This window comes from Rhipicephalus sanguineus, chromosome 1 (assembly GCF_013339695.2).
Source record: "Rhipicephalus sanguineus isolate Rsan-2018 chromosome 1, BIME_Rsan_1.4, whole genome shotgun sequence".
Taxonomy (NCBI): Eukaryota; Metazoa; Arthropoda; class Arachnida; order Ixodida; family Ixodidae; genus Rhipicephalus; species Rhipicephalus sanguineus.
The window spans coordinates 124,579,205-124,836,662 of NC_051176.1; the positions used below are offsets into that span (position 1 = coordinate 124,579,205).

The window sequence follows — 257,458 nt, forward strand, 5'->3', positions numbered from 1 at the left end:
TGCTGTTGAGGTGTCCATATGCCAGAGAAAGTTATCGCTGTGTATGTCTCTCTTCTATTTTTCTTTTTTACAAATCATTGTCTTGCACTGCTGTTTGTATTCAAAAACTCTCAACAAACTACATTCCTCCTCCTAAGTGTGGTACCTGCAATGGTGTCTTGAATACGGCTTTCTTACCACCTTCACCTTACTTCAGCGTAGGCTGGCTGAGGTCTGTGACAACTCAGCAACAAATTTCTGGCAGATTGAACAAGGTGCAGTAAACAGCACTTTGGATCTGCTTATCTGAATTTGCTAGTGGCTCTGTATGTTCACACTGTATTCATCACATGCCTCTGTAGAGCAAATATTTTGTTAAGTTGTGCTCACGAAAACAAAGTTCAGTAACAGGATGGCTTTAGAATCGCTTGAAAACATATTATTTGTAAAATTGGGCTTTGGAGCAAAAATCAGTGTTGCAAGGACTTTGAATTACTGAAAGTTTCAGTTATTCATTCATTTATTTAATAATTCACTTTAAATTTTTTAATGCTTCAATGTGCAAGACGTACTGCTGCTCAGTAGCTGGTCCTGAAAAGTAAATGAATGTATGGCCACTAGCTTTAAATCTGCTGAAAACAAATCGTTTTATAATTTTCCTGCGTTGTGCCCCTTTCACAGTGGGTAAAACACATGCGTCAGGAGTTTTTTGTCCTTGGCTAAATTAGGCTATCATTATGGATCATATTGGGATACTTTTGGGCCACTATTGTGCCTGTATTTAGAAGGTCCCTCTGTTAGCATTTCGAAGCTCTGTCACCAAGTATGGTACGCTTGGTGTAATACTATACATTTGCCATTGCCGTCTGCGAGCCCAAAGCCTACTGCAGTCTTCCCAGAATAGAAAGTGTGACGTTATATTTCTTCATTAAACTGATTGCTTGAGTAAATGTACTATTGTTTGGTAAAGAATGGCCTTTTACGCAGAAAGGAACAGGTAAGAATGCATCTTAGAGGAAGAAGATGTACAGCAAAGAGCAGGGTGTACAGTGGCGCTCAATATGAGTTGCAACACAGTGGCCATGGTTTAAAGGATCCCGAGCCTACACTGTAACACTGGCAAATGCAAAATTGACTTAGGAAATACCAGTAGTCGAAACAGTGTTTACATCATTGATTGTTTTCAATGTCGGCACCACCGTGCAGTGTTGGAGCCGCTTTAACCATGGACAGCATGTTGCAACTCATATTGGGCGTGACTGTACATCCAAAGCAAAAGCTTGGAATCCCTGGAAAAAGCTAGAAAGGGTTCCAGGGCTATGTGATGGTCCTCTATCAATAAAATAATAAACAAAAGCATCACATTCTATAAAAACATCCATGAGAGGAAAAAAAACAACCTAGGTCCTAGTTATATAGTTAAATCTCTGTTTTATTATATTCTGGCATTCATACAATGCCACAATAAAATTTCTATGACATACAGTGTTTATTGGATCAAGGGACAGACGTGGTGAAGAAGCACCATGCACCTTGATCATCAACGAACTTCTAATAACGCACAATAAGGAATTTCTGAAGGCATTTCAATAAGAATCACGTATGATGCTTAATGTCATTTTAACTAAGTTACATGTGACATCAAAAAGATGCATGCAAAAGTACATATCAAAAAGTGTTGAAGATTGGGCGAGTTTGTCGTATTTGAACTGGCAGAGCGTATCACAAGAAAAGAAGAAATGGCCAAGCCTGTCAGACAAAAGGACAGAGCTCTATGTCGCTCGGCAGGCTCGGCCGTCTCTTCTTTTTCCGTGATGCACTCTACCAGTTCAAACATATTAAAAAACTGCCTCACATTACTGTCTAAAATAAGTATAGACCTAGAGAGCTGGTATGACAGCACTGCTGCTTTTGAACAAGCAGCACCATTTGTGTCGCCAGTGGAGCACTTATAAGTTCGTTGTTTACGTGAGCAATTCATGTTTCACATGCAAGCGACTGCATGGCAGCAGTTGTGACGGCAGCCATTCTCCTGGAGCAGCAACCTTAGCTCACCTCTTTGTATATAAATGCGCCATGGAAACTCACCTTTACTTGTGTTTCACTTTTTGGCAGAAAAGCAGTCTGTCAGCCGCCCTCATTGACGAGAGTCGCATTCAACCAGTGTTTTGTCACCTTTTCACCTCAAGGCATTCGAAAAAAGGTAGAGACTTCTTGATCCCTCTCATTGCTCAAAACCAAACTATGAGCTCTCACTTCCACAATGATGGAGCTCTCGTGCACCAGAGACGTGAAACAATAGTGCCGTTCCGTTCCTTGGAGACTAGGGTTGGTCGATTAAAATTTTTAATCGATTAATCGTTAACAGTTAATCTATTTAGCCTTTAATCGATTAATTGCTTTCGATGGAATCTTTTAATCGATTAATCGATTAATCGACATTTTTAATGGGTGCTTTAAAACCGATATCTCTTTGTTTGAGAGGCATCGTTCGTGTTTAATATGGGCCCAAATCTTTTCATTAGAGGCGCTGACGATCCAAAATTCCCACTTTCGAAAGTGTCGACGACGGGCCCCTTGTGTGCAGTGTGCGAAAATTCACACTTTCGCACACTGGACACAAGGGGCCCGTCGTCGTTGGTTGATGTCGCGGATTCAAGCATCTGTGGCTATCATCCCTGGACTATTCGGCAGCAGGTCGTATTTTCTCGAAGCCTGCCTACTCGAGCTCGTCGAAACTGGAGGCGCGTTCGGGGACCACACTGGTTGGAAAGTCGCAGTTGAAACATGCAGTGTGGCGGAGGGTGAGGAAATCCCGAGAAAGGTATAAGAGAGACGAGGAGAAATTAAATTAAATTAAAAGACGCTCGCTCTAGTAGGCAAGTCATCTTTTCTCGGTTTGTCGGTTAGATATTGTGGAAGCCCTACATAATACTATAATTGCGGGCTGACGCTATCTTTTTCTTGAGGTCACCTATGCAGAGATTACACAGAAATATACTGGCCTCAAACAGACCATCCGTACAGGCAACTGCGGGAAATAGAAGGAAAGAAGATGACATTTAGGGGCTCGTTTTTCTTTGTTAGACACAATATTAATTAGAACTAAGAGACAATATTGCCAAGAAAAAGTATAGGGGGTGTTATTTGTAATAATTGGGATATAAATCTGAAGAAAGTGAAGTGGACGGAAAGATAACTTGTCGCCGGAAGGGACCGAACCTGCGACCTTCGAATTACTTTTAGGGGCTCGTTTTTCTTTGTTAGACACAATATTAATTAGAACTAACAGACAATAATGCAAAGGAAAGTGTAGGGGAGGTTAAGGGTGTATGACAAAGAAAAACGAGCCCTTAAAAGTCACCTTCTTTCCCTCATTCATAGCTAGGGTCTCGTTCTGGCAGACTTGGTGCCTTCAGGTAGTATGCGAGGGATTATTGGTCAGCTGCCAGCTCGTAAAAAAAGGTCACTTACTACGTGACGCCAAAAGGCAGAAAAAGAGTGTTCTACACTCGCCGCCATGGCTGTGATCGGCGCTGACTAACACTCCTAGGTTTAAATGCACATGTGTACCCTATGAAGTGGACGGGGTATGACCGCCGCCGTAGCTCAGTGGTAGAGCATCGGACGCGTTATTCGAAGGTCGCAAGTTCGGTCCCTGCCGGCGGCAAGTTATCTTTTCGTCCACTTTACTTTCTTCGCATTGATATCCCAATTATTACAAATAACATCCTCTATACTTTCCTTGGCATTATTGTCTGTTAGTTCTAATTAATACTGCGGGAAATAGTGACATGAGTTTCTGCCTCCCGGCTAGAAAAAACAGCAGCTGCGCCAGTATACTCCGCAGGTTTCACCTGATCTTTGACGTAACACGGCGCCACTCACACCTTTTCAATTGTGCGTACATCCTGAACTGTGAGCGCTATCTAGTGTACCAGACATTACAACATAAATTGCGCGACTGTCCTTTCTTGTCACAGCAGAAGACGGGGGCCTCTAGCTGAAAGCTGTATTTCTCCCTAAATATGCGACCATACAGTATTACTAAGTGCTACAAGGTCACTTCTTCAATAGTAATGCACTGGATGCTAGACGTTCGGTAAACCGACGCGTAAAGTTGCGGATTACATAAAGCGTCTATAAGGGCCTTTTCACAATTTGCGAATGCGCATTCCTGCACTACATTTTCTCTCAACTAATGGCAGCAACTTTCGTGCTTCTAGAGAAGACGAGGTCGTAGTTGCACGTACTGGCGTTTGTCAATTATGCGTGTTCGTGTCAAGAGAGCCGAGTTTACACTTTCCGCGTCCCAGCGCAAGCAAACCACGCTTGAACACTCTGTTTGAAGAAGTGACTAGCTGCCATTAATTGGGCTAACTGCATCGTAGGAAAGTTAGCTCAACAATTATGAAAATGGTATATATACCCTATAAGACGGACAGTTGGGCCAGTTGGTATACAGCAAATAAAAGATGGTTACTAGCGTCGTTGTCCTTTTTACGCTAGCAAACGTGTCTTATTATGTATATACGGATTACCTAATCATCTCCCCATCATCGTACTTCATCACTCCTTTTGACCCGTTGCGTTCTCCCCGGTGCAGAGTAGCAGGCAGGGGCGTACTAGCTCAGGCCACCCTCTCTGCCTTATAATACATTTTCTCTCTCTGTTTCATTGGTAAACAATATTTTATTTGCTAAAGAGTAAAACAGAACGGCAGTAAGAACCAGTGAGGAAATAAGCAGCGCATATTACAATGCCGCACTTGCACAAGAAACGAGTAAAATCTGAGGGTTGAATAAAATACAAAGAAAGTTGCGATTGACAGTACAGGTGACGAAAGCTACTCGTTTACCAAATGTAAGCAGACATGCGTTTATGCGGCAACACGGTGAAACAGCGCGGCAAAAAACAAACACGAACAAAATAAGCTACAAGACGATGCGCTGGTACGTATGAAATTTACAGAAAAGAATAAACTTCTCTTTTGAAAGTTGGCGAATCCACATGCTGCGAACCACACGCTTTTTTCTACTGAGCGAAGAAATGTCAGTTGCCCGAGATGCTCGGGCGACACCGACACTTCCTTTGGGTCGCCACACATCCAGCATACGAAAAAAGGCGCTCGGATGCTACTGACGTTGCAGGAATTGGCAAACACTCCATTTCAAGGTCAAACACATGATCTAGGCCAGTTCGCATGCTGTGCCAAGTCTCAAGTGGGTTCAGATTGGTGCGGCGATCGACTACAGGGTTACTATAGTATGTCTTGAACTGAGAAGGCATTTAGTTCATCGGATCGTACTCCAGTGCAACGCAATTGCGAAGAAGTGCGCGATCGACGGCGTCCCAAATAGAACCAGAAAAAGTAGTTGTATTCGGCTTTTCAACTTCCTGCGTCTAAGGATAGCGTTCAGGGTCTGCGTCTCTGGATAGCGCGCCTCGCAGTCATGCGCTCCGGCCAAGGGGCGAGATTGGGGCGGGAGTGGGAGATGCCGTAATCGATTATCGAATAGTTTTAATCGATAATTCGATTAATCAAAAGGCACAAGTCGATTATGATTAATCGATTAATTGTGGACCTTTAATCGATTAATCGATTAATCGTTCATCGATTTTACCATCCCTATTGGAGACCACACAGGGAACAGTACTATGAAATAAGGGGAAGTGTTCGAGGGGCTCATTTCTTTGTTAGACACAACCAATGAAACCAACAGACAATTAAGCCAAGTAAAGTATAGGGTATAGTAGAACACACACCATGTCGGGTGATGAGAATGTAAGTGCCCATCATCAGTTCATCACTGGTTGTCGTCTGCTAGAAAAGCGAGTCACCAGCTCGAGCATGAACATGACAGCGAGAAACAACCATTGTGTGTTATCCTGTGGTTTCCGTAGGACTAAAGTTGTTGAGAAGTGCTTCAAGAAGAGTTGCTTGTCACCTGGCAAGAAGTTGTACGCGAGTGGTCAGGTGTGCGGTGTGAAAGAATTGCTGAGCGTGACGGGACCTTCCGACATCATCAGCAAATGCATAGTGCAAATGGAAACCGTGGAGTATGACTTACGAATGGACGTGAGCTTTTTATTTTTCAATGCTATATCGGTGCTGAGCTATCAAACTCTCTTTGTTCCCAATAAAGAAGAGGCTGCAAATGCGCATCAGATTTTGCATCGGCTGCCACTGCTCGTTGTTCAGGTTGACAAGGAGAAATCACACGTGAGTGCAAAAGGCACCAGCAGGCGTTGTGCAAGCAGCACAATGCCTGCCTACTGATGCGTGACTGTGGCAGTTGTCAGCCTGCTTACCTCCTTATTTCTTTGTGTCCTCGCATGTTTGCATATACATATCAAATAAATAATAAAAAGTGAAAAATAAGCACATGAAAGTGAAGACATTTATGAACGGAGTTCAAGGCGTTGTTTACTTTACATGCCGCACACCTGTGTTCGAAGATCGTCTTCTTTCATTTTTGTGCAATTTCTATGGGAACCAGCAGAATTTTACAGATGGTTGTTTTCCAACTGTGTTCCTGCAGCTACGTGGCCGCCATGCACGCAGCAGTACAGAGACGTTCTGGACTTTCGCGACGTTTTCACGTCCTTTTGGCGAGGTGCCATGCTACTTAACCATGACTGCCCGCCTGTGAGCAACCAACCACTAACCTAACTTTTTTGTTGCCTGTGTCAGATGGCGCTGCTAGCTCAGCTTGAAGCAGCACCACACTAGGCCTATATATAGATGGATTGTCAAGTGACCATGTCTGGGGGTGTAAGTTTTGCAGAACATGAACACACCAGATCGATTAAGAGAACTGAAACCTTAGCGCTTGGTTTTGATGCAAAAATTACTGCTCTGTCATCCTCCTTTTCTTTTATACGCTGTTTTATATTTTTGAATATGAATTTATGCAAGGAGGAGAGAGAAAGAAATAAACATTTATTAGGAACTGGTAAAAGTCTTTGCCCTGGATGGGCAGTCTCTTTAAAAGAGTCCAGGAAACTGTGGATCCTGGCCATCTCCCTTGCCCAGTAGATCATGTTACACTGATAGAATGGGCGAGGGAGATGGCCAGAGTTCATGGAAAAAAAATCTCAAAATCAAATACACGTTCACAGGTCCACGACTGGCTAGTTAAAAAGGTAATGTCGAACGAGTAATCAAGCAAGATCAAAGCAGACTGTTTAATTAAAAAAAAAAAAAGAAGAGAGCAACTGATCTATATACTGACCAGCTATGTCAACACCTTTGTTTGGACCCATAATGTGCAAGGGCTGCTGATAAGACTTCTATGTTTGTCAGGAGTCCAAGTGCACATTTACTGCGGCAAGGGCGTCAACTACCCAACTAGGATAGTCACCCTTTGGATAAAAGGTCTTCATGAATGTCTTCACAAAGTCAACAAAGGTTCCAGCCATGATGTTGTCTCGAATGCTTTTCATAAGCCTCATCTTGACAGGGAAAGAAAAGTGAAGTTGTTCAACTATCTCTCTCAAAAAAGAAAAACAATGTGTAAGCAGCAGGCTCAACAGTTTCATATCTTCTACGGTACCATTAATCCATTCCAAAACAGAAAATGCACATGATGCATCATTTCAGTGCGAGCTCCTCAATCATACATGCCTCATAAGATTCCCCCTCAAAAAAGACCTATTGGCTGTCACATATACTCCATATTCTCAATTTACGTTTGTTTACACAATGCCCAAATTCAATAAGGACAATTCGCACATTATAATTTCTGTCACCAAAACAGAGACCATGAACATTTCCATCTTACATAGAGTCAATAAAAAGCTAAATGAAGCCTTCTGTGCAATATGACATCAACATATGTTATTAGCAGCTTCTTAAAGAAGTGTCCATTATTTCTGTGTTCTTAATAAACTGACTAGTACTGAATATTTAGCTACGGTAACTTTTCAATTGTTACCTTCTTGGTCACGATATCAATACCCGGTTTCTAGAGCCTGTCTAAAATGTTCACTTGTAGTTGTTGGTGACAGGCTGCCTTTTTTCTCATACTTAGAAGAACGTCTGAGAAATTTTGGAAAAGCCAACAAAGTGTGCCACTTGCATGCCACAGCAGTGATACTTGCACAAGAACACATGCGCCACACCAATTTGCAGGGACTTCTCAACTTGGTGTGGCTGCAGCTAAGCTTCTGCTAGTGGCAAGGCTCTCATTCAACCTGAGCCAGGTGCATCCGATGATTTGTGATAGTGCAAAGCAAGCAGCAAAAGCCCATTTACGGGTGACTGTGGCACATGCTATTAATCTGCCAACCCATGTGAGGTTAAATAGTGGTATAAATGTATAATAACTGGTAAAGCTGCCAAGTGTATAATGGCTGCCCGAAAGAAAGGCTGCATGTTCCATTTATGTACAGGTGGATCAAGGAGATACCAGATGTCCTGTAACCACCTATCTCCCACCTCTTCCCTCATCCCAACTTCAACCATTTAAGAATGCTACAAAAAAAACTTTCAGCAATGACAAAATTTTTTGCGTTGAAATATTCTGATAACCATATAAGGCATGAATATTCGAAAAATTTCTGTTCTGAAAGGTGAAGTTTGCAAGAAGCAAGGTTTTTTTCTATGCTGTAACAAAGGTGACTTTCACTGCATGCCACGGTCGTCTAAGGCCAGTTCAATTTCACTCACAATCAAAGTGGCTAATCCTTAAAGTCACTATGTTTTTGCTACTTATAGGTGCCGAAGTTTTTTTTTTTTTTCAGAGGACTATTTTTTAAAAGACCATTACAAGCAATTTTTTTGGCACATTGTGACAAAGGTGGGCTTCACTGCAAAAATATGAGCTTGCCATTTTCGTGTGAGGCCAACTCAATATCACTCGCACTTAAAGACACTACCTTTTCTTTTCTTTCTGCACAGACACAAAGCATGCAGTCATGTCAATGAGGATGATGGAAATATAAAAAATGGCTAGAAACGAAAAAAGAAGTCTGTGCTCTCAACCTTACTCTTCCAACAGATTTTTGGGGATCTGATATCATTTACCAGTCCAAAATAAATGCGCATTATCCAAAAGAAGAGCGCAGTGACACATAAGTTCAAACAGACTTCAGGCTTGCCTTCAAACGCAATCAAGCATTGGAGAAGCTGGGCTCATGATTCCACATTTCTGCAAATGCACACTTGACGAGTTCAATTCCTCTTCCATCATTTTTAAAGACCTAATCAAGGAAGCTGCTCCTGACTTTCTTTTGATCTTTTGGTTGTCAAACAAAGGAACATTCTTGTTGATCTTGACTTTTGAGTCTTCTCACCTACCACAAACGTTTTGCTCGAGCAACACCAGCAGACATATATACTTTGTGTAAACTTCAAAAGCATAGTGGTGAAAACAGAAAACTATTTCTTTCTTTCTAACATTTTCGGCTAGTGGACCAACCTTCCTCAGAGAATCTAGTTAGAACCGTCACAGAGGGACACCCAGTTTGGAGGCCAAACGCAAGAAATGAAAAATGAATAATAATAATAAAAAAAACAAACAAACAGCAGCTGGGGTGTTCGAAAAACATGTTACGACAGTGGTTGCTAGGGGTGTGCGAATATTAGAAAATTTCAAATAATGAATCAACAACATCAAGGAATTAAACCAGCCGAAAACAGACGAACACAGGGAATGGTGAAGGAGACAGGAAAGCGGCTCGAAAGTTGGTAGTCTAGCCGCTTTCCTGTCTCCTTCACCGTTTCCTGTGTTCGTCTGTTTTCGGCTGGTTTAATTCCTTGATGCAATGCACCAACTAGCCCAACAACGAGTTCTACTAGATGAATCAACAAGCATTCTATTCGATTTGGTCCTTGAATTGAATATTGCATATTCGAAATACCAAATATTTTTCAAATAACTAGCACCGATGGGAAAGCCCCGAAAGACCAGAACGTTGGAAGAGCAAGGCGTCAATTTACTTGTATTAATCACTGAATTGTCAAGATGCATGCAACTCAAGCTTTTACAGGACTATCGATGCTCCCTTGGCTACGCTCCTGGGGCCCGCTACCGTAAATTTGTAGTCGTTTCAGACACTTCCGTCGTACGGCTTTGGTGGCGTAGTGGGTCAGCGCACTTTTCGAAATGCGGTAGTCTGCTGGTCGTCAGATCAATCCCTGTTTTGTGAACTTTCCTTTCCATCTTTCTTTCCCTTTCCCCCTCCCCTTAGTGTAGGGTAGCAAACTGGATGCTACAATTCTGGTTAACCTCCCTGCCTTTCTCTCATTTTATTATCTCTCTCTCTCTTAATTTTTGTACTATTGATCACCACATGAAGGTGTTTTTTGCTTAAAACTGCAGTGCTGCCGAAGTGTCATCAATCCATTATCATCATTATGAGATGAATGATCATGATGTTTCATGAAACAATGTCTAATTTCTGTGTCTCAGTTTTATATAAAATCTGGTGACAAAGTACCATCTTGAATATTGTAGTCACTACTGTGTCTCCACGTAAAATTACAAAAAAAGTCAGGTCACTACTGCATACAAGCTTACCCCAGTTAACATAATTGTGGCACTTTTCCTTGGTTAAAAGTAACCGTAATTTTCCTTTGTTGAAGTTGGTGAATATTTGTTTAAAATAAAATGTTGATGAATTCTACGGCTGTATTGAAAATGGTTGCCTTCCTATTCGAAAACTATTCAAATACAGTAAAAGCTTGCTAATTCAGATTTCACGGGACTGGAAAAAACTGAATTAACCAAATGCCAAATTATCGAAAGTATGTGGGAAACAATAAATAAATGTCTATTACATCAATGCACTTTCATTTTCTTGAGAAATATGTAAATCCAGTAATTATTTTGCATAAGAGCAGTGCAAAAGCCGCAATTTTCGTCATTTGAGACTTCCTTCACAACGTGAACAGGCTCAGGACCCCCGTGTCTTAACCAAAAACGTGCTTTCAACCCATACCTTAATAATAATATGTGGGGTTTAATGTCCCAAAACCACGATATGGTTATGAGAGACGCCGTAGTGGAAGGCTCCGGAAATTTCAACCACCTGGGGTTCTTTAATGTGCACCTAAATCTAAGTACACGGACCTCAAACATTTTCGCCTCCATCGAAAATCTCAACCCATACCTTATGACGAAGCAACAACGCGATTGTGGGTGGTGGTTGCGCCTTTCTGAAACCCCGTCGACCGTTTTGGCTGTTTGCGAACGCCATTTTTGTTCATTTGCGTCGTACATTTGAGGCGGTTCGCGCTCGGCATGCTCCGAGGATCGTCCGAATTAACCGGGTTGTGGCCAAATATGACTGAATTAACAAGAGTTCGATGCCATTAAACAATGCATACGCTGACCGGGACCAGAGAGCACGTCCGCATTATCCAATTTTCCAAATTAACGAGTGTCAAATTAACGAGCTTTTACTGCGGTATTCTATTTGTACGCATATTCTATTCGTATTCGATTTGGTTCTGAAATTTACTATTCGTGCAGCCCTAGTGGTTGCAAGAAAGAGGGGAAAAAATTCAAAGAATAAAAAAGAAGGAAGAAGACTGAGAGATAGCCAAAAGGACTGCTTCTTTAACTATTGTCATGTGTAAGCAGTTGCTATTGAGGAAGTTAAGGAAAAAAAAAGAAGGAAAATAAGATAAAAACCATCCATTTGCTCTGGGCGCTGGGGCACTTCCAACCTGTCTTTGTGGGGTAAAAGGTAAATGAATCAGGAGGAAGAGGAAAAAAAAAAAAAAAGAAACGTTCCCCTTTGATCTGACCAGGTCAATGGGGAAAACAAGGGAAAAACTGTTGTTCATACAAAAGCTTAGTTGGATGGCATGTTTTGTGGTTAGGTCTCACCGGCCACCACACAGAAGAAGACACGCACGCAGTCAGGCGTGACCCGCTCCTGCTTTTTCTAATTTACGGCCTTGATATGCAGCTTTTCCGGCTACATGATGTCGCCAAGAGTGAGCACACCTTTTATTAACTCAACTTTCTTTTGCTAATTTCGTGGCTATAAGCTGATAATTGCAAGAGAAAATGATGGCGAAAGTTCCACTTTCGAAAATTTTCACCAGTACACCAGGATTGGTAAGCCATCATAATGCCATCACAAGCCATCAAATTTCAAAGCACTTTTTTTCACATAAAGGGCACTCTTGCTCAATAAAATTACATAAAAAAATCTTAGGCTTAGTTTTTGGCTCTCTTAAGATATGATGCTGTCAATTTTTTTACCAGGGTGATTCCACGTAAGATCGAACAAACGATGGCTTGTCGACCTCTCAAATTTATTTCAAAATTTTATATATTATTGCCTGATGAGTGGAAAGAAGAGATCCGCAATTTGTTTTGCCGCCAAAAATTTTTTCGAAGCACAGGAAATCAATAATGACGAAGAGGTGGAGTGGAGCGCTCATCCGCTCTGCTGTTTTGGCCAACTTTCGTTATGAACTGCACAAAATATATTAAAGTTAGGTAGCTGAAATTTATTTACCTAAATGTATGCATGTTTTTGCTTCTGCTCAGATATTTTTAGTTTTTATGTGTAGTGTAGATGTTTTTATAAAAAACCTCAAAAATGGCCCAATCGGCAAAATTTTCTTTACTTTGAAGGTCTTTATCTCAAAAAAGCCTTGTAGCAGAGCGACAAAAATTCTGCATTGCGTTCTTCGCATACTTATCTACCAAACTGCCAAATCTTGTATTTATATAACTTTTCGGGAAAGAGATATCATCGGGCTAATTTCAAGAAAACACCGAACAATGGAAACTTCTGACGACAATTAAAAAAAAACCCCATTTTTTAAATTTCTTACACTTTGTCCACTTATTCTCCTCCAGATCAGCTTTCATAATCATTAAAAACATGTTGCATAATGTCGTTGCACTAATAGTTACGGCCCCTCCAATGAGACCCTTAGGCAAGGATGGGCAATTCCGACTTCTTGCCCAGCAAGTGTATAAAATGCAGGCAGGATTGAATTTCTTTTTATTAAAAGGCCAGCAGGTACCTAAAAAGGTGTCGCCGGCACTGAAGACGTTCATTCTGAAAATATTTGGTCACTGCAGCTGCCATGAGCGCGGGGCTACCGATCAGGCGTGCGCGCACCCGAGATGCTCGTTGTAAGAGACGGCGCAGTGAGAGCTTGTTTTCGCGTCCTCAGACCGATTGAGTTCGAAACGGCAAGACCTCTCGGGTGACTTGAACGCATGTGCACCGGTAGTCGCAGTGATCTGGTTAATTGCGTCGATTTCTTTTTCAGGGGGCATAAGAATGTCATCGTTAAACTGTGCGTTCCGTGAAGATCTTTCATTGCAGTGGCAGCAAAAGCACGCGTAGCACAAGTAGTCCGTCTCACTGACAGTCACTGATCTTTCGGGCGTTAAACGTTCCTTCAAAGCATTTATGTCTAGGTCGGTAACTCTGCGAAATTTGGCTTCTTTGCAATAATTAAAGGAGTACTGACACGATTTTGAGACATCGCAAAAGGGACATTTTTTGCTTCGTTGGTATGCAGTGTCCACGCTGTCCACACACTGGAGTCGGAGAACACGTATAAAATATTTTAACTTGACTTTGAAGTGTTCGTCGCTGAGCATTTGCAAGCCAGCCACACTGCAAGGACATTATCCCGACAAGTCAAGACAGTTCCTCCGAGTTCGCGAGTTCTGCGTCCTGCATGCAGCCTAAATCGTAGAAATCACTGTCAGAGTCACTGGACGACAATTCACTCATTGTTGTCTATTGCACCATGAGCAGATGACGGATTTCCCGCTAGTGCGTCGCGAATTTCTGTATCTCCGTGACGTCACACTGCTATGAAACGACACTGAGAAGCCACCCCCTCGATATCGAAACCAAAAGTGTCTTTTTAAGGTGGCGCTAATTAAAATATATAGGATGCATTCCCAGGCACCACAATAGCCGTTTTAGGTTTCTCGACACCAGTATTTTTATTTAGAGCAACAATCCGAATTTTTTTAAAATTCGTGTCAGTACTCCTTTAAGCTTCTTGTGCTTCGAAAGGTAGTCTCCACAATGGACTCATTCAGAGCTATACTTTCTCGTCATGAGACGCACAGGAGGAGTAGAGTAAGAGCAAAGCACAAGAACTATCCGCGCCGAATGAAGTGTGAACAGCGCACCCAACGCGCGGCCAGTTCATGCCGTCTGCTGCCGACATCTAATATAGACAAGCGCATCCGGTTACCGATAGTTTTGCTTTTCTTTCCTTTGACAATCCATACTTTGCTTTGCCACTGGAGCGCCACGTTCATGCTTTCCACTGATCGCAACTGGCGCAGCGCAGTTTCTGTGGCAGCAGCGTGCGTGAAGCGAGCGCTCATAGCTCCCTTACAGAGTTTTCATCTTGCTTCCATCTCCGCCGTGTTATCAGCGCCTAGCTGAGATGCGAACAGAGGGCGGATAGAATAGCGAAGCTCCAGTGCACGTGCGTTCAAGTCACCCGAGAGGTGTTGCTGTTTCGAACTCAATCGGTCTGAGGACGCGAGAACGAGCTCTCACTGCGCCGTCTCTTACAACGAGCATCTCGGGTGCGCGCGCGCCTGCTCGGTAGCTCCGCGCTCGTGGCCGCTGCAGTGACCAAATAATTTCAAAATTAACGTCTTCAGTGCCGGCGACACCTTTTTAGGTACCTGCTGACCTTTTAATAAAAAGAAATTCAATCCTGCCATCATTTTATGCACCTGCTGGGCAAGAAGTCGGAATTGCCCATCCTTACCTAAGGGTCTCAGTGGAGGGGCCGTAACTATTAGTGCAACGACATTATGCAACATGTTTTTAATGATTGTGAAAGCTGATGTGGAGGAGAATAAGTGGACAAAGTTTAAGAAATTTAAAAATGGGGTTTTTTTTTTATTGTAGTCAGAAGTTTTCATTGTTCGGTGTTTTCTTGAACTTAGCCCGATCATATCTCTTTACTGAAAAGTTATATAAATACAAGATTTGGCAGTTTGGTAGATACGCATGCGAAGAACGTAATGCAGAATTTTTGTACCTCTGCTACAAGGCTTTTTTGAGATAAAGACCTTCAAAGTAAAGAAAATTTTGCCGATTGGGCCATTTTTGAGGTTTTTTATAAAAACATCTACACTACACATAAAAACTAAAAATACCTGAGCAGAAGCAAAAACATGCATATATTTAGGTAAATAAATTTCAGCTACCTAACTTTAATATATTTTGTGCAATTCATAACGAAAGTTGGCCAAAACAGCAGAGCGGATGAGCGCTCTACTCCACCTCTTCGTCATTATTGATTTCCTGTGGTTCGAAAAAATTTTTGGCGGCAAAACAAATTGCGGATCTCTTCTTTCCACTCACCAGGCAATAATATATAAAATTTTGAAATAAATTTGAGAGGTCGACCAGCCATCGTTTGTTCGATCTTACGTGGAATCGCCCACCAATAAAGATTTTAGGCACAGACACCAAAAAATATTCATGTTGTCATGGCAAGGTGGTGCGGGCATCACCATCCAATCCTTAAACGTATTTGAATCCTTTTTCTGGCTTAGCAAGTGTCTCCTGGTGAGAAAACAGGCTTTTTTCATATTGCACAACAATACTTGACTCCTTTTCCATCCCTTTGGATAATTTACTAACACAGCTTAAAGGACCCCTGACACCAGAATTGAAACCTCGAGGTGTTTGTGTTGTTTGACTTTCCTGTATGCGGGGGTACCTCTGACCGATTATTAGTGGCGAACATTGCCTTTAAGATATCTTAATTTAGTTTTAAAGTAAGTGTGAGTGCTCATCTGAGTTGGCTGCACCTCGCGACATCGCAGTGGTATGACATAGATCGAGGCCCCGCGTGACGTTCCACGAGTAAAGCAAGTAGTATTGTGGACGTCACAGACGGTTTGCTGGGCGCACACAATACCACAACTGGCACCCGGCGAGGGCTTTTGTCCCCCACCCCTCTCGCTCTGTTGTCGGGCTTCTCTCCAGGTATTTTCGTCAGGGGACATGCACTTAACAGGTTTACCCCCTACACAGGCACCCATATCGTTTCAATTTCTACCACGCGCAGGGCCCCGATTTGAAAACTGCGCTTTCAACGTCACCACAGCGTTGTGAGTGCACGTGATCATTGGCGCTCCCCCACATGGGGCGCTAGTTTTTTATGATCTTTATGCGGGCGTTTTGAAGTGACGCTAAAATGGTCACAATTAACTACGCTAGCATTAGTTATACGATATGTTAGAGCATTTACGATTCAATTTAGGGATTACCAGACACAAAGCTACAAATTACAGTAAAAAAGTCACAAACAAAAATTTTGCTGTCAGGGGTCCTTTAAAGGGACCCTGAAACGGTTTTTTGAAGTTTTGTCAGCGTTTAGGCAAGAGCATCCCTAAATCATTCGCACCAGAAATTAGGCGACACACCGTGTACCAAGGCCACTACGGACAATTATATATATATACCTTCCTCCTCACCCTGTCTTGCACCTCAACTCACAGACACGCTGGCATCGCCGGCGATTGCAGCGCTGTCATAAGCGCACTCGATGGTTTGAGCTTCGCCCAGTCATGGCCTCCGATATTACGCGCAATCTCGGAGGCCCAGTGTGCCCGGCAGCACGCCGCTTGCGGAGTGGTTAATATTTGCTCCGACAGGTGCCGCCACACTACCAATTGATCTTATTTTATTCTCTTGTACGGCGATAACCTGCAAAAGCATGCGGACAAACAAAAAGAGTTCGAGAACGATCACCGATAAGCGTAAACCCTGGTAATGTGGTTGTGTCTTCAGAGGTGAAGTTACAGCCGCAGACATGTGGATCGTGGCGTTGAACGGATAGCGAGAGCGCGACGCTCATTGCAGCGACGAGCTGAAGGGATTCCGCTCGCCAGATGCGTCACAAACATTGCACGATGTCGCAGCTACAAGTCACCAATTGCTAGATATGTGGTACACAACACGGCTAGGGCAATTCATTTTGTCCAAGAAAAGAAACCTCGAGATAAACACTGTCGCTCAGCTCACGTCAACACAGAGCATGTTGTAACACAGGCAGACGACGCTCGTTGCCCACAGGAGGTTCAGTGACGTGGACTGGACATATCCAATCAGATCAGCCACCTGCATGACGTCGCGCTTCCAGTGCAACACGCACTGGAAGTGGGCGGGGATCACAGCTGAGCCGCTGTGATCGGTGGCGATTCGCAGCATTAAAGCCTTGTAATAAATTACACAGTTTACGCACATAGCTTAAATCGGTCTGTAAATGATCCTTACGACTTGCTCTACCGGCCCAATGTGTTCGTACAAAATCGTCAAAACCGTTTCAGGGTCCCTTTAAGTAAACAAATGGCAAAAGCACTGGAAAACCTCCACCAGTGGGCAATCCCAACTTGCACCACTTATGTTATCAGGCATCAGAAATGCACTGATTTTGTGAATACATTCATAAAACACAATGAAACTGTTGAACAAAAGATCAAATGCATTTTACCTGATAGTTGACATTATGGATGGACACCAGGTGACAGGCAACTGTCTCTTGCTTGACAATGCGATGCAAGTAAGCCCGAGTATACTGCCGGCATGTTGAGCACGGACAGTCACTTTCAATAGGTCTAAAGTCATGGCTAAATTCAGTGTTCTTCAGGTTTAGTTGGTCTCCCATCACCAGAGCACAGCCAAATCTCTGAAAACAGAAGATGGAGATTGCGTGAAAATAGCTTATCATTAATATGCATTGCAGAGAGAGAGAGAGAGAGAGAGAGCTCTTTATTGAAATGCAGAGAATTTAGCCGGCGTGTGTAAATTCGCTGACTTGCTACGCTGCGTGGGGAAGGGGATTGGGGACTGAAAGACACAAAGAGGGAGAGAGATATAGAAAAAAAATGCAAAAAGTTAAAATAGAATTAAAAAGAGGTAAAAACACAAACTGAGTTTTTTGTATCTTGGGCGGGGACGTGTGCTGACAGTGAAATTACATGCTCTCAAGGTGTCATTAAAGTTTGTCGAGCTGACCGATGCTCTCTAAATATCTGAAGGGTAGTTGCAGTTTTACTACAGCCTACCATATCTTTCAACATGCAAGCTTGTGTCTGTATTAGTCACACTTTCCCCTTCCAGTTGCTTGTTCAAGAACAGCTCAGTGTGAAGCGGGAAAGTTCTCAAGCATGTGTTTGAATTTAGGGAATCGAATTGTCATTACAGAATTCATTGGATTACGTGCTAAGAATTTGACATTAAGGCAAGAAGACAAGTCTGAAATATTTTTGGCAGCCAAGATTCAAACTGGCGTGGTAAAATTCATTTTAAGGCCAAGGAAGACCAGAAGGAAGGGAGAATGGATGTGCATCAGGAGATCCCACATACTGTCTCCATTTCTCACATGAGGAATATGGTGATTTGGAAAGAGACAACACACTAATCTGAAAACAAAACAATTGTCTCTAGGAAAATATTTCCGCTATATCACTAAAACACATCAAATGCAATGTTTATAGAGGTTACGGCATGATAGACAAGCACAAAAAACCCTTTCAAATCATCAGACTGATATAATGCAGTTGTACTATGCCCTAAAACTTCATTATTATACTGAAGATTTCAACAAAAAAGTACCAACAGAAAGTATTTCTGTAAATTTCATTCCTTTAGTGAACAGCCACTGATCAAATGATTACACAACGGAGCCTTAACCCCATGGGTACAAAAAATAATTTAATTAAGTTGCCTTTTAATGTTATCAGCTAAGAACACATGACAAGTGCAGAGCATCCTCAAATGTGGAAAAAAAGAAAGAAAAAGAAACTGATCATGACATCGAAACTTTTTGTGATGGTCTCGTGGTATGAGTTGTCATTTTGTGTACACACACACACACATACTACATGGAGACACACAATGCCCATGCTGCTAAAAGCCTAGTCCATTCAAAGCTTCATGGGACAAGAGGGGACAGTGTGTGCATGCCACTGAGTATGTAAAGAAAAGATAACAATATGAAGTGCGACTTTGCCCTCAGCACCAAGATGACTGGCAGGCTATTGTACAGTGTTATTTGTGATGCCACCTCCACTAGCTCGTTTCACAGAAATTCTGGTGTCGGCATCGGTGTCGGCGTCGGTGTCGTTGGTTGTGAGTGAAAAATCATCATCTTGTCCGTGACCGAAAAATCAAGAAAGATGCAAATGAAGTAAATAATAAAAATCTGTTTCGTCCGTTCTCTAAGAAATTCTGCGCAAGTGTTGATCATGGAGTACCAAGTAGCTCGAACCCACACCTTGTAAAAATCTTAGGTTCAAGTGAGAATCGAACCCAAGCCGTCTGCGTGGCGAGCAGGTGTTCTTCCACAGAGCCACGTTATTGCTTGAAACTGCTTCGGAAAAAAAACACCATATGAATGTCAAGTAGTGGAAGGAGTCTCCTTAACCCATGTAATATTGCGTGGCAGAAGCGTAGAACAGCGCCAGGCATCAAAACATGTGAGCTGCGTAACGATTGGGTGGTTTAAAGGCCCACCCATTACAAAGCGCTCATACATATTTAATATGTATGAGACAAGATACCAACTTGATAGTATGAGACAAGATACCAACACAGGCACGCAGTGTTTGAAATAGCATGGGTTTAGTGCGCCCAGTGCTGCCTTGCATGAACGCAAGAGAAAAAAACATTAAGCAGACTATCATAGATCGAGACCAGCAGGGTTGCCAGGTTTGGCCACTGTGCTCCAGTTTGGCAACTTCTTTAGCCGGTGGCAGCGAAAAAAAAAATTGCCTTGGCTACCTTTTGGCTACTTTTATGTTCCCTGAACTTGAACCAAATTACCAATATCTTTTGACAGTCGCAGCTACTGGCGTTCATGCAGTGCCAAACATGGCGGCCAAGGCGTGTTTACAGTTCCCAAAATATAATTTGGCCCTTGCACTACACAAACGAAAAGACTTTGGATACGTGGCTGGGACTTGGGTTAAAACTGCTGTAAAATGTGAGAAACGATTGCGAAAGTGACTACAATTTATGCTTTGACTGCAACAAGGCTGTTGCTTCTAGTCCTTTTAAGAAAAGTCAAGCAACACGTGTGAAGAGTGTCATTTCTGCAACAGTGCAAGAAGCTTTGTCATCCTACACAAAATGATTGCTGAAGTCAACAATTTATTCTACAATCTCAGCAACTTGTGATTTTGAAGGGTTCTTGGTGTACTTATTTACATTTCCACCAAAAGACTCTTGCATTTAGTCATTTAGATGAAACCATTGCAGTTGTTTTCACACACACATGGCTACTTTTGGCTAGTTTTTCCAATTCCTTAGCTATTTTTTGTCTTTTCGACCTGGCAACACTGGAGACCGGAAGAGCACAAAGATGAGATACGCTTTGCTGTATTTAAATATATGAACGTACATATATTTTTTATTTACTGAACTCAAAACGAACAAGAGAAGTATTACTGAGGATGTTTTTACAGTTATAAGATCAGCCCATGGCATGTTGGTCCCTAAGACTATGTAGTCAATTCTTTCAACTACCTAGTTTGCCAAGAGGAGAGCGAGCGATTTTCAGCTGCCTTGAAATAAAATTGTATGTTCCCAGCTGTATGGCAGTGCTATAATATTTAGCTAACATGTTCACAAGAGTCTTGACTACTCATCAAGAACATTTTCTAGCCATGTACAAAAAGTGTTGCAGGGCCCCTTTAACAATATTTTGATAGGTTCATATGAAAGGTACAGTAGTTAATTGCGGTGCTCTCAAGGCTTTGCGCCATAATTATGGCACTGACAGCTGCCCAAATAAGCAAAGAAAGGATACAAAATTTGCATGTCAGTACACCTTTCAGTCAAAGTTTTCATATTTTGGCAGCAAGAAAATAACTCGACAATCCGCCGGGATACTTATTGGCACATAAGGCAAGGAAACAATTATGCGTTTATGAATAAAATCCTGCAAGAATCCACATGACAACTTCACGATAAAGCATGCCAGTGGTCATTGTGTGTGTTGTGCGTATTATGTATGTCACGTCAGTACACAAACATCTGCAGAAGAGCATACAGCAGCAGTGCAGATGACACCTTGAGCTCATAAATGCCATCAGATGTTACCTTATAAACTATCTCCTGCAGTTAATGCTGGGCTTGTACCTGTTTGTTTACAACAGTGCAGAGAACAACGCAGTCTGCTAAGTGCATTCTAGTAGCGAAACACAGGGACATAGTTACTGTGGCCGTGATACAGCTGCAAAGACCATTTGTATCAAAAAGATAAAAAGAGGAACCCCGCTATAACTGCCATATTTCACCGATATTAATGTGCATTGCATAGCAGCACAAACAATGGACAGAGTTAAAGCTTGATACCCACTCAAGTAGCTGCGTCAATTCAAATTTTTAACAGTATGTTAGTCAGAGATATCAAGAGCAGTTAAATAAGGTCTCTTGAGGTGCCCAGTTACTTTATACACACCCTGATGTTTCATTAAATTAACTATAAACTCTGGGTTTTGATGTACAAAAACTGTGCAGTAAATTATGAGGGACACTGTTGTGCAGGGGCTCCGGATTAAAAACTTCCTCTTGGGATTCTTTTTTTTTTTTTAACTCATACCCACAGCTTGATACAGAAGTGTTTCTGCCTTCTACCTCGACTGGAATATGGCCAATGAGGCCAGCAGCAGAACTCACTACTTCATGCTAAGTAGTGCAACCCTACAGACACTGAGCCATTGTGGCAGGTCACAGATGTTTCAAAGATAGCCTCCACTCATATACATGCCAAAAGTGTTAAGACATTGGAAAACCCTTTCTATTTTGATACACCATACATTCATCTTAAAAGAAACAACTGTCAGTGACATTTCACAATACCCCTCTCTTTAACAAAATTACTTGAAGCAACCCAAAACTTCCCTATTTCACAATTAATAATTTATTTCAGGCTACATGTCAAAATTATAGAATTGGGGCCACTCAGTGTCTAAAATATGTCAATGTCTATTTAGTGGGAATCCTCAGACTAGCACTACTTCAACACGTTTATTTCTAAAATGTGCATTTTAGTAAAATGAGGCATAACACTAATCCATTTTGCTACATTTTAAGGAATAGAGATTTCTAAACAATTAATAATCTGAAGATCTCTGCTAAATGGCATGACTTCAGCATTTGTCTTTCAATGGCAAAGATGCAACATGTGCTCTGAGGTAATTAACAAAATATTTTGTAGCGCTTGGTAAATTGGCTAAGTGAATATTGTGATTTATCATGCAAGTAATGTGAATCTCTTCCAGCAAAGAGGTGTCACCATGTTGCCCTTCCAACAACAGCCAACAGGTGGCACATATTTGCCTTCTGCCAATGCTATGTCTAAAGCGAAAAGTGCTGATGATAATCACAGATTACATACCGCTGTCCTTGTCGGAAACACACAGTCAAACATGTCACATCCTAAGGCACTGCAGACAACGAGGTCAACTGCAAAGCTGACAAAAAAAAAGGTGTTATTAATAAATAGCAAATTCGGTTACATTTCCTTCAAAAGATGTGCAAGAAGTTCATACACAGAAGGTTATTCCCACAAATGACAGAGCTGAAATTTAGCACGCAAGAAATATCAGGATATATACTCATACTTAGGACTGTGCAGCGCTCACAAAAAGGGAAAAGGGACAGAAGAAGTACACAGGACAAGCGCTGACTCTCAACTGAATTTTTATTCTGGAAAACACAAAAAAAGTAAACAAGAAGAAATCGAGTCACGTGACTTGTACTCCAGACGAAAAGAACATTCATGGCTGTTGCCCCTTAAAGGGGTCGTGAAAAGAAAATGAAGCTGCCCGGTCGTAATTTTCCCTGCTTCAACAAGGATTAGACATGCCGATTCCGAATATTTCGGTGCAATATTCAGTCTGTAATTAATACGCCCGTTGAAATCGGCAGTTTAATTGAGCTTCCCAAACGACTGTGCGGAACTACCGGCCGCCTTAGGCACTAACTTCTCTTATCGTGACGTCGCAGTAAGGGAAGTATAAACACTGCGTTAGCTTTGATTTGCTTTAAAATAATAGATTTATAGAAACCTAGAAAAGAAACAAATAACAGAGCAACTTTTGCACTCTGAATTATATACTGTGCTTTTGCGCTCGGAGTTATATACTGTGCACATACAGCACGTGATCTGCTTGCTTCCGCTTTCAAGCACATCCGGGCTCCATCGCGTGTGTATTCTTGCCTTTGCTCGCTTGGTGCAGCGTCCCAGTTTTTTCCTTTCTGGTTGCGTTAAGTTGTGTTTTACGGCGTGTTTTGGGTGGCTTAGCCCTCGCTATGCCAACAGTGTGTGTCTTAAAATCTTAAAGGGACACTAAAGAGCAAAACGATTTTTCTCGCATTAGTAAAGTAGTCTTCCACAATACCAAAAACACCACGCTTTCTGTGCGAAGACCCTTAATAAGCGAGAAAACGCGCAAAAAGAAAATACAGGTGGCGACGCCACCTTGGAATTCCCACACCATTTGCCATGACGTCACATATTTTTGACAGCACACGCTTGGGCCTACGTAGTTCCTAATCGGTTAAATCGAAGTACATTGTCCTCTGAGAAGGCCAGAGACTTGACATAACGAGTTTGTGAAAATTTCGTCGAGCCAGTGGCGTCAAAATATGTTAAATGCTCTTTGAAGTCTTTTACATCACGAATTACAAAGTTCGGCACGAAATTTAAAAATGAAAATTTGAACTTGGTTTTCTCCTCTAATAATAAACCTATGGTGGTGAAATAAACTATACAAGAGTTCTCCGAGCACACTTTATCAATCTAAACCAATTCATTGTTTCTCTTTAGTGTCCCTTTAAAGGGACACTAAAGGCAAATATTAAGTCGACGTTGATTGTTGAAATAGCGGTCCATAAACCTCGTAGTGCTACTTTTATGCCAAGGAAGTGCTTATTTTGAAATAAAATCACGTTTTAGTGGTCCGCATCGCGTTAGCGCACTTCAAATCACCCGCCTGAAATCAGACTTTCATACGTCACTGCTGCCGTGCCCAACGTTGCCCGCCTTTACTGCGCGGCCGCCGACACTAGTAGAAACAAAGCGAAAGTAGCGGGACCCACAGCAGCAACAACGGCCATCGAAGCCATCAAAGCTTGCCGCAATTGCCGCAATGGATGTGGACGGAGAACTTGACAACGAGACATTGGCTAGCGACGCTGGGCTGTACGCCGCGGCAGTACGCAATCCCGAAACTACCACTGAGACGCGACCACGTGAGCGAAGCAGGGCGCCGGGCGAATCGCAGTTCGGCGAAAACAGAACCTTTGAACCACGCGTGCCGTTCCCCATGGCAACGCCACAGAGGTTCTTTTTTTCCAAGAATCAAACGGAAACGAACAAACATCATTTTATTACGTCTTTTGATGCATGGAAGGTTCTTTTTTTTTATTGCTGCTAGTCTGACTAGTAGTGATTTATTGTAGGCAGACTCTCATACGTCATCGGGATCACTTTGAAAATGTCCCACTCGTGGCACTCATCATGTGATACATTTAGATTAATTTCTCGGTAAGTAGGGCACTGGTGCTGATAATCTTGCCGTTTTAGAAGTTGTCATACATTGTGCTTTCACTCTGACATAAATTGTTATTTGCCTTTAGTGTCCCTTTAAAGGTGTGACGTTTACTGCGTCACGATATGAACAGTATGATGCTACGAACCTCGGCCAACTATGGCTCAGCAAACATCGCTGCGTCGCCATGTTTTATCGACGAGAGAGACTTTTCATTAGCTTACTTAAGGTGACGTCAGCTGTATAGTTGAGGAAAACGTGAGAAGGGAATCGTAATTGTGCTTTTACAGTTATTAAATGAACCCAGACGATGAAACGAGTTGAGGTATAGTATTGAATGGACGGTCAGGATTCCGAATATACACGTAGTTTAAAATTTTCGGAAAATGTTTCACGACCCCTTTAACATAGCATGCCGCACGACGACTTTTAAGTCACATTGCCGCACGTGCTGACCAAAAACTCGTATTCCCTATCCAAAAGCTTTATCGATGGCTGGCTAACGCATCTTTCGTAGCTTCTTCTAATGTGGAAGGCCTCGATAATTTCTCGGGCAAGCTGCTTTTTGTGCCTGGAAAGAACCCTGGTATCAGTAAAGCAGTGATGCTACCGAGGACTTCCGATTTAGAGCAATTTTTGGAGCTGCAAAATTTGTTTTGGAGCACTTTGGAGCAGCAAAAATTTTCATCTTGGAGCACTTTGGAGCAGATAATTTTGCATCTGGGAGCACTGTGCAGCAGCAAATTTTACATCCTGGAGTGTACTACAGAGGCATATTGCATTAACATTCAAGCACCTGAATATTATTATGGGGCTCTTATGAAGGCTAGAAATATTTCGATTCATTGCAAATCTGATGGGAAATATCATCTCAGGAGAACTCCATACTTCACTCGCTAATGAAAAAAATAAGGGCTCCTGCATTTGAGTGTTCGGAAATAACCTCTTCGGCGATTATTTTCGACACTAGCATATAAACTAGCAGATCAATAAAATTGCAATTTATGAAATAACACTCTAAATACATCTACGTGGTTATCAGCAGACGTGGTAGACAAACGCCGTGACGTACAACAGTGTATCAATGCTAAAGAGTCACACTGTCCCTAATACATTCCCCTAAGAGGACTCAAAGGCGAAAGCCAAGTTCTTTTTCTCGATCGATGTGTTGATCCTCCCCCTCCCTCTCTGCAAGCTTTCTGCACTTCACCTGGTTTTGCGCTAGCTCCATGATCGGCGCAGCGATCACGGAAGCAGTGTAAAGCGGCGATGTCATGTGACGACATCGTCACGTGACATCACGATATATGACGTGATGATGACGACATCACACGATGATTATATTTTGCATCAATCGAATGCCGCCGACGGTCAATTTTTGTGCTTGATAAAGCATCTAAGGGTTTCGCATTAATGTTGTGGATTGAACGTTAACAGCCTAGCCGTTAACAACCTGGTCTTACATACCAAACTGTCCTCCACCATGTCACCTCTGTGCCATGCGTGAAACAACTTCGCTTATCATCCACTGCACAGCTCCTCAATTTAAAAAAAAAAATTTATTATGATAGCAATTATATGGACACTCTCGGCGGATTTTTGTCGTCGCCGTTGCCATAATTTTCCGTTTAAAGTCCAAATTAATAACATCACCACGCTCATTCTAGCCGCGGGTAAAAGCTCGCGAGCGCTGGCGACGAACGCCGCTGAAGCGGAGATTAAACTAGCCGGCCGTCTGTCTCCGTCGCACGGAGAGCGCATGAGATAACATCTTCCCGCGTGCGGGCCTGCCGTGGATTGCTCATAAAACAGAGAGGAAACGCCCCGCCCGTCTTTCGTAAGGAGCATGAAGGGACGCCAGGGGAGCGGAGGGGGGGGGGGGACCGCATCGATCGAAGGGCGCAGTCGCTTGCGCGCGCGCTATCTCGAAGCATCAGGAGACGGCTTGAAAATTTGCTCTGCTCTCAACGCTTACTTCGCGTTTAGAGAACTAAAAGCATGAAAACGCTATGGTTCCTGGAGCGGCCATATTCCCTTAAACTAGCGTTTTGTTGAGTTACACGAGATCGGATCCAAAAGAGTTAGCTGCTAGCCTTACTTCGTTTAACAATACAATTTGTTGGTATCACATTCACTGCTTCGCCCTTAAGCGACGGGCCCGCTACTGACAGCTGCGCATTTGTGGCTGCTCCGACCAGGAGATATGCTGTTATTATTGAGATGACATTTTTATAAAAGCAAGCGAAAAATTCGAATTGGAACCCTAGCTAGTGAGCTCGAAAGGGCAGGGCCTTTAAAGGGGTATTTATCGCGGAATGATTACAAACTCGGATGTGCTGGTGGAAGGAATTACGAAAAAGGTCTTCTTGATGAAGATCCATGGATAAAGTATATCTGAGGAAAAGTGTCAACGCGTTCCCACCGTTCACGTGCTCTTCCATAAACGCGAAGCAAGGAAAATTCGATATTGTTCCATATCTACTGCTAGCGATCTCAGATTTCATTCCGCGATGTCCAGAAACAAAAGTGACAGACATTTTAGCGGCACGCATGTAGTTATTACTGAACATTGCTTTCATTATGTGCCGTACGACGCTTGAAACGAGCTATCAGCAGCGTTTCTGGAACAGACGATGTTCGCCGATAAATTGCCGTCGCACTTTCTCGCTACCGATAGGCCTAGACGTCACGAACCTCTGCGGAGAGCGCGTTTTGCTGTCGAGCCGACTTGCAGAACAGAAGCTGCGTCGGCACCGTGCATGGCATCGTGGCTTACTCGGGACGCACGCGCGAGCACTATTCAGCGGAATAAATCTTGGTCCATAGTTGGGACTTTGGCAGCCCCAAGATCAAGCTGCACATGTTCTGACGCGCCGGCGGTGCGATTGCCGGTGACAGACGCCGCCAAACCCGAGACTTTGGCGCAGTTTGGCGCCATTTGCGTCGATATTATCAGGATGGCGCAGTAAGTACAATTTGGCGCACTCTGGCGCAGTTGGCGTAGGAGTGGAATCACTGGTAAAGTGTGGGGTACACCCGCACTCCCGACAATGATCTGCTAAATGAGAATGCGTGTCTTGTGTTAATGAACGCTTGTATTCTCTCAAACAAACATACAGGAACCTTCCACTCTGTCCTATATAAGATCTACCGCACGATAACGGTATCTGATACATGATTCCCACCTCGCAGTCAACAAACTTGGACGTGTGTTTAGTACCACATTCACTGTTTGTTTCTTTCGACCCACTCAGCTAGGGAATACTGTTGTGTTTTCCGGAATAAAAATTCAGTTGAGAGTCAGCGCTTGTTCTGTGTACTTCTTCTGTCCTTTGTCCCTTTTTGTGAGCGCTGCACAGTCCTAAGTATGAATCAATAACAACTCGCTCAATTTTCTGTTTTAAATCAGGTTATATATTTACTAGGCTTGTGCGAATGGTAAATCTTAGGTTTAAAGCGAACAGTAATTTGGTTTAATAATTTCAAATTGAATTCGAATAGTATATATCACATATTATAAAGAAAAATAAGAATATCTGACATGACCCAGCTAACCGGCACAATAGTTTCTTAAATTGAAACAAGGCATGTGCAAATGTCATTCATTTTGGTTCAAAGGAAAGTGGAAGCAACTTTGAATAGTAGCAGGATTTGACTTTAGTAGAATGCAAGTGATAACTTGTAAAATATGTTACGTTTTAAAATTTATTATACTTAGAGCATATAAGCAGGTATAATGAGCTTTTAAACTTAAAAAATGATGAATCGATGTGAGGGTAATCTGTTCATTTAGCCTTGAAGTGGGGCTTCGCGGCAGTGCGGATTTCCCCTGGATAGGTGTATTCACGGCACAGCACCTCTCCACTGCAGTGAAACCACCTTTACAGGAGGTTACATGCGGTTTGCATAATGTTTATTTGTTTATTTCGAATACTTCGAAATTTAGAATAACTTAATTTCGTTTCGAAGCGAATTCGAATACTGTAGTATTCGTTCGAATATTTGCACAAGCCTAATATTTACTGTTTATTACACTGCGATGTTTTGATAGAGAAATACATTTGCCTGGTTCAGTGATGCATGCTTTAATTTACTGTACCACTGACCCGCCATGAGTTATTGGTTGTTTTGAGTTAGAGAATAAAGATTTGTTTCCTTGCAAAACCACAAATTCGGTGGCAGAATATAATCTTCATATACTTTTTCTTAGCACCACTATTGGTAAATGAAAGGTAAGAAAATGAAAGGGACAGATATGCTTGCCATGAAGTATGTGTGGGGTTGACCATGCTTCGAGAGCTAATAACAGCTACAACAAATAACTCTTGGAAAAGAAAGGTGTTCTTTCAGCTTGAGTCAAACTCCTAATGTTCATGCAAGGCAAAAATTAACATAAAACCAAAGCCTGCAAATGATCTGGCATAGATATCAAAGCTATCAATAAGTCAATTAAGGATGATGCTATTGCATTTTCACAAAACAAAATGACCACTGGGTTGGGAAGAGGTGAGAGAAGAAGGGAGCTTTCCAAAGATGCATTTTTTTTCCTTCTGGGCCACAGCAATGTTACAATCAACTCTGAATGATGACCAGCAGAGTCTAATAATAGATGCCTCGGTACTCATATTGTGACTGGGGACAGTGCATGCAATTGAGCAATATTTTTGTATGATTTGTGCATAAGTTGTATAGTATCAAAGTTGATTATTATTCCAAAGAGCAATAAACGTCACATTTACAAGTCTGTATTCCATCGTGTTGTTCCCTCTGCTGCTATTAGCTTTTAAACCTTAAGTTTTCTTGAGTGAATACTGGAAAGAAGATGGCTTTTAGGTCAGCTGCCCGCTCAAAAAAAAAGAAAAAGATCACGTGCTACGTGACGCCAAAAGGCAGAAAAAGAGTGCTCCACACTCGTCGCCATGGCTGCGATCGGCGCTGACTAACACTCCTATGTTTAAATGCACATATATACCCTATAAAGCGGACGGGGGGATGACCGCCGCCGTAGCTCAGTGGTAGAGCATCGGACGCGTTATTTGAAGGTCGCAGGTTCGGTCCCTGCCGGCGGCAAGTTATCTTTTCGTCCACTTTACTTTCTTCACATTTCTATCCAATTATTACAAATAACATCTCCTATACTTTCCTTGGCCTTATTGTCTGCTAGTTCTCACTAATATCGTGTGAATCAGGCACGTAGGCAAGGCGGGGGCCCGGGGGGCCCGGGCCCCCCCCGAAATTTTTCCAGCCCTCTATATTCCCAGGGCACTTTTTTTTTGTTTTTGCCATGGAAAGATTGTCTTTCGAACAATTAGGCCTTGGGCCCCCCCCGAAAAAAAATCCTGGCTACGTGCCTGGTGTGAATACTGCAATATCGTGTGAATACTGAATACGCCTGTAGCGGCAGAGTAAAGCGAACATGTACCATTGTGTGGTTGCGTCCGGCTAGCGTCTGTGCTAAAATTTGCGTTGCGGGGCGGCTATCTCGTGTTGTTTTGTGTAGCGCACCTGTTGCTTCGCGCGGGAGACGTCGAATTGAACCCTGGCCCTGACAAGGTCGACCAACTTCTCACCACTGTCAGGGATATGGTTGCGTCTAGCGAAAAGTTTCAGAAAGAAATCTTAGGGAAAGTAAAGGACGTCCAAACAAACATAACCGAAATAAATAGGCGTCTTTCCAAAATAGAAGGGTCCTCCGGAACGGACGAGGTAGTTCAGATGCTTAAGGACACCCACAACAAACTGGAAAGCATAGAATCCAGACAATCGCAACACTCCACTTTGGTGGTAGACGACCTTAACAACAGAATGCGCCGAAATAACCTGATCTTTAAGGGAATCGTTGAGCAAGACTCGGAGACATGGCAGGAAACAGAAGGGCTTGTAAATGAGTTCGTTTCTAAAAACTTAGGGATTGCAGCTGGTGAAATTGAACGTGCTCATCGAATAGGACAGAAAAGACCGGGCTATACTCGGCCAATAATTGTGAAATTCCTCAACTTCAAAGAAAAAACTAACGTACTGAAAAATGCATTCAAATTGAAAAAGTTAGAATCGTCTCGCGCGTGGATTGAAGAAGACTTTTCGCCGAGAATGCAACTGATTAGGAAGAAGCTCCGAGATTTCGCTCATTCCGAACGAAAACCCGGTGAAAAATTCAAACTTCTGTTTGATAAGCTTCTACTCAATAACACGATTTATGCCTTGGACCATACCACAAACGAAGTAACTGCCCTGCCGAAGCGTCAAGACCCCGCGAAAACCCAGTGACGCAAGCGGGAACGCTGTGATACGCATCTGTCCATTCTTGTGTCAAACTTTCGCAGTCTGTTTCGTAAGCAGGATCACCTGTGTTCTTATGTTGAATCATGTTCGGCAGACATAGTTCTAGGCACTGAAACCTGGTTGTCACTCGATATTTCTGATCATGAACTGTCCCTGTCTCGTGAATTTTCGTTGTTTAGGAAAGATAGGGTTCAATCGAGAGGGGGCGGTGTGTTGGTCGCGGTAAAAAATAGTCTGGAAGCTTGCGTTATTGAAACCAATTCCTGCCTCGAAATTTTATGGATTGCTCTTTGTCTGCCCGCACGTACTACTTGTGTCATTGGGGTCTGCTATCGCCCACCTGATTCGTCTCCCGAATTTCCCGACTACTTAAATGAGTCTAAGTTTTGTTCAAGACAAGTACCCAACATCGCCAATATTTCTTGCCGGTGATTTCAACTATCCTAATATTGAATGGCAATCATGCAGACCCCTGGATGGCACAAGAAAACGTGAATGTCAATATTTCCTTGATGTGCTCTCATCGTTCGATTTGCACCAAATCGTCTCTGCTCCCACTCGTAATGATTCTCTTTTAGACCTTATATTAACTACGGAACCAAATAATGTTTCGGTAAATGTTTTGGATGGCATCAGCGACCACAATATCTTGCATTGCGTGTTCGCATGCGCTCTGCAAAAGCGTGAAAACAGAGCAAAGGTTATATTTGATTACAACCGGGCGAATGTAGACGGGCTTATCACTGACCTTTCCGCCTTTTCCATCGACCTTTTGCAATCATTTCACCAACGCGACGTCAATACAAACTGGGCACTCATTCGTGACAAATTGATCACGCTTAAAGAAAAACATATTCCTAGAATCAAAATAACCACCTGCACGCAAAGCGCTTGGTTTACGACGCATGTGAAACGTACTATTAACAAAAAGAAACGTTTATATTCCAAAGCTAAACTATCTGCATCTGAGGAAGATTGGAGGCTTTATCGCGAGCACGTGCACTTATGCAGAATTGAAATAACAACAGCCAAAGACAAATTTTTCAACTACGACATTTCAAACATGCTTCGTAACGATACAAAAAAGTTTTGGAAAGTTATTAAGCCTAATTACGCAACAAATTCCACGGTGTCGTTGTCCAAGGATGGTAACATTCTTTCTCCAGCACGTGTTGCTGCAGAATTCAACGAGTTTTTTTCGTCTGTTTTTACGGATGAGGCCCCTGTTCCAAGTGACCTTGAGCTCTCCATTTTGCATTCAAGCATGCTCGACATTACTATCACACCGGAAGGGATACATTCCTGCATCGATCGTCTTCCGGCTAATGCCGCTCCTGGTCCTGATGGCATCTGCCCTAAGCTTCTGAAAATGTCAAAACCTGCAATATGCGACATTTTAGCCGCACTTTTCCAGCAGTCTATCGACACTGGATGCGTCCCAAATGATTGGAAGGAAGCTCGCGTAATTCCTATATTTAAATCTGGTGACCCGTCTAACCCAACGAATTACAGACCAATATCTTTAACTAGTACTTGTTGCAAACTCCTAGAACATATAATTTCATCTGCTCTCATGAAGTTTCTTACAGAACATAACTTCTTCATCAATCAGCACGGTTTTTTGCATGGTCGTTCTTGCGAAACGCAATTGTTCGAATTAATTAATGACTTGCATCACTCTGTTCACTGCTTGCATCAAATTGATGCTATATTTGTTGATTTCGCGAAGGCTTTTGATAAGGTTCCTCACTTGCGGCTTGTTCATAAACTTACAGGTCTTAACATAAATACAAAGGTTGTTAGGTGGATTACCAACTTCCTAGCCAACCGATACCAATCCGTATTCGTTAATGACCATTTGTCTCCGTTAATTCACGTCAAATCTGGAGTACCACAGGGTTCCGTGCTCGGGCCTATCTTGTTCTTAGTTTATATTAACGATATTAGTAATGGTATGCATTCCACCGTTAGATTATTTGCGGACGACTGTGTGATTTACAGGCAAATCAGTAACCCTCAGGACACCAGCTTCCTTCAGTCTGACCTTGAAAATCTTAGTAAATGGTGCAACAATTGGCAAATGCAAATTAACATTAACAAAACAAAAGCTATCACGTTCGGGACAACGGCTAACCTCGCGTTTTACGACTACACGTTGAACAACATGCCCATAGACTCTGTATCCACAATAAAATACCTTGGTGTACATTTGTCATCAGACCTGTCATGGAACACCCACATAGACGCTGTCGTCAGTAAAGCATCCAGATCACTTGGCTTCATAAGGCATAATTTGCATCCGGCGGACTCCGAAACTAAACTTCTTGCTTATAAAACCTTAGTACGCTCAAAACTCGAATATGCCTCCTTCATCTGGAATCCGCATCAGGCCTACCTCAAACAAACTGGAATCGGTACAAAATAAGGCTGCTCGCTTCATCACAAAAAACTACTTACGAACATCAAGCGTAACTGAAATCAAATCTTCACTCAATTTAGCTCCTCCAGGAAATCGCAGGTTGCTGACACTATTGTCATTCTTTCATAAGCTTCACTTCAATCAGTCATCCCATGATATCTTCAATATCAGGCCAGCTCGTCATATATCTTCGCGACTCGATCACCAACATAAAATTGAACCTATTTTCGCCCGCACTAATCTCTTTTTTCACTCCCCACTTCTCCTCGCCATTCGTGAATGGAATCTTCTTCCTGCTGACATTGTGCGCATTGTGAATCATGACTCATTTGTAACTAGTCTAAAGTCATTTCTAGGACAAAATGGAAGCCAATAGAAAATTCTATCCTCAATTCACTAGTGCTGATTTTCTATGTTCTTTTCTTTTTCTTTTTTTTTACGTTGCGTTTTATTTATTCTGTTCCGCTTGTCTTGTTTATTTAGTGTTGTTTCTATTAGTTTCATGTGATACTGATGATGTTTATTGTTATGAAACTTTATTTATGATTGGTTTTTTTTTTACGTATTATAATACTGTCACGCGTAGCTGTTTTTACACCATTCGATGTTTACTTATTGATGTACTCTGATTTCATTGTTCAGTGTGTATTTTATTTATTTGCCACATTAACTGTATCCCCCCCCCCCTATGTAATGCCTTCTGGGCCCTTAGGGTATCTGAATAAAAAAAAAAATAAAAAAAAATTTACAGCTGCTGAGCAAGAGCATGCCAATCTTCAAGGTGCTATTGCTATTTTTATAATCTTCAATGCATTTGCTATCAGGATTTTCATGGTGTGTTTCAATTTTATATAACAGGGAAGCTCCAATGCAAATATGGTTAATCTAGAAAAGTTCTAGTTAAGCTGCCAGAACATTGAACTGTTAGTGGCAATAATAAGGGAAGAGGTGGTACTCAAATGTCTACAATTGATGCCTGCAGTGGCCCCTTGAATATACGCTCATAATTAAAGCCTCCTGCCATGATGAAAAGAGTCCCTTGCTACTGCTGCAGTTTCATTTCACTTTTGATGAAACAGCTGTAGTGCAGGGATGGAAATTCTTGTTGTGTGCCTGGTGTCTATCAGCGCTTGTTACAGCTATCTTCATCAAGAAATAAAATATCCTGGTTCATCAGTTTTCAGCTTAAATGTTTATCTTAAAGCTATGCTGCAGTTGTTTTGAAGAAGCTCTGAAATGCCATGTCTAGGCAACACTGTGTGGGTAAGTATGCATAAATATAATTGAAGTAAAAATTAAAGCCACACTGTATATTGCTCCATATGTTATGTTACTATAGTGCACAACATGAATGCTAGGGTATTAGCTAAACAAGAGGGCAGCGGTGACTGGCTTGAAGAAGGAATGAGCCTTACCATTGTCTCGTCAGCTTTTACACTAATTACTTCATGGTTTGACAAATAAATGATGTTACCATGAAGCTCATTGCCACATAATTTAGTATTAAAGCTAAATCTGACTCGTGCATAAGAAATTATTCGTAACCTGGCTTCTTTTTTCTTGCGTACCTTTATCAAATGGTCAACAGTGAAACAAAGAACAAAATAAAATATGTAGCTGTCAAGAGGCCTTTTACAGTAACACTACATGATGCCTGTCACCTTTGAAATATTTATGAAACATTTGGGATATATGGCAGGTATGCATCCACAGTTTCATGTTTATTCCCGGTATGGGAGCACAAATACACAAGTCACAGACCAACAAGTATGTTTGTGCTCCCATACCGGAAACCTACACTAACTATACTCCATCTCACCACTACCGTTCAGCACTACCAAGGCTACAGGGTGTAAGCAAGCCACCCACTTGCACAGTAAAACATAGTTCCAGATATAATTGCCTTACAGTTGGAAGGGTTGAGACATTTGCGCTTGTTTGGCCCGTGTACGTCACGTCGATGCGTTATATGTTTATTCTTCGCATAGATGTCGTGTGCCTTTAATTGCTGTATCAGTAACTGCGGATAACTGCGGTTACAAATCAACATGGCAGCACCTATGCAGATGCGACTGCCCGCTTCGACCCGAACTTGCGCTTGCTGTACGCTCACTGCGTTGGAAGCAGCAAATAAATGGTGAAATGAGCCATCGCGTTGTGCCATGTAACGCTGAGGACAAAACATGAGGCACATTTTGCCGTTACTTGCGAGGTCAGCTGTTTGTTTAGCCACGCCTGCGAAGCCTAACACACCGAGAATTTAATAACGGTTGATGAAATTAGCGCAATATAGTCGTGAATACATTGCTGTCGAAGCGTCAGCACATTAATCTGAAGCAAATACAAGTGTCAGTTCGTAACATACGGGTCACACAGTGCACGATGACAACTCGATAAATTCGAAGCGGAGGGCACCAGCTCCGGTGGGTGCAGCCATTTTTTTTTCAGCGATGCTGTCTGTTCGCTTTACTCGCCCTGTGTGTGCGAGCAGACGCCAAGGAGACGCTGAGCAGACGACGCGACGCGGGTGAATACTTGTGGAGGGGCTAATTGTCCTTCCTATTGGCTAAGTGGCCCTGTAGCCTTCAGAGTGCTGAAGGGAACTTCTGAGATGGAGTATAGCACGGTTATCCACTTTCCTGCAAATGATGCTGATCATCAGCTTAGTTTTAAAAGCGGCATTTACAGGGAAGCTGAAGCAATTTTTAAAAGAGATTACTTCGGAGTGGGTAATCACAGTTTGAACCCTGCTGAATTCAAAAACCGTTGTGAGAGTTCTCAAAAGTGAATGCAAACAGAATTTTTTGGCAAAAAACAGTGGCTGCAGCCGCAGGACTTCTTGAGTTACTGAGCGAATGCGGTGACATCATCTTCAGTGTACCGTGTCATCTGCAACAGCAGCACTGCTAAAGCATGGCCTCCGCAATCAGCTCCGGCAACGCGTGCAGCTGGAGCTAGTCACGAAGGCCACAGTTGAAGATACGAGAGACGCTTGCTCACATTGCGCACGGCTGTTGGTTGTTATAGCAGATATTGTAATCTGGCTGCAGAATTTTCAGCATCTCTATATTTGCCTGAGCCTCGGGTACATAAACAGCACTCTCACAGTTAATTTGGATCAATGAGCGGAGGGAACTTTCCATCGGAGTGCAGCGCAACTCCACCAAAGGTACTGAAAATGACGTAGTACTGGTTCGTTTTCACGCCCACACTTTCAGCGCATTCGCGTGGGCAGGGCAAGATAAATTTTTCTTTCATGTATTTTAAAGCTCCTGCTGCAACAACTGCGTAAATAGTTACGACATCGTTGACAATAATGTTGGTCCTTGTGAACCACAAGGTTTTACTGAATTCTAAAACCACTTCAGCTTCTCTTTAAAGTGCGTACACAGAATGCAGTGCATTATGCGTGGCATTTCAATCAGACACATCAGCAAAACTAGCGCTGATTGCATATCCTGCAGCCATTGACAAGCATAGCGATGCGAGCTTGTTGGTTTGTTATACTTTTAGGGGTTGAGTGCGAAAGAACATAACGACGTGTGTATGCACAGTCCTTCCTTTTGTCCTTGTGTTCTTTCGCGCTCAACTCCTAAAAGTACTGTAGCCATTGTTGCCCTTTTATTTATAATTAAAGTGACTGAACTTATTTATGGTGTGTTGCAATGCCAGCATGATTTTCTTAAAGGGACCGACAACTGCCCAGAACATGAAATGAGATGACTCCACTGATGGAAAGATCGTCCGTCGTCGCATTGACTCAAACCAACCCTGTTTTGTTCAGGAGAGATGGATTTATATTTTTATTTCTTAACTGAAAGTTGCGAAAAATGACCTCTGGCGGCAAAAACATGAATGATCCGATGAAACCAGGCCACGTGACCGTTGAATGCTGTACGCGGTCGACAATTTGTTTGATAGTATTGAATTATTGTTAATTTCTTCATATTAAAAAGTATTACTCCATAAAAATGTACATATAGGCCTGCGTTAGTAGTATGCATTAAAGTGGCGCTGCCTTCGCGTGAAGTAATGATCCCATGCTCATCAGCGTGTCTTGAGCAACTTTTCAACGTGCTCATGCAACCGTGCACGCAGTTTCCAGGTTGCTAAGATTTTGGAGCGACGTAGTTTTGCTACCTACACTTCGTCTAAGAAATGACGTGCGCTGCTACTCGGCGCGGCCGCCCATATGCGTAGTGACATTTTCGATGACTTGGCTTGGCTCGCGCATCGAGAGAGTAACGACGCCGGGACAAGCCACTCATGACACAGGCCAGCGCCTCCTCTATTTTTCAGTGCCTGGGCGAACGCTCTCCTCAGGCCATCGAGCGCGCGCTCCGCGTCCGCGCGCCGCTGCCGCGTGGTGGCGCTGTGCAAGTAAACTACGGGAAGCTGGCGCTGAACGGCCGCCCGTATCACGAAGCTCACGAATTCGTGTTTGCATCCTAGTTTAATTGCATTTGTGCTTCTTGCAGGCTTTCACAGGTACAGGGGCATGGAAAGAAACGCGAACATAGCGGCGCACTGTTTTCATCACGCTCTAACCGTGGTGGCAATGAAAAGATGCCAGATGGTCTTTTCTTGCGTCGTGGATGACGTCGTCTTTTCATCAATCATCCAGTCTATAACCACTTGAAAGTAAATGCGAAACAGCAAAGGATGCAGATAACGCATGTTCGCGTGTCTTTCCATCCCAGCTGTACGTATTACGCAGGCAGTCTGTCAGGCCGTGCTGCCGGTTCGATACTTGCACTCCAGGTTGACAGTATTCGCGTTTTATTTTCTATTTCAGGTTATTGCAACTGCCCCAATGCCTTAGTATGTCATACTGGTGTTCCACTCTGCAAATGGAACTGAAAGAAATCGATCACGATTGTATTTTTTTTCCCTTTATTGATAAAGAAAAAAAAATCGCACAGGGTCCCTTATGCATTCATCTAAGACGACTGAAAGACGAAAGCCATCTTCTTCTTTTTCTTCTAGTCAATTTATTGAACATTTCCTGCCTCCCTTCGAGATATTTCTGCGCCTAACATGGTTTTCTTACAGCCTCAAGGATCGAAGGCAGTGCAAGCTTTCTGCACATCAGCGGAGGCATGCACTGCCTCCGTGATCGGCTCATTTTGACCAAGCGAAGATGTAATATGACGACGTTACGTGATGTGACGTCACGATGATGTCACAAAATTTTATTATCTGTGACGTCATATGATGACGTCATCACGTAATTACTTTTTGCATCACTCGTGCTGACGCCGCCGACCGTCAATTTTCGCGTTTGATGAGGCATCTAAGGCTTTCGCCTTAATACACTGTTCGGCTGTCGTTCCATGAAATTGCAGCTGCCGCTGGTGTTCGGTAGAGGTGGCTTGCAGTAATTAGGTGGGATAATTGGTCTCCTAATACATCTTCAACAGGAGCGTAGCCAGAAATTTTTTTCGGGGGGGGGGGGGGGGGGGGGGGTTCAACCATACTTTATGTATGTTCGTATGTTCGTGTGTGCGTTATGTATGTGTGTGCAGCAAAAGTGAAAAATTTCGGAAGGGGTTTGAACACCCCCCCCCTGGCTACGCCCCTGATCTTCAAACTACACTAGAATATGCAGCCGTCGTTTACGACGTGAAGATTTCATACGAATATAAGAAGCGGCGGCTTAAGAAGGATGTAGTAGCGCCCGGTTGACAAATGTAATTCTCAAAAGCTTTACGAAGGGAGCGGGCGATCGCTTATATTCCTGGAAGCAGTCTAGTGACATTTCATGCTATTTAGCGCATGAACTCCAGGCTTGCGTATAGTGCGCTACACCAGTAGACGGTAGCACGCATCAGGGAACTTTAAGCGCCCAAGCTTTAAGTATTAGATCGTGGCAAATGCTGCTTTCGAAAGTCGACTTTCAGACAGTCAAAAACCGACTCTCAGTCAAGCAAACGTAACGGTGACAAAACAATTCTCCGCGCATCACTGGCATGCGCTCTCTGGTATCGGGCTAGCAGACGACTGCGCGAGCGTCTCGATCAAATAGCCGCGAAAGACACGCGCCTTCGAAATGGGCTGGTTGCCCAGAACGACAAGTGCTTCATGATTACAGCTTACAAGTTTTAATTATACTTTAAACACCGCGAATACAACCGAAAACTGAACCATATAGCAGTTCCGAATGCAGCCACGGCATTCGTTGCCGCGAGCGACGACGCGATGGCAGGTCTACTACGGTGGTGGCGCCCGGCGGCTAAACGCCGCACTAACGCCGACGGTGGGTTCCCATTGCGCTCCGCTCCTTCGCCTAGGCACAGAAAAATAGAGGAGGCGCTGCACAGGCGCAGGCAACCTTGGACGCACTGCACACACAACGCGGTACAGATACAGGGAAGGTGTATAATGCCACATCATCTTATTGTAACAGCTTGTTATTTTCAAAAATAGTTGAAAAGCTCTAAATAAAGGTGGTTAAGCATAGTTACAGGAACTCCTGTGAAAGCAGAACAACGATAGCTTTCCCAAATCGCGAGAAGGGCTGGCGGCATCGCTATCAATTCTCAGCGCTGCTGCAGGAAAGCTCCGTCCGTGTTTAGAGCCTTTCAGATAAAAAAATATTGCTTGTAAAATAACTACGCGCTTTTGGGATTAACTACTGCAGCTACAAACACTGCGAAGGGTGAGCTTTCTGGAGCGCCGTAAAAAAATGGGTAGAGAAAAATCAGTTGTCGGTCCCTTTAAACTTGGAGAATGCATAACTAACATAAGGAACTGTTCACTCCTCTCTTTTATGAAAATGCAATCCAGACTGCCTCAAAAATAAAACTGCACATACTAAATTACAACAAAGCACCACGAAATTAACTCATTTGTGAGGTTATGCAGGTTGAAGGGAACTAGAACTCTTCTCTGGAATTGGCAACCTTTCTCATCTAAACATACCATATCAGCGATATTCCTTTTTGGCATGTGAATACTTGCTAAGCATACATGACTGCTTCTCTACATATGGAAGATACGGTCACCTATGTCCGAACCTGCTGCGTCAAATTTACTTGAATGCTAACACTTAACATGATACTGTCGGTTGTTTTGTTATGCAACAATCCAAAAATTGAGCGCCATATCCTTTTCCTCAAAATGCAAAGCCTGATATTATCTGTTGTGACACCCAGCAGCCATTATGAAATAATGAACGATATGAATGGTACACAAGTGCAATCTGCATGGCTGCAAAATGACGGCATCCACAGTGCAGACATCACTGTGTTTGACAAGTAGCCACTACATTTTTGAATACTCCAAAATCATGGATCGCCATGCAAGTACACACAAAGTACTTAGTCAAAAATTCTGGAGATATGGTAGTTACACTGAACACTTGCAAGAAGCATGGAAAAAGTAGGTATTTACTATGCAACAAAATATAGATTTAAATGGTCAATCAGTATGACTACAAGACTGAAGAGCATCATTTGTATAAATCACTTTGAGAAACAAGCTACAACCTTACCCAACACCCATAAGATATCGTGGCTTATTCTTTGGAAGCTAAGTCTGTGCTAATGTCCACCATCGGCCAAAAATCATCCTTGCTCTCACCTCCACTAAGGCCCCCGATAGCATAGCCAGCGACATCTCGTTTCAGCAGTTCTAGAGGAGAGAAATCGGGTGTTCAGGAGCATCTATGTCTGATGATAAAAGCAACACTGCAGCATCATCACATGAAGAGGCGAAACATACTCAGAACAATAATCCTCACCCAAAGCACACTGCTTGCGCAGTACAGGATCCAGACCACCTTGTACAATCGGAAAAATATTTTGTGTTGCTGAGTTCTGGTGTGCTGTCAAGCACCTGTCAAGCCATCTGATAGTCCTACAAAAAGAAAAAAAAAAAGAAAATGTGGGAGTGACAAAGATATAACCTTCCATTCTGCATGGCGGTACAAATATTATATTACAGCTATATTAATTTTGATCGTATACCCCCTTGCCAATAGGTTGAGTAAATATACTGTGTTGTCCTCCTTATATTCTTGTTTAAAATATAAATATTTCCCATAAGTAGCGACTACTATAATTGGATGCAACTTAAAAGTCCGGAGAAGCTCTGTCCACATGACCGTAGCGCAGTAGCCGATAGCCTCCGCAACAAAAGAAATAGTTCCGCTCATGCACATGGCAATGTTCTCCAAAGGCGGGGGCACCTGCCATCCAGCTCAGGACGTTAGTCATGACGCCAGCCAGCAGCTGGAATTTCCAGTGAGAACAAGGCATCCGTAGTGATCCCAGAATGTCTTAAGTTTTGACTTTGGTCAGTGACCTGCTACTTTTCTAATAGGTTTGTTGCTTGTGGGAAATACCAGGGAGAGCATTAGTAGCAAGCTTCACCCCCAACTTCCCAAGTGTTCGCATAGAATTTGCATAGACAACCCTTATTGGATGTGAAACGGATGCATACATCACATTTCACCTACACTATCTCTGTGATGACACTGCAACTACAGATTCGGCACGGGCCTTTCTCCTCTGACCATGCTTTCAATAGTACTAGAGTTGCAATAACCAAAATCACAAGGATTTTAAAACAAAACTAGTGTTTATTAAAAGTAAATAAAAAAAGTCACAGTTTCGCCGCGAGGGCGAAGCAATGAATGCTGATAGCAAGAAAAGCGGCCCGTAATGGACGCGCTGCAACTAGCGCGTGTTCATCACTACCCGGCAGCTACTAGACAGTTTTAATTTCACGTACGTAGGGACTTTACGTGCGCAAACGTGAAAAGTACACGTACGTTATGTGCACGACATCTGAAACGCTTTTAGCTACATGTACGCGACGCGTGGTGAGAGCTACCACGTAGCTCCATCTGCTGGGAATCATGAACACTGTGGTAGCTTGTTCGAGCGCCCGCGTGAGCAGACAGCGGAAGGGCAAGGTTCTCCTTGCGCAAATATTAGAAGAAACGAGAGAGCTGGCCAATGCCTTTAAGTGCGCCCGTCGTGCTCCTAGCGCCATCTCGCTGGTAATGAAGAAACGCTTATAAGCGCCTGCCGTCTCGGAGGACTGCAAACGGTAAAGGGTGTGTATATAACGCTCGCCGTTAGCTACCTGAGGGATCTGCGCTTTGTGAGTAGTGCTTAGCACACCGCGCTGCGCAGTGAGAGGTCACTGGTTCGATTCCACGCTTCGGAAGCATTTTTCTGATTTATTTTTCTATGGGATATTGATGTATATATACATATACGCAGCATGACGGCGGCGACGGCGACGACAAAAACCAGCCGAGACTGTCCATATAGTTGCTATTGCAATAAAAGATACTGAAAGTGAGATGGATCTCCAATGGAAGGAAAGAGGGAAAGGCTATGGAGTGCCTTTCTCCCTTCCCTGTTGCGACTTTTGTTCCTTGCAATGACGTTACATCCAAAACATGGCAGTTGTTATGCCTTTAAAGGGGCCCTGCAACACTTCTTTAGCACGGTCATAAAACACTGCCGATCGGTAGTCAAGGCTCGTGAGAACATGCGAGCCAGGCATTATAGCACGGCATGCGGCCTGGAATTTACAATATTCTCAAAGTCACCTAGAAATTGTTCCTCTCTTCTCTCGACAAATGATGCCATAAGCTCAAATGACCGCTCCATAAACCCAAAGTCCACAGCCATTGGCTGATTTGAGCATTGTGAGCTGCATAACTTACCTGTGGCCAGCCATAGGATGCTGCCATGTGCCTGGGCGCATGCTCGCAATCACACTGAAAGTAAGCCGCGTGTCTGAAGAAAAAGAAAAAAGAAAGTGCTCAAGGTCATGACGCGCGCTGATGAAGGGACGCATCTTCTTGCCCCCTTGTCATCCACCGTGCTCGCTGGTATGAAAGGAGAGAGAAAGCGCTTGAAGCTTGTGACAAATCCCTGTAACTCCACTCGTACTTGACGGATTCTCAAAATTTTTGCAGCGGTCGAGTCATGAGGCGACCAGGTCTTTTAATGAAGCCATTGGACGATTACTGGGAAAAGTACTGCAGGGTCCCTTTAAAGGCAATATTTTTTTTACATTTATTTCACTTATTCAACAAAACCACTACAAATTGTGTTACAAATATTTTTTTCACTCACGGAAATTTTTATTCTGGGTGTTTCACATAAAAGAAACTAAACAAGTGTACTTGCAAGTGGATGAAGACAAAACCAAGTTGTTCACTGCCATATGTGACCTGGAAGTGTGTTTTTTTTTTAGTTAAAGGGACCGACAACTGATATTTCTCGACACAGGTTTTTATGGCGCGACACGAAGCTCACCCTTCGTAGCAGGTTGTAGCTGCAGTGGTTTATTCGAAAAGCACGTAGTTATTTTACTAAGCCGTATTTTTCGATCTGAAAGGCTCCAAACACTGCATGGAGGCTTGCTCCAGCAACGCTGAGAATTGATAGCGATGCCGCTAGCCCTTGTGAAAGCTGTCGTTCTGCTTTCGCAGGAGTTACTGTAACTATGCTTAACCACCTTTATTCTGAGCTTTCCACCCATTTTTGAAAATAGCAAGCTGTTACAATGAGATGTGTGGCTTTACACACCTTCCCGGTATTTGTACAGCGTTGTGTGCGCCTGCGCCCAAGGTTGTCTGCGTCTGTGTCATGGATGGCTTGTCCCGGCGTCGTTACTCTCTCGATACACGAGCCAAGCCAAGTAATCGAAAACGTAACTGTGCATATGCATGGCCGCACCGAGTAGCAGCGCGCGTCATTTCTGAGACGAAGTGTAGGTAGCAAAACTATGTCGCTCCAAAATCTTAGCGACCTGGAAACTGCGTGCATGGTTGCATGAGCACGCTGAAAGTTGCTCAAGACGCGCTGACGAGCATAAGATCATTACGTCACGTGAAGGCAGTGCCACTTTAATGCATACTACTAACGCAGGCCTGTATGTACATTATTATGGAGTAATACCTTTTAATATAAAGAAACGAACAATATTTCAGTACTAACAAAAAAATCGTCGACCGCGTACAGCAATCAACGGTCACGTGGCCGTCTTCATCGAATTATTCTTGTTTTTGCCGCCAGAGGCGCCACAGGTCATTTTTCGCGACTTTCAATTAAGAAATAAAAATATAAATCCATCTCTCAAGAAAAAAACAGGGTTGGTTTGAGTCAGTGCGACGGACAATCTTTACATCAGTGGAGTCAACTCATTTCATATTCTGGGAAGTTGTCGGTCCCTTTAATGAAACTCAGCCATGAACTTTTTAATCCAATTAGAATTGTTCACACACTTTCCAGTATGCCTGCATTTAATCTCTTTCATGTCACCTTGTATCGATGGGTGACAACTTGGGTTATTCAGCATGTGCAACTAAGCATGTAGTGCTGACTGCTCAGATAGACAGGCAGAACAACAGGCAAAATAATGAAGTTGGTAGTGGAAAACTGAAGAAAAGTAAGCAACAGAGAAGTGAAAAAGTATGCATCAAAGGAAACTGAGTGTGGAGAAAGAAGTGTAGTGAAAAGAATGGTACCACAGCGAATCAGGAGCGTTGAGCTACACGGAAGTGACAAAGATGCTAATAACAAAAATTCAGCATTCAACTACAAAGAAGTGAAGATTTTGGCAATACGATGTGTCGCTGCTTTACTTCAATGATAACTGCATTACCCTTGATATTTATTATGAAATAAGTACTGGCAGACTTTCTTAAAACAGTTCTTGTGTGGCATAATCTGTATTTGAAGAAAGTATAGTATATGCCCAGAAGTGCTGATTGACACAACTGTTTCCACAAGTTATCCTACACAGAGTTTCCTTATTCCAGGCTCCACAGAAAAAAGTCCACAAAATGTGTAGTAATATATGTTATGGGCATTTTGTGAGCATGGTTTTATTGCGATAGCAATTATATGGACAGTCTCGACGGGTTTTTGCCGTCGCCGTCATGTCCAGTATAAAGTCCAAATTGACAAGATCCCCCCCCCACGCATCGTATGTTCTACCGCGAGTAAAAAAGCAGAGATCAAACGAGCTGGCCTATTTCCGTCGCTTGGAGAGCGCATGTGATACCATTACCCTGCTTGGGAGGCCTGCCGCCGAAGCAGACAGGAAATGGCCCGCCCATTTTGAACGAGCATGAAAAGACGCGAGGGGGGGTGTTGCTTGAGCAGCAACTTTGAACTTTGATTCTAAGGGTGCGGTCACGATCGCTGGCATGCGCGCTATCGCAGGAGCCATCAGCTGGAGGCTCGTATACCCCTCTCAACGTGAAGTGACTATGCGGAAAGAGCATCTCTCCTTGGAGCGGCCGTATTCTCTTACACCAGCGTTTTGTAGTTAAGCTGCCAGCCTCACTTCGTATAACACAACAATTTGTTGCTATCGCATTCATTGCTTCGCCCTTGCGATGATGTGACTTTTTTCAGTAGTTGCAAACATGGGCGTGCGCAAGGTTCCCCTTCAGGGGGGGTGAAGGTGGGCAAAGGTTTATTGCAGCGCCCCTCCTCCGTATTAAGTCAATGTAATAGGATGACTTTGCGCCCTCCCCTCTCAGGTGACTAGGGGGGGCGGCCCCCGGCCCCAACCTCCTCCCCGCGCACGCCTATGGTTGCAAGTGTTTTTTCAATTAGCAGTCTCTACACTGACAAAAAAAAAAGAAGCGAACGAGTAGAATTAATTTGGCTCTCATTGCCAGGTTACTGTTTATCAAATGAGGCCATGGTTCCATATTCACAATGAAGTCATTGACAAGGCTTCTTAACTTGCACATAAAATAATATAATCTCGACAAATTGCTAATTTTCTCATAGCCTGCACTATGCATGGATATTTTTGTCTTTTTTGATGCCTGATATTTTTGTACACTGTTTTGGTATGTATGGATTATCTTTTGTGGCTGTTTTGAAGTGATGAAAAGTTCTTGAATAAGGAGTGTTGCTAGAGTGAACAAGCTGCAATTATGATGTGTGCAGCAACTTTTTTTTTTCAGTTTTACAGAGATTTTTGTGACAGTAGACAGCACAAGTGGTAAACCAAAGTTACTTTAGGAGCTGCCTTCACAAAGAAATGCTCTGCATTTGTGTTTTCTTTCTTTTTTTGCCTCAGTAAGTACAATTAGTCTTTTGCACGTTCAAGCACAAGTGCAATTGGAAAATGTAGTTTCTCTTCCAATGACATGGATATGAATACATTAAAGCAAAAAAGTTTGGGGTTGAAATTTACAATTTACCTTTGCACGAGTTCTGATGTGAACATACTATATATCGAAATTGTAATTTAGAGTTACATCTGTATATGCAACTACTCCTTAACTTATATCTAAGAAGCTACACGTATAACATACATACGTTCAGGAAATTCCAACCAGCATGCAATAATGCAGTAGTGGCGTGAAGTAAAATGGACAGACACCTGTGCATGGCTTCTTCAACCCGTGGTCCAGAAATCGTGCTGCTGACGACGTCGTCCAGCTGCATCATAATGTCAGCGTGAATTGTGTTCTGTATTTCGGTTGACTTTTCGGGGCTCAGCATGATCTCACGCTGATCATACGGCGACACAAACCTCACGCCTTCTTCCGTAACTTCGCTCAGTTTGACAAGAGAGACCATTTGAAAGCCACCGCTATCCTGAAACGTAATAATTGGCCGATGAGTGGTAGGTCAAAGCCGCAAAGCAATGCATGTTCGGGTGCTCAACCACAAATGAGTATAAACAAGTATTAAGCAAAACGTGTAACTTACAGTCAGCAAACCATTCTTCCAATTCATGAACTTGTGAAGGCCGCCTGCTTTTTGCAGTATTTCTGTCCCCTGCAGAATGTGCACACAACTACATCGTGAAAATATGCTTAAGCCACCTGCAATTAACGTGTACCTAAACCTAAGGATAAAGCGCCGGTATTTTACCGCTGGCAGATATTGTGCCGGCGGCAAGTTGCTAAAGTTACGTCCAGCGTGTTCGCAATACGCCTTCGTCTCCAACTATTCTACCATTGTCAGTGGTGGGCCCGTGTCACTGGGAGGTCAGTAACATACGGTGCCGTCTCTCTCGTGTCACTACTGCCAGAGCCAGGAATGTCATCGCTGACACCAACGCGATACTCTTTTAAAAGCAAATGACGGCTCCTTCGGAGCATTAATGTTAAATACTTAAATTATGCAAAAAAAACGAAAGATAATAAACGCGTGATTCGAACCATGTTCACGCGCCACGAAACCCGAACGACGGGAGTGTCTAATAGGCTGCAGTGCCGGCACGCAGCCTCGTAGACTGCCGGTTGCCGGCAATATATCCCCTCCCTATAGTTGACGCTTCGCGTACCACGTCACAAATAATAAATCCCAGGTTCATTAGTTAATTCAGCGTAACCAAATGCACGAGTCTCGCACGCGGAACGCTCGTGAATTCGCTGCAGGACGATTACTCACAGGACGCATGCCGAGATGGTAAGTGTTGGCAAGAATCATGTTGCATTTTTGCTCCTCGATTTGTTCGGGCACAAGACCCTTCAGGGTCCCCTGTGTGCCCACCGGCATGAACACTGGCGTTTCGATAACTGCATGAGGAAGAGTACAAAACTGAAGTCCTAGCCTTCGTGACTGGGCACTCGGCAACGATTTCGAACTTTAGTGCGTGCTTCAAGGGCGCCGCCATACTGTAAATAAAAACCAATCGTCATGACTTGGCTTGCTTGTGTTACGACTGGTCGAAAGTCTGATCGAAAGCTGTAACGGCGGTCATGTTGATGTGAATTCATCTTTATGCGTTATTTTATAAAACAATTTGCACAAAGAAAGTCTATTATTGTGGTCTAGGTTTGAACAAAGAAAAGTTTTTTTTTTACTTTTTTTTTCAAGCGGACATTGGGACGTTGGGGACGTCGTATGCAGTGGCATTTATGTTTATAACACTGCCTCTGCGGGAAAATCGCCAACACAACATGGCCGGTGGTCGACCTGGGGACGGTCCGGTACCTGGCGATTTTGACAACGAAATTCGATCATGGGTGCCGCTGTCCCTGACCCACGTCGAATACCCTGCAGGTAATTAATATGTGGACTCTATTTGAGCGCCCGGTTTTCAGTCTGCTGCGAGAAACCGGGTCGAACGTTGCATGATCGACAGCTCCTGTGGCTATTAATCGACAAGTGATCAGACAGGTCGCATCCGTGACGTTTCTAAGGGAGGGTTTACTGCGTCGTTGATTATTTACTGGATAGTATGTTCGTCGCTTTTATAACCATTCAATTGATTCCTGGGGGGAACTATCTGTGCGTAAATATTTGTTCGCTATGTCAACGTCTGAACAGTGGTCTGAACTGCTTATCCACGTTGGCGTATTTCGTGTCTCGTCTGGGCACACGAATATGAAAAGAGCTGAGCTTTGTAGCTGGCATTTTGACTTGCTTTGTGTAGGGCGCCTCAGAAAGCCGTTGTGTAGTAGATGAAAAAAAAAAAACCGTGTGTGTGTGTGTGTGTGTGGCGCGTGCGATAGTGTAAACATAAGCGACGATTATGTTTACATTATCATACTGTGTACCTGTTGGTCGAAGTGAAGCCGTGTCCACTGCCGCTTTTTTTTTTTTTTCTCACCTAAGCGGCGGGCTCTTGCCACCGAGGTGACGGACGACAGCAGTGTGGAGGGGCTTTAGGTAGATCTTACTATAAGAAACCTGCGTATTTGTTTCTCGGGTTTTTCGGCTAACCCCTTAATTCTTCAGCCAACCTCAACGCTATAAGCTTTCGGTTCTTCGGGAACCGGTGAGTTAACTGTATAAATAATTATCTTTCGAGAAGTTATTGACGAAGTTGTATGACTACAGGGCTTTATTGAAGGTGATGTAGGCGACATAAAAATTGCGATGTTTTAATTTTTCAGGTGACTGGCTGGGGAAGACTTTAGCTTATATTTCCCTATCACCATTGGTGATCTTGGTGTCATTTGGAACGCTAGTCATTTTCAGAAGAGATTTGCACACGGTGAGTTGGATACACTTGTAGAGTTGACAAATGTGTTTCCTGTTTTGATGGATGGTGGCAAACCTGCGATAAAACGTGAAATTGAGGCAGTGTACTAAATGCTGCGCCTAGTGCATTTGATTAGTATGTATAAATTAAGGCAGTGACCATTCTGCCGGGAGAATTCCTTAAGAGAATTTCTCCCGCCAGTTGCCTCCTGTTGGTTCTTTGAAGTGACATGGCAAACTGCCGGGAGAACCAAGGACCAGTGTGCTGAAGGTGTAGTGAAGTGGCTACCATCATGTGGTGTATGCCCCAGTGATGTCAAACCATAGCTGACCTAGTTCTTGCTTCTTGACTGTGAGCTCACCTACCTACACCTGCAAGATTGAAAGCAGTGAATACAGTCAGTAAACGAGTATTAGTTTTCTGAATTGCCGGAAACTTTTTGCCAGGGCCACTTGTGCTGGCTGTCAGTTGCACCCAATGATAAGCAGATCCGGGCGAAATTGTGCTGGTGTCTGTTGGTTACCGTGATTCATTCGGGTATCTAGTTGGATGTAGGTATGAGGTGAAAGCCATTGCTTAATAGGTGCTGCTGTACTTGTTGATTCAAAGTTTTTGGGTCAAGTTTTAGGTGGCCACAGGGCACACTTACCAGCGAAAGTTTTATGTTTTTAAGGTCAGTCTTTCTCTCTCTCTCCTTTTTTTTTCCCCCTGAACGAGCCAGTTCTAGGAACCATAACTTGCATAAATTTAATGGTGACGTGAAGCATAGTCTACGTCTCTTTGATGTAAAAAACGCTTCTCATCAAAATTGGTCAATTGCCAATTGAAACATCCACTAAAAAAGTTAGTTTCAAATAAAACAAATAGTCAAATCGTGGACTTCTTTGAATTGCAGTAAGCCAGATCCACTTTTCACCCACGTAGTTTTACCTTGCAACGTGTTCCTTGTGTCATACTGAGATTAATGCAAAAAGAATTTTGGAAATAGACGCATGCAAACAGAAGTTATTGGACTTCCAAATTCACAAAGTGGACAGAAATTGGCCGTACCTTTTCGTATTTCACTCACCAAGTGATGTGTCAGTCTGGTTGTCTGGTTCCAATCAGAATGCTGCTTACACTTTGCTGTACCGGAATGTTGCAGAACACGGTGGCCTTCCTGCCTTAAGCGGGCGCCGCACTTTCCGACGGATTCAGTGTCAAACAGTTTAGCAGACGACTCTATGTTCATATATGAGAGGTCAAAACGTGTCAGACACGATGAGCTGCTCCGGCTGGACGGACTTCAAACGCGAGTTCCCACGAAGGAAGCGACACGCTATGCATAGTTACGTTTGAAGGCGCCTCTATAAAAAGTTCCAGGGACGACAGCATTGAGGGCCATGCAGGAATGCGTAATGGAACGCGGTGGAATGAGGAACGTGTGCACACTCAAGTTGAGCGAAAAGAATTACGCTGGCACGTGAAAACTATGACACCAGCAGTTGACAATGCAGGGAAATTGTGTTTTACCATAGAGGAATGAATGGTTTTATCCTGATGCAGAAATGGAAAGTACGGTGCATTGATGAAGGCTACACATTGCGAAGCTCTTCGACAGCGGTACTGGTGTCACAGTTGCACAAAAAATGAAATTGATACACAAATTGGTGCTTTTCCCAGCTCTAAAAGTATTAAACACATCACAATTTGTAAATTCCTCACATGAGTACATCTCAGGCGTGCACAGTATATTCCTTATTTTCAACCAATCAAAATGAACAGCGTAAGCTGAGCGATACCTCACTTCCGGCAGCAGAAACAGTTGATGTACGATGCTGCAGTTGGCGCAAAAACGCACTTCAGAAACAAATTAAAATATCAAATGCTTTGCTCTCGCCGATTTCACTGGTGACACAGCAGTCATCAAGACCCATAGCAAGCAAACAGCCGATAAAAACGACATGCGTAATTTGGGGTGCAGAGCTTAAGACAGCGCAGAGAAGGCATAAGAGGCACTTAACATATCAAGAAATAAAATGCGCACACAATGTATAATTGCAAAAATCAGAGATTAACTGCTATGAAGCATTTTCTGTACTTAAACATGGCTAATGAGTTATCTAAAAAAGCTGCAACTGAGATATTGACAATTGTCTCTTGCCACAGTGTTCCAATCCTTTTATAACAGCAGAAGTTGTACCTCTGGACACTGTTAGGTAATGGCTCTTAAGAGGGTGGTGCCATCAAATTTCTAGGCTCTAGCAAGCCTGTTGTGGGTTTCCTCTGTATGGAAGGACACTCCACACGAAGGGTCGGACACAACGAACGTTTAGAATATATTTTAATTCTCTTCCAAAGTGTACCTAAATGCCCATTCTCCTGATGGAGACCCATCGCTAGCACGCCAACACTGACGTAGCTCTGTGGGAAGGGCAACGAAAGTTGTAGTGACGTCACCCCAGATCTGCTGTAGTGACGTGAGTGACCTCCGCCACCTCTGCAACGTACGTACCGGCTGTAGTGAACTAGAATATATTTTAGTTCACTATAGTACCGGCAAAGCATCGGTTGCTACATCACTCGCCGAGTTTCGATCGCTTCCTGGCTAAGTGCGTCACAGCCTTGTGTGGTCACGTGACCAAGCCTCCTACACTTCTACGTCACTGCCCAACCTCGGAACCCAGAAACCGAAAGTTGTCCACATCAAAAGGCGATATTAAATTATTTAGCGAGAATACATGAATCTTGATGCGTGCATCATGCTTCCTGGAGCTATAGGATACGCTCACAGCAAAGAACGCGCAAGCCACAATATTTGTTGGCACCACCCCTTTAACGCTGTGCACTAATATTGTGATTATGGCTAACTCATGGCCACTTTCTTTCAGATCACATTCCTGTGCGGCACTCTACTCAGCGAGGCCATAAACTTTGTACTTAAGCATGTAATTAAGGAAGCCAGACCATACAAAGGTAATTTTCTTCTAGAAAGTGCTTTATCGTAAGGGCATATAAATAAGCTTGCTCTATAGTGTCACTGATGTTTTGCTTCTTGTACGTGCAGCTCGTGATAACTTCACAGAGTTCGGCATGCCATCCAGTCATTCTCAGCTCATGTGGTTTGTGGCAACATATCTGGCTTTCTTTGTTATTGTTCGGTGAGTCTGCCTTTTGTGGTGACAGTTGATCGCCTCTATTTTTTTCCCACTGTATGTTGCTCTGAAAGTATGTCGTCCTTGCAGGTTGCACCATGGCAATAGCAGTTGCCCTTGGGAGAACCTTTGGAAGTGTACTGTGATAATCTGCTGGTTCCTGCTGGCAGGAACTGTTTCATACAGCAGGTGCGGCTAATAGTTTTTCTAGGCGATGCATCTCTCTATAAAGAAATGCAAGCACAGTGCTACAGCCTTGTGTACTTTTGTGGTAGTTATACAGAACATTTTAATGCACATAGCAGTTACAAATTTTGTAAACTTGTTTAAGGTAAAACTGAAGGTGTACTATTTGCAGAAAACATCTCTATGTGCTTTTCTTTTTACTAGTGAACTGGCCTAATGTATCTCATTTTACTAAATCTTTTCTAGTAACCAGAGCAGTAAGTATGGGAATATTTATGGATTCTAAACATTCATGTAAGCACTGATGCCAGGTACCTCAGGTCTGCTTAATGCTGACATTGAGCAAAAGTTTTATGATTAATCACGTCTGAATTTCAGTGACTCATGGCAGCAGAACATGTACTCGGTTAGCACAAAACTTTTGATGGAACACTAGAAGGGACGGCCATGGCGTGGTCGTACCTTCGTCTTGTTTTCCATCATCAATTTTGCACTGTTCTCCCTCCTTCTGCAAATCTCAGAGGGTCTCGTGAAACATTCACATCATCAAAACATAGGCTGAATCTTGAAAAAGTGAATCTACTTGTGGCTGAAATAATTTGCAAGTGTTCATAGACTGTGTATACTGCTCCAAGAGCGAGGCATCTCGAACCAGCCTGACCTCCCATATCTGGCGTGGCTCTGAAACTTGCAATTATGCAACCTTCAAAACTGGCATGTGGCAAGAAAGGCAACCAGCCAGCTTGCACAGTCTTTGCACTCGCCACAGATAACCTCCAAGATAAGGTGCACATGCCACCTATCCACTCGGCCATGCAGCACAGCTGCCACAGCTATGTAGTAGGGTTGTGGCTGTGTGCTTGCAATAAAATGTTTTACATTGGACTTCAAAATCTCACTTTGTGCATTGTGATACTATGGCAATGGGGAAGAGAAAGGTACTTCCGTTTAAGGAGGTGCGTTCTGAAAATGGTGAATTTAATTTCAGCCTGAAAAAGAAGATTATTGCCAAAAAAAGGCTTTATCGGATTGTAAATTTTTTTTCAATTGTGCATTATCTTTCCGTGGTTCCTTAAACATATAAACAGGGCTCTGCTGCATTTGGTTACTCATGGATATGGTCTACTGTGCGATACTGGCCAGATGTGTATTTATTAAAGCATCTATACTCTGTGGAAATCCTTTTGGGTAACAAGGTTGTGGGAGTTATGAAGACTGCAGCAAAGGTTAAGAATAATTTGTTGACAGCTGCCCAAGTGGTGCAGTGGGTATTGTTTCTCGTATTGGTTGCTTAACAGAGGTTAGCTACAGGATGTCTTCATCTGGTACAAGGCTGATGAGGCACATCTGTCACACTGTACTTCATACCTCTGCCTTGAAAATGTACAGCCATCTCTGCAACAATTTTGTGCAGGAAGTTCAATATTATACTGAGTGCATGCTGGATAAGCTGTTGCATAGCTGCTGCGGTGGTACAGTGGCTGCTGACCCTGAATGTCACTGGTTCGATCCCAGCTGCGGTGGTTGCATTATGATGAAGGCAAAATGCTAGAGGCCCGTGCGTTTAGATTTAGGTGCACGTTAAAGAACCCCAGGTGGTCGAAATTTCCAGAGTCCTCCACTACAGTGTCCCTCATAATCATATTGTGGCTTTGGCACGTAAAACCCCAGATATTATTATTATTATTAAGCTGTGGCAGGCTGCATATAATCTTCATGATGAGGCTGCAGTTACAGTAGTAAGGAAAAGCACGCACCAGAATGGAGTGGTCACTGTAAAAGGTGCAGAAACAAACTGATTCATACTTACTGGAAGTAGTCAGTGGTGGTGTCACCTGACCATGCAGTTCTTGCATTCGTAACCATGTGGAATATAAGTTGAGGTGGAAGACTTGCTTGTGATATAGTTAATTTTTAATCATGTGAATCTTTTTCTTGATGCCCAAATTGGTGAGATTTTTTTGTACGAGCACTTTGCACGAGTTATACTTACCATATCTTAATGATTCTCATAGTTATGACAGAAATTGTTTAGCAACTTTCAGTCAATCAAGCTGTGTAAAAGTTTTCCTGAACAAAAGATTTTGGAACAGTAGCAAAGGAATGTTACAATAAACTGCATTGCTTAGCAACTTGCATTCTACTCTCTCTGCTCATCAGGCTGACTTGTTAGGTCAAGACCTCTGCTTTATGTGACAATGGTTTGACACATGTTTGTGGTGTATGCAGAGTGTACCTGGAATACCACACATGGGCACAGGTGTGCTGGGGAGCTTTGATAGGCTCTCTGCTTGCCTGCCTCTGGTTCTGCATAACCCAGTTCATACTCACACCGCTTTACCCTCGAATTGTTTCCTGGTGAGCACCTTGCATATATTTGTGCTGTTATACCCTACTTTGGCCTATCGGTTGAAAGAATGCACTTGTTTTGCATAAGGTGTAACTTCTTTCTGCTTTTCTTTTTTCTTTTTGCTACCTGCTTTATGATCAGTGTCAGGCCAACCTTGTTTTCAATAAATGTTTTTGAAATGTATGTACATGCCTTTCAGCTGATTTATATGCATCATAAAGATGGTGTAGTCTGTGCAGCCACTTGGTTTGACCTACTTTATTGTTAAAACATGGGTAGGCTCGTTGTTCCTGTGCAGGGGGCTTGGCATTGTATTTCACTCAGAATTGGCTTTACAAGTGTTATTTATGTTAATGACTTAATCTTTTGGAGCGACTCGTAATTATCAACTTAGATACTGAAGTTTATTTAGGGCTTTGTTGCAAGAAAAGGTAATGTGGCAGTATAGTCGAAGGTGGATGCAGAATTTCTCCGAGGGGGAGGGTGGGGAGTCGGCTTATGCGAGAGGACCATACAGGTCCTCTTCTTGGGGACCTCCCCTCTTGTTCGTGTGTATGGTGCAAGTTTTTAGACACTTGACTAGTCAAGGCATATGCTGCTAAGATGTTGATGCTGTCCTTTTATTGCTACCTTGTTGCATTTCAAAACACATTGGGACCAGGTACACTAAGGCACTCACTGTAATGCATCTTATGCAGTGGCTGGAGAATGTCAGTGGCACTTTTCTTTTATTTCCTACAACTATGTTTGTTGAACTGTTCAAGTGCTGTAATAATCAGATTTGTTCTTTTGACGTGCTAGGCACCTCAGTGAATTGCTGATGCTGAGAGACACCACTCTGATTCCTAATGTGATGTGGTTCGAGTACACCTCCTACAGAGCAGAGTCGAGGTATGTCCTTTGCATGCTGCTCTTAGAGTCTTGTTGCTGTGTGTTGCTAAATTGAGAAGACTGGTGTGTTTGTGAGGGTGCAGCATTTCTGTTGCAAAAGAATGGGCAAACTGGGATAAACTGTTGCAAACTGGGATAAACTTGACAGTATTCTGGGATAAGCACCATCAATATTTTAGCATTCTCATGTGATCAAACTTGAAGAACTGGAAAAATAAGGTAAATTCGTAAGTTGGGGAATCGCTAGGGAATTATCAATTTTTATAGATAATGTTGGGGAAAACAACCAACTGCCCAATTTGAAATTTCATGTATGCGTGTTCCTCGCAAAGCTATAATTAGGCTTTTTGCAGCACTTTTGTGTGCAAATAATTTTGTTCTCAATCGCCATATTAAAGTGCACACTTAACCCCTGCATGCACTTGAAAGACAGTGTGACCTTTTACCAGATTACAGTTCCTCATATGTAGGGCTTGTCGCACATAAAGCACCTTGTACATAGTATTTTTTTGTGAAGCACATAGTAGTAGTGACAGGGACAAACATTCCTGGCACGTAAGGTATGCATCACTGAAGGACGGAAAGTTTTACAGCGAAAGCTGTTACGAGATCACAACAAGGGCTATTTTTGGCGCCAGTAGTTATCCGCTGCCACCGGTGTCCGTAACCGCTATCGTGCGGAAAGAAAAAAAAAAACGAAATAAGAAAAAATATCCAGGATGGAACGGGGTTCGAACCTGGGCCCTCTGCGTGGCCCTCTGCTCAGTATTCTACCTCATAGCCATGCCGGTGCTTGAAACTGCTTTGCAAAAAGCCTCTATACAGGCTTCATGTCGGGAAGGAACCACATTAACATATATGTAATGTAGCGTGGTAGAAGAGTAAAATAACAACCAGGCATCACACAACGCGAATTCTGTAACCAGGCGTCACACAATGCGAATTGTGCAACCAGTGTGTTGTTGAATGCTTCCAACCCATTGCAAAGGGCTCTGTCATAATTCCTCACCGTCATCAGCCACAGCGTCAATAAAGTGCACATAATGCTTTACAGGTGTTTAGCGTGTACCATGGTTCTCCGCAGAATGATGGAAAATGGCATAGTGGCTCCTTCCCCACTTCACAAAAATTATGATTTATAGTGTAGTTCATTTATATTTATAGGGCGAAGCAATGAATGCGATACCAACAAATTATATTGTTATACGACGTAAGGCTAGCAATTAACTCTTTTGGATCTGATCTCTCGTAACTCAACAAAACGCTGATTTAAGGGAATATGGCCACTCCAGGAACCGAAGCGGTTTTCGTGCTGTGAGTTCTCTAAATGTGAAGTAGGCGTTGAGAGCACAGCAAGTTTACGAGCCGTCTCCTAATGCCTCGAGATAGTGCGCGCGCGAGCGACTTATGAAAGACATGCTCCTTACTGAAAGACGGGCGGGGTGTATCCTCTCTGTTTGATGAGCAATCGAGGACAGGCCCGCACGCGGGAAGATGCAGTGATGCTGCTCCATGCTGCTCCAAACTGTAATTTTTGTTAGTAACTGCTCCGGACCTGCTCCGAAATGGCATTGGTAAACTGAAAAAATGAACTTTAAGCACATGATCATCCAGCGAGCCTAAACGTAACAAAAAACAAGCTGTCTACTATCATTCTCTATTTTGCAGACATTTTTCTTGGCAATGAAGAGAAGGCTGCAGAGCCAAACTATGCGTGTACTACCGCTGAAAAAAAAAGGCCCACCATTGCGTCCTCCTTGTTTTCTGCGTGAGAATTAAGCAAAACAACATTGCTCCATTTTCATGGGACACTGTTTGAAAAGAGGCGCACACGCATCAAGGAAATATAAAATTTATATTTGTTTTAGTTTACGCAATGTCATTTCACGTTCTTGCACGTGTGAAAACGTCGCATTTTACGTGCTCCTCAGAGTCAAAATGGTGCCTTCCGTCTTCAGGTGAGTGCTCGTCACCCTCCAGCTTTTCCGACGACTCGCCGAAGGAACTTGTGATGAATTTCACTAACAGATGGCTGTCTGAGCAGACGAAGCAAGTAGTATGCAACGTTATTATTCGACCATGGACGCTCGAATAATCCAACAGCCATCACAAGAGATATGGAAGGTTCACAAACTGAAACTAAGTTCGAAACGCGCGCCATACCGGACTAGTTTGCGGAGCAGTAATATGCAGTAGCTCCGCCCCCGTAGCCTTTTCTTCATTGCCAAGAAAAGTTGTCCGCGAGTATAGTATGTACTGTAGTATGCTAGTATGGAGTTTCTATACTAGCTCCATACTAGCATATCGACAATGCCACAAGTAGTGGCATTCTTGATATGTCTCTGATTTAGCTGTCTGTAGCTGTACATGACAGGCAGACAATTTTGGTAAATTGTGTGTGAGATTAGTTCGATATCTTACTGATTACTAACTGCTGGTGGGAGGACTGTGATGTGTTACTGATCATATTTATCACTTCGTCATTTCCGACATCATTTTCGCCACAAGAAATGGCAAGACTGTTTTTTCAACCTATCCGAACTTGGTTTCTTGTCTTCTTTTCTTTTTTGAAATTTCAAATGCAGTCTATCTTGGTGAAATATGAAAATAACAGATTTCTTTGCTCTGTTACCGATTATAAACTGCTCTGTGTGATTCTAGTTTCTTTTATAATTTGGGGCTCAGCTTCATCGGTGTCACAAGTACCCGGTATTTTAAATATATAACTCATCTTACTTAGTGTTCAGTGATCACCCATCTGCTTAATTATTTGTTTGTTGCAATTTGCAGTGATAAATGTATGTGCAATATCTTTAATAATAAGTGATACTACTTATGAGATGCTTAAATAATCCTTTAAACTCCAGGAGTCATTTGAAATATTTTGCCATCTGCTCCGAAAATGTCAATAGGTGCTCCAAATTGGCATTTTTTCTGTTCCTGAGTGTGCTCCAAAAAGCAAAATGTCGCTTCCATCACTGAAGATGTTATCGCATGCACTGTCCGTGCTTAATTTCCGTTTCAGCCGCATTCGTTGCCAGTGCTCGCGAGCATTTACCCGCGGGTAGAATGCGCATGGTGATGTTGTCAATTTGGACTTTATGCAGAAAAGTACGGTGACGGCAAAAACCTGTCGAGAGTGTCCATATAATTGCTTTCACAATAAAAATTTAAAAAAAGATTGAGGAGCCATTCCACTCTGTGAAGTGGATGATAAGCGAAGCTGTTTCATGCACGGCACAGTGGTGACATGATGGAGGACAGTTTGGTATGTAAGGCCAGGTTGTTGACGGCCAGGCAGTTAAAGTTCAATACGCAATATTAATGCGAAAGCGTTAGATCTATGCTTCATCAAACACGAAAATTTACCGTCAGGTGGTGTCAATCGATTGATGCAAAAAATAATCATGACGTGATGGCATCATCTTGACGTCATAGATCGTCAGAACTTGTGCCGTCATCATGGCGCCATATATCGTAATGTCACGTGATGACATCATCACAGTGACATTGTCGCTTTGCACTGCTTCCGTGATCGGTGCACCAATCATGGAGGTAGTGCAAAACCAGGTGAGGTGCAGAAAGCTTGCAGAGAGGGAGGAAGAGTATTAGCACATCGATTGAGAAGAAAAAGATACTGGCTTTCGCCTTGGAGTCGTCTTAGGGGAATGCATTAGGAACAGTGTGACTCTTTAGCATTGAGGTACTGTTGTACGTCAGGGCATTTGTCTACCACGTCTGCTGATAACCACATAGATGTATTTAGAGTGTTATTTCATAAAGTACAATTTTATTGATCCGGTATTCTTTGTTACTTATTGCACACCACTTATTGCACCCACTTATTGCATCTGGTATTCTGTTTATTTGCTAGTGTCGAAAATAATCACCGAAGAGGTTATTCAGAACACTCAACTGCATGAGCCCTTATTTTTGCATTATCGAGTGAAATATGGAGTTCTGCTGAGATGATTTTTTCCATGAGATTTGCAATGAATCAAAATATTCCTAGCTCCTCATAAGAGTAATTATTCAGGTGCTTGAATGTTAATGCGCTTTGCTTCTTTAGTGCACTCCAAGATGTAAAATTAGCTGCTCCAGAGTGCTCCCAGATGCAAAATTATCTGCTCCAAAGTGCTCCAAGATGAAAATTTTTGCTGCTCCAAAGCATAGGTCGGCAAACTCACTCATGAGTCGACTCACTCAGACTCAGATCGAGCCCCGAGTCTGAGTGAGTCTGGTTGAGTAATACTTTGGTGAGTTTGAGTCCAAGTGAAAGTTCGGTTGAGACAAATGTTATTGAGTCTGAGTCCGAGTGAGTCCGGTTGAAAAAAATTCTGGTGAGTCTGAGTCCGAGCAAGTCCGGTTGAAAAAAATTCTGGTGAGTCTGAGTCCGAGCGAGTCCTAAGCACAAAATATATTTCTTGAGCGAGTCTGAGTGAGCCCCAAATTTCTTTGCTGACCTATGGTGATAACTACTCAACTTCAGCATTACTATCAACCTTATGATGGCTCACGTTGATACTCACTTCTACTCACACATACTTCAATGCCCTAGCGGTCATACGCCAGCTCAATATTTATCGATCAGAGGCGTGCCTTGACCCCCCCCCCCACCCCTGCAAAATTTTTCAAAGGAAGTTCTTGATAAAAATATCTCGTGTGTGTCATATCTTTCAATAAAAATGTCCTTACTGGATTGCAATCACTGATAACTCGTATGTGAAGGTACGAGATCAAAATGCATATCGTAGAGCACCGATTATGTGAGATAACCCCAGGTGGTCGAAATTTCCGGAGCCCTCCACTACGGCGTCTCTCATAATCGTATCGTGGTTTTGGGACGTTAAACCCCTGATATTATTATATTATGTGAGATATTCGCGTTTAAGTCCATTGACATCCTGATCAAAAAAAGCTAATTATACGCTAACTGACTCATGAGTCGACTCACATCGAGCTGTGAGTGTGAGTGAATGATATTTAGGTGAGTTTTAGTCCCAGTGAGTCCGTTTGAGAAAAATTTTAGTGAGTCCGAGTGAGTGCAGCTGAGGAAAATTTTGGTGATTCTGAGTCCAAGTGAGCCCTAAGGGCAAAATATATTCCAATGGTGAGTCTGAGTGAGCTCCAGATTTTTTGCTGACTTATGCTCCAAAGTGCTCCAAAATGGAAATTTTGCTGCTCCAAAAATTGCTACAAATCAGAAGTCCTCGGTAGCATCACTGCGTATGTCATATATCGTGGTGGGAGAGCGAAATAGCGACTGGGCATCACAATGCGAATGTCGTAAGTAGTGGGTCGTTTAAAGCTTCCAACCCATTACAAAGGGCTCAGCCATAACTTTGTCATTAGTCGTCGCATCAACAAAGTGCACATAATGCCTTACAGATGTGTAGCAGGTACCTCGCTTCTCCGCATAATGACGAATGGCGTAGTGCATGCTTTCAAATTTCACAAAAATTATGATTTATGGCGTAGTGGGTACCTTGCCATTGTACTTGTATTAGTAGCCCCAAGAGAGTTTACAATGGCCTCTAGAAATGCCGCTCTTCCAGCTTTCCCTGCGACTGTGCTGTGCTTTCCGCATAGGCCTGGCGTTTTTTTTCTTTCTTGTGTGTGCCACAAAACAGTATGTAAAAAGTTATGTGCACTGAAAATAAATTTTAGTATGTTCAACTCATGGCTGATTTACTTCACATTATCCAAACCTTAAGGAATATTTTGTCTGGGATTGACAAGCAGGTTCTTTCCTCATGAGCTGTGGTCACTGGCTGCTACCTGCCACAGTGGTCTAGTGGTTATGGTGCTTGACTGCTGACCCGCAGGTTGGTGGGTTGAAACTCGACTGCGGCATTTTCGTTGGAGGCGAAAATGCTTGAGGCCCGTGTGCTTAGATTTAGGTGCACGTTAAAGAACCCCAGGCGGTCGAAATTTCCAGAGCCCTCATAATCATATTGTGGTTTCGGGACTGTTAAACCCCAACAATTATTAATTATTATCACTGGCTGCTGGCTTTTCTGAAGCAGCACTCTTCTGCTAATTTCAGTTGTTTTTCTCTGCGAGTGACCTTTATACAGGTCTCAACTATCACGCAGCACAATTTTAAAAAAGAGGAACGGCATAATGCGAACCAAACCCAGTACATATTATTCCTGATACTTTATCCTCACTGTTGGAGAGACCACTGCATGTTTGACACTTTGAGTTGTGGGCTTTCTGTAGTGCTACCATGTACACCTTTTTAACGGAGAGAAGGCTCCCCTCCTTTCTGGGCTGTTGCGCGAGAGTACGAAAGCTGACGTCACAACCTCGACAGTGCATTTTTGGGGGCTCACGCACGTTGGGAGCCGCCATAAGCCCAGAGAGGCTTATGGCGGCTCCCAGGGAGCTTTCATTAACAAGGTCTATAGGAAGTCCTTGAAAAATGGTACATCGTTCTAGGTCAGACAGGATGCCATGACAGCCCCAGACTAGGGTTGAGGCTGGACTAGTATAATAAAAGTACTTTTTTTTTTCTTTTTGCAAACCCTGATATACCTTTTTAAGCAACATGCATGCTTGCATGGAATTCGGAAAAACTCACAGGGTCCCTTATAGTTTCAGCTAAGATGGCTCGAAGGCGAAAGCCATCTTCTTCTTTTTCTTCTGAGTCGATGTATTCATCCTCCCCCGCCCCCCTCTGAAAGCTTTCTGCACCTAACGTGGTTTTGCACTGTCTCTAGGATCGGAGGCATGGCAAGCTTTCTGCACCTCACATGGTTTTGCACCGCCTCCGTGACCAAGCGACGATGTGATGTGATGACGTCATCAATGTGACGTCACGTTATGTGAAGTCATGATGGTGGTGTCATGATGATGTCACAAATTTTGCCCATCTGTGACGTCGTGTGGTGACGTCATCATGTGATGATTTTTTGCATCACTATTGTTGACTCCGCCGACGCGGGACGCCAACGGTAAATTTTCGCATTTGATGAGGCACCTCTAAGCTTTTTGCCTTAAAACAGTAGGTGTATATCTGTCATGTATACTGTATAGTTGAGGCACCAACAGATGAGGGTTATTTAGAGTAACCATCAGCAACATTTTATACTTGCAAGTGGAGAACTTGCATGACTGTCTTGGTTTGATTTTGGGACGTTAAACCCCAGATATTATTATGTCTTGGTTTGAAGTGGGCGCTGGCACCATATGGATGATGCATGTGCTCGAAGCAATGGAACATCGTGACTAATAATTTTTTGTAGTTCATCATCAGCAATGCTGCTGTAATTGTTGTGGTTTTCTATATGTTTTGAAAGGAGGAGTTTCTTTTACAATGTTTGCCGCCTCTTCCAACCAAAAATAATTATGATGCTTCTTTGTTGATGTGCCACTTGGTGCTGCCTTTTCTTCAGGACAAGGCAACGGAAGCTTGTGTCCATGAAGTCTCAGTGACATTGGGACACCCGCCTGCGGAGGCATTCCTACACAAGTCATCGGAACGAAGGGATGACAACACGACTAAGTCTTTTTCTGGGGGGTCTGGGGCGGATGCGAAAGGTGCAATGAGGACGTCTGTCAACAGAGGCGAGCAGATCACTCCATTTTCAAGTTTTCAGTGTCATGCTTATGTAAGGAAGGAATTATAATAAATGGGTGGATGGGCAGCAGCTACATGTCCACTTCGTGTCAAATGTGCCAGTGTGCATGCAGGGTGCAGGCATGATAGACATTGCTCATCGCCTGCACTTGCTCCATCAACATTTGCATACATGGTTCTGCCCTCTCGTTAACCTGACGTCTCTTCAGAACCATTGGTCCAACAATGATCTCCATATATTTAAGACTGGTTGTGGCCAGGAATAAAGCCAAGCCTTTTCATCCATCACCTTTGTGTGTGTGTGTCACTTTGGTTGTTTTGTCTTGCAACCACATTTGTATAACCTCCAAGTTTGAAGGCATGCTTCCTTTACTGATTGATATGCTTAAAAGGGTCATGAAGCACCCCTTGGGCTTGTTGAAAAAACACATCCTGTGGAAAGCTGACACGGCTATGAACTGCTCTGCCAAATGCGGAGCGCGAAGTTGCCATTTCCCCAGGCACCCTCTTTTCAAACAGAGGCCGGTTCTCACTCTCGTCGGTGGGTGGGGCATCTGCACGTTGACGTCGCGGATCTGCCAGTTTACGTCGCAAGAGACATAGCATGTTTATTGGCCGATAGACGACGTAAATCGAGAGCGGTGTTTGGATCAGATGCGCTTCTTGCCACGGGGTGCCGCCACTTGCCGGCGCCGCACTCCTCAGTACATGGTAGTCGCACTCGCGTGCGCGAATCACAGCGGGAGAGCGATCGCGTTTCATGACGCGCGCTAACGTAACTTCTTTCCCCCGTGCCATCCCTCCCTGTCTAGCTTCCAGTGCGCTCGTCGGCACGAGAAAAGAGAGAAAGCGCTGGGAGCGTGCGCCAAACCCCCTTAACTCCGCTCATTCTTGACGGATTCGAGAAATTTTTGTGGCAATCGATTCGGGAGGCAGTAAACTCCGATACTGAGGTCATTAGATCATTACATGGAAAAGTGGTTCATGACCCCTTTAAAAGCCTGGATCAATAGTGTTGGTCTTGCAGAAAACTAGGCTAACAGTATGCTTTATCTATTTTTCAAATCGACCCGAGTATTTTGTAAAAATGTGGGGAAGTCAGTAGTTCATTTTAAGTGAACCAATTTTTGAGGCAGTCGAGAGTATGAATTGTTGTAAGTAGGCATGACTTTCTTGTTTGTTGATGTTTGGGGTAATCAAAAAAAAAAAAAGGAAAAGAACAGGTTTGATGTCGGAGCTTGCAACTTCACATTACAGGTCCGTCAGGATTTTTGGACGTTGTTCTGTGCTACCCAGTGTTGATTCAAGATACTGAGATTCAAAGAGAATTTGTCACTGTCTGTGCTGTGTGTGTGTGAAGTGCCACTTTTGTAATCTACAATGTTTACCACGGTATAAAGACATATAGGGTGTCCCAGAGCAATGTTCCTTAACCCTTTAAGTGCCAAGGGAAGTTTTAACAATGCAGCACCGAGCTCTTCTCATTTTGCATTGACAGTTATTTGTCAGTTATGTTTGGTGTTTGTGGCTGACAGTGCCATAATAGGTAGCAAAAGATGGGTGTGCAAAGAATGAAAGATTAATGTGAGTTGTTCTGCTGGTAGACACAAAATATTATTGCATAGCCAATGGCACTGCCTCTGTGGACCAGCAATATTTAAAAGGGACAAACATGTGAAAAAGGTGCCAGAACTATATGATAAAGTCATAAGTTTGTTTTGCACTTCACTGAGCTTTTACTTTTTCACTATTCTGTTATGCCATACTCCCTTCTCATCATGCTTAACACTGCACATCAAGAAAACTGGAGTCGCTGTGAACATAAAATTTTAGTACATGATGATACAGTACTCGCGGAGTCAAAGCAGACGTCAAATTTTTAATTTTGATATAACGACTGGTGTGTGCAATTGCTCAAGATAACCACGTCCTGTCGCAACGAATCTGGTCTCTAAAGATAATGTTAGCTGTGATCTACGCATTCTAATCGAAGTTACGCTGATATGACCTGAACTGAAGATGGTGGAAACAAAAGTATGTGCGTTACTTAGCCCTAAATTGTCCGGTTTCAATCCGTGAGTACTGTACATTTGAAGGCTTTGTCTGCAGCCTCCAACAGGAATAGGCTTTCTTGTAGTAAGGGAGCATTCATCATGTCTTTGGTGCGTGTTAGTATGACTGAAGGAAATGCTTAAGCATGCTGCTGTTCAGAGAGTGCTCATGTAGTTGATTCCCTAAGTGTGGAAGTGTACAACTTGTGGAGACGATGGACACTGCATTTCTCTGTACCCGGGCAGATTAGCGAGTTTGTCATTTTCACATGAGAGGTAACTTTATAGTCACATGCTGTTATTTTTGTCTGCAGAAAATTTTTAATGGGTTACACAATGAAAGGAAATTGCATTTCTTTGTTTTTTAAAAGTGGCACTTGGAGGGTTCAGATGCGCGAGTAACACAAGTGTTATCAGTAAACAACATGCAAGGCTGGAGAAACACATTTGCTTTATTAATGAAGTTTTAAATAGCCCAACCTGTGGCAAATGCTGCCCTTTATTTTAACCCGCTACCTTTGTTACTGAGCCTTTTATTGTATCTGTCACTAGATTTTCGAGCAGTTCTGAATATCTACTTGACTGAAGCAAATGTGGTGCACTTCTGCTCCACCAACTTCAGCATTGCATTAAGTTCTATATTTCTGATATGTGTAAAACTAACTGTGTACACAACGTTGAGTGGACCACCCAGACAAGCAAAAAGTATATTAGACAGTGACTGTGTGCCTCGTGGAACAAGTGTGTTACTGAACATTGTCCTGTATCCATTGTACAGCATTTTATTGCAACCTTGTGTCATCAGAGTTGGTAGCCACATGTAGATTCATGAAAGGCACCGTTTGAGATGCCATATTCCAGTACATTCTGGACCATTTTCATAATTTGTTGCATCTATCTCCAACAGTCTGTTCTTGTACTCTGTTGTTTCAGAATGAATATAGGCAAACCTTTCCAGTTTGATTATTGCTTGCAATGCAAGCATAACCGGGCAATGGTGAATGTTAAAGTGGACACATTTGTTTCCTTTGACGATTCTGTATCATGCCAGTGCCATCCGTTGCTGAAAAACCCTATCTAAATTTTGTATTTCTTTTTTTCCTTATGCCAGTTAACACCACATTAGGTCGTAGGCAAAAAGTCCATTAATTGGAATTCAAAAAATATATATTGAAATACTGCCAAAAATTTGTTCTCCCAAACGTAATTAGCTTAGTCTAGTACGCACCATTGTACCAGTAGTATTCAAAACAGCAAGAGCAAAGATGGTTAGGCATGAACTGTAACAAATGTGAACAAAAAGTATGTCTGAACATGTTTGTTGTACCAAGTTTAAACATTTGCTACTGAAAGTAAGCATATTATTTTTCTGGTTCAAGATGGATGTAATAGCATTTCAAGAGTTAGGCATAAGTGTTGGGGTATAAAGTTTTAAGGGTGCAATATTTTTTAACAGTGTTCAGTCACACAGGCCATAGTGTTTTTATGGATCATTACAGTCTGTCACTGTGCTAGTTAATGTCGAGCATAACCTAACGCTGGGGGGGAATGCCACTACATCGGTGGAGGCTTGTGGGCACTATTTTGATCCCATGTTTTCAGGTCAGAGAAAGAAACCACAAGATGTCCCATACGTTTCAAAAGCTTCTACAAGCACACATACAAGCTACTGCTTCTCGACATTAACGATACTAGCCTATTCAGAGATATGGGCCCAGAACTTTGCAGTAGCAAATGCCATTGACCCCATTATTCTGGAGACTTCTATGCCGTCCAATGACCTGTTCTCTTGCGTTCAGTGCTGATGCTGATGTCTGTGGTTAGTAAAGAAAAAGAAGCATGCTTCCGTTATTGGCAGGAACTTTTAAGTATGCTTGTATTTATTAATTCAGTGTGATGTGTGGGAATCAATAAGTGAAAAGAAGCATGCTTCCATCACTGACAGGAACTTTAAGTATGCTTGTATTTATTACAACTAGTGGCGATGCCCACAGTAACGAATACAAGCATGTAGCCCTGTATTTAAATAGGTGTGCATATATGTAGAACTGTATGCCTGTGCTTATTGTAAATATTTCATGTGATTAAAGTTGCTTTCAACATTCTTGGTGCACTTGTCTGGTTAACCTTCATTTTGACAGCTTTCGAGAATTTGGCAAAGGTACCAGGTATTAAGGTGGTAAGTGACAAAAATTGAAACTACTTTTCAAAAAACTTGGCATGAGCCAGGATGTTAAAATCACAATGTTTGATCTTTCTCATCCATGCTCCAAGTTCTCCATTGTAAAGGAGTAAGGTGGGGCACCCCGCCTACGGCCTCGCATTTAATTTGTATTCGGGTGCTGGTGTCTCGGAAGTATGCAATTCTTACAAAAACTCAACACGCATATTTTCAACTACTACTGTTTAGTTAACTGCATCAATTAATACACACAGTAAAAGTAGGGAAGGAACACGTCAAACCAAACATCCTGCCTAGTTCAGTCGGCAATTCGTCAATGGCAGCTCTACATGGAAATCCGCCCAATGTAGTCGGGGTATAGCTGCTAGCAGCTGGCCCATCTGCCATCATTCGAAAAGAGGGTATTTATAAAAGCCAAGTCTGCACTGCACTTGTGAACTCCACTTGCTGCACATGACTACATGATTTGGCTGATGTCTTCTATCTGCAGAATGCTTTCTCATCAAGCCCGAGGAGTGGTTCATGATCTCTGTAGCAAACTTAAGTGTACTTGGTATGTGCTGCAAACAGCCTTGCTGGAAAGCTGCATGTATCAGTTTCAAGTGCTTTAGCTAGCACCAGGCTTTGAAAGTAGGATCCCATGCTTATGCCTAAGCATAGTTCATGTAATACACATAAGAACTGATGCACAAGCTTGTCAAGAATTACAAGTAAATGCGTAAATGTGCTTTTTTTTTTTACAAGTTGATAGAATGTAGCAATGTATGTTGCCTTTACATAGTCTTACCTTTTTCACTGGTTTGGAAACTACTTTTTCAAACATGCACATGGCAATGACACACACGTGGCAAACTCAAGGTACACCTTTAATGATGTATTTGGAAAACAAATTGTACATTCACTGTTGTGCCTTAAACAATATTAAAAATGGCTGCAGACCCACATCAGTACGGCTGTAAATACTTACATGAGGACTTGCTATTCAGCTCTTCCTATAAGCACCTACTAAAGACATGCGAGTTCCAGCAACAATGGGGCAACACACACACGTGCGACACAAAAGCAAAGACACTCCGCTCCTCTCTTTTCGTTAAAATAAACATGCAAAAGACATGCACTAGATGACATCAACAATAAACTTCACCGACATTTCATTCTTGGGCATGTTAGTTTTATATCACATACACATACTGGCAAGCAGTATATATATATATATATATATATATATATATTTATTTATATATAGTATTACTATTCTGAAAGGAGTTTTGCTGCTTGTGAATGTTAGTGCCCTATAAGTTTTTCTTTATCACAACTACCACTTCCAGAACATCTGGAAGAATAAAGCTATGATTTCGGGATATACTTCACTGAAAGGTTGCTGAAGTTGCCCTATAAATTTTAAGTTCTTGCAATATATTTACATCGCATTGTGCAAGACATATGTTAAAAGAAAAATCCTTTCACATTGGCCTTTGTAATATGTACAAAGCTTGCCAGGACATGTACATAGCACAAGCAACATGAAAGAAAAAATGACATTAATGCACCATGCATGGTATTCATAAGACATATGCCATGTATGTAGTTTGTGATAACTGTACAGCTCTGAAAAAAATTATTTCAGTAGACAGCTGCAAAGCATATTACCGAGCCTTTTGCATGCTTCAGCAGAAATAGCAATGCACACGACAAGCTGTGCAGTTTATGAGGCACCTTTGAGGCTTTGTGAAAATGACTGCAATGCTGGAAATTCCACGTGCTTACATTCTCCCAGACGCAAGATTTTACACTATGGGGTGCTGTAGTATAAAATGCAACACAAAAGCATCAGCTTATGACATTGACCTCCTCCTGTTTCTTGTTTAACAGGTTGAACACCGGTCATATTTTACAATAGATAAAAAAATGTGAATGAACATGCATCAGCCTTTTGTTTTATGCCAAAGAGCTACTAAACAATGGTTTCCTGAATTTTCACACAAACTTGATAATTAATTCATTGCATACAAACATAGTGATTGGTTACAGTTTGCTGTAACCAATCAATAAGCCTTTGCACACCAAGTTTAAGACCACAAATCACAAAAGAGGGGGTGGAAGAAACGGGATAGGACACTGACAACACAGAACTGAGGCTGAGCTGATACAGTGGATCCAGAGACTGAAGAGTGCAACATGAAAGGCAGATGTTATAATAATATGATAAAGGAGTATAAACATATTCCAGCAAATATCTCTCCATATTAGCTTGACTGGCCCATTAGTGATTCATGAAGTCTTGAATTTAAAAAATTGCATCACCTGAATCATCCTGCCTGGAAATATTGGTGCTCATTGCAGCTTCTAGTGAGCCCTGCACAATTTCAACAAGGAACGAATGAGCAAGATCAATACTAATTAACAATGCACACATTGTACTTGCCAATTATGGGAAGATTATGTGAATAAGTAAAGGCAAGGTAACAACCAAAGATATGGCAATTGCAAGTATTTATTCAAACAAAATATGCTAATTTTGTTAACAATGTAAATGTTGTGGTACAGTTGAGCCCACTTATTATGGTCCTGATCATAAGATGCTGAAAATGAGCGAAGATAGCATGAACGTCTGTCTCTATGCAAGCAGTGGCAACATTTGTCAAGCATAACAAACATGTGGACTAAAGACTGAAGAATGAATGTAAGTACCCAGTATAGTCGCATGCCTGGCTTGCCAAGTCCAGCATGCAATTCTGGCTGACAGCAGCAGCATGATGTGTTTACCAATGCACTAGTTTCAGAGACTGTGATGTCATGTCTCTGTGTCAAGGCCACTGTCCTTTGTTGCATCACGGCTGCCAGTGCATGAGGTTTTTTTTTAATGCTCAACATTGCGCAAACGGAAATGAATAAGCTCGTCAAACGTTGCTGGATTACAAGCACTTGCAGAAAGGACTTTGATCATGGCATTTACATATTATAGCACACAAAATGCTGTTGTTTGAAGCAAAATTGAGTAAATTGTCCAATGACCATTCTCAGATTCCTTTTTGCAACTTTCTGATGCACTAACATGTATGTAAATGCAATATAACTACACTGACAAGAAATGTGATCAACTGCACACCTGCCAGAGGTGAAAACAACATTTAAAAAGTGAAGAGAATGCAATCCTTGTGAGGCTGATTTGGTGAGCAACTCACTTTCCACTATTCACCACGTATACTCGTAAGCATTGACGAATTTCACACACTTGAGAAATGGTGCAACTGTTTGCGAGGAGCCAGTGGAGACTAAACAATGCTAATGCATTTAGCTGCGCTAGTACTGACTGAATGAATCCATTATACCAGTGAACACACACTACAGAATACACAGAACAGTTGTCCTGTGCCATTCTGCGTAGTCTATAGTGCATGTTCACTAGTATTATGGATTCATCAAGTCTGTTAATGCCAGCAGACGATGATGCCGATTGTTCTTTTTGTAATAAAGCAGTTTATTAAGTGAGAGGTGCTATATTCTGAAGTGCACTGCTTTAAGTTTAATACTTTGCTCAATCATATTCTAAAGGTCGAACTGTCAAATGTATAGTTGCATAACTGTAGCTATGACAGTGGCATTAAAAAGTACTTTGCCACAAATATACAGCTCACAGCATTTCTGTATGCACAGTCACCAGTGGTGATGACACTCGGTGATGCTGACAATCACAGAGTGAAACTTAGTAGTTTGTTGTGTATGCCATTTATTAATCTTGTGAGACAGATAAATGCGATTCTATGCAAGCAGGTTGGAAAACACTGCTGAAGCATAAAATATGCGGTGTAGTTTACTGTGTGCATGCTACATTGCAAACACAGAGCATATGGTGCAACAAATTCTAAAACATTGGTCTCACTTCAACTTAAACCACTTGACGGAAAGTTCTGACAAGTACTCAAGAACATATTAGTTTTGGTAGTGCAGGAAGTATCATGCCATGAATGGGCACCTACATAGTCTGTAAGCCATAAGGTCAACATTTTCAAATGAGTCTGTCCATTTATTCGTGCTCCTGAAACTCTCTGCTCTTTCTGTGCGACTGTCTGTGCTACAGCTTTTGAGTACATCAGTTATGACCACCCCATGTTGTGGACTGCTATAACACCTGGTCTATGGCAAAGACTTCTTTTACAGCACTTGTTAGCTGTAAAGAATCAGAAAATGAAGATTGTGATCTTCAAATCACAATCTGTAGAGTAATTGCTGCTAAAGTCCTGTGACGATGGGCAACTCCATCTCTTCCCTCTGTCTACGTGTTTCAAATGCATTTTATTTTGGAAAGCAAACAAAAAAGCATAACCAATGCACTTCATCAAAAAAAAAAAAAAAATTGCACTCCCTTTCAGGCTGTCAGCTTGGACGGAATGTTAGAACATAATGCCATGTGATAAAGTTTAATATGTATGTCCTTTATTTTTGCAGGTAGGAGGGCTATGACAATGCTATTGCACAGGTGCACAGCTTTCTGTTCTCGCTGAAGTTGCTGCAATTGGAAGCTGCATTAGCTCAGTGGCTTAGGCAGCATTTTGTGTGTGATAAGCGTTGAATGACTAGAAAAAATCCCATGCATATGCACCTGCCATAACCAAATGGTGACATATTTGAAACAATAGGCAATGGCGGACATGAATCAATGTAATGTCAAAGAGCGGAGGAAGTCTATATATAAGTGGGCTCAACTATATGTAGACATCTTCCTGCATGAACCACCACCATTTCACAATTGCAATGTCCAGTTATAGAAACCACTGTATCTTAGACCAGCTCAATCACAGCCGCAATTCACCGTATTAGGAAATGGTTGGCCTGCCTATTGGTATGCTAGTTTAAATATAGTTGAACCTCGTTATAACAATGAGTACAACAAATAAAACTGTGAAGCTTGCCATAGGCAAAATATGATATATAAATTACTGTCAAAAACTCATTTGATTCAGTTGGCAATTGGCACAGAAATAAAAGGCATACAATGTGTGAGAGGAGAGCAATGTAACATGGCGATACAACGAGGATTTGTGTCACACCCTTTCATCACTTGCTTGTCAAGCTATGTGCAAGAACATGATTGAATACTCGTGGTTTTGGGATGTAAAAGCCCAACAGTTATAAAGATGATCGAAGGCGACGTGACACAATGCACAGTCGGGGTGTTACACTCAATGCTGTGCACAAGCACTTTGAGTTAATAAACTCTTCTGGTGACAATGAAATGACATGGCATCAATATTCCATTGCAGCCTTTTAGTGTGGGAAACAACACAAGGACAGCGTTATATATGACAAAGACGGGTGCGAACTTCCAATAGGTTTATTTTCAGAAGCATCGCATGCTTCTGAAAATAAAGCATCACATGCTCCACATAGCACAAACATGTATGGAGTACAATATACACAGTGATAAAAGTGAACATTATCAAATGGCAATAAAAACACACTTCATAATCTGCATATGTTTGTGCTAAGTAATGACAACTTTGACAAGTGAATTAGTACACGCTGATTCTGCCTATATATTCATGCGATACTTTTGAACATACAAATGTTGGAAGTTAGCAACTGCCTTCGTCATATCTCGTGCTGTCCTTGTGTTATTCCCATGCCAAAAGGCTGAAATGATGACAATGAGTCCTGCTTTCAGCCGACTGTCTTTAAGCAAGAAAGCCATGGCCAGTGGCTGTGCCATGACTGCTTCTACAGCCATGCTAAAGCAGATTGATAACTGGGATTGAATAGCTTTGTACACAACATCTCATCCTGCACCAAATATTCCCATTATCAACATGAGACACTGTCATACCCAGCATAATTTGAAGCACCAAATAAAATATCTTTCTCTAATTGTTGAAACGTGGTCCCTCAATGAATTGCAAATGGAGGTTCAAAGAATACTAGACAAGAAGTACATAGGGGAAAGGTGAGCTTTTCTTCTGTGTGTAATTGAAGAGTGCATGCAGTATTTGTAAGGGAGAGTGAACTTGGCCTTTTCTGCACTTATTTTACAGATCATATCAAGTTCAAATTCAATAAAAGTGTAAGAAAGGACACCGTACCACTGCCTCGTGCTGAACAGCTTCTGCATGACATACGTGACACACATTTCCAGTATTCTACCAGTTCTGTCATGCAAAGGCTGAGGGTTTGGAGCAAAGCTTTAGTTTGAACTCCTTAGTCAGCCATACTTATGCAAGCATCTCTAGGCATGAAGAAGACAAAGACAAATAATACTGTAGGCACCCGTCCTGTCTACAGCGTTTTTTGTTTTTGTCTTCTACATGGCTAGACGTTTGCACAAGTGAGGGTTTCGTTTCGACTTGTGTCAAATTGTGCTTAGCTTTCATTTCCTTTTCACTTATTAACATTATGAACATAAACTTAAATTTAATTACTGGCTACTTAAAGAAATAAGTTTATTTCCTCTATGGTTTCCTTGGCTTTAATGTCTGCTAGCTTTACAAGGTAGCTACTTGAATATTAATTAAGCTTTTCTATTCCCATTTCTTCACAGCTTTAAGGTGTACATTGTCGCAGCTGTTGCAGCAATGACTGGCTGATCAGTATACAGGATTCCACACAATAACTTGCTTCACCAAGACACACAAAGGACCAGGAAATGCGGCTATTAAGCTATGGAGTCCTTGATCAGGCAACATTATCCCAGATACCATGGTTTAGTGGTTTAGCTGGGGCCTCTTATATTACATGTGCCAATCTAGAAACCATTTTAGCAGCACCTCTGCATCACCTGATTTAAGAGGCCACTGCTGAGCTGTCGCACTGTCATGTCACTACACCTGGCTATGGTCACCATAATGCTTGCAGTGCATCAGACTCGTACATGGGAGATTTACAAAATGCCTGCTGCATATGACAGCTTGTCACATATAGGAGGTGACAAAGAAAATGTGGTGGAAGAAAAGGAAGACGACAAGCATAGCATGACGTATAACCGTACGACCAGAAGAAGAGGAAAACGAGGTTGAAGATATAAAAGAAGGAGGTGACGAGGCCATAGGGGACCCGGAGTGTTCGAACGGCAGCGCGTGAGCTTGGAAAGCTGGGGACGAGCGTCGCCGGCCTGTGTTCCGGGCGCTCCGGCTCTTCCTCGTGCTACGGCATCGTACCGTAGCCACTGCCTGTTCGAGGACACGTCCACGGACCTGAGACTACCAGCAATGCCCAGGATGCGCCATCGGCTAGTGCACCGAGCGCACCGACCTACGGCACCGCTCCGTAGGCTTCGACCGAGCCAGTTTCTCCTCCCTGGAGACGCTGGCCATCTCAAGGACCTGCGATGCCCAGGTCACTGAACCTGGCCCTCATCTACAACGCCAGCCCGCATTCTGCCTCCGTTTAAGCCTGCAGCATCGACTCGGACGCCGACTTCAACGCCTGTGTCTCCGCAACGCCTCGCCTCTGGGATAGAACGCCGTGAGTGGTGCAAGCGATGAACGCTTCGTACTTTTAACTGTTTATTTCCATTACTCAACGGATAACTGAGTTTAGCGCTAGTTTTATTTAGCATATTCCTTTTTTAATGTTTGCTGTGGTTTGGGATAACAATGTGCGTTTTTCTTTTTGTGTGTAATTAAAATAGTTGTGTGCAACGCTCTCGCCTCGTCCGTTCTTTCTGGCCAGCTGTTGTCCGAAGATCCGTGACACAGCTGCTGGCCATGTGCTGCACAAAGGCACTCATAGATGTGCCCAGTGCATGTTTTACTTGGGAATTCAGTGCAACCTTAACATGCCCCAATAGATTTATTATGTAAAACTCAAAATGCACGTACCTTGTAAAACCTGATAAGAACAATATCAAAATACTGCTTCTAACATATACTATATCTGTGTTTGGCATAACGAGGTCCAACTATAGATTGTTGCTAAGGTGTGGGAAAAATTTAATGCTTTGAAACAACACCAGAACATCTTTGCTTTGATAACCAAGTATAACTATGAAAACCAAGTGTTATTTTTTCTATCTCAGCAGAAAAATCACACATGGCTGCCAATTAAAATCAGTGACCACAAAATTACTGTCGTAGTTTCTTCGGAACAAAGGGGAAAATAAAATGGCACTGCAGACATGGCCTGGCATTTTCACCATCACAGTACACACAGCATGGTTTACAGGCAACAATTAAGACTACACAAAGTAACACTCTCAAGACTGAAAAAACAGGCCTGGTTCTAGCACATCCTGTGAAATTAAGTAATATTTGCTCAAATAAGTTCAAAGCTCATCACCACGCAGCAATAAATAGCTAAATCCCTTTTAATATGCAAATAACTTAGCAGTTCACTGAATTTTCTATAAACCTAAACACCTAAAATCTGCACATTCTATCTTTTAGCACACCTGATATCAAAGCGTGTCCATATATGTGACAGCTGTTAGGAAAGTAAATGTTGCACTTCTTCGAGTGCAGCTAAAAAATTAAGTAATAGAGCATTAATAGAGCATACCTGACATTACATAGCTACCAGTGCATGTTTATGGCTGAACAACTGCGGACTGACATTGCATCACAGGCCTTGGTGAAAGATTCAGTGAACTGTCTGCCTCATGAGATCTAAAGCCCAGTTATCTGAGTGACCACTTATAAGCACCAGACATGCAATTATCTGCCCCTACCCGCATCCCCTTTTCTAGCCTTCTTTTAGTCACATCGGCAGCACTGTTTTGTTGCATGCAAACTTGCCCAAGGTGCAGCTTATACAAGATGTGAGAGCTGTTATTAGGAAAGAAGGTAACATGCCAACCTTAATGAATGTATATACGGATACAAAAGTAAACTGGACATGGTTAGAGGACCTATGTGCACTGGTGTACAAGGATGCAAAGGGCACTCCACATTTACAATTAAGTGTACGATTATTACAGCAACACAGTTACACTACGACTTCTCAATGACATTACAGTGTGTGTCAGTGCAGTTAGATAACAGCACCATATCCTGTTCTTTTGGATGCACTTCTGCACTGCACCAAGGAGTTCTGATGCAAGAGAAAGGTAACCCAGCAGACTCAATCCTGCCTTCTCGAGAGAAAAAAATAAGCCAATTAAGCAACTTAAGGAAGCTGCCCAAGAGACATACAAATGCAGCAACTGCCTGACACTACCACTGTTTCATATTGCAAACTTTCCCTTGAACTGAAAATCTGTAAAAAAGATTTTGGTTTCACTTCAAACAAAATAGTGCATAGCATTTCAATTGTGTTTTCATTGCGCTCAAAAATACAATATTTTGCGTTTTCATCCCATTCTGACACAGTGCTTAGAAGCATGACAAATGGATCCACAATTAGAAAAGCTTTTTAGGGCACGACCCCAAAAAATGTGAAACTTTTTAAGTAACCAACACATTGCTCTCCCAGAATGCAATGGACTGGTGCACTACTTGTACGGGTAATACGCGAGAAAATTTCCCCGATCTTCAACACTGCTGCGTTATTTGAAAATTGTAGGACCCCTGAAATAAATTTTCCTCAAACCTGAGGAACTTCAGGAACAAGTCAAAGTGGATGAAATAAATTTTTGAAAAGGGGCCAAATTCTAGGGTGAATGAATTGGTTCGAATAAAACAGAGTTCAAACTAAGGAAAACCCTTATGAATTTAGCGTGAAATTACCTGCATGGTAGTGTGCCTTAGCGCTGGGGCCTTATCACGTTTCTGAACAAGCACTGCTTGTGTTGGGGTTGATTAATCAGACGTGGAAGTGCCGTAGTAGATGAAGGAGGGGACGAGGCGTATGGGACTGCATGTCTCCTATAACCAGCCTGGCCATACGAGAGTGCACCGTAGTAGAAAAGTGGGGTAGGTGGGGCGGGTATTCTCTACCTTGCTAGTAACCTGCATTCTCTATCTTGCTGGTAATATGCTACAGGTGCAAAGGCAAGGTGAGCCTACATGGCTGGTTGCTTTGTGTGTGCCATCTTCCCGCAAGCCTAGTATAAGCGGTTGCATCATCTTAAGTTTCAGAGACAAGTTAAAGAGAGAGGCAATGCGACCTTTTTTTTGAAAGGCAGTCTGAAAAGCGAGAAATTTGGCTGGAAATAACCGTTGGGTGATTCTTAGAGCTAGAATTCTCAGGAGTTTTTCTCTATTAAAATACAACTTTACTAGGCCCAGCTGTGCCGGGCAAATTATTCGTTAATTCAAATGAAGAGATTTCAAGTTATCGGGATTCTCCTGTAATAGGATTGCAAAGCTTACTTTCACTGTTAACATCAAAGTCATCGATTTCCCTTACAAGGGGCCATGCCAAGGGCAGTGCGCAGCCTTTTTTCCATGGTTTGCTTATGGTAACCTTATGAGTGGGCCTCTGATAAAACTTTCTTGCAAGAAAGCTCCTTTCTTGCACAAAGCAAGAAAGGAGCAATGAAAGGACATGTTGAAAAGTATGACTTCCTCATTTCCTAGTTATCCTTGATAGACTAACCAGGGCGTGCAAATGTGCATAGGTAATTCAAAGAAAGAAAAAACGATCGCTCAGTGGCTGGTGTCAATGGGCTGCTGCCAGCTGACAGCGCCAATTAGAAGTTGCAAAAATGGCATGGAGAAGACCTCTCTTTGAAAAGTGGGGGCAATGATATCTTTATGCGCTGCTTCATACAGTGCCTAGAACTACAAACCTGCATTTTATCCACAGAATATGTTAACTCAACGACCTGCACGAGGTCATTCTGGGCACCCCAAGCTAGGCATAAAATTCAATGGCATAAAATTCAATGCATAAAATTTAATGGCAATAAGTTTAGTTTCAGTCTGCTGGGCACCATTCCACATATGGAACACCTTGGACAGGAAGGGTTAGTTTAGAACGGCTCAAACGTTTTTGGCAACATTGCATAAATGGTAGTCCCAAGTCTGGCAAAGTTCATGAAAAAAAAGAAAGGGTCTTGCATGGTTACAGGTCAATAAATAGATAGAGCACTATATAAATCAGAAGTCAAAAACACTTTGAGGCTTGCATACTTTTCACATCTGCAAGGGCAAGAGAGCCCGAAGATAAATTTTACACAGCTAAATGACAAGAATAAATTATTGGCAATATTAACACACCTATACAACAACAAAAAAATCTAATAAAATAATTGCACTCTGAAGGTTGACATTGCCCTACTGTTCGCGGTGGCTGCAAAAGCACCAGTGATTGCCTTGCCTTATAATGACTTAATAAAGAAAACACTCTATATGGTCCACGGCTGTCACAGCCGTACACTACATAGATTATAGGAAAATCTTAAAATCTATAATCATAAGAGCATAAAATTAAAAGCACTAATGAAATGAACATGAGTAAACATAAAACTGCATAAGCCTGGTTTTAAAACAGCACTAAGGGCTCTGAAATGGCTGATCTGGTAAATGAACTAAGCAAGCAGGCACCATGAAGGGATGCACACGATAAATGCCAAGTGTAAATAAGTGCTCAGCTGTAGTCTTTCTTCTTTTGGCCTGCTCGTGGCTTGATGTTCTCAGAGATCTCCCACATCGCATCCTCTGAGAGGTAGTCTTCGAAATTGTTGAAGAAGTCGATGATTTGCTCATTGCGCTTAAATGTAAATGGCCTGCAAGGCAGAGCACAACAAGAGTCAAGCATGTTTGCAATTCTCGCACAATAGACAATGAGCATGCATCATATCCTACTTCCAGCTTTATTATCCACTACAATTTAGAGGCTTTATAACAATGTGCACTCCCACTGTTTATCATCCAGGAGCAAATGAACTGAATTAAATATTACTAAATTTGTAGCAATTATTTTTTCAATTCAATCCATTCTGTTTGCCTTCTGTCACCAGCACATCCTTGCTGCTACATGCTCTTTCTGCTAGGGCTAGCCATTCAACAAGATCAAAAAGAAAAAGATAAATTAGAACTGAAAGAAAACAACTGTTAAAAGACGTGGTACTGGGATTCCAAAGCTTGAAACTTAGTAGCTGAGCTTTGCATGATAAATGCCAAAACAGCTGCACAGGCCTACTGCAGGTGAGAACTCGCAGCAGGTGCGTAGGAAAATTGTTAGCATGCAGTAGACCATGCAGACATCTGTCCAAGATCCTGCGAGGGCTTCAAAGGGACCCTGCAACACTTTTCCAGCATAGTCATAAAACACTGCCGATTGGTAGTCGAGGCTCCTGAGAACACGCGAGCCAAATATTATAGCACAGCACGTGGCCTGAAATTTACAGTAAACTTTAAGTCAGCTAGAAATCGTTCCCTCTTCTCTCGACAAATGATGCCATAAACCCAAATGACTGCGCCATGAACCCAAAGTTCACGGCCATTGGCTGATTTGAGCATCGTAAGCTACATAGTTATTGTAGCGGCCGTGGAATGCCGCCACGTGCCCCCGCTCGTGATCACACTGAAAGTAAGCCGCGCATTCGAAGAAAAAAAGGAAAAGAAAGTGGTCAAGGTCATGATGTGCGCCAACGAAAGGACACACCTTCTTGACCCCTTGTTTAACATTCTTTGAACTTTCTCTCTAAAATTCCACGAGTTTAATCTAAAATCAGTTCAGTGGTTGCCTCATAAAAGAGTATTTCAGCATTCTACATGCAAATGAATGGGAATATCGTAGGTGGCCCAGAGCTAAAGTTTCCTACACCTCAGTTTGAAATAATCATGAATAATAGGTAAACATGCAAAATTGGACATGTTCAAAATATCACAGATGATGTGACAAACTACTTGCTTTTTCTTGAAGCATCTCATAGGCTCAAGAATGTGAAATTGCTGCCAGCATTTAGTGAAGTTCACAATGGCGTCTGTGATATAATCAGTGTTTCCCACATGCACGAAAGTCAAATCTTGCAGTATCAGACCACTGAAACAAAAAATGCAGCATTTAACAATGCATCCTGCAAAGAAATATACATAAATGCAAAATAGAACACCACAGAAAGCAGCTTTAAAGACCTTACTTACTAAAGTGAAGCCCTTTCTGATGCCTATAAGCTTTGAAAAGACAAAAAGAAATAAAAATACTAGACAGTGGATAGGTGTAACAGACCTAACAATGTTGGAATACACTGCCTTTTGGCATTTGGCGCAACGTATTGCAATACCAACAATGGCGACAGTTAAATCTTAATATATAACAAACACGGTTATATAACAAATTATAATAATAATTGCTGGGGTTTAACATCCTAAAACCACGATATGATTATGAGAGACGCCATAGTGGAGGGCTCTGGAAATTTCGACCACCTTGGGTTCTTTAACGTGCACCTAAATCTAAGTACACAGGCCTCAAGCATTTTCGCCTCCACTGAAAATGCAGCCGCTGCGGTCGAGATTCGATCACACGACCTTCGGGTCAGCAGTCGAGCACCTTAACCACTAGACCACCGTGGCGGGTATATATAACAAATTATAGGATGTTGAAGTAAATGAGCAATTTGCCTGTTCATGCTTTATTTATAATAAAACCAAGAATGTGGAATCTGACACAGTGCTGGTTACAACAAAGCAAATTTTTGTTTCCACATGGCTCAAAATATTGTCACAGTTTATGCTTCACTTTATAATCCTGCGCCATGGTCCTCCATGTGCCGTCATTAGCAACCACAGACGTTAGTCCATCGCCGACGTCGTTTAAGAAATCCTGCGTCTGTCTGCCTGCTAGTTCTGCCATGACACCCTCTATCACCCACAGACCAATGGCCTTGTAGAGCGTACCAACAGGACTCTAACGAACCAGCCATCAATTTATATAGATTCCAAGCACAAAAACTGGGGCTAAGTACTCTTCTACATCACCTACGCGTACAACACCGCAAAACATGAGACGGCAGGATACCCTCCCTTTTTTCTGCTTTACACTCGCTCCCCTAGCAGCTGCCACGACACTATTCTGCCTTTTACGCTGGATGTGGAAACAGTTGCTAAGTCACTATGCCACGCTGAAGAAGCCAGTTGCATTGCATGCCTCCGAACCACGGCATCTCAACAGCGCTCTAAGACCCGTTACAACGCCCAACATCACTCCATTTTTTTATACAAAAAGTAACCTCGTGTGGTTGTGGACACCATTCCACAAACATATTTGTGCCAGAAGTTCTTGGCCCGCTACTGTGGTCCAATTGTAATTCTCAACCACCTCAGTGACATTGCATATGTAATCTCTAGCGCCACAAGCAGCTTGCCACTCTAGCAAGACACAGCTGATACACGTCACGCGCCTTATACCTTATTACTGTCAACCTTTCGAATGACTCGCCCCAAGGGCAATGTCTGCGAGTGTGAACGTGAAACATGATAGCAGGGGGTAGAGGAAGAGCAGCCTGTTTTCGCTCTGAGCTATACCAATGCATTCTGCATCCTGTAAATAAAACATATACTTTGGTAGAGAAAACCAGATCAAAACAGTTGCCTATAGCTTGTGTGTCAGGTAAACTAAAATGAATGACTGTCCGGAAGAGTATGGCAAGGAGGAGGAACTTCGTGTGCGTTGTAGCATGCCGTGACAAATGTGTGACACCATGCCTCCTGACAAACATAAAGCAGCTTTCACTGCACAATGTAATCAGCCACATTAAAACAGAGGGGACTAAGATTGCATAGGACCCACTGAAGGCGAAGTAGTAATATGTTAAACACCTCATCATCTACTGTAACACTGGCTTTTGCACAGCTGGTGTTTGTGACAGTGGCACAGGCCGATTTCAAGGGTCTGGGGGAAGTGCTTTTTACAACAGCTCCTAAACTGGCTCCGTGCAAAGGTAAAATGTCGCAAAGGAACAACATGCCACACGCTTCCACCAGCCTCATTTAGTAACACAGCTTTTGATACTGCACAAAATGAAGAAAGCCCCTTATCTTGGCCAATGTCAGGACCACTTGTGATCCTGGTATGCATTCTGGTCTGATGGCATGAGAACACTTGTTCTGAGCTTTTTTTCTTAGTAATGGAATGGCTCTCCAGCAGAACACAGGAAGGGCAAAAGAAGGACAAGTGTGTGATGTGTCCATTAATGAGGTGGCATGATGGCGATTGATACACACTTATTGGTGCAATGCCAACTGAGGCTAACGCTGTCACTCCCCACCAACCTGCACCTACCCTCCTTGCTACATAATGTGGTAACATCTCTCAACCCCCACAACACACCCATACACTTCCCCCTCCCTCTCTTCTCTGCTCCACTAAACACTCCTCATATTCAATTGCCCTCGCCATGTCTAATCAAATAAAAGGGTTGTATACTGTTAGAAGATAAAGAGAAAGGAAGGACAGACAACTACAAAATCCCTTAAAAGAGCGCAAGAAAGTTATCGCAACAAGACTATGCACTAGGATGAGCACAACTTTTACATTAATTAGAAAAAACTGCACGAAAACCATAGGACACACACGAAGGGGACGCACACAGCGCTGTGTACGTTCCCTTCCTGTGTGTCCTGTGATTTTCGCGCTGTTTTTTCAACACAACAACCACCATCCCTAATAGATTGGTGTTTAAGCCTTATTTTAAATAGTGTGTGAGAGGCATGGTGAAACATTTGCAACACTATATCATTGCAAAGCTTCATTCCCCATACTGTTCAAAATTAAAGACAGTGAAAAGGCTTCACATTTGTGGGGATTAAGAGTGCCTCCCCTTTGTGCCTCATCCTCCAGCTGGCGTATCGTGCCGACCCCGAGCAGCTTGATCGCCAGGAACCGCTACGAAACGGCAGCTATGTGGCCATGACACTGGGCTTAGTTTCCCATGCAAGCCATGCTTCTCCCTCCCAGCAGTGAGACGGCAGAATGCCACACACTGCACTAGCATATATCATGTTGCGCCCTAGCTCATTTGCTGCCCACGAAGGACCTTGGACCCACTCTCCACCCGAGCTTTCTTCTGGCTGGCCGCTAGGTCGCTGCAGGGAGATGCTCACAGGCCTGCACCGAGTTGGCTACCTGCTGCCTTTGCAGGCAACTTCTTGTTCATGCACTCTGTGAACCCCCTGTATGGTAGCCAATAGCGCCGCAGGCACACATATTCGATCGGTCTTGTGGGGGATTCCCTTTTGGCCTGCATTTTGTGACTGTGCCACGTCTGGGATTATTAACTCACATTTATTGCAATCTGCCTTGGGTGCCTTTTCTGCACCTTGTCCAAGAGTCGAGCAACCTGACTGCAGCGTCTTTGTGCACTGGTGGTTGAGGAACATAGTCCCTTTCTTGGGTGCGCTCGTTGGGTAAGCCTCGCGCAAACCTGTCTCCACATAACTGGTGCCACCTGTCATGCTCTGCCCATCGCATGAGGTCCTGTGTACCTGTTGGAGCAGAGACCCTACTCTCTTCCATGCTGTTTACTGGCCCCTTTGGGCCTGGCACGCATGGAAGAGAACAGTCACGCTACCCTCTAACAGCCGTGCCTACCTCGGAGCAATTGCCACAGCACACAACTGCTCCCAAAAGTCTCGTTGGAAGTGGTGCACTTGCAGCCTTGTGCTCTTAGACCCCCCCGAGTACCCTCAGCCAAGCACACCAAGTAGCCTAAGGGTGCCTTTTCCTGAGTGCAGCAGTTATTCCGACCACACAAGCACCTCGCAGTATCTCGAGGCACTGCACCGCTATCAAGAGGCAATGTGGCTGAACGAAAGCGTAATGTTAGGCATCATTTTGCCTGCATTACTGACAGCCCAAGCGGCATGGTGGTACAGACTTGTGGGCCACCAAGCTTGGCTGATGAAGGAGTGTAGGGTGCTCTTACATCAAATTCCTTCCTTACAACTATGAGCGCAGCGTGCATCGTGAGCCAGAGCTTTGCACACAGCATCCCAACGAATCTGCTCGAGTACATCAGGGCTATGCAGAAGCCCTACCTTCTTGCCAACCCTATGGCATCCAACGCTGAGAAGGTAGAGCAAGCCATCCGCCAGGCTCATCCAAACTTTGCTGCTTACCTTTGGCAAAGGTTGGATGAGCCCTGAACCCGTCTCCACACATTATAATGTGGCTTCCATGTTGATTGTTTTCAAGTGGACATCAGAGAGGATTCTAAATGACTAGCAAGTGTTGAGAGGTCCTTGACAGCTAAACATTTCGGAACCATAGAAACAGACAAATGCCTTAAGGCACTACGTACCACAACTCTTCAACACTACCACTGCAACATGCACAAATGCCAAAATGAAAGCTTGCATACATACATAAGCAACACAGAACGAAAACATAGCACCAATTAATTAATGGTACTTGTAAATGCTATAATCAGTCTTCATTACATCAACCGCAAATGTTCTTTATAGCTTATGTTTTATAAGCACTTACATGTAAGGAATACATGGTGGTGTTGTCTCTGCCAGAGCTTGTCTATATGCACGAAAAGATGATGAGCTATCTATCAAGGCGCAGTACTCCTTGAGGCCCTGGAAAAAGTACCAAGATGTGTGCATAAAGTGACATCCAGACATAACGAAATAGAAGAACAACAAGAGCAGAACATTTCAAAGTGCCAGCGTTAAACGCTATATTTACCTCAGTGATATTTTTCTGCCACTCGAGACGGCGGATTGGTGCAGAATCCAGTGCCGACAGGATGGCCAGGTAAGAATTGAAGTTGTTGATCTTACGCAAGTGCTTCATGATTTTGATAAACTTCACCACCACTCTCTCGCGCTCTTTCGCGTCACACTGCTTCAAGATGCAAGAACGTGCCCTGGCAGGAAGAGAATAAAGTGAAGTGGAAAAATATGAGAGACATGTTTGGAAAAACATTATACAGTGAACTCTCAATTGAGTGAACTTCAAGGGACCCAAGGAAATAGTTCACTTAAGTGAAAGTTCACTAAACTGAATATTCACTAGAATATGGAACAGCATTGGGCACAGCAGACAATAGGGTAAAAAGTGCGAAATGCAATTTATTTTGAAAATAAATCTGTAATTTTCATTTGGACTGGTGCCCTTAAAGTGCAAGAAGAGACAAAGCTTTCCAGAGAGTCTACGTTTCTGTGCACTGCCTCTGGCACAGCTTGTTGCTGAGACACGAAGTCTCGCAACTTTCTAACATACTCTACCGCCTCGGCTAGAGTTAAAGGATTTGAACCTGCCTCAGCCGTTACGACTTCCTCGTCGCACTCTTCTTCTTCTGGTTCCGGACGAACACTCGAAACAATTTCCAAATCAGATAGTTCTGCACAAGTGACAAGATCACTGTCACACTGCACATAGTCCTCAAATGAAGCACCACTGTCAATGTCCAGCTGTGTCGCGCCGCCGCCGATGGATGGGCGATTTAGTGGCGGCTCGCATCGGCTATGCCAGTGCTGCAGTGCACAAAACTTCGTTGAATTGATTTAAAAAGTGAGCCTGGGTCCGCGGATCGAGTTCGTTCAACTGAAAAATTCACTACTCTGAAATTCGTTTGACTGAAAGATTTTTGCATAGAATGCATAAGAAAATCGCCGGGGATTTTCTAAAAGTTCGTTATTCTGAAATATTCGTTAAACTGACGTTCGTACAAGTGAGAGTTTACTGTATATAACAAACTTCAACATAATGAAATGCTTGACACAACAAAGTATTTAACTTTTCATAAGTTCATCTCTATAAAATGCCATGTATGTTTAACTTGACAGAATGGCTGATTGGCCGAGTTGGTGATTCATGATATTTACGTGTTATGTGCTTGTGTGTCAAGTACACTTAACCTCAATAAAACATAGAAAGTTTATCTACGATTTCAATTTAATGAAGTTTGACTGCTGCCGCAAAGGAAGACCGAGGCTATAAATTGAAACTCTTGCTGGTGCCAGCAGTCAAATGGTCAAGTTACACTCAATTTCGGCAAAAGTATATTTTAAAATTGCGCACCGTGCTACAGAGAGTTGCCGCCAAAGCAGAGCACATCACTGGGGGGCAAGGGGGAACCTGAATTCTCTACTCCTTGCCTCCCAATGGGAGAGGTGTAGCCAGCACCCTAGCGCATCTATGCAGATGCATACAAAGTTTCATATACGGGATCTCGCTCGATTCTCCGAACATAATATGCATGTGATGTTGCAAAACCAAAAACATGGCCATTATGACCAAAGGTGCCGTAATTCAGGTTGTCGCAATGCTTTCAAGCAAATTTAGACTGAAACTGTTGTTTCTGTGGTGCACGACGGTTTTCGATGTTATGCGTTCACCAGACTGAGTGGATAGAGAGCAAGTGGCTTGGTTTGGTGAACATATAGTATTGGTATTGTACTACCATGGGTAACATCCGAGGTTTGGATGGGAAGCCACGATGGCAGAATGGGCACTATAGTTTTACTTACACTGATCACCCCAGTGCATAAACCTGTTTTTTTTTTTTTGGCTTTATGCGTGGCATATGGCTGCTATGAAGTGGACTTTGCTGGCACTGCATCATGGCGCAATCGCTGGAGATCAGGTTCATTGAAATGAATTTTTTTTTTATTACCGAAATGGTACTTTATTTACACAATTGTAAGTTGACTCGAACGTATGTCCACTCCCCCTAAAATCGCATGGCAAAAAAATGCAAGCACATTTCACAGACAAAATTTATTTACATAGTCACTGGACTGACTATACGTGCTCACTCATCATCCCTCTTCACCAATTTTAATGCCCAGGCCCTGCTGGCCTTGAAGTGCGTCCTTGGCATTCTCGTTTCCGATGCGAAGACGCGGGTTTCTTGCGTGACAATTTCGCACACCACAAGGACAGGACAGAAGAAAGAAGTGCATGATGACAAGATGGGCGCTGACTCTAAGTGCACGACAGGACGGGTGCCACCTCCATAGTTGGAGTCAGTGCTCGTCCTGTCACACACTTCTCTCTCCTGTCCTCGTAAAAAATAGTGCTGAGATATTTTAAGTCAAAGTATCGCCAACTAGCCCTGCAACGTGTTTTAAAAGTCAAAACAAAGAACGCAAATTCCAGTGTGCAAAGGCGGCTTAACGGCAGTGCTTCACAGCTATGCAGGAAAGCTAGCTTAAAGGAGTACTGACACGATTTTGAAGTGCAACAAAACGGACGTTTTTGGTTTCCTTGGCATGTAGTGTTAACGCTCTCCCCACACCGCATCCGGGAAACACGTATAAATATTTAAGTTTGATATTTAAAGTTTTCATCTCCCAGCATCTGCAAGGCAGCTTCACCGCATGGAGAGCCCTATGACGTTTCAAGTCGGCTCACTTGGTTTGCGAAATCTGGGTCCTGCATGCAACCTAAATCCCAGAAATCGCTGTCGGAGGCACTGGACGACAGTTCACTCATCATGAACCACGTTCGACTGACAGCAAAGGACAGCAGGTGCATATTTCGTGGGTTGCTGTCTGCCCGTGACGTCACGGGCCGACTTGACACGTCACTATGAAGCCTCCCTCTCGAAACCGAAACCGAAACTGCTGGTTGAAAGAAGCGGTATTAAAAATACATGCAATGCATCCCCAGGCATCAAGACACTCTTTTTAGGGTTATCGACACCGGTGCTTTCATTTAGAGCAACAATCCGAAAATTTTTAAAATTCATGTCAGTACTCCTTTAACAGCAATACGCAGGAATTATTTTTAGAAAATTTTCCGCGAATCGTTGCTGAAGGCACGGGTTATATGCGAGAAAATATGGTATACGTTGCCGGTAGAGCCGGACGCAAACATAATGTCATAACCATGTCACAACATTGCTTATTTCTCATTTGTCCCGCAGTAACTGGCGGTACTAGTTTCGGTTTTGAATGTAAGCCGACCCCCCAACTTCGGATTTCAAATTTAGATAAAATGTGTCAACCTACAATCATGTAAATACGGTATTTCTTTTGTACTGCTATATTATTAGAAAATTATTGCAGCATACCGAGAAAGAAGCATTCCAAACCAGGACAAATTTTTTGTGAAATGAAAAGGTTACTTTTTGAGAAATCCGCATAGGTTTCCTTGTACATTCATGCTACAGATGGGTAGATGACAATTTTTTGCTTTCATATAAGTTTTTGGCCTTATACAGAGCACGGACCAGTATGCTGCAAAACTGCTGCTTTCATATGCAGCCTCGATGTGTGGCTACATGCAAGCAGGTGGCCACTCTCAAATAATATTCGTGCACTGTCATTCGCAGAATGTACCCTCTCCTGGTTTGTCCAGAAACTTTTCCTGCAGAGCAGAATTTTGTAAAGGCATGACACTCACATCATCGTCCTGCACTCTCATTGTTTGTGGCCATTGTCACATTATAAGTATTAAACTACTGTGAAAATTTATCTCAGTTTGTGCTGTCCTGAAGACCAAACAGTTACATACCTGTATATTGCCTTCTTTAGCTACTAATGTAGATTCTGATTGTGAATTTAGAATGCACATGTTACCAAGTACTTGTGATTTGGAGCAATTTTTATAGATCAGAATTTTTATTTTGGAACACTTTGGAGCATCCTAATTTGACATTTTTTGAGAACTTCAGAGTGCTCTGGAGGAGCAATTTTATTGCATTTAGACACAATGCAGGTAGTGGAATATAACGCTTTCAAAGTACGCACATGCTTGTCAATACTCAATGCAGAAGTGTTGAAAGGCGGGCTAGTTGGTATAGGTTCATACTGAAATATTGGCAGCGCAAACTAACGGGACACAGAAGGGGAACACAAACAAGCGCAGTTTGTGTTCTCTTGTTTTTCCTTGTTTGTGTTCGCCTTCTGTGTCCCGTTAGTTTGCGCTGCCAATATTTCAGTATGAATACTCAATGCTCCTAGCTGTGGAATAGGACCTAACCTAGGACCTTGAACCTAATAAAATAGCGTACTTGATATTACTTTGACATCACATAAGAAACACCTGCTCACATGTAAAACTTCCCCATAAAGTTCTGAAGTTGATGCAGCTCTTGATGAGCCTAGTCATGTTCTCAGCAAGACTGGCATTTGCCTCAGCCAGAAGCACTCCACCACTTTCAATCTCCTTCACATCCTCTACGACTCAGCACTGACGAAACCGTGCTGGAGAAGCCATAGATGCACACGAGACTCAAAACAAAGAGAACAGTTCTTATATTACTTCTGTAGACAGGGAGTATGCGTGGTTTGCATGGAGAAGGAAAAAGAGAAGTTGCAGTTTCACACGAAAGGTGAAGCAAGGACAGCAATATCAATGAATTACACAACTTCATGAAGTAAAGTTCTCAGTTTTATGGGCCACCCATCATGGTAGCTTTGTGGCTAAGGTGTAGGGCTGCTAAGCTTCACGACATGGGTTCAATTCTTGGCCACGGACCCAACATTTCGAGGGGGGAACACCCGTGTACTTAGAATAGGATGCACGTTAAGGAACCCCATGTGGCCAAAATTTTTATTATTCAAAATGCACAATGCATTCTATAAAGCAATAGTATCACGGAAGATTCAATAACACATACTAAGCTTCAGTGGCCTCAAGCACAAAAAAAATACTTTGCAATCTGAGATGTCGCACTGATGTACCGGCACTGGGGTTTTAGCACGAAATTTGAAATGCTATGAAATTTTTGTTTTCATTTTTTCTTATACTAATCGACCCACTGCTCTGAACTCAATGAAAATAGAACTATTGAAGAATACTTTATCAATCTAAATTCACACTGTGTTTCTTTTTAGCGTCCTTTAAAGTGCCTTGGCTAAATGAACCAATAAGTTCTATCATCTTGCTTTAGTTGGTCAAACAATTTGTGACTTACATAAAATTCCTTTGTAACCAAGCTGCCTGGGTGATCAAAGGCATGGATACTGTTATATAACAACAAACAAGTCGCAACTGCAAATATATGTACACAATAGAGCTCTGAAGTCAAACTCTTACCAGTAGGACATTTTGTTGAAGTGTTCGGTGAACTTTGTCAAGTTTGGACTTGAATCTTCATTTTGCTCTTTCGCCCAAATGAGAATCTCGGAGATCTAAACAATAATGAAAAGGTTAATGTGTTGTTTAGTTCACAGTGGCGCAACTTATCACTGTCAGTAACAGACTGGTCACTGAACTGTCTTCTCACATGTGCAAGCTGCAGAATAGTTTTATAGCACATAAACTTATTAATCATTTTTCACCTACGGCTTGGTTACTGCAGTAGCAAAACTGGCAGTTTGGTCGATGATGATGCATATGCACCAATGAATGCACCCCCAAACTGGTCACATATTTCTTTCCTTCTGCATATTAACTACACAGCAATGTGAGTGGTGGTGTGGTTTCCATCTTAACTGATGATGTCAATGGCCAACTGTGGATGCCAGTATTGCTTGGTGTTTACTTTAGAAGTTTGATTAGGCTGTAAACTGTAAGTTGTGTTGACACAAGCATGGAGTGAATGGACTGCTGGCATATGTTGCAACTGGGTGGTGTGCAAGCTACACGGCCAGCTTAAAGCTCAGACCTGTTAAGTATATACTTTGGAGAATAGCAACCACTATTCAGGAAGGCACTTTGGCATCGATGAAGCATCTGCTATGAAAGTTGGGAGCATGAAAAGCTGAAGGTTACCGCTTGAGGCCCCAAACCTAGACAAATCAATGTTCAATGTTCCAATAGGGACTTGGGACAAAATGACCTTCTGATAAAATCTAACAAGACAGTCTCACAAAACTAGACTATTGGCAACCCAATTTCTGTGTGACCACTACTACAAAAAGTAAATATAATGTAATAGCAATCACAACCGAAAAAATAGCTTGCAAGCTAATTTTGAGATGAGTAACACAGAAGCATGAAATACATGCAGAGGACAAGGAGGGGGGGGGTGAAAAGGGGACGGTAAATAGATTATCCACCAAAAATAAAGGAAAAACAAAACAAACAACTGTGTGTGCTGCTTTCTTGTATGTAACCCATCTATAAGGGACGTAACTAGCACTGCAATAAGACAGTTGGTGGCAATCATGATGAGTAACACAGAGGCATGAAATAACTGCAGAGAGAAGGGGGTGGGGGTGGGGGATGGCAAATAGCTCATCCACTAGAAATAAAGCAATGCCCTAAGCTTGAGATTAAGTGATAGGCAGTGTTCTTCACACAATTGTTTTGCAGTCTGTTAGGCAAGGCAATCAAAAAGACTATGTTTTACACATACAAGAATAGTGCAATACAAATATAGACATCATCCTTTATTTACAACTTTGCTTACCAGTGGTGCGATCTTGTACGCATTCCAAATAAACACGGAGGCGTGGCGTTACATCCAGCCGCACGCGAATGGCCCATTTGAACCGCGACAGACGTCACGGCTCTGCATTGACCAATCGCGTGCGGTCACGTGCGGCTGGTTGTCATGTCACGCCTCCGTGTTTATTTTGTAACGCGTACAAGATCGCACCACAGATCACCTGCATGTGCTCCTAATTATCACTACCATGTGTCGTTATGAATGCAAATTCCAGGCAGGGGTCAAATATCTCAACGCGTTGATCATGCCAAGGGAGCTGTAGTACAATAAAATTCCACAGTGCGAAAGAAATTAATAATAACAATATGCTCAATTTGCACTGCAAGGCCCTGATGATGCAATCCATAAACTTTCAAGGCCGTAAGTTCTACAAGCACTATAATTTGTGCTTTCAACATTAAACTATTGAGGTGCGCATACTCACATCAATACGCTGGAAGAGATGAGCATCAAGCAGGGTCATCTGCTCGGCTAGGAGCTCTGATTTGAACTGGAGCAAGGTGGCCGGCTGGGTGGTGACACGCAAGTTGGCAAGGCTACCGCCGCAACCAGGAGGGGCTCCCCCGGCCCCTGTAGAGCCCCAGGGGCCCCCACTGTGCAGTTGTGCATGCGCTTCCCACTTCTCTACCACCTTGGCCCGCAGAGCCCTTGCCAGGCTCAGGTCTCCTCGGCCCACAAGTTGGTGCGAAAATGCTGTCAGACAGCGCACCATCTCTGGGCCCGCGTCACTCAGCCTACACACATCAACAAAAAGAAAAGGATTCGAAAAGAATATTTCAAAAGGAAGATTACCTTTTTTTTTTTTTGAATGGCTAAACTTGACTATGAATACTTAATACCTTAACTGATCTGACAAGGGAAGAGCTTGGTGTTCAATAGCCCATAGTGTAAAAAAAAGGTCTTGCACAAAAAGCATGGATGATACTAAAGGGGCCATGACACCCAATTTTCTATCATAATTTGGGTTATTTAGATTAATCCTTGTGAGTTCATGAACAAGCAGGCAAATTTTGAGCACATTTGGTCAAGCACTTAATTTAGAATTGAATATTTTTATAAACACGCGAGCGGCCAGAGAGTTAGGCAGCACTGGCACACTCGCGAGCCGTGACGTAGCAAGCTGCTTGCTGTGAGAGCCTCCGCATTCCATTGAATTATTTTGTTTCATGCACGTGCAATGAAGCGACTTCAGCTTTCTTCAGCCTGACATTGAAATTGAACGATTTGCAGCAGTTGAAACTTTGGTAGAAGACAACGGAAATGCTCCATGCAGCGCATGATGTCACACACGCCATGGCAAAATGGCGGTCGCCGGCAGTGGGCGGGGTTTATAGCCGGCGAGTTCTAGGGCTTATTTTGCAATGAAATTTTCTTTTACAGTCCATTTCTCATATATATATATATATATATATATACACACACACACACACACACACACACACACACATACATACACACACACAATAAACCCTGTATTTTTATTTTTCACTGTAAACCACAATTTGTTGAGTGACCGTGTCATGGGCCCTTTAAAAGCCCACTTCGGCGATTTCTTGAGCATTTTAAAGTAATGGTGATTCTACATTATAAAGATGCTCCTGTCACAGGCATGATAGTATAAATACTCAGCAAATGGGAAAATAACTTTAAATAAGCAAAAAAGTGCAACACGTAAACCAAAACTCAACTGAGCAGTTCTGTCTTCGCGTGATGTATAAGATGATAAAAGCCGAAAATAGAGCAAGGCATGCTGGTCCCACCAGCACGGAGTATGAAAGCTGCGAAAGCCACGAACAAAAGATACTCAGCGGAAAGGTGACCGTGCTGCACCAGCTGTACCATGTCTGTGACTGACCGCATTATGTGCACAAGCTCGAGCTGTCGGACAATGACGCATGCAATTTGGATGGTTTTTGAGACCAACTAGAATCGCTATTCTTCTTCGATGAAGCAGAATTGGTAGAACCCACTTTTTTAGTTATGTGCTTGGCTGTTGGCGCTTTCCACCACCAGATAGCACCACCTGTCCAGGCCGCTCAAGTTTGCGGCTGCCGCAATCGAGTAAAATGCTAACGCTAAGAAGTTTGCGGACAAAATACATTTTTAAAATATTGTTATGGGAAGAATGCACAAGTTTGTAGACAGCGGTGTCTAACATCGTGTAGATAGGATCGATGAAATTTAATATAAGCAAAGCACGAGCCACCTTTCGCACGGTGCACAGTTTACTGTATGCGGATAGACCCAGTCATGGTGGACCCAATATACGTTGCAGAAAGTGTTTCCGTGCGGTAAACTTTGCGCACACACACTGTTCAGCCGGTACTGCATTGCCGTACCTTCTGCCGGCTAAAACACTCTAATATCGAGACGAAGGGTATTCATTAGCTTTGAGTGTTTAGTGACTCTTAAGGTAACATATGGGGAATCATGTGCAACCCACAACACAACACCACTTGCCACTCTTCGCATGCCCACCCACAGGGAAGTGAAATTCAAAAACCAAATCAGCGAAGTGTTGGCCAAACACACACAATCGTTGCCTTGTTGACAGCAGACACTGTAGTGGCCCCTCGATTCGTCGCTTTGCCATAAATGACGTCACACACACACAATGTGGCCAATAATTGTGGGAAGCCAGGTGGGCGATTCGAGGCAATCTATAAAATTCATTTGTAAAGGATCTGCGTACCTCTGGAGCCTGTAATTTGGCATAAATGACGGAAACGTGCAAAGGAACGTACCCAGTGAATTTTACCGAGATCCATAAACACAGAAAAACTGCTGGAGTTGGCCTTCAATGCACATATCATATAGTAGTACACTTCACAAACCATAAAGTAACACATCCACACAAGAGAGAAGTTCAGGGAAAGATGGAGGCTTGAAATCATAAGTCGTTTCCCAAGGAATGTTGCTAGAGCCAATGTTTTGAGAAGGGGAAATGCCTCCGTCAGGGCGTTGCTTCCCTGATGAAGACAAGTTCCCTTGTCAAAACATTGGCCCAGCAACATTCCTCGTTGAATTACTTCTTATCACATAATGTAGCAAGAAATCAGAGGCTGTGTTTCTTGCTCTGATTTAATGACTACATATTAGTGTACCACTCCCATCACAAAATGACACACATATTCACTAATACCAAAATATTTCTGCAAAGATTTTTCTTTGAGGGGTGCTAAAAATCAACACTACATCAGTTTGTACAAGGTGTTCCTTTAAGAACTATACTAATTCACGTGGAAGTAAAGGGGTGATTTCGGTGGCATAGCTGAGGCGGTATTTAGGAGTTCAGCCCTCCCCCGCCTGCAACACAAAATGTTCCAGGAGACAGGCTGTGAAGTGCACTAAAAAAAAGTAGAAAGTTGGTAATGGAATAAAGATAAAGATGAATTGACCATGAAAAAGAGTCAAGGGGAAACTGGCAGCTTCAAGAAGGCAGGGGGATCAGGGAGGGAGAGGTGGTGGTGCTCATGTTACAGAGGCATTGGTGTTTAATGCAGATGGAAGCAATAAACGATGAGCAGTCAAAATAAGCAAGAAACATTCACAGTATAGGTAGAAAAATGCAGGGAATTAACTGTAAAAATATAGATATATAAATTTTTACAAAGAAAGAAAAGGACAAAGAGAGAGGTGTAACGTTACACTGCAATAAATATAGAAAAAACCCTTTCCCAGGGTAGGGTGGCAAACCACGTGCAAACGGCTTAATCTCCCTGCCTTTTCTTTGCCTTTCAAGTTTTTTAGTGCTTGTTCACAAGCTTTAGTGCACTGCACTAGCTCACTATCTTCAAGAAAGTTACATTACTCTGTCTAATATTGTTGGTTACCCTTGGCTAAGTAAAATAGGCATGCCGAACTTAAATAAGACACACTTAAGTGGTCTGTTTGGTGCAAAGTGTTGAATACAGCAATTTCACTACATCATCGTCATCATCAGCCTGACTACACCCACTGCAGGGCAAAGGCCTCTCTTATGTTTCTCCAATTAAACCAGTCCTGTGCTTGCGGTGGCCAAGTTATCCTCACAAACTTCTTGATCTCATCTGCCCACCTAACTTTCTGCCTCCCCCTGGTGTCCTTGCTTTCTCCTGGAATCCAGTCTGTTACTGACCAGCAGTTATCTTGACTCCTCGCTACATGCCCTGTCCATGACCATTTCTTCTTGATTTTGACTAAAATGTCCTTCACACGTGTTTGTTCTCTGTCTCACTCTGCTCTCCTCTTGTCCTTAACATTACACCTATCATTTTTCTTTCAATGGCTCGTTGAGTTGTCCTCAATTTGTGTCATCCCAACCATCGCAAAATAACTAAATTTTCTACAAATATTGATAGTTTCTATTAATTTGACTTCTAGCATCTCTACACAGTTTCTGAATGTACAGCAGATGAGTGGGAAGAAATTAAAAGCTAACTCTCGTAGTTTCTGCCATTTTCTCCTGGCCAAAGGTACAATCTTATGAACAAGCATTTATTTACAAAAGCAAAGAGCACTTGTGTGAATCTCTTCGCACAAGTTGGAACATCGGCCTCACAAGGAGAAAAAGACCGACACTAGGCAATAGACATGCTGCACATGGATGAAACTGACCTATGCAGAAGAGGCAGTGCAGTGGCATGTCATGTTATGCATACAGACATTCACCTGTCACAACCATTATGGTCACCAGTTGCTAGTAATCTGGAAAAGCTGATTATGTCTTCCTGGATGCACTGAACACCAAAAACAAAAAATAATTTTGCACAGCAATGCTGTGAAAACAAGCAAGGCACTTTTCCTATCACAACAGTTCAGCTACAAAATGCTCATCATTTAGCACACTCACATTCAGCTATTTTGTCATAGGTACCTACCCAAGGTCATCGACAACACGAACGAGGAGTGAGAAAGCCCAACGAGCATATTTTTGCCGTGTGTCTGAGAACTGGATGAACTTGTTGTAGCGGTAGATGAGCTTGTTCACTAGATCCATAGGACTCACAAATGTCTTGTAGGTTGTCAAGAAGGCTTCCTGATAGAAGTACTCTTTTTCTAGAAGGGAGAATAAGCAAGTATATACCATATATATGCATGGTTAATTATTTCAGATACTTAAGTGACCAGGTAGAGTATAAAAAAGCATCCCGAGCTTACTAGGTGACCGCAGACAACAATGCATTATTTTTTTTTTCCTACACAAGACAGTGAAGCTAACACCAGTTGGGTCAACTTGCATATATAGAGTCATACTTTAATTTAGCAAAAACTGCAGCATAATAAACTTTGCAAATCTTCCAAATTAGTTCTATTGAACACCATTAATCTATTCCTGCAATATTTAGGGTAATTTTTTCTGCTGTTGTCATTTAATAAAGTGCTATGCATAAGATGTGTGTACTTGCCTGGGGTTATGTGAAGAAAAAAGAAAAAGAAAGACAGAAAAACTTTACCCAAGAGTAAATTAATTTCTACATCTCATTTTACATGCACATGTCACTACCAAGTCATGAAAAACACCAACGGTAGAGCAAAAGACAAAACAAGCGACTTTGCCACTTTGCCACTTTGCCATTTGTCATGCGGGTATGGAAACTGTGCTAGCCATGGCTCATTTGTGCTCACAGTCTTGTGTGTATGCTCCCTAAACAAGACAACAGCCAGTCTGAATGGAAAGTAACAACCCAAGGTGAGCGTATGAGCACCCTGAAGAGAATGAAAAGAACACATGTTGCCGCTGTGATGTAGCATGGCGTCATTGCTATACTGTGAAAAAAATATTGCAAAGGTCATTACGGCTTCATGCTCACTATATGATCGCTTTAATAATGGCAAAGTGAGAAAGGAAGGGTGAGCTAAGATGATGATGATAATTATGATACACATGTACACATGGCACAGAGGAGTTCACCAGGACACAAGAGAAGAGAACCAGACAACACAAATGCTGACTATCAACTGAAGTGTCCCACAGGGGCGAAAAAGAAAATGGACACAGAACTTATCTATGTATGCTCAGGAATGGCAGCATCACCTGCAATCAGGCATGGAGATCTACGAGAGATTAAATTGGTAAGGCATTCAGCGCCTCCTGTATTTTTTTCAATGCCAGCCAGATGCGGCTGACCCAACTGTTCACCACCCTCTCCCATAATCCTTTCTTACTCTCCCACTTCAGCTAATGTTTGTGCCTACTTTGCGGTCATGGGAAGAGTACCTCTGGGGGAGAGTACCTTAGCCTCATAGAGAAGAGCAGCTGACACTTATAGGAGAGAGTACCCCCACGACGGACGTACAACGGACCAATGGTTTGTTAAGTTGTGTTTTTATCCTTGGGGCGGCATTTTGCATCCCTCATGATCACTATGTTGGTTGCCATGCTAAATAGACGTGGTGCTTTGCAATCATATGTCTCCGTTCGTAGCAGCATGACGCTACATGCACTACCAACGGGGATGCATCACCGTGACACTGGTGCAGGCACTGGCTTTCAAATGTGCCACACGAGTGCTCTCCGGTGGCAGTGGTATTGCATTGATGTAGGGATGGGCGAATAGTGAATTTGAGGTTCGAAGCGAATCCGAAGCGAATTGTGATTTGGTCTAATAATTTCGAATTGAATAGTTCGAATAGTATTTACCGCATAGTAATTAAGAAAAATTAGCATTTTTGTCATGACCCTTGCACAATATTTTTAAGGATTGGAACTAGGTATGGGTGAATGTCACTTTTTTGGTTTGAAAAGCAGCCATGAATAGTATCAAGATTTGAATAGCAGTAGGGTGCAAGTTATAAGTGGTGCAATACGTTACAATTTAAAGATTACTATACCTAGCGTATATAAGCCCATATAACACGCTTTTAAACTTCAAAAAAATATTTACATTTAACCTTGAAGTGTGGCTTCGTGGCAGTGCAGATTTCCCCTGGATGGGTTGTTTCACGGCACAGCAACAAAACGCTGCAGTGAAACCACCTTTACAGGGGGTTATGTGCGGTCAAATGTATACATATATATTAGTTCATTTCGAATACTTCGAAATTTCGAATAAGCTAAATTCGTTCGAAGCGAATTCGAATACTGTGATATTCGTTCAAATATTCGAAACGCCTGAATATTCGCCCATCCCTACTTTGATGTCTTCAATTCATGTTGTGGCTCTTAGCTGGAACACTGAACCATTGGAGCAGAAGTAATTGGAACATACAGCCTGACAATGAAATGAGAGGTTAAGTGTAGTTATTACAGTAATAAATTGTTTTGAAGTAGCTTTTGGTGCATTCATCTTTCTAAGCAATACGTCAAATGAAATAAGTAAGGCATGGCAAACATACCTCACAAAAGAGCACTGCATGGTTTGTGATTCTCAGTCCAGGTCAAGAGCTAAAAGTTTACCCGCCAGAGCACAGGCTAATGTTTCAAAGTGATCCCATGTTTTCACCGTCCACTCAATGTCCTTGCCTCTAGTGATGTGCTGTGAGTGTCCTTTATCTTGTGGTGCACACATTAGCCCCATAAAATTTTGTTCTCTAACTTGCACTTTGGTTAGCGTACTGTTAAACAACATGAAAGCAGTTACAAGAACACAAAATTTGTGTAAGCAAGCACAGTCACCTTTTCCACAGTCTCTGCTGTGAAGATGTCTTAGCTCGATCATGTAAACGAGCCCAAGAATGACCAGATATCAGCAAAACAAACTGTGAGAGCTGTGGGAATCGAGCGCGCCCTCCCCTTTGGTGCCTCATTCACCAGCTAGCGCGTGTGTGGGCCCCGCGCGGCTCGAGCGCCGGGGACCGCCGTTAATCGGCAGTATGGCGACCACGGCGGCAGTGCCAGGCCTCTTTGTCTGGTGCGAGCCATGCGTCGGCTTCCCGGTGCGCGGGCACGCGTCCGGGCATGCCTGGACATGCTCACACCACCAAGCTAGCTTACGTCACTGCGCAACGCCTGTCCTCATTGGCCGCCAGTGACAACTCCCTTCCCCCTTGAGCTCGCTTCTGTCTGGCGCGGGCTTGCCCGCGGGAGATGCTCTCAGGCTAGCACGAGAGGTTGACGCGCTGCTCTAGCAGGCGGCTTCTCGTTCGTGTGCTTGATTGCTGCCCTTTGTGTGATAGTCGTAGCGCCGCTGGCAAGCGTACTCGATCGGTCTTGCGGAGTTCCCTTTACGGCCTGCAAGCCCGTGACTGTCGTACTGTGCTGCATCTTGGGTTAATAAACCCGTGTTGTTTGTTGACATCCTGCCTCGAGTGCCTTTTCTGCGCCGTGCCGGAGTCGACGAACCCGGCCGTAGCGTCTTTGTTCGCTGCGGCAGTGGAGAGCGTCGCGTCCCTTCACGGTCGCCTCGTAGGGTAAGCTTTGTGCTAAACCTATCTCCACATAACTGGCGCCCAACTTGGTTTCGGCATGGCAGCAGAGCAGTCCCTCTCGAGGCGCTCGTTCCTGCTCGATCCCGTGGCGACGGACTTGATCTCGTTCGATGCGGACGACGCTGGCAGCACGAGGTAAGCTCACCTTAGCGGCCCTCGGCTTTCGGCCACCGGGAGAGATCACGTCTTGGGGCCTCCTTTGGTGATGACCGCTCGAATTTGGACTACAGACCTAGCCTAGCCAGTTTCGGGTTTTCTCAGCTGGTCGAGACACACGCGGAGCACGTGCTTTCGGGCCCCTCCAATGCGTCGTCTCCGCTCACTGGCCTTCCTTTGTTAGCAGCGCAGCTGAGTGACCAAACCGCCGCACCGGAGCGTCCCTTCCTAGGCCACATGGTGCTGGCATTCACACGCTCGCTGGCCCATCGTTGTCACGAGCGTAAAGGGTTGAGTGTCGTCCGCGAGCCGCTCGCATAGGCGACACCGTCGCCGCGTTTTCCGACGATCATTTTCCTCATGCGCGCCTTGGCGACGCTTTCGGCAAAGGTGAGCCACCGTGCTCCGTTGTCGATTCGTTTGCCTGTCGCATGAGGCATCATGCATCTGTCGGTTGTGTCGGTGCGGAAACCCTACTCTTCTCCGTGCCGTTTATTGGCCCCTTTAGGTCTTGCGTGCATGGCGGAGAACAGGCGCGCGACACTCGAACGGCGGCGCCTGCCTCGGAGCTGCTGCACACAATTGCGGCACAGCTCCAGGCAAAACATTGCCTTCCATCTTGCGAGGAGCACCGTTGTTTCGTGCGGCACTTCGCGTTTGGTTGTGCGCTGGGAGAATCGCGCGCGCCGACAGCGCGTTGTGCATCTCCCTGGTCTTTCGCTGCCCGTGATTCTCGGTCGCGTCTTTCTCGCGCGCACGGGTATCGTGAATGACTTCCCAAGCGGTGGCTACAGGGTCATCCCTTTCGGCGCCCTACAACCATTTGCAACCTTCGTAGTGGCTACCGCTGCCTTTAAGTACGGCACGCCACACGAGATTTCGCTCGCCGGAAGCTTGTCTGCTTTGTCAACGGAGTGGGTGGAGGAAACAGACCCCATGGCGCTCGTCTGGCTTAAGCGCTTGCGTGAGCCTTCGGGCCGCCTCGCGCGCTGGGCGTTGACTATGCAGCGATACAACTCTGTTGTGCGCTACCGGAAAGGGAGTTTAAACGTCGTGGCTCACGCCTTGTCGCGTGCCCCCGTTTCGGTGTGACACTTGTGTCCGCCTCTCCCGAGAGCAATCGAACCGAGTAGACTCCGGGGCCTCTGGCTCCAATGGGTTGAAAGGAGCGAACCCCGACGGCGAATTGACTTTTGAGTCAATCGCCTCGGGTGAGCACGTCACTTCAGCCGGTATCCTGTTAAGCAGAGAAGAGATACCAAAGGCACAGCAGTGCGATCCGTTGTGGGCTCCAAGAGCCGTGCTCCCAAGGAGCGGGCGCGTATTGACAGTCTGGTATTGCTGTCGGCACCGTGTGCCATTTACGCAGTCTGGTATTGCTGCGGGCACGTTGGATTCGCATCTGTTTGTCGCCGGCGGAGTTCTCCTGCGCAACACATCCCACCGGAAGAAGCTCCCAAGGAGTCTTTTAAGGTGGGGGTACCCCGCAGTCTAAGGAAAGCCACCCTCGGCTATTTCCGCGGCTTGCGGTTGGTCGGACATGCGAGGGGCCGTAAGACTTTCCAAATGTTGCGCCGCTCTGCTACCTGGCAAGGCATTAAACGTGACGCTCTTCACTCCATGTGTGGCAATGCGTGAAATCTCGTGCGGGCAAACCCCCGGGCTCATGCAGCCGCCCTCAAACCCTTTCGTTTCCCGCAGCAGCGACTTGGGAGAGGGGGAGGCTGTCACACAACCGCAGGAAAACCGTAAAGCTGGCCCCAAGTCATGCCACCGGTACAAGGTAGCTGGACATTATTCCATACCTTGACAGTGAATGAAGAATAACCGCTAAGGTGCGGCGGCACACGTCTGGAAGTGGTAGAAGCCCTCTTAGCCGAAAATACCCTCCGATGTGTTGTCCAAGCCATAACCTGGCAAGCGCCCCCTTTTGTTGGGCAGAACTGTCAGGCAGGCACCCCTTTTGGGGCAAGCCGGCTATGCCGGGGTTCTGTCCACTCCTGCATCGCCCCGTCGTCTCCCTGCGCCTACCGTGCCACCAGCCTGTTCCAGACCTGATGGCCTGCCGTACCTTGGTCCTCCCAGCTGTGGCCTGCTTCTGGCCTGCAGCCACCACCTCCACCCAGCCTTATCCACCTGGCAGCTTCGGCAGCCGCCCTCGGCGGCTGGTCCGCCCACTCAAGCTTTGGCCCAGGCCTGATCGTGGTCGCTTCGGCTTCCGTTCCTGGCTGCCTACTGTTCCTGCTTGCCGTTCCTGTGTGGCCCCCGTCCCAGCGACTTTCGGCGGTTGGCTGCCGCACGCAACTGGCAGCCACGCCTCGTACGTTCCCGGCTGCCAACCTCTCCAGTCCGTCGAACTTCAGGCGGGCTGGCTGCCCGCCCTTGTGCAGTCTTCCCCGTTCCTCCTGGGCTGCGGACCTTCTTCCGGCAGTGAGCTCTCCCTGGTGGTGGAACTTTTAATGGGACGTTGGGTGTGACCATGGCCGACTCATGGACTTGTACCTTTGGGAAGACGACACCTCCCTGTTGGACTTTGCCCCGTTGGCCAGCCCCCTTGCGGCTGAGCTGACCTTGCCACTTGGCCTCGGACAGCCCCTTTCACAGGCTGGCCTCGGTCTTTAGGAGGGGGGAATGTGGGAATCGAGCGCGCCCTCCCCTTTGGCGCCTCATTCCCCAGCTAGCGCTTGTGTGGGCCCCGCGCGGCTCGAGCGCCGGGGACCGCCGTTAATCGGCAGTATGGCGACCACGGCGGCAGCGCCAGGCCTCTTTGTCTGGTGCGAGCCATGCGTCGGCTTCCCGGCGCGCGGGCACGCGTCTGGGCATGCCTGGACATGCTCACGCCACCAAGCTAGCTTACGTCACTGCGCAATGCCTGTCCTCATTGGCCGCCAGTGACAACTCCCTTCCCCCTTGAGCTCGCTTCTGTCTGGCGCGGGCTTGCCCGCGGGAGATGCTCTCAGGCTAGCACGAGAGGTTCACACGCTGCTCTAGCAGGCGGCTTCTCGTTCGTGTGCTCGACTGCTGCCCTATGTGTGATAGTCGTAGCGCCGCTGGCAAGCGTACTCGATCGGTCTTGCGGAGTTCCCTTTACGGCCTGCAAGCCCGTGACTGTCGTACTGAGCTGCATCTTGGGTTAAAGGAGTCCTGACACAAAAATTTTCGCCCCACGTTTTTTTGCTGCAATGTGTTGCTGGGGGCCTGTTAGTCATAACACGGCACATCGTTTGCTGCAGCGCGCGACAGATAATTAATTACAAGCTCCTCATTACCGACACAGCATCAGTTTCGGTTTGACAGAGCTCCAAAAACGGCAAGCCGCCGGGTGCAACTATCACCACCTAGCGAGTGAAACGCTCGGTCACGTGAGCACACGGAACAGTGACGCATTTCCGCGCGGTCTGTCGTCGTCGGGCTCATCGTCGTCTGATGGCGACGATTTTCTTGCGGCGGGGATCGAAGGAATTTTCGACGTGGCGAATCACTTCATGTTTGACCCGCTGGCGAGGAGTGGTTCGTCGGGAAGCGCGTCAAAACAAAAATGGCGGCTACGACGTCATCGTAACTTGTACCGGCTGCAACGGTTACGTAGGGGAAGTAGGGGGGTCACCTCGGGTCACCTCCGAGGGTGTCAATGCACTAGGTGTGGCCTATAATGCTGGATCGCGCTCGCGAACTTCAAAATTCATATAAAATACCTTCCAAGCTTTATTCGCTGCCGATATTTTGCAGATGGTACACGCACGTACACGAGAATCGATCCAGCCGGCTATCTAGGCCGCGAAATTTTGTGTCAGTACCCCTTTAATAAACCCGTGTTGTTTGTTGACAACCTGCCTCGAGTGCCTTTTCTGCGCCGTGCCGGAGTCGACGAACCCGGTCTTTGTTCGCTGCGGCAGTGGAGAATGTCGCGTCCCTTCACGGTCGCCTCGTAGGGTAAGCTTTGTGCTAAACCTATCTCCACAGAGCCAACATCGTTTTACTGCTGCAGTGAAGACAGCTTGTAAGTATCTTGGGCCACACCATTTACGTGCGCAAAATGATTTTCATCAAGAAGGATGCCATGAAACACTACCGATTTCAATTTATGCTTATTTATGTTTTTAGCCACCAGCCAAAAGAAGTACAGGAAGATAAAAGAAAACTTGCCACTGTTTTCTGGTACCGCAGTTGCATGAATTATGAGAGCATCAGCTGGTCCTCCCTTGAGTCCTCGTACATCATTTGGCTGTTGGTATTGATAAAACAATCACATGTAGTCAAACTTAAAAATATACACAATAACAAGGCATACAAAGACATATATAATTATAGGTCTAGCTGTAGTGATAGGCTATGCTGGCAAAAATTTACCAGCACTTCTGCAAGTATTAAATGTGTTGAATTGCATAGCAAATAACAACCAAAGGCAGCAAGCATGTCTCTCGAAGACAACAGAGTGCACGAGAAAACAGATGAAGATTCATCATACAAGCGCTCAAGCTACACAGGAAAGGCACAACCCTTTCACAAATAATGTTCACAGAGCGAGGTAAAGCGATAAAACCAGTGAGCTCAGTAGGAAAAACTATATGTTTGCTAAACTACACTGAAAGCGTCAAAGGAGTCCTGAACCACCCCTTGGGCTTGGTGAAGTTCTTTGAACAGCAAACACTGCTGTGAACAGTTCAGCCAAATTTTGTAGTTGCGCGCGGCACATAGAGTTTACAAGTGGAGCGGAAAGTTGCCACTTTCTCAAGTGCCGTCTCTTCATATTGACGCCCCATCCTATATGGTGCTTTATGGCGCAAGGGCCATTTGATGGCCATAGAGCGCATCCTCACTCACTTTGGTGGGTGGGGTGCCAGCCGTATGTCACCAAACAGCAGATTGCTGCTATTGGCTGATAGCTGACTTAAATCAGGAGTGGTGTTTACATCAGATGTGCTTCTTGCCACAGGATGTCGTCACATGCCGGTGCTGTGCTCTATAGTGTGCTAAAATTACACAGTAGCAACATTAGCGCAAACAAGAATCACAACAGGCAGGAGTGATCACGTTTCATGATGTGCACTCAAGGTCATAACGTGCACTGATGTAGCTTCTCTCTCCGGTGTCATCTCTCCCTGTGTAGCTTCCGGTGCTCGTTGGGAACAGAGAAGAAAGAAAGTGCTTAAAGTGTGTGACAAATCCATGTAACTCCTCTAATTCTTGACGGACTCGAGAAATTTTTGCGGCAATTGATTTGTGAGGCAATAAACTGAGATACTGAGGCCATTCAATGATTACTTGAAAAGGTGGTTCAGGACTCCTTTAAGACATAGATATATGGATATAATATTGTATATAATGAATGAATATAATGATAAAGTGTATATAATTTATCTTCATTCAACTTGAATTGTTATGATATTCACAAAACTGCATTATTTTTTGCATTAAATATGCATTGTACTCTCATCAAGCTATGCTACCAGGAGCTAGTTCTGTAGATTTACTCAGAATGGCAATAGTCGCACATCACAGCTACACACCATATTTGCAACCACAATAAATAGATGCAAGAAAAACTCACATTATCACCAAAGATCAGGTGATCGCTAACATCTTGCAGGTCAATCAAGCTCTCTCCATTCTCATCAGGCAGGGCATCTTCAATAGCTTTTAAAGGCTGAGGGGTGCTGGTAAAGACAGTGTCCAAATGAGAAAGAGGCAGTATATTTGCTTAGCTTTATCATTTCATGACTTGATAACATATTTCCGATGGCCCGCTTTGAAATCATGCATGAGTCTTAGGATGTAAATGTACTTACTCTAAGCAGGTCCCTGAGCCAAGAGACGCATAGGACTGGCGTGTAGGCAACATGAGACCATCTTGGATACCTAAGGAACTACTCTGTAAGCATAAGAACAAACTAAAATTGCAACTTTTGTTCAACAGGACTGTAAATGAGAGAAGCATCATCACCTCCACTCCCCCCTCCCAATTTTCCTCATACTATAAGTATATCAATGCAAATAGAAAACTTCGGGGGCTCCATGGCAGTCTGGAGAAACCTTCAGGGTTCCCCAAGGCCAGAAAGTTTGAGAACCCATGGCATAATATTTCTGCTAGTATATATTTCCTTCAGGTGCGAATTATGATGAACTGTCTACGGATGTGTCAAGTTCACATACCATAATTCCAAGGCACTCAATATTACATTTCAAGAAAGAAAATAAAGTAATGTGCTGTTTTGTGTGAGTTTCAGTAATTAATTGTAATTAGCTTGTAATCAAATACTCCGTTATTCTGCAGTCAGTCATGTTCCATTTTGGCATAAAAAGAATGAAATTGTAGGCTCCGTAAGTGTGTGCAATTAGTTTTTCATTGCATTCAGTTTGAGAAAAGAAAAGTAATACTTTTGACATTTTGGTTCTAGAACGCGGCACGTTGAACAACCCGTCACCAAAGTAATCACCAAAGTGATCACCAAAGCCTTCACCAAAGTGATCAGCTAGAGTCATGTGCAGCACACTGAGTCAAGATATATTAACTCGGCAGAATGTTCAATTCGCCTAATGAGCAATGTATATTGCTTTCTTTTGGCCACCTGTAGACACAACTAGCATAAACAAGTTGCATACACAAACGTAGCCATCGACGCTGAAGGGGATACTATTAAAAACGAAGTACATTTACACAGGTGGGCAAATGCAACTGTAGTAACTTCACACAGTATATCTCTAGCAGTAACGTGGCTGTTTTGATCTAGTTAGATTTAATGTTCTCGGTCCGTTGTTCTTCTGAGATTCAGCATACTTCTGCCACTTTTTTATTTTCCCCTATTCACACAAGCCTAGTACCGTGGACAAGACTTGCCCTGACAGCAACGAGGCTAGGGCACTTCAACAACCAGTTATCAACATCAGTATGCGGCATCCCCTCGCAGCTGGAAAGGGGTATCATTTCAGTATGTTCGCAACAAAACCAGAATTGAGTATTGCCACAGAGCAACCGTTCGAATTGAATGGGCTGGTGCAGGCCGCTGCTTCAAATTATCCAGTAAAAAAAAAAAAAAACGGAAAGGCAGGCTAGTTGGTTTGGTTGCATAATGATAATATTGCGCAAGCAACACGAAGACACAGACGAAAAGTTCACAAGGAGTTCACAAGTCCTTGTGAACTTTTCGTCTGTGTCTTCGTGTTGCGTGCGCAATATTATCATTATGTATCCGGTCAAATTTACATGAGGAATTACAGGGCTGTAGAAATGCTAAAAATTATGTGGGATTACAGTTTAACCAAGTTCAAGTTATCAATGTTTTACTGTACAAGTCGATGTCACTTATTGTGAACACCATGAGTCCTTGGGTGATGGCCTTAAAGGAGTACTGACACCATTTTTTGAAGGCAAGCTTACTCTGCCATACAAATCTCCTGTATACAGAGACGGCTCCGAGCAAGTGTGAAGCTCAGCAAAAGATGATAAGATATCTTATTTTGATATTAAAGTCAATTTTCCCAAGGCACACCTATTGACATCGACATTAGCTTGACGTCGGGCTAGTTGTGATGATGTCAGGTACCAAAACTTTCAAAATGGCCACTTGTGCGTCACCAAAACATTCAAAATGGCTGCTTGTGCGTCACCAATGGAGCCACGGTGCAACGTGGCTATGGAATCGTCACGATATCTTGTGCGAGCATGTGACGAGAAGCTCATACCGTGTTGTGACGTCAGGGTACAGTTGGAACCGAAACTAGCTTTTAAAAACATACTGTAATTACGTCTTTAGGGAGCACTCAGGCTTAGCAGTACATTTTCTAGGCTCTTGAGGGCCTGGCCTTTCATTTGATGCAAAAAAAGGACAAATGAAAATTTTCGTGTCAGTATCCCTTTAAAACATCAGAACTGCTAAGCATGTTGAACTTGAACATCTTGAAAACAGAATTATTACCAACAACTAACCCAGCTGTCAATTCTTCTACAGTATGTTGAACTTCGTCCGCAATCACAATGCATCACATAGTGTCGAAGCTGAAACTGACACTGAAGGTACAAGTGGCTGCCGCGTACCCACACAAACTTGTGACACTGTAGTGTCCTTTGAAGTTTTAGGTGCTCAGAACAACGTATGTACATGGCATTGTTCCTTGCAAGTGTTTAAAATGAGGCCATTAGTATTATCAAACATAACCGGGTGCCATATGTAATTCACAGGTTTAGTTCAATGATTCATAGCTACAACCACTTTCACTCTTGAAGCAAACACACAGCGAGAGAGAGTCTAATCTAACCACAGTGGTGTAATGGCAGCTTTGTCCAGTGTGATTTCAATATAGTCTGTCTGCATTCAATCCGAACTGAAATAAAATTCGGTGTGAGAGTAGCATTTTAACTCAACTATAATGCTCTCACAGGCATCATGAGATGTTAGATTTTCCCAAATGATGCATATTTTTCTGGGTCCTTTAAAAATGCACAGTACTAATGGGGTTCTATTATAGTTAAGTAGGTGGCCACTCTCACAACCAACAGTGACATCTTGTACAAACTGATTTGCGGTGCTAGACGGGGGGAAAAAAATTACAAGGAAGTAATTCTACACTAAAGTTGCAAGCACTACTACAGCTTCTATGCAAGATTTGATACCAGCTCTTGTATCAAGTCATTTTCTTTAGCAGCTATGATGTAAGCTTAGAGGCCTGAGCCTGCCAGACTGGAGGCAGACCATGAAGCTGACCACAATGTGCAAAGCAGAAATGCGGCTCTGATCAATGGCTGAATGTATGAAATGCTGTCAGCATTGCATGTGAAGTGCTTGTCTTTGCTAAAGATGCGAGACGTACTATGCGCCACGCATCTTTAGCAAAGACAAGGCAGCCGTAGATGGCACTGTGTTCAGAGAAGGCTTACCCTGTTCTTCTTGGGCGGCAGAGCAGGTGGAGAACTCAGTTCAAACGGTGCTGCCAAAGTTGCATCTTGCAGAGAGCTGCCAAGGAACTCATCGCTTCCGAGGCTAGCAAAAGACATCTGCACTTGCTTGTAGAGTGCTGCTTGGTACGTGTACAGACGACCACTGTTGAAGAAATCGTGCTGCTCCGCGGGCTGTGAGTAGCTGCCAAATGTCTGTATGTACGCCTGGACTGCATCACAAATATAACAAAAAAAAGCATATATGCACAGTGCCCTGCCCTCTGACTGAAAATATCGAGCTGCAGGCATATTGGGTGGGATGCCACCCGAATGAAACAATTTTTAAAGTTGTAAATCAGTAAGAAACATAGATACCTTACAAAAATCAATCCTTTTATACCAAATGCATCGTAAAATTTCAAAAAAATGTGCTATGAAACCACCCGTATATAAAATCAAGAGTCCAATTGGGATGCCGCAATTCAAGCTAAGCTTTATATACACCAGAGCACGCCTGTCTCGCACCCAGGCTGCTGGCGAGCCGAGCGGATACTCTCGCACCCAGACGGCAGGCTGACTGGGCTGCCAAGGCGCGCACGGGCTGCACCAAGTAAACAGGGCAAGCTGCAGTTCTGAGGCTTTAAAGTGCAAAAAAGTACCCGTTCACGCTGCTTCAGCGTATAAGAGCTCGTCTGGGCACTACTGCGTCGTCTTTGGATGCCAAAACAAGCAGCACAACAAGAGGATAATAGCGTTGTCTGCGACGATCATACGACGCGCCACGGAAATAGTGCCGGTGCGGTTTTCAGCTTCGCCGCGAGTGGATAACTGTGATTCAAGCAAAAAAACTAGGAGCCGAGTGAAAATGCTTGAGTAAGCACACTAAATGCGTGTATTCTGCAGTGTGATGCCCACCTATTTCATTTTGCGAACCTAATTTGCGTGATACGCAGCTGGGTTGAAGGCAGGCGCGAGCTTTGTGTGGGGGTGCACTCCATACCTTTGAGCGTTTCCTCTGACGAAAATGTAGTGCAAGGTAGTGCTTTCAAGCACAAGAAATCAGCATGCTTTGCCACTTTCAACGTAGTATTAAGGGGAGACGCGGGTCTTGGAACGGTCAAAAATGGTCAAAAAATCGATTTTTCGCAAAGCTTATTTTCGAGGCGTTTGTACTTCTGAGCACCTACTCTCAAATTGCTAACGCTAAATTCGGTCGGGAAACGCGATAAAATCGGCTTTCAAAGCACCCCGGCAGCACTAAAATGTCCCCAAAAGGACGAAATTTGTTCGAACTTCCCGCGCGCGCCATGAGCGTTGCAGCGGGCCGAGCGCCGCCATCTTGGGCTAGATTTGAAGCTGTTTTCTTTGTGCACATTTTGCGCCATCTCAAAATGGCGTCGCTCAAGCAGAACGGCCGCCGTCGCGGGTTTTCTGAAGGTCGTTTCCAGGCCACTGATTGGCTCTCACGCGGCGCGCTTTTCAAGCGCGCCTTTCCGAGTCTCCCATTGGCTGGCGCGACCGACACGTCATTTTTTTTTTCTTTGTGTTTGGTTCTCCGCCGTGGCTGTCCGTTTGTGTGCGCCTGCTTTTGCGATCGTGCGTGTTTCTCGACGGACCGTGTCTCTACTTTGTGCCGGTAGTTTTTCCACGCGATCGAGATGCCTGGAGACTCTCGTCTGAAACCATCGACGCAACGAGCTTTTGGAAGCCGTAAAAACGGGCTTGGAACAAGAAGGCGCCGGCTACAAGTGCACCGTCGGCAGCGGAGTTGGAGTCGCGGCCGGACCCTTTGGACCTGCCGGGAACTTCAACTGACGACACCGTGGGACCAAGTTCGACTAGCGAAACACTTCGGGTTGATGCCGCGTACTACTCAACGGCGGAGCAGGCGCAGCGAGTTGAGAGATCGGCGCAAACGAAGACCGTTCTGTCTGGAAAGTCGGCTACCCAGCGCAAGTTCGACCTTCTTGGAGTAAGCGCGGAGTGCCAGACCGGTGACGCCGGGACCGATTTTTTGCTCGTCGATATGAAAGTTTTGAATAACTTTTTTGCACAAGCGAAGTGCGACAAATGCGACGCAAAAAGTCTCAGCGTGAAGAAGGCAACGGACAAGGAGTACGGCCTTGCGGTAAAGCTTATTTTTTCTTGCAGCAGTTGTGATTTCGAGAAGAAGCAATTTTCTTCTCCGAGAGTGAGCGGAACTGCCACCATCACTCCCTTCGAAGTCAACATGAGGGCCATGAAGGGGATACAGATGATAGGCAAAGGTGTTACTGCCCTTTCGGACTTTTGTGCGTGTATGAACCTTTCGCACCGAGGCTTGCACCACAAGACGTTTCAGGGACACCTAAAAAGTTTAGTGAAAGCCTGCGAAAACACAGCGACTGAAAGTGAAGCTGCTAGTGTGGCAGTAATAAAAGAGCTGTATACAGACTTCCTGAACCCCATAGGGAACATCGATGTTGTGTTCGACGGCTCATGGATGACGCGAGGTCGGAGCTCACACATAGGTGTGGGCTGCATCATTGAGCTCTACACTGGCCTTGTAATTGACCATGTTGTTTACTCAAACTTTTGTCTCGGCTGTGCCCTGGGACCACAGCCTAGAAAAAGACTCTCTGCGTTTACGCAAGGCAAATGCAACTCATCTGAAGAGCACCAACACAAAAAAGACTCTTGCAAGGAGACACAAAACGGGTGCAACTGAAGATTACAGTCCTGGACTACTTTGAAGGTATTCTCTCAAGCATAGCAACCTATTACCCAGGGTAACATGCTGCCTAACATCTAGAAGGTTCTTCCTAAAGACTGAAAAGACATGAGCAGCCAGTCGCTTGAGCCTCATACCCCATGGCTTTTCCAGAACCCCCCAGCCGCTTGTCATGGTGGGGTTTTGATCATGCTTTGCACATTGGAAAATTTTTTTAGATATGATTCCTTGGGTGGAACAAGACACTTTCTGTTTTGTTTTGAAGGGAAACAGATGGGGAACATGTGAATAAAATTTATGGTTAAAGGTTCCTTTTAGAAATTTATACAGTGCGTGTCAATCTTCAAACGCGATTTTCTCAGCTTCACATTTTTTGCCAACTTGACCAGCCTTACGGATCTTTTCATTATGTTTTTGTAAGGTAATTTTGATAAATTTTATACCGTTGAATTCGTAAGAAATAGGACTGTGGAGCTATGCTATTTTTTTGTGGCTAAGATGAACATATGAAATTTTGTGAACAATAATGTGAGCTAATTGCATTTCAAGATTACACAATGTCAATACAATTGAAAGTTCTTATATGATGATATATCTCAGTGACAATATAAATAGCATAGCTCCACATGGCAGGTCTTTGGCTACAGCTGCATCTTAAACAGAACCTAAAAATACTGAGGGAAAGTGTCTTAATGACCCGTAAGAAATTACCTAATTAGATTTCACTTATGCTCTCACAATTTGATAACTAATTGAAGTACGTGAAAACTAATTATATTTTTGAAAACAGGAGGAAGAAATACATATACACACCCAATTTCATTACAATATCTCCAATAATAAAACTTTTCGTTTCGAGACCAGTGTCTCCCCTTAAGCTTTAGTGCGTTTGATGGCATCCACGCCTTCGAAAGGTAATAAATGGCACGGTGCTCCTCAACAGCTGGCCAGAATTTCGTGCTTTCATTTCAGTGTTCGATGTCCCCAAATTTATTTGGACACGACGCATCCAGCTGCACATAATACATATATTGGCACGTAAGTAAAGAGTACTCGCGCCAGTGTCCTTTACGTCGCAGACGTAGCTAACCGGCTTAACTAAGAGTAGCACAGTTTCGCTTGTAAAGCACCATCGTTACAAGAATAAAATCGTGCAGATAGCTTCCAAAAGGGATCGATGAACGTCACTGCAGGTGATACTCTCTGATAGCATGCTTTTGTGAGCAAGACGCATTATTGTAAGAGCGCTCGTGAAACAAAAATTACGTTCCGCGAAACTACCCGTAAAGCGTACTCTAATTATTACGCGATGCATGCTGAAATGATGAGCTTTCACAAAACTTTGTGCACAACTTGTAATATGGCGCAACAAAACATCATTTCACTCTTTCGCGAGCTGCACTGCAATTACGATTCACGCGTACTACAGCGAGAACGTTTTTTTACAAATGTAACAGCGTACGTATCTGACGAGGTTGCTTCCGCAGCCCACTCAGCACGTACTGTATACATTGTGGACTTGCATGAGCAAGATGTTCTTGATGTTCCAATAAAATCAGTGAAAATGTCCAGGCCAGAAAAGATGCGAAACACGCTCTCCGACGGGCTGAGTTTCGGAAGTTTCACGTTTGCTCTGTGCAGCGTCTGCTAGTGTGGCAGCCTGCGCACGTTGTTTCCTCGCGTGTGCGATAGATGGCGCGACGTGCGATGCAAGTATGGCGATGCGCATGGAATTCGCTGTGTTCTGGTCTATACATGCCTTTGAAAAGGGGTTAAGACATGAACCTTATTTATTAAAGTGAAACTAGGCTGTGCAAAACAACAATCCGCCTTTTACATTTTCCTGTGCTGCCTTCTGCTGTTCTGGCAGGGTTTTTTTGGTCGGGGCCAGGACAACTGGTAACGCCAAAACAAAAGCCTTTGAGATGAAGAGGCGTTTCGCAACTTTCCCACTATGAGAAGGGCGCATGCGCCGGACATCGTGAGAAAAGCGGATTGCACTATAGTAAGGTGCCATGCAACACTTTTAGAAATGTTTACTTGCATGAACTTGGTTGTAGGCAGAAGATTGAGGAATTGGTTTTTGGTTGTTACAGCTGCATTTCAAAGGGCGCGGAGTGCAAGACTGCTCACATAGCATTTGTTGTATGTTGCCGCAAAGCACGTGCCGATGTTATTAATGCACATGCTCTTGTTATCACTTTCTTCCTTCACTCTCTTTCTGTCCCTTCCCTTTCCTGTCCAGTGCTTTATATTTGGCTACCCGGAATAAACGTTCTTTCATGGTTGCTCTTCTCTGGAAGTAGGTGGTTGTTTTAGTACTTAGGTTTAGGTAAACATTAGAGTAATCTGGGTTGTCAACCTACATGACTTAACACGGGTTTGTGGGTTAGTTGACTGAGCATTCCTGGGGCTGCAGCCCATGACAGACAGTGACATTACAATGACATGTAGAGCACCTGTGACATGTTTTTCAATTTTTATGTTCCAGTCTGTCTTGGCCTGGAACCCATTATCATAGCTCATCTAAGGCACCGAATCAATCAATCAATCAATCAAATGAATCAATCAATTAATCAATCAATCACATACTCATTTTTTTCTTTGGAGGCAGGGGTGGTGGTCGGCCATCCTCAGCAGTGGAAACATTAGTCGCAGATGCATTTGTCAGCTGGCCATGTTGTGGACATGACGGCTCGTGACCAATCACCTTGCAGCCCATCATATCTGTGGCATGTGTAGTGTGCCAGTGTTCACTTTTCCATCTCTCTCCATCTATTGCATCCTGAAAACACGTATATTCACAGCTCTTAATGAAACCATGCTTATTTATGCTTGGTGCTAACAAAGTAACACATCTGCAATCCAGAAACACCCCTTGCACTGTGTACACGTGTAGCCAGGTTCAGGTGCTCAATGTAGCAGTGTGTACGGCGCGACCAGTGATGGTCATGCACAAACTAGATTTTCTGGCACGATCAGCTTCCCTTGATTTCCAGCAATTTGATAATGACCAATGCTCAAGAAGAATGGGCATGGGCACGGCGTGTAGCATGAAGGCAAGGTAACCGCTGGTCATTAAAAGTAACAGACTGGATTCAAGAGAAGGCAAGCGTGCGAGGGCGAGGCAGAAAGTTGGGTGGGAAGATGGGATTAATAAGTTTGTGGGGATAAAGTTGCCACAGCAAACACAGGAGCAGGTTAATTGGCAAAACATAGGAGAGGCCTTTGCCCTGCAGTGAGCGTAGCCAGACTGATGATGATGATGATGATGAATGCTCAAGTAGGTGCCAGGTGGTCCCTGCCCTCATTCAGAATTTCCTCCCTCAGATTCAGAGTTGTTCCTTTAATATGAGTTGCTGCACCATTTGCATGTCACGAGTTTTGGCGATTCATCTCAGTGACGTCACACAGCACTGGCCTTCGCGTCGTTTGGAGACGGTTCAGATAGCGCCTCTCAGCGTCTTGTACTGCTGGCACACTAGCGAATTTTAGTTTGTTTGTATACTTCTTACTGTTTGTGTATTATGGGTTACCGGTTAACACATATGGTTAACACCTGATGATACAGAGCCTAACCAGGGACCTACCAAGCTAACCCTGCAGCGACTTATTCGCTTTACTGACTCTATGTAAAGCATTTACCGCGAGATGTTCATTGACTCACAGTACTCTCATTATTTTCTTTCAACGAGAACATTGACGCAACTGAAAAAAAAATTTAGATGTATTGTAGTAGGACAAAATGACACAAGATGTTGCTAATGGCTCCGCTGCTGTAGTCAAGAGCTTCAGCAACCTGGTATCCACAAACGTTAGAAGTCTACGGACAAACTAAAGCTCTCTACTGCCAGGATTGCACTACGTAGTGGACACAAGCGCTTCGACTCTCTCCATCATGCAGCAGTGTCCGAACTGACACATGTGATTAATGCCGTTCCAAATCTCGTTGAATGACACATAAGTGCTTTGACTCTCTCCATCATACAGCAGCGTCCGCACTGACACATGTGATTAATGCCGTTCCAAATCCCGTTGAATGACATATAAGTGCTTCGACTCTCTCCATCATGCGGCAGCATCCGCAGTGACACATGTGATTAATGCCGTTCCAAATCGTGTCCGTTACAAATCCCATTGAATGAACATAGACGTGTGTGCCGTATGTGGGATCTTTATACCTTTAGAATTTAGCATTGCCCGATCTAAACATGTCAGTAGAGCATTACATCATGCCACTTAAATCTTACAGATATACACTGTTACAGCTAGTGCATAAAGCAGGTAAATGTGTGTGAAGTGCAACCTGAGTGGCTGGTGTGTCCAATCTGAAGGTCACGCCAATGTTGTGCTAGCAGTCACTGCTTCCATCATCACTTCTCAAAGTGCTGCTTTACAAATGATCGAAGCGAAAATGGTTCAGCTTAGAAAATACTGCGGCCGCTCCAAGGCTCATAGAAATCGTTACTTCTTTTGGATGACGACAACGACAAGAACATACTGCAGACACCGCCAAGATTTGCGCAGTGAATCAAGCTTTGCTAACTTATGTTCATGATCTTTCTGACTCCTTTGACAGTTCACCGCACTAGATAAGTGCCGTGGTTTCAGTATCAAAGAAACAAACACATGCAGCGCTTACAGAGCAGATGGGAAGCAGATGAAATAGGAGCACTGACGACATGGACGAAGATGGCCAGTGACATTACTGGTATGTGTGGTCACGTGATCACAGTCGTTTACAGGCAATCCCATGCACGCCATGGAGTTGCGAAGTGCTCTTTGAAATCGAAACTACCACTGGTCGTAACAAACAAGCATATAATTGAACATTCATCTCAAGCTGGGCCAAATGAATTTTTTTACCACAATTAACGAGTCAGTAGCCACTGATTAAGCGTAAAAAAACAGAGCTTCAAAATTTTGTGTCAGTACACCTATAAGACTGCATTTTGGCGAAGCAGTGAATGTTGGTGCTACAATATCATTTTTCTCGGGAATACAATCAGCAATAAAAAGTGAAGTGCAACTGTAGTGGATCAAAAATACTTTCAAAGAAATACACTTGCTACAGGTTATAAACTGCACCCTCATTTGTAACAAACATTATGTCTTAAATAGTCTTTGTATGTACTATTACCTGTCTGAATTATAAGACAGTTGCACACATACATATACAGGGTGTTTTTTTTTAGACAATACAGATTTTCTATAAAAAATCTATGACAGTAAGGCACCTGTCGCTTTCGCACATGAACTCTACGTCAAGGCGGAAATACTTTTCCGCAGCTAAAATGACATTGACATGACGAATTAACAAAAACTTGTTAATTAACTTTTTAATTATTTACTTGAGGGCAATTTTGTATATCAGAAAGTTGTAGTGTATGATAATTCATGGCATACACATTTTTTAGAAATCACAAAAGTTGCATGCAGTTCAAGATATTCAGCATTGAATTTCAAGGGCGAAATTGAAACTGACGGCGCCCGGCGCACACAAAGTGTGGCGGAACACCAGAACGACACGTGACAGTGAAGTGACAAATTTTGAATGAAGGTGCGCCGAAGCAGAATATGGTCAGAAAAATCAGCAAGCATTTTGAAATACACGAGTAGATAGCTTAATGTTTGCGTGCAATGGGTGATGCTTATCTGTTTCTTTCTTAAACTATAAAGAGGCGCGAAAAACTATTTCCCCTGTCTGCAAGAAAAAGCGCCGCAGTGGCTGCCCCGGAGTTTTATGCTTCCCAGAAAAAAAAAAGGTTGATATTGCAGTTTTCTTGTGCACAGTTCGAAAGAAACGGATAAGCACCAAACACTATGCGCTAAAGTAAAGTGATGCGCAGGCACAGTGAGACGACTTGCAGCTTTTCACGAAAACATACGGCCGCGGCATGCCTTCATTCAAATTTCGTCACTCCCCTGTGACGGGTAGTTCCGGTCTGACGTAGCACAACGGTCGCGCTTCTTGCGCGCCTTGCGTGATCAGTTTCGATTTCGCCCTTGAAATTCAATGATGAATATCTCGAACTACGTGCAGCTTTTGTGATTTCTAAAAAATAGGTATGCCATAAATTGGCACGCACTACAACTTTGTCATATAAACACCTGCCCTCAAGTCAATAATTAAAAAGTTAATTAACAAGTTTTTGTCAATTAGTCCCAACAGTGTCAATTTAACTGCGGCAAAGTATTTCCGTGTCGACGTGGACTTTGTGTGCGAAAACAACAGTAGCCTTACTGTCAGATTTTTTAATAAAAAATCTGTATTGTCTAAAAAAAAACACCCTGTACACATGCAAGAACACAGGAAAAAAAGTTGCTATTAGAGATAACTGCCAGACCTCAGCATCTGAAACATTGTCATATTGAGAGGGTGTCCTTGTTCTGGCAGAACGCTGTTTGATTGGAAGGGCCGGTTTGATGTCATCCACACTAGTCCCAAAAGCAGACCCCTTCAGCTCAAATGATTGCTGGCTGACAGAAGCAAGTGTCTTGTCCACCTGCAAACAAACAAGAACAGAAAGGTTCCAAGACTGAATGCAAAATACAGTGTCATGGGAAAAAGCAGTGGAAAACAGTAGTGCTCATTAAGAGTTGCCATTCTGCCCGAAAGGCAAAGTGTTGATTGTGATGGCACAGTATTAGGTAACTGAGGTAAGGTCTTTTATTTTATTGGCCATAAGGATTGTGTTCAACAATCGCTTATAAATTGAACTAACAAGCATGGTGTCACACACACACAGGTAAACATGAACACAAATCACAAATACAGCAAATATTTGTGATTTGTGAACACAAGTTCACAAATCACAAATACTTGCTGTTACATTACTGTCATAGTTGTGCAGACAGCCATGTGCCACCACAGCCGAAATAAAGGGGAAGGTGCACGCTCAACCTTTGTCTGGATAGCCCATATACTAACTGCTAGTATGTCACAATAAAAACTGCTCATTCTCTTAAAGCTCAAGTAGCCAAACAAAGCTGCATCACACTGCTGTGGTGCGAATGGAGTTGCTTCTATTCCTTTCCTGCCTCTACAAATAAAGTGTCCCAAATCTACAAATAATGTGTGAGCGCAATGTGCATGTGTATGAAGCTATCCAACAATGGCTTGAAAAAACAAAGAGTTTGCAGCTTAAAGTGATCCTGAACCATGCCTTGTGCTTGGTGAAAAAAACACTGCAGAAAGCAGATGCTGCTGTGAACAACTTGGCCAAATCTTGCAGTCATGCCTGGCAAGAAGAGTTTACAAGCGGAGCGCGAAGCTGCCACTTTCTCAAGCGCCTTCTCTTCATACAGAGGCCCGTCCTCACTCTCTTCGGAGCTGCCGGCGCCAGCTCTATTTCATCATAGAGAAGATTGCTGCTACTGGCCGACAGCTGACATAAATCAAGAGTGGCGTTTCGATCAGATGCACTTCTTGCCATGGGGTGCCGGTGCCGCGCACTGTAGTGTGCTAAAATTATACAGTAGCAACACTAGTGTGCAAAAGAATCCCACCAGAAGTGAGTGAACTCATTTCATGACTCGTGTGGCAATGAACTCCAATGCTGAAGACATTTGATAATTACACTCAAACCTCATTATAAAAAAGTCACATCTGCCACGAAAATAACTTCGTTATATCGGAAAATTTGTTATAAACGTTTATTTTTAACACTGTAGCCACGGCCGCTCGATGAAAAACACACGGTGCGACCTCCCGCATCGCGGCGTCGGCAATGGGTGAGAGCGGGGAAGCGGAGTTGACAGTTGTCGCCACATTTCGCTAGGAGGGCGCCAGTAGTAGGGGAGGGCTCCATGCGACGCGCGGGCGGGAAGGAGCGCGCGTTCAGCGGGTAGGTCGAGATAGCGGTTGTTTTTCTCCACATGAATCGTTTGCACTGAGTGTCACTCAAGACAGTTTGCGCATGTGTGATATTTTATACGTTCGGCAAAATGCCGCGTAACTGTTGTGTGCTGTTGTGTTCCACGAATGCATCGAAGGAGCCGCAAATACGGTACCACGAGTTTCCCAGTAACGCAGAACGCAGGGCAGCATGGCTGCGAAACACTTCCCGTGAAGGACCCGGCGGGAAGGGAACAGTATGGCAGCCTAATGACAGGTCCCTGGTGTGCGCCTTACATTTTACGGAGCAGGACTACAAGAAGACCGAGAAGTTGAGGATACTTTTGCCAACGGCTGTGTCGACAGTATTCCCTGGTTATCCAAGCTACATGAGCACGAAGAGCACGCCTGCTCCGACGAAGAAGCTGCCATGCTCCGAAATAAAAGCCGATAATGCGCAGTCGCGTGCCGAGTGCTCGGGCAATGCTGCTTCAAAATAGCCGTTTTGTCATTAGCCGAAACGGCTCGTCAAGTGACAGCACTGAAGCCACGACGCCCAACAACTTTGAACTAGGGAATGAAACGTGTGTGGAAATGGCATAATTTTCAGATGCATCATGTCATACTACATTCGACCTTGTTAAACTGACAGAAGAAGCTAAAAAAAAAAAAAAAAACTACGCGCTGCTTCGAAGCGAAGATCGCTCGTATGAAAAAGCACTGCAGGCCCTTCAAGAAAAAGTGGATGAGGCTGAGCAGCGCACGCAGTTTTATGAAAATAACACGGACATTGCCTGTTTTATGAAGGTGCTCAATGGTGCTGCGCAAGGTGACAAGACTGCTGAGTTCGTTAGAAACCAAGTCCACAGTTTCTCGACGAAGAAGCCCAACTACAGTGACGTCATTCTAAGCGAATGTGTAATTTGGAAGGCATGCTTCAACAAAAGTTATGAGCATGCAAGGTCCAGAAATATCTTTCAGCTCCCTTGTCGCTCAACGCTCCAGAAATATGTAGGCCATTTAACAGGTGGAATCGGCGTAACTTCCTTGATAAAGGAACGGCTGTGCATCGAATTCAAGGGTCTCACTGTAGAGCAAGAAGCGTTCTGCTCCCTGATTGTTGACGAGATGGCCATACAGCAGAGAGTCATATACGACCGACAAGTCAACAAACTTTTTGGTTTCGTTGACCGTGGTGAAGAAGAGCACTCAACAGCGGTACCCCAAGTGGCAAACCGATAAGAGGCTTGTCAACATCATATAATATTCCTGTCGGATATTTTTTCACGAGATGTCTGAAAGGTGGCCAGCTGTTCTCTATGACCATGGAAGTGCCGAAAGTGGACTTGCGGGGTGGACGACCACGCCATGGAAGTCTGCAAAGTTTTCATCAGAAAGCTCTTACGAACGCTTCTTGCCAACTGGGCAGGAAATGTTAATATGTCTGTTGAGCGTCTCGTATGCTTGGCGCAAGAACCTCTGGCCAGGAAAGTGCTGCGCCTGCAATTCCAATAACACAGTGATCCTTTTTTCACACAAGTGCAATAAAGCAATGATGACTCCCCTGATGTTCACAATGCTTTTGTTTCTAAGGTGTGAGCAACAGTCATTCCGGAAATACAACCTCACCTGTCAATGAGCGACTCTCCTGTTGATAAAATAACTGTAGCACAAACATACATTATCAAGGGTGAACAGTGCAACGGCAACAAAAGAGAGAAAACATGACGCGAAAAATCGCAACTCGCACGAGCAACCACTTCAGGTAAAACGAACACTTGCTATATTTAGGTCGAAGCATCGCCGGCGCACATTCGGTAGGACGATTACCAATATAGTTAATGCTATAGCAAGTTTATTGTAACCCTTTAAAAACTAACAAGCGCATAGCAGCTGCGCTATCAAGCCACGATCTGCCGCAATATTTCCGGCGCTCTCACTTTCGGTCTCCCTAGAGGCTCCCCCACTGGTGGCGCCGCGGCGGCAGCCAGGAGCAGTAAGCGCGCGACGCAGTATCCGCTCCACATGGCAGGCTGCACCGTGTGTTTTTCATCGAGCGGCCGTGCTGTAGCTATGACAAGACTATTCTTCATTTACTTTGTTATAACCGATAATTCGTTATATCCATGTTCTTTATATCGAGGTTTGAGTGTATTTGAAAACATGTTTCAGCACTGTTGTTGCCACAACCTTTTCATTGAGGTGCAGCTCCACATTGTTACCATACAAACAGCTCCATCTACACACTGGATGAAGCCCTTTTCAGTGGCAGTGAGGGGATACGTCAGTGGGTAACTTAAATGGGGCCAGGAGACCGTGTCAAATTCGAGTGGAGGGCATGTGTTCTTTACCCTGAATTTTCTGAGCTAAATAACTTTGAAGAGTGTAGCCCTATCAGTGCTGTTCTTGTTGCATTTATCTCTGCAATTGCCAGTCTATGTAACCTGCAACTGAAAGACGCTGGCTTGAAAAAATGCTCAAAAGCCCCTTTCTAGATCCTTGCTGCAGACATGAATCATATGCCAAAAGCACTGAGTTGACAATAGTGTGCTTACATGTCTTACGGGTGACAGCAATTATAATGTAAAGTGTGACATGTATTAAAACGACATTAAAAAAGAACAGTGTTTTTTTTTTGTAACAACTAGACGACACAGAGTACATTTCTAAAATAATGCAGGAGGGTTCATATTACCTCACTCGACAAAGGCTAAAAGCCTGAGAATTCAAACGTATCCCCGCAAACTGTTTCAGAGAAAAGTAACATAGTTCCATGTGTGTGTGAATTTAAGAGCCCACAGGAATTCCTAGTGTTGTTGAACACTGAAAAAGTAGATTCTAAACAATAAAAACAAGCTAAAACTGGCGTGCATGTGTTTAGTTGGGTAGCTGTGTGAAAGATGGAACTGTTCAGGTTTGAACATGAAGTTTTTAGGTACTACAACCTTAAAGGTATGAATAATGCCATATCACAGCAACACCACTTCATATAATGAAAGAAGTGCTTTGCATTAACTTTTTTAACATTATAATTTATGATAGTGGTCTGCATTATTCACACAGGAAACAGTAGAAGGAAAAGAAGGGTGGGAGGGGGTGGAGGGGGGACATAATGCTGTTCATTAGACAGTTTTATAGTATACAGACTATAAACTTACGTGTGTCTATAAACAAAAACATCAGCAAACAATAAATACTTATGTGCACCTGCTTCATGGCTGATATTTGCGTTGATGATGATGAGTGACTAAGCAGCTGGTCAACACTGTCGCTTCGGCTGCTGACTGTCGTAGTACAGGCATTGTAGCTGAAGCTCTGATAGCTTGTCTGAAAAAGAAGAATACATATTACCATCTCAAGCCAACCAGTTAGATAAAGGATTCAGGTACAGTACACACAAGCTGTCATGCTCTCAACAATGGCAATGGCAAATGTACCAAAGTACCGCTTGACCTTTCAAAAGAATGCTTGTTGAGAAAATTCTCACTCACCAATCTAGACATACTACGTGAGGAAAGATGCAGTTGTAATTTTTAATTAGAGTGCAAACTTATGTGAACTTTGTCCTTATTGTTGTCAACAGCTCCCAGCAGAAAATTAAATGGGACCGCCCTGATGGACAGCCTTTGACGAGACCGTATGTGATGGGCAAAATGCCACTGCCTTCTAAAGTTGTATCTGACTATGACTAGTATTGCTCTGGTAGCTGTGCTAGCTTTCCATGCAGCTTAGCACATAAGCGGCCCGTGTTCCCTATCTTGCAGGTACTCTGCACTGGGTGCAAAGGATCGGTATGCCGAGAAGGCTGGTTTGCTATTATACAGTAGAATCTCATTGCAACAAGATGGCAAGTTGGGCTAGTTTGCAGACGTTCATGTCCACTTTCAATGCCTTCGGTGTGCTTCAAACTAATATTTAATCACGAATCTTACTGATACGATTCTGCATAAGTTTTTTGGAATAATAAGTTATTTACGTGCTAGTGTATGTTCCTCATCTGTGAAATCAGCGTCGTGGAAAGTGTCCACACAAAGCAATGGCATCTAGAGGCAAAGCGGAGAAGGAGAAAGAAGACAAAGCGACGAAGTGTCGCAGAGCAGGCGCTTGTGAGCCAAGAACAAGAACGCGGGTAGACAAGAGAAAACGCTCATGTGCGAATTAAATTAACTAGCATGTTGTGTGGTCACACTGGCAAACATGAACACACCTCACTAGATGACCTCGAACATTTCCTTTCATAATGCTGAGGTCAAGAGGTAGTGGATCAGCTCCCTTGTTAGCCCCACTACCAGCAAAAATAACAGTGACCTTTCACTCGGGCTACACGCAAGCGAATGGGTGCTGTCGCAACTGCCAAAGGAAGTCAACAGAAGACCTCTGCTTAGCCGGACCTTTTCCCCTTTACCTCTCTAGTGGTAACGGGGCAGACTGACCCGGCATCTTCACTGTGGTGTATGTAGTGTTACAGCCACAGGGGCTCAATGCTCTGTGTGTGATAGTCTGTGGCATCTGTGAGACATCGTTTACGTCAAGGAGGCGTGGGTTCCTGTGCTGGAGCAAGGGTTTCCCAATGCTGATGTAACAACCTTCAACATTTGCATCACCTGCCAAGACTCTTTGGAAAGGTCAGGTCCCACCTTTCTTAACTTGCAACGGGTACGTGTATCTGCCCAAGCCACCTCACTTGCCCAAGCTGAACTCAGTTGTGGAGAGGCCGATATCCTGCTGATACCGTTTATGCAAATTCTGCAGCTTCTCTACAATGGCGGCATTCGGGGGCTGGTGGTGAATGTGCCCATGGAAACTCGTACCATGCTCTGTGCACTTCCTTGAAACACTGAGGACAACAAAGCCATCCTTGTTAACCTAAACAGACTTTCTAGGGGCAATGCACCAGGGGATAGCAACCTTCCGCTTGTGCATCGCCCATGTTCATGGAGTGAAGCGTCACTGCAACTTTTTTCCTGGCCAACGTCCCACAGAAACAATGTATTTTCATATGGTTAGTGTGACTATGATTTCACCTGAAATTGGATGATACAACTACATTAGTGGGTTTTACTGGTACTTCTAAAACTCAAAACTTCACATTCCAGTGTTGGCGTGGAACCACCCATGAGCATGTGTTACACGGCTGCAGCTGAGCAGATACTGCATCAGCAGCATGGAGAAATTGCCACCGGGAGAGAGCAGAGAGTGCACAAATTCTTAGTTAGTTGAGGAAATGGCTACTTCTTTTTGTTTAACTTCCATAATAACATTTTCACAAGCACTAAAAAGAAAGTTCAGTACAAACAGTCAAGCTGTTACAACACTTCTGAATAAAAGTGTGTTGGCTGCGGTTTATGTGGCATCGAATGATGCTGCTCCGCATAGCACATTACGAGAAACAATATGACTCGATGCCACATGAACCTTTGCTGCTGAGCTTGTCACCAAGTATGCCTATTTTCATATATTTTGGAGCTCACTTTGGATAATACGATTTTCAGACGATATAGTTTTTCATGCTGGTTCCTGTGAAGATCATGTCAACGAGGTCACACTGTAGTAAATTAAATATAGTAGGGAAAGCACTGAATTCGTGCCACACACAAAGCGGGGGAGGAACTTACCAGCACGCATAATGCACATAGAACACACATGTCATCAAGAAGGGACAATTAACCAAATGCTTTAAAGTGTCACCCATGAAGTTTAGCAATTTACACGTTTTTAAAGTTTACACTTGTTATTTTGTAAATGCACAGTTTAACCGAAGCGCTCTTTATCTAGGCATACAGCACTGCCATTACTTGACTGGTCCATGGCCTCCAGAGTTACACGTGGCTTGACACAGACACTGTTACCTTGACAGCATTTCACACCCCAAGAGTGATGAAAACTAACTAGGCATTGCCTCCTCACTGTTTTGATGAGAAACAATTTTTAGACCTCTAAACTTTCAGTATTTCCAGTTCCCAGCTATATGGGATGGTATATAATTATAACAATAGTGTCCAACTATGAAGAGCAAGGGTCCATGTATACAGGGTATCCAATAATAGAAGGGGAGAGACCTCATTGATAGATAAAATGTAAAATTTTTTTACTGAGCCTTCATCAATAGATTTGCTTGCCCAATAGGTTGCTTTGCCCAATGGCATTTTCTTGCAGTTCGAGGAAGATCCCAACTTTCAGATTGCTATAAACCAATGACAATCAGGAGGCAGACCTTGTGGGTGGTGGCTGTCCAGGCAGCTGGTGAAGACATGCCCAGAAGATCGTCAGCTGAATGGTGCAAGCAAGACTCGAAGCTGCTGGCACCACTAAGGGTGCTGCTGCCTTGCCAGTCCCCGAAAAGCGGCGAGCGAAGTGCTGCTGATAGAGGCTCCAGGAGGTTAGAGTTGGAGCTGAGTGCCCCAGATTTCTTCTTTGGCGGCAGGGGAGGGGCCACTGCATCCAGGCTGGAACCACCAAGCTGGCTTCTGCATTCCGATGACACCCGCAGCTAATCAGGACTTGTTTCTTTCAAACAAAACCAGACGTTTAAATGTTCTTGGCACACATAGCATGAATGCCAGCTCCAATAAGCCAGAGTTAAAAGATGCAGTGGCAAATGACTTAATGTTAAATAACACAAGAGGGTGACTACAAGGAAAAGGACCACATCATTTAATGGGTCACTTCTCATGCAACAAATTTAATTGGAACAATATGATTAAAACATACCTTTATTCTCTCTTATCGACAAAAACTCCATAGAAGAAGATGTGGTTAGTGGTCAGCATTGTGTACACTTCAACAGCTTTTCTGACCTCACTAAGGCCAATGATATCTTTGGCAATGCAACTTCCCCAAAGAGAACAGACTGGTGGGCTAGTTGGTACTGGATATCTTAAGGTATAGCACAAAAAAGAGACACAAAATGACAGAAGATATGTGCAGTGTCCTTGATTAGTCTATCTTCTTGTGTCTTTTTTTTGTGTGCTGTGCTAAACCTCAAAATCCCCAATAGCCCATCTTAGCTTGCTTCACTCCAGACAGTTCACATGTTGAACAATGGTGGGTTCAGTTTCCTGTGGTTACCTGTACAGATCCAGAGATTCTTAGCAAACTCTGCTACATTATATATCGAACCACTGCCTTAGCCAGGTGTTCCGCAGCTGCTGGAAACTGAGGGCCAGCTGTCAGCTGCAAGAGCCATGAGAGAGGTAGTGGCCTAATGCTGCACTAGGGAGGCCAATTCCTGTTCTAGAGAGGAAGTGTTGGTGGGCCTTCCTAATTTGGTTGTATTTGTACTAGTATAGCCGCACTGCCATTTGGCAATATTTACCTTTTCTTTTGCTACGTTCAGGCATAATTCCAAGTCTGAAAATATAGTGGCCAGGGCAAAGATACGAATTCAATGTTCTACCTCTGCATCACACAGCCAGAATGTACGTATGGTGCACTGTCATAAAAACGCTGTCATAAAAGCTTATTAACAGCAGACCATACAGTAAACTGCAGTCATGCAGTGGGAATCCTGTCCCAGCCACAAAGCTTCACTGCAAGTATTCTGACATGCCGTTTCTCTGTGCACATTTATTTAAAGCATGAGTTACAATGAATCTTTTACAAGTAATACAAAAGCACTATGTATTTCACTCTGTGAACTGTGTCACACTTTCCAACTTATAAATCAATTAAAATATGTAGACCTGCTTCTTCAATTAATTATTCTAATCACTTTTCTAAATTCTTAAAACATGTCAACTTGGTACAACAACCCTGCTGCAAACAGCCTTCGGAAAGCATTATCTAAGATGCTTAAAACTTCTGGTGCAGTTAACTGCATCTCTGATGGCTCATGAAATGCCGCATGAAAAACATAACGATGCCTCCTAATTGAATCACTGAGTCCTTTTGTGCCTTGGAGACATAAAATTTGAATTGTGCTGAAGGAGCGTGGCCCTTTCAGACACACAGTTTTCTCTGAAAGCAAGGTTGTTCCTTAGCACAAACCAAGCACTACAGGTTTGCACGAATGATATTTTAACAGTACATGCCCATTGATTTGATGTTTGCCTTTAGTGTCTTTCTACATCTATAGGTAAAAAAAAGGCAACTGCCCCCCCCCCCCCAAACAAAAAACAAAAACAAAAAGGAAATGTGGTGATGCTGTGTCAATGCAGCTAAAAAAATAACACTCATAATACCTAATAAAGTAAATGTTTTAAGCACAATGCACCATCATGCAAGGTGCGTAGACGTCACATGCTACACATCACATTAAGCCAACCAAACACAAATGCACAAGCAAGGCTGACAAACAAACTTATCAAGCACGGAAACAAATTACAATGAGTGATGGCATCACCAGGAAGCCATTGCACAGGTATGCTGCCATCACATGTTGTTATCAACGACTTTAATAAGAGGAGTGGCCTGTTCTGCAGGACAGGATTGAGAGGACTGGAATGAATACATGACATCTCAAAGTGACTGTACTATCTGTACTTACTAAGCATATCACTGCCATAAGCAAACAATTTCTGTGAGACAAGCATTAGGCATAACCTTAATGAAAACCCGCAGATAATAAAGCCAAGGCTTCATTATCTGCTGGTTTTCATTAAGGCCGTGTCAAACAAAGTAATGAGATTCATTATGGTGACTAAAACTGCGCTAAAAACACAAAGACAAAGACGAAGAAAACAGGACTCGTCTTTGTCTTTGTGTTTTTAGCGCAGTTTTAGTCGCCATAATGAATCTTAACCAACTAGCCCGACTTGGTGCTCTACTTCAAAGTAATGAGCCTTCGAAAATTCCCTTCATTCAAGCATTAAGCATATTTTTAACACTAAGGGAAATGTGACACCTTAAAACCTTGCCATGTTACAGGTATGTCACAAACTGGTGACTTCCCATTAAAACTGCATATATGTATAAGACCAGAAATAGCATCGTCTCCCTCGTTATGGCAATCACAACGCATGATTTCTTTGATGCCCAAGTTTAGTGCCTAAATTCTGCTTATAAGCTATCGAAACACTCCCACTACAGGAAAGATTAATTAATGAATAATTACAATGGTTTTATGTGCCAAAACCATCATATAGTTATGAGGCATGCCGTAATGGGTACTCTGGATTAATTTTGCACCTAAATCTAAGTACGTGGGTGTTCTTGCATTTCACCCACACTGAAATGTGGCCGCCGTGGCAAGGAATTAACCCACATAGCACTGAAAGAGTCATACAACACCTGCCTCAAGAAGAACATGGTGTCGATGTCGGCACTTGTTGGTACGTGTCACAAGATGGTGTCGCTGTGGGTAGTTGCCACCTGGAAAAGAAGAAACTGGAAAGAAGATGAGCCTTTCCAGTTTCTTCTTTTTTTCCCTATGGCAAGTACCCTCAGTGAAACCCAGTGACATGACTTCAACAACTAACCTGCTTTAAAACTAATACGCCAAGGGTGACAAGGCACCTTTGACAAAGGTAAGTCTGCCTATCGAAACATTGGCCAGCCTGTCTGAGGCACTCATTCCTGTTCATTCAACCTCTACAGCACACTGCAATAAACAATACGATTTACATGAAATCCTACACTGTGCCAGCATTCAAAGAGGTCGTTATCTCCTGTGTACTTGTACCAGCTTTACACAAGCATCAGAAATAGTGCTGACAGAGCAGCCTGCCACTTTAAATAAAGAAATAACTATAAAAAAGAAGAAAATAAAAAAGGGCATAGAAAATTTTAAAGGGACGCTAAAGGCAAATATTAAGTCGACATTGATTGTTGAAATAGCGGTCCAGAAACCTCGCAGTGCTACTTTTGTGCCAAGGAAGTGCTTATCTTGAAATAATATCACGTTTTAGTGGTCCGCATCATGTTACGTACTTCAAATCACCCCCCTGAAAGCGGTCTTTCTGACGTCACTGTTGCCGTACGCAACGTTGCCTGCCTTTACTGCGCGGCAGCATGCACTGGCGGCGTGCACCATTCGGGCATCCGGCAACATCTCATGCACGCGGCATTTTGTCAAACTTTCTGCCAGAGCGACTTTCACGAGCGTGCAAAACACACGAGGCAGTATGCGATACCGAAACTACCACTGAGACGCGACCGCGTGAGCGAAGCCGAGCACCGGGCGAAGCGCAGTTCGGCGAAAACGGAACCTTTGAACCACGCATGCCATTCCCCATGGCAACGCCAAAGAGGTTCTTTTTTCCATGAATCAAACAGAAACGAACAAGCAGCATTTTATTACGTCTCTTGATGCACAGAAGGTTATTTCTTTATTGCAGCTAGTTTGATTACTAGTGATTAATTGTAGTCGGACGCTCTCACGCCATTGGGATCATTTCCAAAATGTCCAGCTCGTGGCGCACGTCGTGTGATACATTTAGCTTAATTTTTTCGGTAAGCAGGGCACTGCTGTTGATAATATTGCCGTTTTAGATGTTGTCATACACTGACATTTCACTCTGACATAAATTGTTATTTGCCTTTAGTGTCCCTTTAATGAGCTTCATAGGGAGCATAGATGCACATTCCACACATCTCCTAAAAAAAATGTATACATGGTAAAAAAGTCCTTTTAGTGCAGTGTTTTTGAAGAATACCAAGTCAACAGAGCAAATTACCAAACTTAAATTATAACTATTGAAAATAATGAGAGTAGACACCATGTAAAGCAGGTACCATCATTAGTTACACAGATGACAAAATAAGTATTTTTCAAACACACCTAAAACCTACTAAGTTTTTGCAGCATATGTCATTGTACAGGTCTAAGATGTATACAGCAGGTTATATCATTATCATTGTTAAGACTTGCAAATATGACATAGTATCACCGTGGTGTGTACAATCCTAAAAGCAGAGCCTACAGGGGTATACATAATGCGAGTATGTGTACGCAGCCTATGAAATTTACCATCTACCATCTGTCTATTTAAATTTGCAATGGCGAAGACTGTCAACAATGTCTAAGCATTATTTTCAGTTTCAATTACTTTGTTATACTAACCACAGTAGGCCAAACAAGCCTGAGGAAGTTTTAGTAGGGAACACAGTCAAGAAGAAAGCAAGCTTTACTTAAGAAGTAGAAAACAAAGCAGATGAAAAGCTCCCAAAGGTCAACCCTCCTAATTCATACAGCTGATAGAGCCAAGCCATGCTTACGACACCAATGCACAAATGAGCAATTATGACATCCATATTTCTCATCAACCATTTTCGGGGCTATCACTCTACCTGTTACACAATCAGTGGGTAGCCCAGTGAATGCGGACATTACAAATGAAGTGGAATATCTCGAATGCACATTATTTTCTGTTCTGATTGCATTTGCAGGATGACCATAACTACATTGTGAGAGGTATTAGGTCTTACATGATGTCACACAAAGTAAACATATCCCCGAAAGTGATTAAATGACAACGCGCTTTTCAGGTTGTTGAAAGAGAGCCACATTCTGCCAGTCATGCAAAGAGGGCGTTAAAATGGCTGTAAGAAGACTGCACTAGAAAACTACAAAGGTGGGATACAAGCATTCATGCAATATTACCAAGTCACGTGCATAAAATGTGAATAACATGCTCTGGCTCGTAGTGCCTTCTTGATGCCTAAAATTAGCACGCTTACTGCATCATAGAATGTTTCAAAGAGAAAATATATCAATAGAAAACTGCGATCAGCTGTCAATATTACAAATATACTGGCTTTCTGGAGCCTCACTGAGTAATATGCTCAATGAGATGCAAGAGCAGAATTTTAAAGAATTCTGCAATGTAGTTCCCCGTATTCAAATTCTGCCAATATAAGCCAATTTAGCCTCGCATGTCTGTAACTAAGCCTCACGTCAGTAATTTCAGCCCATTGTTTAATGTCAAAGAAAAAGTAGCTACCATTAAGTATGTTTAACAACATAAATATCAGATATTTTGGCAACAACTTTCATTCAGTTATCAAATAATGTGCAGCAGACATAAAGGAGCTATTTATATGGTAACGCACAACTTAAATCGCCAGACAGAAGAGTGCATAACAAATTGCGGGTTAACTCATTATTTAAAGGGGCCCTGCATCACATTTTGGACACATTCAGAAAATGCTAGTTGAGGACCCCGTGAACATGTGAGCCAAACACTATAGCACTGCAAGTAGTATGGAATTTACAATCTTGTTCCAAACAAAGCTTGAAATCAATCACTCTCCTCTCAGAAAACTATATAGTCAGAGGGACTGATAATATAGCAGAAGGGATCCAATTTCATGATCACAAAAACATCCTCAGTAAAACATCTATTGGTTGTTTTGAGTTCAAAAAATAAAGATACCTCTATCCTATGCCTCTATCTTCCAAAACTCTGAAGCAGTACCTTACATTCACACTTAAAGCAATGATCAACAGACGTCTGCTTAATGTTTTGTTTTCTCCTACATTCATGAAGGCGGCACCGGGCATAGTAGACCAATGCTACTTCAAACGCTACATGTGCCGGAGTCATTCACTTGCCTCGTATTGAGCTCACTATGACAGTACTTACTGATGCACATCATTTTACCAAAACCACCGGTACATTTACTAGCACACGCTTGCTATCTCCTACGTGCCTTGCGAGTTACACGCATTGCCCGACATCGCTTGGTGTTTAGTTAATTTAAACCACTTCAAAATGTTCAATCTGGATCTGGCTACTATCTGTCAGTCAAGGCGACATAGGACGAAGCTGGTGTGTACCAGGTTCTCACAGAGCTTGGCCAGATTTAAGCACCACAGTTGCACTTTTCGATCTATGTAGGTGCTGCGGCCATCACGGGGTGCCGCCATGTTCAGGCACGGCGCTCAAGCGCGCACTGATATAGCTCCCATCCCCCTTGTCATCCCTCCCTGTGTAGTTTCCAGTGCACTCATCAAAAAGTGCTCAAAGCCTGTAACAAATCCCTGTAACTCCGCTTGTACTTGACGAATTTGAAAAATTTTTGCGGCAGGAGATTTGTGAGGCAATAAACTCCTATAGTGAGGTCATTGATGATTACTTGAAAATGTGGTGCCCCTTTAATAAATTTGCTAACTTATTACCGCAAGGCATGTGTTGAATATATAGAAATGAAGCTGGTCACTAGGCAAAGCCTGTTTATTTAGTGGAATTCATGCAATGATGTCAGCCTAAAACAAGTCATCAACAAAATGCACAATGAAATATACAAGTATTTCAATGAGGCGAAGCAAAACAGAAAGGCGAGCTAGTTGGTACTGATTCATAATGGTGTAATAGTAGCGCAAAAAAAGACGAGGACAAGAAAGTGAACACCACAAGCGCTTACTCACAACTGAAAGCTTTATTGCTTGAACAGAAAATATATCTAAACTTGACGCTCGACTAATTCCCGCGCATGCGTATCGTGGGCAAGGCAAAAGGCAAAAATATTTTTCATATTTAGTGGGCTTTCTTTATCAGCCGGAAAAAATGAGCGCACAATTAGCACATTGTTGAAAGTAGCGCAGTTAGATGCCATTTGAACATGCCTACATACGCCTCATTGACATTTTGACAATTAGGCGAGTACTTCACGAGTTAGAAATATAATTATGACTAATTAATTAAACCTCATTAACGAAAAAAATAGCAGTGGCTACTCTAGTGTACTAGGAACAATATGCTGTAGGCTTGATTCGCGTAACGCCGTTCCTCTTTTTTTAAATCGTGCTGCGTGATAGCTGGGACACCCTGTATACAGGTAACCTCAATATGTCAAACTTTTTGGAGCAAAATAACTGGCACTTAAAATAATACTACAGGGCCTTCGAATCTACTCAAAGTCTCCACTGATACAACCAGCATACATAACTTGTAAAACATGAAATGCATACTATGTGCATTTACATGGCCATAGGTTACACTGAGTGAAGTGACCTGTCTGAAAATGTAAGGACGATTTAACCATCTGAATACTACTAGGATACAAATCACAGCAGGCACTGAAAAGTTACTCACCTAATCAGTGGTCGACAGTTATTAATGTGAGTTTGTTACATTTGGCAGAACAGTGTGCCGGACTTTCCTCTAGATATTGTTGCATACTATATCAATATATGCAATGTATGCATCTTATGAAATGGTTACAACTGAATTGGATACAATTCTGTTTACTGCTGATATGAGCAAACCGAGCTAGCCAAATGCATGGACTTACATTCAGAATTCACACTACTGATGAACTACAGAACGGGGCAATTGGTCTACAGGTAGCAAAGGGAAGTTTGTTTAAGAATGCCCAAGTATACAAAAAAAAACTAATTATTTGCATATTGGAGCAAAGCAAAACCAAAATAACCAACTCTATAAATTCTTTGCCTCCCCAATTAAGACTTACCTATGCAGACATACATTCAGAGCCTCGCTGGGAGATGAGCCTACAACCCTGCACCTCCTAGGTAAATACACTGCAGTAGGTACTTTTATACTCCCTGACAACCTTCTGTGGCAAGCAAAGGAAAACTGCAGGGAAGAGCATCTGTACATCTTTTACTGCACCAATTACACTGGCAATAAAAATTATGCATTCTAACATGACACTCAGTGGTGTATTTTAGTCATGTTTTAGTTGGTTAATTATGTAGTGTTTTAAGGTGCAAAGTAATTGAGATGTTTATGTGTTCTGTTCTTTAGCATAATTAAAAAAGTGCGAATGAGACAATGAGACTATTTTCTGGAGCACTGTTGCACATCTGCTCTGCCTCTGTATCTTTTCATTCACTGCCTAGAAAAAATGCTTGAGAGTTTAGGTCTTGATACCTAAAGATGTTTTTTTTTTCTTTTTCATTCAAACTAGGTGAGCGATTTTACATTTTAAAGCACTACCATAATCAGTGCACATGAGCCAGGCAGAAAAAGAACAAAAGGCAGCCGAGGTGCTTGACCCAAGCAAAAGAATAGCAGTGCAAGAAGGCAAGCCAGGCATGCGGGCCCGCCTACCTGGGTGGCGTTAAGTGTGGGAGAGGCGGCTTGGGAGGTGGAAAGTCTGGCCGCAGGGCAGAGCTCAGAATGCTGTCAGAAGAGGCCGAGTGGCAGAGGGGGCCCTTGGGGGGCACCGCTGTAGCCACCCCTGTGGCTGCCCCGTTGTCAGGAAATCGCGTAGACTCCAGGATCTGCCGCTCACGAGGTGTCAGGGGCAGCTCCGGCAGAGAGTTGCGATGGCTGTTGCTGTCAACCCGCACACGGTACACATGTTGTTGACCGAATCCTTAATACTTACCCGCCCCAATTCTCTAGGGCACCACAGCATTAGAGCAGCTTTTATCACAGTCACCTCTACCTATTTTTAACTGCTGTCCAACTATAGCTAAAGGCAAAGAATAAAAGTGACGGTGCCAAAATTTTGTAAACATTACACAGGCAATATTTACTGCAGCTAACTTCTCCGTACAGATAACTTGCCACAATGGCCACAAGCTTGAAAGAGAGAATATGGTTCATACACTGGCTCAGTGGCCACAGTCCAAAATCAACGTAAAAAAAAAAAAGAAAAAAAGAAAAAAAGAAAGCCAATTGCTACACAATGAAGGTGTAACACCCTCTGTTGGGAATTCGAAGCTCGCCTGTACATTGACAATACAAGTCTGTGGCAGTAAAGGTGAGCAGTCATGGAATGCACGTGAGCACAGCATGGCCATTTTCAGCAACCAAACAAGCTGACTTTTTACTGGTGTGCCATCCTTACAATAGTATTGTAATATGTTGAGACCACATTTGTACAAAAGCTCCAAGCGCACTGTAGCAATTGGGGTGGTTCTTTATATATACAGGGTGCTTTTTTTAGACAATATAAATTTTTAAAATAAAAATCCTATAACAGTCAGGCACCTGTAGTTTTCGCACTCGAACTCTACCTTGAGGCGGAAATACTTTGCCACAGCTAAGGTGACATACAAGTGACTACTGTAAAATCCCAAACAAGCGCCCCCACTACGGTGAAAGATAATCGGACATTTGGAGGGGGGCCCTTACTCGGTCGCGGACCAAAACTCAAGATGGCGGCTGAATAGCCTCTAAGAATGCACACCTGTGCTTCTAATGAAGTGCTTTATTGAATACGCATGCATTTACTGTTTCTACTGAACTGGAAAAAATTCTCGTGCAGAATTTCATGTGTAATTACAAGGGGGGAAAGATGCTCTTTAAATGTTCCGACAATTGATGACAACTCAGAATGCAGCACCGAGGCACCACACTGTAAGAGTATTAAGAAATCATGCATGTATCTAAAGACTCAGAACTTGGGTTCCTAGGAAGTGCTGCTGCAGGATTCTGTAGCAGAGAACAGGTTGAAAAAAAAAATGGTTCGAGGGGAGGGGGGCGCTTGCTCGGGATTTTAAGGTAATTAACAAGAACTTTGTTATTAACTTTTTAATTATTGACTTGAGGACAGTTGCTTATGTGTGAATGTTGTAGGGTGCCACAATTTATGGCATACTCATTTTTTTTAGAAATTGCACAAGTTGCATATAATTTGAGATATTCATCATCGAATTTTGGTGGCGACACTGAAACTGACCACACACAGTGCACAGGAAACATGGCTGCTCTTTTACGTCAGACAGGAACTACCTGTGACAAGGAAGTGACGAAATTTGAATGACGGTGCATTGCGTCAGGATCTGGCCAGGAAGAACGGCGAGTCGTCTGAAATACACAAGTGGACTGCTTATTCTTTGATGTGTAGTGGTTATATGTTGCTTTCACGCGGTGCACAAGAAAACCGCAATTTCTACTCCATTTTTTTCTTTCACTGTACAGCATAAAACTCGGGGACAGCCACTGCGGCGCTTCTCGCAGATGAGCGAAAGAGTTCCTTGTGCCTATTTATTTACTTATTTATTTATTTATTTATTACATAGTGCAGACCCTTAGGTCCAAGCAGGTGGGCAGTTTCAATATCACAATTAATACAGAAAGTGACATAAAATTGAGATTGGTGTGAGCAACAGACATAGCAAAAAAGCGACATAAAAAACTGTTTTGCAATCAATGTGAATAACAGACATAATAAACAGAAAAAAAATATCAATAATAGATTATGTGATGTGATTACTGTATAATAAGAATTACAACAAATCAATACAAAACAACAGAATCGTTTTCACTATTTAGGGCAAAATAGCACTACAATAAAAGCATGCGAAAACTGAAATGATGCGACAATGCTATTTTAGTGTAGAATGAGACACAAAAAGGAAGGAGCAGTAGATACTAAGAAGATGCTTAGAGTTTAAGAAAGAAACAGATAACCACAACACATCACACACAAAGAATAAGTGGTCCACCTGTGTATTTCAGGTGACTTGCCATTTTTCTGAGCAGATTCTGCTGTAACGCCTTCATTCAAATTCACTCACTTCTTCGTTGAGAGAAGTTCTGGTGCGACATAACACAGCGGCTGCATTTCCTGCGAGCCTGGCGCGCTCAGTTTCGATATCGCCAGGATCAGGGCTTTGAAATTCGATTATTAATATTTCAAATCACGTTTGTGTTTTTTATTTCTAAGAAATGGGTATGTTATAAATTGTGACTGCCAACAACTTTCTCATACAAATATACCCTTAAGTCACTAATTAAAAAAAAGTTAACCCTCAAGTCAATAATTTAAAAAATGCAAAGCTTGCACTAGTGGCACAAGGCTGGAACCATCAGCAGAGCTAGCGTTTGACCTAGCTAAGTTTTGCTAGTATTGCTAGTTTTTGCCAAGCTTTTTCTGAGAGGCTAAGTTTTTGCTAGTACTAGTACTAAGTATGCCTACTTGGCTAAACATGTCGCGTGACTACCTGTTATGTGGTTTTGGGTGGGAACATGTCACGTGGCTAGCTGTTACGTGGTTTATGGCGGTTGCATGACAAAATGTTAAGTGATTTTTAGTCACGACTAGATGTTGCGTGATGTTACGTGATTTTAGTCATGCGAGTAGTTACAGGATGTTACATGATTCTAGTGATGTGGCTAGTTACGTCATGTTAGGTGATTTTAGTCACATGAGTGTTACGCGGTTTTTAGTCATGTGACTGGATGTTACGTGATTTTAGTCTCGTGACTAGATGTTACGCGATTTTTGTCACATGACACGTTATTACGTGATGCTTCGCACTAGTGATGCCAAGCCTGAAGGGAGTGCAAAGCTGGACGGCCTTCTTTGCTTCTCTTTATTTTTCTATTTCTTTCTTCCTCTCTTCCTTTCTTTTTCGTTCATCTCTCTGTTTATTCTATTTGTCTCTATTTCTATTTTTTTTCTTTCTCTCTCTATGTATTTCTTTGTCTTTCTCGCTCTTTCTATTTTTCTCCTTCTCGTCCTTCATTCTCTCTCTCTATTTATCGCTTCCTTTTTCTTTCTCTCTCTTTATATCTGTATCTATCTCTTTATGCTATGCTTTACTCTCTCCACTCCTTTCTCCCCTCCTCACCCTCACATCTAAACCTCACTTCCCTTTCCTGCCACCTTGCTATACTATACTATACAAGTATATGCTATGCTCTGCCAGCGTGCCTGGATAGCCGAGTGGTTAGGATGCTCGCCTTTGGATCGTGGATACGCGGATTCGAATCCTGCCTCCTCACCAGAAAATTTTTTTCGCCATTATTTTCTTTCTTTATATCTTTCTTTCTGTCTTTCTCTCTCTCTCTCTGTACTTGTTCTCTCCTCTCACCCATCAGAGTTATTACAGGCCACGCTGGAGAAATCGCAGCGCGTGCTTTGGGAGCGAAGCAGAAGATGAAGAAGAGGACAAATCGGCGCTCATGTTGTGGGAGCGAAGCAGAAGTTGAAAAGGACGAAGTAAGCGCGTACCCGTTCATGATGATGATAATTATTGTTCGCTCTACCCGGTGCAACAAAAAGCTTAAAGAGCTCCGCTCTTAAAAAAAGTTAACAAGTTTCTGTTAATTACTAATTTCAATGTGACTTTAGCTGCAGCAGGGTACTATTTCCGCCTGGACGTAGGTTCAGTTCAAAAACTACAGGTGCCTGACAGTGAAGGCAATTTATAAAAAATCTACATTGTCCAAAAAAAAAAAAACCATACGCCCTGTACATCTGACGAACACATCCAATGAGAATACCTATGAGAATTCAAGCAATCATATAAACCTTGACCAACACTTCTAGCTCTTGCTGTCCCACAAGGTAGAAATGATGTTGGTGAGGCAGTGCTCTTGTTCCTTGAAAATGTGCTAAGACCTAGGCACAAAAATGGCAATCAACAGCACATAACACAAATTTTATAAATGACATTGTTCTGCATCAACGGATCATGGCAATGTGAGAAAGCAATTACTGTGTAAGACATTTTCCAAATGGACAATCATGACACTCAAATTTCAGTGGAAAGCCAATTATGTATTCATCAAATTTGTGATGTATAAGGTACATCACAAAATTGGTAATGGGTAAATTGGTTTTGGGGTACAAGGTACATATGCTAAATCACTCTTATGAAGCATGATTGGCACTTGCCCTATAGTATTCTTTTCATATTGTTTTTTTGCCATGTCTTTCGAAGTACTTATTGGCTTATACAGTTCAAATTGAAGATACTTGCTATTCGGTAGGCTGCAAAGTCATTGTCTTCTTTACATGTAAAACTGCGTACACAATGGGAGATGTGGAACCCTGTCTATGTGTCCCATGCTGTAGCATTTTCCCGGCTGCTACATCGCGATTTCACGGTCCTGATCTAAAGTCTATTGACTCCCATATATTATGTTTCCATTTGATACATCACTATACTGCATTGCTATCCATGGATGAAATGAAACATACCTGTCTCCTTTGGAACTGTAGATGCCATTGGGAGTAGTGGTACCCATGTGCTTGTTTTTGTCTTTGTTTTGGGACTGCTTTTGGCTGACTTCAATCAAGGCCTAGGGGAAAAAAAATTATAGTGACATTTCACTTTATGAATGTGAGTTATGCACAAACATACGGGTGCTATTTCCTTTTGTGCAGTGCACTTATAATTTTAGGACTGCTTTGATCGTGTGTAAGTGTTTCGGTTCTTCAACCTGGCCTGTTTTTCAGGAGTCTCTTGAGCATATCTAGCCCTCGCCTTTTGCCAGTCTTGTTCAGCTCGTGCCCGGTGACAACTTTGGGGTTGGTCCACTCTTCCTTGGCCTGTCGCCGCTTGCACTGCTACTCCGTCTTTTTCACTCGGCACTCAGCCACTTCATTGGCACATGAAACCAGTACACCCAAGAGGCCACAAAGCCCGTAGCGACATTCAGAGAAGGCCAACGCAGCGCACCTCTGCCATGGCTGGGCTAGAGGGAAGACACAATGCATGCACGTGTCGAGTCTCCCCTTTCGTCCGCCCATGCCTCCTCCTCAGCAACACTACGCCTCCTTGCTCCTCTGCCACTTCAAGCTCCTCCAAAGCTTCCTCAGCACGCACTCTTTCTCATAAACTCCAGGCACCCTCCTCCTTCAGCACTCACTCCAGGTCCTCCAATACAATCCCACCAATTTGACAGGTAGGGCCTCTACACTTGTGCCCAAGATGGTAAAAGCACTTTTCTCTTGGTCAATTCCCCGTGGTGAACCATTTCCATTGCGGTCTCCAACACAAACTTCCCGATTTCACATGAACCATTTCCTTGCGGTCTCCAACACAAACTTCCCGAGTTCACAGGCGAGGTATGCACGCTAGCGTGTAAAAGCCATTAGCACAGTAGCTGCTCAACAGATGTAGTGAATTGTTTTAATAACAAGTTTAACAAACAGTTTCATTTTCTGTTTTCTCAAGATATTTTATAATTTCCATGTTTATCAATATTATGGTTTCTTTTAGAATTATATCATACATGCTACATGCGAGTTTGCAACCTATGCAGAGTGACAGGGCAAATTTGGTGACATTACCTCCTTTTAAATATAATACGAGCAAGTTTGGCTGCAGCTGAACAGATTAGCCCAAATAGAAGTCACCAATTCAGTGATGCTACCGAGGACTTCCGATTTGGAGCAATTTTTGGAGCAGCAAAATTTCCATTTTGGAGCACTCTGGAGCAGCAATAATTTCCACTTTGGAGCACTTTGGAGCAGATAATTTTGCATTTGGGAGCACTCTGGAGCAGATAATTTTACATGTTGGAGTGCACTAGAGAAGTAAATTGCATTAACGTTCAAGCATCTAAATAATTATTATGGGGCTCTTATGAAGAGCTAAAAATATTTCGATTCAATGCAAATCTCATGGAAAATATCATCTCAGGAGTACTCCATATTTCACTCGATAATGCAAAAATAAGGGCTCATGCAGTTGAGTGTTCTGCATTAACCTCTTCGGTGATTATTTTCGACACTAGCAAATAAACAAAATACCGGATCAATAAAATTGTACTTTTTGAAATAAAACTCTAAATACATCTATGTGGTTATCAGCAGACGTGGTAGACAAACACAGTGACGAACAACAGTGCCTCAATGCTAAAGAGTCGCACTGTCCCTAATGCATTCCCCTAGGACGACTCCAAGGCGAAAGCCAGGTTCTTTTTTCTCCTCGATCGATGTGTTGATCCTCCCCTCCCTCTCTGCAAGCTTTAATTCTGCGCCTCACCTGGTTTTGCACTGCCTCCATGATCGGCGCACTGATCACGGAAGCAGTGCAAAGCGGCGATGTCATGTGATGACGTCATCACATGACATTACGACACACAACGCCATGATGACGTCACTAGTTCTGAAGATCTATGACGTCGTGATGACGCTATCACGTGATGATTATTTTTTGCATAAATCGATTGACGCCGCCGACGGTCAATTTTCGTGTTTGATGAAGCATAGATCTAAGGTTTTCGCATTAATATTGCGTATTGAACGTTAACAGCCTGGTCATTAACAACCTGGCTTTATATACCAAACTGTTCTCCATCATGTCACCACTGTGCTGTGTGCGAAATAGCTTCGCTTATCATCCACTTCACGTGAAATGGCTCCTCAATTTTTTTTCAATTTTTATTGCGATAGCAATTATATGGACACTCTCGGCGGGTTTTCACCGTCGCCGTTGCCGTACTTTTCCGTATAAAGTCCAAACTGATAACAACACCTTGCGCCACCCCGCGCATTCTACCCGCGGGTAAAAGCTCACGAGCGCTGGCAACGAACTTGGCTGAAGCGGAGATTAAACAAGCCGGCCGTCTCCATCGCACGGAGAGCCCGTGCGATAACATCTTCCCGCGCGAGCGGGCTTGCCGTCGATTGCTCATCAGAGAGGAAATGTCTCTCTTTGATGGGCCCGCCCGTCTTTCGTAAGGAGCATGAAGGGACGCCAGGGGAGGGGTGGGGGAACTGCATCGCTCGAAGGGAGCAGGCGCTGGCGCGCGCGCTATCTTGAGGCATCAGGAGACGGCTCGTAAATCTGCTGTGCTTTCACCGCCTACTTCACGTTTAGAGAACTCACAGCCTGAAAACCGCTTCGGTTCCTGGAGCGACCATATTCTCTTAAACCAGCGTCTTGTGGAGTTACGCGAGATCAGATCCAAAAGAGTTAGCTCCTAGCCTTACTTCGTATAACAATACAATTTGTTGGTATCGCATTCGTTGCTTCACCCTTAAGCGAAACTGCATTTTCTTAACCGTCAGCTATTGACCCTGGAAAGCGAGGAGCGAACGTGTAACATGGCGTAGCCACTTCACAGTGGGCCGTCAGCGACGGGCCCGCTACTGACAGCAGTGCATATTAAAACGCAGTTGCGGCTGCTCCGACCAGGAGGCATGTTTTTATTAATGAGATGAGATTTTATTGCGATAGCAATTATATGGATACTCTCGACGGGTTTTTGCCGTCATGTCCCATATAAAGTCCAAATTGATAGCATCCCCCCGCGCGTCGTATGCACTACCGCGAGTAAAAGCGCGCGAGCGGTGCCGACGAACGCGGCCGAAAAATAAATCAAACGAGCTGGCCCATTTCCGTCGCTCGGAGGGCGCATGCGCAACATCACCCCGCTCGGGTGGCCTGCCATCAAAAGAGAGGAAACGCCCCGCCCGTCTTGCACGAGCATGAAAAGACACGAAGGGAGGGGGAAGGTTCGCTCAAGTAGCAACTTTGAACTTTGATTCTAAGGGCGCGGTGGCGATCGCTGGCCAGCGCGCTATCTTGGCAGCCATCAGCGGGCGGCTCGTATGCTCTTCTACGTGCTGCGCTCTCAACGCAAAGACATTGTGCGGAAAGAGCATCTCTCCCTGGAATGGCCGTATTCGCTTACTCTAGCGTTTATACACGAGATGGGATTCATGCTATCGCATTCATTACTTCATCCTTGCGGTGGAGCTGTGACTTTCCTTAAAAAAAGCAAGCAATAAGTTCATTTCGGAACCCTATAGCACTGACGAGCTCGAAAGGCTTTTAGGGGTATTTACCGCAGAGTGATTACAAACCCGGATGTGCTGGTGGAAGCAATTACGAAAAAGTCTTTCTGTATGAAGACCCATGGATAAAGTATATCTGAGGAAAAGTGTCAATGCGTTCGCACCATTCACGTGCTCTTCCATAGACGCGAAGCACGAAGAATTCGATATTGTTCCATATACCTATTGCTAGTGATCCCAGACTTGATTCCGCGATGTCCAGAAACAAGTGACAGACCTTGTAGCGGCACGCGTGTAGTTATTACTGAGCATTGCTTTCATTACGGGCCGTGCGACGCTTGAAACAAGCTATCAGCAGCGTTTCTGGAAGCGGCGACGTCCGCCGATCAATCGCAACCATCCACGCTGCCGATTGGCCTAGACATCACGAGCATCTGCGGAGAGCGTGTTTTGCTGTCGAGCCGACTTGCACAACAAAAGCTGCGTCGGCACCGTGCATGGCGTCATGGCTTATTCGGCACGCATGCGCGAGCGCTGTTTATTTAACGGAATAATTATTGGTCCGTGATTGTAACTTTTACGGCCCCAAGATCAAGCTGCACATACTCTGACGCGCCGCCGGTGCGATCACCGGTGATAGACGCCCCCAAACCCGAGACTATGGCGCAGTTTGGCGCAATTTTCGTCGATATTATCAGGATGGCGCAGTAAATACAATTTGGCGCACTTTGGCGCAGTTGGCGCAGGAGTGGAATCACTGCCAATTGGGAAGCCTATTTACTTGCAAGGGACCATTTTGTTTGTTAAAATCAGGTGTGTGAAACATGATTAGAAACTCAGTTATTCAGAAATTGCCGAGACATGCGTGCACACCCACGAAAATAATCAGAAAGAACAAAGGTAATCAGATTTAAAATAGGCCCAAAGAGAACATGACTGTGTGTCTGACTGCAAATAAGGACATTTGTCGACCATAACATCTCCACATCCTCTTGGAGTTTGTGGAGGCGACCGGAATCGCCGCCTACTGTTAACGCCTGCAATTTGCTGGACCATCGGCCTCCCCCATGAATGGACGAGACCTTCACTCTTCTGCTATCCTCTTTATTTCCCATTTCCCCTTCCCCTGACGCTGCGCCGTGCTCCCTATTGGGCTGCAGAATCAGCGTCATTTCCCCAATAAGCACTACTACTACTACAGTCGTGCACCACACCTGCTGATTAAGAAGGTGGCATCATTTCTTCTTTACTATTCAATTGCTGACATTGCCAGATCCAACTGCAACTGCGTCTTATTGCAATCACTCTGTCAATCGGTTATATGTACATAGTGTTTTACACAGTGGTCAACATGGCATTTAAACATAACAGTACACAAAATAATTCACATCTAAGCCTATTTTATTAATTTTTTTAAGGACAGTTGCAAGTAACCATGGACCAGCACCAATTTATAAAATTTTTCATTTTCTGAAGACATGTTTACATTCCAATTACAGCTACATAAATATTAAATCATTACCAAGAGAAATATACTACACTTCGATTATACCTATGGAATCCAAGCATATCCTTGTATACTATGCACTATTCTGGCATATCAGGCATTTTCTTGAACAATGATCTTGAACGCTCCATTAAAAGCCAGCTAACCACATAGCCAAATTTCACACTCCTCACAGTACAAATTTCCTGAAAATAAAATGGAGCATACAATATTAAAGCTAATTTCAGAAAGTGATAATGAAAAAGAAACAAAGACTGACCTTAAGAGAATCTTGAAGAGATTGGACAACTTGGTTAACACCATCCATGGTTGCCCGTTCTCTGTTCAGCATTACATCATCTGCCCATTCAATGAACCTTGATAAGCTCTGGTAGACTTGATTGGTTGTAGAGATGAGCACCGAACTAAAACAAGCCAATATCAAAACACACTGAGGCTCAGACAAAGCAATGACAATAAAAAGGGAATTAGTATGGCTCACTGAAAATGCACACACAGTTAGAAGGTTTTTTTTCCCAAGAAGGCAATCATCAGTCACTCTGGTTATGCAATGAATGATTATATCTATGAAAGAAAGCTAAAATCTGTTCTAATTTGACACGACAACTATCAATTTCTTCCACCTTTCAAATTCTTCCACCTTTAGAAAAAATTTATTCTACAACGAAGCCTGTTAAAAAATATCAGATCATGAAAAGAGAACTTTTAGTAGGATTTTTAGCTGCAAGTTCATTACTTTGTGTTTTCAGCTTATCCTTAATTTAGTAAGAGATAAGGATAAATAATAATAATAATATCTGGGGTTTAACGTCCCAAAACCACGATATGATTATGAGGGACGCCGTAGTGGAAAGCCCCGGAAATCGACCACCTGGGGTTCCTTAACGTGCATCTAAATCTAAGTACACGGGCCTCAAACATTTTCGCCTCCATCGAAAATGCAGCTGCCGCGGCCAAGATTCGACCCCGCAACCTTCAGGTCAGCAGTCGAGCGCCATAACCGCTAGACCACCGTGGCGGGGCAAGAGATAAGGATGAGCCATATATGACCAGAATTTTTCAAGGAAACTATTTTACCCATCTGCATGCCTCCCTTCGTTCATTTTTAGCAGCAATGACGCAACAGGCCTGTTCATTCTATTTCCTGCAATTAGTACAACGTTGCTCTGCATGCATTGGTGTAGCAAGGAGTAATGAGGCAATACACCTACTGAGTGCATACATATTGCCGCGAGTCTTATATTTCATGAGTGTAAGCTTCACCCACAAAGACTCTGGGCAACGCGCTGCGCAGGCCTCGCCGTGATGTGTAGGAAGCTTCGCGATTGTTTTGGAACAATCTGTTAAGATTGCGCGCCGCACGAGAATGTTCCAGCTTTGTCGAGAGATAACGACGCCACCAGCGATATCGCTGGAAAGTTCGATAGCGCCTGTATAAAAGCCAACGCGCTTGACTGCTTGTCAGTTGATCGACGGACGACGCCCTGTTCGCCGCTATCATTGTACAGCGTGTATTGCTGTAGTTCTAGTTCTCATTTTCCCGGCCACAAGTTCGGCCAAATAAACAGTTTCATTCTGCAAACGCCGACTGCTGTCTTCGTCGACGTCACGACCACGTGACATCTGGTGGAGGTGCCGCTTCATGATCCGGACACCACCGCGGAGCGCTGACCCAAGCCCAAGCCACGAAGAAGACGACTCTAAGGACAACCCGAATCCTTGAACCAGCCGCCGGCAGAAGGGACTACAACCAGAGTACGGGCTCCTTCCCGAAAACGCCAGGCAGCCGAAGACCTTCACATCGACCGCCGAGACGATGACTGACGCAGTGCCCCCTACGGCGATCGTGATGCAGCCACCCAGGGAGCCGCCGACGTTCCGTGGTTCGCCATGTGAAGACCCCGAGACTTGGCTCGAGACCTTTGAAAGGGTCTCAACATTTAATAACTGGAACTGCGAGGACAAGCTGCGCCACGTATACTTCTACCTAGAAGACGCCGCGAGGACGTGGTTCGAGAACCGAGAATCCACCCTACAAACATGGGATCTCTTTCGGACGACGTTCCTAAGCACGTTCACGAGCATGGTACGCAAGGAACGGGCCGCGGCTATGCTGGAGACCCGTGTGCAGCTGCCCAATGAAAATATTGCCATCTACACGGAAGAGATGAATCGCCTGTTTCGACACGCCGACCCAAGTATGCCCGAAGAGAAGAAAGTGAGGTTCCTCATGCGGGGTGTCAAACAGGAACTCTTCGCTGGATTGATAAGGAACCCGCCGAAGACGGTCGCTGAATTTGCATCGGAGGCTTCCACGATCGAGAAAACGCTTGAGATGCGAACGCGGCAATACAACCGCAGCTTCTCGGCTACAAGCTACGCCGACGTTCAAGCCCTAGGACCCGCTGACCTGCGTGAGACGATTCGAGCAATCGTGCAAGAGGAGTTGCGAAAAATTCTACCTCCGTCGCAACCTCAAGTAGAGTCCATCGCCGACGTCGTGCGCCAGGAGATCCAGCATTCACTCGGCGCGCCTCAGCTAGCAGAGCCGCAGCCGCAAGCTATTAGCTATGCTGCTGCAGCCCGCCGTCATGCTCTTCCTCCACGCCCCCGCCAAGACGCCACACCGCCGCAGTACCGTCGCCAGACGCCGCCGCCGCCACCGACGCCCTACCGACCACCTGTCAGCCAGCGCAACACCCCGAGGAAGACCGATGTCTGGCGTGCCCCCGACAACCGCCCGCTCTGCTACCACTGCGGAGAGGCCGGCCACACGTACCGCCGCTGCCAGTACCGACAAATGGGACTACGCGGATTCGCTATCAACGCGCCGCGCCCGCAGCCAGGCGAACGGCCGTGCGACATCAACGACTACCTCACCGGAACACAGTGGCAAGAACGACGACCTTCCCGCTCGCCGTCGCCCGGCCGCTACATGTCACCGCACCGCCGGCCGTACACTGGCCCAAACCGGGGCCGGTCGCCTAGCCCGTATCCGGAAAACTAAGGGCAGCAACCGATGGAGGTGCGGTTGCTGAACGACGAAATGCTGAAGATCCTCCGTCGTCGACGACGACGCCGCGACGAAGTTCCGAGCCCCCGCCGCACGCCGAACGACGTCCTGAAGACGAAACTTTGCGACCGGAAGCAGACCTGACGACGCAATGCGGAAGCAGCGGTGCAAACCGACGCAGCCGTGACCCGACGCCGCGACGTAACCGCAACGCAAGACGGCGGACTAGCGACCTCGACGTTCTGATCGACGGCCACAATGTCACCGCTCTCGTCGATACTGGAGCCGACTATTCCGTCATCAGTGGGCCGTTCGCAGCACAGCTGAAGAAAGTTAGGACTGCTTGGGAAGGCCCCGAGATCCGGACCGCTGGAGGCCATCTGATAACGCCGATTGGTGTCTGCACGGCACGAGTCACCATCAATAACCGGACTTATCCTGCGAGCTTTGTAATTCTACAAAAATGCTCCAGGGATGTGATACTGGGAATGGACTTCCTAAGTGACCACGGCGCCGTCATCGACCTGAGGTCTGAATCGATAACACTGAACTCAGACAAAGCGCTCCCGCCCCACGCGATGCCAGGCAACCATGCATTGAATGTGATAGAAGAGCAGGTGACCATTCCGCCGCGCTCCAGCGTCATTATTTCCGTCGGCACCGAAAAACCTGCGAACCTTGAAGGCGTCATCGAGGGCGATCAGCACCTACTCCTGAACCGTCAAATTTGCGTCGCACGAGGTATAGCCGAGCTGCGTGACGGTAAAGCAAAAGTAGTGCTGACAAACTTCAGCCATGAATATAGGCACCTCAACTTCGGTACGACGGTTGCCTACATCGACGAATGTGTAGCCGCCAGCGATGCTTTCGCCCTCTTCGATGCTGCCGAACCTGCTTCGACGAATAGAGGTCCCGAACCGGATTTTGACGTCAACCCAAGCCTTCCGAAGGCCAAACAAGACCAGCTCAAAACCCTGCTCTTGCAATACAAGGACTGTTTCTCGTCGTCATCGCGGGTCCGACAAACGCCCCTTGCGAAGCACCGCATTATAACAGAAGAAAATTCTCGACCACTCCGTCAGAGCCCATACAGAGTTTCTACTCGAGAGCGCGACGCGATAAAGAAACAAGTCGACGAGATGCTATGCGACAACATCATCCAGCCGTCCAAGAGTCCGTGGGCGTCACCCGTGGTGTTAGTGAAGAAGAAGGACGGGACACTGCGCTTCTGCGTTGATTACCGGCGCCTGAACAAAATCACTAAGAAGGACGTGTACCCCCTCCCACGAATAGACGACACCCTGGTTCGACTTCACAACGCGACGCACTTTTCGTCGATGGACCTCAAGACCGGCTACTGGCAAATCGAAGTCGACGAGAGAGACCGAGAAAAGACTGCCTTTATAACACCAGACGGCCTCTTTGAGTTCAAGGTCATGCCTTTCGGTCTTTGCTCGGCACCTGCGATGTTCCAGCGTGTCATGGACACCGTAATGGCCGGATTGAAGTGGCAGACGTGCCTTGTGTATTTGGACGACGTCGTGGTGTTTTCCTCGACCTTCGACGAGCATCTCCGGCGGCTTGAGGCAGTACTTCAAGCAATGAAGGCCTCTGGACTGACCCTGAAGCCAGAAAAGTGCAGATTCGCGTATGACGAGCTGTTGTTTCTGGGTCATGTGATCAGCAAGTCTGGAGTGCGCCCAGACCCGCGGAAAACAGCTGCCATCGCCGACTTTGCGCCACCCACCGACAAGAAGGCCGTGCGCCGATTTCTCGGCTTATGTGCCTATTACCGACGCTTCGTCAAAAACTTTTCACGGATTGCCGAAGCACTGACGCTTCTCACGAAGAATAACGTGGAATTCAGGTGGGAAACGGCGCAAGTGCAAGCCTTTCAAGAACTTAAACAAACGCCTGCAGACGCCACCCATACTTGCGCATTTCGACGATTGCGCCGATACGGAAATACACACCGACGCAAGCAGCGTAGGACTCGTTGCCGTCCTTGTGCAAAAGACTGACGGGCTTGAAAGGGTTATCAGTTATGCTAGCCGGTCACTATCAAAGGCAGAAGCAAACTATTCCACAACAGAAAAGGAATGCCTTGCCATTCTCTGGGCTACGTCAAAGTCACCTCTATGGCAGGCCCTTCAAAGTTGTCAGTGACCATCACGCCTTATGTTGGCTAGCTAACTTGAAGGACCCTTCAGGTCGTCTTGCACGATGGAGTCTGAGGCTTCAAGAATTCGATATTACCGTCGTGTACAAGTCTGGATGAAAACACTCTGACGCCGACTGTCTGTCTCGTGCCCCCGTCGACGCACTGCCGCAAGACGACGACGATGACTGCTTCCTCGGAACTATAAATGCCGACGACTTCGCTGAAAGGCAACGGGCCGACGCGGAACTGGGGGGCCTTATTGAGTACCTCGAGTGCAAGACCGCCGTGGTTCCGAAGGTATTCAAGCGAGGACTGCCGTCGTTTTTCTTACGGAACGGCGTTCTTCTGAAGAAGAACTTCTCGCCACTTCGAACCGACTACCTTCTCGTCGTGCCCTCATCATTGCGACCAGAAGTCCTCCAGGCCCTATACGACGACCCGACGGCTGGACATCTCGGTGTTTCCCGAACGCTCGCCAGAGTACAGGAAAAATACTACTGGCCACGCCTTGCTGCCGACGTCGCCCACTACGTTAAGACTTGCCGAGATTGCCAGCGACGGAAGACACCGCCGACTAGGCCAGCGGGACTTCTGCAGCCAATCGACCCACCTCACCGGCCGTTCCAGCAAATCGGGATGGACCTACTGGGGCCGTTCCCGACGTCAACTTCCAGCAACAAGTGGATCGTCGTAGCGACTGACTACCTCACCCGCTACGCCGAGACAAAGGCCTTGCCCAAAGGGAGTGCCGCCGAGGTAGCCAAGTTCTTCGTGGAGAACATCGTCTTGCGTCATGGCGCCCCAGAGGTCCTCATCACAGACAGAGGTACCGCCTTTACTGCGGACCTAACTCAGGCGATCTTGAAGTACAGCGAGACGAGCCACCGCCGCACCACCGCCTACCACCCGCAGACCAATGGCCTCACCGAGCGTCTAATAAGACCATCGCCGACATGCTCGCCATGTACGTCGACGTTGAGCACAAGACGTGGGACGCCGTCCTTCCGTATGTGACCTTCACTTACAACACGGCCGTCCAAGAAACGACGCAGATGACGCCGTACAAGTTGGTCTACGGAAGGAGCCCGGCGACGACGCTCGACGCCATGTTACCCAACGTCACCGACGAAGAAAATGTCGACGCCGCCGCTTACTTACAACGTGCCAAAGAAGCTCGACAGCTGGCCCGCCTGCGCATCAAGACTCAGCAGCACACCGACAGCCGTCGCTACAATCTTCGACGACGCTTCGTCGAGTACCAGCCCGGCGACCGTGTCTGGGTCTGGACGCCAATACGACGACGCGGACTGAGCGAGAAGCTTCTTCGACGATACTTCGGACCGTACAGGGTACTTCGACGTCTCGGCATACTCGACTACGAGGTTGTCCCCGACGGCATCACGAACTCCCAGAGGCGCCGAGCTCGACCCAAGGTCGTGCATGTGGTGCGCCTTAAACCGTACTATGCTCGTTAGCGCACCTGAGGACTCTAATGTTTGCTTTCTTTATTAGTTTTCTTTAGCATTGCATGTATTCATGTTCTGTTTTTAAGCATCGGGACGATGCTTTTTCAGAGGGGGGCATTGCCGCGAGTCTTATATTTCATGAGTGTAAGCTTCACCCACAAAGACTCTGGGCAACGCGCTGCGCAGGCCTCGCCGTGATGTGTAGGAAGCTTCGCGATTGTTTTGGAACAATCTGTTAAGATTGCGCGCCGCACGAGAATGTTCCAGCTTTGTCGAGAGATAACGCCGCCACCAGCGATATCGCTGGAAAGTTCGATAGCGCCTGTATAAAAGCCAACGCGCTTGACTGCTTGTCAGTTGATCGACGGACGACGCCCTGTTCGCCGCTATCATTGTACAGCGTGTATTGCTGTAGTTCTAGTTCTCATTTTCCCGGCCACAAGTTCGGCCAAATAAACAGTTTCATTCTGCAAACGCCGACTGCTGTCTTCGTCGACGTCACGACCACGTGACAATATTATATGCACATGCACATGCAAACACACGCAGAATGTAGATCACCCCTCCCCTCAAAGTAAAATCCTGGATCCTGGCTACACTCTTTGTCTGCATGGAGGATACGATGCTGGATAAAAGTATCAAAATCAATGTTTTATGTTTGCAATATGAAGATACTAATGATATCTCATATATACATTTTTTTCCTTTTTTTGCGCAGAAGTCACAAATTTAGTGTGCAAAGTGCGTCAAGTTTTCCAATGAAAAGAGCATTACTTGAGTTTCTTCTCTGATTTTCAAAAGGCACTTCAGAGAATAAATTGACTAAGATCCCAGCCACTAAGTTCTGTAAAATGCCGATCTGGGTGTTCTGACAAATTTAATTGTTCATGGGACTAATTTTTGTGAAGTGTGGGTTATTTACAAAAATTGCAGAAGCCCTTGAATACGTGAAGTCATTTGCAGTACTTATACTTTAAGACTGGTACATGGAGGTTACAATTAAATTCTGGATAACAGATTAATTTTGACCATTTGGGGTTCCTTAAGGGGGCTCTGCAATACTTTTCCAAATAATCATCAAATGACCTCACTATCTGAGTTTTCTGCCTCATGAATCAATTGCTGCCAATCTGTCAAGTACCAGCAGAGTTACTTGTCGCACGCTTCGAGCGTGCTGGTGTAATTCTATATTTGTAGGGATTCTAGCACTGAAGAGTGCAGTGACAGTGGTGGTTCAGCCAGTTTATGAATTGGCGCAATTTTTGGAGCAGGAAAAAGTCTGTTTTGGAGCAAATTTGAAGCAGGAGGAACAGTTGTTCGGAGCAGGTTTAGAGCAGCCAAAACGAAATTTAGGATCACTTGGAGCAGAACATGTCTATATTTTTGGTGAATATTCTTATCAGTGTGCATACAGGAAATGCTGCTGCAATGTAAACAAGGAGACAAGGCCAACAGCCAGAGAACAGCCATTAATCAGGTTCTTAGCACGAAAGAGTATCACATTCTGGCTTCACTGCACTGCACAGGATGTGCGTTGAAGTGAAGCATCAGTGACAATGCAAGCATGGCACATTCGGTTTCGGCGAATGACAGGTGTCATAAGGTCACTCCAAAAAGAAAAAAAGCCGCCAGATCCCACGCATTGTGGGAATCGATGTAATGCGAAGCAGCCAGCAAAGAGCTGCATACATCGTCTTATCTGTCATTGAGGAAAATGCGTGCCACTCATGTTATTTATGTTCGTTACACAGTAACGTCACGCAATACCAATTTCGGGGTAGATCAAGCCAGCAAAATGGCCGCCAGCACACCATGAGCGTTGCACATAAGTCATGCTGTACATGACATGAATGTCATGGTTTTCATGTCAACTCGTGCTATTTATGTTCGTCATACAGTCATGTCGCAAGATACCAATGTTCGTATATATCAAGCTAGCGAAACGGCCGCGAGCGCACCATGAGCGTGGCATGCATATCATGCTGTGCATGACATGCGTGTCATGATTTGCACGTTAGGACCTGTCAGTTATGTTCGTCATACACTCTTGTAACGCCGTATCAATTTTGGTATATATCAAATTAACGAAACAGCCGTAAGAGCACCAAGACTGTGGCATGTATATCATGTCATTCATGACATGCATGTCATGATTTTTTTGTTATGACTTGTCATTCATGTTCGTCATACAGTCATGTTATGCCATACCAATTTTGGTGTACATTCGATTAACGAAACGAGCAGGAGAGCAAAAAGTCGATCGATGGATGAGAAGAGAGAGAGGGGGGGGGGGGCAGGCAGGTAGGTAGGTAGACCCAAAGCGCACTGCACCGCCATTCACTGCCACCTCGTGCGGGACCCCCTTCAAGAATGCCGCGCGGGTGCCGAGAAACCTCGCCGCACTGACTATCTCGTCAAACATGTGCGTATGGTACTGCAAGAGTATTGCCGTACTGTACGCTTTTACTGGGGAATGACACAAATGCGCTTCGCTTCAGTCTGCCGCTGCCTTCTCAAAACCAATAGAGCACGAGTTCTCTAAACGTCCTGGCTCTGAGGAACCCTAACGGCTTTTCCAGAATGCCGCAGAACCCCTAACTTTTTCTTGAGCATGAAGACAATCGCAAGCGGGGGGAAGGGGGGGGATAAATAACGCCTCTCAACGCGCACAACTACAGTATTACCACTGCCCGCGCTGGCCTGAGCTTTTTTTCTTTAATATCGAAGGCCATCGCCGTTGATGTAGAACTCCCGATAATGCCTAGACTTGCGATTGCCCCCCGCCCCGCACTGCGAGTCGCGCAAAGCGCCCGCCGACCATACACTGCATGCTTCTGGCACGCGCACCCTAAGCAATGTGTTCACGCAAACGAAGCGCCGGACGTACAGAGGCCTGTTTTATTTTTTGCAAAACAAAAAAGGAGGCATGCCAGTCGCATAGCAAAACAGCCGTCGACCGATACACCGGTTGTAAAGCTAAGCCTAAATGATGGTGTAGCCCACAGCCGGCACGAAGCGACGCCTTTTACGCGTATCAAAGTGCGTATGAAAGCGACCGGAGGAACACGCTATGCACAAAAAAGAATCTAAAAGTCAACCCCGCTACACATGCCACTCGATAGTATTCACTGAGCGCCAGTAGCGCCAGAACACAGCCTAGCGAGCAGAAGCAACACGCTTGGGGCACGGCAGCACATTGTGTGGTCACGCATATAACAGTCCAGAGGAGATTATGGCAGCGGCACGATGCGAGCCTTCATTAGAAAGGTGCATAGAAGAAACACGCTTGGGCGCGTCTGTGTGTTCTGCGAACGCATTCTTTTCTTGCTATTCCAGACGCTGCTTGGAAAATCATGTCAACTCAGCCTTTTTTCCCCACTAAAGATGACGTGCACGCATCGAAATTCTTGCTTTTGAGGCTGTTTTGGAGCAGTTCGGAGCAAATATTGTGATTTTGATGCTTTTGGAGCAGCTTGGCGCAGAAAAACGGAATCGTATTAAAAATGCGCAATATGCGTAGCTTTCTCACCCCTGGCGACGAGCGCTTGGACGTGCGCGAGCGCTTTACGTGGGCATTTACGTGGGCTTTACGTACGCACTTTACGTAGGCATTTAGGCTTAGCTTTACGAGAGGCATACCGAAAAACGTTGTGCAGAGCGATTAGAAGGCATCTTTCTTTTTTCTATATTTTTTAGAATGATCAAACTTTTTCATATGCAAATCTTCATTTGCGTGAAGACGCCATTTATAGCGCGCAGCGCCGCTAGCTGTTGCAGCTCAGCTTGGAGCGAGTGGAAGGCATGGGGAAAGCTCTAGTGGTGTTTGTTGCGACCAAGAATATTTTGGGCCATAAACGGTCCGATGCCATGTAAACAGGTGGACTAGTGAACTTTGGCGCAGTTGGTGCAAGCAGTACTCGAATGTGCGCAGCAAGGCACAGGGATATGGGATTGTAGAAAATGGCGCAATTGGCGCAGTTGGACCACCAGTGTGCGCACGTCACGGCCCCCACAACAACCATGGTAACTATACAGCTCGTCATGCTCTAATTAGCTGATGGCCTTAAGCTAAATTGATGTCATAAGCCAAATTACGCTTATAGCATCATTTATCGAGAGAAGAGCAAGCAATTTATGGCATCATTTGTCGTGAGTAGAGCAAGCAATTTCTAGCTGACTTTGAAACTTAACTGTAAATTCCATGCCGTGTGCTGCACTAAGATTTTGGCTCACATGTTCGCAGGAACCTTGAGTACCGATTGACAGCATTTTCTGATCATGTTCAAAAAGTGCTCCTTTAATGTGTACCTACATCTAGGTACACGAGTGTTTTCGCGCTTTGCCCACATCCATGGTGTATGCCCCATCTCAAGGGATGAACCTGCAATGTCAAGCTCAGCAGAGATAAAGAGAAGTTAAATTTAACTTGCACATTAACAGAAACTTGGCTGAACACTGCAGAACTTACCTCTGGTCATTTATGAGGTCTTTCTTGAGAAGTGAGATAAGATGCAACACATATTCCAGCACAATGCTTGCAGAGCCAGGCAGGTGGCCCAAGGTGTTTTTTTCAACCGAGTCTTGAAAATACCGCAAGGCATTGGATATTTGCTTCATGTCATTGTTCACTTGTGAATCCCCCTGTAAAAGTAAAATACAGCATGCTGACGCCTAACGCTTGAGTCATTCTGATGCTTATGCTTAAGGTGGTAGGCCACTAAAAAAAATAATTTTTTTTAAGAGCAGCCAGCGTTGAAATAACTTTTCTTCAAAACAAGCATGTCTTATTTAACTTACCCAGCCATTTATAGTGCAAAATATTGATTATTTATTTTTTGGGAGGTGATCTTTGTCAAAAATTGCATTAAAAGTGATAGTCATGCCGTGATAAGTGACTAAAATGGGTGGCTTAATTCAGTAAAGCTTTGTCATTTGTGTAACTAAAGGTTGGAGCTTTGCAATGAACTAGGATAAATATTATGCAGTAAATATCAAGGAAGTAATGTTAAAAAAAAACCAGAAAGACAGGGAAAAAGAGCCAATTTATACTGAACCTGTTTGCAAAATCAGCTGAGAATTCAATAGTATTCCATCAATTTCTTTTATTCTAGTTCACTGCACAGATATATATGTTGTACATTGTTATACAAAATTTCAGCTCAAAGTACACAATGAGAAAAAAGTTATGAATGTTAGCGTCACATGATTTGGAGCAAATTCTTATTTGAGAAAAACGCAGACGAATATTTCAGAGCTTGCAAAAGGTGTGCGTCCCCCTTGTGGCCGTTTTTAAACATTTAAAAACAACTAGAAACCCAAAGTTATATTTAATGACATCCTCTTATGTAACATCCTCTTATGTAACAGTGGAAATAAAATTTAAAAGGTATTTTGAATATCATTAATATAGACAAAAGAACACTCACTTTCGCAACCAATGCAATGCGGTTTCGGTTTCGCTATGCGAGCATGGGGTATGGGAAACTTGCTGTAACTCGCAAACTAATGGTGATATGAGGATAATTTTTGCTGCAGCATATTTTTGAATGTTTGGGCATGCACAAAAGCTAAAAACTAAAAATCGACCTCGGGAAAAAAAATTGACTTTTGAAGGTGGCCTACCACCTTAAACTGAATAGTAGTATTACTTAACCTTTAAAGGGGTCATGAACCACTTTTCCAAGTAATGATCTAATGACCTCAGTATCGGAGTTTACTGCCTCCTGAATCGATTGCTGCAAAAATTTCTCGAATCTGTCAAGAATTAGCGGAGTTATGGGGGTTTGGCGCACGCTCTCAGCGCTTTCTCTCTTTTCTCGTGCCGACGAGCGCACTGGAAGCTAGATAGGGAGGGATGGCACGGGGGAAAGAAGTTACGTCAGCGCGCGTCATGAAATGCGATCGCTCTCCCGCTGTGATTCGCTTGCGCGAGTGCAGCTACCGTGTACTGAGGAGTGCGGCGCCGGCAAGTGGCAGCACCCCGTGGCAAGAAGCGCATCTGATCCAAACGCCGATCTCGATTTACGTCGGCTATCGGCCAATGAGGATGCTATGTCTTTTGCGACGCGTTGATGCAGATCGCGACGTCACCTGGCAGACGCCCCGCCCACCGCCAAGAGTGAGAACCGGCCTCTGTTTGAAAAGAGGGCTCCTGAGAAAACAGCAACTTCGCGTTCCGCTTGTAGCCTTTACGCGGCGCGCACGACTACAATATTTGGCTGAGCAGTTCATAGCCGTGTCAGCTTTCCGCAGGATGTGTTTTTTCAACAAGCCCAAGGGGTGCTTCATGACCCCTTTAAGGTGCCAGAAACTGTAATAAATATTTATATTAGTAGAGTTTGTAATGTAAAGAATACACAACATAAATTGACTTCATATTTCAGGAACCGGTTCCACCTGGTCGTCTGTGCATGGTTTTACATCACTATTTGTCATAGGCTTTAACAAATGCAAATAACGACATGGAAATGCATAAGCAGCATGATGACATGACGTCACTAACAACTGCGAGGTTTGTACATATTTATATTTAAGGTCCCATGTGATGCTCACTCAAATTAAGCAAACATTTATCTGTTCTTGACGGGGTTTCTAGATGAGAAGATTCACTAGAGACGCTAGTGCAAAATCATGTTACAAAAAGAAATATGTGAGTTTCCGGAGACAGGCCACTCAGAGCTCAGAGCTAAAAAACACCAAGCAGGACACAAGTTATCATGAGTTATAAGTGCCTCGGAAATGACAAAGGGAACATTCATTGTCTTGGTGCCATCACAAACAACCGTAATCCTTAATCATTACTGCAGATTACCGTAATATAATAAACAACATTGCAATGTACTTGGCCTCGTGAATAACTGCTGTGCTTTTTAACAAGCAAAACGACATACTAGCGTTGGTGGGCCATGATTAAGATGATAAAGGTGTATGCCTGATGCGCTCTTAGAGTGACTATCAGCACTAGCTGAAGCTTATGCTAGACCGGTGCTCTTCACACAGCCTGTACCACATGTGTAAATGTTTTTTATTCCTTAATAGTTGCTAGAATTCCTTGAAGAATTTTTGTTGATAAATTATTTTGATAAGATGATATCCACTAAGACAACGCAAATTTCAACATAACAACATTTGCATCTAATAAAGCCTGCGATTCCAGCACGAGTTCATATAAGGTTGAGATTAGATTGTACTGGAAGCTTTACTATAGGTGGAGTAACATAAATGTTTGCTTCGACAAAGAATAGAGCCTTAAAAGTGGGCGAAAGGTTCATTAGTTCACCAACAACTGGCAAAATAAGAAAGCTTTGTTATAACGGCAAATCTAATGTCATTTACAGCTAATGTCATTTGCTTGTAATGCCATTTGTTTGCTGTCACATGGGGAAACAAATGACATTAGATTAAAACGACATTTCCTGTCGAATGAGTTCCCGAAGCACATTTGCATTCGATTTCGGACCGAATGCGTAGTCTTGACACCAGGGACCTTTTAGGGAGATGACTGTTGACTTATGGATACGTAAATTTTGTAATTTGTAAATATCTTATTCTTTACTAGAATAACTTATTACTGGTTTGATGACGTAACAGCACGCATGAAAGTTTCTAAATGAAAGCTACTCTCAACTACAGTGGCTGGACACCGGCCATGTTTCATTTGTGCTCTCTTGTTGTTGCCTGTATCGCGGGTGTTGATCATCCGATTGCACGTGTTTTGTTGATCAAGGTGGTGACTACACGAATTAGCTGCCGCCTTCTCATTTTTGCAGCTGGAGTGTCAGTCATGCTCCCACGCTTAAGTTCACTGTACCCACGCCCGGTCGCGCATATTGTCGGCCATGTTGGTTTTCGCTTGGTTCTTGGCTTGGCTTCGTTTGTGTCGTACAGCTGTGGCAAGTTGTGTAAAACGGCTGCGTTTATATTCTTGGAGCAGCTTTTTAGTGATAGAAAATTATTTTTGAGGATACACGCATGTTAGATGCAGGTTTTAATAGATTTTTATTTCTCCCAAAGTCACGGCCCAAGAAGGCTAAGGTCATGGCCATCATTTTAAAATGATATTTGTTTTCGTCACGTGACAGCAGGCAGGTAAAATGACATTAAGTTCACCTAATGCCATTAGTTCTAAATGACGTTAGATTTGGCGTGTGACAAGGGTATTATGTTGCAAGATGTAGGCTGTATGACTAGGTGAACAAGGCTGGCATGAGCAAATTACTTTCGATTTGTTTATTCCATGCAATGGCAGATATATATGAAGGACTAAACTAAACAAGCAAATGGGCATTTGGCTGTTTCATAATGGCATACAATTCATAAATGATTTTAGGATGCTTTAGCTTTGCCCTAAGCCAACACTTACTTGTATTATATGTACAGAAATTGTCACGTAATATCCCCAAGACTTTTCTGTGCCTTAGTAAACGCACTGACACTGCACTTGATTGAGTCTCTCGACTAGTGGTAGTACTTCAATGTTAGCAGAACTAAACAAGCACCATGTACTTTATGTAAAGGTTTACCTTGCTTGGACTGCCAGCTGGACTTGCTGGCCCAGTAGTGGGTGCATCCAGCTCACTGTCCTGGGCCCGAGGCCTGGCCTTGTGTGCCTGTTGTGGAGAGGCAGCTCGACTGGGCGTCCGCATCTGGTGAATCTTTCCCAGGATATCTTCCTTAAAGGAACGTGCTCGGCGTGCCAGCCGACTCCCTTTGGCACGGCCCACCTCTGCACACAAGAGGCAGCCCACAGCATAAGCTTTGAGCCTCTAAAGCGAGACAACAAAGCTAGGTACTTATCACTGCACAAAACTACCGCAGGAAAGACACCAAAACATACACAGCGCAATGCTTCAGGAATTGTTACGGTCCATGATGGGCCAGGACGCAGTACGCCAAGCTGTGGAATCAAACACCATACATACACAGCAGATTTGGTGCAGAAACAAAAGCCCTTGCAAAGTATCAAATTAGGAATAAATTTGTGGCCAGCCTTGTAAACTATAAATTTTGTCACAATCGACTTTTTTTTTTCACAATTAAGACACACAACAGAGTGCCTCAAGTGCACTCCTTCACTCACATGTGACCCGCAGGCACAGATTCTGGTGCGCAACCACGAGAAAGTGCATAGCATCCTTACAGTGCTTTAAGCCTGCACTAGCTTGAAAGTACTGACATAAAATTTTTGTCTGATTGCCAATGCTTCACTGGCAGCCATCCACCAATAATTACACTTAGGAGCATTAATTACAGCGAGTGCAGCAAACAATAAATTGTTACATTTTAACGTGACCACATCAAATTATGTGCCGAGAATAGTGTGGCTTCAGAAATGAAGGATTTCACTGGTTCCACTGACACATATCCACACAATGTGGCTGTGCTGCTCAAACTTAGCCCATTCAGCAAGAGGAGTGCACTACAGGAAGAGCCAATTTGGCAGCTTTCAGTAACATAGCCATTGCATAGGCTTCAATTTACCCTACTAAGCTGACTTGTGGGCTCTTAAGTTGTTTGTGAGACTACGTGACTGCCACCTCAGCTTTCGTTGATATGATTAGTCTCCATTTCCATGTTTAAAGCAATGCAGTGCTTGGCACGTGTTTGCATAAAAGGTGCTGTGAATTAATTACTCGTGGAAATCTTGTAGAATTTTAAGCTTCATGCTGTAATTGTGGAATCAACAGCTACAAGAAAGTGGGACAAAGGTTTTCATCTCACTGCCGCTCCATGTGCCACGGCAGATAGGTACATTAGGTGCGGCCTCCATAAACAATGTTATTTCCCATGGACAATAACCATGTCTGACAAGTTATACCGAAACCAAAGAAGCAGCAATGCCTGTCCTACAGAGAAGGTGAACAGAAGTAATGCCATACAACTGTGGTTACTCCTCGAAGAGCCCTACCTGTTCATGTAATGAAGCCATTGCCCTACTGTGGCAAAGACAAAGAAAGCATAGCAGAAGTTTAAGAGCAGAAGCACCCTGTATATGAAAATGAGCACACCCAGACAAAGAAACACACTTACAAGCAACTTGCGCTTACGAGGGACAGAAAACAAGTAAACCTAACATGTTTTTTCTGATGACATAAGATGGCAGTTTAGTTTATAGACCACAATTGACAAGTTCAAAAGGCATGATGGCAATACAGTAAGTAACCTTCACTTTATATTTCATGTGTAGCTGACTGTACAATCCTCGGCAAAACTGAAAGCAATTCCAATTCAGGACTATATAAAAGAGGATGACTTAAAGGGGCCCTCCAACACTTTTCCAGCATGGTCAGAAAATGCTGCCAATTGGAATTTGAGGCTCCTGAGAACACACAAGCCAAACATTATAGCACGTATGAAAAAAAGAACTTTGTGGTTATTGGGTGCTCAGAATCATGTCATGAGAAAGTGAAATGTGGCATCCCGAGTGGCAAAAACGTGAGTATAGGATTACTCTAATTTTGCTTGTATTGTGAAGTTTCTGCAAGCAGTAACTTGTATCTGTATATTTCACATTGCACTAAGTTGTTTGACATGCTAAGAAAAAGGTCTAAACAGTTTTAGTGTTGTAGGGCCACCAATTTTGTTTGCTTGTTTGTTTTAGAAAAGTCTATTAAATAGCTCTCAGCAGCATGTGAAAATAAATATTCCTTTCATACAATCATCACAATACCACCAAACCTACGCATTGGTTTATTTATCACACTCAAAAGGCCATTTCAGTTTTGAAGAAAATTTAACTAAAGGCCCAAAAAATCTGCCAGATGCACGCAAGGAATGAGGAAAAAAAATCAGACAAGTGTAGCCAAGCACAAGAAAGATAATGACCAGCCACGGTGGTCTATTGGTTATGGTGTTTGACTGCTGACCCGAAGGTCACGGGATCGAATCCCGGCCACGGTAGACGCATTTTTAATGTAGGTGAAAATGCTTGAGGCCCGCGTACTTAGATTTAGGTGCACGTTAAAGAATTCCAGGTAGTCAAAATTGCCAGAGCCCTCCACTATGGCGCCCCTCATAATCACATTGTGGTTTTGGGATATTAAATGCCAAGAATTATTATTAAAAAAGATAATGAGTATTGCTGTTTGATAACAAGCACTGTGCTACAATGGTACTTCAGCTGGTTTTGTACTTGCCTGTATTTCCTGCAGCAATAAACTCCAGCAAAACAATACTTTAAGAACAACCAACAATTAAGACCTTTATAGACAAATTTTTCAGTAATACGGAGCAAAATCCTATAATGTCACAAAGGTGCTAAATTAAGATTACTACTGTAATGCTGAGCTCTCTCTCAGTTGTTGAATAATAATGATTTCTAAAACATGCCACCAACATAGTAGTTGTACAGCTGCCCAATTGTACACGAGAACAGGTATTGTTGCTGCATAAAGCAACCTGCATAGCCTCAGAGCAAAGCTGCAGAAAATTTACTCTAAGAACCAAAAAAAGATGATGCTACGAAAATTTGGAAGCATGTTTGGAATGGCAAGGGCAATAACTGGTCTACACAGTGTGCGAACAAAAGCAGAATTTTTTTCGAGGGGCTCGTTTCTTTGTTAGACACAACCAAATGAACCCAACAGACAATTAGGCCAGGGAAAGCATAAGAAACATTAATTATAGTCTTTAACTGAAGTGTAGTAATAAAGACGTAAATTGAAATGAATTAAAGTGGACAAAAATATAATATACATACAATAATAATATAATATATACATACAATATCTCACATGTGTGAGATATTGTATGGAGTTGCCAGAATTATGTTACTTGTGCTACAGAGAACTTCACAGACCCTAGTCTGAATTGCATTTGCTTGTGAAGGTGGCACAAATAAATATGATTAAAGTTGGAGTACAATAAAGTTTTCTCCTTCTCAACAGTGTTACCATTTCAGAAAAATCTGGTGTACTAAGATAACACATGGCAGGAAAAGATGCAAAAGCACATTTTTAAAGGCAGAGTGTTGCTTCAAAAGAGTTAACTGCAAGCAGTCATGAACACAGTCGCTGGCACAGGAAGAACAGCTGTGGCTCAGTGAAGAACACAGAAGATGAGGAGGAGGGTGCACGCTGGGCTGTGAAAACAGTTCAACAGCAATAGAAATGCATTTTTTTACATGAAAAATACACCAGAGGCTATAACAAGGAGTCCACCTAGTGCTGTGGCTTCTGTTTTGAACTCCACTTAAGTGGAATTTTAAACATGGCTCTAAAATATCGCACAAGTCGGTCGTTTTTATTTTTTATTGAGCTTTTTTATACAGATACACAGGCCATGAGACGAACAAATATTAAATTTTATCCCACTAATCATATAAAAACTCCCAATTTGTACGTTATAACGCACACCACGCAAAATTTCATGTCGCAAGAAGTTGCAGACACAATGAAAAGCGTGCCAAAATGGGCTTCACAGTTTCATTACCAAGAAAGAATTCACGAGGAGCATTTTTAGCCATCTGACAATGTCCTCGATGGCAATATCATTCACAACACATGCAAAGACGGAGGAAATGAAATTCAAATTAAGTTCGATACAAAAGTTTCGTCTTTTGACTAACGGGCACCACACTCGCGGGCACACGTTTCCATAGACGAAGAGTCGCAAACATTTTGGCATGAACCGCGAGAAAATGAAACGTCTGGTGCGCTCATGTTTTTGACGTTTCTATATGTCAGCTCCGCGCCTAAGTGCTCTATCAAAGGAAAATAATCGCCAAAAAACAAGCGGCCGGAACGCCGCTGACTTGAGGAGCCTAATTAATTTAATCAGGCCGCACGTTTCGCGGTGGTGGTTCGCGTGCGCAGAAATAAGATATACACACAAAATGACTTCGACAGGCGCTGACAATCTCGGGAAGTTCTTGTCACAAACATGAGTAATTCGTGTCAAGAGCTTGCTAGGGGAGTTTCCGCTTTCACCAGTCATCTTCGGTTCGAACGAACCGAGTTGCTGAAAAATAAGGGCATGCCCTGCAGATGATTTTGCAGAGACGGTTTATTCTACTACTCGTTCTAGTTGAAACCGGACGCTGCAGCGCCCGTCGACAGCACCAGGATGAATACCAAAGGCGCATCTGTTACATTCTCGCTGTGATTCAACTTCCTGTAGAACGTGAAATTTGCGTGGGTTAGATGCGCTCAGGAACGCTCTTCTCCAGTTGCACGACAGCCGGGCGGAGCCGCGAGGCCGGTCCGCAAGCAATTCAACGGGACTAACAGGTGAAAGCACAGGGGGAAAAAAAATTTTAAAATACACAACGCGCACAACAGATGATCGCGAAACGCGCAGCGCGATCGAATATGTAAACACAAGGTGTAACAGGCATCCGATCGACAGTCTCCTTTGCAGAGTTGACGCGAGCTTTCGCTTAGGGCAATACGATAGCGCGCGCCGATAGTTTGAAGCTCTAACTAAGCAGCATCACGACGCTTGAAAACAATGACAGCCTGAACCACTTTTTTTCTTCTTCCTTTCAGTTTTCAATGCATATCGCGAGGAGCGCTTACCATGCTTGTCTGGCTTCTTTGACATGGTTCACCAGTCCGATCCTGGACGCCGGCATTTTAACATGGTGGAAGTTCCTTCAAAGTTCTGATGAAACCTACTCTAGCAAATATTTCCATTGTGCTAAAACTTGTAAGCATATTCTCCGTGATCGACCATCGACCCTCCCAAACTTCAACACTCGAGGCTTCAGACCACCACTCCACTTTCAGCGCTTTTGGCTTCAGCTCCAGCAGCGACCTCTCAGAGGAACGATACCATAGTTGTGAGGCTAAATAACCAAACGGCTGTTAACGCGTGATAGATGCCGCTGCTGCCTCTGATTTTTGCATAAAAAAAATGTTGCGCGTTGCGCGTGTGAGTGTATCATCGAGGTGACTGATGAGGCAATAAATCTAAAGAATGATTCCTATTTTTTTATTTAAAAATAAACCGGCGTCGGAACAAGGAAGATCATCTTATGTGTAGGAAGCAACGCCGCGGTTGATTTCGCGCGCAGTTCAAACAGTTCAAACAGCTCTATTTCAGTCGAAGCCTGCTAGTTGGTTCATTATGCCAGCAAAAGTCAAGTGTGCATAAGTATTATGTAACGGCATTAACGAATAGTCTCGGTTTCTTTCCATTTCCTTCTATCGTGCTCTCTGGAGCCTATTTCGGGCTCGTCGCTCCTTTCACTGTCTTTCGCGGCAAAAAAAAAAAGTCGAGAGCGCACGCTCGACATTTCTTTCTTCTTTTTTTTTTGTAAGTAGAAACATCGCAAATAGAGTGAAGATATATGATAATAATTTCTGGGGGTTTAAGTGCTGAAACCACGATGCGATTATGAGGCACGCCGCCGGGATCGCACCCGCGTCTTTCGGATCAGCAGCCGAGCAACTTCATGTCTCTGAAGCAATTTGCAAGAAAAAAAATGAAGGAAAATAAGCATACGTGAAAGAGCACATGTGGAACGAAATAGATCACAAGGGTAGGCGTTTGGCATTGTTCGAAGCATACAGAAACGAATTTTAAGCGCCGAAAAAAAGAAAGAGACGAACAGGAAGGGACACTACACGTGCACTATAACTTTCAACGAATGGTTTTATTTCACGCGAGGCACAAAAGCATACACTGATGATGCCCGCACGCTGTAACGAGACGCCATGTGCAGAGATATATTCTTTTTCCCTTTTTGGACAAATAATATAGACGAATACAAGTCATTAAAAGAATGAAAATTCTCTCTCCGACAATGACAGGGATCGGAACACAATCAGCGCCCAAATTTGTCGTTTTTGCGGCTTCTATTAAAAAACGGGTTAGTAGCTCATACTTGTTAATTTTGAGGCGAAAGCCCTAGATCCTTCATCAAACGCGAAAAGTGGCCGTCAGCGGCATCGACGTCAACACGAGTAATGGAAAAAAAACCATCATCACCTGATGACGTTATCATGACGTCACATGTCGCCAACACTTGTGATCTTGTGATGTCATCACACGACATCGTTGCTTGGTCAAAGGTGGGCAGAGTCTGAAGGCACTGCAAAACTACGTTGGGTGCAGAAAGCTTTTGGGAAAGGGGGAGGGGGGAATGGCTTTCGCGTTCAAGTCGTCTTGCACAAGACGACAGGAATGCACAAGGAACTGTGCGACTTTTTGAAAAAAACCTTTCACACCACACGAGCTACAATGTAAGGCCAGCCACCCGTCGCGATCTTTCTTGACAAGATTACATTGCTCTGTTTATCTTTCATTCGGGCAGCGGCCCGGCATACTGCTTATCACAGGAAATATAGGTATCTGGCAGAAAGAGTTATTCCGCAACCCCACACAGCTTCCAATGGCTTTCCTACAACCCCGCACTTTTGAGCGCGGTCACTTTCGGCAGCGCACTGGCAAACCAACAACTAAGGTGAACTTTCAATTCTTTCAATACAACTGTCACGTAATTACATAGTGAATATTTATAACGCATCCCCTCCTTCTGCAGTGAAGATTGTCTTCCGTGCCCAGGGTTGCCCCCAGGGAGCACACATGGTCTAACGTCAATTTTAGGGATAAATGGGATAAAACGGCTTCTAAACCAATTTTGACGTTTTAAAAACGTCACAGAAAAGCCGTATTATATCTGTTTTTGGTTACGTCTTGAAAACATACTTTTTAAGACCATTTTTGTCTGCGACGTCTTATAAAGAGATAATTCAAGACGTTTGTTCCATTCTAAACCAATTTCGACGTTTTCAAAGCGACTTTTTTGTGACGTCTAGAAGACGCACTTTATAAGACGTTTTCTCGCCGAGCAGCGGACCGCCCGCCATTTGGTCCATGCATGCATGAACCACCGTTAAGCCACCGTGAATTGAAATTTGAACTCGAGCCTGCGCACGCCATCTCTCATTGCGATAAAGAAAGCAACTCGCAAAAGGATAAAGGCATGTGGTGTCGACACTGCATCAGCAATCACGAGGACTTCAAAGTTCGTTAGCCAGTAAACTTTACATAATTTACTATAATTTACTCGCAGCAATAACCATCTCACTTCCTCACGAAGGTCTTAGCGCTGACTATCCATCCGCGTGGCTGTTGCTTCTGCAATGTCAGTTAAGTAAAACTTGTTGGGCTAGTTGGTACAGTCGCGCTCAATATGACTTGCAACACGGGAGCGCGTGGCCTCACGAGTTTAACGACTGTGCATTCCTTTCACTATACAGCGCTTAATTTTACAGCTAAACACTGTCCTCTGACTGGAGGATGTTCCCGAATAAGAAAATCACGCGCCATATCCACGAAGTGAATGATGATTGAGGAGCTGGCTCGGAGAATATCGGGAGAAACCGTGAATCTTCCGTACAAGTCCTCTACCATCATATGAAGACGTGACACGCGTTGTTATATATACATATACACACAGTGTTTTATTAATTTACAATTTTGATAAACTATATACACAATTTACGAGGATTGGCATCATTTTCTTTGAAAAACAACGTCCTCGTAAAGAAGAACTTCTCTCCGGCCCGGGCCAACCTTATCGTTGTACCTTCGGCACTGCGACCAGAAGTTCTGCAGGCCCTACACGACGACCCGACGGCTGGCCACCTCGGCTTTTCCCGCACGCTCGCGAGGATACGGGAAAAATACTACTGGCCACGCCTTCCTGCCGACGTCGCCCACTACGTTAAGACTTGCCGAGATTGCCAGCGACGGAAGACACCGCCGACTAGACCAGCGGGACTTCTACAGCCAATCGAATCACCTCACCGGCCGTTTCAGCAAATCGGGATGGACGTATACTGGGGCCGTTCCCGACGTTGACTTCCGGCAACAAGTGGATCGTCGTAGCGACTGACTACCTCACCCGCTACGCCGAGACAAAGGCCTTGCCCAAAGGCAGTGCCGCCGAGGTAGCCAAGTTCTTCGTGGAGAACATCGTCTTGCGTCACCGAGGTCCTCATCACAGACAGAGGTACCGCCTTTACTGCGGACCTAACTAAGGCGATCTTCAAATACAGGGAGACGAGCCACCGCCGCACCACCGCCTACCACCCGCAGAACAATGGCCTTACCGAGCGTCTAAACAAGACGATCGCCGACATAATGGTCATGTACGCCGACGTTGAGCACAGGACGTACGTGGGACGCCGTCCTTCCGTACGTGACCTTCGCTTACAACACGGCCAGGGGCGTAGCCAGAAATTTTTTTCGGGGGGGGGGGGGGGGGTTCAACCATACTTTATGAATGTTCGTGCGTGCGTTTGTATGTGTGCGTGCCTATATACGCAAGCAAAACTGAAAAATTTCGGGGGGGGGGTTTGAACTCCCCCAACCCCCCCCTTGGCTACGCCCCTGAACACGGCTGTCCAAGAAGCGACGCAGATGACGCCGTACAAGTCGGTCTACGGAAGGAGCCCGGCGACGACGCTCGACGCCATGCTACCCAACGTCACCGACGAAGAAAACCTCGACGCCGCCGCTTACTTACAACGTGCCGAAGAAGCTCGACAGCTCGCCCGCCTGCGCATCAAGACCCAGCAGCACTTCGACAGCCGTCGCTACAATCTTCGACGACGCCACATGGAATACCAACCCGGTGACCGTGTATGGGTATGGACGCCAATACGCCGACGGGGACTCAGTGAGAAGCTTCTCCGACGATACTTCGGACCGTACAGAGTACTTCGACGCCTCGGCGCTTACGAACTCTCAGCGGTGCCGTGCCCGACCTGAAGACGTCCATGTCGTGCGCCTCAAGCCATATTACGCACGTTAGTGAATCTGCAGGACTGTACTTTTGCTTATTGTACTTTCTTGCTTTATTGTTATTTCTTGTTGTATGCATTGGCCACTCCCGCGCGTTCTGTTTAAAGGCCAACTCCGGCGATTTTTTGGCCATGTCAAAGTAATGGTGCTTTTATGTTCCTGAGACGCTCCTGTTACGGGCCCGATAGCAGAAATACTCGGCAAATTTGAGAATAATTTTAAATAAGCAAAAAAGCGCAACACCAAGACCGAAACCCAACCGAATGTGCTGTCTACGTATGACGTAGATGTTGTTACGAACAAACCGGAAGTCGTGCAAGGCATGGCGGTCACGCTGGCGCCGAGTATGAAAACTGTGACAGCCGGGACGACCAGCGAAGCGCCGGCCAAACCAACGCTGTCTGTCGCCTTGTGCACAGCAGACGCTCGCTGTAGCGGTTGAAGCGCCGAAGTTAGCGGTGCCCTCGGCTGCGTCACTTCCGCCGCCTTGCCAATACTGACGTCCCAGACGCAATGTTGCCAATAATTGTGGGAAGCCAGGAGGGCGTTTGCAGACAATCTTTAAAATTCATTTGCAAACAATCTGCGCATGTCTCAAGCCTGTAATTTGGCATAAATGACGGAAACGTGCAAAGAAACGTACCCAGCGAATTTCACTGAGATCCATCGACCTCGAAAAATCGCCGGAGTTGGCCTTTTTCAGAGGGGGGCATTGCCACGAGCGTTTCTTATTATCACTTTTGCTGCATTTGGTTTTCGCCCACAAAGACTGACAGCAACGCTCGGCGCAAACTGCGCCTCATTGTTCGAGAAGCTTCGCGATTATTGTAGATCGTTTTGTTAAGATTGCGCGCAGGACGCGAATACGATCGGGCTTATTTGTCAGTTGATCGACGGTCGACGCTCTGTTCGCCGCTATCAGTGTATTGCTGTAGTTTGACTTTCGGTTTCCCGGCCACAAGTTCGGCCAAATAAAGAGTTCCATCTCCGACGTGCTGACTGCTGCCTTCGTATACGTCACGACCACGTGACAATATACACAGTGATGAAGTATATATCGTCACGGCGTCGTGACGTCGACGAAGGCAGCAGTCGCTATATTATTATGGTGCAGGCCGAGGTTTTATTTTTATTTATTATTTTTTTATTATTAGTTTTTTTTATTTTTCATACCTCACAATAAAGAAACTCGGCAGGTCGATGATGAAACTCTTTTATTTGGCCGAACTTGTGGCCGGGAAAAGGAAAGTCAAACTACAGCAATACACACTGTACACTGATAGCGGCGAACAGAGCGTCGGCTGAAGATAAAACTGCTCATGGCTAGGACGTGCTGTCGTTTATACATCACGCATCGACCTTTCCAGTCTTATCACTGGTGGTCGCGCAGGCTCTGGAATAATCTCGATTATTCGCGTCCTGCGCGCGTTAACAAAGTGATCTACTACAATCGCAGCTTCTCGAACACTGCGGCGCGGTCAGCGTAGAGCATTGCTAACCGTCCTTGCTGGTCAAACACGAATACATCAAATTAAAACAAGAAGCGGGCGTGGCAATATAAAGAGAAATATCTGAGAGCGTCTGATTCTCCATTGTCGACACTTGGACGCAACGCTCCTAATGTTCTTTCAATTTGAAAACTGCCCTCGAGACGCGCACGACAAAGTGGCCCTAAAAATAGCTGTCCGACGCTCACCTGGCGTCGACTGCGTTCCCCGCTCGCCTTGTGAGAATTAACGGCCAGGCTAGAGGGAAGACACGACGCGTGTGGCGTTCCTTTTCGCGTTCCACGACGCTTTGAATGGATGCATGGATGCAGGTTACGGTGCGGGACTTCGCCTCAGCTTAAGAACCTGGCGAGCCAGCTCCTAAAATAATATTTAGTTACAGAAATGAAGCAAGTTGAAGCCATGAACAATCTTTAAACTCGTGAGGCCACGCGCTCCCGTGTTGTAAGTCATATTGAGCGCGACTGTACGTGCTGTTTTGTGTTACATTCTTCATCGATGGCACGCGTGTTTTTTTGTATTTCAGTAAAAATGTCAGTTAAGCTCGCCGATTTTGCATGGGCGGTCGCGCTCGCCGGTCGTGCCCTCTTGCTGTATTTCGTGCTTGTGTCGTGATTCATGGAGGCTATAAACGCAGCTATGAAGAAACTACACTTCGCTGGGTGTTAAACTTGTAGACCCGAATGCAACTATGTCTCTGTGGGGCGACTGTTACGCTGACTGACGGTTACGCCTAGTCCCGTAAAATTCCATGCGGAAAAAATTGAAGGACACTTTGTAAATTCCAAAGTGTGTTCGGCGAAAGCCTGTGGCCATTCGACTGACTATGCCATGGTATTGGGGGAATCCACATTCATCATCACCGGGCCGCTTGGGGGTCATCCGACTAACACGACTGCTAACTAAAGCCGTGTTCAGACGTTCAGACTACGTGCGCAACGTACGGATCGTCGGTAAGGATCGCGACCGTAAACGTAATCAACGTAATGAGCTTGTTCAGACGTTGTTGTATTTAGCGTAAAGTACGTAACGTTTCGGGCGTAAATGTTGGTGGGTCCGCGACTTTTACGACCACTACTGATCAGTGGCGTAAATCCCGGGGGGGTCAGGGGGGTCCTGACCCCCCCCCCCTGTGTTTAGACTGGGGGGGACCACCTATGCAATGGTCCCCCCCTGAGATTTTGCATTCGAACATCTTCCATCTTGACTTGCTTGAAGCTTATTTTCACACGTGCCATTCAATATCGCCTCAGAGTTCCAGCTCTCAGATACAACGAAAGAAATAAGCACAATTCAACAACTTATAATATTTTTACATCTTCCCTGCGATGTTCAAAGTCTGCAACCAGGGGCGTAGCCAGAAATTTTTTTCGGGGGGGGGGGGGGGGGTTCTACCATACTTTATGTATGTTCGTGCGTGCGTTTGTATGTGTGCATGCCTATGTACTCAAGCAAAACTGAAAATTTACGGGAAAGGGGTTTGAACCCCCCCAACCCCCCCTTCCCATGTAACACAAAAGAAGCTATTTCCCGTCTAAAAGACGTCTTGAACGGCTATCAAAAAGGGCTAATAGACGTCTTGGTCAAGACATTCCCGTAGCCGTAGACGTCTATCCGACGTCTGATAGCTGTGCTAATGTCCCGCTAGTTGACATCTTTAGAAGACGTTTTGAAAAGACCAAGATAAGACGTTTTATAGACGTTCTTGTTTTTTCGCCGTTTTCGAAATTTTGGACTTTCGAAATATAAAATAAACTAATATAACTGTCTTTGCAGATGTTTGGTCGGCAGCCTGACGGCTACCATAGGAAGATAGAGATTGAAGGGACCGAAAGAGCTCCCGCGAGAGCACTTTCCTTTTTTTCTCACACTTCCGATGTCAGTCGTCGAGCAAGTGACCAAACAATCAAGCAAGATCACTAACATACGTACATACCTGTTCACCCACGCATGTCCCCACTGTTGCATATATAAGTTTTCGACGCTGAGTTTACTCGCGTTCACGGTGTTAGAACCTATTCTAACACCGTGCTCGCGTTTATTGCGGACCGAATCAAGTTGTTGCGGTCGCTCATATATGCCGCGTGAATTATTGGCTACTTCAGCACACCATACATATCCAATTTTCATGTAAAAGACATCGGTTTATAATAAATTTGAACACGTACGCAGGGGATCAACACGTATACTGTACTACATAAATGACGTTTAGCGGATGGAATTATTGGCTACTTCAGCACACCATACATATCCAATTTTCATGTAAAAGACATCGGTTTATAATAAATTTGAACACGTACGCAGGGGATCAACACGTATACTGTACTACATAAATGACGTTTAGCGGATGGCGCGCAAATAAATAATCGCGCTTCTCAGCAACAATAAATTGTCCCATGATGTTGTCAAATCGGCTTTATTATAATGAATAAAGAACAACCAAATGTGGCACAAAACACGTCGGAAGGTGACCGCACAAGGTGAAGCTGAGTGGCACGGCAGCAACGTAAATAAAATTCTGCATGAATGCACTCCAAGTCTCGTCAAAGAAACTGCACTGGCTTCCGCATTAGCTGGCGTGGTCTCAGGCCCAATATCTTGCACAAACAGCAGTGAAGAAAAGCTGCATACAGAGAAAGCAAGTAAGCTACGCAGGATTTACAACAAATAACAGATCATCAAGTCACTCTAAAGAAACATTTCCAATTACAGATATGATAAAATGCTGTCATGTATTAAGAAACGACAATCAATCATAACCGCACCTACAGGCGAGGCGCCTACGGTAGAAGCTTTGCACTTTGTCAGCGACAGGCCGGCGTAGTTGTAAGCATGCTTGCCTAAACTATGTCGGCCTGTCACTAGCGTGCGTGCGTGGAGCCACGAGCTGTAACGCGCAAAACATAATTACTCAAAATAGGGCGAGTCAGTCTGGCTTACGATTCGCACCGGCGCGTATACTATAGTTTCGCGTTCGACCACGCGGTTCAACTTAGCAAAGAACTGTTCACAGTTTAATCACAATGCTAAAACCTTTCAGTAAAAACGACGAAAGGTCAGGTGCACTTACCGAAAAAAGCGCTCTATCCGAACGTGCACACGTTCTTGGCTGTTTGTCTGGCTGCAACGAAGGTGGTGAGCAGAACAATCGCTTCTTGAAACGAACGTACCGACGAATGTACCGTCGCAAAAAGCACAGTGAAGCTTGTTTCACCAAACACTGATGGAAAATATGCGACGGACAGTATGATCACCGTTACTTGATGCCAAACAGCCCGTAATCCGTTCATCCGTTCACAAACAAAAGCTGACAACGCTACACAAAACGCAAATCACCGCCTGCCGTCGCCTAGCTCTGCTGCCGATCGAGCCGCCGCTGCCGCAGCGAACTGGCGGCTGGCGCGAACTAGTGGAGGAAGAGGGGAAAGGGGGAGGAAGGAACAAGTATTCTGAAACAAGCCTCACCCTTCACTTGACCGAGCTGAGCACAGCATCACCATTCAACAGAAAAGACACAACGGTTCTCACAAAATAATCCCGCCTATTGCTCAATATTTAGTGAACATTCCTGCCAATAGGTGTATCTGCCATCGACATTGAGTCAAGGTGGAGCGCCGAGTGAAAAAGGTGTTCTTGAATGCAGGGGTAAACATGCGCGCTTCGACAACACCCGCTTCGAGCCTCCGACTGCGTAGCTGGCGTAGCATCAGTAGCATGCTTGCCTGGCTTGCCTGCGTTTGCTTCTGTTGTCGTTCGCTGTTGCGCGAGCGTTGCGCGGCCTTAGCCGCCTTGGCTTGAAAAGAATATACTTACCAAACTGCTGATAGAAACGCGCCTTGCGGAACGAAACCAATTATTTTGAGGGCTTTGTTTTCTGCGTCTCTTCTTTCACTAAAGCGACAGTCACCGCTCTTTAGACATGCCGTTTTGGCGTCTTTGCGCTCGTGGACAAAACATTTGAAGAATCATTTATATAGTCGTTGCGCGCGCACTTTCCCCCAGAATGTCTAAAAATGTCTCAAAGTAGACGTTGTGGACTTCTTTGGCAGAATACACTCTGGCTATGTCGTAGCTGTTGAAAACGGTAATAAACAGTACGCAGGCATATTTGAGAGGCAAGTGCTTTATTTTGCAAAAATGTCTATTCTTGATCTTTTCGTAAACCAAGACGTCTATAGCCGTCCGTAGCCGTTTCGAGACGTCTTTTAGAGGTTTTGTGTTACATGGGTTGGCTACGCCCCTGTCTGCAACCACATCCATAGCGCCAATCACGAAAGCCGCTGCCATGCAGCGGCCGTTTACCCACGTGGTGACGTATCATTGCGCCTTCTAACTCGCTGAGAGCAACGAGATTCGTGAAGACATTTCTTCAGCACCGAGTCTGGAGCGAGAGAAATTGAGTAAGAGATATTCGGCCTTTGCTTGCAAATATCGCCACAAATGAGTCTTTTCTCACCCAACTGAAACTGCACGCATTTTTCAGTACCCCTGTTCATTCCGTCGCCCCCATATGTATACTTCCGGAGCCCCTGGCTGCGCGCGCGTTTTTGACGAACTTCTGGGCCCGATCCACCCGATCGTTCAAACTACAGTGTTCTAGAAGTGTTCGCAGCGTCACCTAGAGTCACTTAGAGTCAGAGGTAGCATGTGCAGTAACTCTACGTCACCTGAAACTTTCCGGCGGGTTGCAGGGCGCGGCTAGCTCGCGTTGCTGTTTTGCGCGCAAGAAAAGTCTGAATTACGGTGCGCAATACACGAAACTTCTTTTCATGCAAATTTCTGTGAGTTGTGAAATAAAGTGCTGTCGTTGTGACCGATTTACAGAGGGTGGGCGATATTTTAATAGGCTATGATGAATATGAATGCTCCTGCGTGTGGGGCATTCATTTTTTTTTTTTTTTTTTGTACTGCTGGTCGATACGATTTTCAATGCCCTTTCGCCACTGTAGCGATCCTAGCGACTTCACTCCCGCCTTTCGAGCCCCACTATGCCGGATATAAACAATGCCTCATTTTTTATTTATTTGCTTTCGCATGAGCTGGTCTTTTTTTCGCGAATCAATAATCGGCGGAATCACTTGGCTTTGTATTAAATGTATCCGTACGGTAATCTTAAATTTTTTATTTGCAGACATAGATCACACAAGGTTACGAAAACTGGTTGGACTCGTAGGCGATATATATTGGTACGTGCGGGTCCAATGAAAAAAAAAAAAACCTATACATAGGTATTATGAGTACATAACAAGTAACATACATTACGTGCGTACATTTTTATTACACCGCAGAATTGCACCACCAAAATAACACTCGACAGCGTCACGTGCTGACAAACTAATTTTATTTACACGAAACCCTGCCTATGTATGCGCAAATGCTGGCCATATCACAATATGGATTAACAATGCATGCATGGTCACTCGTGATAAAACAATAAACTGCCGATGACAACCGTCGATCTAACTGGAGCATCTAAAGGAGCCCAATCCCCGTGGGCCTCCCCCGCTACTTCAATCATCCCCCCTAAATCTCTCTTTGTTTTTTTTTTTTTTTTTTTTGTACATCGATCTCTATCCAGCCCGTTTCATCTGGCAGTAGTTCTGTGCTTAGGACTTCGAGCGAAACAAGCAGCCAGAATTCTTTATCATTTTTTAGAAGTACCCTGACCGCTTTACCAAAGCACGAGTAAGGTTTTGCTGTCACCGCCCTCGTATTTTCTTGCTTTTATTGTTATCGCACTTGACTTTGCGCGGTCACTCTTAGCTTCGTTGGGTCCAGCTGTTTTTTGTTGTCAAACGCTGCACCAGAAATTTCTCTGCACGTACGCTGCATGCTCTATGTGCACGACCGCCGGAGACTGTAAAAAGCGCCTCCCTCCCGTCCAGATGCAGCGGCGGGCCGTCTTTGAGACAGTTGCAGTGTACGGATAGACACAGATGCCGCTCCTTCAGAAAAACAAGCATACATAAGTGCAGCAAAGCTGCTCGCGTGGTGCCGACAAAGGTCCTTCAAGCGAATGAATGGCGGGAACATGCGCTGCAGGGCATGCACGAATGGAAACAGTCTTCTACTACTTGGGTCAGCTTTAAAAAAGAATAAAATGCTCAACCCCCTTCTCCCTCCGCTGTTTTTTTTTTTTTTTTTGTGATCTCTTGTTGTGTCATTGTGGTGGCCCTCTCCCCGCCTCCAACCCCGCGTTTGTTGATCCCCCCCCCTCCCCTCGGAATTACAGCGTAACCAGCGTAACCCCGACCAAGAGGACGCGCTTCACACACCGCAAGAGAAGTTTTCAGGAGAAACTGGCGGCAAGACCCCTGGCGGGCGCCCAAGCAATCGACGCGGAGAGGGCCGTGGAGGCGCGGCGCAGAGATACGGCAGTGAGCCCACTGCCCAATTCTAGTACACTGTAGTTCAAACGAAGACGCCTGTCCTCCGGTTTCACTTTGTGGCGGAAAAGAAGGGAGGCGAAACTTTCGTTAGTAGGTTGGACGACGACAGAGAATCAACACGTCCGCTTGGTTTGAACGCATCACGAAGACTGCTTTGTTTGTTCACTATTTACAGTGCTCTCAAAGAGAGGGAAAATGAAAAGGAAAATAGAGATACAGAAACACAAGCACAGTCAAAAGATTTTCTCTGCACCCCGCACGTGCAACAAACTTGAAGAACAGAGGGAGAAACGCTTTCCCTGTGTTGGGTGACGCTCCCTGTGGCTTTCAGTGTTCTTTCACGGGGTGGGCGCGTGGGTCGTAAAACGACGAATGTCAAGGACGTTCTCCGCTCTTCCCGTACTCATCGTCGCCTTCAACCTCCTTGGTTGCAACCCCGAAAATGCGTCCCCCGGGTTGCCCCTCTTCCTCCTTTTCGCCGCGGGGTTCTCCAATTAAAGCTGCTTCGAAGTGGGGGCTGCTTCCCAATATTCGACAAATACGACATCACTTGTCAGTCGTTCAGCAGTTTCAGCCTGCACGCGTCCACAGAAGTGCTGCCAGCACTGCAACTGGCTGCGCAACCTTCTTGGCGTAATGTGCTTGTGACTTTCAAATGGACTGGGAAGATGCCGCACAAGCGGCAGAGTTCGCTGAGCTCGTTCTTTCTGCCGAACTCCAAGCGACCTTCTTCGGAAGACAATGTCACCAAAAACACTGATGAGGTGAGCCTTTTATGTAATTGATCATTGATTATAATTTTGTTTTGTCGGGTACCCTTAGTGCAACATACAAGGATTTTTATTCTGATTAAAAAAGGGGGAAGTGACAGTTACTTGAATGCCGCCTTGAAAGCCCAAAATGGCTTGCAGTTATTAGACAGGTGGATAACTACCACGTTACGTTAAACAACTATAACTAAGAAATCTGCTAGATAACTTTTAAAGGGGTCATGAAGCACCCCTTGGGCTGATTGAAAAAACACATCCTGCGGAAAGCTGACACGGCTATGAACTGCTCTGCCAAATATTACAGTCGTGCGCGCCGCGTAATGGCCACAAGCGGAGCGCGAAGTTGCCGTTTCCCCAGGCACCCTCTTTTCAAACAGAGGCCGGTTCTCACTCTCGTCGGTGGGCGGGGCGTCTGTCCGCTGTACGTCGCAAAGACATAGCATGCTTATTGGCCGATAGCCGACGTAAATCGAGAGCGGCGTTCGGATCAGATGCGCTTCTTGCCGCGGAATGCCGCCACTTGCCGGCGCCGCACTCGCGCAAGCGAATCACAGCGGGAGAGCGATCGCGTTTCATGACGCGCGCTGGCGTAACTTCTTTCCCCCATGCCATCCCTCCCTGTCTAGCTTCCAGTGCGCTCGCCGGCACGAGAAAAGAGAGAAAGCGCTGGGAGCGTGCGCCAAACCCCCGTAACTCCGCTGATTCTTGACGGATTCGAGAAATTTTTGCGGCAATCGATTCGGGAGGCAGTACACTCCGATACTGAGGCCATTAGATCATTACTTGGAAAAGTGGTTCATGACCCCTTTAAATCAATGGTTTCGTGAACTACGTTGCAACTAGCTTAATTCAATGGAGCTAGGACTACCCTAATTCATACAATTCGCTAAAAAGCAAGGAATGTTTGGTGGTTTCATCCACCGGTTCCAGGATCACGCACCGAAGGAATTAATGCCATTTAGAAGAGTGATTTGGACGCTTCGGCCAAGTCTTCCTTACCTTAGAATAATAACAGAGAGACGAACTAGTGAGCCGCAAGCAGAGTTTGTGGTGTCTTGACTTCTCTCTTGTTTCCGTGCTTGCACGCCCAGTCATTTTAGCATGAGTCGTCATCGCCTTGGAGTTGATAGAAGCGCACGCACAGCAGTGACATGTTATCAAGGCATTGAGTCGTGACGAGCTACCCGAAAACTCTTCTACGCACCACCTACATGGCTTTCCTAGCGCGGCTCTTGAATCACGCGAAGGAACCTCGAAACTTTGTAATGTTCAACCTCCCAGCTTTCCTGCAATATGCCAGCAGGCAGGGGCGTAGCCAAGGGGGGGGGGGGGGGTTGGGGGGGTTCAAACTCCCCCCGAAATTTTTCAGTTTTGCTTGCGTATATATACACGCACACATACAAACGCACGCACGAACATACATAAAGTATGGTTGAACCCCCCCCCCCCCCCCCGAAAAAAATTTCTGGCTACGCCCCTGCGAGCAGGCGAAAGTTTCCCCACGCACGATCTCCAGGCTGGTGGCTAACTTTCGGACAGTCTGTTTATTAATGAACAAAAGTGTTTACAAATAGCGAACACGTAGCCGTGAGAATTTTTCGAAACGCTGCTGTAATAGCTGAGTTAAACGTGTTTGATGATACAAAAAAGGCCCTCGCTCGTTTCTCTCTTTCCTTCGTTCATCAGCTCGTCTCTCCTCTCAACACCTTCTCGACTGCTATGGAAAGAGAGGTCGCGCAGCTACGTGTAGCCGCGCGTCCTGTCACTCCATAGGGAAAGGGCGCGGCGCCGAGCTCGCAATGTGAAGGCTCAGAGTTGCGTATTTGCGAAGAAAAAAAAACATATTAGAAATCGCATACTTCAATCTCCCGTATATTAATGACACAAAATATCCCATGATGGCATGATGCCCTCTTCGTGTTTATTCGGACATCAAGCAGGAAGTGATGTAACACAGAGCGAACCGTCCAAGGGCGTCGCCCCATGGCTCCTTCAATCAACCGCTCCCGCGGTGAGAAAGCAAGGAGAAGGCTTTATGTGTATACCGGGCTCTAATTTTGTTATGCAAACATAAGCTGCGCAACGAGTTCTTGATATCTGTAAAAATATTTTGTGTATGCACCTGATGAAAGGGACATGAAAGTGACTTCGGTCACCTATAACTTTCTTTGTCATATGCTCTTTCGGAGAGAACGAGACGAGGGGGAATAGTGTGGGGTCGAGTGTGGAACACTCTTTTTTCTGCCTTCTTGGCGTCACGTAGCACGTGATCTATATACGAGCAGGCAGCTGACCAATAATCCTAACACTCCTAAGTTTCATGAAGTTTCAATCCACATAAGGTTGTATTCACGTGACGTCAGGTTGGCGGAAGCGATAGCGGAAAGTGCGCCGGCTGTGCTGGCAACTGTGTGACCGCCATTTTGAAGGCCGTCCGTCCCGACCATAGAGTATGGTCCCGACCGGTGCATTCACCGTCCGCTGCCTACAAGCTGTATTTGCTCCACATTCCTCTTGTTTTAATTTATTTGGCTCAAAAAGTATTGCATTTACCGGTTGTGAAGCTGCTGCAGCCATGGGCGATGAGCACTCGTCTCGCTTGAGCGTGTACGCCGAGAAATTGGACGCCGATGCGATACAGCGATACCCGGACAAAGTGGCTCTCAGCGGTGGCGTTGACCCACTCATTCTGACCAGCTGTTCTGACGAGCAAGGAATTAAGCCTCATTCGAGATTGCACTCGTACCGAAGGTGGAACTTTCAGACATCAAGGAGTACTTGGTGCACGCTACCAGTTTTATGACGCATGAACAACTGAAAGCCAAGAAATCTTTGGAAGAGTGGGTTTGTCCAGGAACCCTCGCTGAAAAGTTACGGCGACTGCGTCGTTGTGCGCGCAAAGGTAAGATAATCTTTAGCGTTGAACTTAAATTTCAGCTGTAAGCGCGAAGGGTGAGCGTACCAAACAATTTGATGGCAGTGCGATTCTCTACGAACCTGGTTGAAGCAGCGGTATTAACAGCGCTTGCGAAGTAATGCATGTAAAAGCAACGCTACGCGGGGTACTTTCGATTGCAGTCGAGTGCGAACGAGACTTAAATTTCGACGTGATTGACTCACCTGCAGCTTTGATCGATCGCGATGAAAATGTATCTCTAGGGCGTTAAATTATTTAACGAGACCAAGGTTGCAAGTCACCTGTGTTTTGATGCAAGTGTACAAAACTCGCAGCCAGAAGTCCACTTTAGCGAAAAAAACAAAAGCGTGTGCGTCTCATTTTAGCTCGCAATGTACCGCGCATGTGTAAATATGGACAGTCTAACGTTGAGTACTTTACTATGTCATGCTTTTCGCAGATGTTTTCGCCAGTGCAGTGCGGCAGAATCTAACGCGATTTTTTTCGTGTTTCGTTCGCGGGTTTCCTCCTTTTTTATACACAGCTGTCAGAATATGAACTCAATTGAGTTTCTATTCGCAGGTAAACCACTCTCAGGCGCTTACCCCACAGCCTTTGGAGCGCGGCGAAGGCGGCTGAAACATTCGTCACGACGCTTCGACGGGACCTCCAGAGCACGGCTACATTGACCGCGAATAACATTCGGCAACGAATAAAATTTAACCGTTCTTGCGTTCTCACGCGTGTCACTCTCCGATTTTGTGCGGTTGCTGCACCCAAATACGGCGCAATTAACCGTGATTTTGGGTGGCGGGCGCAAAACACGGCTTAACTCGCGTATCGCGCAGAGGCACACATGGGGGGCACGGCCTCAGATATGGCGGCACAGAACACCCGGAAGCAGTGCTTTCCCGGCATGCCGTGCGGGTATGCTGCGGGAGAACAGGGTTGCTCGGGGGTGAATACCACCTATAAAGTGGACGGGGAGATGACCGCCGCCGTAGCTCAGTGGTAGAGCATCGGACGCGTTATTCGAAGGTCGCAGGTTCGGTCCCTGCCGGCGGCAAGTTATCTTTTCGTCCACTTTAATTTCTTCACATTTATATTCTAATTACTACAGATAACACCCCCTATACTTTCCTTGGCATTGCTGTGTGTTAGTTCTCATTAATACCAATGTTTCGCCGTACTAGTAAAAGATGTCGCGAGGTGCTGTCAACTCAGATGAGCATTCACGCTTGCTTCAAAATCATATTAAGATAACTGAAAGCTAACGTCCGCCAGTTATAAACGGCCAGAAGTACCCTTGCACGCATACAGACAATCAAACAATACAAACATCTAGAGGTTTCAATTTTGGTGTCAGTGTTCCTTTAACGTTTGTTTCATATCCAGTGTGTAGATTCATCGAATACTCATCGGCTGTTTGGAACTGTGTTGTAGAAACTAGTTCAGAACGTTGTATGACTCATTCGTCGCGCAGTGCAGATCGTCAAGAGCATTGCAATAACGCGATATATGAATATTTGTGTGTTTTCTTTTTGTTTTATTGTAAAGTTTTCATTTTTGTGTAAAATAAAATGCACATTTCTAATAATCAAGATGGCTACCATGCAAAGTCCGGGACCCCCCCCTGTTGTTTTGCTGGATTTACGCCACTGCTACTGATGCAACCGTTACGGCACGACCAATGGGCAAAGCAGTGAACTACGTATGCCCAAGCAGGCGCCGTCAAAAATATGTGACGTCACGGCAAATGGTGCGGGAATTCCAAGGTGGCGTCGCCACCTGTATTTTCTTTTTGCGCGTTTTCTCGCTTATTAAGCGTCTTCTCGCAGCAAGCGAGGTGTTTTTGGTATCGTGGAAGACTACTTTACTAATGCGAGAAAAATCGTTTTGCTCTTTAGTGTCCCTTTAAAGGCCAACTCCGGCGATTTTTTGGCCATGTCAAAGTAATGGTGCTTTTATGTTCCTGAGACGCTCCTGTTACGGGCCCGATAGCAGAAATACTCGGCAAATTGGAGAATAATTTTAAATAGGCAAAAAAGCGCAACACCGAAACCGAAACCCAACCGAGTGTACTGTCTACGTATGACGTAGACCACTTCTAACACCGTGACGTAGACGTTGTTACGAACGAACCGGAAGTCGTGCAAGGCATGCCGGTCACGCCGGCGCGGAGTATGAAAACTGTGACAGCCGGGACGACCAGCGAAGCGCCGGCCAAACCAACGCTGTCTGTCGCCTTGTGCACAATAGACGCTCGCTGTAGCGGCCGAAGCGCCGAAGTTAGGCGAAGCGGTAACTCCAGGAGGGTGATCCTCGCTCTCATTGGCTAGTTCGATGCAGACGTCACCGCTCCGTATAACATCGCTTTCTGGGGAATTCTAGAGACGGTGCAGCGTCAACCACGAGAGAAATCAAGAGCTCGATTATTCCCTATGAGGCGATGCCAAGTTTTTCCAGTTTACCTACAGTTCCTGCCGATCCCGCAACAAGTGAGCCTCGCGTTCCCGTCTCCCGAATTAGCGGAGAGCGATTCTTTTCTCCTGTCGGACGCTCTCGACGGACGGCAGCGAAAGCGCCGGGGCGCGCGCTAGCACCTCTTAAACCTAGCACGAGCAAGCGGAATAGCACATACTGAGACAGCGACGGAGCAAGCAAGACAACACATGCTCTCGTGTCGACTTGCTTACACCGTCCCTGCCTCGGTGTGAGCTATTCCGCTTGCGTTATGTATGTACACGAACAAGCCCAAGCTACTCTTCTTGCGTACAAGCATTTCTACGGGACACTTAAAATGTGTGCAGCTTCATGCAATACATGAAGGAAAAAAAACGCAAAACACTTCTCAAACCATTCACGGAAACTACGTAGAGTCAGCACACATGACACCAATGAAAATGCCTCAACCTAGCTGTTGCCAGTACACTTGGTTCATAGGAGCTTTCTCAACATTTAGCACTTCACATTGCGTTTTCACACCTCACTTGCCTGTATTTCTTTTCCCAAGAGTCGGTTTCAGTGCTAATGAACACGTGCTTGAAACGGCTGCCGCGTTTTAAGTGGTAACGAATTAACGCAACTTTACTAGCTCGGAAGCTGTGGACACACGCCCACCCCGTTCATGCCTCTCACACACACCCATCACGCACCACACGATTGTACTACGTGTTCCGCGTGTTTGGTGGTTGTACCTAAACCGTCCCTAGACACACTCTCTGCTCCTAGGTGAAGATGTACCTAGATGAGCTATCGCTTTGATCACGTGACTTTATGCCCACGTGACCTGAGGATCGTTCTCCTGCATTTACCGCCTCGCCGAAGTTAGCGGTGCCCTCGGCTGCGTCACTTCCGCCGCCTTCCCAATACTGACGTCACAGACGCAATGTTGCCAATAATTGTGGGAAGCCAGGAGGGCGTTTGCAGACAATCTTTAAAATTCATTTGCAAACAATCTGCGCATGTCTCAAGCCTGTAATTTGGCATAAATGACGGAAACGTGCAAAGGAACGTATACCCAGCTAATTTCATTGAGATCCATCGACCTCGAAAAATCGCCGGAGTTGGCGCGCTGCTGTGCTATCACGTGATTGCAGAGGGAGTGTGAGGGGGCACGGACGGTCGGACGCCGCCGCTGTGCCATCACGTGATTGAGAGGCCACAGCTATGGCGGCGCAACTGTTGCTATGCGACGCTGTGCCATTGACGCTGGAAAGTTATCTTTTCGTCCACTTTGTGGGGTCAGAGCGATATAACCACCGCCGCTCTCGGAACACACGGAGACAGTTCACGCGGTCGTGCAACAAAACGTGGAGGTTTATTAAACACTTCTTTACATGTCTGGCGAGCTCGCCAGCCGAATTTGTAACACGTAACACGCTAACAATGAATACTGGGAAAGCAACACGCGCACTCCCAGACAATATAAGACAATACCATATAACATAAGACATACATAAGACATAAAATAAGACAACATAATACAATACAAATGCGAAGGCGGCGCCGCAGATGCACGACACACCACGAGGGCCCGAGGGAAGCGAGCCGCGGTACCGTCCCCCACGGACCCCAGCGTGGCCGTCGCCCATGCGCGCGCGCTGCCACGCCCCAAAAAGAAACTCACTGCCGTTTCTATGTGCCGGCCTAAATTCGCGGCGGCGATGCTGGCGCCACTGCGCTAAACTCGGGTTACAGCAAAGCACATCCAGCGCATCCCTGACCTTGGACGAACGTGTCCACTTACGCCAAGCACGTGCGTTCCAAACACAGCGGCCGCGCCCAAGCTACGGCAGTCGCCTTTACAGGGGTGATATAGCACCCCCACAACTTTCTTCACATTTATATCATAATTACTACAAACAACGCACCCTATACTTTCATTGCCATTATTGTCTGTTAGTTCTCCTTAATATTGTGCCTAACAAAGAAAAACTAGCCCTTAAAGGTAAATTTTTTGCTTTCATTCATAGTGAGGGTCTCGTTCTGGCAGACTTGATGCCTTCAGGTAGTATATGCGAGGGAATATTGGTCAGCTGCCAGCTCGTAAAAAGATCACGTGCTACGTGACGCCACCAGGCAGAAAAAGAGTATTCCACACTCGCCGCCATGGCTGCGATCGGGCGCTGACCACGCGCTGACTAACACTCCTAGGTGTAAATCCACATATATACCCCATAAAGTGGACGGGAGAATGAACGCCGCCGTAGCTTAGTGGTAGAGCATCGGACGCGTTATTCGAAGGTCGCAGGTTCGGTCCCTGCCGATGGCAAGTTATCTTTTCGTCCACTTTACTTTTTTCACATTTATATCCTAATTACTACAAACAGCATCCCCTATACTTTCCTTGCCATTATTGTCTGTTAGTGCTCCTTAATGCTGTGCCATCATGTGCTTGCTGAGAGAGTGCGAGGGGGAGAGGCCACTGCTGGCACCGTTCCAGGGCACGGACGGACGGACGGACGGACGCCGCGAGTATGAGACATTAAAGGCTTTCGCCTTAAAATGCACTCATCAGCTTGCGCGCGGGACGCTCTCGCAACTTCATTTCTTCTATGCTCGAGGGACGGACGTGGTTACGTTGATGTGTGATTAGTTTTCTTTGGATTTGCGGATTCTGTAAACCACGGGCTTCTGTCATTTTTGAAGGCAAGTTAACTTTTATTGCATTTTCGCTCAGTATTTGAGAACTACGACAAATGAAAAGCGTGTTCCATTGCATCATGGGTTGCATGTGCGACAATTGTTTCAGCAGTACGTGACTGCTGAATTTACTCAGCATACATGATAAAGCTGTCGAAACCTAAATGCAGGTCATGGTTTCTGTTCACGTTCGAACGAACATGGGCGAAAACTGTATATTTGTTAACTTAATTTCAATAATATGACTATGCTTTTTCTTGGCCACTTGATGAGGTAGTTTCAAGATATACGTTAACTTAGAGGACACTTGACAGCGAAAGTATTGTCTGCGACATTTTTACTGTAATTTGTAGCTTTGTGTCTAGTAATCGAATTGAATCGCAAATGCTCCAACACCGTATAACTAATGCTAGCGTCGTTAATTGAGAACAATTTTGAGTCAGTTCAAAACGCCCGCCTAAATGCCTTAAGAAACTAGCGCCCCACAGCGGGGGAGCGCCTAAGATCACATGCACTCAAGCTTTAGTGTCGTTGAAAGCGCAGTTTTCAAATCGGGGCCCCGCGCACGGTAAATAATGAAACGATGTGGGTGAATCGGTATTGTTAAGTACGTGCACCCCGCCCCTACCCAGAAAAACAAAAAGCATTCCTGGCCGAAGCAGCCAGAACTACATTGAGAACCCCCCGACAACAGAGCGAGAGGGGTGACGAATAATAGTCCTCGCCGGGTGCCTGTCGGGGTGTTGTGCGCGCCCCGTAAACATTCTCTGATGTCGACAATACTCGCGTTACTCGTGAAACGTCACACGGGGCCTCAGTCTCCGTCATACTAGTGGCGATGTCGCGAGGTGCTGAAAACTCAGATGAGCACTCACGCTACTTTAAAACCAAATTAAAATATCTTAAAGGCAACGATCGTCACTCATAATCGGTCAGAAGTGCCCACGTATGCAGGACTATATCAAACAACACAAGCATCTCGAGTTTCCAAATTCGGTGTCGGGGGTCCTTTAAGCTACATGTGCCGCGTAATAGGCAGTTTTAAAATAGTGTACGCAAAGATAGCGCTGGTTGGGTGCCTATGCTATTTCCGCCACTTAACGTGAGTATGCAAGAGGATGGCGTACGACGCATGCACAGTAGCCAGTTTTACAATAGGATACGCAAAGATAATAATAATATATCTGGGGTTTAACGTCTCAAAACCACGATATGATTATGAGAGACGCCGTAGTCGAGGGCTCCGGAAATTTCGACCACTTGGGGTAGACGGGCCTCAAACATTTTCGCCTCCATCGAAAATGCAGCCGCCGCGGCCGGGATTCGATCCCGCGACCGGCGGGTCAGCAGTCGAGCGCCATAAACACTAGACCACCGTGGCGGGGCGATACGCAAAGATAGCGTTTGTTGCGTACGTAGCGTATAACGCATGCGCAGTGGCGACGAACGCTAACGCAAAGCTTTGCGCACCCAATGCTACAACTGCATGGTTGGAAGTTACGGCATGTGTCATTTGTTTTATTGTGTCACTGAAGTTTGTGGATGAGATAATCTTTGCAGCGACAGCGTACTGGTTCATGGTTTCTTCCACAGTACTCTCTGCATGTAACGAGAGGCTGGCACGCTTTTCTGGTAGTTGCGAATTTCTGAGGGCATGAAAGTCAAAGACGCGTTTCACGGGGAGGAGTTGGGCATTTTCTCTCAGTGCTGCCTTGACTATCTCGATGCGTTTTCGGCCTTTTACGTAGTATGTATCAACGCGGTACATAAAAGAAAGGAACACGAGACAGACGTAGAGATAGGTAGGCGCTAATTAGCGCCTACCTATATATTTGTTCATACCTATCTGCGCCATATATCTGTTCTGTTCATACATTTTGTTTTTGCGCCACAGTTTGTTTAGTTGTGATTTTTGTTATATGTTGCGGTAACTTACTGTTCATATTTTCTGCTAGCCATGGCACAGTTAAGGTTAACTGTGTGCTCTCTATAGACATGTCAGACTTATAATTCCTGTGATAAGTTTTGTACGTGGCATTTCAAAGCCTGCAACCGTTACTTCATTAGTGGGTGCAGTTTGAAACCTGGATGCTGCATCCACAAATATTTTTTTAGCTAACGTCTAAAATGCCGCCTTTTGTTCCGAACGTCTAGTCTAACTTCTGTAAAGATGCCAAAGTTCTTTGCCAATATTTTTTCAGTGAGAAATGTTCCAACGTAGGCATGTTGTGGGATAGGTCTCAAACAGGAGAAAGTGCCTCAGAGCAGGCTGGCCGACGTTTCGATAGGTGGACCTATCTTTGTCAAAGATGCCTTATCATCCTTGGCGTGTTAGTTTTAAAGGGTTAGTGTTGACGTCATGTCCAGCGGTGGCGCTTGTTGCTGTTGGTAATTGAAGCCTGGAAAGAGAAAACTAGAGAGAGGAGTGTAGTCCTTGCCACATCATTTCAAGAAAGTTTGCGACATCGGCGCTCTGGGGTCAGGGGAGCTGCAAAGAAGAAAAAGAAAAAAAGAAAGAAAAAGGCGGGAAAAAAGAAGAAGAAAAAAAGGGGGGGGGGTCTACAAAAGCGACAGCGGTAAAGGCACGACAAAGAAAAGAGCGGAGTATGAAAGCTACCTGGAAAGGCAACAGAAGGACGGCGCGTCTAGCCATCACAAAGGGCTGCAGAAGATGGTGGGGGAGGCAACTACAGGGTGTTGTGCCAGAGCACCTGACCGAACGGGGAAGCAGGGATTAACCCCTGCATGCTTTGTCTGCAATCCCGGAAACGGCGTCTTCGCCCAGCCGGCCCCGTCAACTGACGCCAGTCGTTCTTCCAAGCTACCCAGCTATGGAAAGGCTGCTCAACAACCTAAAGGAGCGTCAACATCCTAAAAGAGCGTCAACACCTGCTACCTAAAGGGACTTCAACATCCTAAAAGAGCGTTAACACCTGCTACCTAAAGGGACGTCAACATCCTAAAAGTAGTGTCAACACCTGCGGCCTAAAGGAGGGTCACATCACAATGGACTGGGACCTTATTTAAGATCGGCCTGGTCCGTTGTTAGAGGAGACGCCCCAGCCGACTTGGTCGTGCTGGCAGGCTCTGTACCGCTATAAACTGCGATAACCTGCTATAACCTGCTATTCCTGCTATAAACGTTGTTACGTTTTATAAACGTTTTCCCTCCTTGCTCTGCTCCTCAGCGATAAGTCCGATCTTCGGCATCATCGGCTCGCCAGCCACCCGGCTTTCAACGTCACGCAAACCCCCATTCATAACAAGGGGGGAAAGCGGGCGGCGTACTTTTAAAAGCCCACATTGATATTGCCACGCCCACTTCTTGTTTTATTTTGATGTTTTTTTAGTTTGACCAGCAAGTACGGTTATCAACGCTCGAGGCTGTCCGCGAAGCAGTGTTCGAGAAGCTTCTCGATTGTAGTAGATCGTTCTGTTAAAGGGGTCATGAACCACTTTTCTAAGTAATGATCTAATGACCTCAGTATCGGAGTTCACTGCCTCCAGAATCGATTGCCGCAAAAATTTCTCGAATCCGTCAAGAATTAGCGGAGTTACGGGGGTTTGGCGCACGCTCTCAGCTCTTTCTCTTTGCTTTTTTCTCGTGCCGACGAGCGCAACGGAAGCTAGATAGGGAGGGATGGCACGGGGGAAAGAAGTTACGTCAGCGCGCGTCATGAAACGCGATCGCTCTCCCGCTGTGATTCGCTTGCGCGAGTGCGGCTACCGTGTACTGAGGAGTGCGGCGCCGGCAAGTGGCGGCACACCGTGGCAAGAAGCGCATCTGATCCGAACGCCGCTCTCGATTTACGTCGGCTATCGGCCAATGAGGATGCTATGTCTTTTGCGACACGTCGATGCAGATCGCGACGTCACCTGGCAGACGCCCCGCCCACCGCCGAGAGTGAGAACGGGCCTCTGTTTGAAAAGAGGGTTCCTGAGAAAACAGCAACTTCGCGTTCCGCTTGTAGCCTTTACGCGGCGCGCACGACTGCAATATTTGGCTGAGCAGTTCATAGCCGTGTCAGCTTTCCGCAGGATGTGTTTTTTCAACAAGCCCAAGGGGTGCTTCATGACCCCTTTAAGATTTCGCGCCGCACGTGAATGTTCCAGCTTTATCGAGAGATAACGCCGCCACCAGCGATATCTCTGGAAAGCTCGATAGCGCCTGTATAAAAGCCGACGCGCTTGACCGCTTGTCAGTTGATCGACGGTCGACGCTCTGTTCGCCGCTATCAGTGTATTGCTGTAGTTTGACTTTCAGTTTCTCGGCCACAAGTTCGGCCAAATAAAGAGTTTCATCTCGGACGTGCTGACTGCTGCCTTCTTCGATGTCACGACCACGTGACAATATTGGGAGGAGTGTCTGAAAACCACGTAAGTCATTGGCAGACATACGCATCAAGTGTCATCGATGGCCTCAAAAGTTGGGCGGCAGTCCAGTAAGGAGAAGGGAAAAAAAAAGGGAAACGGGCCGGGGGGAACAATCGGAATAAGGCGCGGAGAACTTCTTGGGAAAGCGAAGACTGTGACAATGAGGGGCAGGAGCGGTCGTGGAAGCGCGCAAAGCGGAAAGGAAACCGTGGTCCGAAGGTTTTAGAAAATGAAGGCTACTTAAGAGTAATATATATATATGTACCCCCATACATACACATTTATATATGTAAGATTGAAATATTTAAAAAAAGGAACATTGTTATTGTATTATGGAGGCTAGTAGGGATTTTATGTTGCGAATAGAATATTGGTCAAGGTTTTTTGAAGACTGAGCGTACTTTATGCTTCCTAATATTTCAGGAATCATGCTATGGCTTTTAGTGATTCAAAATTACCACGTGCTAGGTTTATTTCTGATGGATGTAGGGATTGAAATTTGTGTATCAAATACGATTCCATGTATTTCCTCTCACGTGGTGACCGGAAATTTGTTTGTAGAATGTAAAGTTTGGCTTGATCGAAATTGCGCTCTTGTTGGTTGAAGTGGCTGGCTACTGCTTTTGGTAAATTGTCTTACATGAATTGTCTTACATGAATTGGTTGTCAAGTTTCGCATATGTATTGTTTTTTACTGGTAGTACATTCAATGCAGGATATCAGGTTGTTTGAGATATACGTGAAGTTCGATGTTACCTTGTGAATGTAATCCGATGCTGTGCTTTTTACGTTGGTGGCTGGCTGTATATGTTTGCATGTCGAGCATCTCGAGCACCCACAGGGACCAGATGTTGGTGTAGTTGTAAGAAAGTTCCTAAAAGTTCCATTTTGTGAGCAATAGACTTCAGCAACAGTGATTTTGCAAGTCATTTACGTTCTTTCTTTTTATTACGTATTCTTGGCTGGATGCGCCAAATATTATTTTGCAGTTTTGTTTTGTTATTAGTGTTTTCAACACATTGGAGTCGATTTCCGCTTTGAAACGAAGCGAGACACACACCAGGTGATTGATGCATGCCTCCTTTCCTGCTTACAATGCTGTGTTGGCGCCTACCTATCTCTACGTCTGTGTCGTGTTCCTTTCTCTTATGCATAGCTCGGCAAAAAATGTGGAGCTCACTCAGACTCACTCACGAAACATATCTTACCCTTAGGACTCACTCGGACTCAGATTCACCAAACTTTTCCTCATCCGGACTCACTCGGACTCAGACTCACTATAATTTTTCTCAACCGGACTCACTCGGACTCAGACTCACCAAAATATAATTCACTCGAACTCACTCAGACTCAGACTCACGGCTCGATCTGATCCTGAGTGAGTCTGAGTGAGTCGACTCATGAGTCCGTTCGCCTATAATTAGCCTTTTTCTACCATAATGTCAATGCCCTTTAACGCCAATATCTCGCATAATCGGTGGGATACTTAACATCTTTTGATCTCGTACCTTCAAATACGAGTTATCTGAGTTTACAGTTCAGTAAGGACCTTTTTATTGAAAGAGATGACTCACACGATATATTTTATCAGTAACTTCCCGTAAAAAGTTTGCGGGGGGAGGTCAAGGCACTTCCTCCCCCTCTCCCTCCTCAACTCACGCCTCTGATCAATAAATATCGAGCTGACATGAACGGTAGCGCGTTGAAGTATGTGGGACTACACGTGAGTATAAACATGAGCCGACATAAGGCTGATAGTAATGCAGAAGTAGAGTAGATAGGACCATAGGTCGGCAAAAAATGTGGAGCTCACTCAGGCTCATTCATGCAAGATATTTTCCCCTTAGGGCTCACTCGGACTCAGAATCGCCAAAATTTTCCTCAACCGGACTCAACCAGACTCAGACTCACCAAAATATTTCCCAACAGAACTCACTCGGACTCAGACTCACAAAATCTTTACTCACCCGGACTCACTCAGACTCAGACTCACGTCTCGATATGAGTCTGAGTGAGTCTGAGTGAGTCGACTCATGAGTGAGTTTGCCGACCTATGCTCTTATGCACCGCGCTAAAGGCTACGTTTATGGATGGCCAACTCGCCCGATCAGCAACCCTTCTGAATTTCGGACTTGTGATTTATGTTTCGCCTTCTCTGTTAACCTCCTCGATTCTCTGTAAAGCCGGCAGCTCTTAGCAAAATCAAAAGGTTCTCTTGCGCGTCTCTTGTGCCTGGTTAAAAATAGCATGCTCACTCTTTGTCGCCGTTCGGTGTTATCGAGTTTTCAACTTTTCACACCGTCCCAGTTTAGGTATTACAGCATATAATGAAATGATCTTTTCTCCTGTTTATTGCAGGTGGTACTCGCCCTAGATGTTTAGAAACAAAGGCTACACCAACTAAATTATGACTTTCTTTTTTTTTTTTTGATGGGGTGACTGGCAGGTTTTAGTATGAAAAAAGATGGATGTCAAAGAGATTTTCATTGTTCTCTTTTCCTTGGGAACTTTAAAAAAAACAAAAGGTCAAATTTATAAAGTAGTTTTGAGCGTCTGTGTTTGTCGGCATCTTCAAGAACTCGAACTAGGGATATTGTGCTAAAATATGTTTGACGTGGAACGCTGCCCCATGCTGCTAATGGCACAACTTTCATGTCATTTGTAGTGTTTTTAGCAGACTTCCGGAAGTGGGAAGTGCCTAGTGATTACCATCATGTACCTCTCATGAAGCCATGTGTTCAGACTGCCTTGCCACACATTGTGATATTCTGACACTGAGCAGTTTGATGTACGAAGTGCAACACCTTGATGTGCCTCTGACAATCCTGAGTTTATAGCTGTGTGTTTATTGAGTAAACAAAATGGGAAAGAGTCACAATTTCTTTAGCTGATGTGTCTTATCATTATATTTGTTCTTTTAGCCTGACATTTTTTAATACGGGGCATCATAAAACAAATTTGTTTTTTTGATCAGGCTGGTATTCTCATATTCCTAATTTTATTTATTCATTTTAGTAATGTGGCCCATCCATTGTAATTTTTGGGGTCGTTTCCATCAGTTTTCTGTTCATACATTTTGTTTTCCAGCTACAGTTGGTTTAGTCGTGCTTTTTGTTATACGTTGCTGTAATTTACAGCGTTCATATTTTTTGCTAGCCATGGAACATTTGAGGTTACCTGTGTGCTCTCTAGGGATGTCAGACCGCAATTCCTGTGATAAGTTTTGTACTCTGCATTTCGAAGCCTGAAGCCGTTACTTCTTTAGTGGGTGCAGCTTGAAAATGGACGCTGCATCCACAAATATTTTTTTTAGCTGGCGTCCAAGATGCCGCCATTTATTCCGAACGTCTAGTCCTACTTCTGTAATGATGCCAGAGTTCTTTGCCAATATTTTTTTCAGTGAGAAATGTTCCAACAGAGGCATGTTGTAAGAAAGTTCCGAAAACTTCCATTTTGTAAGCAATACACTTCAGCAACATTGATTTTGCTAGCCATTTACGTTCTTTTTTTTACGTATTCTTGGCTGGATAGGCCATATATTATTTTGCAATTTTGTTTTGTTATTAGTGTTTTCAACCCATAGGAGTCGATTTCCACTGACTGTGGTCTTCAGTAGCGCTACGGAATGATTGTTTTGAAACGAAGCGAGACACACACCAGGTGAGTGATGCAGGCCTCCTTTCCTGCTTACAATGCTGCGTTGGAGCAAGATGGCGAGTTGGGCTACTAGTTGGTTTACGTTCATGTTTGGAAAATTGGGTTGAAGCGCACTGAAATAAACGCGGACAGTAGAAGTGGACAGAACAGCGCTTACTCCCGTCCACTTCTGAACTAATACGGCGATCTGGGCGAGTTGGTGTTCAGACTTCCCGAAGACGTCCACTTCTACTGTCCACGTTTTTCTTTTCTTTATTTTTATTTTTTTTGCTGTGTTGCTATGTTAATATCTGGGGTTTAACGTCCCAAAACCACGAAATGGTTATGAGAGACGCCATAGTGGAGGGCTCCGGAAATTTCGACCACCTGGTGATCTTTAACGTGCACCTAAATCTACGTACACGGGCCTCAAACATTTTCGCCTCCATCGAAAATGCAGCCGCCGCGGCCGGGTTTCGATCCCGCGACCTGCGGGTCAGCAGTCGAGCGCCATAACCACTAGACCACCGTGGCGGGGCAAGGAAACAGCTAGGAGGGAGCATTGCGCTATGAGAAAGAAAGAAAGAAGAAAGAAGAAAGAAAGAAAGAAAGAAAGAAAGAAAGAAAGAAAGAAAGAAAGAAAGAAAGAAAGAAAGAAAGAAAGAAAGAAAGAAAGAAACTTAAGAAAGAAGTAGTACGTCAGGCACGCACACTCCAAGCTTCGCTTGCTTTCTAAATAGGGCAAGGGCTCCCGAATTTTTGTCTTTAGCATTCCGGGAAAGTGTGGTATGATAGGGATCCGCGCACAACAGCTTTCGTACAGACGCAAGAAACAGTGGCTAGTTGATAAAGAAAGCAAAAAAAAAAAAACAATGCTACCCCAGTGACGAAATAAAAACAAGTAGTAAGACATGAACAAACAAAAAATGTCACAGTTTAGCCGCAACGGCGAAGCAATGAATGCGATAGCAATAAATTGGAATGTAACGCGAAGAACGGAAAGCAGCTCGAAATTGCCAGCGCGCCGCTCGAGCCCAAAGGACACACGAAAAGAACGCACACAGGACGAGCGCGAACTATCATGCGTCACAGCTCGACACTTGAAGCGCACTGCTCAAACATAAAGCAGGACGCACGAAACGAACGAACTGGTACACACAGGACGAGTGCGAACTAACTGTCACAGTTGTTACTTATTTCTGTTTGAGCAGCGCGCTCCTTTCGCAAACGCGACCGCTGCGGCGAGCGAAGTGACTTTCGCATACCTTTGTACGCTCTGTGACTTCAGCGCGGACATCGCGGGGAAAGCACAAGACATACAACCCCCCCCCCCCTCCAACATCCCGGCCGCCCCCTTCTTTCCTCGAGATAAGCTCACAAAGGCGACCACGCCCTGTAGGGAGAAGAGCAACGGCGTTCGCAGGAGTGGGGCGACGATCTTTAAAGCGCGCCACGCGTGCACATCGCGCCATCTATGTGGTGACTAAGAAAGCATGCTGAAGTAAATGGTGTATATAAATAGCTCACCGTTAGCAGGCTGGAAGACGGCAGTGCTCATGGCCTAACCGTCTAACGCCACGCGCTGCATAGCGAGAGGTCGCCCGTTCGATTTCGCGCGTCGGAAAGTTTTTCTGAATTATTTTTCTTTGTGGCTTATATATATATATATATATATATATATATATATATATATATATATATATATATATATACGGTGCATGACGGCGGCGATGGGGACGGCAAAAATCAGCCGAGACTGTCCATATAATTGCAATAAAAAATGATTCATGCCTCCTTACCCTTTGACAGGCCCACAAACCCATAAATCCGCACGTGACGCGACATGTGCCCACTCAGATGCCTGCTTCGTTCCGTTCCGGAAGTGCGGAGAGCGTGCGCTCGTATTTCACGGGAAATTCGCGACTGCGCACACAAGGGCGGCACCTCGCGAGGGCGCGCCATCGACGGCAGCGACTGGTGCCAATAAGCGGGAAGAGGTGTAGCAGCAGAACCGATAAGGAAGTGCCCATCAGAAAGGTGCATTTTGCATGCGATAAAAACGAAAGTAAAAAGCGCAGAACTGATTTTTACAGCGAAGCCGTCTTAGTCTATACCCTGTGCCGTCGTCGTCGTCGTAGTAGTAGTAGTAGCAGCAGTAGTAGCCGTTACGCAGGTCACGTTACCAGAGGGGGGAGTGAATAAAGAAATGGAAAAAAAAACTAAATTATGATGACGCTGTTTGCGTTCCTGCGCAGCCGTGATAGTAATACACGTTTTGGGCGGGTAGAATGGGCTACGGCAACACTGGAACGCTACCCGTAGCGTTCCATGATTCCAACACATGCGCCGATTTGTCCGGCGTGGAATAGAATACCTGATTGGTGAGAGAATGAGTACAGAGAGAGAGAAAGAAAGAGAAATTTTTGACGAAACAAATTTCTTGACGAGGCGGGATTCGAACCCGCGTACCCACGATCCGAAAGCGAGATCCGTAACGACTCAGCTATCCAGGCACGCTAGCAGCGCTTAACGTAGCCTTGTATAGTATAAGATACTATAGTATACTAAGGGGTAGGAAAGGGAAGTGAGGATGAGGAGGAGATATGTGAGGAGGGGAGAGAGTAAAGCATAGCACAGAAAGAAAGAGAGAAAAAAGAAAAAAAACAGAGAGAGAGAGAGAGAAAGAACGAGTAAGCAAGAAAGAAAGAAAGACCGAGAAAGAAATATGTGTATATACATAGAAAGAAATAAATAGAAACAGAGACAAAAAAAGACAGAGAGAACAGAGAGAAGAAAGAAAAGGAAAGAGAGGAAGAAATAAAGAGGAACGGAAAAGGCCACCCACCTTCGCACTTCCTTCAGGCTTGGCAGCACTAGTGTGAAACTGACTTCATTTTATTTTCTTTTTGTAAGGCGCAGCGCTTCAGTATCGACGGGGCTCGAAGAAGGTGCTCCTGGTATAGTGCCTTTGAAAAGCAAAAAAAAAAGTGTACTCGAATTGTTACGAAACTACCAAACACGTACAAGTCAGGTTGACAGTGGCATCGTAGAACCACACCACCATAGATAAGCGACTATAAGAGCGCAAAATAGCACGCAATATTAGCGACAGTGTCATCCATTCGTGATCGTTTCGAGAAAAGGTGAACACCAGGGGCTGAAAATTGTTTTCAAATGGCACGCCGTCACACTGTGAGGACGAGGGAAGAGGTCGTGGGTTTGTTTCCCAATGTGCACAGAATGCAAAAACAAAGCAAGAAGTAAACACGTATAGCTATAGTGCAGTCGCGCAACAGCACTGCGTAGTAGGCAGGACACAAGATATATGCACAAAGTGCTGTTCATAAGCAATAAGTAAATACGTAATTAGTTCAGTCGCGCAACAGCACTGCGTTGTAGGTGGGACGCAAGATATATGCACAAAGTGCTGTTCGGTAGCCAGATAAGCAAGAAGTAAATACGTAATTAGTTCAGTCGCGCAACAGCACTGCGTAGTAGGCGGGACACAAGGTAAATATATTTACCTTGTGTTCAAATAAAACAGCAAGAAATGCCATAAAGTGCAAAACCGCGCGCAGACTGTCGCCGAGGAGCATCCCGTTGTTGCGCTTTTCTCACAAGTAATAGTAACGTTCGGTGGGCTTCGTTCGGCAATGGAGAACGTACATATTACCAGAGGACTGCAGTCAACACGTTTTATTCGCCTACAATCAGCTCAAACCGCCCACAACGAAGCGCCGCTGTGTACATTTGTATACACGCCGCCGGCCGCCTATCCACACTAGCGCGGCGACAGTGCTGCCACCTGTAGCCCGATCTCGGGGCCGTTCGTCAGCGTCTGGAACACGGAAGGCGAAAGGCGTATCCCGCGACCACCGAAACGCGTTAATTTGCATTAACTTTTCGCAAAGTCCGAATTTTCCTTATGTGCACAATCCTCCATGTCGGCTTTAAATCTTGTCCTTGAGAGGGCTCTTACTGCGCCACCACGAAATATTTCAACGGAGGCTTCATAGAACGCGTTCTCCTTTCCCACCTGTTTTGTACTGCCGGTAGAACGCATTCATATGATTCACATACCCAGCACCACCAAGAAAATTCTTGTTTTATTAATTTATTTTATAGCCATTCGTCTTTCGTGATAGACGGACGGACGCACACACAGTTTTCTCGTTGAGTCGGCATGGAAATGCTTACGCACTTTAAAGCCCGTTGGCGAGCTCTATACCACGTGCGCTTGTCCGGGGTACAGGTATGTCATTCGATACCGTATCCCGCGTGCGCCCTTTTCGTCGCGCTCACGTACTCTCCTCACTCGAGTTACTGTGTAATGTAAGCTCGTATATATGCAGAAACACTAAATGTAGCCTCCTTGTAACGAAGCAGCGTCATATACGAACAAATAGTTTCGTTTTTTCGCTATATCCAATACTCGTTGTTACAAACGCGCGTGCGTCCTGTGCGTGCTGACATTGACGAGAAATATTTACTTCAACAGCTCAGCAGGAAGAGCTGCCGCGCTGCGGAGTTCGTGGTCGCGGGTTCCATTCCAGCCACGGCGGCCGCATTTCGACGGGGGCTGAATGCATAGAGCACCCGTATGTGCTTACAATGCGGTGCACGTTTTAAAGAACCCCAGGAGGTCAAAATCAACCCGTTGTCCCCACACTACATCGTGCCTCATAATCGTATCACGGTTTTGGCATGTAAAACCCAGAAATTATTAATTATTAAATATTTACTTCGTTATATGTGATGATTCACTAGATTGGGGTTCGTTACAGTGAAGTTCATTGGTATCCCTCCTCGCCCTCACGCGCCGAGTCGACATCATCGGACCCACACGACAACGCAAGTGTAGTGATCATAGGTTAGTGAGGTCGACGGTGGCCCTCAATCTGAGAAGTACGAAAGCAAAATCAGCCACTAAAAAAAAAAAAAAAAAACAGGCGAATATAGATGAAGTAAGGGTAAAAACATATAAATTTAGGATTAGCCTTGAGAACAAGTATACGATGCTTTAGAAGAAGAAAATACCGACAAGGAGGGACTGTAAGTGTACAGACTGAGTTCTGAAGCACAAGCGCTGTGCTAACAAAGCTGACCAACAAGAAGACAGTCAGTGACGTAAGACGTTCTATACAACTGCAGAGAGGTAGAGCCAGCAGTAAAAAAAAAAAAAAAAAAAAAAAAAGCGGCAGTATCAAAACAGCTAATTGAACTATGTTGATAGGAAGGACCAAAATACACGCTCAAAAAGTCAATCAGGGCAATTTCATCAGCAATGTCAGTGATATGAAGTTAACCGAGTAGCTATACATTGGGCGAGTTGGCGATTCATGTTACTTAGACATTCGAGCGGGTAACTGAACACGGACTATGAGCATATACAGTAAAACCTCGGTGATACGAATCTCGATGGGTTACCAAAAATATTCGTATCATCCGAAATTCGTATCACCAGAAAGCATATAAAACTAGTGCGCGACAAAAGAAGGTTGGCACATGTTTTGATATAGTGTTTCTCAGGGCCGAAGCGACGTCATGAACAGCTCTGAATGATTGCCAGTGAAGTTTTTAGACGTCAACGATCCTACTTGTACTCGTAAATATACCGTGCATGCGCGCGTGTGTAATTAATGAACCAGATGTGTTGCGCCCCGTGACCGCTAGTAGCCCCTTCCTAATCTCACTACGCTTTCCTGCATCACACCAGATTACTCCGGCGAAAGTGACTTAAGAAGCGCTTTGCACACGATAAATAGAGGCCGAGCTCCTTCGCCGAGACCGTCCGCTTCGTCTCTTGGGGTCTTCGCCCACGTTTCATGGGACTTCATGACGGACCCGCAGCCCAAGTTTCAGTCTTCTTTCATAGAACGTCTGATTGTGGGGACATGGCTTGCATCGACGTGGCAGGCACGTGTTAACACAGTACAAAGACTTTGCTGCCTCGAGCACAGGAGCACGCGTCAACGCGTCGAAAAAAAAAGGGCGACGTTAACGTCATCTGTAATCTAAACGCGAAGGCGCATGAAGGCCTCTAAGTTTCGCGCGCACTAGCTCGGAGGCAACGACGCACCGTTGATGGTCGCGCAGCGTGCATGCCCGCGCCCGCACGTGACTGCCGCGTCTTCCGTGACAGCGCGGGCAGCACCTGTTCGTACCTGTGCGCCAGTGTACGTTCGTATTAAACGTCGCGGGGTGAAAATCGGTTCGCAACAACCGTACTCCAATACAATGCAGGCTAATGAGCCTTGGCCGGGGCCGCAGAAAAATTCGTATTACCCCGAAATTCGTACGAGCCGTGATCGTATCACCGAGGTTTTACTGTAGTTGTCTGTTTAGTTACGCACTCAAATATCTAAGTGGCATTGCGGAGGTGAGAAAATACTTCTACTCAGAGTTGTACAGCACGCAGGCAAGTCACTCCATCATGGAACGAAAGCAAAGTCGAACAAGACACTAAAGCTCCACATGCTACTAGCGACGAGGTTAGAAAGGCCATATACGCGATATGTTCCGTGGAAAAGTGGTCGGAGAGGACGGCGTAACAGTCGATTTGAAGAAATATGGAGGGGATTTGATATGGAACAAACTTGCGGCACATTAAAGCTCATGCAGTGCCTCAAATCATCAAGAGTGCTGGTGAGCTGGAAAAATGTCAACATTATATTCATACACAAGAAAGGATCCATAAAAGACCCACCAGATTACTTTATGTATTACACAAAATATTGACGAAGGTAATTTCAAGCAGGATAAGAGAAACACTTTAATAGAAAGCAAGCCGGTTTCATGAAGGGATACTCCACGATGGACCAACCAAGTAACTGAGAAATGTACTGAGTACAGCAAACCCCCTTTATATAGTTTACAGAGACTACGAAAAGGCGGTCGACATGGTACGGATACCAGTTGTTTTGAAAGCATTACGTCACCAAGGAGCACTTGAAACATACATAAATACCTTAGCTGAAATCTCACTTTGCTTCTCCGCAAGAAAAACAATAGAATTGTGACAGAGAAAGGGGTCAGAGAAGGAGATACAAACTTTCCAATGTTGTTGCTTTGAAGACTAGACTGGGAAGAAATATGAATAAAGATGAACGGAGAACATTACGATTTGCAGATGACACAGTGCTCTTCAGCAGTTGATGGCGACGAATTGCAAAAAAAAAGTCGTGTTCCTAAACCGAGAAATATGATTATGCTTAAGACAAATATAATGTCCAATAGCCTGGCGAGAGAGAAAGAGTTTATGATTGGCAACCAAACATTCAAGTCTTTGGCAACATTCAAGATTGGCAACCAAACATTCAAACATTTTCACTTGTGAACAAGGCTCCCGTGTGGGAGCCGAAACGTCTTTGCTGTGTGTTTTAACTTTCATTTTGGTCGGCGCAGTGCCTCGAGGTTTTTACCTTCACCATGTATCATCCCGACCAGACGGGCTTCCGTCAAACATTAAACTTCAACATTCAAGTCTGTACAAGAATATGTAGGCCCACGACTTCGGTCACTTACTAACAGGAGAGCCTACTCATGAAAAGGAAATTCGCCGAAGAATAAGGATGGGCTGCCGCGCATACGGCAAGCACTCCCACAAACTGACAAGCGATCTGCCGCTGTCCCAAAAGCGAAAAGTGCACGATAACTGAATAGTGCACCTTCACACGAGGAGGAAATTTAAAGGATAACAAAGAAACTGAAAAAAAAAAAGAAGAGTTAAGGACCACACAGCGTGCAATGGAATTATGGAACTGAAAGTGATTCGCGTAACATTAAGATACCCACCACGGTGGTCTAGTGTTTATGGTGCTCTACTGCTGACCCGGAGGTCGCGGGATCGAATCCCGGCTGCGGCTGCCGCATTTCCATGGAGGCAAAATGCTAGAGGCCCGTGTACTTAGGTTTAGACGCATGTTAAAGAACCCCGGGTGGTCGAAATTTCCGGAGCCCTCCACAAAGGCGTCTCTCATAATCATATCGTGGTTTTGTGACGTAAAACCCTCACAAATTATTATATTTGATAATTGCTCCGACAATTCAAAATTGCAATAGCTGATTCTAGTTGATATCGCCAAAGAAATGGACCTGGCCCTGCCACGTAATGCGTACAGGACAGGCAAGCGGTGGTCAGTTAAGGCAACGGAATGCATACCAACGGAAGGGAAACGCAGCCGAGGACTGAAATGAACTCGATGGAGTGACGTAATTAAGAAGTTCGTAAAATGTAATCAGCTCGCACAAGAAAGGGCAAATTGGAGATCATTGGGAGAGCCTTCGTACTGCAGTGGACATAAAATAGAGTGATAATGCTGATGATGATGACGCCTGTGCCACGTGGCCTATAGACGTCTGGATGTATAACTCTAGTGATAGTTGCAGAATAGTTTTCGTTAAAATGTACTGGTGGGCTAGTTGGTTGATCATTACAGCGCACACCGGGTGACAAAAAGAACATGCACAAGCGCTGAACTTCAACTGACGTTTATTGTGGAAAAATACGCTCAAGTAGGCACTTTCTGACGCATGCGTTTTTTCTTTTTGCTCATGACGAGAGCCTAAGTACATAGATGAATACCACAAGCCATATCAATCAGCAGCAAACAACCGTCGCATAAGCAAAACCATCACACAGCAAAAAATGAACAGGAATATGTAATAATGCCACGTGCTTATGCCTAATTTTTTTTTCTTTTTTTGGAGATGGAGCAACCAATGGGCAACTTATGCAATCTTCCTTCCTCTCGAAAATTTCTGCCGCTTCTACAATTCCCCGTGGTAACTTACTTTTTCGTTTGCTATGGTGCTTTTGGTATTCATCTTTGTACTAGGCTTTCGTCATGCGTAAAAAATAAAAAATAAATAAGCGCATGCGTCAACTTTTTCCTCAATAAACGTCACTTGAAGTTCAGCGCTCGTGTATGTCCTTTTGTTTCGTGTCGTCCTTTCACCCGGTGTGCGCTGCCATACGCTATACACGATTTTATTTTCGATTCATGGGCGCTCGCCATCTTGGGCTGATAAGTGATTGTTCTGCCTGTTTTCTATGTCGCAATATGAAATGATCATGCTCATGAAACGTTGAATGTACCGGCCCAAGCGTTTTCGTGGGTGGAAGTTCACCGTAGCACTGTTTGTTTATTTCATACGGATACAAAACTGCAACGTTATCAGTCCAAGATGGCGTTGAGGCCCGAAGTTTTTGCGTTCTTTTGTACTATACCCGGCTTTCTTCTGTTCGCCAGCCGCTTCCAAGGAGAGTACAAAAGATCTCAATAGCTTGGGAACTAAAAGGTTGTAATATAAAGTTTTAGTACAGGGGAGCCCAAGCCATGGCCCCAAGCTCTTGCGCTTTCTTGTGACTCCGTCTGGCGAAACGAAGAAAGTGGGGAAGGAAGGAAAACAGGAGAGAGAGGAAAGAGAGGGATGTTAACTAGTGTAGCATAGCCGGTATGCTACCCTTCACAGGGGAGAGAGAAAGAAGAAAGCGGGGAGAGTAGAAAAGAACGCAAGAACTTGGGAAATTAGGCGTCTTATTCTTCCTCCAATCAATCAATCAATCAATCAATCAATCAATCAATCAATCAATCAATCAATCAATCAATCAATCAATCAGCTTGGGCTACCAAAGCCACTACTCTAGCACGTACGTTTTTCAAAACTCTGAGGCATTCTGCTGTGCAGTTCTTGCCACGTAACTGTAACTTGACTTAGGCAATAAACTCGACTTTAAATGGTCCAGCAACAAGTATTCTTCACGAAAACGAACAAACAAACAAGAAAACAGACAGACAAACAAAAAAAAAACAAGTAAGCAAGCAAGAAAAGAACGAGTGCAGTTCTGCGTTGCATTTCGGCATGTATATACAGGGCCACTTGGGCTCTGAACGTAAAAAAGGGGGCCATGAAAATAAACCGGCCGCGGCTTCCGCGCTCTGGGGCTCAGCCTTGAAAAGGGACCACGATTGGACGCGGTGGCCGCGCCCGGCGCACCTGCCGGCAGTTCAGCCGCGGCGACTCCGGGCTCGCACAGGAGGGCTATTTTCAGGCAGTCGAGCTCCTGAAGGAGCTGTCGGCCTTGCTGGAAATAGCCGGGCAACACTGGGCACCTGCCGCGTCGCTCATGCTGCGGCTGATGCGCCGCACTTGACGTCGAGGGCCGATGCACTGGCTGCTACGCGCGCGGGTGGCGGACGTGCTGCGCTTTGCGCGCTCGTGGGTGATGAACGCGACGGTTCGAGCCCGGCAGGGGGCAAACCAAAAAGGCGACGTTGCCGGACATTTTGAATCTCCCGCGCGCACCCGCTTGCGGGCGTGCAGGAATTCAGCCTCATTAGTCCGCGCAAGCGGGGAGGGTGCAGAATTCAGCCTCAGTAGTGCCGCACAAGCGGGGCGAGTTGCATGAGGCATGACGTCTGTCATAATGGCACGCAACATTTTACAATGGCATCTGTACCTTTTGCATTCGTTGTAACCGAGTGATATAACTCTAGGGGAAGCACGAAACGACGTTAGCTAATTGCGAGAAATATTCAGTGAGTATACGTCGCACTATTTTTTTTTTAATCCTGACAAGTATGCCACCAAGAAACAAGCACCTGGCAGTGCAGCTAAGTCAGATTGGATGGCGACCAGAAAGCGATGGAAATTTTGACAAGTTAGTTAGGTTAGCCGTTATTGTTTCATTAAGGCGATTGCCTTATATGGCTCGGGTAAAAAAAAAAAAAATGCGGCGTCCAACGGCGTGAACACGAATGGTACCAACCGGTGGGCCAATCCCGGAGGCCGCGCTACACCGGCTGAGGTGCAGAAAGCTTCGGAGAGCGGGGGGGGGGGGGGGGGGGGGGGGGGGGCAACGACTCAGGTTATGCCAAGAGATTAATTAAAAGGGACAATAGTGCATAGGGTGAATCACATGTGAATTAAAGTTGATTGATTGAATCAAAAGTTAACCATTTGTTAAAGTGAATGAAAGATGAATCAAATGTGAATTAACACCTCGGCGACTAAGTCTCAGCATGTACAACCACTGGTGATATCTAGACGACCCCAATAGAACAATCGGAAGTAATAAGAGTAATCGACTGACAACGTCCCTTAGTAATTTAATGAGTGTCTCGTAGGAGCGCAGGCTTTCGCATGTGCTCTCCCGCGTTAGCTGAAGGGACTGTACATTTTTTTGCTTGACAGTACACGAAAAAAAGTGTAAGAGTAATTTTCCCGCTCCTGCTGAGAAAGTGCATATGGCAGTTCAATATACATATAATATATTGAAATATAATATATACAATATACAATATATAATATATTGTATCGTTGGACAAATAAAGTTTATTCCAATCCAATCCAATTTATATTAATATGTATATTATAATATGTACAATATACGGCTATACGTCCAGTATCTGCGAGGGAAAAGAAGCGCTTTTAGCGTTAGGGAATGTTATATAAAAAAAAAAACGTAAACATTGCGATAGATTAATTTTCTCCATAAACACGTCCAGGTTCGCACTTCATTTATTCTCACTTCATGACAAGCCGGAGCCCATGGCGACACGGCAGTCGCTCCAGTAGCGCAGGCCTCAATGTTCATTCTTGCGCAACTGACGGCCACTGTGTGGTAGAAGCGCACCGCGGGTGGAGGTAACATCGACGTTGGCCGACGCGGCAGCCTACAGGTCACCCGACCCCAGTGGTTCTTCCGCGTAGCGCAAGCTAACTATATGGTGCGCCCGTCTTAACATTAGCGTCTCTTTATGACATCTGTCCGAGATTACTTTGGGAACGACGTGGCGAAAGACCTCCGCTCCGCCGAAGGGCGCACCCTCTCGCCACGCAGTCTGGCGGAACATTAGGCGGCGGTTGCACGAGTGTGGCGCAACCTGCGAGGTCTGGATCAGAGCTGGTTGCGGGCGGGTTGGGGTAAGCGAGGGGGAGGGGAAGGTGCGCGCCAGAGGTAGGAGCCGATGTTCGTGCGCGCACCGGCCGTCGGGTGCCAAGCGCGGGCCTGTTCTAGCGTCGACGAGCTCTGGAGAGACAGACTGACGACGGCTGTCCCGTCGGTGGGAACGTCGCTCTCCGGCCAGTTCAAAACACAGCATGGCTATGCTGTCGTACAAGCCAGGAGATCTGATCGTCTCGTCTACGCCGTTCGCATACGTGGTGGACCCACTGAATGGAGCCGGCAGGGTGTGCGATTACTGCTTCAAGAGGTGAGCGGCGTGCGCGCGATCTGACACTCGCGACGCGCAGACGAAATCGAAGCTCTCTGGAACACGAGCGTCCGTATAATTACTGCCGCGTCCGCGCTCCAGCTGCTGCTGAAAGAGCGAGCAAAGAACTTCGGGTGTGTTGCCCGGCAGACGGCACAGGGGGCAAAAGTATACTTAATTTCATGATTGGGCACCGAGCTCCCGCGGCGCTTGCATGTGGCGCCGTAGCAGACGACAACGGATTAATGGTTTCGGTTTCTGTTTCGACCTGTATGTTCATTTCTTATTTAGCCCTGTTATACCGACGGTGTACTGTACTCAATCAATTAGTACTGATGATCATAGATTGAGTTATTGTTTCACGCGTATTGCATGCACACAATTTTACTAGTGCAACTAAATACTGCTGCAAGCCCTCTTTTTCTGTCACTTTTGCTTTCATAATTTTCTTGCCGCTTCGGGAATATGCACATGCGCACGAGTGTATGATACCAACCCGTGTTGCGGCATCGTCTATATAATAATTTGTTTTGCAATGCAAATAATTTATTCGAGCCTTCGAACTTTAGACATAATGCCGGACACCTTTAAAACAAAAAGATTAATTTAGAAGAATTCTGGCACCGATAAGTTTTGTGATCGAGTTACAGGGACTCTACATTCGCCTTACTCTGTAATACGAGCCTGTGCTAAGTGTATGCACAGTTCTGAGAGTCGATACAGAAAACTATGGTGGCGTTGTGCATTGGTTAGACTGTGCATCGGTGAGTTGCACCAGTGTGTGTGTCTAGGGTATATATATATATATATATATGTATATATATATGTATATATATATATATATATATATATATGTATATATATATATGATATATATATATATATATATATATATATATATATATATATATATATATATAATATATATATATATATATATATATATATATATACACACCATAGTTTTCTGATGCTGGCCGCCAAAATTTTTTTCTGCTGAGGAATACAGAGGACAAAATGACACTCGACCACACTTATCTTCTGCCCGAACCCCACGTCGGATCAAGGGCGTGCCCCCCCCCCCCCTCCCGAAACGCATTTCTGCCTACTCCACTGCTGTGCGCATTGCGTCACGGTTAATAGTCTCGAACTGTGCCAGCTGTGCCAAAGGCAACCGTTGAAATTGTGCCTGGTGTAGAATTCTTGGCTGCAGAATTGCGCGTACGAGCCGTCGAGCTACTTCAGTACGAGCTCCAGCTTCTTTTGATGCAATGGGACGAGTCAGATGAAGCGTTTTCGTGGGACTCTGTCTGACTTTGCGGAGCCAGTGCGCACCAGTACCGGACCGATGAATATTAAGATCCAGCACAGTAAGACATTTAGTGAGCTTCCATATGCACCCCTTCTTGCAATTGTTCTTGGCCTTGGGAGTGTATGATTTCGAGTCACATGCATATATATATATATATATATATATATATATATATATATATATATATATATATATATATATATATATATATATATATATATATTACCTTCGCCTCACCATTCCAGCGTTTCAGTTTACCCCAATACCAAAGTGACCTCTGCATATATGCGCAGCTACAAGATTCCAATGCAAAGCATGCGCTTGTTAGAGTGCCAGCCAAAACGCCAAAGAGAGTTTGTCAAGTTCTAAAAAAGGAACGTGGACGCTTCTCGTAAGGAGCCTGAAAGATGTTAGAAGGAATCGACGCCGGTACAATCGGCGCCACTGGCGTAGACAGGGGGGGATTGTACCCCCCCCCCCCCCGAAGCTCTCCTCCCCTCCCCGAAAATTTTCAAATTTGCATGTGCGCACACCCGCCGCGGCGGTCTAGTGGTTATGAAGCTCGATGCTCGACTGCTGACACGAAGGTCGCGGTGTCGAATCCCGCGGCGGCATTTTCGATGGAGGCAAAAATGCTAGAAGCCCGTGTGCTTAGATATAGGCGCACGTTAAAGAACCCCAGGTGGTCGAAATTTCCGAAGCCCCCACTACGCCGTCTCTCATAATCATATCGTGGTTTTGGGACGTTAAACCCTAACAATTATTATTATTATTACACGCACACACACAAACAACTCGCACGAGCATGCATTAAGCTTGAGCGAACCTCCCCCCCTCCCTCCCCGCCAACGAAAAAAATTCCTGGCTACGCCACTGATCGGCGCATTTTTCCATGTTTCCTTCATTCTCGCGATCATTGAAGCCCAAACACACCGGTAACGCATATCCAAGGCCGCGAACGGTTAATCTCAACGCTTCGGGCACGTCTCGCCGTCTTCTGCCGGCGAAGGCGGAAGACGAGGGAAATAACCGCGATGATAACTGCTGCGAGCACGAAATATTGAAAAAGCGTTGAATGCCGTTCGCCACGCACCCAACCATGTGCAGTGCATGCACGCGTGTCCTGATGTTCAAGGCGAGCGCGGAGCATCGTCGTTGGCGTATACGTTCCGTCACGTTCGTTCGTGCGCGTTCCCGGGCGAGACTGACGGGCTCCTGTTGCATGGGCCACCACCCCCAAAATACACACCGCGGCTGCCACTGTGGGCGCGCGCTTGTTTACTTAGTGTACGCGTAAAGCCGTGCGCGCAACGCGCGGTGATTTTTCTTTTGCTTGGCACGACGTCAGACAGCGCAGCTTCTTTTCTCGTTGCACAGCGTATCTCTTCTCCCGACTCGTTCTCTAATTGCAACCGTCCTTCTAAATGTCTCTTGTGGTCGGTTAAAGGGCCCAGCGGCGGTCCTTCATTACGTCAAAAATAGGCGCTGACTGATGGTCGCTTGCACTGCTCGAGCTCATAATCCGCGCAATATGACTGCACCGCCACCGTCTTTGCGACGCGCTTGGCAAGGGAGCTCCTGCACCTTAAGAGACTCGTAAGACAGGGGAGTGTTACGAAAAAAAGAAAGAAAGAAACATAGTTCGTTTTGTTTCTTGTCTTTCTTTTTTTTTTCTTTTTGTTCTCGTATTGATGAAATGCGTATAGTATACCAGGGTCCGCATTCACAAAAACGCGTGGCGCTATATATGTTTGTAAGAGAATATTTCGGCAAATTTTGATGCTTAACACATGCACGAGCAAAGACAGCCGGCAAAGTAAAAAAAAAAAAAAAAAAACTTACGAAAGAGAAGTTACGTGAATTCAGCCCCAGGTTCATTTTAATGCCGCAATAGAAGTAGCATGATGGCGAAGACAGGCAGAAAATGTCCGAGCACGCACGTCAAAATACGAAGGGTCACATTTCCGCATTCGTTGCTCCTACGAAGGCTGTGCAGCCATCCACATGTCTGCGGACAATGCAGCATCGATAAGAAAGTCTCATGGTTACGATTCAGCGCAATCTTCGTTTTGCGATGTAAACTCTAAAACATGGATATTCTCTGGCGTCTTTGTTGTGTGCGAGCGCTTCCTGTTCTCAGCTGTTTTCCTGCCTTTGATGGGCATGATGGGTTCCATACTGTGGCGTAGCCAAAATTTTTTTTGGGGGGGGCCGAGTCGGTTTGTCGTATTTGAACTGGTACAGCCCATCACGGAAAATGAAGAAACGGCCGAGCCGGCCAAACGAAAGGACGTAGCGCGCTCTGCCCTTTCGTTATGGCCGGCTCGGCCGTTTCTTCATTTATCGTGATGCGCTATGCCTGTCCAAGCGCGCAGTGTTTTCTCCGCTTTTCTTTCGTTCCATGCGCTGCTTCAGACACGCGTAATTTGATTATTAGTCACCAACTTGTCCAACTGCGGACCTTTCTGAACTTACGCACCTACATTGAAGAAGAGGCTTCTATCGAATAAGATCTATCGCAGTGCATGCAGCGTCACGCCTATATATCGCTATTTGCCCGGTTGTTTTTTTCTTTTTTTGTCATTAAAAGCCATGTCTTCATACTTCTACCTAACTGATTTTTCTCTACTTATACTACAAACGTTTCTTGCGTATTTCAACTATTCAGCAATTATTGCTTCCATCTGCATTGAATACTAAAGCTTCTGGAAGTCAATTAAAGGAGTACTGAAACGACTTTGAGGCACCCCAAAAGGGCCATCTTTCGTTCCCATGATATGCACTATCAACGCTCTCCACACACCGGAGCCGGACAACACGTATAAAATATTTTACTTTCATTTTAAAGCTTTTTGTCACCCAACATCTGCAAGCCAGCCCCATGCACCGCTGTGTGCATTATCACGGCGAGTCAACACAGTTCACTGGGTTTGCGAGGTTTGCGTCCTTCATGCAACCCAAATCGCATAAATCGCTGCCGTAGTCGCTGGCGGACAATTCACTCATCGTTGTTTACGTGAACCACATGCGACTGACGGCAAATGACAGAGTTGGTGCTAGTGTTTCGCGAGCTGCAGTCTTCCCGTAACGTCAGACTTGTGTTGACACGTCACTGCGAAGCCGCCCCCTCAATACCGAAACAGAAAGTGTTTTTTTAATGTATCAGCATTAAAAATATATTTATTGCATTCCCAAGCACTAGGACACTGTTTTTAGGGTTCTCGACATCCGTGTTTTAATTTAGAGCAACAAATCGAAAATATTTAAATTTCGTGTCAGCACTCTTTAAATTAGGTATGGGCGTATATTCGGGCGCTTCGAATATTCGAACGAAAATTACATTATTCGAATGCGCTTGGACACGAATTTCAATTATTCGGAATTTCGAAGTATTCGAAATAAACGAATAGACGCGTATTTGACCGCATGTAACCTCCCTGTAAAGATGGTTTCACTGCAGCGGGGGGCTACTGTGCCATGAGACAACCTATCCAAAGGAAATCCGCACTGCCGCGAAGCCACGCGTCAAGGTTGAATGTACAGACGGGTCCACTGTTAAAGGGAACACTTACGTGCAGGGCATGTTTGGATTTCGCTCTCTTGCAAAAACATATTGGCTTAGATTTGCATAAAGTTATTGGTGGTTGACAGTTCAGCCTCTTTTTGACAGACTCGTGCAGTGCATGTACATGTTTTCCTGTCTACTTGCTATTAGAGGGCAAGCTTAATCAAAGGTCCTCATTGGAATGTTCCCTTTAACAGTGAACTGTACTGTACATACTACCTTCACTTCGATTAATTATTTTTTTTAAGTTTAAAAGCTTGTTACACAGGCTTGTATGGTCTAGGTGTAGTAAATATTAAAAGGTAACGTGTTTTACCATCTATAACTTGCACCCCTGCTACTATTGAAATCTTGCTGCTATTCAAAGTTGCTTCCACTTCACTTCGAAACAAAAAAGTGACTTTCGCACACGCCTAGTTTATGGACGTCGGCAGGGGGGGGGGGTGCAAAAGGGGCACTTGCTTCCCTAAACCACACCAGCTCTTGCCCCCACCCAAGCTACACCAGCACTCTCTCCCTCCACCAGCCGCGATGCAAGACAGGTTTTCACCCCCGCAAGACAAAATCCTGCCGACGCTCATGGCCTAGTTCCAATTCTTATAATATTGTGCAAGTTAGTTGGGTCATGACAAAAATGCTCCTTTTTCTTCATAATATGTGATATATACTATTCGAAATATTCGATTCGAAATTACCACTATCCACTTCGAATTCGCTTCGAGCCTCAAAATTACACCATTCGCCCATCCCTACATATAATGAATGTGACCTCTGGTTGTCCCGATTTCACGGAGAAAGCTTTATAGACTATATATCATGGTTGCCTGCTAAACTCGCGGCTTAGCCTCCGTGCGTGTATCGTTATCCCATCTTGCAGGTGTGAGAGCCTCAAGCCTTGCGCCCGGTGTCGCGTAGCACACTACTGCAACAAGCTGTGCGAGGTGAGAGGATGTCCACTCCTGCACTTATGTTCTGCACAGGTCTTTTGCGGATATTAATTGAGTTTTAATCAAGGCAAGTACGGCACACCTGATGTTTGCATGCTAAATGCATACAGAGTGATACAAGTACACGCGAGAAAGAGACAGAAAAAAAAAAAGATAAAAATATGGATCCTATATACACACACTGCGGGAAACGTTAAACGGCCCGTGTACTTTAAAGGGACACTGAAGCACTTTTAGAAAAAAATGAGGTTTTAGTGTTATGGTATGGAATTTCGTACGTCGAGCTCGAAAATCACGTTGAAAATTTTCATAAACTAGCGCGAACAAATTTTGGCAAAAACGCATAGCACGTGACTCAAACGGCGCCGCGAATCTCTCCGCCGCTACGATTGGTCGAAGCTTCGTAACATCATTGGGGGCACCGCCAAGGCTGCTGACTGCGCATAACAGCAGGCGATAGCGTATAGTCAGTGTTTTTTTTTTTTTCGTTTGAAATACGCGCATAGTTGTTAATAAGGTGATCTGTGACTGTCGCAATCAACTAGTTGTAGTATTCGTACTTGTCCGATGACCGAACGCGCTGCCATCGCCGATGACAAGGCACAGGAAAACGCACCCCAACCCGCAGCCTCCACCCGTGGTAAGTACAGGTTGAAAATATTCGAATTCGTGGCCAAGTCTCAGTAGTGATTGGAGGCTGCCGTCTATATCATATGAAAGACTGCTATACCGAGTAGCAACGGCGCAACTCTCGATCTTGATCGAAAAAGGCGATCGGAGTCGGGCTCGACTGAAATTACCCGTGTGATATCGTTGGGGCATAGTCACTTTCTTTGTCGATAAAGCCCCGTTCTGATCGATACTTGCGATCATGATCGAGGAATGTCGCTGCTGCTCGGGTATAACAACCCGGTTTCCAGAAGGCTGATTTAATTCAACATGACGGTGCAATCAACAGCCTAATATATCGTGGACGATTGGATCTTAGATTGAGCAAAAGCGCGATGGCAAGTGCCCATGTGACAGCACACAATACGTAACGTGTTCGATAGCGATTCAAAATGAGCGTTTTGCAGAAGCACGTGTCTAGCATATCGCATTCAGACGTAACGATAAACATAGTGTTCATCGTGTTCATCCACACTATTAATCAGCCCCACTGTTCAATTTGGTGGTGCCGCGGGCTAACGCACCGTGGACCGCTCGGGGTTGCGATGACCTTAGTTTGGATCACACTTGCTTGCAAATTCCTTGGGGTTTTCTTTTTCGAAGGTTTATTTTAACATAAACATGCAGTACTGCTCCGAAGGAGAGAGTAACATATGTTGCCGATGGAGCTGCAACATATGTTACTGGCACTCCACTGACCCGAGCAAACCACGGACACTGGCAAAATAGAGACAAGTGCGCCTCGCGATTAACACGCTGGACATAACTTCAGTAACTGTTTATCGTTACGTCTGGACGTAACGGACAACATTCTCGGAAGCGAAGCGGCACTGAGAGCTAGCTGCACACTGTTCCGGGCTCCGCCGAAACTCTCTCCGCACCCCACGCAAAACCGCTAATCAGAGGCGTTACCTCAGTTAATCTTTTCGTGAAGGCAAGTCTCGGTGGCGGCGAGATCCTCCTGTTGTGCGAAAATATAGAAGGGACCGCGTCGCGTTTCAATCGCGCAGACTTCATAATCAAGCGTAGCGACTGCATTCGAGACAGGATTCGCACGTGTAGCCTGTGTTTCGGAAATACTTCGGGCACAGCAGACTTGTTTTGCATACTTGCATAGCAAACTTGCAAACTTGCGGGCATAGCAAACAACTCGCCCAACATATTGTACTGTGGGAAGTAACTTGTGCCGCGTCATCTGCGCGCTTACCTATAGGCGTCAGCCCTGTCCGAGCACGTGCCTGAATGCTGCTACTTCGAGGAAGTGTTCCCCTACATTCCAGACGTCACTGTGCGCCTGCTCACTCGAATTGTCCACAAACTGCAGGTGAGTACTGCGCACACATCCACTCTGCCAAAACACTACACAGAGTGGCGCATGACCAAATTGGACTATATATCTAGCAGTTTAACACTATAGCGTTAAACTACTAGATATATATTGTGTAAATTACTTCTAGAGACCTATATATATATAGATTGTGTTCCTGCTTCTTGTATTCCTCTATGCCTTAATTTGTCATTCTGGCACGTCATGAGCGCTATTTTCAGCCAATAGTAACTGACAATAGCCACCAACTGGGCTAACTACTTTGGTACATTGTGGTAATCCTGAAAGGAAGGATTGTTTGCAGAGAGTGCACCGACAGTAGACGAGAGAATGTTTAAAGTATAAACAGGGCATCCATGCACAGACAACATACAGACTTTGATTGTAAATACACGCGCACGCACAAACACAGACCACGCGCGCACGAACACACGAAAAACGCATAGAAGGCATGCATACACACGTACTAACCTTTCATATATTGTTACGAGTCAGGAGGCGTTTATTGAGAACGCTCAGCGGCAGAGCACTGGATGGGGTGAGGCTACGGAAGCAGCAACAAAGTCCTCGTCGTCGTCTTCTCCTACCACTCCTCTTTCTCGCTCCAGAGGCGCCGTTACACTTCTCCTCGCGCAGACGAAGCCCGCCGGGCGAGTCAGGTGTCCTCTCGTTGTGTACATGGCTTTAGCCGGGCGACGTGCGTGACTTGAGTTCTTGGAGAACGTCGGCCGCTGGGTGTGAGGCGCGCTATCGTATAGTTTACCTCACTCAAGCGGTCGATGATGACAAACGGGCCAGCATAGTGCGCCAAGAACTTGGTGCATAGACCGCGCTTCCGTACTGGGGTCCACAACCACACAAAATCGCCAGGGACATAGCTCACAGGGAGGTGCTTACTGTCGTATCTGGCCTTTGACGTGGTCTGGGAAGCTAGCGTGCGGAGTCGCGCTAGTCGACGAGCTTCCTCAGCACGACAGAGAGTCTCAGCTACTGATAGGTTATCAGCGGTGGTCAAAGGAAGGATAGTGTCCAAAGTATAACGAGGTGGGCGCGCGTATAGAAGGAAGAATGGGCTATAGCATGTCGTTTCGTGTCTTGCTGTGTTGAACGCGTATGTTATAAACGGCAAAATCTCGTCCCAGTTCTTATGATTGGATGCCACGTACATTGAAATCATGTTCGTAAGGGTCCGGTTCGCACGCTCGGTAAGTCCGTTGTTTGAGGATGGTAGGGTGTTGAATGTCGAAAAGTAGAAGCACATAAGCGTAGCAATTCCTTGACAACATCTGCAGTGAACTGGCGTCCACGGTCGCTGATTATCACTCGGGGCGGTCCGTGCCGGAGAATGACGGAATGTAACAAGAATAAAGAGACGGCAGCAGCAGTCACAGAGGGGATGGCGGCCGTCTCGCAGTACCGAGTGAGGTAATCGATGCACACGACTATCCAGCGGTTACCGGTGGAGGATCGGGGGAAAGGACCTAGAAGATCAATTCCCACTTGCTCAAAAGGCGAGCACGCAGGCGGCACAGGCTGGAGTTGACCGGCGGGAGCTTTCGTGGGACGCTTGTGACGCTGACACCTCGTGCAGCTGGCGACATACTGCTGGGTAGTCTGGCGCATTCGCGGCCAATAAAAACGCTCTTTAGCTCTATACAGAGTCCGCGCTGATCCCAAGTGGCCGGAAGTGGGGTCATCATGCATGGCACGTAATATAGAAGAACGGAGGCTTTCCGGTACCACTAACAGCAGTAAAGGCCCAGTTGCAGTGTAATTCTTCTTATATAGCATTCCATTGCGAACACAGAACTGACGCGCTATCTGAGAATCTTGAGCGGCAGAAAAGTATGGCTGCAACTTTGGGTCCTTCAGCTGTTCAGCCTTGAACACGTCCACGTCGGGAAAAGCAGGATCAAGGGAAGAGAGGTAACGATCGAAGTTTTCTGCCTCGCAGTCTGTGGATTTTAGAGGTAGTCTTGAAAGGCAGTCAGCATCGGCATGGCGCCGGCCGGTCTTGTAAGATACAGTGAAGTCGTACTCTTGCAATCTGAGGGCCCAGCGCGCAAGTCGACCAGATGGATCACGTAGGCTCACAAGCCAGCAGAGGGAGTGGTGGTCTGTGAGGATCGTGAAATGCCGTCCGTACAAGTATGACCGAAATCTTTGAACAGCGAAGATTACGGCAAGGCATTCCTGTTCGGTCACAGTATAGTTCCGCTCCGGCTTGCTCAGCGAGCGGCTGGCATAAGCGATGACATGTTCTTTATCCTCAATGCGCTGAACGAGTACGGCACCGACGCCCACACCACTAGCGTCTGTGTGAACTTCCGTTGGGGCGGAGGGGTCAAAGTGCCGTAGAATCGGTTGTGACGTCAAGAGATGCTTCAGCTGTCGAAAAGAGGCGTCACATTCATCTGTCCAATGGAACGGTGCATCCCTTCGCAGGAGGCATGTCAGTGGATGAGCAACGTCAGCAAACCGATTAATAAAACGACGAAAGTATGAGCATAGTCCTAGGAAACTACGCAGCTCCTTCACAGACCGTGGTGGCTGGAATTCTTTGACGGCCTTAGTCTTCTGCGGGTCAGGTCGGATACCATCTTTATCAACAAGGTGCCCTAAAACGAGTGCTTGCCGCTCACCAAAATGGCACTTCTTTGAATTGAGAACAAGCCCAGCGTTCTTAATACAAGCCAGCACAACATCGAGACGCTGATTGTGTTCGCTAAACGTTCGCCCAAAAATCACAACGTCGTCGAGGTAGCACATACAGATCTCCCATTTGAGGCTACGCAGGATGGTATCCATAAACCGCTCGAAGGTTGCGGGGGCGTTACACAGACCGAATGGCATAACATTGAACTCATAGAGCCCATCGGGAGTCACAAAAGCTGTCTTTTCTTTGTCCACCGGATCCATCGGTATCTGCCAATAACCAGACCGCAAGTCAACGGAGGAAAAGTACGAGGCTGAGTGAAGGCAGTCAATAGCATCATCAATGCGAGGGAGGGGATAGACGTCTTTTTTAGTGACTGCATTGAGACGTCGATAGTCCACACAAAACCTCCAGGTGCCGTCTTTCTTTTTTACAAGTATCACTGGGGCCGCCCAAGGACTGCACGACTCCTGAATTACCCCCTTTTCCAACATTTCGCGAACTTGCTCATCGATTATCTTACGTTCTGCCGGGGAAACTCGATAAGGTTTTTGCCTTATCGGATGCGCTGTACCTGTGTTGATCTTGTGGCGTGTGCGAGACTCAGGGATCGGAAGCGGTTTGTCCTCTTGTGCAAAGTCGAACACAGATAGGTGCCGTGACAGGACGTCAACCAAGGTGCGGCACTCACGCGCACTCAATGACGTGTTAACCATGCCAAGTAGACGTGAGTCGGAAGGCCGTAGAGTGACCGCTTCGCCCGGAGGATCTCCATCTGTCAACGACGCCACCGTAGAAAGCTCGTCTGCTCGGAAGGTAGCGAGTTTCATTCCGTCCGGGAGTATGGCGGGCTCTGTGGAGTAGTTGACTGCCCACAAAGCAGATCTTCCATTTTCCACTGGCACCAGGCAATGCGGAATGACGATGTTCTTTTTAGCACAGGCTGAATGAATGGGATCCACAGTGGCATCAAACGTGGCGTTTGTAGGGCTGGAGCAGGTCACTGGTACCCAAACAACTGATAATGCTGGCACGGTGGTATCCTCAAAGACAGCAAAAGTACTTTCGTGGCCGGGGTTACTGTCCTCCAAAAGTTCAGAAGGAAGGCTGTCGGTTACTGACAACTCCCCAGTTCGACAATTAACTGTAGCTCCGCACTGCTTCAAAAAAATCAATACCCAAAATTACGTCGTGGGTGCACCGAGAAATGATCACGAACTCGGTGGTGAAAAGTCTACCACCCAAGGATACGTCCACAGTACACATTCCAACAGGAGACAATGATTCGCCGCCCACTCCAAAAAACATTCCTTCTTGATTCCACCGAAACATCACTTTGCGGCGTAGCGCCCTCTTAAATACGAGACTCATTACCGAGACAGTCGCACCTGTGTCCACCAAAGCCATAGTAGGTACTCCATCGACACACACATGCACCTTGTTCCTTAACATAAAAACGGGAGGAGGTATATCTGTTGAACGCAATTTTCCAGCGACCTCACCCCCATCGGCCGCGCTGGTTAGTTTTCCGGCGGTGGCGACGGTACGCGCCGCCGTGGCGAGGGAGAACGGCGCGGTCGAGGTCCTGATGGTGGCGTCAAGCTCCGGTCGGAGGCTGGTGAGGTGTTCCTGAAGCTCCTTTGTGCAAAATTATCCCTCGATGTAGTGTGGGCCGGCCATCGACTACCGGTGTGCCCGTCGTTGCGCCGAGTACCAGCCGATGGTCGTTCATATCGAGATGACTGCCGGCGCTCACAGAACCGCGCGATGTGGCCAGGCACACCACAGTTGTAACACACCGGGGAAGGCGGTCGCTGCACACGCGTCTCGTCCAAGTAATCAGGCATATCCGGATATGGGGAATACGTAACACCTTCGGGCTCCGTGTCGTAACCAGTGGCCGGTCGACGATAGCGGCGGGGGAAACGAGGACGCGGTTGGTAGTCGGACCTCAGAGAAGGTGGCGCCATGGGACGTGGCACTTCCGTGTGATAACGGACATCGGTAGCGTTCACGGACTGCCATGCTGGAACAGGGCCTGGCATGGAGGGATCTTGCGCTGAGCAGGCACTCGCGAAACGTGGCGGGGACGAGGTTAATTCTTCACGCCAAAGAAGCTCTTCGCGAACAATTTGGCGTATCGTTGAGGCAAGGTCCGAAGACGAGCTCACGTCAACAGTTGCTACCGTCGCCACGTTAGACAAACGGCCAAACTTGGTAGTTATTCGGCGCATCTTCAACGTTTCGAAGGTCCGACAATGCCGTATGACATCGGACACAGAGCTCAAGTTATCCTTGCCGATGAGGAAGTTGTACACGTCCTCAGCGATGCCTTTCAATAGATGCCCAACCTTGTCTTCCTCTGACATACATGGGTTCACCGTCTTGCACAGCTTCAAGATCTCCTCAATATATGCGGTGCAAGTCTCACCAGAAAGTTGAGTCCTCTGGGCGAGTGTGTACTCAGCACGCTTTTTCTTCGCGGCGGCGTCACTGAAGCAGCTTTTCAGTTCTTCAACGAAATACTCCACGTCGTTAAGGCGTCCTCGTGATTCTCGTACCAGACGAGCGCGGTGTCGGTCAACGAGAATACCACATTTGTGAGTCGATCATTTGCGTCCCATTTGTTGCTCTTGCTCACCCGCTCGTAATGGGTCAGCCACTGGTCGACGTCTTCCCCAGCTTTTCCTCCGTAGGGCCGTGGCTGTCTGTAAGGCTGCGAAGGACAAGCAGGCGTTGATGTCGCAGCGTCAGCGTCAGTAGACATGTCAAGCTGCACTGGCGGAAGACCCGCAAGGCGACGACTGCGACGAAGACTTGGTGGAACAGCTTCCGTGGTTGGACGTACCCAGCACCTCGACCACGATGTTACGAGTCAGGAGGCGTTTATTGAGAACGCTCAGCGGCAGAGCACTGGATGGGGTGAGGCTACGGAAGCAGCAACAAAGTCCTCGTCGTCGTCTTCTCCTACCACTCCTCTTTCTCGCTCCAGAGGCGCCGTTACAATATATTATTTTAAAACTTCTGAAAGGCCTTAGCGGTCTCATGTAGCCAACACAACATGCAGTACACAACATATACCGTTACTTCTGAGAATAAACAACCAGTTGAAAGTTAGCGTCTGTCCCGTTTTGTCTTCCTCGTCCCTGTCTGCTAGCGCTATGGTACCTTTTGATGCATTTAACCAACTAACCCAAAAAGCCACATTGACAACCTCTAGAATTGTTTCGACCACTCAGCAGGGGCGTAGCCAGGAGGGGGGGGGGTTCGGCCCCCCTTCCCCGAAAATGTTCAATTTTGCTTGCCTATATATACACGCACACATACATGCGCACGCGAGAACATACATAAAGTATGGTTGAACCTCCCCCCCCCCCCTCAAAAAAAACAAAAACATTTCTGGCTACGTCCCTGCCACTGACGATTTTTAACCCGCGCCTTAATATTGATACACAGGTGTTTCTGATTACCATCCTCGTCAGAATGAAGCCACTGCGACAAAGATTCAATCCCGTGGCATCGTGCTCTGAAAGCTCCTTGTGCTTTTTTCCCCTCCGTTTGTGTTCAAGTTGCGCTACTTTTTACAATAAGCTTCTTCGCTTGTCACATACACCTGTCATCGATGATTAAGGGTGGTTGCATCCCTATCCCGTCCGACTTTTCACAGTGCTGAATATCAAGCGAAATTCATTTGCAAGAACTTACACGTCGGTTGTCACGCAAGGCTCTTTTTCAGTGAAAACTTCCCGCATACGCAAGCATTTCTTTCTCGGGTAGTCCGTCATTGCGGCAGCTTTTGTGTCAGCATGAATATATTCTATGATACTTGCATGCAAAAAGGGCTGTTCGCGGAAGAGGTAAAATAAGCACGATTTTGCGTTGTAAACTTCACTCTTCTCTCACCCGAAGTGCCCAAGTCCGTTTCGATCTTTGCAACTGTTCCGAATGCTTCGAATTGGATGAAACATTGTCGTCTTTTCGCCTCTTTCCCGTAGAAAGAACGGATGAAGGACTGCAAGGAAATGGTGCAGGGCGACATGCGGACGCTCGAAGAGATGGAGTCGCGTACGTAGTAAAAGCGCCGCACGGCGTATGGCCTGCATGGACTGATTCCTGTCCCTCCGCCCTGCCCTGAGCCATGGAACTGAAATGACCTGAGCGTACGTGCTGATGCCTATATACTGCGTCAGAATAATCCCCACCTTTCCACATCCATTCCCATTTCCTTACTGTGTTGGGCAAACAGAGGGTAGAGGGGAAGGTTGCTACATGCCCAAGAAAGCCCCTATAGTCATGAGAGAGGCTTTCTGTTGCATCCTTGTGTGCTTAATTCGTGGCTTCTTTGTTCCAGTATCAACTTGCTTCGAGGCATACTTTAAAAACAATGAGTGATAACTAAATCGGTGATAGGTGCATTATAGTACCACTATAGAAAATGATAACGCGTTTACTGTTATCTTTGCTAATATTGCCTTCAAGTAATTGACTTTTTTAAATTTATGATTTTTTTTTGGTCTGACGTCCGTCGGCGCGTGCCATTCTCAAAAAAATAAACTACGTCTTAGCAGCTGCTATATATTGTCCTTTAATATTCTTGTCGTTATTCGTGAAACTTAATTCATAATTTGGCTCCACTTCTTCTATAAACAACTACGCAGGGAAAACGTTGTTATTGTTTATAGTGCAAGGGGGTTTATTGACGACGTCTGGTAGCAGGCAGACCGCAGGTCCAGCGAGAAAACAAGCAGGATCCGCAACCACAGCTCGCGATCAGCGCTCGCGCCTTTGCACCAAGAGATGATCCCACTGGAGAATGCCTCGCTCTTTCACCGCTACAATAGCTATAATCCTCTATTTTATAAGATCCCCGAAACCTCTCCTTGGGTAGTTTACTCTTTGCTGGCAGCGCGAATGGAGGCCATATCAGCAGTGCGACTTCGGTACACTCATGATGTATGAGGATAGCAGGCGTAAATTGTTCTCTGAAACTCAGAAAGTTTGCGCACGATAGCAATTGGCACACGAAGTAGGCTATAAATACACTTGGACCAGCGATGTTTCGAATATGTGCGTCGCATTCCCGTTTCCGAATTTAGATATGTATGTCAAAGATTCGTTCTGGTGCGCGCTCTGTGCGAGACCAGTGAAATTTCAGAGAGTTGAAGCACCTCTGTGTAACCTTCTAAAAACTCGCAGACTCGAATGACATAATGAACGACGCGGTGATGCTGCCGAAGTTCCATGCCAGTTGGGCCACCGTCAAGTACATTTTAGGGGAGGAAAACGTGCCACCTTTGCTCGACGGGGTGGAAATATTCGGCAAGGTATACAGTTGATTCCTCGTGTCTTGTTGTGGGAGTCACCAAAGGGTTCGTTTTTTGCACTAGCTGGTGTTTTGTTTTCAGATGGTAATCAACAGGTTCTGCATAACGGACAGCGACTTAAAGCCCGTCGGTCAAGGCCTGTACATCGGGTGGGTATTGGCGTTACACTCTGAAAATGATTTTTTTGTTTGTTACATGCTTAGTCTAGGCGCAATATTTTCCCATGCTTGATAAGGGCCAGGGGCGTAGCCAAGGGGGGGTTCAAACCCTTGGCGTAGCTAGCCAAGGGTTTGAACCCCCCCCCCCGAAATTTTTCAATTTTGCTTGCGCATATATACACGCACACATACAAACGCACGCACGAACATACATAATGTATGGTTGAACCCCCCCCGAAAAAAATTTCTGGCTACGCCCCTGATAAGGGCCGCTGTTCCCATGCTTGTTAGGCCGTGATCATCGTCCCCAATGTGACAGTGCAAACGTAACAAACTTAAGCTGAGGAAAACGCGGACGGAAACGTGAATGCTCGGAGAACAACTTCGAGATCGTGCTCAACGGTTTATTTTTAGCGACGATTCGAACGAGCCATTCTCGAACGACCTATGAAAGGAGCCAGACCTTCTGTGTGGCTCTCCCGACGCACAGTCGTAAAGAAATGCATGCAGGGATACGTGCGAGCAGATATACTACTCAACCCCTATGATTTCATGAATTAAGAACTAAACGTTCAATAGATCTGTAGCAATGTCACTATAGTCATTAGGCTGCTCTAAAAAAAGAACAAAAAAAAACAAATATTTTACGAAATATGCACTACGACTCCATAAATTGCATGATTCTTCACAAGAAAAGTGAAGAAAAAAGAATTGGGTTGCGTGTCAAGCAAGGTCGCAGCATTTCTCTGATGTATTTAATAACTATATATGCTAAAAATATTCAGTCAAATTGATAGGCTTGGGTGTTACGATCAGCGAGGAATATATCTCAACAACCTGAGGTGCACAGATCACACTGTCCTGTTCAGCAGCGCTGGTCATTATTTGCAACAAATGTTCGATAAAGTTAACCGCTAAGCGTGAATATCGCCATTAATATGCAAAACGCTACGGCAGTGTTCAGTCTATAGGCAAAGGAATAAAAGCTTGTGTTGAGTAAACGAGCTCTTGAGGCTGTGCCGGGGCACATTCATATATAGTGACATAATATGCACAGGAGATTCGATTCACGAGGAAATGCTATCAGCAACCCATGGGATTGAAGTATAAATGATAAGAAATCTTGCGAAGAATCCAAGGACCAAGCAACGGACGATGGAACGAAAAAATGAGATGCTTTAGCCAAAAGGTAGGAATGAATGTTAGCCAGATATCTGGATGGGAACGCGTTTACATCCAGCGGTCGTGCTTGTGGTCGGGTGCTGACATTCTGTAGTTGAGAAAAAGCGAAGACTGTCAGGTCGTGTACTGCGTAGGGCTGATTACCGGGAGCCCATCAGAGTAGCAGAATAAAATACGCTGCTGCTGATAACGAGTATACGTTCTGCCGAGCAAGCAGCGAACTTCTTATCAAAATAACATATATTGCACTGTATCACAACTTCATTATTACACATCGACTTGTGCATAAACAGCCTTTGATAAGAATGTTTGGTATCTCTCCTCCCTTCTGCTATATCGCAAGAAAAGTTCCATACGCTTGCACACAAGGCTTTGGGTGGCATTGATAAGAAAGCGTCTTACTCGTACTCACTGATATATCAGTTTCGTGCCTCAAGAGCTTACAGGCTGCCCTGCCCTGTATTTAGATATCTGTAAGTCATTCCCTCATCTGTACGGACATGTGGAATACATGTAATACGTATAGGTTTTGTTGCTTGTAAGTATGCTCCAGGGCAACATCTTTTTTGTTCGTTGCTCTTAGAAAATATGCCAGAAAGCATGCGACCAAAGGCCAGAGGTCATGTCCAATTTTGTGAACAGCTAACTCTGTTTAGCGTAGCTGACGTTTCTGCACGATATGAGATCGCTGATAAGGGTCCTCGGCCTGAGGAGGACATGCAAATAACCTGATTATGACGACGATTTACTTTCGACAGGCAGTGGCGTAGGCAGAAATTTGTTTAGGGGTGGGCACGCCCTTGATCCGACATGGGTTCCGAGTAGGCAAGTGCGGTCGGGTGTCAATTTGTGCTCTATATCCCATGGCACAAAAATATTTCGCGGGGGGCACGGGCCCGGTGTGCTACCCCCTGGCTACGCCATTGCCGACAGGTATATAAGTAACATGTACATTGCTGGCTGACGGTCTGGCGCCTTCAACTCGTTAGCTTATCAGGTGGAAGCGTCGTGATATCCCTCGTGGTGTAACTCATGTCAGCTTGGTGTAGGTGTGCAGACACATGCACGAATTCAAAGAAGCGCGCTCTGCACAAAGTTTTGTTCGCCTAAGTAGTAGTGAATGCAGTGGAAGCCGGCTAACGCTGGGCATTCTGAATAGATACTTTCGCCTCTTCGAACACAGGGCATCCATATTTGATCATTCCTGCGACCCGGATGCGGCCTACGTGTTCGAAGGAACGCGTCTCACGGTCAGGGCAACCAGGAGCCTTAACGTGAACAGCGTGCGAGAGGTAGGCGCACGCTTGCATGCGCATTTGAATGTGATTTACAAGCTCGTTCTGTGTGTTCGCCTTTGTGCTAGAGCAGGCCCGTAGCCAGGAATTTTTTTCAGGGGGGGGTGGGCACTTGCTGAAAACCTTGACTATGTGAGAAAAACACCTATTTTCATTATTTAATTTTGGTAAAAACACCTACTACACCAAAATTTCGGGGGGGGAGGGGGGCTAGGGAACCCTCCCCCCCTCCCCACCTGGCTACGGGCCTGTGAGAGAGATTGACGTACGTGACCGCCCATTTCTCCACATCCACGTTTGCGATACAGATCTACATCTGCTACGTGGACAAGCTTCTTCTCAAGGAGGACAGGATAGCGGCGCTGCAGAGGCAGTACTACTTCACTTGCAACTGTGTCTTCTGCAAGGAGGTACGATATATTGATAAGCGCTCGTTTACGAATGGTTATAGTGAGCAGATGTCGAGCTATCGATGCTGAACAGCGTCACCTGAACTAAAGCCCATCGATAAAGTATCCAGTGACGAAATGAAGCCGGGTACGTATTCGATTGTGCTTGCGTTCTAGAATTTGCTGCGGCGTCATGAAAAGTAATTCTTGCCTCGGTGTCGGTGAGTTCCTTGTGAGTCAAGTGACTGTGAGCTGTCCATCCACTGGTACACGAAACCATATCCGTTTGGCACCACTAGTCCGATTACCTCTGTGATCAAACTGCCACACAGAGCAAGTTTTCTTTAAAATGTGTACTTGTACTGCCTTTCACGTGTGTCCTTGTTATCTCGCAGCGTTGCGAAACAAAACTAGAACCTTTCTGTTTTGCAGGACGCGAGGGATCCATTTACCGAAAAGTGGAGTGGCTTGACAGAGTGCGTCCGCAACCTGCAGCTGGAGCTGGACAAGGCAGGTCAGTGTGATCGGACTAAGTCAGCTCGTGCGCGGACCTAAGTATCATCCGTGTCATGCGTGGCCGGGTTCACGTGGCTGTTCGCACGTGCACGCGAACGGTATGTGGCTGCATGACGGTTGGGCTTTGGTTCCTTTGGAGTGTAAGCCAGTCGCTACCCAATGCTTCGTTTTTGCGCGTCCAGCCGCTGTTAATTCTCCATTAACGACAAGAATATGTTGAAACGCGTGAGTCGGAAGCGAGAACAGTGAAACTTTCTTTACACGTTACCGTTCCAGACAGTTCCACACGATCCAAGAGCTTCAAAAAATTATTAAAGAAAGATAGAAAATCAAGGCTGCCGCCCCAGTATCAACCGGGAAGTGCTTTGCCATGGGGGCTGTGACGTTTTGCTCAGAAGATGAAAGTTGAGGGGAAATGAAAGTTGGTGAAAAATGACGGCTTTCTTTCCTTCAATATTTGTATAGTTTAGCTTCATTCTTTTTCGTCCGTGCTTTCTGATATTAGGAGGTTTTCGCTCCGGCAGTTAGGGAATATGACGGCTCGCAGCAAAGAGCGCGTGTGCAGCCAAATGTAGGATGCACGATTCTGCGTAAAGTTCTTTAGTTCCCAGTCAACTTTATATTTCGTGGTCTTAGCTCTTACATTACTGCAGTACATATTGGGAACTAAGCGCCAGCGGAATAAGGCCAGAATCGTCTAATATTTGTCTTGCCCCTTGACCTTTTTATTTGCGCATTTCGAATCACCATCACAAGCAATGTATCCTATGACTTCTCCGGCATAGTATATTTTTTCGTTTAGGCATACAAAATAAAAAAGAGCTAATACGAGGAACCCCCCACCCCCACCCCCCGTAGCATATCCTTATGCTTCTTTCTCAATGCTCAGCGATGGTTTTGAAATTATTTGTCAGTGTTCGTGTCGCACTCACACACACGCACGGATATTCAAGGAAGTGGATGGGAGGATGCCCTCCTAGGTATATGGCTTAAATGGGAAGCACCACCTGAGTACGTATAATGCTGAAGGTATTGGTTCGCTCCTCAGAACTGCGGTAAGTTACCTTTTCATCCAATTCAATTTTTCCTTTCCTTATCATGTGTACCTGTGCTGGGCAGTATCGAAGATACATGTATCTTAGATACTATCTTAGATACTCTATGGGTATCTTGTATCTGTATCGCGATACGTCTCGAAAGACGAGTATCTGTATCTGTATTTCCGATACATTCGATAATGTATCGTGTATCTTAAGATACAAGATACTTCTATCGCAACACAACCGTGCGAAACAATAATCGCTGGCCAATCTCCGCTTCTCAAGGTGGTACTGGTGCCGCTAAGCGATCTCAATAAGTCTAAGGGCACTGACGTTATTTTATTTTTACGCCAGAGTCGTCCAGCGAGGGTAGAAGATCAGGAAGACAAGCGCGCGGACGTCTACGCCCAGCCCACATACCTTTTGTTTTCTCGATCTCTTTGCTTTTTAGTTGCGCCACTGCCGCGACACTTGCTCTTAGCAACTGTCCTGCGCCGCGTACTCCACTGCGTGCGGCGTCTATCGTGCAAATTTTGATATTGCTACAGTGTCGATATTGAAGATTTTCTTGCGTCTTGCGTCTTGCTCCGTAACGAAATGTGATGCGTGCAAGAATGGGGTTGGTTTGCGTCGTGTAAATTTTACATATCAACGATTGGAAGGATCTCGTGGATGTAATTTGACTTGCATGTAATGAATTAACTTATATGCATATAAGCTTCTAACAACTTTAGCGCCACGGGTACTGAAGCTAGATCTAAAAGAGCAAGCATTTACCTAAGGGAAAATATCCTGGCGTACCGTATTTTTCACTTCCTGCTACATTTGTTCAAAGTACCAACTGCTACATTCGTTCAAAGAATTCATGAAATCATTATGTCATTATTTGCACAAGTGCTGTCTTAGCTGTCATTTTGCATCCCATACATTACCCAGGTCCTCTGCACTGTTTGTCCGGTCTGGTCACTGCAGTAGGTCTTTTGTAACGCGCTCCCAAAATAAGATCTCTGCTTTATTCTTCTGTCTGCTTTATTTCTACTACTGTTAACACATTTACACGTTGCCAAGGTGATTTTGAAAACAAATATATAATTATGTGGGCGTGCTTGAGCATACAGTACAAAACGTTCTGCTTACCGCTTAGGAAAATAGCGAAATTGACTTTGCATTATAATAATGGAAATCATTAGAAGCCATCTTAAAGATATTAAGAAGGAGATCCGAGAAACGTTGTTTTACTGAATGCTCCCGTTTACTCATGAGCGTCCCAAAGAGCCGTTTCTGGCAATTTTCCATAGGCACTGAATTTTCTATTGTCTGAACAGGTAAGTTGACGATACTTCATGCTCATAGCTATTAAGGACGCCCTCTGTAGTGTGTTTCTGTACTCATTCAATGTGAATGTTTGACACACAACCACCTCTCTATTTCGCTTATATTTCTTTTCCTCTTTTAGGCCTTCTTAAATATTTTTCGTATTACTAATCGCTACGTAATGTCAGCTAAAAGCGGCAATAGCGCCAATAGCGGGTAAGTCCTGCGACGCTTTATGCAACTGTACAATACGTCTAAGATGTTTCTGTGTTGCACATGTTCTCTCGTTGAAAAAAAAAATGCTAAAAGATTACAAGAAAATTCGAGGACGCAAACCACCGAGAAGAAAAGGCGAAAGGAAAGAGCGTCAACTCGCAACTGACTTTATTCTTGCAAATCCACCGCAATATATATACCATGCCACACATGCGTAATAACACACCATGCGTCACATCCAACATTTGGCCAGTCTCAATGCACGAGCTAGTTCAGAAATCTGTCAAAAAATTAAATTCAGCTGAACGCAGTACCACCGATGTATCGCTAATACAGATATCTTTTTTTCTTTTGGATGAGGTATGCTTCAAGCATCTCTCGCTCAATCACCTCCTTGCTTCTACCTAGAAGAGTGATATTGGCAAATCTTGCCTCACATCCACACGTGCTGCAGTGCATAGGCAAATGTGCCAAGAGGTTATTCTTTTATCGGAAGAACATGCTCCCTCGTTCGATCGTTTATGCATCGGCCGGTATGGCCGATGTAAACCCTTCCACAGGAGAGCGGAATTTCGTAGACCACTCCCGTTGCACAGGTGACGTAGGGCCTCGCATGCACGTTAGTGAGTCTATTAACAAAGAATTCTTTACGCCAGCAGATAAGTAGAATATGAAAATTCATTGCCGTTTTACGTCATCTGCGTATACACCAGGGGTCTCAAACTCAGCTTATAGCCAGCGGGCCACCGTCGCGAAATTTAGTTCCAAGGGCCGGGGCGGTGAAGATGGTGGGAGAGAGTTTCAACAAAATTACGATGTAAAGGAAGCCTTTCCCATGTCTCATATATATTTCTGAAAGGGATTTGGAGTCAGGATTCGAGAAACATCGATACCGATGTACACAACGAGTGAAATCTGGACGCATATTGTGAAATATAGAGTTTTTGTTCCATGGTTATATTTCAGCACATGGTGACCACATGTTCCTTACGAAAGGAATGCTTGAGACCAGTCATGGCTGTGCAGTTCACGGACATACTCATTTCGAAAATAAAAACAAATGGGATGAAAACGGTCATGAGTGTGGGCCGGGCCGCTAGCGAAAGGTCTCAAACCCCTAGTACAACCATGCGTTGCACCCCCCCCCCCCCCCAAGAAAAAAAGAAAAAGAAAAAAAGAAAATGCTACCAGCGCTGCTGCTGCTGTACACCTGTCCGGATATACGGTATTGTGCAAACTGTCTTTTACGGACAAGGTAAAATTCCACACCGGTATTTGCGCCGTCGTGGGAAGGCTTCTTATTGAAGTTATTGTGATTATACGGCTACCCGCTAGCTGGTCGGCAAGCTGAGCAGCGACTCCCATCAATTGCAAAAATAACACAAGAACCGCTGTCAGCGAAGTGTATAAAGAACTGCCCTGTGAAGAAGCTAAAACAAACCCCAATAAGTTATTTTGGAAGGAAACTAATGTACTTTGAGCAAGAAGGGCAGAACTCTTGAGATACTAACAGACATTTCATTCAAGTGAAACAGAATAGGTCACAGTTAAGAAATTTTCAAGCAGACATTTTCGCACATTGGCATTTGCTGCTACATTATGTGGATCTTTAATAACAAATTTGATAATGTATCGAAGTATCTTAAGATACAATTGCCAAGTGTCGTATCGGATACAATTATTGCGGCAGTATCTTGTATCTGTATCTCCAATACTTCTTGCCTGAGTATCTTGTATCGTATCGCGATACAATTTCAAAGTATCTTTGCCCAGCCCTGAATGGTGTACATATCAGATAAACGTAACAAGTTTGCCCTGCATTTTCCCTGACTCCATTGACTGTTTCTTAATTTGTCTGCGACTGAGAAAAAAAAACAAGCCCACCAAGCCCACTGCGCCCCCCCCCCAAAAAAAAATCGTGCCCATGTCTATATAGAACAAAATGCAGTGGGTTATAGGGGCCGCTTCAGAACGCGGCCCGGGGGCCGGGGGGCGGCCTTATAGCCGCGGCCATCCACTGGCTCCTTATACACACACACTGATATATCTGCTGCGTATACTTCCCAAAGACTACTCTTCACGTAAAGCTTTGCCAATGTTTGAAAAAAAAAAAAAAGGATATATGTTTAATATAATATATGAAGCGAAGCCCTCGTGAAACGAGTAACTGAATATTGCACAACTAAATGCGATGCGCACAATTGCCATGCTAATGAATGTTCGCATTTACCTTCGCCAAGTGTATTTTGTTTCGATTGTCAGCCACGCATAACACCCGTTTCGTAAAACCTCACCGCTTGCTGCCTGTTGAAAGTAAAGGTGGTCGACGCGTACCCGCAGAAAGCAAGGCAGACGTGGAACGCATCGCGAGCCGGTGTCGCGAGATCTTGGAGTGCCAGTGCAAAGAGCTGCCCTCCAATGATGTAGCCAAGGTGGAGGCCCTGCTGCTGGGATTCCAGTGCGGCACCAGGCTGGCCACGAACGCCGAAGCCATCGGCTTGGCGCTTCAGGTCATGGAGATTATGAGGCGAGTACCATAGATGGATTAAAAAAAAAATTAAACATACACTGAGAAGTTGCCGTTTCCTGGCGACGGCTGCTGCCCCTGTTCAGTGGTTATTAGCATAAAATAAAATTTGAAATGGAAGTTCTTGCGTCTTGCGTGTTCAAGTTCAAAGGTTCCCGTTATAATAAAAGTCGCGCATGCCAGGGACACACAAGTACGGCGCGCACTGACGATGTAGACCAGTCAGTACCAAGCGCAGATCCATTTTTTTTTTCAAGCAAGGATTCCGCAGAAGCGTGGTAAGCTGGGCGAGTTGGCAATAGTACATTGTTTGTAATTGTTTGCGTTTCCTTCTCTGGTGTTTTGTACTTTTTTTGCGCTATTCCGCAATGAAGGATTCTGCCTCTGATTAGGTAATTAATGATGTTGATGGCTGCAGGGATGCTTATGATCGATAATAATAATAAGTTTGCTTGTTATTACAGCATTCAGTACGTGTGCTGTGGCTTCAACAATATTTAGTGTAGATCACTTTGGAGATGAAACTGCGGTGACCCCTTTAGTTTCTGTGATTGCATTAATTATGACTGCTGGACTATTCACACCAAGTATCAATGTGCCACGCAGAGCTACCAAGTTCCTGGCCTCGTTCAATTGAATATACGTAAGCATGGTGACATTGCTTTGCACGCCCCTATAATCATTAAGCTAGATGCAGCTGTTATATACCTTTCTATTGAGGGATAGTGGTAAACCCATTCATGATTTGATGGTGGTGGTAGTGGTAAAAACATTTTATTTTAGCCTATAATGACAGCCTATTGATGGGCCGGCTCGTGGCTCTCGAGACTCTTAGGGCCCAGCCAACCAGCTGCTTTTGTGCAGCCATGGTCCGAGCTGGACACCGCGATCTCCCATCGCTCTACGTCGGTGAGTTGCCATTCGTAGGGTGGCTGGAGCTCAGAGCACAAGTACATAACGTGGTGGAAATCTGATCTGGGGCTCAGGCACGAGATTGAAGTTGACGTCAAGTCAATTGCTCCAGTTTAGAGAGTGATTTGTAAGAAGTGGGGGAGGGGGGGGGGGGGGGTATTGAAGCCGGATCTTCCTATAGTGGAGAGAAATTTCGTTGTAAACAACCATGCGTTCGCGTGCGCTGCCTGGGTCTGTGGCCCTGCTCGGTTGACGTGCGCTCGAGCTTTGTTGTGGGCTGCTTCATTCCCAGGGTTGCCCGCATGAGCAGGTACCCATTGGGGTTGAATTGATCTAGTCGGGGGTCGAATAGAATTCAGAATTTTGAAAGCAGGCGTGTGAACCCTGCCTCGTGTGAAATTCCGGATTGATGTTTTTGAGTCACTAAAGATTAGTGTGACAGTGGTTGAGGAGATTGCCAATTGCGGCTTCCTCTGCCTCTAGGGTTGGGTGGAGCGTGTAGAAAACAAGGCTCAGGGCGTAAGCTTGGTGAGTGGCATATTCTGCGGCATCTACATTAACTGCATTGCTATATTTGCGTGGTAGTGTTTGTGTAGCGCCGTGACTCTGGCTTCTCGTCGAGCTGGCTGGTGGACTGGATGGACGTTTTTTGGGGAGTGGATAGATTATTAGCTGGGATTGAACTTCTCTTCGGGTAGAGTGCATGGGTCTTAGAGATCTTGTAGGGTTGAGGCGTAGGGCTTACAGGATGTGCCACCCAGTATTTGTGGATGATAGACGTTCGAGTTGTGCTGTATGATGGGCCTCGATAAGCTCGTCTAAGGTGTTGTGAACCCCCATAAGGAGCAGACGGGTGTTTGACGTGTGTCTGGGGAGACTGAGGGACGTTTTATAGGTGTGCCTGATCAGTTTACATTTACTTTTTCTTCCTCTGCCTTGGAAAGAAACAAATATGGAAGGGAGTATATACCACTCGACTTGTTACAAAAGCTTGTATAAGGCGACGGAGGTCGTGCTCCCGCATCCCTCGGTGGCGATTAGCAATCCGTCGGATCATACTCATGGTCTGGTGGACCGCGTGTTGGTGAGCTTAGCAATGGTGGCAGTGTTTTTTTTTCTTTCGTTCTTCTGAATAAGGATGCCCAGTATGCGCACTTTATCAACCTCGGGAACTTGTTGATCCCCGACGTCGATACGAATGTTAGAAGGAGGACCCGTGTTTGTGCGGTGTCTTGTAGGATGTAAGCGCAGTAGCTCTGATTTAGTCGGTGAGCAGTTGAGCCCCATCGTCGCGGAGTGCGTCGCGACGATGTCAGCCCCAGCCTGAAGCGTTTCCTCCATTTGGCCGACAGTGGATGCCCCGAGGGTAACGTCGTCCGCGTAGAATGTGAGAGAGGTGGGTTGCAGTTTTAAGGGCTTTCGCCATGGGAATGAGTGTAAAGTTTAAAAGCGGTGGAGAGAAGTCTAAGCCCTGAGCTGTACCTCTGCTGCCTAGTGGGAAGGTTGGTGAGGAGAGTGAACCGAATGTCAGTTCGGTCGTTCGGTTTCGAAGGAAGGCCGCTACGTAGGAGTGCGTGCGTTCCCCTACCTTGAGATTCGACAGAGCGCCCATAATGACAGAATGGTTAACGTTGTCAAAAGCTTTGGTGAGATCCAGAACCACGATGGCCCTGGTGCTCTTAGCGTTTCTGGGGTGTAGTACCTCTTCCGAGAGCTGTACATTACGTCTTGGGCGGAGAGATGGCTGCGCAAGCCAGTCATAGAATGTAGGTCTTGTTCGTGCATGTGTTCTTGCAAGCGGCCCAAGATCACGTGTTCGAGAAGTTTCCCTAAGCAAAAGGTTAGAGAAATCGGTAGGAGATTTTTTAGACCCAAAGGTTTCTCTGGTTTGGGTATGAAAGTGATCTTGGCATGCGTCCATTGCGCTGGGAGCTTTCCATTTTGCCAGCATTTGTTGAAGAGGTCTGCGATGGCTTGTATGGAGCGCTCATAAATGTTCTGCAGCATCTTATTTGTGATTTTGTCTGCTCCTGGAGCTGATGTCATTCTGAGTTTGTGCATGGCTGCCCGTATTTCCCATGGCGAGACGTCTGCGTCCAATTTGGGGTTCGGGTTGCCGCGGTAGTCGGGTAGTGGTATGCGAGTAGTGGTAGTGAGGTATTGATTTTTTAGAGCTTCGAGAAGGGCCTCATTTGTAGGGTGAGTTTGTGGAGGAGTTGGCCGATATTTTTCCCGTTAGTTCGATTTGGTATGACCTGGATTCAGTAGACAGCGGAGTACAGGAGGCGACTATGCCTCCTGTACAGGAGGCGACTATGCCTGCCAAATGCGCTCCATCTTATTATTCTAGTTACTTCAGCTTCATGGCTCGGATCTGCGGTCACTACCTGTCCTAAGTAGACACATTCATTTACCAAGTTCCAGTGCATCGCTACCTCTCGCAAAGCGTTGTTCTCTTCCGAAACTGTTGAACATTACTTTATTTTTCTGCATACTAATTTTCATATCCACCGTTCTGCTTTCCCTGTAAATTCAATAATCATGATTTGGAATTCGTCCCCTTAGTTACTCAGCAAGCCAATGTCATCAGCGAATCGCAGGTAACTAGGATTGTACTCTCCATTAGCTCTTATCTCTAACTGTTCCCAATCCAGGGTTCTGAAAACCTCGTGTAAGCACGCGGTGAACAACATTGGAGAGATCGTATCTCACTGCCTAACACCCTTCTTTATTATAATTTTATCGTTTTTTAAATGGAGGACTATGGGGGGCTGCGTAGCCGCTGTAGGCTTCTTCCAGCATTTTCATATATGGTTCGTCTACACCCTGGAGGCTTACGATGAGAGTTCAACTTAAATTGAGGACGACGCAGCGAGCCATGGAAAGAAAAGTGATAGGTGTAACCTTAAAACGAGAATGCAGCGTGGGTCAGGGAACAAACGGGTTTTAAGGGCATCTTAGTCGAAATAAAGAAGAAGAAATGGGCATGGGCAGGGTATGTAGCGCGAACGCAAGATAACCGCTGGTCATTAAGAGTAACGGACTGCATTCCGAGAGAAGGCAAGCGCGCGAGGGGGAGGCAGAAAATTATGGGTGGACAGATGAGATTAAGAAGTTTGCGGGGATAGCCTGGCCGCAGCAAGCACAGGAGCGGGTTGATTGGCGAAACATGTGAGAGGCCTTTGCCCTGCAGAGGGCGTAGTCAGGCTGATGATGACGATGCTGCTGATGATGATAAATCAAAGCAGCCGAAGAAAGCTTCCGGTAATCCTTGGCGGCTGTCAGGCAGCGTTCGCATTTCCGATGAAGCAGAAATGCGAGAGGTCCGTGTACTTAAATTTAGGTGCACGTTGAAGAACCCCAGGTGGTCGAAATTCCAGGAGCTTTCCACTACGGCGTACCTTATAATCATATCGTGGTTTCGGCACGTAAAACTCCAGCAATTATTATTGCCGGCGTTCAGCAATACAGCAACAGGAACAGCAACAAAGAAATCTACAAGTATCCTGGGCTAACGACTATTTACCCGTTTTTTGTGCAGGAGTTGCTATGGCATGTACAGCCCCATCTACGGCCTTCATCTAATGCACATTGGAAAACTGTACAACGCTTCTGGAGACAATGTCAGCGCAGAGAACTTCCTACAAATGGTAAATCGTAAGCATACAGGCTCGTGTGCTCTTGCTACTTTCCTCCCTGTGAGAAAATTACCTGTAAAATTAGACCATGCTTTCAATTTACGTGGGGGTGACAATCAAAAAAAAAGAAACCGTTGCGACTGTAGGCAGTTTGACGTGGTGATCAGACGTAGTGGAGAGTGAGCCCATATAGAAGGGGAAAAATCTAAGATAAAATGTGTATACAACATAGTGACTGCATTCAGATGAAACCAAAGAGCGCTACTGTCGGCTAAAACTAAAAGCAAAGCGAGCAGCAGCTGTCGCATTACGTTGGCCTGCCTCACCATGGCATAACTTTATCTGCAACATTAAAACAAAGCTACTCGTCTTGACAGAGGGCTGCCTGAAATATTTGCACTTTATGATAATTTTACCCCTGCACACACTTCCGGCCTAGCATCCATAGGCCCTTTATCTGCGACATTAAAGCCTCTAGTCGCCTTGGCAGAAAGCGGCCTGAAATCTTTGCACTTTATGATATATTTGCCCCTGCGCACATTATCGGCCTGGCATATCGCGGAGGTGGCAAAGCCGCCGCGTCAGTGAGAGGCTTACAACATTCAAAGTTCTACTTCCAACAGCTCGTAAATATGCCTTTCTATATATTGTCCTGCAGCAGTTGTGCATGGGTGCGCACACACACGCACACACACGCACTCACGCACGCACACAGCAAGGTGGCGCACTGGGGAGGTAAGGTCTTCCGATAGGCATCTTTCTCGCGTAAAGTTAGCTAAAGTCTTCCGCAACAGAGGTCTTTGCAGTTCAAACACAGTTGTAAAGAACAAGGTTATGCGCTACAAGACTATAGTTCGATGTATCAGGTATTTTGATATACCCGAACTCGTTCATAAAGAACTTAGCCGCAGACTTATAAAGCCAGTGAAAACTATATAATGAAATATTTAGGGTAAAGCATATTTGTTTTATTTAATTGAAATATTGAAGTGATGATAACGTAATGGGCAAATTAAAATAGACGAAAAAAAAAACTTGCTACAAGTAGGTACCCGAACCCACATCTTATGTATGGGGATTAGTAATATCCAGTGAAGAAAAAAAAATCCAGGAAATCATACTCCGGCACTCATACTTCTTCTGTCTGTGTTTTCGTGTGTTTTAGTGGCAGTATGACGAATTGAACAATCGTTCCTTAAAAATAGAGAAGGTTAGATAATTGAATGATTTCCGCTGGGTTGCTGTTACCTCAGAGGGGTACAGTTGAAAATAAGACAAGTAAATATGCAAATTATACTTGTCAGCAAACCAAAAAAGCCATACGATTGATCCCCCAATGGAAGGCTTGAAACACGCCATCCGAAGTGTTTTGTAACCGTTTACAGAAACGACTAAAAGTTGAGGCTGCTAATTTTTGCAGCGTAGTGAGTTCTACCGAATTTCGCACTGAACATCGAAACTTAACTGCCAGAGAGCCTAACTGCCACACCAGTTAGTAACGTAGCTGGTTGCGTTTGCGCGGGCCTCACCACTCACCATCGGGTGAGTGTGAGGGCAGCTGCCATTATCAAGCCGCGATCTCGCTCGCTTCATGCTCGCTACAGTGCGGCCGGGGCAAGCATTACGTCATTCATAGGTGTCAACTGAAAGCGCGGCCGATGAACCGTGTGCGGATGAGTATAGTTCACCTATATTTAAGGACATATATGATCTGCCTCTTGTTTAATCTCACCAATCATTTAAGTGCACTATGCTCAAATTTTAGAGTTGGTGTTGGAAAGCGCAGTTGGGATGGGGTTTGAAAACCACAGTTCATATTGCATTAGTGGTTTCTTTTGTTCCTTCTTTTAACAGGCAAGCTCAAGCATCGCGATCAGCCACGGTGCGACACATGCGACTTATCGCGAACTTCAGCAGCTCCGAAAGTTGAACCGCAGAGGCATTCCTGGCGGCTGCAAGTGACTGACTGCGACAGGACGGCTACAACGGGAATGCGGGCACTACACGAACATTTCTCCTACTCATACACATGCATAGAATTATGTTCGTATGAAATAATATCTCGTAAAAGAAAACACCAACCGATGATAATGTTGGACATAGTAAAGGTGGTCGGCCAGTGGAAAAGAGGACTTACGAACGAAAACACCCGTGAATCGGCCCTAGTTTGTGGGTAGTTGAATAATGAAAAAAAAAAAAAAAGATAGTGATGCCGTGATGTCAGACCTCAGTGCAAAGGTGGAATCATCACACAAAAACATCCACCTTGTAAGCTTTGGTCCCTCCTACACCACACTTTCTTTTTTGTTTTGTTTAGCGCTTTTTCAATAAAAGGAGAGAACTCAGACAACAGTGGCGATGACTTCCATATATTTCACAGAGCAATAGTAACATAGAATAATATCAAATTAAGTGAAGTGCTCGAGTTCGGAAAATCAAGCCTGAAGATGGTTACGAACGGTCTCTCAGTGTCACGGTGGCAGAGGTCGTGAAGCACAGGGTGTGTTTTTTCTAAATTCTGCTTGTGGCGCGTAACTATTAAAAAAAAATGACAGGCCTGCGCGGAACACGCAGCGCTGTCACAGCGAAATATGAAGGAACGGCCTTTCTAGATCCTGTTGTAAACGCTTGGGGTGACTACTACAAGTACAGTTGCAAAGTACACGCAGGGTACCCATAAAAAAAAATTAGGCAGATCGCACGCCTTGTGGGAATCAGTTTCATACGAAGCAGGCAGCGAGTAGTACTATGCTGTATTTTTTGGCTTTGAGCCAAGCGTTACGAGGTGAATCGACGTGTTTTTGTAAGTGTAGTGGTTGTGTGCACATCCTGGGCTTACCAGGCACGTCGACAACACTTGGCGTTTAAAGGGACACTAAAGAGCAAAACGATTTTTCTCGCATTAGTAAAGTAGTCTTCCACGATACCAAAAACACCACGCTTTCTGCGCGAAGACTCTTAATAAGCGAGAAAACGCTCAAAAAGAAAATACAGGTGGCGACGCCACCTTGGAATTCCCGTACCATTTGCCGTGACGTCACATATTTTTGACGGCGCCTGCTTGGGCCTACGTAGTTCCTAATCGGTTAAATCGATGTACATTGTCCTCTGAGGGGGCCAGAGACTTGACATAACGAGTTTGTGGAAATTTCGTCGAGCCAGTGGAGCCAAAATACGTTAAATGCTCTTTGAAGTCTTTTACGTCACGAATTACAAAGTTCGGCGCGAAATTTAAAACTGAATCTTTGAACTTGGTTTTCTCCTCTAATAATAAACATATGGTGGTGAAATAAACTACACAAGAGTTCTCCGAGCAAAGTTATCAATCTAAACCAATTCATTGTTTCTCTTTAGTGTCCCTTTAAAGGGTAACTTATGGTCTGACGTAACGTCAGCCCTCACGTCAGAGTACATACGTCAGTATTAGCGAAACTAGGTGCACTTTATGGTGCAATCATGTGAATATCATACTTAACTTTCGTTAATGTAATCCTCCGGGGTCGAGCAACGCCTGAATATAGCTTGCTGAATCATAGGAATACAAATGTAATGTTTGGAACACTAAAGGCAAATAACAATTTATGTCGGAGTGAAAGCTCAATGTATGACAACGTCTAAAATGGCAATATTATCAACAGCAGTACCCTACTTACCGAGAAATTAAGCTAAATGTATCACACGATGAGCGCCACGAGCGCCACATTTTGAAAATGATCCCGATGACGTATGAGAGTCTGCCTACAATTAATCACTAGTAATCAAACTAGCAGCAATAAAAAAAGAACCTGCCGTGCATCAAGAGACGTAATAAAATGCAGTTTGTTCGTTTCTGTTTGATTCATGGAAAAAAGAAACTCTTTGGCGTTGCCATGGGGAACGGCGCGCGTGGTAAAAGGTTCCGTTTTCGCCGAACTGCGCTTCGCCCGGCGCCCTGCTTCGCTCACGCGGTCGCGTCTCAGTGGTAGTTTCGGCATCGCGTACTGCCGCGCGTGTTTTGCGCGCTCGTGAAAGTCGTTCTGACAGAAAGTTCGACAAAATACCGCATGCATGTGATGTTGCCGGATGCCCGAATGGCGCACGCTAGAGTCACTGTATATGCTACCTTTAGGTAGCAGAGTTGCGCATAGGTCCGGCTAGCAACCAACGCTATGCGGTAAAGTCGCACTCCGTTTGTGCAGGCGACATGCCTACCGTGTCGGCGATTAACATGTCTCGCGTGTCGAATATCGGCGATAAACATTGGCTGTCGATGGATAGTGTTAATTCATTTCGCTGCAGCGGCGGCGTCGAGAAATACAAAAATTGGCCCGAGCGCCAGCTTCTCCGCAATGCGTGGTTGCTAGCGGCGTTTGGAAGACAGATGCGCAACTCTGCTACCTAAAGGTAGCATATACAGTAGCTCTAGCGCACGCCGCCACTGCACGCCGCCGCGCAGTAAAGGCGGGCAGCGTTGGGCACGGCAGCAGTGACGTGTGAAAGACTGATTTCAGGCGGGTGATTTGAAGTGCGCTAACGCGATGCGGACCACTAAAACGTGATTTTATTTCAAAATAAGCACTTCTTTGGCACAAAAGTAGAACTACAAGGCTTCTGGACTGCTATTTCAACAATCAACGTCGACTTAATATGAAACCTGAGGAAGCGCATAGCAACGGGCAACCTAGCGATTTCATTGACAATCGCGCGCCTGCTGAGGCGGTCTGCGTGGCGCGCGTATCAGTCGGATGCTTCAGAAGCGTTTTTAGGTAAATTATTGCAAATAATTCTTGGTTATTTCTGTAGCTTATTGGTTCATTCTGCACTATGGTTTTGACTCTTGAGCACTGTTAGCCTTCTTTAGGCTTGTATTGACCACTGCGTGACCATGCGCCATGAGACGGTGGACGACAAGCCTTGTCATTATATAGCAGCCTAAAGTGTTCCGCACTGAAAATGACTGGAATCGATAGTCAACATCGCGCCAAAAACACGACCACAAAGAAACACGAATGATCACATAGACAGGACGGGCGCTCACAACTGTTTATTTCTTGAAGAATACAAGAACAAATCCACTTTTCGCCAAACGTATGCGCAACGTGCTTGTGCCTTCGTCTACTTAATCACGCTATCGAACACTTTCTAGATACCGCACTTCCGATTCATACAGGTTTATTGAAGTTTCGCTAATACAATCGCTACCCCTCTTCTTTATGAAAAAAACCTCCAAAATTTCCCGTGCTACCTTGTTCTGACTTCTTCCCAAGATTCGTGCCTCCGTGAAGCGTGGCGTGCATCCACATGATGCCACGTGCGCGTTAAATGCGCGCCCTCTTACTTCTAACAGTAACTGCGTGCTCCCCAGTGTTGTACACGTTCCTCTAAAACAGGAACGACAGCTCGTTCCTCTCCAATCTTGGAACGAGTTCCCGTTACAAGTTCCTTTAATGCGAAAGGAACTCGTTCCAGTTACATTTCAAAAATTGGAACGTGTCGTTACATTAACGTTACATTTGAAATTTTAATCAAAATGTAGTGCCGCATAATCCTGAGGCGAAATAAAGTGTGCAATTTAAAGCTCACTTGAAGCTACATATATTTTACCAATTTTACATCACCGGCAGCAGGTTATATGTATATAAAGGAATCTAAAAAATTCGGCAGATCCCACGCATTGTGGGAATCGATGTAATGCGAAGCAGCGAGCAAAGAGCTGCATACATCGCCTTGTTTCTCTTTAAGCCAAATGAAATCATTCATGCCATGGCATCTAGTCCACCATATATCGCATGTTTGCCATGCACGCATGCATGCACAATCTAGTGTACACCATGCCAATGAAACGCATATTCTGGTATATAGATGCATGACCTGTCGCTTATGTTCATCCCGAACTCGTGTCATGCCATACCAATTTTGGTATACGTTAACAAAACGGCCGGAAGCGCACCATGACAGTGGCATGTAAATCATACCTTACATGACATGCATAACATGATTCGCATGTTAAGACCTCTTATGTTCGTCATACAGTCACATCGCGCAATACCAATTTTGGTGTATATCAAAGGAGCGAAATGGCCGCGAGTGCACCATGAGTAGAGCATGTAAATCATGCCATACATGACATCCATATTATGGTTTTTCATGTTACCACCTGTAACTAATGTTCATCATACAGTCACATCGCGCAATACCAATTTTAGTGTATATCAAGCTATCGAAACGGCCGCGAATGCACCATGAGCGTGGCATGTAAGCCATGACATACATGGCATGCATGTCATAGTTTTCATGTTACCATCTGTTATTCATGTTCTTCATACAGTCACATCGCGCAATACCAATTTTGGTGCATATCAATGTAGCGAAACGGCCGGGAATGCACATGAGCGCGGCATGTAAATCATGACATACATAACCTGCATGTCATAATTTCCATGTTACCACCTCTCATTTACGTTCGTCATGCAGTCGCGTCGCGCAATACCAATTTTGGTGTATGTCAAGCAAGCGAAACAGCACGAGTGCGTCATGAGCATGACATGTAAATCATGTCGTGCATGTCATGCATGTCATGATTTTCATGTTACCACGTCTCATTTACCTTCGTCATACAGTCGCTTCGCGCAATACCAATTTCGGTTACATCAAGCTAGCGAAGCGGCCGCGAATGCATCATGAGCGTGGCAATTAAATCATGACTTACATGACATGCATGTCATGGTTTTCATCTTACCGACTGTTATTCATGTTCTTCATACAGTCACATCGCGCAATACCAATTTTGGTGTATATCAATCTAGTGAAACGGCCGCTAGCGCATCATGAGTGTGGCATGTGAATCAGGTCGTACATGACTTGCATGTCATGATTTTCATGTTACCACGTCTCACGTTCGTCATACAGTCGTGTCGCGTAACACCAATTTTGGTGTATATCACGCAAGAGAAACGGTCGCGAATGCACCACGAGCGTGGCATGTAAATCATGACATACATGTCATGGATGTCATGATTTTCATGCTACCACCTGTTATTCATGTTCTTCATAAAGTCACATCGCACAATACCAATTTTGGTGTATATCAATCCAACGAAACGGCCGCGAGTGCGCCATAAGCGTGGCATGTAAATCATGTCATACATGACATGCATATCATGATTTTCATGTTACCACGTGTCAGTTATGTTCGTCATACAGAAATGTCTCGTCATACCAGTTTTCGTATGTATCCCTTCATTTAAACGGCCGCGAGCGCCCCGAGACCATTGTCATGTAAATCATGCTGCACGTGACATGCGCGTCATGATTTGCATGTTAGGACCTGTCATTATGTTCGTCATGAACTCTTGTCACGCCGTACCAATTTTGGTATATATGAAATTAACGGAACGGCCGCAAGAGCCCAAAGGCCGTGGAATGTAAATCATGCTGTTCATGACATGCGTGTCATGATTTTCATGATATGAACTGTCATTTATGTTAGTGATAAGGCCATGTTATGACACACCAATTTGGTATACATCCGATTAACGGAACGGCCAGGGAGCCCAAAGGCCGTGGAATGTAAATCATGCTGTTCATGACATGCGTGTCATGATTTTCATGATATGACCTGCCATTTATGTTCGTAATAAGGCCATGTTATGACACACCAATTTTGGTATACATCCCATTAACGGAACGGCCAGGGAGCCCAAAGGCCGTGGAATGTAAATCATGCTGTTCATGACATGCGTGTCATGATTTTCATGATATGACCTGCCATTTATGTTCGTAATAAGGCCATGTTATGACACAACAATTTTGGTATACATCCGATTAACGGAACGGCCAGGGAGCCCAAAGGCCGTGGAATGTAAATCATGCTGTTCATGACATGCGTGTCATGATTTTCATGATATGAGCTGCCATTTATGTTCGTAATAAGGCCATGTTATGACACACCAATTTTGGTACACATCCGATTAACGAAACGGCCAGGAGAGCACAAAGTCGTAGGCGGCTAGATAGATAGATACGCTCAAAGTCGCAGAAGTTCGCTAAGAAATGCTTCGCATTTAAAAGGCTTTGTTATAACCGCGTGGATGCTCTGCCGAGCCACAGAAGCGGGCGTATGAGCGGTCCGCGCCACCCCTTCCGAAGAACGGAATTTACAAGAGTCGTCATATTTATACTTGCTACCAGGTTTCTATCGCACTGGTGCCATAGCCCCGAGAAGTTGGGGTGGCGCCGCCTGGCGGGAGGCGTGGATGACGTCACGGCAAGGACTGTTCGACGGCCGCCGTGACGCGTCGGCATATCGCGCGCTTGCTTCGTGCGCTGTTCCGCTGTTTACGTTTGCTTTTTGCCTGTCTCAAGCTTCAGATGAATGAGGAAAATAGCATCGGTAACGTTCCTAGTAAAACGACAAAGAGTTACATGCATTTTTTCTTCACAGTCCCCAACGGTGCCCGCGCGCCGTCGTGCACACTTTGAAAGGGGCGATCAGGTTTGTTGCTGTGTCGCGCTGCTAACTTCGGGGATGGGTCTGATTCCCGACCACAACAGCCGCATTCCGACGGGTGTGGAAAGCAATATTCCTCTGCTTAGATACAGAAGCACGTTAAAGGATTCGAGGCGGTCAAAATTATCTGCAGCGTGTCTCACAATCATGTCGCGGTCTTGACACGCAAGGCACGTTATTCACATTATTAGGTTGGGTTGTTCACGGGCGATTCCTTTAAAAAATATGATGGCTTCGCCTCCACAAGTGTTATTTGCATCGGACGCATCCGCGATCGGCGGACAGCGTTCTTGCCGGTGTGCCAAGCCCCGCGCACGATTACGAAAGCGCATGCAGTATTGAGCTTCACAAAATATCTCGAAAATGCGCTCGCCCGAGAATACTGCCGCAGTTGCTGTGTTTGTTTTTCTTGTGTACTCGCTCACTCATCATGTTGTTTAGTTTCACGTTTTTCTCGCAATAATTTCGGGGCTTCATTTCACAGCATAAAAACGTTGAGGTTAATTGCGGAAACTCCTTATTGCTGTCAGATTGTGTCTTCATGCAGCATCGTAGCAACGGCGCTGTTACACTTGTATAAGTACTAGTTTAGGTAGCCAGCTCGTAAATTAATTTTCTTTGCATTTGATATACCCCTCAGCATCATGAACCTTTATGTGAACACGACGTGCGAGACCATTAATTGACTCATTAAAGCGAAGGACGTTCAAATAATACGTGGGCCACGTTACTTAGAGTGCCATCGAAACAGTTCAAAACGCTCATTTCGACTTTCAGGCGTTTGTTTCGCAGACGATTTTTATCAACAGTGCTCACACGAGAATTTAACATTACCTCATGTGACCCGGCGGTTGATCGGACCAGCAGTTCATGCAAATCAGGGTATACGGCTACATAATCCCAGACGAGTGTTGAGAATAAATGTTTACATAATCCAAGTATACTAACACCTAAGAATTTCCGAAACCATTGTGTGCGTGGCAGTATTTTGTTTAATTTCCCGGATGTATTAAGTGATTCTTTACGATAGACAGATTCATCTAAAGTCTTCTGTAGCAGAAAGCGCAACTCTGTCAAATCGCATAGATAATCCGCAAAGGCATACATAACTTGTACGATAAGCCACAATGTAGTTAGTGAATTGAAAACGTCCTAATTTAATTTGTAATCTTCGGGACGCGTGTTCTAACCGTGAAGTCTACGCCAAGTTGTAATGAAGTTAGAACCATTAGCGTAAATTGTTTTAACACCGATGTCCTGGAGTACGCGGTGAAAACAACGAATGCCTTGCTCTCGTGCGTCACCATTTTCACGGCGAAGCTTCCGTTCGGGCGGGAATTCACCCATTATAAGCTATATTATCCAAACTTTCTACAGCTTTCTAAACTTTCGCTAGTAGTGCAAACTTCTACCTTCTCCCTTGGGAGATTTGTATCGCAAGAAGGAGCAGTAATCACCACCGTATCGCGAAAGAGCGGGTACGCGGCGGGCGCAGAAAAAGGCGATCCTCGGCCGCGGAGCAAGGTAGTCCTTGCCGTGACGTCACATCACCGCGACTGCCGCCCCGCAGTGTTCGTTCTCGGGGCTAATAGAGTAACTTCAGAAAGGACCGCGGTAAGTCTGAAGCGAAGCACTCCCTGCGTGCGCTAGCCTCCGCAACGGCCGGGAGCGGGTTGGCTGGGAGCGCCCCCACGACATTGCGGCCATAGGTAGAAACAGCCCCCCGTGCGCAGGCCGTAAAGGAAGGAGCGAGCGCGCGCCTCCAGACCGGCCGTGGTACGGTGCTGTTGTGCCGCAGCACAAATGCCACAATGCCAACGACCTTCGAACAGCGAAGGATACGGGGAATCGTGGAGCCTTCGCCAAACCGACCCCGTCAGCTGACGCCAGTCGTCGTTGTCTCGAGCTTTTCAGCCATTGGGACATTCCGGGGCGACATTCCTGAACGGGCTGGAGCAGAGCCATATATACCCTTCGGGAGAGTTTGGCGATTGTTTCAACTCGCCGCTCTCCGAGCTCCGCCCCAGCGCCGCCCTCTTCTCGTGACGTAAACCCTCTCTCCTCGCCGGCGGCGGCGGGCGGCAGTGGCGACAGCGCGGCGCGGAGTCCGGCCACGATCGCTGAAGAGCGTGCGTAGGTTACGAAGCTCTTGTGCGAAGCCGCGCGTATTCATGGCGACTGCTCCTCGCATTCAAGCGTGAATTTGTTGCGTGCGATGAGCTGCTGTTGCGCGGTTGGCTGTTCAAAAAGCAGCGCGCAGGCCTTAGGCTTCCGAAGGAAAAGAAGCGACGACGCCTTTGGATCAGAAACATCAGACGCAGCAAATGGACCCCGACCGACAGCTCCGCGCTATGCGAGATACGTACTGAGTATTTAGCTTGAACATTACTGGTATTATAAACAGCGTACCATTAACACAAACTTATTATTTGTTGTGCAATGGGACCCTTTCAGGCGCACAAACTTTGAAAATAAGTTGTCACGCTAAAAAAAGGAGTTTTATGGTTCGCGTTTCGATCGCTTGGGCAGATTGAAATTTTGCAGCGATCACGCTATAAGTGTGAAGCGTGATGTGTTGCGTTTACGTAATTTATCACGCGTTCTGAGCACGAGCTTGTTTTGTTACCGTTATGTTGTGAGGGGAAGATTTATTTCGATATCGCAGGTTAGTGCCGCCGCGCGTCAGCTGCGGCAGTTACCTGGCATGTGTTGTTCGTTATTGGGCTGCGTTTCTGTGGCTGTCAGCTTATGGTGTCATTTACCGCTGTGTTGCCGCTTGTGTACATGCTACCAGTTTCACGTTTAATTCGCGCATGTAAATTATCTGCGCCTCTGTGCTAAGCGAATGTGCCTTGCACTTTTTAGTCATGCACGTATAGTGCACGATGTCTGTGCTCGTGCAGGAAGCTATTCCACTATAGCAAGGGGCCCTTATGTGCTCGATGAAATTTCGTGATTAGGAAGTATAGAGCGCGAAGAAGTTGAACAGAAAAATGATTTTGTAAAGTAAACCAACAGGATGTCCGCTATCAGACTAGCCGTTGTTTTCATTTAACACGCGCCTACTGGGGGCCCTGCACCTGCTCTGACGAAAACCTTAGATGCCTCAGCAAACGCGAAAATTGACCGCCGGCGTCCGCGGCGTCGGCGTCCCGCGTCGGCGGCGTCAACACGAGGGATGTCAAAAATCATCCCGTAATGACGTGACCGTACGGCCATAGATTGTGACGTCATCATGACGTCGAATAACGTGACTTCACGCGATGACGTCAGCACATGACCAGATGGGCTGTAGAAAGATTGCAGTGCCTCCGGTCTTGGAGGCGCAAAACAATGTTAGGTCACAAAGCTTTCGAGGAGGGGGAGGGGACGTGAGGAACAATACATCAACTGAAGAAAAGGAACACGGCTTACGCCTTCGAGTGGTCTTAGGCGAATGCATAAGGGACCATGTGAGTTTTTTTTTTCTCTCTTATTAGAGAGTTTTAGTGCCTGCGCTCCATGCCGCTTCCTTATTCACCCTCTTACGTTCCATTGTACTCTCAGCCGCACCCATGGACTATACAAAGGAACGTAAGGGGCTTGCGTACACAATTAAGGCACTTTGGGGTCCCGGCACTAAAATTATCTAAGAGGGAATTTTGGGGCCCGAGATCCCCAGGCCGCTGGTGTACGCCCGCTTTTGAGCTTTTGTGGCCTTAATACAATTACGTGCGCTGGTATCTCTGTTTCTTTTAAAAGCAGAGCTGTTTAAACTTGGAGAATCACCGTTAGTGGCGAATAAAAATTGTCATCATCATGAAACGGCACGCAATTCGTCCGCTTCTTTGTCTTCTACTTTGCTGCCAGAACACGTGCACAGACTTTTCCGGCGTGGTGTGCAATGATTCTCACGTAACATTTGTCACGTGACATGTTCCAAAAATTACACCTGTTATATATGCTCGTCACAGAGTCACATCACGCAGTACCAATTTTGGTGTATATCAATCTGGCGGAACGGCCGCCATCGCACCATGAGCGTGGCACGTGCATCATGCTGTACATGACACGTGTGTCATGATATTCACATTAACTCCCGTTATTTATGTTCGTCACACAGTCATGTCGTGCAATACCAATTTTGGTGTATATCAAGATAGCGAAACGTCCGCCAGCGCACCATGAGCGTGGCACGTAAGTCATGCTGTACACGACACGCGTGTCATGATTTTCATAATAACTCCTGTTATTTATGTTCGCCATACACTCTTGTTAAGCCATACCAATTTTGGTATATATCAAATTAACGAAACGGCCGCAAGAGCGCCAAGACTGTGGCATGTAAATCATGCTGTACATGACACGCATGTCATGATTTTCATGTTATGACCAGTCATTTATGTTTGTAATACAGTCACATTATGCCATACCAATGGCCGGCGTTGGGTCGCCCTGGGCGTACGAGACAAAATGTGGCGAAAGCGTTCGGCGCACCCATATAGCCGCTTAAAACCGGCTTGACTTGGCTTGAAGTGTATAAGTAGGTGGCGGCAGAATCGCTGAATCGCTGGGCTAGAAATACTTTTTAGGCGGTTTACGGGGTACGGTTGGTACGGTAACCATAGAGTTTCCCACTAACTGTGAGAAACTCTATGGTAGTTTGTTCTCCGTGCTGGTTGTTGGTGTAGATTTTGACAGTGAGCTGTGTGCACTAGCGAGAACCGCCTCTGCCCGTGGTCGCATTGTGTAAGAGTGTTGTAGAAAGCGATTCATCTGCATGTCGTTGCCGTTTTGTTAGTTCTGCCAGTTCTACGATATCACCGTGTTCAGTGGACGCTTATGAGCGGAGGGAGCTTCTCCGCAGTGCTTAGCAGGTAACGCCAATCTCCCGAAATGTTGGCCGCCAAATCTATAAGCAATGATAACGAGGTGTACGAGCATGAAATAAAGGCCATGTGTTATGCGATTTGTGAATGTCTCTTTGATGCACAACTAGTGTTGTGGCGTGCGTGGATGTGTGGTAGAAGTGCGTGTGTTGCGTGATCGAGGATCGATCGCTATCAGTTGGACTGTCATTTGGGCGAATTACTTGGACCAACACGTTTATTTAAGCTTCGTCTTGAGTAACTGCGCGTGACAGATATGGAATGCGCAAGCTGGAAGCGACGGGATATGAACCGGCGTTCACCCGGCGTTATTGTCGAGTGGCTTAACATATATGCTGTCGCCGATTATGACAATCGGTTTTATAAGCAGTGCCTCTTTAGGTAGTTGTGTACAAATGAAAACGGAAATAAATAGAAATCTTATTGTTAGGAGCATTGTCTAGCTTACATTCCCGACACCTAAACGTCTTTCTAAAAGTCAACATTGCCGCAACACAGTTGTGTCATGCGGTGAAGTGCACAGAGTATATTGCGGTGAAGCACACATAGTACGCGCGCGCGCGTGTGGGCCTTAATTATACACGCGCCGTCCTCTGTCTCATTAGTGGTGATGCGGCGGACAGCATCACCACCAACTCCAGCCTCTGTAATGAGCCCTTATCAATTTACTCTGTGAAAAAAAAATGTGACAAGCGATTGGCAAGGCAGTAATTCTTCTAATTTATTGCAGGATTAATTCAAAATTGTTGCATGACACCTTTAAAAAAGTGCGAAATGCCTATGACAGACTCCAGTGGTACTCCAGATTTCGTGCCATCACATATATATGCTCCAAAATGTAAATGATTATTAACGAAGTATATACTCAGGCTAGGTATAGGAGATGATCATCTATATTTCATTAATTTTCTCTGAAAAGTAGTAGCTTATGGTTCACATTATTGCGTTCTTTCGAGTAATCAAGAAAAATAGCTATTGAAGAATGGTAAAAAATTATAGGTGCAGTTTGTCAAGGAAGCAAGTTGCGCTTTGCAAGAAAATGATTTACGAAAGCCATGCGGTGCCAGAACTAAAAGCAAGGTGGTTTCAGGAAACTTATGGTGACCTGCGATGATAGCATGCGTTGAAGCATCTTACAGGGGCTGCTTGTTGGAAAGATGGGGTGGTAATTAGGCAAGTGCCTGTCATCAGATGGGGAGATGCATCATCAAATCTTTAAAAAATAGCTATGAAGGGGATGCTAAAAATTTCTTGAAGGAATTAACACAACGCAGTACTTATTAAAGCCTCCAATTTAATGAGGTTAGCACTGGGGCTAGCAGGTACCTTAAATGAGCTGGCAACTTTAGTAATACCCCTCGTAGGTCAATAATTATTGGATTCACAGCATGCTATGGATGAGATAGGATTATATGCAAATGGGGCAATTAGAAGTAATGAAATTATTGAATATACTTTGTTAATAATGCCTGGACAGTCCTAATGCAGAATGAGGTTTATATCAGGGTGAATTTACTTTTGCTAATGCTTCTGGTGGCATCATTGCAGTTTATATTCACTGGCTTCATGCACTGTATATCAAGCACCACTGATGACACTCTGGTTTTTGCAAAGTTATTGTACTGTTTAAAAAAAATAACATCAAGAAACTACATGCTTTCTTACAGTTTAATCAGGCATATAATTTAGACTCTTTAGTGAATTGTATAGGGGAGGTCTGTGTGCAGAATATCCATGGTAATCATTTAACGCTCTGTTTGTTTGCGTAATGTTTGAAGCCTCTTTTTCTATTCAAAATTGCTACGGAGCAAGAAAAATCCAACACCAGAATTGGTACTTGGGTAAAGCAGGTAGTAAGAGCAAGCTCAATCACAAGCCGTTCAGGAGCACCCACTGAAGGAACTAATACCTATAGGGCAAAGCTTCCGGTGCACCAAGAAGGGGATGGGAAGGGGGTGCCGGTTAACGTTTCAAGAGGGCATCTCCTCACCATCATCCTACCCTAGCCACGAACTTGTACTGTCTACGTTTATCAGACTCCTACTAACACAAGACAGACTAGGTATAAAAGTTGCTTCTTTATTGCAAGATGGCACATCAGACCTTTTCAGAATTCCCTCACCGCAAGCCGTTAAAATTGCCTAAAAGCCTTTCCTTGTGCGGTGTCCCTTTTTTGTTCCCACACAGTTATCGCAAGCAAAAGTATGCAGCTTGTCACAGGCTAGCTGGTGCCACACAGGGATGGCTCCAGCCATCGTGATGTGTATTCCACTGGAGCTGTCAGACACTGTACATTCATGGTCTGGTGTGCTTGTTTAGGACTTTAAAGATGTAAACAGTGACCACTTCTGTTTTGTCCCTTGCACACTTGCACAAGAATTTGACACAGACGTTAGTTCTGGCAATACTGCCACATGTGGTAAGAGGTACCTTGAAGTTGTAAACAGTGACTGCTTGTGTCACACACCTGCACAAGATTTTGACAGAGACGTTAGTTCTCGCAATCCTGCCACGGTGGTAAGAAGGTGTACAACCACAGGAACACCATGGCAAAGCAAGCTGAGGTTCATATTGAATATAATATTCCACTTGCAATACAATGGTAATTAAGTACTCTTGCATTCATTTGCAGTGTCAGGCATCACATCATTCTGCCTAACCCTGATCTCTTTTACCTATCGTCTACATAGTTTTCCAGGTTGGTGACAGTACAAAAAGAAAAAAAATCTTTGTGGGAGCACCACATTTTAATCTCACAAGACTCCACTGAAGCACTTACAACATATGCGAACAGTGATATCCTAAATGTCAGCGCTTTTTGTGCTAACAAAGGTAAGCTGCTTGTTACCTTCGGCCTGTGATCTTACAGGAGCTTTAGCATATGCCCTGTTGTCATCTTGTGTCAACGATGCCACATACAATAAATAGTTCAACAAAGCTTATAACTCGGCAAGATGTACGTGCATATCTTCAGGGAGGTAATAAAATGCAGAAGTGACCACTCACGACAAGAAACACAGGATATGTGTTAACTTCCATCTATCTTTATTTGTGGCTTTGCCAGCAAATATGTAAGGGAACAGACACATGCGCAGTAGGGCAAGATGCAACGTCACAGCCATTTAACATTAACAACCATCACAAGAGAATGCTCAAGAAACTTTTCTGCCTTTCCGAGTTTCAACAGATGGGTCACTAATACACACATCACTCCTTCCCCATCATGAAATGCTTCCAACAGTTCACATGCCATTCTCTCACCACCCGTGCCTCGAATCCTTACCTCATATTTATTCTCAACTGACATGCTCTGCCACTCATGCAACAATAAGACAGATTTGCCTGTCCACTCTTAACAGCCTGTAAGTACACTCCTAAGAACTCCCCCCCCCCCCTCTTCCACCCTCCACCCTCCCATTGGTCATAGGCCAGATGGGTCATTATATTATTCACCACGCTACACAACTGTGCTTGTCGAACATGAATATATGTGAACCATACAGTTGCTTTGCAATAATGAAATGTAGTACAAGTACAACACTCTCTATGAAGGCTTGGTTAAAATACTAGTTTATGATCATGGCACAGAAGCGTGAACTGTTGGGCTAGTTGGTGAAACATGTTTTGAAATAAAAGAGTGAAAGCTTGTCGATGTAGCACATCGACGAGTTTTTGCTCTTCTATTCCAAATCATGGAACAAAAGCTTTCTCTAGGAAACACGTAAAGCCAACATGGAGAATTATACGCACCAGGAAAATTCCGACACTGCAAATATTCTATGGGTGTGCAAATATTCAATGATATAACACATCAAATTGAATACTGTCGTATTCGATTCAATAAGCATTATGTGTAAAACTGAATATTTTGTTAATATCTTACGAATGCTTCAAAATGTTAAATACACCAAAATAAACAGAAAACTTGTGTAAAAGTATGACAAATTTCATCCCTGCTGGTAGATTATAAGTACTCAACATGAGAGCTTATGTAGTGCAGCTGGCTACTTCGCTCTAGGAAAGTGATTTTACCAGCTATACAATGGCCACTTACCCTTTCTTAAGAGTTCTGTGGATTCGAAGGGCATGATTATTTCCTAGAGATGCTGTATTTCTGTTTTTAAAATTTCTAGGAGTTCTTATCTATACCTTAAATGGACAGGCAACCAAATTATAACGTACTTGTTTTTTTATTGCAATGGAAAGCTTACAATTCAGCTTACAATTCAGAGTGTCTAATCATGCAATGGCAACAGGGAAAAGGCGATGAAATATTTTTTATCATATTTGTTGCCGATGGAGTCTTATACACAACACATGTGTATGTGTGGCCGACAGCTTCTGGTGTTATTTGCGCCAGGTTCTGCCATGACAGAGTGCATGTCTGAAATGCCTTTTAAACGTGGTGCATGCACCACTTCTCAGCATCAATTCCTTTTACTGCGTAATAAGCAAAGAATTCCTGTGGATGCGTTTTACCTAGGAATTCCAACATAATAGCGAATGTAATTTGGCATAGGCTGTAAAAGTTAACATTCAATCAGTCATACATTCTTACCTTTCTAGGCCAATTTTTGTTCATACCAAGTGAACAAGAAATGAGTTAGGAGCGACGGCGCATCATACGACACGTCGCCAGCCACCCCGACTCTCCCCATTTGGTTGGGCACCTTGTGTTCTCAGACACGGCTTTGGTTGCAGCAGTGCTGCTTCAGGACATTTTACGATTGCGAGTTTTTGTTTTTTTTTTTCTAGTACCATTATTTTCTGTATCTGTGCCATATTTTTGTACCGTGTTTTTTGCCACCATTTTGTTGCCCAGGTGAAAATTTCCTGCTGGTTTTCTGCTGGTTTGTGCTGGTTTCTGGTGGAACCAGCAGGACAGCTGCTGGTTTTCTGCTGGTTGTACTGGTTCCAGCAGGATGCTTACTGGTCCTCTACTGGTTCCAGCAGGGTGCTTGCTGGTTTTATGCTGGTCCCAGCAAGCATCCTGCTGACTGTACTGGTTCCAGCAGGGTGCCTACTGGTTCTGTGTACTGGTTCCAGCAAGATACTGGTTTTCTGCTAGGATGCTGCTGGAACCACCAGGTAACCTGCTGGTTTTCAGTTGGCTTGAACTGGTTCAAGCAATGCACATGAAATCGGTGTGAATTAACAGCTGCAAATCCCCTTTCAAGCATCGTTTTCAGCTAGAAATCGCTCTGGCTTAAAATTTTTCATTCCAAGCTGGCTGGAAATAAGAACCATTCCTAGCTTGAAAGGGCATTTTCAGAGTCGGGAAGTCATATTTTCAGCTGGATATTTTTCCAGTTTCAGTTGGGAAATAATGTGCTAGCAGAAAATTTTCCTCTCTTAAAGTACAAAAACAACTCCAGCTGCATTACAGTGCGCTATAAACAAGTGACGTACATAGCATGGTGTGCATTCATAAGATCATAATCTTCATCACACTGTACATAGTGCACATTTTACAACAGAGATCTAAAGTGCCCCGTACGACAGGGTTACAAAAAATATCGCCGAAAAAAAAAACGCAATTTTATTCGACCTTTCCTGTAGATGTGCGTCCGACCGACACGGCTCATATTGCTAATGTAAACGTCCAACTAAATTTTGGTCATACTTAACCGTTGCGCAAACAGGTAGTGTTTACGGCATAGCGGTTACTTCCCTGCGAAAAGGAGCTTCTTGTTATTATTGTTATGAACATTCACCATTCTCAGCTGCCACGATCGGACAGCAGCGAACTGAAGCGAACACCGCCGTAAAGAACGCGGCATTGCTAAGTGAGGTCATTTTTGTTGACATGTCAGAGCAGTAGTCTCGTATCTTTTCTTGATGTTTTCCGACGCTATTGCTAAGTGACCAACTTTATAATATAAATACTACATTGTGAAAAAGTTGTCTTTTTTATTTACGTGTAACAGCATTACAATGGTGGCCAATACACCGTATAAATTATCATGCCATCGCGTAGCGCCGTAGCTTCGTACAGCACATGACGGCTAGTCGTGATGCCTTCTTTGCATGTGTGTGCTCGCCAGTGCAGCGAAGTCGCGAGTTTACTAGCAGAACCTGTGCGGCATTAATTAACATGTTATAGTTTTTGTTCAGTTTCATCTGTGGAAAGTGTAACGAGTCAATAGCAGCATATCCGAGTGGTTTTTGGTGCTGTACTATGCGGCGTCTTGACTGCCGATCGAGGGACACCGATTTCCTCAGCTCTCATTCTTCCATTTGTCGGTAAGTGTTGCACATATATATTTCAAATATGTAGCGAACGTTTGTCCCGACCGCTTCTGTGCTTTATTAAGCGCAGTGTCATTGCACCTTGGTATAGTACGCGATGTATATATATGCGCGAAGCACACATACCGGTTTGTGTAAGGAGTCTTATTTTTTGTCTCCGTGCAACAAAAAGAATTAACATTGTTGCGCATATGGACGAAAACAACGAAGACCAGTGATCGTGCTTGCCGCTCCGGGTTAGAAAGGGAGAATACGAGGTGAAAATCTCTAACTAGCCGGCTGCTCCTGAGCTCACCTTAACGACGTAATAAACGGCCCATTCCAGTCTTAACGGTCGCAAGCCTAACAATATGTTTAAATCTACCTTGTTGAGGGAATTAATGGCTATGCAAAAGTTAGATGTCTGCAGTCGTGATCTGCATGGGCAATCAAACCTTTTATTTTGTTACAGATTGCCTGCGCGTCACTCGGGTGCCTTCAACAACACAAACACCACTGCTGTGGATCAAGGCCTCCTGTGGATCTCTGTCCCAAAAGATTCAAAATGTCAATCGCAAACTGAATTCGCCGGCAAAATGAACTATTTCAAGTGTATACAAAGATTTTTCAGATGAAATATATTACTTCAAATAGACCTTTTTGTGTTATACGTGTTCTTAATGGGATTTTGAAAAAGCTACATCAATGGAACTACAAGCTCTTGAGGGGAGCCAACTGCGCTGGAACCAGCAGCTACTGGTTCCATGGCCTGCTGGTTCCATCACCTGCTGGTTCCATCACCTACTGGTTCCATCGCCTGCTGGTTCCATCACCTACTGGTTCCATCACCTACTGGTTCCAGTAGCTGCTGGGAATGTGCTAATAAACCATCACTACTGGAACCAGTAGCGAACCAGCAGGAAATTTTCACCTGGGTGGTGCAGCCTCCGCATGAGACATAAAGGCTTGCACCTTAAAAAAGCAGATGAACGCACATATTTTTACTTTCCCTTTATGCCAATATTAAAGTGATAGCTAGCAGTACACGCAAACCAGTGAGCACAACATATAACATACCCCTATGGCTCAGTGTAGACTGCACTGCTAATTCATCACAACTATATGTGCTTTTTAACCTTAAGTATGAGGGCGTCCTTTTTTTTTCAAAGCCCACTTGGTCGCAAAATTTCAACCAAAATGAAATTCAAAACTGTTTTATTTGGAACACTTAGACATACTTTCCAGGTACCTCTAAACTGTCGTCACTCCAACTGAGACATTTATCACAGCGTGGCATAAACTTTACTCACAGTAAAGTTTATGCTGTGCAGACACTTTACTAAGCAGATAGCTATGTTACTTTAGGTACTTTACTATGCATATAGGTTATACTAGATACTTTACTATGCAGATAGGTCAAGCAAATACTTTACTACGCCCTCGTCTTTGGCTAGGGCATAGTAAAGTATCTGCTTGAAAGCTATTTTTCTTTTACAGCAGAGTAGAGTTACCATAGAGGTGTTATGCTTGAGGTTTATCATAGAAAATTATCATCATGAACCAGCACACGCTCTCTTCGCCGTCTTCTTCCCCTTCTGCTTCGCTCCCAGAACAGGCGCGCCTATTTCTGCAGCACAGGGTGCCATAACTCGGATGGGCAAGAGAACGAGTATAGAGTGAAAGAAAGAGACAAACAGAGAGAAAGAAAGAAAAAGAGAGAAATTCTCGGCAAAAATATTTCTTGGCGAGGCAAGACTCAAATCTGCGGACCAACGAATAGAAGGAAAGCGTTGTCACCACTCGGCTATCCAGTCACGTTAGCAGAGCATAACATAGCCTTGTATAGTATATAGTATAGCAAGGGGGTGGGAAAGGGAACTGAGGATGAGGAGCAGAGATGTGAGTGTAAGGAGAAAGGAAAGGAGGAGGGGAGAACGAGGACAGAGAGTGATGGAAATAGAAAGAAATAGGAAGAAGAGAAAGAGATTGAGAGAAAGGGAAGAGAAAAAAGGATAGAAGGTGAGGGGATGACTACAGAGAGCGAGCAAGAAAGGAAAGAAAGAGAGAAAACGATAGAAAGACAAAGAAAGAAATAAACAGAGAGAGAGCAAGCACTGCAAAGTCACAAAGAAAAAAGATAGAAAAAGAGAGAACAACGAAAGGGTTGGGAAAGAGAGAGCTTAGAGGATAAAAGCTCAACAACTCTGCAGTGACCCTGCCTTGCATTTGAAAGCGGCGCTCTTTTCTTTCTTCTTCTCTTTTCTTGTTTTTTTTGAGGGCCTATCAGTTTATTAATCAATTAAGCCATAGTGAAAGTCTGACGTTGTGTGCAGACGTGTTGCACAGCACCTCTCGTACGTCCTCCGATTGTGCGAGGTAGCAGTTGTGAATTCCGAGCAAACACTGGGCACATAAACATGCCTCGAACAATTAAGTCTCCCACTATGTGTGACGTGCGTGGTGTCATTTGATTTCTGCATGCAGCAATACAGCCGAAATTCATCGTTGAAAGAGTATTGTGTATGGTAAAGCCTTCATGAGTGACAGCAAAGTGTAGCAACAGTGCAGGAACATTGAAGCAGGATGTGTAGACAACAGTGAGCGGCATACAGAATTGGCTGAAAGGTGGCTGTCTTCAATGTGGGGGCCATAAAGAACGCTGGCACAACGCCACAATAAATGCCTCAGTTGCAGTGGCGACTATGGGGCAGCTGGAAAGTGTATCTACATGTTCCAAACATAAGCGTCTTTAATTTCGCTGTGGTTTCACCTTGAACGAATTAGAACTTGAAAACAAACATAGCCCTCGTATGTTTAAAACAATTGCAGCAAGGCTGGTGATAGGTCAGCAACAAGCTTAGCCACGCCTTCATTGTCGTCCATTATGTGCACACAATATAGGTAGTTTGGGGAGGCACAACTATTTGACTGACTATACTGGAAGCTAACTGTCAACCCTGGGCCAGTGTGGCTTTGAAGATGGGCCCCGCCTACGACGAACCACCCTTTTACGCACAGCTGTTTAAAGTCGAGGTTGGCCGTGTGCCGTAGATATCGAAAATGACCTCATCATGAACCAGCACGTGCCATCCTTCTTT

At 44.8% G+C, this 257,458-nt stretch overlaps 4 protein-coding genes across 6 annotated transcripts; 2 read left to right on the top strand and 2 right to left on the bottom strand.

Annotated features, from left to right (window-relative positions):
- Positions 1-7,153: 7,153 nt before the first annotated feature.
- On the bottom strand, positions 7,154-47,837 carry LOC119397369 (queuine tRNA-ribosyltransferase catalytic subunit 1-like). Its single transcript, XM_037664805.2, is given in 10 exon segments — positions 7,154-7,434; positions 17,447-17,641; positions 22,358-22,433; positions 40,709-40,746; positions 40,748-40,848; positions 40,958-41,073; positions 46,591-46,808; positions 46,923-46,991; positions 47,610-47,753; positions 47,755-47,837. Coding segments are annotated over 10 exon segments (1,191 nt in total). The 5' UTR covers positions 47,836-47,837; the 3' UTR covers positions 7,154-7,281.
- Positions 47,838-48,048: 211 nt separating this feature from the next.
- LOC119397380 (dolichyldiphosphatase 1) lies at positions 48,049-63,580 on the top strand. The gene is made up of 8 exons (XM_037664814.2): positions 48,049-48,224; positions 49,061-49,161; positions 52,020-52,104; positions 52,196-52,289; positions 52,374-52,472; positions 54,699-54,827; positions 55,621-55,710; positions 63,108-63,580. The coding sequence occupies exons 1-8, from the start codon at positions 48,080-48,082 to the stop codon at positions 63,145-63,147; spliced, it is 783 nt and encodes a 260-aa protein (XP_037520742.1). The 5' UTR covers positions 48,049-48,079; the 3' UTR covers positions 63,148-63,580.
- Positions 63,581-68,374: 4,794 nt separating this feature from the next.
- Positions 68,375-164,853, bottom strand: LOC119397399 (guanine nucleotide-releasing factor 2). Of its 3 annotated transcripts, none has more exons than XM_037664829.2 (21): positions 164,617-164,853; positions 159,625-159,827; positions 155,571-155,743; positions 144,722-144,866; positions 139,407-139,507; positions 134,576-134,803; positions 125,836-126,088; positions 122,829-122,948; positions 118,132-118,290; positions 114,377-114,569; positions 109,075-109,304; positions 105,989-106,071; positions 105,751-105,856; positions 104,346-104,424; positions 96,554-96,731; positions 92,119-92,428; positions 90,338-90,432; positions 85,034-85,214; positions 84,827-84,924; positions 80,252-80,383; positions 68,375-79,121 (listed from the first exon to the last, which is right to left on the bottom strand). In XM_037664829.2, the coding sequence occupies exons 1-21, from the start codon at positions 164,639-164,641 to the stop codon at positions 78,983-78,985; spliced, it is 3,231 nt and encodes a 1,076-aa protein (XP_037520757.1). In that variant the 5' UTR covers positions 164,642-164,853; the 3' UTR covers positions 68,375-78,982. The 3 variants fall into 3 exon arrangements, with proteins under 3 accessions (XP_037520757.1, XP_049272232.1, XP_049272233.1); XM_049416275.1 differs by having other exon boundaries at positions 155,571-155,746; XM_049416276.1 differs by lacking the exon at positions 134,576-134,803 and having other exon boundaries at positions 155,571-155,746.
- Positions 164,854-205,595: 40,742 nt separating this feature from the next.
- On the top strand, positions 205,596-237,122 carry LOC119397414 (histone-lysine N-methyltransferase SMYD3). Its single transcript, XM_037664843.2, has 12 exons — positions 205,596-205,789; positions 211,544-211,607; positions 213,496-213,606; positions 220,261-220,330; positions 221,462-221,589; positions 221,671-221,738; positions 224,113-224,221; positions 224,533-224,634; positions 225,046-225,127; positions 230,040-230,226; positions 234,680-234,788; positions 236,631-237,122. Exons 1-12 carry the CDS (start codon positions 205,677-205,679, stop codon positions 236,736-236,738), a joined length of 1,251 nt encoding a protein of 416 aa, XP_037520771.1. The 5' UTR covers positions 205,596-205,676; the 3' UTR covers positions 236,739-237,122.
- The last annotated feature ends 20,336 nt before the right edge of the window (positions 237,123-257,458 follow it).

Excerpts from the sequence above, each read along its gene's own strand:
- LOC119397380 (XM_037664814.2), top strand. The coding sequence starts at position 48,080 with ATGTTTATAACACTGCCTCTGCGGGAAAATCGCCAACACAACATGGCC. Across the intron at positions 48,225-49,060 it reads CCACGTCGAATACCCTGCAG|GTGACTGGCTGGGGAAGACT; the intron begins GTAATTAATATG and ends TTAATTTTTCAG. Across the intron at positions 52,290-52,373 it reads GCTTTCTTTGTTATTGTTCG|GTTGCACCATGGCAATAGCA; the intron begins GTGAGTCTGCCT and ends TCGTCCTTGCAG.
- LOC119397399 (XM_049416275.1), bottom strand. The coding sequence starts at position 164,641 with ATGTCAAAGAAGCCAGACAAGCATG. Across the intron at positions 134,804-139,406 it reads TACAGTTCCAAAGGAGACAG|CAACAGCCATCGCAACTCTC; the intron begins GTATGTTTCATT and ends GCGGGTTGACAG. Across the intron at positions 105,857-105,988 it reads GGCTCAGGGACCTGCTTAGA|CACCCCTCAGCCTTTAAAAG; the intron begins GTAAGTACATTT and ends TGTCTTTACCAG.
- LOC119397414 (XM_037664843.2), top strand. The coding sequence starts at position 205,677 with ATGGCTATGCTGTCGTACAAGCCAGGAGATCTGATCGTCTCGTCTACG. Across the intron at positions 220,331-221,461 it reads GCTCGAAGAGATGGAGTCGC|ACTCGAATGACATAATGAAC; the intron begins GTACGTAGTAAA and ends AAAAACTCGCAG. Across the intron at positions 224,635-225,045 it reads ACTGTGTCTTCTGCAAGGAG|GACGCGAGGGATCCATTTAC; the intron begins GTACGATATATT and ends TCTGTTTTGCAG.